This window comes from Diprion similis, chromosome 6 (genome assembly GCF_021155765.1).
Source record: "Diprion similis isolate iyDipSimi1 chromosome 6, iyDipSimi1.1, whole genome shotgun sequence".
Classification (NCBI taxonomy): domain Eukaryota; kingdom Metazoa; phylum Arthropoda; class Insecta; order Hymenoptera; family Diprionidae; genus Diprion; species Diprion similis.
The window spans coordinates 24,413,676-24,701,389 of NC_060110.1; the positions used below are offsets into that span (position 1 = coordinate 24,413,676).

At 40.0% G+C, this 287,714-nt stretch overlaps 20 protein-coding genes and 2 long non-coding RNA genes across 36 annotated transcripts; 10 read left to right on the forward strand and 12 right to left on the reverse strand.

Moving 5' to 3' along the window:
- Positions 1 to 17,103: 17,103 nt before the first annotated feature.
- LOC124406577 lies at positions 17,104 to 17,888 on the forward strand. The gene is made up of 2 exons (XM_046882013.1): positions 17,104 to 17,378; positions 17,465 to 17,888. Exons 1-2 carry the CDS (start codon positions 17,104 to 17,106, stop codon positions 17,886 to 17,888), a joined length of 699 nt encoding a protein of 232 aa, XP_046737969.1.
- Positions 17,889 to 17,968: 80 nt separating this feature from the next.
- On the reverse strand, positions 17,969 to 21,709 carry LOC124406578. Its single transcript, XM_046882014.1, has 3 exons — positions 20,767 to 21,709; positions 18,819 to 20,463; positions 17,969 to 18,707 (listed from the first exon to the last, which is right to left on the reverse strand). The coding sequence occupies exons 1-3, from the start codon at positions 21,707 to 21,709 to the stop codon at positions 17,969 to 17,971; spliced, it is 3,327 nt and encodes a 1,108-aa protein (XP_046737970.1).
- Positions 21,710 to 38,911: 17,202 nt separating this feature from the next.
- Positions 38,912 to 61,619, reverse strand: LOC124406513 (histone acetyltransferase KAT7). Of its 5 annotated transcripts, none has more exons than XM_046881951.1 (13): positions 61,401 to 61,614; positions 60,463 to 60,922; positions 59,985 to 60,230; positions 59,368 to 59,700; positions 59,099 to 59,274; positions 58,741 to 59,009; positions 58,233 to 58,527; positions 57,706 to 57,974; positions 57,418 to 57,604; positions 44,253 to 44,346; positions 40,206 to 40,352; positions 39,747 to 39,853; positions 38,912 to 39,465 (listed from the first exon to the last, which is right to left on the reverse strand). In XM_046881951.1, exons 1-13 carry the CDS (start codon positions 61,416 to 61,418, stop codon positions 39,343 to 39,345), a joined length of 2,724 nt encoding a protein of 907 aa, XP_046737907.1. In that variant the 5' UTR covers positions 61,419 to 61,614; the 3' UTR covers positions 38,912 to 39,342. The 5 variants fall into 5 exon arrangements, 2 of the variants coding, with proteins under 2 accessions (XP_046737907.1, XP_046737908.1); XR_006929241.1 differs by lacking the exons at positions 38,912 to 39,465; positions 39,747 to 39,853 and adding exons at positions 56,052 to 56,168; positions 56,669 to 56,837 and having other exon boundaries at positions 40,332 to 40,352; positions 61,401 to 61,618; XR_006929240.1 differs by lacking the exons at positions 38,912 to 39,465; positions 39,747 to 39,853 and adding an exon at positions 56,052 to 56,168 and having other exon boundaries at positions 40,332 to 40,352; positions 61,401 to 61,618.
- A 1,092-nt stretch (positions 61,620 to 62,711) lies between these two features.
- LOC124406515 (CCAAT/enhancer-binding protein gamma) lies at positions 62,712 to 65,981 on the forward strand. Of its 2 annotated transcripts, none has more exons than XM_046881953.1 (4): positions 62,712 to 62,869; positions 64,073 to 64,186; positions 64,554 to 64,710; positions 64,799 to 65,981. In XM_046881953.1, exons 2-4 carry the CDS (start codon positions 64,073 to 64,075, stop codon positions 64,900 to 64,902), a joined length of 375 nt encoding a protein of 124 aa, XP_046737909.1. In that variant the 5' UTR covers positions 62,712 to 62,869; the 3' UTR covers positions 64,903 to 65,981. The 2 variants fall into 2 exon arrangements, with proteins under 2 accessions (XP_046737909.1, XP_046737910.1); XM_046881954.1 differs by having other exon boundaries at positions 62,716 to 63,001.
- A 1,036-nt stretch (positions 65,982 to 67,017) lies between these two features.
- Positions 67,018 to 70,341, forward strand: LOC124406516. The gene is made up of 2 exons (XR_006929243.1): positions 67,018 to 67,428; positions 70,140 to 70,341. It is a non-coding gene; the product is annotated as an uncharacterized LOC124406516 (long non-coding RNA).
- A 717-nt stretch (positions 70,342 to 71,058) lies between these two features.
- LOC124407341 (guanine nucleotide-binding protein G(s) subunit alpha) lies at positions 71,059 to 93,926 on the forward strand. Its single transcript, XM_046883388.1, has 10 exons — positions 71,059 to 71,306; positions 72,016 to 72,088; positions 75,316 to 75,370; positions 76,828 to 76,947; positions 79,616 to 79,713; positions 90,635 to 90,689; positions 90,961 to 91,034; positions 91,252 to 91,431; positions 92,164 to 92,368; positions 93,153 to 93,926. Exons 1-10 carry the CDS (start codon positions 71,168 to 71,170, stop codon positions 93,297 to 93,299), a joined length of 1,146 nt encoding a protein of 381 aa, XP_046739344.1. The 5' UTR covers positions 71,059 to 71,167; the 3' UTR covers positions 93,300 to 93,926.
- Positions 93,927 to 103,525: 9,599 nt separating this feature from the next.
- On the reverse strand, positions 103,526 to 108,680 carry LOC124407339 (ATP-dependent RNA helicase Ddx1). Of its 2 annotated transcripts, none has more exons than XM_046883383.1 (12): positions 108,561 to 108,680; positions 108,121 to 108,172; positions 107,417 to 107,604; positions 106,861 to 107,060; positions 106,164 to 106,634; positions 105,870 to 106,039; positions 105,625 to 105,787; positions 105,333 to 105,519; positions 104,896 to 105,189; positions 104,550 to 104,767; positions 104,282 to 104,402; positions 103,526 to 103,958 (listed from the first exon to the last, which is right to left on the reverse strand). In XM_046883383.1, exons 1-12 carry the CDS (start codon positions 108,574 to 108,576, stop codon positions 103,837 to 103,839), a joined length of 2,202 nt encoding a protein of 733 aa, XP_046739339.1. In that variant the 5' UTR covers positions 108,577 to 108,680; the 3' UTR covers positions 103,526 to 103,836. The 2 variants fall into 2 exon arrangements, with proteins under 2 accessions (XP_046739339.1, XP_046739340.1); XM_046883384.1 differs by lacking the exon at positions 108,561 to 108,680 and adding an exon at positions 108,436 to 108,456.
- Positions 108,681 to 109,870: 1,190 nt separating this feature from the next.
- Positions 109,871 to 112,289, forward strand: LOC124407342 (magnesium transporter NIPA2). The gene is made up of 4 exons (XM_046883389.1): positions 109,871 to 110,246; positions 110,617 to 110,739; positions 110,900 to 111,042; positions 111,135 to 112,289. Exons 1-4 carry the CDS (start codon positions 110,150 to 110,152, stop codon positions 111,870 to 111,872), a joined length of 1,101 nt encoding a protein of 366 aa, XP_046739345.1. The 5' UTR covers positions 109,871 to 110,149; the 3' UTR covers positions 111,873 to 112,289.
- A 447-nt stretch (positions 112,290 to 112,736) lies between these two features.
- LOC124407344 (protein cornichon) lies at positions 112,737 to 114,404 on the forward strand. The gene is made up of 4 exons (XM_046883392.1): positions 112,737 to 112,852; positions 113,000 to 113,068; positions 113,229 to 113,485; positions 113,742 to 114,404. Exons 1-4 carry the CDS (start codon positions 112,772 to 112,774, stop codon positions 113,764 to 113,766), a joined length of 432 nt encoding a protein of 143 aa, XP_046739348.1. The 5' UTR covers positions 112,737 to 112,771; the 3' UTR covers positions 113,767 to 114,404.
- Positions 114,405 to 115,072: 668 nt separating this feature from the next.
- On the reverse strand, positions 115,073 to 116,339 carry LOC124407345 (glia maturation factor beta). 2 transcript variants are annotated; one of them, XM_046883394.1, is made up of 5 exons: positions 116,282 to 116,339; positions 115,923 to 116,082; positions 115,662 to 115,758; positions 115,541 to 115,590; positions 115,073 to 115,479 (listed from the first exon to the last, which is right to left on the reverse strand). In XM_046883394.1, exons 2-5 carry the CDS (start codon positions 115,923 to 115,925, stop codon positions 115,207 to 115,209), a joined length of 423 nt encoding a protein of 140 aa, XP_046739350.1. In that variant the 5' UTR covers positions 115,926 to 116,082; positions 116,282 to 116,339; the 3' UTR covers positions 115,073 to 115,206. The 2 variants fall into 2 exon arrangements, with proteins under 2 accessions (XP_046739350.1, XP_046739349.1); XM_046883393.1 differs by lacking the exon at positions 116,282 to 116,339 and having other exon boundaries at positions 115,923 to 116,271.
- A 370-nt stretch (positions 116,340 to 116,709) lies between these two features.
- On the forward strand, positions 116,710 to 118,751 carry LOC124407343 (gamma-secretase subunit Aph-1). Its single transcript, XM_046883391.1, has one exon. The coding sequence runs from the start codon at positions 117,012 to 117,014 to the stop codon at positions 117,726 to 117,728; it is 717 nt and encodes a 238-aa protein (XP_046739347.1). The 5' UTR covers positions 116,710 to 117,011; the 3' UTR covers positions 117,729 to 118,751.
- Positions 118,752 to 119,335: 584 nt separating this feature from the next.
- Positions 119,336 to 123,323, forward strand: LOC124407340 (endoplasmic reticulum lectin 1). Of its 3 annotated transcripts, none has more exons than XM_046883385.1 (7): positions 119,336 to 119,646; positions 119,861 to 120,034; positions 120,325 to 120,849; positions 121,319 to 121,411; positions 121,920 to 122,072; positions 122,154 to 122,393; positions 122,462 to 123,323. In XM_046883385.1, the coding sequence occupies exons 1-7, from the start codon at positions 119,488 to 119,490 to the stop codon at positions 122,705 to 122,707; spliced, it is 1,590 nt and encodes a 529-aa protein (XP_046739341.1). In that variant the 5' UTR covers positions 119,336 to 119,487; the 3' UTR covers positions 122,708 to 123,323. The 3 variants fall into 3 exon arrangements, with proteins under 3 accessions (XP_046739341.1, XP_046739342.1, XP_046739343.1); XM_046883386.1 differs by having other exon boundaries at positions 119,337 to 119,646; positions 121,358 to 121,411; XM_046883387.1 differs by lacking the exon at positions 121,319 to 121,411 and having other exon boundaries at positions 119,337 to 119,646.
- A 161-nt stretch (positions 123,324 to 123,484) lies between these two features.
- LOC124406796 (mitochondrial import receptor subunit TOM40 homolog 1-like) lies at positions 123,485 to 124,752 on the reverse strand. The gene has a single exon (XM_046882390.1). It carries the CDS (start codon positions 124,540 to 124,542, stop codon positions 123,535 to 123,537), a length of 1,008 nt encoding a protein of 335 aa, XP_046738346.1. The 5' UTR covers positions 124,543 to 124,752; the 3' UTR covers positions 123,485 to 123,534.
- A 981-nt stretch (positions 124,753 to 125,733) lies between these two features.
- LOC124406810 (intraflagellar transport protein 43 homolog) lies at positions 125,734 to 127,423 on the reverse strand. 3 transcript variants are annotated; one of them, XM_046882422.1, is made up of 6 exons: positions 127,288 to 127,423; positions 126,795 to 126,994; positions 126,581 to 126,610; positions 126,476 to 126,528; positions 126,269 to 126,341; positions 125,734 to 126,060 (listed from the first exon to the last, which is right to left on the reverse strand). In XM_046882422.1, exons 1-6 carry the CDS (start codon positions 127,309 to 127,311, stop codon positions 125,838 to 125,840), a joined length of 603 nt encoding a protein of 200 aa, XP_046738378.1. In that variant the 5' UTR covers positions 127,312 to 127,423; the 3' UTR covers positions 125,734 to 125,837. The 3 variants fall into 3 exon arrangements, with proteins under 3 accessions (XP_046738378.1, XP_046738377.1, XP_046738376.1); XM_046882421.1 differs by lacking the exon at positions 127,288 to 127,423 and adding an exon at positions 127,160 to 127,275 and having other exon boundaries at positions 126,476 to 126,516; XM_046882420.1 differs by lacking the exon at positions 127,288 to 127,423 and adding an exon at positions 127,160 to 127,275.
- Positions 127,424 to 128,026: 603 nt separating this feature from the next.
- On the reverse strand, positions 128,027 to 132,232 carry LOC124406807. The gene is made up of 4 exons (XM_046882417.1): positions 132,076 to 132,232; positions 129,273 to 130,437; positions 128,397 to 128,745; positions 128,027 to 128,260 (listed from the first exon to the last, which is right to left on the reverse strand). Exons 1-4 carry the CDS (start codon positions 132,157 to 132,159, stop codon positions 128,161 to 128,163), a joined length of 1,698 nt encoding a protein of 565 aa, XP_046738373.1. The 5' UTR covers positions 132,160 to 132,232; the 3' UTR covers positions 128,027 to 128,160.
- A 3,464-nt stretch (positions 132,233 to 135,696) lies between these two features.
- LOC124406808 (bone morphogenetic protein 4-like) lies at positions 135,697 to 138,227 on the reverse strand. The gene is made up of 5 exons (XM_046882418.1): positions 137,667 to 138,227; positions 137,422 to 137,578; positions 137,190 to 137,335; positions 137,011 to 137,112; positions 135,697 to 136,900 (listed from the first exon to the last, which is right to left on the reverse strand). Exons 1-5 carry the CDS (start codon positions 137,850 to 137,852, stop codon positions 136,049 to 136,051), a joined length of 1,443 nt encoding a protein of 480 aa, XP_046738374.1. The 5' UTR covers positions 137,853 to 138,227; the 3' UTR covers positions 135,697 to 136,048.
- A 3,346-nt stretch (positions 138,228 to 141,573) lies between these two features.
- LOC124406809 lies at positions 141,574 to 147,396 on the reverse strand. Its single transcript, XM_046882419.1, has 7 exons — positions 146,956 to 147,396; positions 145,880 to 146,017; positions 144,382 to 144,485; positions 142,496 to 142,766; positions 142,251 to 142,393; positions 141,878 to 142,032; positions 141,574 to 141,779 (listed from the first exon to the last, which is right to left on the reverse strand). Exons 1-7 carry the CDS (start codon positions 147,026 to 147,028, stop codon positions 141,722 to 141,724), a joined length of 942 nt encoding a protein of 313 aa, XP_046738375.1. The 5' UTR covers positions 147,029 to 147,396; the 3' UTR covers positions 141,574 to 141,721.
- Positions 147,397 to 149,220: 1,824 nt separating this feature from the next.
- Positions 149,221 to 152,149, forward strand: LOC124407026 (ATPase family protein 2 homolog). Its single transcript, XM_046882811.1, has 5 exons — positions 149,221 to 149,474; positions 149,578 to 149,763; positions 149,846 to 151,284; positions 151,370 to 151,633; positions 151,800 to 152,149. The coding sequence occupies exons 1-5, from the start codon at positions 149,291 to 149,293 to the stop codon at positions 152,124 to 152,126; spliced, it is 2,400 nt and encodes a 799-aa protein (XP_046738767.1). The 5' UTR covers positions 149,221 to 149,290; the 3' UTR covers positions 152,127 to 152,149.
- Positions 152,150 to 177,865: 25,716 nt separating this feature from the next.
- LOC124406988 (myb-like protein X) lies at positions 177,866 to 244,947 on the reverse strand. The gene is made up of 6 exons (XM_046882745.1): positions 243,271 to 244,947; positions 212,510 to 212,828; positions 208,931 to 209,160; positions 179,993 to 180,135; positions 178,901 to 179,032; positions 177,866 to 178,822 (listed from the first exon to the last, which is right to left on the reverse strand). Exons 1-6 carry the CDS (start codon positions 244,645 to 244,647, stop codon positions 178,672 to 178,674), a joined length of 2,352 nt encoding a protein of 783 aa, XP_046738701.1. The 5' UTR covers positions 244,648 to 244,947; the 3' UTR covers positions 177,866 to 178,671.
- On the forward strand, positions 205,940 to 227,515 carry LOC124406989. The gene is made up of 3 exons (XR_006929275.1): positions 205,940 to 205,950; positions 209,527 to 209,531; positions 227,443 to 227,515. It is a non-coding gene; the product is annotated as an uncharacterized LOC124406989 (long non-coding RNA).
- A 9,938-nt stretch (positions 244,948 to 254,885) lies between the features above and the next one.
- LOC124407056 (protein FAM151B) lies at positions 254,886 to 264,288 on the reverse strand. 2 transcript variants are annotated; one of them, XM_046882862.1, is made up of 5 exons: positions 264,097 to 264,288; positions 257,044 to 257,181; positions 256,668 to 256,894; positions 256,432 to 256,580; positions 254,886 to 256,348 (listed from the first exon to the last, which is right to left on the reverse strand). In XM_046882862.1, exons 1-5 carry the CDS (start codon positions 264,155 to 264,157, stop codon positions 255,958 to 255,960), a joined length of 966 nt encoding a protein of 321 aa, XP_046738818.1. In that variant the 5' UTR covers positions 264,158 to 264,288; the 3' UTR covers positions 254,886 to 255,957. The 2 variants fall into 2 exon arrangements, with proteins under 2 accessions (XP_046738818.1, XP_046738819.1); XM_046882863.1 differs by lacking the exon at positions 264,097 to 264,288 and adding an exon at positions 259,872 to 259,973.
- A 4,966-nt stretch (positions 264,289 to 269,254) lies between these two features.
- Positions 269,255 to 282,270, reverse strand: LOC124407429 (protein croquemort-like). Of its 3 annotated transcripts, XM_046883544.1 has the most exons (10): positions 281,972 to 282,269; positions 279,948 to 280,111; positions 276,809 to 276,953; positions 275,311 to 275,514; positions 274,705 to 274,916; positions 273,717 to 273,843; positions 273,426 to 273,641; positions 271,042 to 271,115; positions 269,906 to 270,137; positions 269,255 to 269,722 (listed from the first exon to the last, which is right to left on the reverse strand). In XM_046883544.1, exons 1-10 carry the CDS (start codon positions 282,086 to 282,088, stop codon positions 269,567 to 269,569), a joined length of 1,647 nt encoding a protein of 548 aa, XP_046739500.1. In that variant the 5' UTR covers positions 282,089 to 282,269; the 3' UTR covers positions 269,255 to 269,566. The 3 variants fall into 3 exon arrangements, with proteins under 3 accessions (XP_046739500.1, XP_046739498.1, XP_046739499.1); XM_046883542.1 differs by having other exon boundaries at positions 273,426 to 273,843; positions 281,972 to 282,270; XM_046883543.1 differs by having other exon boundaries at positions 269,924 to 270,137; positions 273,426 to 273,843; positions 281,972 to 282,268.
- Between the last annotated feature and the right edge of the window lie 5,444 nt (positions 282,271 to 287,714).

The following is a 287,714-nucleotide window of genomic DNA, read 5'->3' on the forward strand; positions in this document are numbered from 1 at the left end:
TTAAATTGATGTGTGGTAAATTTTGAAGGATAAATCCGAAATAAGTGTCACTCTCAGAGATAGCCGCAATTTTCAATCAATGCTTTTTCTAAACGGCCAGAATAGAATATACGTACAATACCTACGTCAATTTTGTTTATCAGCATTGAGACAGTTGTGACTACATTTCTAGCGGAATTATCTTCTCACCAACACGTGGCACATTTTTTTAATCACGTTTGACAAATCGCGTTCTGAATTCCAATGAGTAATACACATTATGTATGTTTTCTAATATGAGTTCTGGAAGATATTTATCTCCCCGCATCCGCTTTTCTAGCATTATTTAATCGAAATCAGCAGTAGTTCTAAAACTATAAAATACGCTGATAACATGAAAGAGTGCATTAAGCTCGAATTCATGAGATGATTTTTATCTCTCGCTTCCCGTTTTATTGATGAATGACGTCAAATTGCATTGCATATTAAAAGTCATCTTCCATTGACATGAATATAGATTTATGTACGTGAGAAAATATTGTGTACAAATGTAAGAGTATCTAGAAGTAATCCTATTATGCGAGCTCAGGTTTATTAAACCTATGTAAATAACAAGTTTTACCATTTTATCAAGACTATAACCAAGCATATATGACCAAGATATGACTTTTCATTCTCGTATTCTGAATTTAATTTCATTAAATGCTTCTTTGCATGTTTTTTGTGAGCATCCAATAACCCGCATTCGCGCGCACTCCAACATAAAGCATATATTCCATTTTGCATGTTTCTAATACCGGTTCTTATTCGTTTTTCGTCACGTTGAACCAATGCAAAGGATTTATTTTCCTGTTTTTCATCATTTTTTTCTTGCATTTTGATGTAGCATAGTTCACGAAATTTGGTGGAACTCTATACATGATTTAAAAAATTTTGTTTGGTTTTTACAGTACACAGGGCAAATGACATCTTGAAATTTATCATATTTAACATATCTGTAGTGAAAATACTTTTCATCTCCTGCGACTTGTTATATCTGTCTATGTAGTAACGATTGTGACTCGACAAACAAACATATATACAAGTGTTTATGTACCGACGTTGCCATCTCTGAAATGAAGAAAATTTATAGTTATTATGGTGAACATCACCTTAATATAATTGATAGTAACTCAATGAATATCTTCCAGAAACTGTAGACAATAGGTTTTGCAATTCTGTTTATACGGTACACAAATTCCATCGTGTTTGGGGTAACGTGGCATCTATACTACATATACATATGTGTAATTTATGGTAAATTAAACGAAGGTGCGCGTGAGGTTTTTTTTTTTCTATGTGCGAATGTGATGTAGAAATCGAAAGAATAGTGAGTATATGTGTTTGTGAATGTTTGGATGCGAATATTAGAGATGCGATAATGAAACATGACTCGTGTCACAGACGTATATTACACCTAAGGTTTACTATTAGATAGTTTTAAGAAATCTATTCTAGTAACTAATATTGTTGACAAAATTGTGTAAAATTTTGAGCCCGTTTTTAACATTCATAAAATCATTTGATAATTGACTATGTGATCAATTTTACGAAATTCAACGAAATATCTATCGTTACACCTTCACGCAATGTGATTTTTCGCTTACCTTTTTTCAATTTATTCTTTTCTTGATCATATTTCCATATAATTTTTATTTTTTTTTTCGCAACTTGTAACTCTTTCCCGCGATGAAAAGTGCTTGATACCAAAGATTATCTACCTTCCACAATCCTACCTATCGTCGCACCTACTTTCACAGTAACACACAATTACAAGTTTCGGCCGTTCAGTAATTTCGTGGATTTTATCATAACTTCGAAAGCCCTTCCAATCTCTATTGTCTCCTACTTATGACTTTATTTTCCGCTTTGGGTCTGCCGAGGAAGTGAAAAGACGTCTGATGAGCTTTTATACTTTTGTTTGTAATATCTAGATGGCATCCTTGAAGGAGTTAAGCGTACTCAAAAAATCACACTGTTCATAGTTCTTATTGTTAAAGTAATTAAGCCACAGAAATTTGGAAAGTACAGGTAGGACCATGTTCAGAATTATCTACAAATCGATAAACTACTGTCGCTTGTTGTTGCACATATAATTGCTTCCAAATCTCTGAGCGTTTTTACGCGAAATTTGACCTCTGAACAAAAATATAAGCACTTGGAACTCGTGGGTATGATAACAGCTTGGAAAGAAAAATTTGTTGCAATTATAGGATTATTGTCATTAAACTAATTTACGCTCAAAGCATTTGTCTCGACGAATCACAACTTGGGCAGGCATGCTTCGAGCTGCCGCTAATAGTATTTTGTTATTTTGTTTTGTAACAACAAAAAATAAGAAAGATAAAGATATTATCGACAAAGTTCAAATAAAGTGATATTTTTTAACTAACATCTTGAATTTCATCTAATAATAAAGAAGTAAAAAGAACAAAAAAAATCCAATAATTCTTGCTCATCATTTGTATTATTTTCATCTCGGCATGATCGCATGCGTAAACCTACGTATTATGTATAATATACGTATATAAATGAAATGAAATTCATGCTCTTATAGGCATGAGCAGCGCTTTTGATTTAAGACATTCTTCAAATTTATATTGATTTTTTCATAACCGCGTTACAAGAGGGGGAGAAATTCAGGGAATACGGGTAGGAAATTCTTTTCTCTTCTTTTTCCACTCAATTTTATAATTGAGTAATGGGCCCTGGTAAAATTCTTCATTTAATAAATTGAATTATATTCCAGCTATTACAAACGAGACTTATGTGTATGCTAGTTGTAGTATAACCGTTACGAGCATTTAAACAAACTTGTGTCATTGTAACCAACCTCGTTCAACTGGCACCCAAGTTACGCCTTGAACTCACGCAAGAGCACATGAACACAGGCTGTACTTAATAATAAACAGCATATTTGTATGGCATGTATGTATGTACATACGTTTTCAAACAAAAGACTGGTGTAATTATATCAACGATAACAACGCGTCGCGTTTATTAGTCACAATCAGTCTGAGGTCAAATGTTTCTATACGTATAGAAAGTGCGTTGCCCACACAATCAGAGGTGACCGTAGGACAAATTCGTCCGAAGATAACATCTACTTTCACTCAACTCTGTCCTTCGTATAATTACCTGTAGGGATAAATATTTTGAAGTATATATACCATATCTACTATGTTTATAGGATTAACGTCGTCCTTATTCACCTTAAGTCTCGCTAACTGTTTGTGTCTGGCGTAGAAACTTGATTGGAAATTGAAGAATTGTCAGTTTTTCAGGAGGCACTTGAATGTGCAAACATAAGAGCGTGTAGTTAGTTAATCCATATTACCATCCCTCTCATATTCGGTAACTCTTAATTCGAAAACAGCTCTGAAAGGGCTGAATTTATTCCGTTCACAGCCTACCAATCGCATTGTTCTTTGTGTTTCAAGAGTCTGTCTGCTCTCGACGCGCGTATAATTCTCGTTGTCATTTTGCCAGTACAGGCATGGTAGGCGGCGAATGTTTTGAAACATCTAACAAGTAAATATTTTTCTCTTTTTTCCACTATGTCTGGATATTCAACTGGGAGTGTAGAAAAAGCAAAAAAATATTTCGTTGGTGAAAAGGTCAAAGTATTTCTGCACTCATTCGGTCGGTGTATTTTCGTATCCACGTACACGCTGTGCAGGGATGCACACGCACTGTATGATTATATGTAGTTTAGGGTGGTCGTTCATTTTTATTGTAATTATTGCAGGAACCAAAGTCTAAAAATCTCTCTTTACCTAGTGGTAAAGACAAAAAAAGCTAGCCCAATGCACGGACTGACATCAGGCGTATGGGCGGATTGAGCATCGAACGAACGGTCAAAGCCCAAAGTCCACTCTTTGTCGCTGTGTCCGTTCCTCTCTGACTCACGGTAAACAGCTCCGCTCGCATACTTGTATATGCACTGTATAAGCTACCGTGGAACCTTCTACTGCACACGATTATACATACTCTCCGGCTGCATTAGTCAGACACAATCGGCGTGAATCACCCTTCGACATGGATGGAATGTGTCGACGTTGTATGTTCGCGCGGTTCATGTCCGGCTAGACTTCTTTCGGGTTTCGGTTTACGCCTCTGCACGTGTATGCAATTGCATGCCTCTACCATATACCTCTGCTTCTTATCTTCTTAGAACCGCTATTTGATTTTATGCTTGAAATTTAAGGTATCCGTGAGTACTTTACCGTTAACAGTTCCATCTCGAAGGTACAAAAACTATACCTCACCGATAAATTGAAGACTGATTGTGAGTTCGAGGTGAGTTTTTACAACGCCTTGGTGTAGCGGGCCTGCCTTGGATTGAGACGTGCCTGAAGGGACATGCCAATATGGAAAAAGACGCAAGAGACTCCCACCACATCCGGGTGTCAAGCACAACATCACTGAGTCAAAAATGCACGGACGTGGGCGGATTTAGAAAGTCTACTTCCTCACGGAGGGATAGATTATATCGTATGTACTGCAGCGGTGCAGGTGAAGGAAAACGTTTCTTCTCCATCATGTTCGTAGACTTTTATGAGGCTAAAAAATCTCTGCAGAAACTCGTCGTAAGCGTTTTTTCATTAAATTTTCTTACCTACTCATATACCATTTTTCTCATTTCCAGGAGCAACTTGCTATTCGTTTGATACGAGAACTTATTGTTTGAGCTGTAAACATGTTAGGCTAGGGTAACGTTATCCGATATCAAACCTACTTTGTGCAATAAAAAGAAGTACCAATCTTTAGAAATTTGTATCATACTGGGTATATGTACTTGCAACTTTAAATGCATATATTCTTTGTTTGAGCCAGGGTCTATAAATGCCTAATGATATAAATTTAGTAGAGAAGGCATGTTATTCTGAAAATCGTATCTCAACCCCAATACCTTTTCCGAGAAGAAACTAATGCGTCATTCTCACTTATACATATGTTCAATAACATCGCTACGGAGAAGTTCGAGGAACGCGTTGGGCGACTTAACCGCGGCCTGCAGCCACTTTCGTTTTTTATTAATCCAGCTCATCTGAAAAGGGTAAGCCAGCGCGGTATCACCTTCCTTCCGTTCTACCCTTTCTTTTTTTTTCTGATCGCCATATCGGAATTATTCATACGCATTCAAGTGGCACATTGTAGTATAGCTATACCACCTATACGCGTGTACGGTAACTGAAGCGTAACCGGAGAAGGATGAGGAGGAGGGAGGTGTTATTCGAAATGAACCGCGCCTTGTTGCAATCGATTTTGGTGCGACGTTGACGCATAATGCGTACAATTTATACGCGGCAAATTACCAAAATTGCATATGAATCAGATATTTATATGCACGGTTCAACACCGTCGAGTGATATTGAGTCCTGTATATATGGATGCTGATTACCCAATCGAGTTACTTTCACAACCGTGAATGGGGACTCTAACATGCTTAAAAAAACAAATCGATTTTCCATCCTCGGAATTCGAACGGTTTCCGTTCTGTAGAATCTATGCACGTACGTACTATAAGCGGACGGTTCCTTTAACACCCTCATGCGACATACACAACGATCGTATACGGTTTTACCTTTGCTATAGACGGGTACCTACTTATACATATACCTTTATGCACCACTTGTATGACGGTAAAACCAATGACTCATTGACAACGAACTTCCAAGAAACAACATGATAATCGTTCAACGCCCTCATGTAGATTAGTTTGAACGTTCTCCGCAATGTACTGGTGCTCACGAGTTTGCACATGCATAAGCTAAGTCTATACATATGAATATATACGCCATTACGAACTAGATAAAATCATCGCAGTTGACAAACAATAACAATCGCTGGGTCCAGTTTACAGTTGCAGATGTGGAGATTGTTGGGTTGTGGTTTTTGCTATGTACAATGTAATACTGTAGAAGCGTACGTTGCAACGGTCCAATTTACTCCATATTCAAATTCCATCATTCAGCGGCATATTGTTACGCTTGCGGATCTAACTCTGTGTGATACATTACTTTTTCCCATATGTTCTTAGGTATCTGCTAGGTATATAAATTGGGTGTGCGAGTGAAATATATTAAGAAGAGAGGCATTAAGCCGCCGTAGGAATAGGGTGGCTGACAAAGACGCGGTTTGCCTTTGTCAGCGAGATCTCGAACGTAGAACGATTCCTGCGTTTCTCTTGCATCGAGCTCTGCTGCATAGTGACTCACGCGTATATCTTCTATAGGTGTATAGGAGTGACTCAGAGCCTGAGATCGCCAGCTATGTCCTGAAAGACCGGGGCCAGCTTGGCCTCCAGCTCTCACAACCTTCTCCCTAAAGATCCAGACAAGCGAGCTGAATCTCTTCAGCTCTCACACCCGATTGTCGAAATAACGCGCGTTGAAACAGAAACCTCACTGCAAGCCTTCGGTGTCGCTTCCCGGCTGCTTTCGACAGGATACAAAATTTCCTGTGGCACGCTTTGCACGTTCTACAGGATCGGAAAAATTAAAAACGCATATGGCAAATCAATGACATCGCGCCGGCGGCTCGTTCCTTTACCTTTCTGCTGCAGCGTTAAAGCTGTTGGCCACGTTGTCCTTGCCCGATTTCAAGGTGAACCACTAGGTACCTATTCAAGTATAAAAAAAAAAAAAAAAACTTTTATTTTTACCTTTAAAACTGGCAAGCACAGCTAACCGAACTGACGCTGTGTCCTGCAGCTTCGCATTTTATTCAAAAGCCTGAAATTAACTCCCGTGATCAGAATAAACATGGCTAGTAAAAAATTATAAATCGTATTAATATAGCTAGCGTGTACAGAATGTTAACGTGTAGTACAAAGATCATTTAACGTGACCAGGAATTTTGAAGAAAAACCGATGTAAGTGAATAAACTTCAAGACTCACTATTCGCAATCAAAAACCTATAAAAAAGACATGGTTATTGGTTATTTTTACTGACTAATCACATCCTTATACATATACTTTGTGAAAAAGTGAATAGAAAGAGAAAAAGTATCAAGAAGAACAGAGGTATTGTCAATTCAACAACGAAGTTGAAAAAGAGAGAAAGAGAGAAAGAGCACCTTTTGTAGTGACGTATATAATGAGCAATGAAGACTGTCCCTATGTCCTAATCACCCAAAAATGTCAGTTAACAAGTGAAAATCGATTAGCAGACGCGTAGGTCTCGTCAGGAAAGAAGCTTATATCAGTGCATCAGTATAGCTATACGCACGACGTACCTATACCTAAGTCTCTTCAGGGTTTGCCAGTATGGTCAGGGTGTACGAACATACCTGGGTATGCCCGGATAACCCCGATCTGGTCTCAGTCTCTGCGGAGGTTTGGGACGACGTCCCAAACTGCCTGGGCCCTTGAAACGGAGGCTCGGGGTCCCTACATATACCTGAATTTTAAACCGACCGACGCAGTGTGCAGACGTCTCGAGCCCGCCGGCTAATCGACCGACCGACCGACGAACTTCTGAGACTATCTGCAGCCCGGGAGAGAACAGCATTCACACATTTACGTGCACGCATGTGTACGCAGGCACGAATGTATACGCACGTTTAACAGAGAACAAACACGTGAAATAATGACAAGTATTAATGTTACGGACGAACCGCCTCTTCCCTTGGGAGTTTGGTACCCGTTTATTGTATATACGTACGTGCTGCATCGTTATATGCACGTTTGTGTAGGTAAATACGTCTGCTTCAGTTATAGTTATCCCAGCATAAAAACCACAAGCGTTTGTACCGGGCGAATGCGAGTGCATTAATAGTGCAACGATCGAGTGTTTGAAGAAAATATTGCACGTATGTACAAGTCTTGCGACAAGTTTTTGCACTCGCCAACTACTGGGAGTCATAGATTATCTCTCGAAATTGATATTTCGGCTGCAATCTTATCTCATTTTATTTTCACATCCACCTCTGCAGCTTATCGTTAGCATTTCTGATGCCAAGTCCTTCGGTATAGGAAGATGAATCGACTCTTGCCTAGATGCGATATAGCTATCAGTGGATTGGAAAGAACAGATTTAATCTCCACGACTGCATTTTACCGATAAAAACCTGAGCTCGTTGCAGTATAGATGGATTATGCATGTTGTGTGAAAAATAATATGCGACGAAGAAGCGCTTTTTCTATAATAGAGTAAAAGTCATAGCTGTAATTTGAATCAGACCAAAAATCAAGTTGAGCATTCTGTGTATACTTGAATCATCGAAGAAATGAAATTTGGCATTAATACATTGAAACATAATTGAAGTTCTGTTAATTTTATGAACCCCCGTCAGAAAAAAAAAATTGTCTACAGTTGACTTACATACGTTTTCGGAGTATCTCGAAGCGAGGCTTTCGCACTCACTTATAGTCACTGCGATTAAGTATACAGAGTTGTCGTCAATAGCTCGACAAGTCCGATCCAAGAATCACTAATGCATAGCAGTAGCCGTCTCGGAGTGTTTATTTTCAGTGGTAATTTCCTCGAGTGCATGGTGTCAAAACTTGGAAGGGTCAATATTTGATAAAATAACGAAAGATGAATTGTTAGAAATCCTAATTTTCTACAGTATCACTGACCAGAATGACTGCTAATCAGTGACACGATCGAAAATCAAGATTCCTAACAAGTTTGAAATTTCCGTACATTGTCCTTTCGAACTGTCGACCCTTCCAAGTTTTGACCCCTACCCATTGTCGCCAGGTCCTTGATCTTTCCTCGATTGAGCATTCGTTATAATCGCCGGATTGCGACTCCGGCCTTATCTACCAGACATGTATACCGTCTGGCTCGAGGTATAAGCCTTGCAACGTGGGCTTGGCGTGCAGCAACAAAGTGTCGGCTTGCTCGAATTGATCGGTCGGGCTCGGGTTCGTTCACACCCGTCACTAGGATGCACCCTCCACTCATCGATGGCAGGCAGCGACGGCGCGTTGCCCCGGTAACCAGACAGAAGGACAGCGGCAAGCAACGGCAGCAGCAACGGCGGCGGCGGCGGCGGCAACCGAACGGGTAGAACCGACACTGCCGTCTGCCAATTTGGCGGGTGTGGGGGCGTCGGAGCGACGGTTGGGGAGGGAGGAGGGGCGCGAGTGAGACGTAGTGAACGCGGCGAGGTCAGTTCTCCGCCACGCCCGTGGCCGACGTCGTCGTCGCCGCGGCACACCGCATTGCAATATCGGCGCCACCGCATGCACAGAGTCAAGATCCTGGACGTCAATCGTGACGGAATCAAAATTTTCAAAATTTAACTTGATGTTCTTGATTTTTGTGTAATTTTGTTTACAGATTCTGCGAAAGGAATAAACTTGATTGAACAATTTTTTTTTTATTTTCTATTTTTAACGTCCTTTTGGAAGTTACACGGGATTGAAGTTTGTTGAGAAATGATGAAAATCGGAAAACCGCTCTTTTTAAACCATCGTATTTCTTCTTCAAGAATTCAAGTCAGGTAAATAGGATAAAAATAAATTGTACATTTTGTACGATTGGTTTATGATTTCACAAACCTAGAAAAAGAATTCAACAGTTTTCTACGTAATACGATCCCAGGTACAATCCATCACCCATTGGGTTATACCTTTTGTCCCAGTGTTCTGGTAGTTCCGAACAAACATTATTCCGTTCCTACCTGAACGGAAACATCCCCTCCGTGGCATTTTTGTATTTGTTCTTCAGTGTCGTCGAAATAATTTCAGTAAAATTCTGTAACTTGCTCAAGCCGCATCCGGTCCGTGCAATGCTTTCAGAACGTTTCAACGCCAAGTCGGGCTTTACAGGATCTTTCTCGCAGACTGTGCATGACGCGATGCGCAAAATCTCTTATTACCTACGATCAAGTTAATTTCCGAGAAAAGTAATGTACGTTTGAGATGGCTCCTTTTTCCGATCGCGTTTTGAGATAGCATGTTGTGCCAGCTCTGCGACGTCGAATATTATCCTCGCTTTCCATTTTCTGCAGTACCCTGGCCAAACCTTTAGTAGGACGTGCTGTTTTTTGCCTCGAAATCCCGAGGCCGCGCCAATAGATTCTCCCACTTTGTTAATCGCATTGTTTCTCATTTGAGCCACGACAATGCGATGTCCAGGTAGTCGCCGAAACGGTCCTTTCCTTGATTAGTCACTAGAACCAAAGAATATGTCGTCAGTGCACAGTTGAAGAAATTTAATAATCGTCGCTTTCTTCAGCATTTACTCGTAATATATTATACCTCATGCATTTACACGCATACCTGCACGTATGTGTAGAGATTGGCAAAAAGTTGGGTACATATTTGCGAGCCACGTGGTAATCTGGATTGCAGGTGCACTTGATACTTTATAGGATCCGAAAGGATCAATGGAAGCTTGTTACTCTGTAAATTGCCACAGTGCGGTGGGCATATAAGAGAGCCACGCAATAAAAACCGGCATACACACATGTATGTATGTATGTACGTAGTACATAAATGTACTTGTGGATCATTTATCTGTGGGTATGAGGCACGCATACACATGGCGTCATCGACCATACGTCTTACTCTGACGTCTATAGATCATTGCCCGCTTCCTCCTTCAAGTACGGTCCGCTCCTTTTACACTTCACAGGTCACACTGCCAAAATTAATTTTTCATATACCTGACATCCTGTTAAATAAACGCGTATAATATTCAGACGCAGATTTTACATTTGCTCTATTCGATGGAAGAGTCTGCTGGTTAGGATTGCGAGAAAATCAGAGTATACCTAAATCCTACAAAATTATATACCTACATACATATATTACCTAGATACGTACGTAGGTATCATGTAGGTAAAACATAGTTCTGCGTCAACGAGAATCGTTGAATCAGCGCGACGGTTAACAGGCCGTTGGTGGCGATGTGTATACGCATCCCACGTAGATGTAATTCAACATACCAATAACTATGCGCCTGTTGCGTACCCTCTCAACCACACGGCCAATCTTTTGCCATGGTGTATGCATACATATACATACGTACACAATATGTACAAACATGCCATGCTTGCATGCTTGCACGAGCACCTACGTTACGGTTCGAGCTCACGCAAGATGGCGCTGATGGTCCTGCACGTGTGCAGATCGCACGCGAATGGCCTAACAATCCGCATGTATTGTCAGGGTACCTTTATACCATCCTACGTTTACTGTATTTATACATAATTCCATCGTACGCATGTAAAAAGTCATACGCACACGCAAGACGCAACATCATGCAGCATCATTCCGCTCTTACAGAGCTCTGAAAAGTTGTTCGAATGCATAAACGTATATAGCGCGCGGCAACGCGCAGCAGGGATCGAGGTCTCTTGGAATCTTCAGACCACAGAGAGCAAGCACCGGCAACTGACCCTGGACGGTAAAGGAAATTCGAAGGACCAAGAAGGAAGAAGAAGTGCCGGAGGAAAGAAAAGAAAGACGAGGAGGAAAAGGGGGGGCAGAACGATCTGGTGGCAGGAATCGGGACGCTGCGGATGATACTGTGTTATATGTATAATTATGTACACGTATACATGCTTATGGGTTTTCTATTCTATAGAGTATAGACCTATGTGGTTAAGGTGATGGGCATATTTATATGGATGTAATAATATATGTTTATTCGGTCGCTGGTGCAAACATCAGGTCGCCTTCGAGCGACGCCACTTCAAAGAACGAAAATAATTCTTCGACTATACATGCATTTAATGCGTACATATATATTCCCGGAGGACAAAGTTTCGCGCGTGGAGAACCCAGACGATCTCCGCCGCTCCGAGATCAGCAGTTGCGCCTCTCTCAGTCCGCTCCCCGTAGTCTGGTTATACCGGGAATACCGGGAATACCGGGAATACTTGCGACGCGAGCATACACGATCCTTTCTTGCCGGTTGAACGCGCTCAAATTATAATACCTACACGCGCGACTTGACACATGTCCCTGAGTACGTACATATCTATACCCTGTCATCGATTTCACCTAATGCAACGGCCAAAGTTTCGATTTACCGTGTAGACAGCTACTTCAATGTCATTACGATATATTATAACGCAACATTTGTGTTATAATTAATTGGACACTGTGACATATAATTTGTTAACTTAGGGCAAAGAAATGTAGAAGTATAACGAAAAGTCGGTACAAAAGTGCGAATCGAGTTTACTAGGACAAGAATGGATATTGTAAAAATTGTTGCGACGGTCATACATATTATATCAACTTAAAACTCTCCATAAATTTTTCCCCTCAAGATGCCGTCGTAAAAGAGCGGTAAATACGAGCGTTAACATCTGACTAGGTATATGAACAGTAAAATCTGCGACATCAGAGGAAAAGGTACCGATGTAACTCAGGATCAGCCGACATGGAAAGCCCGAAACAACTCAAGGCGCAGGATACGTATGTCAGACTCAGACATGCGTTGGGTGTGAGCTTTTGCGAGTCGGTTACACTCGAGAAAAAGGTCGCAACGGGTGCGCGTGAAACATTGGCGACAGCTGATTGCCGGCTACAAAGAGTCAGCATCGTGTCCTCCGGGTGCCCTGCACACCTATAGCAATAAATTTGCATACGTTATACTGCAGTGCACGGAACACGGGCATCATAAAATCATAAAAATATTGATAAACTTCCATTTCGACCTATCGCCTTATACGTACATATATACCACAGCTGCGACAGGAAAGAATGAAATGCTTGTGTGTATAACGGGGACAAGGAACAGCAAAAGTCTAGACTTGCAAATGACAAAGTGTTCAAAATCCTTTTGTCGACTCGACGTTGGCGGCTTATAATTTTCGCGCAACAATGATGATGAAAAAAACGGCGGAATCTCGAGTGGCATGCAAACCAGGGTTACATAGGTGTACGTAGTATATATCCAACATCCAACGTTTTCTGTTCGGTCAGTATATGAATTCGCACTACGGACGCCGGCTGCACGGATGCGTGCGTGTGCGTCACTTGAGGACGCGAGGTGGTACCAACACATCCGCCCATTTCCAACACCATCTCATCCATTCGCCTCCGGCCTCCGTCTGTGCCTATATCCGTGAACGTAGCACAGGATGGTACAACGTTCCGGCACACGAACCATACACACAGAGATCTGCAGGACGCCGTTTCCCCTCCCTCCGATCTATCTTCATCCCGGTCTCTTCTCGCTGAAGCAGACATCGCAGAACCTTGCGGCAGCAGCGAAGTAGGTACCAAGTGTAAGGTATAGTCTGCGGACTGCGGAGGCACGTTAAGGCGGACTCTGATGCTCTTAGCCGTCGACGGGACGAAGCCAGGCTCCTTCCCCTCGCAGCCCCCCGCCTATATCCTTCGCGCCCACCGCCGCCGTCTCAATTCGTCCGACGCGACGCGACGCGACGCGACGTTGGCAAGTCGCAACGAGCCATTCTTCTTCTCTCTCTTATTCGTCGTGTCAGAACTCCCTGACGTTGGTGTTGGTGGCAGTCATTGGTTACACGGTTATGCTTATGTGTTCTTCCTTCGCGAATGTAGTTTCCAAGTTGAAAAGCGCAAGACGAAACGATGGCCAGGCGGCTGCCGTCGCCGCTGCCGGCTTGAACGAGCTGAGCCAAGCCGAGCCACCGGCAGGCAAGCTCAGCCCAGAGCTCGGGTGAAGGACCCGCCGCACCGCCCCAGACGCGGCCAGCGCACTCCAAGAACCGGCGTAATACGCTCTTTATACCTAGATGCCTGTGTGTACGTATGTACACCGTCCGTGTATAGGCGTACATGCGCCGATAAGCGGATGGGGGGAATGCCGTTGAGCAATAATTTCACTATCGTTGTCAGTTATTTTCAACTCCTGATCCAACCTCCTCGCATGCAGGAATCGTAGCGGCGACTGCTAAGTACCGGAGAATCGACCCGGAGAAATATCTCCTGCGCGGTATCAAGCTAGTCCCAATTATTCACATTCATCGCAGCCCTGTCAGTCTTAATTTATGAATCTTACAGTTGAGATTTGCGAGGAAATACCGAGGCATTGACATTCGTGTATAAGCTTTTTCCTTTTTTATTTTAGTCGAAGCTTTGCTCCAACTGCCATTGTTTATTTACCGTACGTTACTTACATACATGTATATTTACTTACATACGTGTGTACACCTTGTGTTATGAGGAATAAAATTTCGGGAGCGTAACGGGACTATTGAATAGTTCCTCAATTATGTAGTTGTATAAAATATTCGTCCAGACGAACGCTGTGTGGAAGATTTTACTTCTTTTACTTCTAAAATTCCAGGAATACGCATGATTTGATCATATGTACATGACACATGTATTATATATTCCGGGCAAACAATAGATGACAAAATCATCCTAAAGCTAGTACTTGAATCCGTACAACGCGTCATACTTGAAATACTTCGTATGGTATATACATAATTATGATTACATCTAACGATATGGCGGAGATGTTGAGAATTGCTACAGTCTCTAGCAGTTGGTAAAAAATATGGAATATAATCAAAATTTGAAATGTGTAACGGATGTACAAAATTGATAGGCGATGAAATGAAATTTATACTTCAGTCTTCTTCCCCCTCCCCCCCCCCCCCCCCCCCTTTGTTGTGCCGTTTGCTCTCTTCCAGTTCTCGTTTAGCAGCGCTCGCATCGTTCACAGCTTTTGCTATACCTGCCGCACCACCCGCTATCGCGCCTGTGGCACTAAGTCCAGCGAAAATAGGAATCAAGAATGGTAGAAATCCACCAACTTTTGAAGGTACCGGTAGAACGCGCGGTGTTCGCACTTTACATTTACCACCTGCTTTTTGAACAGCGATTTCAGCCCCCTTGAGCGCAGACTCGATAGCTACTTTTGCATCGTTGCTCGGAATCATAGATCGTTTCGCAGCATTTATAATTTTTCTTAAGGTCACGTTTTTCGGTTTTCGAATTCCCATTCCTAGTTTCGATTTCACTTTCATTGTATTAGCTCAAATTGGCGTCCGGTGCGAAGATCCGTTTCCACGCTTTTTCAGCCAATACCCTATCAGCCGCGTTCCTGACTTCAAGATTTTCACGATTCTGCGAGTAAGCAATGTCATGGTTCTTGCAAGCTGCGTCGAGAGGATTGATTCCCGGATCACCTCGCGCGAGTCTCTTTGTCAACTTTGTACCAGGTCCACAGTATTGATAACCAGGTACGTGCAATTCGACTGGAAGACTGTTGATGATTTTATTCACCAGACCTTTGCCGCGATGTTGCCGTTTGCTGCTTCGTTTACCTCTGTGCACGATCATGTTCAGGCTTTGACTGACGGGAAAGGTTTAAAACCGGGGTATTTATAGGAAATATGGTCAGTCATGTCTAAGATGCGGTTTGAGGCACAACCTACTAAGCTTCCCGTGATAAATTTCGACAAACTTTCAGAGCAAAATGTGAAAAGACAAAAACGGCATGGGGAATTACTTCCGAACAGTGTGCGTGCAATATTCTGCGGACCGTCTAATTGTGGTAAAACTAATGCGTTGCTCACACTTATACCCCATCCCAATGGACTTAGATTTGAAAATATCTATATCTACTCAAAATCCCTTAACCAACCGAAGTACCAATTGTTGAAGCAATTGTTGGACAACGTTGAGAATATGGAGTATTTTCCTTATACCGAGCGTGAGCAAGTGATTACACCGGACGAAGCACGACCCAACTCGATAATCGTTTTTGATGATGTAGCGTGCGAGAAGCAGGACAATATTAGAGCCTACTTCTGCATGGGCAGGCATCACGATGTTGATTGTTTCTATCTCTGTCAGACGTACGTGCGTATTCCCAAACATCTCGTGCGCGACAACGTAAACTTAATCGTGTTATTCAAAAAAGACGATATGAACCTGCGACACGTATACAACGACCATGTGAACACCGATATGTCTTACATACAGTTTAAAGATGTGTGCTCCGCATGCCTGAACGGTGATAAGTACGGGTTTCTTGTGATCGACAAAGACAGCGAACCCAACCAAGGATCGTAGAAACACCTGTTGATGAAACCTAGAATGAGTATTTTGAAATGATGAGAGATGAGACGTGAAAAAGTGAATTGGATAACGTATACGGTGTACGCAACCTCTCAACCGGACTAATGATTGGTGATTCGTTGATGAGTTTTGAGAGTGACCAGATCCGTATTGGGGATACGCTTTACCCAAAAACGAAGGGGTTGCTGGAACTTTTGTTCAAAAAGAAGCCCGACAGGTCCTATGTGAGCGACGAAGATCGGGAAAATTATAGAAACATAATCCTCAAAACGAACGCACATAAAAAGTATTACTCATCTGATGGAGCTATTCGAAGCGATAACAGTTACAAATTGAGAAATGTCATTGCCGAATTGTTGGATTATTCACCATCGCCTCAGCGAAAGGGTAAAGGTCTACTTCCGCAAGCTATGATTACATGACAAGGCGTTCAAACGGAATACGTTTTCTGGGATGATCCAAACGAGTTAGTGGAGCGTCTTCGTCTACTCCTAGCATCCCAGGCGGCGGGAAATCCGAGTCACAACAACGAAATAATGTCCATTATCGAAGAACTACGCGAAGCAGAAATCATTTATTAAGCAGCTCTTATCGCTTTTGCATTCATTTTCGAGATGAGCGTCGATGTGTTCGGACGGCATCTGGATAAAAACACAGCTGCGGGTAATCACGGCCCTCCCGGTGTCGGATTTCAAATCACTGCGGACGGACATTACGTTCTACAGAATAAAAGACTGTGCAATGTCGCAGAACCTGTTGAGCAAAACAATGCTGTAACTTTGAAAATCTTACGACGAAAATTCAACGTGCTGCAAAAACAAATCGACAATCTCGATCAAATAATCAAAGCTTTGGAGATCACGACGGGGAAAGCTTTGGATACCTTCTACGCAGATTTTAAAACAGGCAGAGACCTGTCGATTCGAAACGCTGAAATCATTTCCAAATTGGACACCAGACTAAGAGCATTGGAATATGAACGAGAAAAAGCTAACGCTGGTGACGGAACTGCATAAGCCTGCACGCCGGAATTACCCGCGTCGCCGTGTAGACGTGCGCGGCATCGACGAGACCTGGCAGGCGGATCTTGTTGATATGATGTCATACGCAGGACAAAACAAAGACTACAAGTATATGCTCACAGTCATTGATATCTTTTCAAAGTATGCGTGGGCTGTACCGATAAGGAGCAAGTCCGGGGATGATGTTACAAAGGCCATGGAATCTGTGCTAACTCAAGGACGTGTACCGAAAAAATTACACGTGGATAGAGGAGCGGAATTCTACAACTCAAAATTTGAATCTCTTATGTCACGCTATGGAGTCAAACTCTACTCCACGTACAGTAATTTGAAGGCTTCGATCTGTGAACGGTTTAATCGTACGTTGAAAAGTAAAATGTGGAAACGGTTCAGTATGCAAGGAAGCTACAAGTGGCTCGACATCTTATCTGATTTAGTATCGGCTTACAACAACACGAAACACCGAACCATAAGAATGAAACCATCGGATGTCACCGTTGCGAACGAAAGGCTGGTATTACGTCAGTCGTACGGAGGGCTTCGAGCGAAACCTTCCAAACCGGCAAAGTTCGAATCAGCAAGTTCAAAAACGTCTTTGAGAAAGGTTACACTCCCAATTGGACGACTGAAATATTCACAATAAGCCAAGTAGAAAATACCAATCCTGTGACGTACAAGCTCAAAGACTATCAAGGTCAACCCATCGCTGGTGGTTTCTACGAACAGGAGCTCCTCAAGGTGGAACATCCGGACATCTATCTGGTGGAGAAGGTGCTTCAGAAGCGGGGAAAAAAATTATACGTCAAGTGGCTAGGTTTTGACAATACACACAATAGTTGGATAAATGAATCTGATATGTAATATTGAATAAACGAAATTATTTTCCAAGTATTTGTCTTTATTTTTACATCTTAGAGATACAATTCATACCGATGCTCAGTTTAACTGCCGGTCTCGTAGCCCCACGGCACCGTATCGGTTGTGTTTCGAAATAACTTACGCTTATCGTCGTTCCAGCTCAGTGCTACTTTTTTCTGTTCAATGGTATAGACCTGATGCTTCTGACTCTGTATCAAACTCTGACGTTCGACTAAATTTTCGCGTTCTGAAGCACACTTCAAGTAATCATCGAAGGTTATAGTTTTTAACAGGGATCCTTTGACACCCTTGGCTCGTTTTTGATCCTTATCCTCCCCCATCACTCTGAATGAGTACAACTTCGCTCTCAAGCCAATGAATTCCGCCATTATTTTTCCGTTACACTCATCTTTCATCAAACCTAGAACTTTTTTGTTAACCAACGGCATTCCGTAGACGTTGTCAGGTGGATAATCAGAGGTATCAAATTTATCCAAGTCCTGTTTGATGCATTCGTAAATGTTGGGGACGGTGAAGTGATATATCAAACTATCCGTGTCAGTGTACATTAATTTTGCCTGATGACCAAATTTCGTTTTAACATACTTGTAGTGAAAATCGTAGATAAAGGTCTTTGCAAGATCTAAAATGGAAAAACCTGCATACAATGGTTTGTTGAGTTTGACTGTCGTTTTACGCAATTCAACTATTATCATATCTTGATCAAAGATTGTACAACTGTGGAAATTTGGTTTGGCTATAGTAGCTCTAGCACCGTATCTTCCATCCCATTTCGTGATCAGCCTGACATCTCTATACTTCCTAACATTTTCCATTGTCTTACCGAAAACTGCGTTGTTCATCAGTTTATAGAAGTTTTTTTCGAATTCATTGTTTGATTTTTTGCGTAAGTCTGTATTTAAATCTATGTACTTTTTGAGCCACGGTGTTTGTCTGAACTTTAGAACTCTATGAATTTTAGCTAGTTTTAAACCTAATTCTAAGCATTGTTTCAAGACGCGGTAATGAACAACGTAGTTTTGCTTGGAGAGTAGCGTGGTCATCAATTTCGGCTGCTTACTTTTTGAGATGGGAGGTATGCAGTGTTCCGGACACAGTGGTAAATCTTTATGCATTTCATGCAGTTCCTTGGGATATTCCAAATCTACCTCTAATAAGTAGCCAAACTCCGCTTCGTCTGTGATGGCAAAAACATCGAATTGTCTGAAATCTAATATCCATTCGAAAGAACTGCATGGTAGAGCAAAGCTCATAGCCGCGCCGTACAAGTTGTTAACGTCGAAGTACATGAGATAAGACTCTTCGAGCGCTGGATTGAAAGCATCTCCCATGTATCTATTGTTAGCCTTTGCATATCGGTTAGAGCATTGGGACACACCACCTCGAATACCTTTTTCTATAAACATAAGCATATCTATGTCAGTGAGAAGCTCAAGTTCGATACCGGTACATTTCAACATTGCGTCAAACGAAAGACCGGGTGCCGTGTGATAATGTAAAGGGTCCAGGTTGTACGTTGCATAACAATTTTGTCGAAAGTTTTCAAAAACGTCAGCCAACAGAAAAACATCAGTTTGCAAATATAAGTCTGAATATTCCCCCAACGTTTTAAGGTTAAAAGCTTGCCAAACTTTACACGCGTGTGCGTAATCTTCATCTGAAATACCTTGATTGTTCAATTTTGAATAAAATTTTTCTTTAGGCGGTAACTTTACGTCCTCGAGCTTCTCCCAACTATCCATATACTCATACGGAAAAACACCTTTTCTGGTTAATAACTCGAATTTTTCAGAGCTAGTGCAAAATTTACGTGTAATTGCTTTTTGATTATCATTCAAATACATTGCCAATTTTTCGAGGCTGCTGGGCATAAAACGGTACGAATCTATAAATCTCAACTGTACATTTGTTCCTTTAACGAATTTTGTGAACGAAATATACTTTTCTTTGTTCACGGGTAGAAGCTGAATAGTACCCTGAAAAGTTGTGGCCAATGCTTTAATCAAAAAATGCGAATCGTAACCCGACAGATTGTGGAATATCACTGGGATAGTATGCGATTTTCGATAATTAAGATTACAGCTTTGATGCGCAGGACCACGGTACCTTCCTGTGAAATGACAGTGATCACGGTGTTTCACGGCTTCGCGCGTGAACGGCTTTTCACAAATATGACATACCTTTGATAAATTAAATTCGTTAATTTGATTGAAGTTCAGCGACTCCATACGTACAATATTTTTTAAATACTTTTTTTTTAAGGAGTGTGCCAATTCCTCCAACTTGTTCACAAACCATTCGATGCAAGTCTTCCCGCGGTTAATTTTGAACTCTGAAATGGAATCGTTAAAGGTGCAATGCAGGTAATATGCTATACTGTAAGGAATATGATTTTGACAAATTGTTCTATTTTCTGACACTTGAATGTTAGTAGCTTGCAACAAGCATTCTAGATCCGCGTAAATACAGAACGGAACGGTTTCCTTGTGCTTCAAATTTTTGAATTTTAGAATTTTTTCCTCCTCTGTGGGTAATTCGACTTTGGTTTCGTTTAAATCTGTGCAATAAAGTTTATGCTTTGTCAAATATTTTTCAGATTGGAAGTGCAACAAACATCTATCACATAACCAAGTACGACCATTACGGGTGGAAATTTGAGAACTAGTTAATCGAGATAAATTTCGAATCCAAGCGAAATGAAAAATTTTGTTTTTTTTATAATTATCCATATCAACATCATCGTCATCGTCTGTCATTTCGGTTTCCACTGCCAAGAGATGAATTACGGGTTTATCAGACTTATTCTGACTCAAGTGAATCGGTACTATTTCACTTTTTTTTCCACCATCTTGGTCTATACCAAAAACATTGATGGAAAGTCCGTTGAGTTTTTCAAATTTCGAAATAGCATTTTTGTGTAAAGACATAGGAAAGTTTATACTGTCATACCGTAGCACCTCGCTGAAATGTGGATACGAGCTGATTTTGTTGGGATTTTTGTTTTCAGCTGGGCGCAGAGCTGCGGTGACCGACCAAAGGAAACAATACGAGTCGTTATTTCGGATGTTTACCACAGCCTTCTTATCACTGATGTGTTTCGGCAACAGGGTGTAGGTATTAAGACCACCTCGAAGTGGTGTATACTTGTTGATGTTGACGGCAAGATTGATAATTTCAAGTAACGACCAGCCTGAATCCTTTTCCTGGAAATCTTCCACCTTTGTTAACAAACGGTTTGTTACATTTTCGATGAACCATTCCTTAATATCCGTTGTCAGGAGGATGATTTCGTTTCTCGTATTAAAGAATTTGTTCTCTTCTACTGTGTGATCATCCTTCTTTACTTCGAATTTACAAGCCAGGATAGCGTTGACTTTTAGGCTCCTGGCTTTCTTCAAATCGTTTTTCAGTTTTGTCACAGCAAGTAACTTTGCGTCTTCTAGAAACCTCTCTACGTCTTTATGTTTCAAATTGGTGATGGATCCGGTTCGTATTCTTCCCTTGAAAGCAGACTCCAATTCTTCCCAGTGTACGTGATCGCTTCGTCTTTGTTTCCGCGTACCGTCACCCGTTGTCCGAAGACGTTTGAATTTTTCCGTCAGCGATTTCAAGAGTCCGATGTCTGTGATAATTTTCATTTTCTCACCCATCGTTGAAGCCTTTCGCAGAATTTTGTTTAGAAGCCGGATATTTTGCGTCCCAAATTTAATCCATTTCTGAATCTCCGTTGGCGATGATTTGTTCAACATTTTGTACGCAGATTCCATAATGTTGATTAATTTCGAACATTTCGCGGATTCCATCTTTCTTACTTCTCACGTGCTCTTGACAAGTTTAGACATGAATGATCGTTTGCTGTAATGGTAATCCTTTTTATAGAGCGAGCTATACGTGTGCCTATTGCGTGTGGTGTGGTGCGCTGTATGCTACGCGTGTCACGTGTCACGAACGAAAAATGTTCAGGCGTCGAGCGGGTTTTAATCGAACTGGTCGGACAAGTGCGCGGTGGAGTTCGACGTGGCGAGAGTCAAGCAACAACGCACCGGAAAGACGGTGTGTAATCAGAATTCGCCATCGCGCTGCAACGCGAGAATACATTTTCCCCAAGCTCGTTGGTATTTCCGAAAATTTTTAACACTCTTCTCTTTAACAATTTACTACTAACTAGAAGAGTTGCACTTCTCTGTCATTCTACCCCGATTTTAAAATAATCACGAGGGAAAGAGTTATCAAATAATAATATATTCTTCAGTCAACGAGTAGGTGCATTTGGAAGTAATCGAGCTACATTTGGGTGGAAGAAAAAAAATTTGGAACCTTGAACTTCTTTGCCGAATTAAAAAGCTCTCCCGTTACTTGGCAATTTCGAAAACGTTTTGAAAACATCCTCTCGTCGTTCCATTTTTCAGTAATTTCAAAAGTATATATTGTATGTAGAGTTTTAACGCATTATGGCGAAGGAATATTTTTATAAACTCAAGATGGTAAAGTATGAACCTCCCTACAGGAGGAGAATTAGTCCAGAGGTATGTGTATAAAATCTCAGTGCACCGTGACTCTCGCCGACTCGCGGCTGCTCGTTGGTCTTCGTGGAGGATCGGTCGGCCGTTGCGCGGTGATACGGTTAGTACCACGGTGGCGTAGACAGCGCCGTTTTGCGGCTGGTAGTTTGGCCATTCGGTCAGTTCGTCGCCGGCAGTCCGTGGGTTCGGTAACTCTCCGGTCTGCCAAGTAGGTCCCACCTGTCCCTGAAAGAAACGCCGCATTAAAATCCGGTGGAAAGTGCGGTCGGGATGTTTTTGAAAAATTGGAACGCCGATAACGGTTAAGCTTTAAACCGAAATCCCGTAACGATTGGTAAATATATTAACATCAGTGTTGAATCATCTCCTACTTACCCGAGGTGACGTGGTGAGAATGCGCCATTTTAACTCGCCCTTGAAAGAATTACTTACATTACTACCGATCTAGAAATTTGAGACCAATTTCTACACCCTAAAAGACGAAGCTCAACCTACCGCCCATCTTTCTACATTCGCAACCGTCGCCTGACCGGGAGGAACGCCGAAAAGAAATCTGCTGCGCCCACCACCGTTTCCGGTGGGACCAAAGTCGACGGACTTCACTTCCTCCCTCCCTCGGTGGTCCGTTAATAATAATGGAGTTGAGCATTTAAAGTCACGTAAAATATATACCAAACTCAGTCGCCTGCTCGCCATGCGAAAGCACTAAAATCCCGGAGGCGAATCTCGGAGTGCATTAACGGGAGAATCGGCGATGACGAATCCAGGCGCAAACACGTGCAGGTAAAACTGAAACTACGCTGATCCTTTCTGCGAACCGTGTATCGTTAACCCAAGTCGCGAAAATCCAATCTAATCTGAAAGAAGAGCAAAAAGTGGATGAAAATTGAACATCTCCGGTACTTCTCTCTCGTTTTTACCGAAGCAATTTAGATAGTCGAGGGATGAAATTTGAACCTTCTGCGGTATACATCTCAAGCGTTAACGCTATCCCGAACACACAGTTTTTCGATTCATCCCTTACGATGGAGAAACCTTCGACGTTTTCTCCGATAAATCAAAGCCTAGCCAGATCGTGTAACGTTTCTTCGCACACCGCGGAGAATTTGAAGTTTGCTGACCGAGTCGATTTGAAAAACAATTGCCGGGGTCTCTGGGCAGATGTGGGGTACGAATCTTCGTTTCGCTTTTCTCCCTACTAAACTTTTCAAGGTTATGGTTTCCGCATCCCCTCCGAGATCCCAGGATAGGATGCTGTTAGCCTCGCGGCAGGTGTCACGAGGTCCACGCCGTCGTTGCGTGCTACCATTGTTACGTGTGCTGCTTCGTTATAACTCACATCTAGTATACGTATATACATATGTTAGAGACAGGCAACGATCTAGTCGGGTTACGTGCTAAGTAATTATAATTAGTCCGCTCTCCACTCACTCGACGGAGGTCCGTCCGTCCGTCGGCGATAGTTCACCGTCCGTTTGCCGGTCTACAGCAGCAGCGTCTTGCTCGCCTTCGCCTCTCCTCGTTGTTGTCAGGTGAAAAATCGTCCGCGCGTTCTGCCGGTTGCCGGGTTGCGCCATTTTGTGCTGGCCGACGAAGGGAGCAGGCCAAGAGACGATCGGCAGATGTTTTTCCGCATCGCCGACCGTCTCAGCAGCCTCACCTCGCCGCGACTTTCCCACGTTCGATCTCGACGATTGTTCTCGATTTTCTCGGAAAACCATTTGTCGTAAGTTAGAAATAGCATGAAGTAGTTCAAGTCTGAGCTACTCCGGTGTCTAAATCAATCGATGAATCATATTGAAGTTGGTAACGTTATCGTAACGATTCGTGCCGAGGAAAAACCGTTATTTCGCCATTTTGGAATTGACTGAAATTCAGTGAATCGTTATAAAAAAAAACACACTCATATTTCGAAATCTTAGTTCCTTGAAAATCGTCTTCGAATTCAGAAAATAGTAAACTCTTTCCCAATGTTTCGTTACGATAACGTCATACTACTTCAATCTCGTATCGATGATGTGAGAACAGCCATTAGTCACATCGATGAATAGAGTCTAGCGGCGGCCCGTACGTATGTACGACTTTTACTTTTCTCCAACCTTACAGCACAGCTCAGGGAAACAATTACTCAGTATCCCAATCGAGGGACAGAAACTGTGTCCAATGCGCGCCGCCTCGTTGAATCACGTGACTAATCGCTGATCCGGACGATCTTTGTTCAAGTACGAGTACGAAAATCGAGCTCACAGTAATAGAATACGAGCCTCTTATTCATATAGTTGCAAGCCATAGCGGGGCCAATTGTTAATATTTAGAGTAAATTGACGCGTCTCATATCGATATCTGGAAAAAAATATTATCATAAAAAAAAGTTTCACTATTCCCTGATTATTCTTCATCAGTTATAGTATAGATGAAGGAAGAAGAAATCATGTAAAAATTAGTTTATCATATTCAAATCCAGATGTAACGAGATTCACCGGTTAACCGTATAAAAGTTTGCTTGTTACAGTAAAGTTAACGCTGCACCTACGAGTAGCGATGTAAAAATAGAACTTTAGCAATCCAGCGCCAATCAGGGCCGTAACATTGGTCGAGTACTGCGACGTGGACGGCGTCTGGTGTTGCAAAAATTTTTATAAACTTTCTCATAACCATTTTTTCCCACGACTATTCCCTGATCCAAATTTTATTGGTAAAAGCTGTAAAATAATATTACGTATATAAGTGTATCCCTATTGGTTGCTTTATAATATTTCTTGGTATTCGCACGCGTCATAATTCTGTACACCTACGTGTTACGTCAATACATCCCAATGTTTTCACCTTCGGATTACGTTGTTAACGGTCGAAAGTAGTCGTCGTCGTCGTCATTCTCCTCGCAAGGTGCCAAACCGAGGTATTTTTCAACGTTTTTTCAATCGTGTCCAGTCAGCCGAGTGGGCGGAGAGGTGGGTAAAGCCGGTGGTGAAGCTTTCGACCTAGGCGACTGGTGGCGATTTCGCGAATGGTAGTTACACATACACAAGCACGACGGGGAGTTGCTGGCTACGTGTGGCAGCCACGCGTGCGTATCTCCTCTCTCTCTCTCTTTCTCTCTCTCTATCCCTCATTTTTGCGCTCCCTTTCTCGTCGTTATAGCTGCACGTAGATATATACGCATCCATATTACATATTTTCATCATGAAACTCGTACATTATAAGTTACAACGTATTCGCAGATCATATACCTACGACTGCTAAATAGAATTTATTTATCCCTAATTTTATACCGTAATCCGAAATTATTCCACGAGCTACTTTCATACTCCTCCACCAAACCGTATAATAAAATACCTACGTATAATTCGAAAACCAAAGTACTCTATTATAAGTGATAAGATATGCGACACCGTGTGCAGATCCGGTTAACAGGTTTTCGAAAAGAAATTAGTGACTAATTCACTCCTTCCATTTGATTCGTTACCCGATTATTCGCGAGGCGGTGACAGCGTTTCCCGTGGGAAGAGGCGGCGTCGTCGTGATTCGTACGAAATCAAACGACGATCATCATCACGAGCAGTCTGAAAGCAGGCAGGCAGGCAGGCAGGCAAACCGCGCGCGCACACGGACACGCGTAATTCTAAAACTCACCGCCTTGCCCCGCGCGCGCAGACACACACACACGCGTACTTACGCACACGCACGCGTGCGCACACACACACACACGCACACACATGTAGCGCCGTATTCTCGCGGCGACAATTTCTACGGGTCAGGCAGGGTGTGTCTCACCGAGTCGAGTCGTCGCTCGGCGTGTATAACAATATGTATAATGTACTCGAACACTCGGCACATCAGAGATAAACTACACTCGCCGAACCGAGGTACATACATACATACATACATATATACATGCATACATGCATACATACAGAGTTTCTGCGAAAGCAATCACGCCGCCGATCCACGGGGCTGTACAGCGATCGCAATATATGTATAGTATATCTACCTACTCGCGTTGTAAATTAATGCAAAAAGCACATCGCGCATTGCCCAAACGTTGAAGTGTGAAGCAAACCCATGTCCACTGGACGAGGAAACAACTTAATTGATCAATTCTTTTCCCCCGGCAAAACCGATATACCATAAGTGACGAAACGTCGGGCATCCTTTATTTTCATCCTTGTCTCATTATTACTCGAAATCAAATGCTCGGCTCGATCAATGGCGAGTTTCAATGACCGAACACGCACGTCCTCCCCCCCCCCCCCTTCCATCATTGTCGGACTCGATTCGGACGGATTCGAATTCGAGCTAATCGCGTGCTTCGAGTTTACAAGTTTTTAGGGTTTCTACATACGTATACCTACGCATCGATGTACACGTACGAAGCACGAGCTATCCTACAATTATGTACATACTTCAGAACCTACGCTGACCAAGTTCGGTATCGACGTTCGCTCGTTCGTTCGTTTCGGCGTAGTCTTTCTTTCTCCACGATATTTCAACATCACCTCCTCCTTTTCTTTTCTTTTCTTTCCTTTCCTCTTCATTCCTCGCAATTCCTTACTTCCTGCTTTTTATCTTTAAAAATCCTTCTTCCCTTCAGTCGGGTGTGCCACACGGCATGCTGTCTCTGCCTGTTGCTAGGCGCTCCCCGCTCGTTCTCCTTCTCCCCTCGCCCTTCTTGCCCCGCAGGCAGGCGGCGGCAGCGGCTATACAAGCCGACGAAGGCGGCAGCCCGCTTCCTCCACGACTCGCCAGTTCTCCCCGGTTGTGCCCCTCCGCCCCTCCTTCTCGCCTCCCTCAACCGTACGACGACCACTCTCTATCTCTTGGCTCGTCCATTTCGTCGTTGCTATACGTGTACGTACATACAATATGTACGTGTATTATACAGGGGGGGGGGGGGGGAGAGCTTACTATACCTATAACGAACATTAATGCAGACACCCGGGATTGCTGGGATTTAAGCCAGCGCGTTCACTTATACATGCCTGGCCTACCTTGTGTCTACACCAATTCACTTCATATATACACGGTTTATTAGACTTTTTGCGGTATTCATTATCACGCCTTAATCTATGTAACAGTGTGAGGGTAAATTTGTGAACCCTGCATGTGCATCTTGAACAAATACATTTGTACAATTATACGTTCACATACTGCAGCGGTTATATGTGGAGATTATTTTTCTTTAATACGCAGTTTTAACATACATATTCCATTCATGCGGGGAAAACTATTTTTAAGTTTCCTGATGTCATTTCTGCACCGGCCTGTGGTAGTTTCACCCACTGCTTTAGCGGTCAAATAAATGGTAATTCGTTACTGTTACGAATATACTCGGTTTTTTGACAGATTTCGAACAGATCTCAGACGTAAAACTTGTGAATGAAATTTCGATGGATCGAACTTCGTCGAAAATTATGGTAATGAGATCTTGCATCTCCGGCAACGATTAGAGATGTCAGTATTTGATGAAAAATATCATGACGCTTTCTTTTCCTTCGTTCGAACATTTCTTCATTTCGCACTTTTTACTTCTTTTGGTTTATTTTTCAAGTTCCCGTTACTGCTTCCATTTCCGTTGTGGAATATAACCGCGCAACGATCATGCGAACAATATGTGTGTGCGGATCTTGAGTAATTCTCGAACTAATTACTATTGCAACGAGTAATTATTAGTTTCATTATACCCTCACGTGAGTGACAGAGAGAATTAACAGACGAGTGATCATACGTTTTTTGTACTTCTTACCGCGCAGTGCAATTTAAGGAAACCTGAATCAAAGCAGCGCCGACGCTGCACGTACAGTCTGGTGAAAAAGGTTTTGATACACTAAAGGGAAAAAGATAAGTAGGGAAGATATTTGTACTGAATTTGATTGAATCGAAAATTTCAACTAAAGAATGATATCTAGAATTTTTTTTATGTACAAATCGATTATATCTGTTCATCAAGTTCTGAGCCTAATGGCACGTTTTGTTCAAGCAGATTTATCGCTTCGGATTTTAATCAAAAAACTATTACAAGTCAAAGATATTAACGTTACGTGCTCTGATAATAAGATTCACGAATATCAACGTAAATCTATCTTCTCTAAAAAAATTTGTTCGAAGAACTCGTTTATAAAAAACGGGGAACTAACTTTATTTCATTGATATTTTTCCTGGTCGAGATTAGATAAATAGCTTTGGTGCGTTGAATTGGTTTTTCATAAATGTGCAGATTACTTCAGATTCATTAGCAAGACTGCTTTATTCTTGATTAACCACTTTACGTCGCTGTTTCGTATAATTATTTCTTGGCTGTACGCATTTTTTAAGCATACTGTACGCCAGGATATATATATATATATATATATATATATATATATATATATATATATATATATATATATATATATATATATATCCCTTATAATTACATACCGAACCTTTCTTATAGCCAATTACACCAACTTCCGCTGTACCCACTTCTTTTCAATATACCTCATGCAGTCTCGAACTATCGTCTGACGATCTTTCCAAGATTTTTTTTTCTTCATATAATACATTCTATTTTAATCTACGTAGAATCTTCGTCAAACTACATACAAAAATATATAAATGACACCGATGCTCCCCGAATACTAATTTCTCACCATATTTATTTGAAATTTTATCTCTAATCCGCTTGTCAGACTCTCAAAGTTTTATTCTCTGCGATAACTATCGAAATCACGTCGCTTTTAATCGTCAGTCACGTAGTACGCGGGTAAAACCAATTTCTTGTAGAGGGAATCCTGCGTCTCACCCTCTTCCGCAAGAGAACAAAGCGCAACCATTATGTACACATATCTCCTTGAAGAGTGAGTGAACAAATCTAACGGAAACATCATGGAGTCAGTGACGTCGTCAGAAATTTTGGAAAGATTTTTATCTCCTCTTTGTCTCCTTTTTGTCGTATAATCATAAAAAAAAAAAAAAATTATATACTCGGAAAACCACTCTATCAATATTATCATCAAATGACAAAGACAGGAAAACTGTATCCTATTGATACCGAGCTGGTGCCGGTACGCCGATGGAAACGTGACTAAAAAGTAATTGACTAGATATAAATGAAAAACAAAAACAATCCTCTTTAATTATATACTTGCCGAGTAATTTCCTCATTCGATACACACAAACGATTTATCAACCTTACGGTACTTTTCTACTCATTCAATTTATTTTGAAATTTGCAAGAATTTTGGAAATGTTATGCGAGTACATCACGCGAGCATCTGCGAACCTTAAACTTGGCCGTTAACATTGAGCCTTGAGGCCACAAAATCAGTCTACGGTGTGACCCATACATCCGCCTAGATTATTGTTGAGTTCACTCCAATGAGTCATTCTCATGCTCTACTTTTCTTGTCATTTTAACGGTACGAGTTATAAGCCTCGATTATTGATGACGATTGACTAATGTGTATCACTTTTGTTTGACTAACAATAAGTATAATAATGCCGAAGCGCAGAAACACCTGGTCAATGCTGTTTTAAAAATATTATGAATACAGTATAACAATATATTGCATGGAATAAGTATAATATAACAACTGTACTAGGGTGTTCGTTAATTTCAAACATATACTTATTAACCCTGGAATCGATAGATAATGACGAAAAACAATGTGGGTGAATTATTTTAGGTTTCTGGCTTCATTGGTAAGGGTGCCGAAATTTGAGTAAAGAAGAAATGAGCTATTGTACAGCTTATTTCATTTAGTTAGAAAAAAAGGGAAAAATCGTGAATGACAAAAATGAAATAATTTTTACAGAAAAATGTATTTGTTGGTGTTCTTATCACATTGCAACGTTATACAGATTATACTTGTTTCACATAAAATTGATTTTGACACCCATTCCAACTTCGAGACACAAGAAATTTGTTTTAATTTCCGAGTAAAAAACAAATCAATTAATTAAACAATGGTTCTCTTCTTTTTTACTCAATAGTTGAGATTTTTTTCTACTTCTTAATTTGAAATCGATTTTGGCATTCTTTACAATCAAGATAAAAATTTGAAATAATTCACACACTGTTTTTTCTGCATTATGAATTCCAGGCCTGAGAAATATATGTTGGAAATTAAGGACCACCTTGACGTATATTTATACATATTTCGCGTAAATTAAAAAATTTTACGCATGTCATACCATCATCGGTTCACTATCAACTATCATTGCTGTTATCTATTGTATATTTTGTACATTATATGTATGTAATGGAGGTTTAAAGTGAATAACCGTCTATTACATTCATGTATGTGTATAACAGCGATGTTAGACATTTTCTTTTCTTCCGCTCATAGTCGTCCCCCACCTACAAACCCATATATCGCGCGTAAGAGATTACTTCTTATCGGTCAGCTATTCTCTTAGTGCGTAGGGTAGATAATTTCCGGTGAGGAAATAATGCACCGGTACTTTCTCGTATTTTCCGGTCTTTAAGCCTAGTCTTCAGATGTTTCTTTAGACTCTTTTTGTCAGTGGCACTTTGCAACTATTATGAATTATCAAACGAATCATATTTCTTTGTTATAATATATAATTCCACTTTTCTCTTACTCGGGACTTGATATAATTCTCCAATCAAAATTAGCCCTTAAATTACGCACAGAGTAGGCCATAAAATTTTACTTGCTTTAGTGTCATGGAAATCGCTCAAAATCCTGTGACAAATCTAAAATCTAACCCGTAAACCCGACTGAATTTTGTTGCTATTATCTTTTTACTTCAATTAAACTGGTCAATCGAACTGTTGTCAAAGTGACGTCATTAAATTATAATCAAACTGTGGCACGCCTCTTTCATTATCAGAATTCTTTCGCGGGTCAAGGTTTTAAGAATGACTTGTTTCTAGATTCAAAAATACTAAATAACTGCAGTGCATTCGATCGCGTGTTTTCGCAAATCAGAAAACCTCTACGTGTCTTTGTTTTATTCACCAAAGTAGAAAGAGAAAATAATATCGTCCAAGTACGATGACTCCGAACGAGCTGTTTGTTTCTCAGATGCTGGTGGGATATACTGTGCAACGGTTTAAATATAGAACTATAATCGAGAGGTTCTCTGTCTGTCGACGACGACGATGTGCGGTACAATCGCATGCAACGCAACGCGGTATGCACAGAGCTCTATACACGGTAGAAAGTTTTTCCGCCACATTCCAAGAATTATTATTTGTCCAGATGTCTTATGTTCTCCGCATAAGCGATACCAGAACAAGACAATCATCGTATCCCCTCTTGTGTCTACACAACGTATAGGAGAGTAAGGCATAATATCTATAGGAGACGAGAAAAGAACAAGGAGGAGAACCGCAGGAGCATAGAGGAGGAGTAAAAGAAGGCGGAGAAGGACGAGGTTTGCGAAGGTAGAAAGAGAAAGACAGGGGGGAGGGGGGGCAGGAGAGAGAGAGAGTCCCAGTCGTCGCCCCGGTGCAGGTTGCGACGTGTTCCTGCGGTCGTTGTGTTGGTGGCTGGCTGGCGGCAGCCGGCAACCGGCGGCCGTCGCCCGTAGAGCACCGCCGCAACCTTGCCCTCCTCTCACTCCCCGGCCCCTCCCCTCCCCTTCCGCCTGCTTTTTCCGCCCCTCGTCGTCCGCCACGGGTTCGACCCGACGGTCGTCCTCCGGTGCCCTCATCCCCACTCATGGCTTTGATTCATCGAAATATCCCACTCACTGCCGGCGGCGGCTGGTATATTCAGACCGCCGCCACCGCCGCGCCGCCCCCCCCTCCAGCAACGGAGACGAGGAGATGCGGGGAACGGCGCGGCTCCGACGAACTCGGAGAGTCTCAATGTCATGACGTGTCGACGCAAAGGCGAAGGCATCGCACCCCGATGCAAAACGCGCGTGTGTGCCGGCGGCGGCGGCGGCGGCGACTGGAAAAACGTCCGGATCTGCAGGGTGCCAGAGTCCGCACTCTGCTCTCGGTCGTCGGTCGGTTAACTTCGCTGCCTCGCCTCGCCTCGCCTAGACGTCTTCGATCTTCACTTTGACTTGATAACTTGGTATCGGTACTTCGCTACCCTCGTTCGTTGCGACCGAGGTGTTGTAAATGGTTCTTCGGTGGACGTGGGTGTTCTTCGAGTCCCTTAGTGCGGGTTTAGTGATTAATTGTGGGTACTTTCCTTTGTCGAGGGATCCTGCGGCGGCTACGTGTACTCCAGAGTATTTCTCCGTGCTTCGAATTTTAATATACATACATATATTACCACGCTTTGGTGGGGAGCGGGGGGAGATGAGCGGGACGGCCTTTGTTGTATATATCGCGTCTTGTTTGAGTTATTATTATACCTTCAAGAATTCTTTCGATCTTCTTCGTATTTCCACGTGACGAAAAGACGTCGAAATGTGCCGTACCGGTGTTTGTGTGCGTGCTCGGAGAACGCTTGCGGAGGTTTCTTACAACCATAAAATCGAGGAACCACCTGGGCTTGTGGTATACGTAGGTATAAATACCGGTACACCACCACCTACCTGCCCACGTAGTTGGTACAGCTGCACGCGGTTCGTGCTTTGAAAATTACCTACCCAGAATTATTCGCCCACCGTTCATCTAAAGGGGCCGTGCGGATGTGATTCCTTTGTGTTTGTGTCTCTCAGGCATGTGTGAGTTATATACGTATGTGTGTATTAATATGTATCTAATATCTGCACGTGTACATCGGCGATAACGGATTCGAGGAGAAGGTAGCGACGTGTGGTTTCCCAGTCGTCAGTGACGTAAGTGTCGCATGCTTCAAACGACGCTATCTTGCACGTTGATGATGATGATGATGATGATGTATATTGTTTAACCGATTATTCACTCTTGAATCCGGATCCTTCGCAGTTCTTATCATAGTGATCGTCATCGTCATCGCTCCTCGGGAGGAAGGCACTTCAATATTCTTGCGAAACAGGTAACAATTGCATGATGATAAAGTTAGTAATTTTACGGTAAGGATTCATGTTTCTTAAAAATCTTTACTTCGCACCTCTTGCAATATCTGGAATTTAGTATCTAAATCATGCTAAATAAATATGCTCATATGTATTTCGCAAAGCCGACTCGTTGAAAGTGATTCTAAAATTGCCCAATTTTATCCCCCCCGCCCCGATAATTGATTGTGCTTACGTTACTGACTTCAACCTCATACAATTGCTACAAAAATACATCATTTTAAGAATCAATTATCCAGTGTGGTGGAAGTGTGCACGGCATGTAGAAATTTCTCAGGCAAAGTAGTAGGTACATGTAACATTCATAAAGCCAATTCAAACTTGGGGCTGGCTTTGTTATTAACGAAACAACGCAAGAAACTCCATACTTTGAATCTTATGTACATTATGTATATTGCATATACCTATGTAGGTGTATACCTAAAAATATTCTATACAGTTATTCCGGGACCAACCTGCTTGACTACGCCGACCTGCTACGGACGGCGGTTATTGTTCGATGAAAAATTTAACGAATGGCCATGAGGGGGGAAATCCCGGAGTGCAGCGAGGGTCGGTGGTGAAAGCAGTAAAGGAGAGCGAGAGGGCGAGGGAGGAGCGAAGGAAGATTTGGAAATGCAGACGGCGGAGGAGGAGGTGGTGGTGATGGTGGTGGTGAAGGAGGAGGTGGAGGCGGGAGGCAGGGAACTCTGCAGGAGAGAATCTTGCCAGACAACAAAGAACTTTTTGTCGAGTGTGACGCGATACATTATACATACATACACGCATACATATATAAAGCGTTTCTGTGAAACGTTGCGATGGTTTTCCATATATTCACGGATTTTTCCAGGAACCTCCCCCCCCCCCCATCCGATCCCTTCTTCACCACTGTGCTCCAGCTTCGACAAAAATCCCATTGAGGAATTACTGAGATTAACCGCAAAGATTTACCCAGTGCAGCAATCCCCTTGTATGGATAAGCTGCTGTCATGGCACGCTGTCGGTGTGGAGATGGTAATATTTTTCCGCGTATAACTCTCACGCCTTATATGCGTGTGTTTCTCGGACGAAGCGTTACGTATACCTGGAAGACGGCTGCCGGCTCGCTCGGCTTCTTCTTCTTCTCGTCACTCGTATTATACCGTGGCTATAAACCCTCACTAATTCTCTTCCAGTCTTTGGCAGTGTCCTTCGGCCCACGGTCGACTCAACTTGGACGGATCGACTCGACTCGACTCAATTCAATTCTCTTAGTCTCTTGGCAGCGGCAGCACTTTATTGGCTTCGCTTCGCTCGGTTTCGATTGAAATTTCAAACTCTCCCGAGTTATATGTGGTGGAGTATATGTAGAGAAGGGGCAATATGTTTGCCATGTTAAAACACCGCTATAGTTTACTTTATGTTTGTCAAATCGCCTGATCGTCACTCGTGGTTATTCGATATTGCAGCTTAAGGTCGTTCATGTAACTCGACATCCATTTATTGACCTCCAATTTTCATCATCGACTCTATACCCGGTCACTTCCAATATGTGGGCAAACGTCACACTCGCGCCTGTGAATCAAGTGTGTTCTCTGCGTTAAGGAACTGTGTGGACGGAATCGTATGACCGGAAGTACACGGTTCATCGATTGAAATCTGATAGCTTGAGGAACAACCGCCATCGACGCAAAGATACGTGTCCGGGTTTTCTTTACATGGTTTCCAATCCTGTGATGTAGTGACGCTCGTGAAATTAACGAGCCCGAGAGATTCGAAATTGTTCGCTGATATTTCGATGTAGCTGTTATTCTACTTTGGAGAATTGCGAATACAGTTTGCGACACGCGTTACCCAGGTACTTTTGGCTATGATTTAAGAAAAGTCAGGTACCTGAAGTAGCGCGCGCCGCGGCCTGTTTGATGCGTCAACGTCAATTATCCGCTTCTGAAATGTTCCGGAAAAACAACAAAACGACTCAACGTACACTGGAGGATTTACGTCGGCTATTTCTGCTGCAATTCTTCTCTACAAAGGCTGGAATGCGGAAGGAATTAGAAGACAAGTTCGTGGAGAGAAGAGAATTGAACCTTATACCAGGAGGAGATTGGCTGCATGTTAATTGTACTTCATCAGGTGCTCTGGTATGGTTGAGACCCGGCACCTGTTGGAGCGCAATTCATGTGACTGTGCCTTATCAACGTTATCACGATATTTCCCATTCATCCACCTCAAGGGCAGCGGCGTTTTAACACCGCAACGAGTATCTCAAGGGGTAAAAAGAAAATCTACAAGATCGTTACGAAATTTGTCTTTTTCTTTTCAATGTCGATACACATAATGGTCAACATGTCTCTACTATGAATTTTAATCATATTTATGCACAGCTCTATGATGAAACGCGTGAGATTTTTTTAAGTATGACTAAGCAGACTGATTTCTGAAATTTAATCTATGTTATATATTCGCATAATAGTTTTATTGACGGTTTAAAACTTGTTATTTCTACGTGAAATTTTATGTTTTTTTTCGTTCCAACTTTTTCAACCAAAATTTCGAGGAAAATAAGTACACGATATATTATAGTATAAATCGAGCATGTAACAATATTAGAGCGATATTTCATAAAACTTGAGTTAAAAACGGAGCAGATATTCGAAGCATAAAAATTAATGTTTGAGTAAAGCAATTGTAGAAATTTTATTTTTTATTCTTGCGAAGAGTCAAGAATTTGACAGTAATTCAAGCAATAGCATTAATCATAAACATATTTCAGGTGCATAAATTTACCTGCCAAATATATACGATATAAAATTTTTTAAGAAAAATTCTAAAAATAAAAAATATATTTAAAAAGTAAAAATAATTAATGAACTGAGATAAAATTGAATTTTCTCAATGGCCCAACTATGTCGTATCAATGAAAAATGTGCAATACGTGTAAAAGAAGATGACATGTAAGTATATTTTAGTTTTAGTTTAGCTTCTATTAGTCAGCGCGGTCTTTACTATTTAAATATGCGAAAAAGGATAAACAAAACAGAGGAATAAGTTGTCTTCGAGTTTGCTCTGCATACTGTTGAAGAAATATAAATAAGTTATAATAAATTAAAAAAGTGATATGGGAACAATTTTCGTTCCAATTTTCGTTTTAAAAGCCCCGATGTTCCTGCAGTCCTAAACTAGAAAAAAGTGTGTGTAATTTTTGTAATGTGCTGTACAGCTATTCATTCATACTTCGAAACATAATAAATTGTATTATAAAAATTATTCAGACGTTACTTCATTTATCAACGATAAGCAAGTGTTGGAAATCTATGACAGTTTCGGGGACTCGGAATGGAAATGGCAGAAAACGTCTTTTACTGGTTTGGTAAAATTACCGACAGACTCATAGTACTTGAAATTTTCAGACCAATCGTCAACGAAATGTCTTCTTGCATGAACTCCGTTTCAAAGTCCATATTACTGTAAAAATATAATTGAACTATAAGAAAAGTTGAATTCTTACAATAAAACGAGGTTCTTTGGAAATACGTTCACGGATTTCTTTCCAAAATTAAATTCCGTACAACCGGCAATGGGAAGATCGTGAAAAATGAAAGTCTCAAGGTTCCGTACGTATATATACAATATATACATATATATAATGCTTCCAGACTATATAAATTCAATAAAAGTAAATAGTTTTTATACCTCTCAAGCGAACGATCCTAACGTCACGGCATATTTTAATCATTGTCAATATAAATGCCTGCTGTTCAGATTTATGTGCATAAAATTATGCACCGCGTCATATGTCTTTCGTATAACCCGACACCATTCGACACACATCGGGAATCGATTTTGGGTTCCGGATCGAACGACGAATATATGCACATCGACATCGACCAGGTGACGTCGAAATTCCGTTTCTGCTACACGCTCCAGAGAGAATTCCCCGGAAGTAACGACGGCGGTGAGAGTCTGGGCTCATCGTCAACGAGTCGATAATATTATAATCCATCGTGTGGCTTACACACAAGTAAATACGTATACTGCCCTCCACATGATCTATAATGATGTTGAATTATACAAAACTATTGTTGACAGTAAGCAAAGCGATCTCTCATTAAAATTTTTTTCAAAAATAAAATATATCGCCATGATACAGTAGGTATAAGAAAGAGCAGACTACGTTACTACGTTCCTTTTCAAGACGAGTGAACATACTTCTTATTAACGTATATATCATCAACTTCATACTATCATCTACATACTTTTTTAATACTCAACGTGTAACGAGAATCGAAAGTATGCTCTTCGCCGATGGCCCAATTATGGTCCCCCGTTATATTATTTCTCTCTTTCTCTCTCTCTCTCTCTCTCTCTCTCTCTCTCTCGAAGAGCAGGCAATTTGCCTCTCCTCCCTGACATATTGCGGAGGATGACATCAGCTCGTGTCGCCACTCAAGTGTACCAGAGATAATTGTAAAATCAATAACAGTTGAGTTTCAAGATAAATTTACGAGGTTCAAGTTCGCTGCGTGAGCGCATTTTTTTTATAAAAGATGGTTACTTTCCTACTTTATTATAATCTACGAATATTCAGCATTACGTTATAAATACTCTCTTGAAAATTTACCTATACTTCAAAGTTATTCCAAAGTATCAAAATAATTAATTTTTTCAATGATTTGTCACGTTGGTGACATTTATAACATCAACTTCAATCCAATCGTCAAAATTTATATACCCACTTTTGAATTTTTTAACAAAACAAAAGGGTATAATATTCTGGAAGAATGCAGCCAGCATAATAATCCAAGATTCACATTCAACGATTCTACTTGAATATAATTTATAGCAGAAGATCACGTTGATGCGTGGGACATTGAGGAGCACAGGCAGGAAGGAAGTTGCAGTTTATAGCATAGGACGCAGGTTTCAATCATCCATAAAATGGATTACAGCTAGATATATGCGCCTTGTATATTACGTAAGAAGTGACGAGAGAGCAGTTTCTCTGCAAGGTAATTCGTGCGGGTTGAATGGCGAGTAACGAGCGCGTTACACCATCGCTCTTGTCTTCGTAATCAGATTTTAACAAGGGGTAATCGCAGTCTCATAGTCAGTAGGTCGTAATTTCCGAGTGGAGGTATAAGGTACAACAGGTGCGTGAGCACAAGGCCGCCGGTGAAATGTGGGTGTTAAGTTTAATTACGACTCTGTTATCCGGCGTGTACAATGTATTGTATAATAGCGGGGCTGTTACCTGTTCCAATGTCGTTGCTAACCGTTCCTCACAAACTGAAAGGTATAAATATTTCTCTATGTGTCTATAAGGTCGTAGTATTGTTGTCGATACATAAATAGTTGTATGTATACCAACGAGACAGGATCCATTATAAAGAATATGTCATAGACAATTTGTTTTCTAATTAAGTATCTTCACAGAAACAATAAGTCCACGTCGTTTGTCCTTCTCTGTTTGAATATGTATATAGGACTAGTCATTGTAGGTTTTACCGTAGAAGAGTCCAATCGGTATGTAATTACAGGTCCTGTTGATGTTAGTTTAGGAAGCTAAATTTTATGAAATCACACGATAACTGGAGATTTTGTTTTTTTGTTTTTTTTTTCTACTTTTTTTTGCCTTTGATGAGTCTTTTATTAAAATATAAAACATCTTAAGCAAGATATACTTATAATGGTAATTTTGAACTTGTTCGAGACTTGATATTATACAAATATAGTTTTAGTGAAATTCCCGTCCGTGGAATTTCGATATTTTGAGCATTTATCGGGTCTTCAACGCGCCGCTTCATAAACGCTTCAGGCTCCTCGTCCATCGCGTGCTCTTGAATTCTGCAGCAGGATGAATCACTCGACGGGATTGGTGAGGCCAGCACCGAGGGAATCAAGACAGGGAATCAAGGTGCGAGAGGAAAAATCTAGAGCATAACGACCTGGAGATCGGGGAACGAGACAACGTCAACTGCGAGCGACTAGTTTGAGGCTGAAGGTGTCTTTGGTGCCTGGAAGGGATTCCACTTGAGGCACTCCGGATCGATTTCTTTGTAGGCGGAGCCCCGGCGTTTGACCCGTTCCTTGTAGTCGTCGATTACGTCCTGAAAACGATCCGAAACGTATGCGAAAATTAACAAACTTGCATCTACTTCCATCATGATCTCGCGATTATACATATCAGAGAACTGTATAGGTAAGCGAATAATTAAACGGCGTTCGAGATACCCGATATAACACCGAATAGCAAAAGATGACAGATCGAACGGAGCAAATATTTACTGAAAGCGAAACACACTAACTCGATATAATTATTGTAACTTTGATCTTCCCCCCTGCAGAATCTCGGCGAATCGGTAAACTCGAAATTCGGCGTCTCGCTCACCTGCTTTTTCAATATAATGTGTTTTCCCTTCCAATATTTCATCATTCCGAGAGCCTGCAGCGTGCTTACGATGTCGTACGAATCAATCGCCATCTCCTTGCTGATATCTGGAAAAAAATCCTTATAATAATCATATTCGCGTATCTCTAAAAGATGCTTTTTCTTTATCTGCTAAATAGAATATTATCAACGCACCTTTTCTGGTGCTCTGATATTTTTTTTTTCTCTCGTTTTATACCAGAAAAGGACGGTCACTAATAGATACTACAAATTCTAAACATTCTTGTGTCGATAATGTTTGACGGTTTTTCACCGGACTATCCTCGAAGTACGGTAAAGTGATAATTTTGTAAATTGCTCACTTTCTAAGGTTAATTTCTCGAGTCGATTATACGCCGAGAAAATTGAATGTACCTGGCAATGGCGGGGACCGTTTGCCGTTTACGGAGGTTCGCTTACCTTTTACGGAGAGTTCCTTCCCGCCGAAGTTGCACAGGTACTGTAGAAGAACGTCCTTCCAATAGCTGCGATAGGAGATCAGCCCGAGATCGGACAAAGGTTTTTCGGGGGAACCAATCTTCTTCTCGACCCTCGTGAGCAGGTAACCTACGCATTGAACAAAGATGGATCGATCAGTTTTCTCCTGTAAGGACTCTCATGCTGCATTCGTCGGAACGTCGTTCTTCTACCGCGATGCCACGCCACGATATGCGTTACATCTGGCCTAGAGCGAAATTCCCGATAATCCTCAACGGGAAAACAACGTCTGTTCAACGTCCTCGAGAGACACAGAATATATACTGACAATGAAATCCTATTGTGAAGAGAAGAAGACTGCAGCACACCACCTCCCCTTGCCGTATACGTTCTACACCGCGATCGATAAATTCTCTCTTTCTTTCTCTCTCGCTCTCTGGCTTCCAGTGTACCGGAATCATCTGCAGGATTACAACGATAATCCCAGCATCAATTCATCAAGGTCCCAAAGACAGGGCAACTCACAATGAAATAATCAACATGACATTATACTCATACTGTTGGCAAAAATATGGTGACTCCAACATCCCTTGATCGTTTCTCTCGTATGGTGTAATCAGAAATCAACCCAAATAAAATAGTGTATATAAAATTGATATCAATTAATCATAGTATGTTCATTTCTTGCGAGTGCTCTTGTCGATTCACAACAGTTCCAGTGACGCTGAGAATATACTGTACCTATCTACCTATTCAACTGCTCGCAGAAATCCTCGACACGTTTGCTAAAGCGTATAATTATTCGCAACAGTGTCTGCAGTAATTCGGGTGCAGGTGTAAATACTGCAGTTAGTAATTTCACGGTTCCGCCATAATACCTTTTCCTAAAATTCTATGGCTAAGAACCAGGGTGTAAGAAGGCTCGGCCGTAGTTTTCTGGAAATAGCCGGGTTAATACATTCACTAGCACAAGCATAAGTTTGGGTTTTCGCATTCTTTGAGAAGCTTTGAGCAACCTGCAGCTGCGCCGAGCTTTGTTAAAATTCGAAATAGTGTAGCGGACTGATCTTTATATACATACAGTTTGCAGCCTATCATAGGAATTGTCGTTTAAGTTTCGTCTTTCACAGTTCGTAAGGTACTGAGTCGAAACCATAACGATAAATTGATAATATAGATGTGCATAAAAATAGTCGGGAGAAAGAAATAATACGTTGGTAACACTAAAGAAGAAAAAAACTTGATTTTTTAATACCAAGCACAGCTGGGTTACAATGATCCTTTTGAATGGGATACAGTCACGACTGATTCATAGATAATCACGATAAAATACGCCTGATTTCCTCGCTTCCTCGACGAAGATTATACACCTTTATAGTATGATGCATGTGTTATACAGAAAAATTTGTTACGTCGTTGTGAATGAGTCAATTATGCACATTCAACAGCACACACAGATGGCATCAACAACGTTGCTTACGTTTCGTATAAGCACGTCAAGATCGTCACTCGGCTGTATTACGAAGAAAGACCAAAGTATGACGTAGTCCATTCGCGGTACCTTATAGGTACTTTTGAAATATGAATCGGCGAACAGTCGCTGATCAAGCATGATGAACGTACCAAAAATTGGGTACATAGTTATTGCAAGTATATGCATCATCAACCATGGCAAATGAAATATCACAATTTACCTAACCGACGTGAGTGACAATCCGGTTACATAAAAGAGTTTTACGTAGGTATCGATCAAAGACTATAAAACTGGCACTGCAATAATCTAAGACTTTGTAAGAAAAACCTGTATATCAATCATTATGCTATACATCGAAACATTAACCCCGTTATAATTCTATTACCGATACCGCATTACACAACGATTGTACCAAGTGAAATCTTGAACCGATCAGATTTAGAAAGTAGCAACATGCCATCGATCGTCTATTGAAAAAGTCGTTACGGGGATAACTTAGACCACTCGAGATGATGAGGTGGCAAAAGATCGTTGCCGATCGGAAATGAGTCGAACGCACGTTTAGGTACGCAGAAATCCAATCACACATAGACGAGGCAACGTACAAGCGTTATAAGCATATAGATACGAGTACCTCGTCTACGCAGGACGGGTATAACGCTGCAGATATACGCCAGTGGCAACACTATCGGGTTCGTTGAACCCGTCTCTGAAAGCCAAGTTGGAGCTTGGAGTTCCTGGCAGCAAACCGATTTTCCGATTATCTCCCGAACGCATTCATTACCCGCACCCTGCACCCGGTTACCTCTAGCTCCACCTCTACCTCTGGCTCGGTTTTTCGCATTCTCGCTCTTCATCTCCCTGCTCTCAGTCCGTTCAATTCGCAGACTTTCGGTGGGGGGGCGGGGGCGAGACGCGGTGTACGGATCGAGTACGCGAGGTCACGGGAGGTCACGCTATTGCAGCCCTACGCGAACCCCAAACCCCAAACCCCGTCCTGCAGCGTGTGCGTCCGGGCGGCGCCTGCAGGTCGATGCGGCGAGACGCCGGGCGTCGCTCTTCCCGCTAAACACTCCGCACTCCACTATCCCCGCGGTATCCAGTATCCAGTATCCACCCTGCCCCGGCAATCCTCATCCTCCTCCACCTCCACCTCCACCTCCACTCACCACCCACCCTTCGTCCTACGGACGGTATTCTCATCGCGCACAGCGACACGCTGCTTGCAGAGGAATTATACCTGCGCAGTACCTACACGCGGCACAGTAGCTCACCCCCTCGCCGAGTAGAGCACCGAGAGCACCGAGAGCTCCAAGGATCCAAGAGCCCTCTTGGTGGCGACGACCGTAAACGCGACGAGACCCGCCACCCTCTTCTCGCGTATCGCGTATCGCGTACGCCCTGGGATAGTCTTCACCCTCCACCCGCCACCCTCCGCCCTCTGCAGACCTTCAGTGCCCGGTCGGCTCAGCGCCGAGGACGCGGCATCAATGAAAATGACGTCACGTGGGAGGGAAAAATCCGAGGTTTTGTAATTATCAAAGAATTTCGTTTCGTGGGTAGAAATATATTTTCTATCTTTATATATCGCAACCCGGCGATGAGAGTGACACAACTCAAAAATTGGCCTTTTTGTGTCGAGAGCATATTTCGATTTGCAAAGTTCGAATATACACACGCAAGTCCCGATAGTTTCATTTAATTTCATGCGTTTTCGACGGGATTTCCGGTCGAAATCCAAACGAATTGTAGATACTTGGATTTTGAACGATTTCCAGCAGTTTTCAGTAATTTCAAGCGACTTTTAACCGATTTCTCAGGTAACGATTCGCATAAATTGGCTTGCGACTTCAAGAAATTAATAACAACCCCCCGGGACGTCAGCAAGTTAGAAATGCGTCGAGACAAAAACGTGACAAAACGAAGATTCGATCACTGTCAAATCCTCAATTTGGCTCACTCTATTATACTATACCTATGTTTTACGTAATATGAATCGAATCAGGTTTTCCGGTTGTGGGCTACCAATAAGTACAATAACACAATCATATAATGACGAGAAATTCCAAGGAAAGCCAGAGTGTGTATAAATACTTTATACAAAGCGGGGCCTTTCCCATATTGTCTCATGACGCAAGACGACAGGGTCGAATCAAAAACTTTCCGGCTCAATATTGCTTTGAATTTCCTATTCTATTTTTAATTGAGACATGGATCTGAGCGCAACGCCTGAAACTTGTTTGAAAAAAGAAAAGAAAACGCGTAAAAATCAAAGGGTGCTGCAGTGTAAGTAAGAAAGTGTTACATTCTTGTTGCATGGCAGAAATGAAAGGAGGGCTTTGATGAACCGTAACACAAAACGAGTATAATAACGATAAACTTGAGGAGACGTGAGCTTGAGAGAAATTGTGTTCAGAAAAAGAATAAGAATAAAAAAAAAAGAATGAAACTAAAAATGAGTAGAAAACAAAATAAACGAAAAGAATTGCTAGGAGTCGGTGCGCGATGGCACGTCCGCAGCTCATAGAGAATATAATAAGAGTTATGGAACTCACTAAAGTCGATGAGAAGCCGACCGTATCCCTGGCGTTGGTACGGAGGCAGAGTCAGGATGCAAGACACGTTGTAATTCAAAAACGAGTTCTTCTCCTGCAACAAAAACGTGCGTAAGCATACCGCATACGAAGGCACCAGCAGCGTCACGCCTGTATTATCGCAGCCGTAGAGTATTGTTGAATTTGTCATGATGGTTATCCTAGGTCAGGTTGAGTTAGACTTCAGCGGCTGAAACTCAAGTAGGTATAACTTATTTGACTTATATACATAAACGTACATGTATATCCTGTAGACGGTATGTACGAGATACGGTCGAAGAAACAGGATTTATGTACACATATCTGCTAAATCGTGGCATGCGCGGGTAGCGAATGTCAAGAGGGCGAGACAAAAATAGAGAGAAACGAATTTATTGCAAGATATATATACATAGGTATAATAGCACGGCTATGAGAGCTTTAGAAGACTGAAATGGTGTTGCGCCTTGTATTACACACATATGTACATACATACATATACACCTAAAATTATCGTGGAAATTATTAATTTGTTAAATATTGTTACAGATATGTATGATATGTAACGGGAAATGTATACATGTGCGAACTGTTTAAACAGTTCCAAAGTACATACGTTAGTAATTGATACTCACAATTTTCTAATCACGGTTTAACTTACAAAGTCTTTATTTATTATATGCCTACTATTAGTTACAGTAAACCCATGTATAGAAAGAATTTTTAATATGCTCAGCTCTCGCTGCAGCTTTGTTGATACAATTTGCAGCAATTACCATACACCTTCCACCTTTCCGGCGAAGGTTACGATGCTAAATTATACGCACGCATACAGATTAATGTAGGCCCGAAGGGCACCTTGAGGTGTTGCCGGTTGCCAGGACGGGGTCATAACGCCGGGGCCTGATTTGTGCCGCGGCCCGTCGGTTCGCGGAAAGCCTGTCTCGCAATAGGATGCACTCTTTCTCTCATGGATGCATCGGTGAGCGCGCACGCGCGCCTTCACGGCACGAGCAGTAGAGAGGACCGCGTGACGTCGGCGTGCAATAGCAGCAGCAGCAGCAGGATCGAGGACGAGGGGCCTCACGATCAGCGGAACGAACAGGCTGTTGCCAACTGGCGATCTCACGCACATGCGCACACATCATGGCGCCGAGCTGGCCCAACCAACCAACCAACCAACCAGCCAGCCAGCCGCACCAACACCGACGTAGCTCTGCTTTACCGAGCGGGTGGGCGTTGCGTCGCGTCCCGTCGCCGAAGGACAAAGCGGTGCGTCCCTGCTGGTGCTGGACTAGCCTAGCTTCGGCAGCTTTGGCTTAATTCACCTTTGGTTAGGCTAGGTTGCACCGAGGCGCATTCGGTGTGTAGGACGGGCCAGGTGCAGGGGGAAGGGGGGGGGGGGGGGGGGGGGCTGGGTTGCAGCGCAGGATGGAATCTGGGCCCCGCGACGTCCTTGGGCCAGTAGTCTACGTGTGCCACGGGGCCGCTTCGGTGGCTGCCCTCTAGTCCCCCTGCTCGCCCCCCCCCTTCCGCTCCGCTCAGACGTACGAGCCAAAGTCCTGCCAAGACGTCCTCGTCGTCCCGCGAAGCGAGGGGAAATTAATGGATTTGGCGACGCTAGGAACTCGCCGGAGGAGGAGCCTGTAGGCAACGACCGAAAAATTCTCCTTTACAGGAGGCAAATTGAAGTACGAACAGCACACTTCGATAATCCTGAGTTTAGTAATGAAAAATATGACAAAATAAATTTTCTCCGCATATTATCAACGTCAGTGAAATGATATGGATAAATAATGACAATTTTTAGATCATACGTTAAGGAAGAACTTTTGGAGAGATATGCTTGATTAAATCAAATTTTAAGTTATAATTATCCAACCTTTTTCCCCTCATGAGTTTAATACCCACTCGGACCTCTTTGCAAATAATTGATTTGGCACATAAGAATAGTTATCGAAAAGTATCCTTCAATTCGGTTCCCAATTACCTTGGCCAAGATCGCATGGTTATCGTATAATATACATTGTTATTTTTAGATTGATCGAATCGTACAAAAGAATTTTCAGACCATTGCGCACTGAGAAAAATCTTCTTCAAATCGTCTGTGATTTTAACTCTTTGATTCAAGGAAAGAATTTAATTTCTATTTGACTATCAAGTACAGAATTAAGAAATACACCTGTCACTAACAAGACTTTACCTAGTAATAACCGCAAAGTGTGAGTACATGAATATGAGATGGTCTGTGCAAGTTTATAACTCATTGTTAGGCGCGGGTAACGACGCGTCGAATCAAGTCCGGGAAGAAACGGCGTCAAGATTGGAGCTTGATTGCTCGTAATTAGCAATTATGAACTTTCCATGACTCAACCCTGCGGCAGCGCGAGCGCCTGCTAATCAATTCGTCCGAGTTCGACGTACCCTCCGAGAACCGCGTACATACCTACCTACAATAGTACGTATATTGTGTACACACTTATGTGTAATAAATAGTCTTAATAGAGTTGAGAGATGATGCAGGAATATATGGTGAAAATCTGTCACTGAGTAGATAAAACATTAAGGCAATCTTTCGGACTTAGGCTGCATAGTGTGTGTATGTATGTTGTATTCTAGGTATGGCGACCAGACAAGTAAATACCTACATTCTACAGTACATAGATCTACGCGGTATACACAGCATGTCTACCCCGTCGAGGCGTGCAACGCGGACAAACGTCCTCATTGATTTATTTAGCCCAACCCGAAAGTTCCTCGACTACCAGACAGCCAAGGTTCTCCAGCTTCTGCACTGTACCTGCTGTACGGCAGTCTTGCAACTCCATTGCAGAAATGACTAGTATCTTTAAAAAATTCAAGACTCTTCATCTTCTCTTCCGATTACCGATCTTCGTCATGCATCCACGATTTCATTCTGGATTCGTATTTATAGTGTAAAAATTTTAGAAATTCTGTACATAGATATACTTAGACACGTATGTTATAGGTATACGTCTTGAGAAAACCGCACGTGGAGGTACGATAGGCGAATGCCCTGGGGTTTCGGTCATGCCGTACAGCGGCGATATTAGGTATACAGCTAGCTAGCAGGCGAATGACTTTTGTATTTTACTTGTCCCGTCTCGAAGAGAGGGGCGAGACACGAGGGGCACAAGGCCAGAGTACAGCAAGGCTGTTGAGTGGCTTATAATTATAGCCACATATTGAGTAAATTTTCGCTTCTCGTATGCACACATAGAAATTACAATAATCCGTAAATGATATTATTGTGGTAGAAATTTTTTGGATAGATGAATTTTTATCGTCAGTCATATCCGAATTACACGTTATGACTAACGAAAATAACCCTATGAACAAATAATTCGGTTGATTTGGAAACGTTTTATAGCCGAAGGACCGAAATCGATTCCCGGGTGCGGTATAAGTAACGTATAGAAACATTTTAAATCTTGTTACATGTACCGTTAACAACCCGGAGACGGTAATTGCGGCGGCATTGTCTCACGTCTGGAAGAAGAAGACGTGGGCGGCGAGGTGCAGGTCCTCGGTAGGACCTTCTGCCTTGGCGGCAGCCTCGGGGGTTCAGGCAGCTGTAGGTAGGCATGTACATACAATGCATACCTCTACATGCATACATACATACATACATACATAGTACCAAGAGTTAAGTTGTCGTACGTTTTAACCGGAGAGATGAGGATAAATTGATCGTACGGACGAAGCCAGAGGGATAACAGGAGAGGGAGAGAGAGAGGGAGAGAGAGCGGCGGCAGGAGAAGCGAAAGACGAAGCGTGAACGGAGCTTAAAGGCTGCAACAGCAGAGGCCTCGGCCCGACGGTCACTCCTATATTTAGAAGCGGCGGGGTTTCCTCCTCCACTTTCCTTACGCCGAACAAAGCGTTCCTTATTACATACGGGGTGTCCGCCAAGAATTGGCAAACCGGACCCAAGTTGCAGCTGTCCAAGCCTTACCGCCGGCGCATTTATTATCCTGCGTCGCGACTCGACCGTTTCAAGCGAAACAACTATCGTCTAGAATCCTGATCCGGATCTCACCGTCCATTAGCCTGCAGATACTGGAAGTGATACGAGAAAATTGAAAGATAACAAAACTGACGAGTGTTACGATGCATGTAGGTAGGTATATCGGGAAAAGCAGTTAGATTAGTAGACGGTCTATTATGTCGTTTTTCTAATGACTGGAACAAAATACGGACAACTGTTTTGCAGGTTATATACTTTCAAATGAACAGGAATACCCCACGAAGATCGAAAAATTTTCGAGAGTGGTGGTGGCGGGTTGGCAAAATCAAATCAAAGCCTAGCAGTTGCTTGAATTCAAGTGATGCAGATAATTCCAGAAGAAGAATTAGAAAATTGAGTACATATGTACATAACTGAACTGCTTTTTTCCAGCTTACGTTGGACATTCGTCGGTTCAGCGGATCATTGGGGTAAAACTCTGGCACAGTTATAGGTTAGGTATATAGCGTTCAATATGTTAAGCCGCAGACGGATTGTGAAATCGTTTTTCTGTACGCATGCCTCTGACAAGCGTGCTGTGAATTAGAAAGACTTCGATTAACGCGTGAGGTCGAGTTGCTTGGTCGGATATTCGCCGAGCCGAAATCGGAGGATCGCTATAGTATATATACCCCTAAGCTACCTTATACTCCTATCATGCGGGAGCTAGAGCCTCGCCTAATTCCCGCATTCCCCCATCGGCGAGGCTCAGACGACTCGGGGGTTTGCGTCGCGCCCCCTCCCTCCCACCCCCGGAGGAATGACTTCGGTCGGAGGCATATTTGGCGGGATTTGGTAGTGCGAACAGAACTCTGTCTGGCATCGATCGGTCTGACTCTGCCCTGCCGACGGCGGGGGAGCGGGAGCGACGTCGCGTCGACCGTCTGGACGAGTAGCGGAGGACGAGGAGGATGAGAAGGACGAGGAGGACGAGGAGGACGCGGAGGATGCGGAGGACGCGGAGGAGCGAACGAGCCTACCCCAACCTCCGGCGAAACGGACGGAGGGCGGGTGGGCGACTGCGTATCGTATCGACGACCTCTACGCTCTCTCACTCTCTCTCTGTCTTTCTCAATCTCCCTCTCTGCGTTCTGCCCGCCTCTCGCTACGTCATAATATCTGCGCCCGCAGAAATACCCGCTGAAAATCATCCCCGAGGGTCTCGCTGCCGGTACGGGGCGGAGTGGAGCAGCTCGATCTCGCCACTCGCGTCTTCTTACAGGTCGCATACCTACCCAGGTAAATGCGAGGATAAGGTGTATGAGTACACGTACTTGGGTATTATGGTAATACCTGTGCGCCCAGGCTGATGTTTGAAATATATTTAATAGGTTTTCAATACTCGAGAGCAATTATTGCGGTATAATGTAAACTATTATTGTTAGAAACGAATTGATTTAAAGAAATCGTGAGAGGTGAAGGATAATTCATTTCCGAATAGGTTACCCCTCTAAACATATACATGTTTTACATAAATTATAAGTTTTTAGATCGCTGATAACGAATCCTAAATTGGGTTTAAAAAATTCAAAATGTCGGCTCCAGTATGGCAGACAAAAATTTCAAATTCGATCGAATCCGGAAAAAAAACTCTGTCCAGAGGTTTTTGGGGTCACTGATTCTGCTTCTGAAATCAGATTTTGAAAATTCAGTACAGCAAATCCAATCAGTGAATTTGAAATATTCACCCACCGTATTGGATTCACCATCTTGAATTTTCCAAATCTTATTGCAGATTCGTAATCAGCGACCCCGAAAACCCCTGCATAGAGTTTTTTGAGCGGAGTCAACCAAATTTAAAATTTTGGTCCGCCATATTGGATCAACCATAATAAATCCGCTATCTTGAATTTTTAAATCTAATTTCAAGATCATAAAATACTGTCTTGTTATAAATGTTGACTCAGCACAATAATATGTGACTCAAAAGGTTAACGAGGTTGGTGAGACAAGAATCAATACTTTTTCTTACATCTGTCACGAGGTATATCGTGAGATACGATGACGTTCCTGAAAAAGCAAAGCCAGAAATTATAAATGAGAAATTATCGTTAGATTTAACTTTTGCCTTTCAAGTGAGTTTTCAAATGATAGAATAACAGAAGATAAAAAAAATGGTACAGTAACATTCGTTCTAACTAACACTGCGAATGGTAATTTTTTATTCAGAAGACAACATTAACCATCCGACCAAGACACTTTTTTCCGTCACATCGGTACTGTTAAATATTTAATTTCTCAAGATTGCACTGATATTGATTTTCGCTTAACGAATAGCGATGCTCAATTAAATGATTGTCAGTGAATTCGTGAGAAACAGTCAACAGAATAAAATATCGTGTGGAGAAATCGAGCGAATCTGATAAATATAATATTTTACGATTCTAAAGCGATTTGAGTAAATAATGGATATCACAATTTGCTCTTCCGTATGATTCCAGCGTACTATTTGTGCCTTTTATTCCCAAGAAAACAATCGTAACTTACGAATACTTCAATTTAATAAACAATCGAGTTAATAAAAAGTATTGATTTTCAGCTCAATGGTCGCGTTAACAAAATCTTTGTTGTATTCCAACTTTGAAAACCGAATATAACGTAAGTTTCAAAATTGGGCCAATGCTACTGCAAAACTATACATAAATCTGTTACACGACGTCACATCACAGCATCAAATTGTCAAAAAATCAATAACTCTGCTGCATTATACATATGATCGTTAATGCTCGCACCGCCAGCTCATAGCAGCAAAAACGCGTAGAGTTTTTTTTTCCCCTTCATCCTGCTATTACAGGTCACTTATTTTTCTTCGTTCTTTTTCTCGCCGTTTTTCTCTCTTTCTTCGCTGCCGGTGTATCGCCTAGGCAAAGGGACATGGATCCCCTTGTTTTTTCGCGTCCTCCCGCTGTCGCCCCGGATCAGGGATCAGACCGGGTTACCCGCTTATGATATCGACTATGCATCGCCTGCCTGCCCTCCACGCTGCTCTGTCGCCATGCCAGGCTTATACGAACACACATTCAGAATAGGCGTAAATATGTTCGCTTTAATTGTAAGTCAAATGTAATTTTGTGCAAGTTTAGCAATTAATATTATACCTACAATATATTACGATATTGCATGTGAAAGTATTGTCGTTATAACGAGGTATATGTACTCCGTTCACTCTTCCCCGCATCGGTTCCCAGGCAGATCATCGTCCTTTTTTTACAAGAAGTCCCTTCACCCGCATGCGGGAAACTTCCATCGACACAGGAGATAATTTTCGAATCGAACATTGACCATCTGTTTCTTCACGGTTTTAACCAGGTATAATGGTGGGTACCTATATATATATATGTATAATTTGGTCAAATATAATGATTCATTGTCAGATCTGTACGGAGATTTGTTTGAATTATTTTTAATTGCGCATTATCGGTACAGTGAACTCGCTAGCGAGAAGTTTTTGCCACAATTTTTTCAAAATCAAATAATTTATGTGCTTGGTATTGAAAGAAAACTTCAAACCTGCACATAAAGTATATTCGAAACTAAAAGGAAAAACTTAATGCGGTTTTAATTTCAAAACCAGTCTGTTATCTTTTCCAAATGAAGCTGCCTCGGTGTTTGTCATGTCGATGAATTTTCAATGTGTAAACCCGCAGACGTTCTGAATTAAGTTTCAATTTCTGACAATCGAATGCACTTCACCTCTTCAAGTAAAGAGAGAATAATTATCGAGTAAATAAATTTAACCATATTAATCATACTAATTAATAATATCAGTCAACTTATCGTTCCAACCGCACGTTTCGCGTTCAATTCTTATCACCCGACTGTCAATAAAATTAAGTATTATTAATTCAAACAGGTCACAGCGATCACTTCGTCTAAAATATGTATAATTCCATGCAAAATAAAGTTAAAAGTATCGCAGAACGGTGTGGAGGTCGATCCAGGGTTGGTAAAGTGCGGCGACCCGAAGGCAGGGTGAGAATCGGGGTGGGGAAAAAAATGAATACTGATACGGTAAAATCGCAGCCGCATAGGAGATCGAACGCAACGGCGATCTCGGATCCCCGGCCTCCCTCCGGGTGGCATCCGCGTCGCGTCGCGGCTTGGTTCGCCGTATAGAAAATAATAACGACCACCACCTCGTCGTCGCAGTGCCGTTGGTGGTGCGGAAAGGTTGACGACCTGGAGCGCGGCGACGCCCTCCCCGGCCCTGCACCGTCAGACTGGCTCTCATCCTACCCCAACGCAACCACCTCGCCCAGCCTCGGGTCGTTGCCTGGTTCGATGGTCGTCAGGGAGGGAGGGTGTTCCGCGCCCAACCCCGTCGTCGGCTGCGTCCCGCCGTCTAGCCAGGGTCGGGGTCATTGAACGTCGATAAAGATTTTGACTCGACAATGGTGCATGTGCACTGCACCACCCGCGCCAGGGTTACCCATCCCCGAGGAGAGAAGAAGGTGGTGAACGGCTGCGACCGGTTGTCGCAAGAAATCACGATCGACGATTGATGGCCGTTGGTCGTCACGTTATCGCACGTTAGGGTGGTCCTTGTTAAGGCTGGTGACAAATTTTTTCCCCCCCAGCACCCAAATCAACTTTAAATAATTAAAAAATAATTGCATAATTTTTTTATGGTAGTCTGCTTTGTGATCAAAGTATTTTGTGCAAGTAACAAATGGAAGGCTTTCTTTTTGAGTATGCATTTTATTGTAAAAGTAATAATGTTCCGAGAAATCTGTAACTGCGAGGTTTTAATGGGCATTATTGCTACTGCCAGCCAATCGAGACGAATTGCAATTCTTCTATATAAAAAAAGAAGTCACATTTCGAGGGTGTGTAATTTGTCTAGACTGCTTGGTATAATGATGTGAATTTTTTTACAGATAGTACCACTAATGCCTATTAAAACATCGCGGTTACAGATTATTTTTAACATTATTACTCTTGCAATAAAACATATACTGAAAAAAAAAAAGTTTTTTCCATGTTATTTCCACAAGAAACTTCGATCACAAAGTGAACTATCTTAGAGTCGAAGTAAAAATCTGTAAAAAATTAAACATAATTGTTTTTTAATTATTTGAAGTTGATTTGGGTGGTGGGGCGGTAATAATAAGTCAACAGTCTAAATAAGGATCACCCTATTGTAACATAATTTGGTTACGATATCACGATATCACGCAGCTCATACCAACATTTTACCTACCCATGTAGAACGGCGGAGTCGAGAAATAATTTGTATACATACACATTATTACGTAGACACATTATGATACTTTAATTATTTATGTACCTACACATACACGAATTATTATATTAGTTAAGATGGCTGGCCGGCTTCGGTCGAAACGTTGAAATAAATATTAATCTAATGACCATTTCGCCGGAATTTCTATATATTTGTATTAATTATACTGTATATACCGTGAGAATTTTAATCGTGGGAAATTCGGTGCGTAGAAATACGTATAGGTACGTAAATAACCTAAGCTGGTGGCCGGGTTTCGTCAAGGGTCGCGCGTTGCTCCGCAGATTATATGTATATCTATACCTCACAGGGGTTAGAACTCACAATCAGACGCGAAAGTCTAGACGCTTGTATCCACAGTCTCGGCAATTCCTAAGTAGGTATACGGGATCGAAGGGGTCGAGGCAGCGGTTCAAAGCGAGAGTGAAGAAGTGGAAAAAAAAGGACATAAAGAAAAGGTAAGAAAAAGGGGAATTTTCAAGAGGCCCAGACGCACTCGCTTATCTCTTTAATACTTCCACAAATTTCTATACAGTTATATTAGATTCGCGCGATAGACAATTTTTGAGGTGCAGATAATATGCAGTGTATTAGGTCCGAGAAAAAAAATAGTTTCCATCAGCGTCGATGATAAAAATTGAGTTAAAAATTTAAAGAAAATTAAGTAAGAAACAAAAATTAAGATAATACTGATCGAAGTAAAGTAATTATGGGTATGTGTGGTTAAACTATAATGCGTAAAACATGTACCACAAAATTGCAGTTTAAGGAGACATACAAGCTTCGTTGAAAGTAAAGTCACCAGTAATACGCTGAGAGAGGTAGAACGAGAGAAACAGAGAGAGACTGCGGCCGATAGCAAGCGTTGTTTCTCGCGTTAATTCCGAGAACCAGATACCACACACTGGCGTCATTTGATAACGCAATTGCTGAACGTGTTCAGCAGAACGGCTGGCACGAAGTCTGTTATGATTGAAAAACTCTTAAAGGTATTCAGAAAAAGAAAAATTCAAAAACTACGGCTCATGTAATGAAAAAACTATCCCTTTGAATCGACTGAGAGATCCGTGGCAGAGCCCAAGATGAACTCTAGTCTTCATCAATCTTCAAGATTATATATGAATATCGATTATTATTTCACCACATACACACATTTGTATAATTGTTATACTGCAGTACTTACACGTATTAATACCTAACCACGTGTTGCTAAGCATTTGTAATTTTTTATCATTCAAGGTCGATCACGGTCAAACATGCCGAAAATAAACCGGTAAGAAAAAAAGCGCTGATAAAAAAAAAAATACGAAAAAAAACAAACTTACAAGCAAATGTAACAAAAATACAATAATTCCACGGATTTTTGGCATGCTATATCTTCTATTTTTGCAACGCTTGCCACGTTACTCGACCGCCAAGATTGAACTTGCAGACACTTTTGTTGCTTTCGCTTTTACTTTCGTTTAAAATAAGTATGCGACAACGAAGTAACTTGATTTTGTCGATCTTGAAAATTTTTTTTCGTAATCAACACATATTTGGAAAAGTAATAGCATGACGATAAAATTTCCTTTCGATTCCACCGACGTATAAATTTCACATGATCATCATCCATCGCAAAGCATCGTTGATTTTTTTTTTAAACAGTTTGTTTTTTCTGCAAAACAATTCCAAGACTTTTGCAGAGTATTTCAACTCATTATGCTTTATGTACCTACATCCGCCTCAGACTGTATAATAACGCTGCGTTGCCAACGGATGTACCTGGGTTGAATATCCATCGCTAAGGATATGCGTATATATATATATATATATATATATATATATATATATATATATATATATATATATATATATATATATGTTTATAACGTATGGTATGTATGTACATGTAAACACGTACGTATGTATGCATGAGTACACGTGGCTTTACGGCTCGTCGATTACTCGGAAGTCGTATAACCAGGGTGAAAAAACAGGAACAAAATATGGTGCACTCTGAATTAAGTGGCAAATTGAAAAGGGCAGTTTTTCTTTAACGAAAAATATATTTTCACCGTTTTCTCTTGATTGGGTTTTCAAAAATAGGTCGATAAAAATTTTCAAAAGACAGTAGAAGAGAAAAAGACGTAGGAAGTGTACAAGAAAAATTTTGAAAGTGTATCTCCTGCAACTCGGAGATTCCTGCAGGGGGATGGTCAATAATTTAGAATTCATTGCTCTAAGGGAGAATGAATAATAATAGAATAAAATCAGCGAGAAAAAGACGGACCTTAAATTTAGGATCCTCAGGCGGATCTGACAGACGTATTAAAACCTGCAGGCATGCTCTCATAGGGAGGCTGATTTATTGTTAAAAGCGACGAAATACGGAGGCCGTCGTCGTCGGTAATGCAGACGCAGACGCAGCCGCAGAGGTAGTGACGGGGCGCAACCGCGAACGGTGAAACGTAAGCTCTCTGCGGTCGGCGGCCACTCCCTTTACTCCACTAGGAGGTACCATGGCATAAACACGTCGTCGATGGGATAGAGTCCGCAGGTATTCCAAGGGGCGAAAAGATTACGGCAAGCAGACAGCAAGCATCCCTTCGATTATGATATAATTCATTTAACCAGCTGCGTTTATACACTAGAGGCGAGATTGGAAGCAAAAATATCAATCATTTATTAATTCTTGTCAATTAAACACAGAGAATGCTGGTAACCAGTCACCCAAAGATCTTTTTAGAAGTTCGCAAAAGTTGTGCGATTTCATGAGTTGTTTTTTTTTCTTTTATTTATGTTTTTTAGTAAGTCGTGCAAATTCGAAGAACAATTTATTCTTCTCGAGGGGAAATTTTTTCTAAATACTTTTCCTTGAATCCCTTTTTTGGCTAGGCATTAAACTTATATAGTTTTGCCTCTCTAACTTGTGTGCACGTATAAATTATACCAAAATCTGAGGGTCGTAACTTGAGACCTTATCTCGTTAGTATACTCGTATACACGAAAGTGCGCATCATAGATCGTGGTGGTGTATAAGCTGCAGACGATCTAATAAAAAGGGCTACCGCATCGCAGGTATACATGAATGAACCGCGCTGTCTTATCGTCTGATAGTAAAATACATAAACAGGCATGTATCCTTACACTGCGTGGCGATCGAGTAACCAATTAGTCAACACCCCGCGGGCCTCGTTCTTTCCATTTGCGGTTGTCCCTGCGACCTCACTTTCTTCGTCACTTTTATACTTCGTTCCATTGCGCGGTAATTATGTTATGACTGTCGCAGGTTTTAATCGCCGGCTGCCTACAATTTCTATAAATACACACACACACACACACACACGAAATGTGTACAATATGGATATATGTACACGTTATTCCACGCAAGGCATTTCTATCATGACACGCATGTACACATGCCCTGGTAAATTTTAAATGAAAAAAATTTCAACTGGAATTCTGTTGCCAATAGTTGCAGCTTCCGATTTGTGTACATAAATAATATGAAAAACATGTAGAGATGTAGTTTCTGCAATACGTAACGAAATTCGAGGCATAAAAACGTATGACGTTGGTGGTACGTAAATTCGACGCTGGTGATACATTCACACACGGGGCAGTTTCTTTGTTGAGTACTTCGGAAGTTTCTGAAACGCGATCCTGGTGTGGAGATCACATTGCAAATGCTCGTCGCACGTGTGGCGCTTTGTATGTACGTCGTAAGAAAACAGCGGAATTTGTTTTGCCAGGTATTAGCTCACCCGCGATTCTCAAAGTAACTTGCTAACGTGTTTGGTATCGCGTGGGAAAATGACTTTTTTACCAGACCACTCGTGAATATAGTTTCATAGTTGATAGATATTTTCCAGAAAGTAAGAAAAGAGGGTAGTTACCTTGCTGAAGTAACCTACAGTGTGACATCCTTCCGAATCGCCTATCGTCATGACGTAGAATAGGAACGGCTCGACGTCGTAGTAAAGGGTTTTGTGGTCCAGAAAGAACTTGGCGAGGAGGCAGAGGTTTTGGCAGTACTGTTTATACCGTTTCCCATCAACTTCCCAGACGCCGATTTTGTCCTTCCTTCAGTATTTGCAATATCAGTAATCGCTCATTCTCTTCCCTCTCGTTATGTCTCTCTTTTATTTTAACACAGATATAATAGATGTTTCGAGATTACTAACCGGTATACCTCGTGTCCTGGCGGATGTCTCCACAGGCATTTGTCCCGGTGTCGACGTAGCACCTGGCGGCTTTTCGCGTATCTGAGGCAAAATTCACAGAGATACAGTTTTGGCGCTCTGCTAAACTCCTCCGGATATGGACTTTGGTACCATACTTCCATCTCCCAACGTCCCATTTCTACGCAACGGGTTCCTACGCCATTTCCGCTGCAGCTGCGACCGCTGCTCTCGCCCCCATCGCCACTTCCCAATTCTCGTAATTCTCTCTCCTGGAATGAACGGAAAACTGATCGAGAAACTTTTATGATTCGTCGTTTCATCTCACGTCGTGTCAACGGCGACGACTTATGACAAGTTACCATGGTCCGGACTAATGGTCTTTACAACGTAAGATCAAGGGGCATTCGCCTTGCACAAGATTTTCAAACACTACGAACTCTACGAACTTCGGACCTTCTTTTACATTTTTTCCCCATAGAACTATAAAATACACATGCATGCATATATAATATAAACAATCTACTAACAATTTTTTCGCTTGCGATGGCTTGAGCCTCCATAAATAATTTCAGATCATAATCCGCGGTGAGATTGTTCACTTTGGGTTGACGATCTTTTTCAATCCCATGGTGTTCTCCTCCGCTTGTGCTTTCATTACCACTGCCACTACCTCCCTTCAACTTAGTTCGCATTTCTTTCACTTTGAGCTGATAGTTCCGCTGCTCATTAGTCTGGTGCAAGCCTTTGGGTGATTTTTTAGCCAAATTCGAAAGGGCCTTCTTACGCTCCTCTTCATGTTTTTTGCGCTCCTTGTAAAATTCTCTAACAGAATAAATAGTTGCTTTTGAAACGAGCAGATCTTTTCACCATTGAGTATCGTTTCATACGTAATTTCTTATAACGATTAAATTAGTTCATGCCAAATATGCCCAAATTTAGAAACAGCAATTCTAAGACTACCAATAGTTTTCATGGCTGGATATATTAGTTCATATTTTATATTATTGTTACAATAGAAACTGCAGTGATACTTACACACATGCCTGCGGCGTAGTATTGTGATACAGGGGACACGCTTCGAGGGTGAAATGTGTTTCAAACCGACCTGAAAGGTGGCCGCGTGAGTCACAGGATAAGGCCAAAGGACACTCGCGTTCCTTTGTACTCATGCGTGTACGTGTTAGTACTCTTGTATCCTGCCCTCGTCCTCCACTGTCACCGCTTCGTCCAACAAGTGACTGATGCCTGCCAGTCCCTGGTCCGGCACGTTTTACCGGTGATTTGCTGGTACTCCTCTTGCTCTCAGCTAGTATTCAAACGATTTATAAAAGATAGATCAAAATAGCTGGTACATTGTTAAGAACACCGTATTTCGTAATGTATGATGCATACTTGTATCGGATTCGGTGTCACTCGTTGGTTTCGTATGTAACTGCAAAAGCTTGCTACCTCTACGTGTTTGCAGTTTTCTTTTCCCTTTTGTTGTCGATTTTGTCGGACCATTACCTTCGGTTTCTATCTCTTTGTCTGTGTCTGAGAGCTCACCTTCTTCCTCACTTTTAACCAGGTCTTTAAAACACGTGATTTGATGTTAGAGAAATGAATGTGACTTTAACTGAATGGCGATAATTCAAGGAAAACACTGATAGACTTATATACAACCTTGGCGTTTCGATGATCCTCTCTGTTGCTTGCCAATACTTGATATCGCGAGTACGTTTGCAGTTGGTCTCTTTGCAGGTCCGCTAGAAACAGCATTGACAACAGTAGCGGTTTCTTTCTTTTTGTGCTGTGGCTGCGGGGTTGTAGGACTATCTGACGATTCGGAATCTGAACTGCTTTCAGTTGAGCCAGAAGACCCAGATCCTCCGGAGCAGCTCTTAGAGCTTGCAGAGCTCTCTGATTTCTGACGATGCTGTTGCTGTTCCTGTTGATGCTGATGTTGCTGCTGCTGTTGTTGTTGTTGTTGTTGTTGCTGTTGCTTGATTACCAGTGCTATTAAAACCCACAAATATCAATAATGAGTGCTGACAGGAAACTTCACCAATAAATTTCAACAACAATCCTAACTTGCTAAATACCTATTTATTGTAGAGTAATCAAATCTCAATACCTGCCAATTAATGACAAAACGAGCAGAATCACTTCAATATTTATTCTAAAATTGGAAGGTTATTTCGTAAGATTTCTAGGCTCCTTTATAGGGAAGAGTGCTACAACAGTGATGAGAATGCCATTTTTGCTAGTATGGAATAATAGATACCTAATTGCTCACTCACCAGCTCTGCTTGGCAGAATCCCTCTGGGTTTCACTTCACCCCCCTTCACTACCTTTGATTGCTGTGATTTAGCTGCCTTAATCAATGGCCCTGCTACTTTCATCATAGCAGGTTTAGCAACAGTCGGAGTGTCGCTTTCGCTGCTGTTCTCAGGACTGAATATGCTCTTTTTCTTCAACTTTTTTTGCACAGGCTCTGCTGCAACTTTACTGATCTTCTCTGTAGGTTTAGTACTTGCTGCAGCACCTGAAATTCAGCAACAATAATATGTAATGATTATTCGTTATTGGATTTTAATTAGAATAGGATTATCAATTACATCTCCGAACTGTATACAAAATTATTATGCTTTAGAAAGTTTGGAATTCAGATGAATGTTCGGTTATTCAAATACAGTGAAATTTTTACTGGCTGTCAATTTATTTACTTAATCAATAGACTGATTCTTCGATTTATTCAGAAACTTTTTAGCACTCACCTGATGGTTTGCTAGATTTATTTGGCGAAATTTTAACACTCGATCCAGTTTTACTGGTGGATGGCGGAGTTTTATTGACGACCTTTTGAGCCTTAACTACAGGAGCTACAGTAGCGGTAGCCTTCGGTTTAGCAGGTGGTTTTCTTTTTGTAGATTTCAGTTTATTAGGAGATTCTTCAGACTCTGATGAATAGACTACGGGTCTAATTTTTGGAGGAATTTTCTCCTTGCTTTTGGTCTCCACAGATGGTGCTCCACCCGTTTCATTTTTAGGCTTTCCATGGCGTCCCGATACAAATGGTGCCTTCTTCTTTCCTTTTTCCGAATCCGAAACCTTCCGACTATTCGCGGAACTACTCGAATTCTCAGAATCGGAAGAACTTGACTCACTTCCTGAACTCGACGAGCTACTTGACGATGAGCCTGAGCTGCTGCTTGAAGTAGATTCCGAGCTGGTTGTCTATTTTTGTTTGAAAAAATACGTGATAACAGTAAATGAAGAACAAGTTACTTATAAGCTTGGTTAGCCATATTTTAGGCACCTGCATTTTATACACTAGTTTTGTACTCCGTAGCGTCTACAACTAAGATAACAGAGGCCAAGTGCAGCCTGTAATTTAGTGCACTGATGTGAACCGTGCTCATGAAATACATTGTTTACCTAATATTATGAACTGGAAATGTTATACCTAAGCTATAGATTACATGCGACATTGCCCAGTCAAAAAAATAAAGGAAAACATATATTACTGTATTCGTAGGTTAGGTTAGGTTAGATGTATTTCGTATACAGGATATGTTTCATGTTATCTCAACGGAAGAACGAGGAGAGTGGACCAAATTCCGGTTACGCAAAGGCTCCGTTGGTTATCGAAAGTTTCACAAGTTCACGCTTCAGTCAAACTGTTTGTATGGGTTTTATTTTGCAGGTTACGAACCTTTCGTTTGGGAGTCATTTTGGCAGGGTTAAGGTGTACATCGGGCAAGTTTGATCAGACTTTGTCATCTCTACAGGTCATGCTCACATTTTGAAACGAAGTATTGGCACAAGTGCACTTTGAACGAAAATGAAATCATGTTTTTTGCTTCACCACAAACTTTTAACCAACTTTTCATCCACTTTTCACAATAAGTCCAGTGACAACTCTCTTCTCCGTTCTCCCTCATTTAATGCGATGACTGAAGATTTGCTAGAGACAGCTAATCATACGTATTCTTTTGAATTCATTAGTTGCAGACTGGCCCGCGAGAGTGGCGGAATCGGCCATGCTTGATCACAACTCAGCGCGCTCAATTTGAACATAGACCTCTGCGAATTCCAATATAATCTGTGATACAACCAACGAATTGATGATAAATACAGGTTAGCTATCTTATGTCACTGATATCGTTAGTATGTATGTCAGTCACTGATATATTATATATTTCTGTGTCTTATGTAACTCAAAATTGGATTAAAAGAGTTTCAATCCTGCCAGAGAGAGCCGTCCTTGGAAAATTTTTTAGTTAGATGTGAGGGGCAAAGTGGGCGAAGTGTTGGTCGGCAATATAATATATTAGCAATTGAGGACTTTCGCCGATAGCGTAGGGTTTTCTATCTTCGACAAAGAGTTGGATGGAAAAGATAAGATATTGTCATCGGTATGTCAGTTGCCGGTATTGCGGTATGTGTACTCCTATTCTCTGAATTGTCCATTACCTTTCAACTTTACTGACACGTCAACTCGCATTAGGCTGGTAATCTTTGGTAGAATATAATTACTCATTGTCAATCGTGAAGGTATGGTTCAGAATTCAGTTGGTTGTGCTAGATATTCTATCTTTTTCTACCAAGTGAAATAGAAGAGGACAAGACTTGTCTCTATTTGTCAGTTGATAATGCAATCTACATACTGACCGACTGTTCTGACAGTTGTCGGTGGTAAGTGTTTTACTGTATCGATTGACCATTCGACATTGTCGTAAATTTAGGGTTCAATAGAGGGTGCCACTTTCAAGTAAAACAGCTTAAAACATCACCTCGCTGTTCAATTTTTTTAATCCTTACGCACAAGTGGCAAGATAGGCATGCCAAGATTCTTTTTGTTGAATACATTGTTGAGATATACTTGAGCGAGTACAATTTAAGGAAATCGAGATCATTTACAGTTTAATTTTACTCTGAGAACTATGCGAACTTTTTGAAATTTGAATATGACCGCCAATATGACACTTGAATCAAACGCGGTGGCGGCCAGACAGACGACAGTCGTTCACTTTTAGCATTGCGTCATCTCTGACCTATCCAATTGGATCGCAACAGACGAGTTGATGGTGGCATTCAACAACGAAATTTGTGTGTCAACAGCGAGAAGCAGCCTCAAATCATTGATAAGAAAACTAAGCGAATACCCTACAACTGACGGTGGTGCGTATACCTCATTGTTGGCGAAGATTTGAGAAGTTTTCACTTCTGATATTGGGTTGATTGAAACGGTATGGCGTTATGTCGTGCACTTAACTGATCAGTACTACGCATTTAAAAAACATTGACTCTGAAGTAAGTGTAACAATACCGAACTCCAGCTAATGAGTAGAAAAATTGTCGTTGATTGCTGGAAATAAAAATTCTGTGGTTAAAATTTATCAAATTGTTCAAAGTTATTTTTAAGATTGAATTGCCTCGAATGAAATGGCGGCAAATTTAGGCAACCCACGAGTGCGAACAAGCCGCGTGTATCTTGCGTATCTTGCATCATCGCTTGATCAAGAACGCACACATTACCATAAGTTTACGTAGAAGCGTGCAACACATGGGCAGAATTAGCGAGTACGCATTTGATATTCGGTACTTTTTGCGTATTATTACGCTCGTAGCTAATGCCAAAATTCTCAGATAACATTTGTTGACTAGTGATGTCAACAGACTGTGGATGCTGATTTGTGTGCCAGTAGAAATCAAAACCTGTTGTGAACGTTTTTCAAAATCTTTTAATTTTTTTATACCAATTGTGCTGGCAGAATTTTATAAAACGTTTGAAAAATTACTTTCCTAAACGTGAGTTGGTACAAAATTTTGTCTACATATTTCAGTAATGAATTAATCAATTATTAGTCTAATTGATATCATTGCATAAAAATCTGACATTCTTCAGTTTATAACGTAATCCCGTTTAATTGGACTCAAGTTTTTCACTGCGGGTAAACTATACGAGCTAAAAATTCGTCATTACATATCTACTAAAAAAATTTTTGGTGACAACTGAATGTGTTCCAAATCTGTTTCCAAATTAAGATATGAAAAATGTTCAAAATATAGCTTAATAGTCGCATTATGTCATATGCATAACTGAAAGTATTCGGTGACTGGATAATTCATAGAGAGCAATACACCTTGTCAATGTGTATACCTTCAGGGTATCCAACTAATTACGTTGATTTTGAAACATGGAATTTGCTTTTATTCAAATACTTCAAATTCTAGTTTCTTGGATGCTCGATAATTACATTTTTGCAAATATGTACCAGTGAAGACTACATCTTCTTACAAGATTTCCAAATCCTGAACACATAGTATATCTTTATGCAAATCAAACGCATTTAATGATAAATCCGTCTTCTCCTCTTCCAGATGGCACCAAAAAATAAAGAAAATTCCGGAAACTCGTCGAAAAAGTCAAAAAGAGCAATTTCTGAAGAAGATGACGACGACGACTACAGGCGAAGACGTGACCGTAACAATCAGGTAAAAGAAGATTGACTTATGCCAGAATTTTTATTATTTGCAGGACAATATACTTGTGCCACTTTTCTCAATACGACAGCACTGCTGTAATATACAATTGTGGGGTAGAAAACAAAAATGTAAAATAGAACTAAACTCACAGCATAAGTAGCACTGTCATCAGTGTGGGACTACTTCTTTCCATTGATTCGTAAAATATTTTTTATTTTTATATCATTGTGCTTATGTGCAATGTTTATCAGTAGTCTTCAGACTTTCGTAATGTAACAAATTTCACCTGTTTCGCACGATTCGTATAATTTTCAGACTTCAAGTCGTATTTGCATCAATTTGATTTATCATATTTGCTTTGTTATGAAATCTGTAGGCAGTAAAGCGTTCACGGGTAAAGAGTAAATTACGGACGCAGCAAACTTTGGAGCGAGTTAACCAGCTGAAAACCGAAAACGAATTGTTGGAAGAAAAGATCAAAATGCTAACCAAGGAGCTCGGATTTTTGAAAGACCTGTTTTTGGCCCATGCAGGTATGGAGCGCAAATCGTGATAAGTTTTGTCTTGTACACTATTCATAACAACAATTCATGCAGTATAATATCGCTCATTTTTTCTCAGGCTCCAGTCAACACCCAATCAATATTCAAGACCTAGATTTGAACGCGTTGCTGGCAGAAGATACGAAGTCTTCCGACGATGTAAAACCGACAACGAAGCTGTAGGAATGAAGAACATATCACTTGACTACACCAAACCAAGGGTATTGGCACGGCCGTCCTTTAATTTTGTCTGAAATTACAACCAAACAGACAACGGTTGGTCCTTTCGATTCGGTGAGAAAATAAGAGCCTTTCCTCTTCCTCGCCCTCCTGCCGCTCCTGCCGCTCTTTGAAAATATTTCTGTTTGTTTATTTCTATCTTTAGTCAGCACCAATGCAAAAAACCAGCATTTTTTGAACGTATAACGTAAATTGACACGTTGGAAAGCAAGCGTCCCTCTTCCAACTGTCGGTGTTAGAGATCTGCTTGAGAATTGCTTCTCATTGCACTAACAATTCGAGCGTGATTCCAAACCTCGCATTACAACGATGAGTTTAGGTTGGGCACGTTCTAAACGAAGAGTGTGCCCCTCAAAAATACATTAAACCCAAATCTGCCGTTGATGCAGGAAAGTATTTTTATACGGAGTGCAACATGAATTGCAACTCTGCCTATGTTCCCAATTCTGAAGGAATAAAAAATAACATGTATACTAGCGTATATGTATACATTATTTGATACGAATTTTTCATCTCGCTCAAGGTAAAGTTTTCGTTTTAGAAATTATCTACCTATCGCGCATTCGGTATCTTTCAATGATGTTTTGTTTTTTTTCCATTCGTATGTTCTATCTGCAGACGGTAATAATACCGTAAAATTTTTAATATTCTCATATACATATATGTATGTATTGACGATAATATGATATGATAAATCGCAGTATTAGATGCTGCCCTTTAAAACTATTTACTTATGACGTTTTTTAGTTAGTAAGTGCCTGTAAGTACCACATTCATTGCAGTTGATGGGCAATGACCATTTGCTACTCGAATCGATCTTTTTTCTTACCTACAATCACCAGATAAGATCAGTGAATTAGAGTTGTCCTACAGCTAATTTTATCTATGTTTGATAATTATCAGATCACATTTTTTTTTATCTAAAAATCGAATGTACCGGTTGTCAGCGCGAGTATAGTGTATACATATACATATCTGTATTAATAGAGTACATTTAATTTTATACAGAGAGTCGTAGTTAATTATACTTAGTATACACACTCATATACGTGCATAGCATATATTTATGTAAATAATAGTTATACTTATAATATAACGAGAAAAATTTGATTCTGTATTGTTATTTCGACTTACACAGCTAAAAACATACAATATTCGCAGATTATGTCGCCCTCAACATTCAAACTTATCAAATGAAACAAGCTATCTTTTGGAATCTAATTGTTCAGAAAGAATGCTGTTATCAGTTTAACGTACGGCATACGATAAGGTGGATATAACAGCGATCCAAGAGAATAAGATCGAGTTCGACATGAGTTTGGAATTTGCAACAGGGATTACCTACCAGCCAAAAAATTAATCATTAAATCGCACAAAAATTCTGCACCCAATGAATCGAGATGCAGGTATCTTTGGGATAATATGAAAAAAAAACCGGAGCGCCAAAATTCAAGCGCCAGCGACCGATTCTTTCTCCAATCAGTGTTCTCATTGTCAGTGTTTCAAGTGGTAATATTATTCATTTTAAACTACCAATGAACAATTTGCAAAATTTCGTATTTTGAGGAGTTGACTAAATTATTTCAAATCTGCGACGGAAATCGGCGCTGGCTCAACATCGGAGCTGCGGAGTCTCACGATTGGAGTACCTAAAGGTGGTGCCTGTCCGTCTTAATTCGTACGTACCTTTACGCATGTTTCTATGTATATTGCATTACAAAATTATATATTACGAACTACGCACGATCTTTTCAATGATTCAATCGAGTACACAAGTTATTTCGTGCAGCAAGTGAATACAAGATAGAGAGGTATGGTAGGTATGCGTGTGCCGTATGTATACCTGCGTGCATATCGACCTCGACACCACTCACAATCAGTTAGTTTCGTCATGTTCTTCGTGTACGTATTTCACGCCTACGTGACGGCAAAATGATGTGTAGCATGAGTAGGTTCGCAAGTACATACATTGTCTTCATAGTTAGCGAGCGGTTAGCCTCGCGAGTTAAACGGTGAATCGAACGTAGCTCTAACGTAAAAGAAAGAGGAGTTGACGGAGTGAGTGGTAAAACGGGATACCTGTGGCGGTTCGGAAAATGATGGGGAAAACGTCGGTGTCCCGTTGGAAAGCAGTTTGACGAGGGTGTCCGGAAAATCACGGCACCTGTCGATTTTCCGCGAAAATAACCGGAAACACCCGATCCTCGGTCGGGTTTCTCGTTCAGGCACCAGCCGTCGCCGTCGTATCTAGCAGACGACATGTTGGCTGCACACAGCACCTCGTCTGAGACGTTTCAGCCGGAAATTTCCTCGAAAATCGTATTGTACTGAAGTGCGTGCCGTAGAAAGTGCAGCTCGGATATCATATCGGGAATATCCGCAGTGTTTACGTGGATTAACAAGTGTTTACCGGCGACAAGGAGTCACCGAGGATCTCAGGTGAAAACGGAGTGACAGTCAAGTCGAGAAGTAATCTATTTTCACGTTTTGGAGGGGTAGGGGTCGGGCAGCCACGGGCGCTGCGCTGCCTAAGTCAATTTTCTATGTGAATGTGTGCCTGTGTCCGTGTCCGTGCCTGTGCCTGTATGTTTTTCCCCATTTCTCTCTCATTCTACGTTACGTCCATTATCCTCCTCCTCCCCCTCCTCCTCCTCCTCCTCCTCCTCCTCCGCCACCACCTCGTCCGTATCATCGTGTTTTTCGGTCATTCCATCCGCAGCTGAGACCCCCCGTTGACGTCGGCGTGTCGCGGCGCGGCGGCGGAGCTCCGGGAGCAGTCCGCGATGCATTGCATGATCCCCATCGGCCTTCTTCCTCCATTTACATCGTCGCTCGGTTAAAAATGGTGTGCAATGTTGGGTGGCGCGAGACACGTCGTTCGATATATCAATCGCGCAACTGTCTCTCGATCCGAATGAGAGAATCTAGTTTTTCGAGCTAGGTAGGATCGTTCGCTCTACCCTGCATCGCACACATGGATAGAGAAGGAGAAATAGAGACAGAAACGAGGGGCAGAGGCGGCGAGGCGGGCAGGGACACCTAACTCTCGCACACCCTGCGCTCTGCCGAGATACATACATACATACATACATACATACATACATACATACATACATACATACGTAATAACGTACACCCACAGACATTGGACTGAATTCACTAACACATTTGACAGTGGAGGCGGCACGGGGTAAAAAGAGGCGAGAAAGAGAAAGGGAGCGAGATGGGGCACAAATGATTTATTTCATGGGTCCGTCCGAGCGAGCGAGTCGTAGAGTATATAAACCTGCAAGGTACATACTACAGAAAAACACCGACACCGGTCATACCACACCATCACCGGTTTGGTGCGTGACACAGTTAATCTTTCGGATACACAATAAGCAGCAACAGGGTGCACTCCCGCTTAACGTAGATAAGGAACGAGATGGGGAGAGTCCGACGTCTTTGCAGAATTTACCCCTTTCCTCCTCCTCCTTCTCCTCCACCCCCCTCCTCTCTGTCTTTTCCCTCGAAGTTTCGCGGATCGAATACTTTGTCACGAATCATATATATTTCATCGTGTCGCATACCTCATCTCATCTCGTCACCTCTTATCATGTTTTACATATTATTATTACGTACACAAGCGACGATACTCTTTATACATAATGCAGGATATACGCGACAATACAGTAGGTTATAAATAGTAACTGATAGTAACTAGACTGCCAAATATCATCCATTTTATGAGGGCCGGTTTTCTTTTGTTTCGGGTTAAAATTGTTACAATATACCATTCTAATATTGAAATATTGCCCGCGAAATTGATTCAGTACTACCATTTTTCGCAAGTCTGTAAGTCGGCAGTACGTACATACATCAATCGTTGCGTATAATATTTGTAATTCGGTGTGTTCGTTAGTGGCGATGTCTGTACAAAATTCGCGATTTCAGATAAAAGCTAACGTCACGCGCAGTGTCGCTCGGCACTTCGCTGTACAAATTATTATGTCACGTGGACGCAGGGATAGTAACCTTGTTTGCCGGGCAGCAAGAGGGGGGGAGGGTGGCAATGGGCAATGCATCATCATGTTCAGGAAGATATACGAATCACACAATTGGTCGGAAAGAAGAAACAAGTGAATTTAAAAAAATACGGACATACGTGAAGGTAGTTGCAGGACTCTCCTTTGTTCATCTCCGCTTCAATCATGTCGTTGTTTTTTTTCGCTGTTCTCTCGTTCTTTCCGCCCCACCACCTTTTACCAAATTCTCACGGTAAAAATCGTCGTCGTTAATATATATGTATAGTTATCTTATAGATGAAGAAAAAAGTAGGTGTATATGTATATGTGTATGTATAACGTCGAGATGTGAGATAACAGATATGCGGGAACGGTCGCCCACCACCTTGTGATACACAAATTGTTTCGCGATCGCGTCAACCGAACTACCTCGGGAGTGATTGAAATCCGCTTCCAACAATAAACATGTGCCTAAAACTATACACATATTGAAAGAGAGACAGACGCGAATGAGGTGTGTACGTTAAAGCGGGCGAAAGAGATTAGAGAAAGAAAAAGAGAGGAACAGACGGAAAGGAAACGACGACTACGACGACGGCGAGTGCCGAAATAGAAATCGCCGTTAAATTGTCCGAAGGATATTTACTGTATATATGCATGGATGTATCGCGATTGCTAACCGGACTAAAGAGAAGTATCAAAAACCGATCCCCCTCCTCTACTTTAATCGATGATCAAATAATATCTACAATTGCCGCATCTGATAAAATTTAATCACCTATACGTACATACATACATTATATTACATGTATTATAAATAGATTCATTCACCTCCGACGTTTCATACACGTCATTCGACATCTCACATTTCAATCAAGTGAATGAGTATAGTGAGGACATGCATAGTTGGAAACGAGCGAATGGGGTGCAGTGTGTATATATATAACTTTGATAATACAGTACAAGTTGTCTTATTACATAAATATGTATATATAATGATATATATATATATATATAGCTGTATGGAATCCTTTCTTTCCTCCCGTAGTTTCTCTTATACTCTGAAAACGATCAGTGATCTTTCTCCTCTATTATCCAAGACGACGACGACGAACTAATCATATCACACAACATTATACCTATTATAATATATTATCCTTTATTAATTATCAGTGCATGCAGCACGCGGAATCGACGGGGTGCTGCAGTTATGGTTTTGTGGTGCGACGAGGGAGGCGCAGCGAAGAAGTAGTGCAGGGTGCGAAGAAGAAGGAGGGCGTTGAAGTGATTTACTTTACAATTAGTTACGGCGGTGCGTCGTATCGTAGCTGCCGTTACTCGTTAACAACAGTCCGGCTACCGACTGAACCTAAAACTGAAACAAAAACTAAAGCCAAGACTAAAACTAAAAATAAAACTAAAACTAAAACTGTAACTAAAAATAAAAAATACAAGGCTAAAAGTAGAATTAAAAGAAGGAAAAAAGTATTTACATCGTAATATTTAATATCATTGTGTACAATATAAGCGAAGGAAACAAAGAAAAGAAGAACAAAAAAATAATATCGAGAAAGAAGAGCAAAAGTATAGAGAGTGAACAGCAAGAAAAAAACAAACAAACAAAAAAAAAAGAAAAAAGAACCGAACCTATTTCGTCGTGTATATTCTTTTGTCCGAGTTTTTTTTCTTTCGTTTTCCTCTTCCCTCCCGCCACCGATTCCTCGTCCTATTTCTATACCTTTTCCCGCCATTTCCGTCGAAGAAAAATTTTTACATCAGCTTCGCCGTTCGGCGATTACTCGCAAAGAAGAATACATTATATTATATGAGTATAATAGAGGAAGTGCATCAATTAGCTAATCGGCGCAAGTGATACGCGTATTTTACATAGTTATGCGTATTCGGTAAACTTGTTATACGTGTAATAATAATAATAATAATAATATTAATATTAATAATAATAAAAACGTCAAATAAACACACAAATCTATATATAAATATATATATATATATATATAGTATATACATATATATATATATATTATAAAACGATACATGTTGTACATAAAAATATAAATATTTATAAGAAGAGTAAGTAAAAAGAAAAGAAAGAAGGGAAAAGAGTAGAAAGAAGAGGGAAAGAAACGAAACAAAAACGGGAATATCGCGGGAACGGTAGTTTAAAGTGTGTAAAGTGTGACATGGGGTGCTTTGGCAGCCAGAGCTCCAAGGCCAGTCAGGATGACAGTAAAAATCAAAAGAGGCGTTCGGATGCGATCACCAGGCAACTACAAAAGGACAAACAAGTATACAGGGCCACTCATCGCCTTCTACTTCTCGGTACGTATGTATAGATATATATGTATATGTATGCAATTATTAACGGGGATCCAAGTTAGTAACGTTATCGCAACGAATATTTCCTTATTTTTACAATGGTTTTGAAGAAACTTCTATTACGCGTTAGTAGAATTTCAAACAGTTCGAAAATCGTGAGAAATAACGGTTTTTCATGTCAGCATGAATCGTTACGGTAACGTCATTAACGTCATCATGATTATTATCACTATACCTTTATTCGGTATTGTCAAATAATTGCAAATTAAATGCAAATTCTAACTATTCTCAATAAAATTATCATCCTGCACAGCTGAAAATATATATTATAATGAAAAGAATATTCCAAAATTTTATTATTACGAATGTATTAACTCATGGAATCTGTTGGAAGAAATTATACATCCTGATGGTGATTCAGGACAAGTTTATCGTAAGGCAAAATTTGATGCGTGTAATAAACGTCTCAACCGACGACGTGAATTGAAAAAAGAAAAAGACACATGAAACGTAAAAATTCGAATCTTTTTTTTTACAAACGTGTTAAAATTTTTATCGTCAAATTTTTAATGGAAGACAAAAATTAGTTCCCATTTTAAATAATTCTCGTCACCTACAATTGTTTGTAAAAATTAACGTTTTACAGCTCGTACGTTTATTCTCTCCGTATAGATACTTATATGTATATCCGTTTTCTTCACGCGTGTTTCAGGCGCGGGAGAGTCTGGAAAAAGTACCATCGTTAAACAGATGAGGATACTTCACGTGAATGGCTTCAGCGAGGCGTAAGTATTATATAGTCGATGATGATAATAATAACAACAACAATAATAATAATTTTTGCACCCATCATCTCATCTAGAGTACATTTCTTCTTCTTCTTCTGGTTTTTTTTTTTTTTTTTTTTTTTTATCACACGAAACAAGCGCAACGAAAAATTACTTCATTCTATAGTGGAATTATTGGGGAAAAAATTGAAAAAAAGTAAAAGATAAGAATAGAAAAGAAGAAAAAAAAAATGTCTACAAATGATATTCTTCGTTGTACCGCAAATTGTTGAGAAATATTATTGATTATTTATTCGTCGTCGCGGTTTATTTAATCTTTATATCATGTATATCGTAATCGTTTCGATTGCATGCAAAAATTGATTAAAATTTCATTTTTTCCAAGCGTAAAAAATTTATAGATATATGTATATGTATATTATGTATATAACAGAGAGAAAAGTAACCTGAAATATGCAACGACGGCGGTTTTATTATTCCACAACGGCGTTGATACGTAGATAACAATTGAATTGCAGCTGCTGGTGTTATTATTCCAAGTAATATACAAGCGAAACAATTCCACGATATCAGATTGAATTATGCAATAAATTATGGTATATTTCATATACATATATGTGTATATATATATGTATGTATATGTATATGTATGTGGCTATACGGTACGGAGGTTGTGCCAAACGAACGTTCGTGACTAAAGTTACGAGAATTTTGTGAAAATTTCACATCGAAAATATATATGATGCAAATTTAATATTGGGATGAACTGATGAGAATATGAGAATGACGTCTGTGTTAATAATTGACGCACAAGTCGAGAACGAGTCGAGAACATACGGTTATAATGATATTTAAGTGACATAACGGTTATAGGTATTGCGGACTACGCTAAAGAGCAAGAAACGCAAGGATATATCTATAGTATGGGTAAAGCGTTAAACGGAAAATCATGGGAGGTAGAAACAAGAAAAATAATGTAAGAAAAAAAAAAACGAAAAAAAAAACCAAAACAACGAATAATAGGACGGATGACGTTCAAGTTCGGCTTAAGCATCGGTCGCCGTATGTGTGTAATGGAAAATTATAAGAAGCCAGTTCGTAGGCGTACGAAGTTCTTTCTCCACCCCGCCTTTATACGTTATTATATACCTCACGCCAACCCGCAGCCACTGAGCGTGTAAACATTATGTAAACAAGGAAAAAAGAAAAAGTTAAAAAAAAAAAAAAAACAACACCGAAAAGAAAAAAAAATGAAAGAAGAAGAAGAAAAAAAAAATGGCGGCTCGCGTTGTCGTAAATTATGCAGCAATGAGAGACATATTCGTGATAAGAAACTCGGGCCGCGGAAAAGACGAGACATTTTATTACTAGTTTCGCCTTACGTATGATGTGGAATAAGGTATAATATAATAATGTATACGGTATACGTGATAACGAGATGTTATAACCTGCATTGTACCTACTTAGAACTCTGTAGCCGCCTATAGTTTTCATCAATATTCGGACACGCGATTTATTTCCACGCTTTTTCACACTCTTAGGTATTACTTACTTACCCAAAGGTATATCAATTCCAACGTTCCAAGATTTTCTTTTAGTAAATTTTCCTCGATCTCGAAACATTTCGCCATGCGTTATACGCGATGAGAATATAAAAACAATATATCCATTGTAATTAGATATGTGCATAAGATACCCATATCTATATATATATATATATATATATATATATATATATATAAACACAAACACACATAAATTAGTTTTCTTCGTCGATGGTTTCCGAAAATATTGTCGTTTAGTACTGAGGAAAGAATTGAAAAGAAGTTTGATAATCTTTCGATTATATATTTATATGTACGGGGCATTCCATGCCAATTCGGCCTGGGTTTTACCCTTGACCTCTCAGATTTGGCGCGCGATTTTATCTACGATTGTCCTCATTTTGAAAGGTATTCGGTTTTTTTTTTTTTTTGATCCAATTTGAATTTTCTACAATTTTTAGAAACGATTTTATCAACCGAGCAAAATTCAAAATTCGAAAAAAAAATTACAAGCAAAAGTCATTTTACTATGGATGATTGCTGAAACATTTTTTTTTGTGTCACATCGGATTGAAAAAATTTTTACACATTTTTCGGAACCATTTTACCACTTGAAATTTTTTTTTAATCAGCAAAATGAAGAGGGAAAAAAAATCTTGCAAAAAATCTGAAGAAAATTTTCTAAAATTCTATGTGACATATAAAAATGTTTCAACAACCCTCCAGAGCGAAATGACTTTTGCTTTTAATTTTTTTACTGTTTTTTTTTTCGGGGAAAAGCTTGAAAACATTAAGAAAGGAAAGTCGACTCACTCCGGGTCTCCAAGTTTGAAAATTTCTACATCTGATACAGTATTTTCCAGAATTTGATCAAATTTAAAATTTTAGTCGGTCGAAAAAATCGAAAAAAGAAAAAACAAACCGAGTAACGAGTTCATAGAAAAAATTGCGCGCCAAATCCGAGAAGACAAGGGTAAAACCCAGGTCGAATTTGCGTGGAATGCCTCGTATCTACTTATTATATGTATATTATTATACATTTCGTTATACCGGTGATTCTCGGCTAATGTTGTAGCAAAGTCATATCCTGATAATAATATATCGAAGCATACACAGGTTTAATATACGCGCATTTATCTGCATGTGTGATGTTGAGTATTTTTAAACCATTGTGGTTTTCCATGTCGTCGTCGCGTCGTCGTGCTGTGATAAAATATATATATACATATATATTTATTATAATATATGGTCTGTTATTATGCTATGTCGAATTTAACACTTTCCACGAAACATTTAATCGCGGTTTTAACTGGAGATCGCTTATATATTCATTGTTCAGGCTTATTGTCATAGTCACTCTTGGGGAATGGGAAAACCAATATAAATATAGATTCTGTTATTATTTTATGTAAAATCGTAGGCTTGATTTTTTTTTTAGGTAAACCGGGAAAAAAGAAAAAATCATGCTTCATCGTCAGCGATTAATTGATGATATTCGCCTTTGCGGTCGTGAAAGAAATAAAAATAAATCAATTGTATACTGATTTGAAATAAAAAAATTTTGTCATTGCATTGTAATTTGTGAAGTATCGAAGAAAAAAATTTATTCGCAAGAAATCATCCGACATATGTTTTAAACAATATGACTATAATATACTATAATATTGTTTTATGTTGAAGGGAGAAGCGGCAGAAGATCGAGGACATTAAGAAAAATATAAGGGACGCGATCTTGGTAAGTTGTGTAAAATCGCTGTAATCGGAATATCATTTTCCATTATTATTTGCTTTTTGTGTTATTATTTGTTTACTGGAAATTCAGACTCTCGCAGATTTTGGCTAATCGATTAGTACCAGCATCCATAACAAATTTTACTTGTCACAGAAATTCATTCAAAATCTCAGATGCTATTCTTCACAGATTCCGAATCCCTCTAACGATCAAATTCAAACAATATTGTATGAATAATATTGTTATACTAATGCCTGATGAAAGTGATTTTGCGAGTAGTGAGATTGAAATGGGAATTTCTAGAAGTAAAAAAATAACTTGGATTCGTGACTGTCTCCTACGTGGTGTCGGACAAAATTCATAGAGAAGTTGAAACCTTTTTAATCACATATTTGAATTCTACTTTTCGTATCACGTCTCACGGTTACTTATACTTATATTACATTATACTTGTATTATATCCGGTTGAAGTGATCAGGAACTTCAACGTCACGAAATATCAAAACGATATTCATTATTTTGCAATTTCAGAGTGACTTTGAAGTATATTAAAAAGTTTGAAAAATCTATGGGTATGTTGCTAGGTTCGGTATTGTTTTCAAAATTTCAGACAATTTTCAGACTTTTTTCTCAAGTATTTTCCTCATTTTTAATTCATTTTATTATTTCTTACACTAACCTTATACCTAGATACATACATACATTACATACGTATTCATCCACGGTAAGCTATAGTCTATATTTATAACAACATGTGAAATTCCTTCGTGCTAATTCACCGTTCTGTTTGCGGATTGTATATTACACAGGCAGCTTACGGAACGATAATTTATCTACATCTACATATAAATATTATATGTATATAATGCGATACACAGCGTGGATGTGTTCACGCATCATCTACGTATGTATGCATGCTGGATGGAGATCGTTTTTCTTGTATATAGACTGTAGTTTACATCTTACGGCGTGATCCGCGTTACATACGTGCCGCAGGAATCCGATCAACTTAACGCGAGAGCTTCTCTCTCAGAGTATTTAGTCTCTGTTCCATCCGCAGGTATTACAAGCTCTCTGAATCACTCGATGCTTCAAACTTCCACTGCTTTTAGTCTCAGCGTTCCCAATAAAAAAAAATTCAATGCCTTAACCTTATCACAGTTTATTTCCAGCTCAAAATGATGTTCTTTACATCGTATCTCACACCAACAATCCCCGGTAACAAGTATCGGCCAGAATCATCGAATTTTTATTGTTTTTTTCATTTTTCTTACGCCATATTCGATCCGCCATTTTGGATTTAGAAATTGTTAAATTCTGACCCCGGATTCGTAATAAAAAAAAAAATTCAAAATATTGAGTTGAAAAAATGCGCGAATGAACGGGTTAATCATTGCGTTGACTTGTAGCAAAATTCCAAAATGGAAAATACAATTGTGATGATTTGTTTCTACTTTCAGACGATAACGACCGCGATGAACACTTTGACGCCACCGGTGATCCTCGAAGATCAAGCGAACCAGAGCAGAGTCGAATACGTCCTCGATGTATCGTCTTCCCCGGATTTCGACTACCCGTCGGTGAGTTGGCAGTTTTTCTTTTCGTTCGTTAAATTCAAGTCTATACCTAAATTTTAAATAACCACTACGAACCGATTCGTTGGTTATTATTTTTATTTTTATTAAACTTGAGATATTAATCCGTTCGTTATATGTATATAGTAAAAGTATCGGATCATTTGTCTTACTTTATTCATATTGTAAGCGAGAAAATTGGATCGCCCTGTATAGGATCAAGATTGGAAAGAAGATGAAATTGGCGAATATGAGTTTTACGGAGTTATTTGTTTAAGTTATCAGATATTTTAAATCGAACAATTTTTTTCTATTTGGGACGGAGTCGTCCTTGTGTAGAAAATTTCTTTTCAAAAAATTCAAACTCTGCGAAGCTTTCGGGAATGGAAGATGCGAAGTTGATTTATCTTTCACACGCTGCCATGTCCGAACACCAAACGCCGTGTATTTTCAATTTTCAAGATGAAATTCAGTTAATTAGCTGAATAACTTCAGTCATCCATGAGTTGAAGTTCCGAATTTGAAAAGTTCCGGAAGCGCCTAATTCCAAATTATTTGGTGGCGAAAGTTTAAGTACAGAAATCAAATTTTAATGAAACTACAAAGTTTCGAATGGTCGGAAACTCAACGACTCAAAGTTCTGAAATTCAAGATTCCGAAAATTCAAGTTACGATAGAGCAAAATTCCGAAAGTTAAAATAATATACTCACACAGCATAGTTTATTTAATGAGTAAGTGTAAAAAATCAGACTAAGCGAAAATCAGAATAACCAGGATTCCGAACGTAAAAATATGGAAAATTCAAAGCAAAGAGAGATCAAAATGGTGGAATTCACCAAGCCAGAAATTCACGGAACTGAAAATTTTTGATCATTCGAAATTTTGAACTTTCAGATTTTAAAATTTTCTCATTTTCGCACTTCCGGAACTTGAGCGTCAGATTTCACCCCATTCAAAACTTTGATATTTCCTCAAAGTTTGATTTCCTTACTTCAAATTTCGCCACCACAAAAAATTCAGAATTTTGCCTTTTCGTAAGCTTTCAAATTCAGAATTTCAACCCTACTACCCTGTAAACAGCATTACCGTAGTTTGTTGAAACGATTTTTTCTCCATTTTCTCTTCAAAAGTGTCAAAGTGCTGCCGAATCTAAATGTTCCCACACACGCATTCCTGAGTTTTCGGTGAAACCAACCGCTCCTGAAACTACAGTAAAACCCCAGAGGCGTCCGCCAAAGTCTCTAGCGTCCACCACGTGCTTGGTGTACGCGATTTTCTCTGGGTTTTCATCCTCGTGCGAAAAATCAAGTGCTGGAGCCCCAGCGGCTGGGGTTTGTTTGCCACAATTTCTGGAGCGGGCGGTTTCACCGAAAACTATCAATATACTATACCTACATACGTTATAATTTTATTATACATTATACGTGACTATGAATAAGAGTTTTGACACCCTTGGCACTGCTCCATAATCTTACCCTCATCACGAACTGCACGTGTATGTATGTATATATATTATATGTAAGTTTGTGCGAATTACTCGTTTATAAAATAATATGCGTATATATATATATAAACATCATCAATCGTCTTACTTTTCTCAAACGTTTCGCATTGTTGTCGTTAATATCGGTAGCAATATTTTTCTGGAGAATTTTATCACAAAAATTGTGCGCTGATATTCAACGTCAACAATATAAAAGTGATAAATTATCCGTGTAGTTTAACATATTTTCAAGAAAGACTACTTTATTATAACAACTCGAGTTTATAAAAACTATATCTATTGGCGGATCGTCATACGTATGTATAGTATGTAAAAAGAGGCTCCGGATGTTGGCGAAAAATAGAGTAAAGCTGCGAAGTCGCGGTTGATAAATGAAATGTTATTTATAGAATGTACGGTGCATGGCTGCTGGCGGATTGTGATGATGATGAGATCCGAATGACGGAATACACGCGGCCTCATGCCATGTCACTCCTCGTTCCCGTGCTCCTATTTAACAATTGTATAATTGTTCCTCCTACTCTGGCCTTTGCTTGTTAACCGCTTGTTTATCAACGATCAGCTCAAAGATAATTCCTAAAGTGTGTATAACTCGAATTAACACGCACCAACTTTTTCCCTGCGTCCGTAAAATTCTTTCATCTTATCAAGTGTCGTTCTTTAGTATAAAACGTTACCTTTTTTTGAACCAAAAGGGCTGAGAAACCGGAGAGAATGAGAAACAAATGGGGGGGGGGGGGGGACCAAACGGTTTTTAACCGAATTATAAGAGTAGTGGGAAAATTTTAGCCTCATTGTCGAGTATCAAGTATTTGTTATTTTTTCCTTGTACAAAAAATTTTTTCCAACGTCGAACATATTTTTATAATAGTTTATATAAATACTGAATTTCAATTAGACTCAGTAATTTTACTTTGGTGTAATTACTTGTTGTAATATTGCAAGTTTCAAACTAAAGTTACGCAAGAAAATGTTGAAAAATAATTACAGTCAGTTTATTTGTATGTTCACCTGATGTTACGTTATACACACACATACACACAGACTACTTTGCGCTATTTTGGCTATGTTGTCTACAATATATAACCTGCAGCATTACAATTCCGATACTTTATTTATACCTACCCTACAATCAATCGATAATCGGATGTATATGATTTTGCTTTCAGGAGTTCTACGAGATTGTGGAGACGCTTTGGAAGGACAGAGGAGTCCAGCAGAGCTTTGAGCGCAGCAACGAGTATCAGCTCATCGATTGCGCCAAATAGTGAGTCTGGCATGATCAAAGATTTCTTTGCTATCACATCGCGTACGGTGTGAGGTGCCTCACGTATGTGTGTACCTTGTTATACCCGATGCATACATGTAAAGTCCTTAGGTATAAACGAAATTCTATACCATCGTTTTACAAAGAGGTCAATCAAATCACAGGTCTAGGCATAGAGAAATAACCCGTAATTCCGCAACGTCGAGATATTTATTCTAATTTCGTCCGATGTTTGCTATATAAAAAATCGAAAGCTAATATTTTTTAAGCATGAATCCGGACATTTGATCTAAGGGTTATTCCATGACGCTGAATCGAATGATGATAAGAATTCTGCAATCTACCCCCGAGATCGTTATTTAATCGTTTTTAAAGTTGTTGAGGAGGTAGAAGAAAAAAAAAACAAAAGAAAAAGTATCGTTTGTTCATCTTTGTTTGTCGAAAAATAAAATAGAAAAAGGTGAACGAAAATTCTTTCACGCACTCGTTGATTCTTCACCCATTTAAATGGTTTTTCGTTTGTTTTTTTTTTTCTCCCTTATTTGAGAAGATACGAAGATAAACATGGGATACTTTTTTACGGTTTTATTTTCTTCATTTTTTTTCTTTTTTTTTCCCAACAACTTTTGTTTGACATATTTTTTAATGAAGTTATTAGATTCTGAATCAGACGGGTCTAACCCTTTTTTTCTTACCATGATCTCGGGAGTTGATTGCAAAATTATTTATCACCGTTCGATTCAGCGTAATCGAATTTAACTCTTGAATCAAGTTTCCGGATTAATCTCTAAAAAGTATTAATTTTCATGCTTATTTACTGGTCTGCCAATGAATATTATAAAAGTTACGTTGCGGAGGATGGCGGAAAAAATTGTTCCACCAAAAATATAGACACAATTTAGTACCCGGTGTCGTTCGATACTTACGTTGAGGCTCCTATTTGAGGCCTCGAACGTAACAGTGCAGCGTGAAGTGATTTGAAAGTTTTTTGAAAGCTTGTTCGGAAGAACGAGAGACGCGCCCATTCGAAGTCGTTTTCAGTGATATGCGATAAACGTTGTATGTAACACTTGAGGTTACAACAACCCCGTAGAAGCATCTAATAATGAAAATGCGATCTGTTGGGATTGTCATTTTGCAATGCGCCATCTGGTGAAAAAAAATCAGACTAATACATCCAGGCTGGCAGCTGACCGTTGACAGGATTTTTTTGCGTGTGGATGGTAAGACGGAAACATCATTGATTACGTTTCGTTAATTTTTATGACACGAGTAATTTAAAAGCCCAATTTTTCAAATTTCACGATTTTCCTCCATTAAAATGAAAAACTTAGGTTATGTAGGGATAAAATGGCGGCGACAGTCAGGCTCTGATGTCATGAGGACATATTCCAATAGCAACAACATAATTATCATCGTGGTCTTGAATACCGTGCAACAACCTGCAGACTCGTCGAGAGTCTCCCTTATCTCGTGAGAAAAAGACACGTGATATGTGATGTGTATGTATATACATATATATACATAGTATAGTATATAGCGTTATCATATAACTAGGAGAGAAGTACGAGTAACACCTATAAACGTTACCTATAAGCAATAGTAAAAAAACTCAATCTCGCGGTCACGTCCGCCTATAATCATTCATAGATATTACAACTTGCAACGGTCATTCGTATGATACGCATGACACGCTGCGGTGTAACGCGTGTAGTAGGTTATACATGGTTATACATATACTGAATACGTGAGGTGTATCGTACAACTGAAGAAATGTACGATGTCGGATATGGCTTGGAATATCAATGAGAGGAATTCGCGGTCATGACGGGAACGCAACGCAGCGCAACGCAACGGTTCGATTTCGGTGGCCTAAAATAGATGATGAGGAGGAGGAGGAGGAGGAGGAGGAGGAGAAGGAGGATTTCGGTTTGGCGCAGGGGGCCGGGGGAGGGGGAGGAGGATATACGAGAGGTTCGAACGACGGTGTAGGTACGTTATCGGTGGCCATGCGCGCAGCTGTTATCGTCGCTATCGCCGTTATCATCATCCCGGCTGGTGTCGGTTCTTTTATCGCGATATACATACAACACAGAGGCTGTGCAGCGGCGGCGCGGCGCTCGCTGATTGCTGCCTGCGAGGTGAAAGAAAGAGGAGGCGGCAGGATGAGGAGGAGCGAATGGACGCGTGCGTTCGTGTTTCGCACACACGCTCTCTCTCGCTCTCTCTCTCTCTCACCTGCAATGACATGAAGAATAAATCGTAAACGCGTACGTAGACCTATACGTATACGTATCATCATTATATGTATAGGTACACCTATATGGTATTGGGTGTATGTATGCATGTACACACATTCTGACAGCTGTCTAGCTAGACTTTTGTTATCTATGATATACTTATACGTATATGTATAAACACCTTTATCGATACTGTATGCGTCTGCATATTTTTTATATATGTGCGTAAAATGTGCAAGGGAGTAAAACGAGGATGACCGAAAATGAGATTCAGGATTAAAAGGTGAAAGGAAAAAAATCGAAATGATGTAGGTGAAAAAATTTCAACTTTGTCGTTCATCGTGATGGCTTTTATAGGGTTTTTTCTATTTTTACTTCCTCTTTTTCCTTATGCACGCAGGAAATTTTGTCTATTGTTGGGAAAAGTTAGGGAATTATGTTGGACTGCAGGAAAAAATTCGAGGGTTGGTCAGATATCTGGAATACTTAGAAATCCTGGAAATGTCAAGGAGTTTTGTATTTGGTAGTGGAAAACAGTAAAAATGTCAGTTTTCTATCGTGGGAATTAGAAATGATTTTTTTGAGGTAACTAGATTACTTTTTTCGTTGAGCAAACAAATTTGATTAAACTAACTTTTTTGTACATACATTATATTTTTCTTCGATTCGAATTGAATTTGAAATCGAATATACAGTCAATAAGCTGAACGATTTAGGCTTTAGTAACGGCTTCTTAGAACTGGGAAAATGTAAGGGAAAACTAAGTTTTAGATCCTGGAAAAGTTGGAAATGTGATGGAATTTTTTCCCCAAAAATATGTGACTACCCTGAAAGTACTTTTTTCTATAAAATGTTTTCAAACGTCAGCTATGCTTCGTAAATTCAGCTAATCGTAAGCTAACTTTTAAAATAAGTATCACTTCGATGTGAACGTTCGAATACTGTTGGAACTAAAAGAAAACGTGTCGCAAGTATTCCCAACGATTTACAATTAGTCCTAATGTTAAATTTTTTCGTAATCCCAACAATAGTCTAATTTCTTAGTTTACTGTATAATTTTTAACAAGTTATCTTAACAGTCGAACAAAAGAGTTATACAGTACCTACAATATAATATCAACTTTTGTTTTATTTCAATTACGGTAATGCCATAATTAGAATCTTTTTTCTAACAACAACTTTCTCTCGTCAACGTATTTATATTATAAAATATGTGCATATATATTTAATTTGCATCCGATACTTTGTTATAGGTGTGTACAAATAACGCTGCCGATCTCTCTCGCGCGATTCTCTGCAAGTGTTACGTCTGTTGGTCATATCTCATACCTCATATAACATAATAGGTGTATCACACCTCGTGAGGAACAACGGGTGTGTCTGCTACGGTGCATGTACATACATACATACATATAATATAACGTGATATACGCTGCCGAGAGATGTCCGGCTGGTGAAAACGAGTTGCGTAAACACGCGGTTTCTTCCAGAATTGGTACGGTCAACTCGAGACAAGACATGTGACTTGATTTCACACCTATTTCTGAAGTTTGTTACGTTATTGCAATAATGATGCATCTTTAGAAAAAATTCGTTGCTTTCAAACTTCAGGATTAATGCCTGAAATTTATCAAACCTTTGACTCAGCAAACAGCAATAAACTCAGATTTTGTAAATTCAACTTCTTCGGTTATTCCAAAGGTGCGAAGTAGCGATTTTTTCGCTCAACGTCTCGATACGCTGACGTTACTCCAACTCAGTCAGCCTCGTTCAATTCTCTCATCTCTCGAATCGCCCGGAACGCACACTACATTGTACCGCGTGTTATAACGATACACATGTTTCTATCTATGTTTAGGTATGGGTGGTATACAGAGATATCTAAACGCTACACCGCTGCTTATATACACTGTTTTATATTTAGAACCGACTCGACTGTCTGTCTACAAGATCAATTTCTCGTAGGTACATGCAAATTTTTTTTTTACCCCATAGTTCCGTGTCTCGAAACAATTATTATCCGTCTCTTATATATTATACATTAATACATTGGTGGTGTACATACGAATGTCGCGTATATTATAGGCGTTAAATTTTTCTATTCGCTCGGGTTCACGTCCGTTTATTCTATATCTATGTTCTATCTTTTACTAGGTACACATGGCGAGGTATTTAGATCGTACAAGAGTCCTATTTTCTATGGTAGTGGGGATAACGAAGCCGGCATTGACGATATTATTACAGTAGAACATCGATTATGCGAATTATAATTGGGAACGAGCCTAGTTCGGATAATCGAAATTCAATTTTCATTTTAAGGTGTGATAATATACATGCAACGCAAATTTAAATCGTTAACGTTAACGTAACGAAATATCAGGGGAAAAAATTATTTCACGCAATTTTAGAATGGTTTTTAAGGAGAGATGCCTTTTCAAAATAACAGCATATTTTGGTTATCATGTATATTGCTAAAATACTCATTTCGAAAAAGGTTCGTTCAAGTATAACAGATATAGTTTCGTCGCACAGTACTTGACTATATTTCGACGTTTTACCGTAACTGAAAAATCTAGTTACGGGTACAAAATGGAAGTTAGTTTTGTAGCTATTATTGGAAAAATTTCGTATCCGTTGGTGATCTTTCATTCTATATAGTGGCTGATACTATAATTTCTTACGATTCTTACAAAAGTTGAATTCATGTTGGTGCTGTCAACTGAAACAAAGTGCTACACTGGTACACCAGAAAGTATAGTTATAGGTACATTGACAATTCTGACGACGGTGAAAAGTCAAACACGTACATCACTTGGTGAGAGTTTTTCTTCAGGTCCGTATCTTGCCTTGTACAATTAGCTGGGTGGGTCCCACCTATCGTCTATCCCACACTGCATGGCGCATACAAATTACTAACTTTAAGAATTCTTGCTCACTCGGCAGTGTACTTCGTGACACATCGTTCGATACCAAGGTGTGTTTTACCTTGTACACATTGGAGGGAAACGAATTGAGAAATAATTTTCTGGTGAAAATCCAAGCGACGGTATATTTTCCGTCCGTATATGATTAACTCTAGGATGTTGTATCATCCTGAAAAGAAAAGCTCTTGCACCTTGAGCTAAATATTTCCGTCTCCAATTCGCTTCTATTGTAATATTGATTCACAGCTCTATCATGAAGCAGTCTATGAAGTCATACGAAGCTGCAGTAAAGCGATTGTTAAAAAAATATCCTTCCTTCTTGACGTCGGTTAAACTTTGTCTACTATAACATGGTGTCCAGTTAAAAATCCGTAACTAATTCAAGGACATTTCTAGGACACATGAAAAATTCAAGAATGGTTCCCAGGACTTTTGAAGGACAAGTAAAATTAAAGAACATTTCCAGGACCACTGGACACCGTGTATAAATACTTGAATGTTACTTGACGATGGGTGATTGGAATTCATGGTACATGTACCAGAGCATGTAACGTCGTACAACGTTCAGTAGCTTGAAACTCTTCTTGAAGCGAGTGAATTCATTCGGGGTGGCTTCATTCTACCTGTAACATATTTCGATAGACTATCACAAAATTAGACGATTTCTTTGCGGTGTTTCTTTCGTGCATACGTGTAAACGCTCAGCGATTCGGTAGGTCGTGCAAGACGTCAAGAACTTAGTCAAAGCGAGCGCTTATAAGGTGCGTCCCTCATTCTCTACTGCAGGATCAATTGCACGCGGAGATGAACAGATCAACGAGATATACGGGCAGCGTAGAATTAGTTAGCGAGAATTGAAGTATGTATTCTGCAAGAGCCTAAGTAGTGTAGTGTAGTCGTGGGCTATTTGCGCTACTCAAACGCTGTATAATTGCAGGCACAAGTGAGCCTCTTGAGTCTTATGCTTCAGTCAGAGTTATAGGATAAATGTCGTCTGCTGATATACCGTTTTGTGTATATCTTATACGTATAGTATAATATAATTAATTTATATCTCATCGCGTTTCAATATTTTGCAGCGAATTGTATATTATATTATTTATACTTGCATGGCAACGCAAGTCGTTCCTCGTAATGTCACAATAGAAAAAAGTGATATGAAGTGAAGTTAGTCAATGATAATACAACAGAATATGACAATATTGATATGGAGTTCCACAAGGTTTTATGGGTATATTTATTTTTTTTATCTTCTTGGGTAATTTTTTTTTTGGTACAAACGCGAATATTCAAACATTCTGCGGTCTGCAGACTAGTCTGAAAATTGTGAATTTGAAAGTTATGTGGAAAAATCGTGGCCAAAGTGCGAGAAGGAGACTGAAGTGATTCTAATAGACGACGAACGACTTTGAACTTTAAGATGCAAACTCTAGTGCGCTCTCTGCACTCCTTCGGCTTTAATTTAACCGCGAGCTGCTGCTGTTTGTATACAATTCCCTGAATATCCGATGTTTCTAAACATACGAAAATAGAAAGAACGAGAGTGAAAGAGAAACAGAGCCAGTTGAGTAATGTCGGAGTGTTCTTTCCTTAGCGTTAAAGTTTCTTAAACATATCGCAGCACTTCTAGAGATCCACGGTGCAGTTCAGTAAATCTCATCTTCTCTCTAATTTCGAGATTTTTCTGGGGGAAAATACAAAGAAAAAAAAAAAACACACACACACAAAGCGGTACAAATACAATTACTTTGGTAAAAATCCTCTCTCTACAAATGTATTACATATTTCAGGTAAATCGATGACAAGTTCATTTCTCGGATTCAATTTTCCCTTCCAACAGTTTGTAGCTTTTCTGCGGCTGTTAAAAAGCTCTCATCATCTCCGAACAGCGCCGTCGCGATGCGAACCGACACCGTGTATATAATATAATGTAAATCCAATCTCTCTCTCTCTCTCTCTCTCACTCACTCACTTTTCTTCTTTCATTTATATACTCAAGCATGGTGTGTATACGCGTGTGGGGCATATATATATAAAAATATATACAGTATATTATGTGTAGACCGTACGCACAGGTTGACTTTAAATATAGCGCAGACGCCTAAAAATGGCAGCACGCGGGTGGGCCAAACAAAGATGGCTGACGGCGACGCCGCCGACTTCAAGGTCGCCGCGTTACCTCGAGGGTGTCGGAGGGCATGGCGAAACCGGGTCACGCTTAACCCTCGACCCAGGAGACACCCGGTAGTGTAGAGTTACTGTATATGCAATCCTTCGTCCTGTGCGGCATGACGCGACCCTTCAGCAGGGGGTGCACGAACCGTAGCGCTTGTGCTAGCAATATGTATGAAGCTTGCATGCAATTATTCCCATCGTCAATTATTTCTCAGGTTTTACGAACTTTTCGTTTTTTTTTGTTTGTTTTTTTTTTTTTTTTTATCACTCTCCCGTCATTTCGATCGAACGAATCGTTCTATTGCTGTCTATAAATTGTTATTATTATTATAGGTATTATTGTACAATAATTATACAACGATTTATAAATGAATTTAAAGAAAACAGATGATAATAATTGAGATAAGAATTAAAATCTAAATATATGTAGGCAAGTGTGTACAACTAAGTTCATTTTGTTACGGCTAGTAAGAAAATTACAGTAAAATCAGTATCTCGTCACGATAACCCTAAAATATTGTTGAAATTCACTAAAAAAATGTTGCAGAAGTAACTACTTGGTGTAATTATTATCATTATTATACGTCAATATTGAATTTTCTGCACTAATTGTGACAGAAATTTGTTGCAACAACGTCAAGTTATCGCAGTGTATGAGTCGGAAGAAAATAAATTTCGAATTACTGTGTGTGTGTGTGAGCGCGCGCGCATAGGTATATCCAATAACAATATTATCGCATCAGTGATCTAATCCTAACCTAACTTTGACACTAATTATCATTTTCTAACCTGTATAACCTGTACAGCTATATAATTTTCGAATACGTTAGATAACGAAGTTAGTCAAGGTGGTCAAGGTCTGTACCTAGAACAAAATAATCTGTAGAACTAAAAAGTTTACCGCCTATGTCGTTGTAGCTATTGAAAACAAATGAAGTACAGCGTTACCTACAGAGTAACGACAAACCAACCGGGCGTCGGCGCCGGCGACTGTGATTTGGATTTGCATCGTAGGCAGCATCGTCTCGCAACCGCGACAAAACCGCTGTTGCAGACTTCCAAGCAACGCTCCTCTGTAATTGGACACAGAGCGATGGCAGTGACCCATGACCCGGATTAGAACTAGGCGAGTGCAGGAGACTGGCTCACTCAGGGCAGTCAGGGGGTGTTTTGGGCGGCTCTGCCGCAAGCCTAGATTGCCGGGGGGGGGGGGGGAGGTTAGGTTGCGCCGAGTTTGCTTGCGGACCTTGGGTTAGGTTAGGTTAGGTTAGCTTTGCTTTCACGGGGTGTCGGACCTCTGTATGCATATTGTATATAGTATCTACACGCACACGTAGGTACATGCCCGCGATTGCCATGTATGTACACCTTAACCCATACGAGCCTCCGATCGATTTTCCTCCTCCTCGCGCGTCTTCTGTTGGGGAATTCAGCGAAGGCCCGTGTATCGAATTTAAGGCCCATGGATGCACTGTATAAGTATGTGCGTAAGTGCGATAAGAGCTAAAATCTAGTTGGATTGTTCAGCTTCGAACCCGCTGTCGGTACAGTAAGAATGATCGAAGATAATCGATTATTTTTTCCCGATCAATCGAGTATATTCGATTATTTTTCTAAATCGATTAATCGACTGACTTCATTATTTTTCCTCACAATCGGTTTTTTGGTTTTCATTCACATGGAACGATGCAATACAATATCAATTTATGTGATTACAGCATCATTTATTATCATTTTTTTACTTACTAAGTACTTATTTGATATAATCTGTGAAAGATGAATGAATATTTTCACCTGAAATTGAAAAATATTTTTAATCCAACTTTAAAGCATCAAAAAAAGTTCAGTGCCTTCAGATTCTGAAACGAAGCTTCTTGTCTCTACTACAATACCGCTTTATGAAAAACATCGAAATTGGAGAAAAAAACGCTGACGAATTTTTCACGATAATATATAGACAGAAATTTTCACTCTAAAAGAAAATAAAAATAGACACCTTTGTCTTAATGTTTCGTATAACGGCCCATTGTGTCCACAAACCGATATTCCCATTTTGTATCCTCCGTCAAAACCTGACAAGATTCTTTTCAACTTGTGTAGTAAAACAATCAGTTTTTAAGATAATTTAACGAAATACTTGTTTGAAATACTTACGGCAGCACGTCGAACGTACATACGTTTCTGAATCCCCTCGACGAATCACGACGCTTACTGTCAATAAGGGGTTTCGGCGAATCTTGGTCGGCCCTCTTACGTTAGCCTAGTCGGCGTCTGACTCAACGCGGAATTACACTACTGGCAAGATGCGATGACACTCATATGCACTGGCGAATACCGAATACGTGCTTACAAGTATTTCATACTCGATATTTCCCTGTACTGGATAGTATCGTAGAATCCAATAGGTCTGCAATTGTCTAGTGAAATGAATTCGAATGACTCTTTACTAGAACGTTGACGGGATAACCATGTACCCTAGGAACTGATGAACCTGCCGCAGGGCAATCGGAACCTATCGAGTGTATAATGTATTATCTTTGAAGGCGAAAATGAGCTGATTGCGTTCCGCTGACAATGAGCTACGCGGCACACAGTTGTTGATTTTTCGTTTAAGATGTTTTGATGCACAATATTTTGGTTTTTAAATTTAATTGCTGCAGCTGGACTCGACCAAATTAAAGGAAAATAGCCCTCGTTATTTATTTTCCAACGGTTGTTCTTTCTTCTGAACGACTTGACCGGTTGAGGTTATATTCACACAATTCGGAAAAACGATTTACAGGTTTTACAAGGTTCTCTGTGCCTTGTATATCGCAAAAAAATTGTTCTTCTTTTTCTTTTGTAAATGAATTTTATCGTTTATAAATTAAGAAATACTGAAAAACTCGTGTGAATCCCGTGCAAAACCGTGAATAGCATCGGTATGACGTTATCCTTAATCCGATTTGATAGAAGTAGTAGAGTTTCTTATTGTAGTTTCCAGTCGTTATCAATATTTATTTTCGTACGTTTAGCTGTACCGAAAATGGTTGTGTCAAAATAAATTCGGTATTTTATAGTTATTGATCCTTCTAATACAACAGTTATGAAATTTTTATCTACCTACTGTGACATCGGCGCCGATCGGTAATCTCCGACTGCGTTTAAGAATGGAAAAGAAAAATCCTAAGCTAGATGATATAAACTGAAATTTAAACCAGACTCCGTTTTCAGATACCTAATATAATATAGTAGCTCCTCATCAAAAACTCAATAAGCCAAATAACGAATATGATGGATTTTTTTCGGTCTGACACGACGATCTTATCATAATAATTGAAATGGTAGCTACTTAGGGAAAAAATCGGTTTAAATAATTATTTCAGCTCTCCCTTCAGTTATATCATACATTCCTTTGTGAAAAGTGGATGAAACACACAAATCAATTGATATACTGTCACGTCCATGCAAGAATTACTCATGTAGAAACATCATTGATCTCCGTGGCAATGTTGTTCCGATTTGCTATATAACCCTAGTAAGAATCGTATGTAATGATATCGTATTTTACTATAGTGTATATGTCTTATCTTTATGTTTTAGCTTCCTAGACAAAGTAGCGATAGTGAAACAACCCGACTACACACCTACGGAGCAGGTGAGCGATAATTCCTCGTGTTCGGTTCACAATTTGTTTACATACTAATTTACATCCATTGATGCTAGATCATCTGACGATTGCAATATGTACAATTGTACACACTAACTGTTTCAAGCTTCGATGTTAGTATAACCAGTCGATTTCCACTTGTGTGAAGTGCATTATAATTATTATTTTTAGATCGAGCTTCCGATCGATACAGCGATAAATAACGATAAATCATGCAATTTACGGCGATAACAATACACATGCACGTTGCTTCTTGCAGGATATCTTGAGGTGTCGAGTCCTCACCTCCGGTATATTCGAGACGCGGTTTCAAGTCGACAAAGTCAACTTTCAGTAAGTTTTCATATACTGTATATGTATTAGTTTATTAACCACCGGATCACACGTGAATTTACGGCCGAGCTGCTATTTGATTGCGGTGGCTCGGTTTGATAGTAGGAAGCGTTGAACAAACGCGGTAGCAGCTAGGTGTAATATATTGGTATGCTATACCTATATAATTACGGGTAAATAACGCCCGTCCCGAACCGTGATAATGATCTTTTTACAGCATGTTCGATGTCGGCGGGCAGCGAGACGAAAGGAGAAAATGGATACAGTGCTTTAACGACGTGACAGCCATTATCTTCGTGACGGCCTGTAGTAGTTACAACATGGTGCTTAGGGAAGACCCGACGAAACTCAGACTCAGAGAAAGTCTCGACCTCTTCAAGAGCATTTGGAATAACCGGTGAGTGGATGTTCCCTTCCTCCCTTTCTGCCTCCCCCCTTCCTCCCTTCCTTCCTTCCTTCCGTATCCCTTCCTTACCTCCTTTATTCCGTCCTTGATTTGTTTGTTTATTTGTTTGACCGCATGGTTTATTCCCCTGTTTGTTTTCCTCGCCTGTTGGCTTCCTAGGAATTAATTACACAGCGTATATTTACATTCTTTCACGTTCACCGTTCAGTGACATTACCGAAATATATCCTCGATTCAACTCTACAAATTATGAAGACAAAATGTTATAGAATTTCATGAATTACTCTACTTCTAATTCCTTCTAAGATTTCTTGTCAGGGTACAACAGCTCCAATGAAGCACTTTGAAAAATGTTATTTACATAACCTGTAGGATAATCTGGTTTATACGGCACGTTATTGCTGTCTTTTCCCATCATTAAACTGTTTTGATGGGGAATTTAACCTGGAGTAAAAATCCGCCTTCATTTATGCAACTCGGGGTACATTTTACCGATTAACATTTTTCCAATCATCTAACGCATCAAAAAAATTCGTCGATCCATGCAATCTACCCGAATTGCATAAATGCAGGCGGATCTATCCTTATATGTTAAATTTCACGTCATCAGACATTTCTAAAATTCTCTCGGTAGATTAATGAATGGATGTGTGAATAGAAAATGGGCATAGAGACATAGAAAAGACACAAAGCTAATGTTTGTATGACTTTCTATATTCGCAGATGGCTCCGTACGATATCCGTAATCTTGTTCCTGAACAAGCAGGATCTTCTAGCGGAAAAGATCAAAGCCGGCAAACACAAGCTCGAGGATTACTTTCCGGAATTTGCGAGATACCAGACACCCGTTGAACCAGGCGTCGTCGCGGATCCCTCGGAACCCCCTGACGTCATCAGGGCGAAATATTTCATCAGAGACGAGTTCCTGGTCAGTATTGCTTGTAGTATCGATAATCTACTGGATTTCCTCTTTTGCCATTATTTCTATTCGAGTGAAGGACATAGAAACATTCTTACATTTAGGGGGTTTGATATCAACTTCCAAATGGGTACATTCTGTGATTTAAAAAGGTTTTTAATTAAATATACTTATCTACTTTGCGTGGTGTTCATTAACATCACTGAATCATTGAGCAAAGACTATTTTCGGTTAAGTGATCCTTAACGTCTTATGGAAGAGGGAAACTTTCAAATCTCCACCTCTTCCAAATTTCATTATAAAGTAAGAAATATCAACTGCAGAATAAATATTTTACCCATTATAGTCCAATAATACCGGTAGAAAAATAGTATTTTCTAAATCAATTTTACTAATAATTTATATCTTGAAAGTAAACTTGAGTAATCTTTGCTTCCGTCAAAACAATCTCAATATTGCGACACAGCGGTGTTCGGGGAGAAACGAAAACAGCCTCGTACCCTGTGAAGTTTTTGACATTTTTCGAGCATGTCCTAAACGGTCCTATTGAAATTACTCAATTCAATGTTTTTCCTGTTTACATCAGGTTGACAGAATTGAAGTACCTATCAGCATATTGTTCCGTGTTGAAAATGCTGAGTTTATCTCAATTTGCAGAAACAAAACAAAATATAAGCCAACATGCTATTGAAAAAAAAATGTGAAAATTCAACAAATTTTCGGTCAGCAGTGTAAATGTTTTTTCCCTCCTGGTTTGTCTCCATGATTACAATATTGCCGATGAATATTTCAGCGCATAAGCACGGCCAGTGGGGATGGAAAGCATTATTGTTACCCACATTTCACGTGCGCCGTTGACACCGAGAACATAAAGAGAGTGTTCAACGACTGCCGCGATATCATCCAGCGAATGCATCTGCGGCAGTACGAACTATTGTGACTTGGTTCTGGCAGCCGTAGTTTGCTTCGTCCGCTTCTTTACGGAGCCCAACTGCAACTCCAACGGCATTACAGTACGATATCAAGGGGGAAATACCTGTGCCCGTCGATATGTCAAGTTAAAATTCGAAGTTGTGCCGTGCGTTGAGTACGACAGCCTGCAACAGATGCTCGCAGGCCTGGTGCGAGAACGGAGCATCATCACCTTCCTGGGCCCTTGGAGCTAGACGAGCAAGGGCTGTCTGGGAGAGGCCGGAGGGCGGGGGCGAAACTGAATTTATGTTTCTCTCTTTCTATTTATCTATCTCTTTCTCTCTCTCTTCTCTCTTCTTTCTTCTCTCTCTTTATCTCTTTCGTCAGTCGCTGGAGTCCATCAACCGTAACGTCACGGTATCAAGCTGGTGCAGTACGATAATACATACGTATTTTGTAATTGAATGGAAGACAAAAAAAAAAAAAAAAAAATAAACCTAAGGATTACATAATGCAGGGAAGTTGATTACAGCTAAGTCAAGTTAAGCCTGATAAATATATTGTTATCATATTTTTGTGCCGGAAACAGAGAAAGGAAGATCATGCACGGAGTCGAGTTAACTTTCTTTACCGCAAACGTATTGAGGTATTTAATATAAAAAGAAGGAAAAAAACAAAAAAGAAAAAGAAAACCAGGCACTTAGAATCAGTTTCCCTGATTTTTCAATCGACATTTTCATTTTGTAGTATGTTCACGCGATCCGCGAACGAGAATTCATATTTTAAAATTAGGTATACCGCTTTGCCGTGCCTTGTAGTTCGGTTAAGTAGATTGGAAATCTTCGTATCTAACAATCATTTATTGAATGCAGATAATACAATTGTTTAAATTGTTGTAACTCGATTCTATGACAAGATTTCTTCTCTCTAAGCAGTCGTTATTAATATGCGAACGAAGGACGAGGAACAAGTTTTGCCCCTTGTTGTCAATTTGGTGGTGGAAGATAATTAGCAAATCACCGTGGACAGTGATTATTTTTTATCTATACCCATTACCCAGATCCAGTTCGTAACAACTTAGATAGAGACGTATATGTATGTATGTAGAACTCACAATCACCGAGATCCGAGTATTATCTGATTGTGAAACTTGGTTCACCACTTGAATCTCGAGTTGCGTATGATTGATGTATCGCTGGTACAGTTGCACTGGTCATAGCTGGCTGTGGAGATTTTGCGTAATGTCTTAATTTACCTCGGACATTTGCCTTGGCTGGAACAACCTTTTAGTTCTGAGAGAGTGATTGCGCGATTAGCCAATTGCCGAGGATATAATTTTATTCTACTTCTTCTGTACCGGCGATCATCAATGTTTGTTGTAAACTTCTTGGTATTAAGTCAATTGTACACACATTTTATTGACCGTGAGTGAATTTCTTTCCCTTAATCGGCTAGATACTAATTCAAGGAAAATTACTCGATATCCGAATTACAATGCAGGCCAAAATCGGTACTTGAATTAACCCGAGACAATGGTTATAAATTCAAATTGTCGTTATTATTGAGCTACGAAACGCCAAAGCTTATGCCTCTACATTGGTTTTTCTCCTATGCAATCAGTGTTGGATAGAAGAAGTGAGCGCCGTTTCATGACTTCATCGGAAACGACTACTGTCACACAATTCCAGCGGGGGAAAAAGTTCACAATAAAGGTTTTGTATGCAAAACACGAACCACATTGGTTCAGTTAACATTTTCATGTAAATTTCCTGCAAAGCATGGTTCGAAATGTTCATACTCTGTTATACATAGATATACATACAGACATACATAACAGATATATATATATACACATATATTAGACTGGTCCAAAAAAAATTCGACTATTTTTTTTCAAAGTCACATCTTTAATAGTTGCAGGAAGAGAAAATAAGACGTCCGTTCCAATTTGAGCCCTCAATATTAATATTCAGAGGTTCCTGAACGCAATTTTCTATTTTCCATTTGATTAACATTAGAAACTAATTTTAGTTATTTCGGAATTTCAACGTAATTATTGTAACGAGCCAATATACGTAAATGTATGATAGATATTTTTATAGGGAATTCAATGCTCTACGAAAAAAGTCTATCAGCATTGAGTCGTCTTGAATATTTCGTAATCGGTTAGAGTTAGGAAAATTCTATCTAAGTACTTTTTTATAGAGCGTGAAATCTCCTATAAGAATGTGTATTTAGAATTATTTTTTTTCTCTTAATGTTTTCATCTTTTTTTCATATATGTTATTTAATTGTAAAATGGAGAAAACAAAATAGGCATCTCTAAATGTTAATATTGAGAGCTCATATTCGGAAGGGATATACTATTTAAGATACTCTACCGAAATTTTGATGCGCGTGTGAGAAAATAATTTTTTTTTTTTTTTTGGCACACCCTAATGTATATGAATGTATACATATATACATAACTTGGGGCATTCCAACTCAATTCAACCAACCTATGAATTTCACCTTATGTAAATGTTGTCTTTTTTTTTTTTTTTTTTTTTTTCCTCGCAATGCACAAGAGCGATACTTGATACCGCATTTTTAAATCCAGAGGCGAGTTCAGTCGAGTTCCAAAATGCTCCATCTGTATTAGGTAGATTATATAGCATGCGTGTAGACGAAGTGACTGAAATAAGTTATAAACCCACCCATGTACCCGACGACAGGAATAAAAGCGTGCCATTGGATAGTTTGCTAGTCAAGGCGCGCAAAGGTCAGTCCTCCTGTCGTTGCAGGCAATACTGGTGTTTGACCGCGCGCCGCCACTGTCTTTGTACTCTTGGATTTACTCCCTTTACTCGCTGTACGTTACATACTGAAGAAGAAAACCTAGCTCTATGTAAAAATAAGTTATGGAATTCAAGAGGACAATTTATTATTCTCAATTGCTACGGATACTTTTATTTGGAGATACATACATACTAATATATAGATAGATGCATACATACGTACATGCATACATATATATGTATAGTGTATATACATACAGACATATATATATATATATATATGTATATATATATATATATGTATATATATATATATATATATGTATATATATATATATTATTACCTGTTATATTATTCAATTATAATAATTTACCTTGCAGCTGCAACCTCACCTGATCATCGTATGGATACAAATTATTATTTATAGCAACTACATTAATACATGCTCCTACATAACTACGCACTACACGGTGAATATTATATGCCTCCTAATCATTTCAACTATAACTCTACGAAATGAAATAGTCCCCACATATGAATCTCAAAAATACACAATTTTCACTGCGAGAGAGTATTTCATCGAATTATACAGTATTTTGAAAATCAGTTCAACCATTGCATATTAAGTACATGTACAAATATATACAGGGTGTCCATGAATTAATAACTGTTACATTCATCAGCAACAATATTAGAGGAAAAGCGCTGAATACCGTCATCTTTGCATTCTGTTTATCACTGTCAGAAAGTAAGATCATACTGTAACGACAATTACTTGAATGAAATTTATAAAAAATTTAGAATTGTTTGAACTGTACATACATGCTGCACAATATCGACAAAAGATGAAAAATCTTGACCCTTTGATAATTTATTTTGAATTACTCTTTTTTGTTTATTCAGGTTTAGAGCTTCCATCAAACGTTATTTCGTTATATAACCCATATAGCAACAAAATTGAATTTATATGGGTAACGCTGCAATGACGTTGTGATTAAAAAATTTCGATTTACCCAGCTGGATTTCAGCAGCCTGGTAGACGGTATTCGCCAACTTCACTTCACTATACATATAGACGTGCCTTTACTATATGGTGCAATATCCCATCTCGCGCATCATACATCAACTGCAAGTAACGTTCATAGTATTTTGTCATGTTTATACATACGTACATAATTACATATATACTGTGAGTTTCGCTATCTGACACTCTTTGTATATTATGTATGTAGTAGATTCGAAAAGAGGAACGACGGAAGGACAAGAAATTGATTTCCACTGAGGCTTAGTCCAAAATTTTTCATATATACTTCTTATAATTTGTACAAATTTTTTTCCAGTATCCATATCACCTAAGCTCAGTCCGTTACCTGTATAACTTTAACATGCTCTTTGTGCATTTTGACTACCGTTACGAATGTCGAGCATCGTCGTTTGATGTAGAAGTATTGAATAAAAGATCAGAGAGGTGTATAACTTGTATGAGTGGGTGGGTATACTCGTTCCTGTGCTTATTTTCAACTTCTTTAGTTAAAGGACACCCGGTATACGCGATTATATGTCCCTTTGCTCTTTCCTTTGTATTATACTTACTTAATTAATTACTTAATTACTAGAAATTTTACTGCTGCGCTGAAAAAAAATATTGTATATTTTATTCTGTATAATTCTAATATAATAACAGTGCAATACGTATGGTATATGCATATTGTACATCAAACTCGCGCGTATATTAGTATATATAGTACATTAATATATCTACTTTCGCATATAGGTTTACGTATAACACATTAACAGGATTATACGTGAGATGAATGAATATTTAATAATCATAATAATTAGTTACGATACTGCATCACCGCGCTCGAAAAACTTGCTACGTATTGAGTACAATCGATATGTATGATTGTAATAGAATTGAAGCCGTGTGTTAATTTATTGTAATGATTTTTATTCTTCTAAATTATTTAATTATATACGGTTACGATGTATGTGCAAGTGATGAGTCACAATCGGATACATACCTACGTCTTGTAGAGTCTTGTTGCATTTTAAATAGATGTTTATTTTTCATTATATTCAAGTGTTTTTTTTCTCTCTCTTATTATACTTCAAATCACCGTACATACAATTATACAGTTTTTGCTTCGTTCATTAACTTCCATATATGTACATTATATGACACCATAAATACATATAACTAACGTAATGCGCATAAGTTATATACACAGATACATACATATTGTAGGTAATATTGATTGTCCACTCGGCACAAAAGCGTTACGTTCGTTGCACATTAGATACAATTAGTATTGCCAAGAGTATTTTTTATTTATACAAAATATATATTTTGAGATTTTAACATTGATTTTCACGTTTTGTAAAAAAAAAAAAAGTAGAGCAAAAAAGAAAAATATCACTTTTATCTACAGAGACATACCGAGTATGTGTATAGGTCGTCAGAAAAACCGCGCATTTAGCGATCAATTATGAAGCAAAAGAGGTAAAGAAAATATTTAACTGTATATGAGCACAAGGGAACGAAATTGTTTGAGAAAACTAGGTATAAAATACAATACACTTACGGGACTTTCCATACGAAATCTGAGAAACTTTTACATCTTCGTGATTTTATCATGTTTTCATTAGGAAGACATATAACTACACGTACATCATTGCAAGTCTACAAAAAAAACCGCATAATAATTTATTTCACAAACATTTGCCCCTTTATCACTATCGTCTCATGAAGGTTTGGTGAAATTTTACATGCCTGGATTTAGAAACTGTATCAGAATGAATGGAAGGATCATTGAGACATAGCGAAGAAATCATTAAAGAAAGTATGAATGCATATAGTATGAAATCTTACCTAAATATATTTATATATATATACATGTATATCAAATCATGCAAACCATTTGTAATCAACCTATTTTTAATTATAATCATCATATAAAGTTTCAATTATAATAGCAAAACTGTGAAATTGACTAGAAAAATTAACACTAACCGAGCTGTTAATAGACTCTTAATACTGTTGGTTTTATTATTACTATCACTGGTACTGTGTAACTGAGATTATGAGTTTCTTATTATACAAAGTAATTTCCGTGTAAGAAACAACAAAGAAAATAATTGCCAATATGGGAATAAATGCTTATAAATTGAAAATCGTTCTATCTGTCTTGAAATCAAATAATTGGCAAGGTGAATTTTTTGATACGTTACTATCGCTGTCGTCGTCATCGTCATCATTATTATTATTATTATTATTATTATTATTATCATCATTATCATTATTATTGCCGCCATTGTTGTTGTTGTTGTTGTTGTTCTTGTTGTTGTTGTATATGTATAGTATATATACTTATTACTGCATACATCGCCTTGCGCCCAATATTTTAAAACAGCCCATATATGTCAATCGCACAAGTATTTTTCTGTAATATCTCTACTGACACTAACGATACACGATATACCTATGTATTATTCTACTATGTATATGCAACTGAAAATTCAAGTGGATGCGCATTAAGCTTATGTATGTATGGATGTATGTATGTATGTATGTATGTATGTATGTATGTATTTATGTATGCGTATATCTTTCATATATTGTCACATGTTACAATTAATTATTATTTTAATTTCGAAGTATATAAATGGTTATTAATGAAAAAAATTGAAAGAGAGGAATATTGATTTTTCATCAGAGGAATATACTATATATATATATATACACCAGGATTTTCAGAGCGAAGTAATTATATACATACATATGTAAACATGTGTACATATGTATTTACATATATATGTAAAAATTGTGATAAAGTCAAACCGCCGTGTGTCCAAATATACATGTATAATTTTTTTTTTCTAAATAATATCATTTTAAAGCACATCTGTTGTATAGTAAATATTATTTTATTTTCAGCCTGTGTATAGTATACACACAAACACACACGCATTATTATTATTATAATTATTATTATTGCTGTTATTATTAAATTGCCATTATTGTTAAAGATTCGACGTGTTTGACACTAGGATATCGCAGTATATGGCTGCGAATCCTGTTTGCCAAGCATAATAATTATATACAATAATTGTATACCAGGATTATGAGATAGCTGGTAAAGCATAAATTTTTGATTACTATTACTATTATTGTCATTCTACATGTAATATATTACTGTAATTATGATTGTTATTATAATTATTATTATTGTATATTGCTCTATTCTTAACATGTAAATTTCAAATTTTTATTCTTTCTTTCAATACGTCACACACACACATAAACACAATATATATATATATATATATATATACATACTTGTGTATACGTAGAGCTTGCTATGTGGCGGTAAGATGACGAATCGAAATAATTCATAGAAAAATAAACCAATCTATAAAGAAAAAATGTCGCGACAAATCAATACGTAATGACGAGTATATATTGTGAAAAAAATTATTGTATGGTAATAACACGGTCACAGATTAGACCATTAGTCATCGCATGCATTTGGCCGGTTTGTTTTGTTGGATTACGATATTTATAATATACGATGATGTAATTGGTAAATTTTTTCAAGCGCTGTAAAACTATCCATTACTTATGTTTGCATTTATATCTGTGCATAGTGGTACCACTCGAAAGAAAATCTCAAAAAAATACAATCAATTATTTTAGCCTTTGGCTGCTGTGCTGTAATCTCTACATACATAGCATCTCTTCCCCCAAACTGTTCATCGGCAACTGTAAAATGTGTAATACAGTAAAACACTTGAATTGACTTAGAATATTGAAATTCTTTGTGAATAATTTCTCTCGATGCTGTTGCCTGCAATTAAAATTGTGCATGCTACGATAAAAAGGGAGAAATAAATAAAAAGCAGATCTGTTGTATGTATGTATTGTATATTCATACATTTACATCTACCTAAAATATATTTATCATGGCCAAGCCAATGAACCAGTCAATGACGTATCAAATGTTTAGCGACAATCTCACGCCTGTCTTTGCCTTTTCTATCGTTACTGTTTCATTATCATTTCTGGTGAAAGAAACTGACCGATACCTACAGTTTAGTTTTCTTTAGTCTTCATTCGCAAAATCACCTGACAGACTGAATAAAGGAACGCGTAGAGAGAATCTGCAAAGACACGCTGTGTTCATCGTGATGCTCAGTATCTTGGATCGTATATTGTAATTTAATGATCAATGAGCCAGGAATACCGTGAACGTACCTGCCTGGTATGTCGGTATAATAGTCGTTCTTATACAACTGCAGCGAAAACAAAAAGATGAAGGGAAAAGAAAGGAAAATAAAATGAAATCTGTGATTCAAATCAAAATTTGAGTTTTTAAGTCAAACTATAACGTTTCTTGTACTATATTTGTATATTTCTTATCGGTTTTTTAATTACAATCCGTAACGTATACTGATTATTTGTTGAAATAATAATAATGTTAGTGTCAGCTGTATTATATATATGATCCGTGTATCTTGCAGTGCACCGAAAGCCGTATACAATTTACAAACAAGGATTTGAAATGTTGCCACAACTAACTTGAAGCAAGAAAATTCATGCTGCATGCGTTACACTGGGAGAGTCAGAAAATCGTATCTCTAGACTGTATCTCTCCTCTCGCATGACTATTCTCATTCCAATATATCTTAAGCTCCTTGACACATTATACCTATACGATTAAATCACAATATATAAATAGGTATATACTTGTGGCTTTCGCGTGCGAGGGTTCAACATATAATTTAGTGAGAAAGCTGGCCGACCGCTGCAAATGCTACCGATGATACTGCTGCCGTTGCTGGTCGTCGAAGAAAGTCAAAGATCACTAAAACAAAAATCAACAACAAATTTATGGTATCTGTGCGACATTCATTTCTATTCTTATTTCGAAAGTGTGAATGAAATGACTATCTTTTGCTGTTTAGCTGTTCGTGAATTATCTGTAATGAAAACTAAAGAAATAAATGATAATGTATGCATGTATATACGTATGCATTATTATATGTATAATTGTATATGTATATACATCAAACATATTGACACACAATTAACAAATTTTTGTACAGGCTGTCTGTTTTGTCGTGCATATATGTATATGTATATTTAAAAAAGATTGAAAAAAAAAAAAAAAAAAAAATTAAGTCAGCAAGTTAGTGAACTTGTAGATTATACATAAATAAGATGGTGTACACATATAAGATATGTCGATCCCTTCGATTTGTTGTTGCGTGTCTTTTAGAAAGATGTTTAGATCAAATTAACTAAATTGAAAATTGATTAAAAACTATTTAAAGAAAATGATAAATAATGAATAATATTAGTAAAATAAACCTATCTAGGAACAAATAATGTAGAAATCATGTGGGAGTAAGGGAGAAATAGCTTTGAGCTCTGAATGGAAAGGGAGATTGAAATTTTAATTACTGAAAGTGAATAGTTATATGCAATCGTGGGCGGGTGGTTATAGTCTATTCTGTATTTTTAAACTGTTTTCGCACCTCGAGGCTATTTCAATATATTATAATACATATTGGAATTCGTACTGAAATTGAAATGCCAGACCGGCTATAGGATACATATTAAAATAATATAATATAAAAAAATTGTGCGCGGGGATGATTGCAGGTGGTACGACTTTGATCGTGATCTATAGACTAAATAAAAATGAATAAATAAATAAAATAACAAATTTCATTCATATTCTGTGATGATTGTCTGAATATAAAAGTTTACATGAACTTGAAACACTAACAGGTTACAATTAATTACGATTATTATTAGTTCGTTAAACAGAGTAACAGACTATTGTACTGTACTAACTAAATGCGCAAACTGATAAACTTCTAGCTCTTAAGATTCGAGAGACTAATGAGTATAAATGATCAGACGTGGAACGGCACATGCTACAAAATTATTTAATTAAATTATACAGAATTACATTTGTAGCAAGAAGGAAACATTACGATTCAACAACGTATATATATATATATATATATATATAATATATACACATGTATGTATAATATAACTATATGAGTTTATAAAGTATTTGTTTATCGTTGCTTTCAGGATGATGTACCGAAAAGTTGTGTGTAAATTATCATATATTATATTACATCTTCGAAGAGTCATGTAGAATATTCTATAAGGGTATTAAATAATACAAAAAATTATATTATATTTCAAAAGCAACACAACAAACCATACTGTACCATAAATAGTTTGTGTAACTAAAATAATAATATAATAATAATAACACATGATCATACAATTATAATATAATAAATACTTACCGTATGTCTTATATAAATTACTAATATTTGTACAGTATCCTGTCTTTCCATTTGATGATGAGTCTTAATTAACTCTTCACTATCTAATTTAAGTAATAATTTCGAAAGTACCACTGGGACACATAGAAACGCGATTACATTCACAGATTTTATTACGTCACTTGGGACTTTATTCATTTTATTTGTACACAATGGCGTGTATATCCAACATATTTACGTTTTACAGATTAGATAAATCGGAAAAGTACTCAGGTTTAAGTTATGAAACAAACTGGTTATCTTGGAAAATAATGAATTACAGTTATGTGGTGGATGAAACTAAAATTTTTAAAACTAGTGCAACACTGATACAATTTTTGCAGAGTAAACAGAATAGTATAGGCAGTTTCCTGTACACGCTGGCAAAGGCAACCCATGGGGACTTCGAATTACTTGATAATCAGATTCCAGACGTCCTAAACCGATTTTCCAACACTCATATGCCTCTTCAAATAAATAAGCTGTGCTTTCGATTCCAGTGCTGCCAATTGGGATACGGCTGGAGCCATTTGGGCCACATGGTTTTGGTATCCAGTTCCTGAATTCAATTTCAAGTTACAAAGCCGTTCTCACATTAAATTGAAGATACATTCATTTAGGGAAATATGGCATTTAAAGTCAGCTCGATGAGTTCAAATTATTGAAAAATGTACAAATTTCAGAAGAATTCCGTTCACATGTAAAATAAAGAACATGATTTCAATATTTAATTATTAGATATTATGTATTGGGCATGTAGCGAGAAATTTTACGTTATTACATCAATTGAAATATCAAGATTTCGAAATTTTTGACTAAGGTAGCATATGGCGAATCTAAGGGAGGAAAAAACGCTAAACGTAAATAATTGATTGTTCTTACCGCTATTAACCTTCTTTTCTCCGTAAGTAACTTTACCGTCGAACTCGTTCAAAGGAACCTTGATATCTGGACCTACTTGCTGAATTGTCACATTCAAATGATCTTCAATTTCTCCTAAGTACTGTGAACAATAATTAGAATCACTAGTATCAAGATTTGAAATTAGAATAGCATACGAACTTTTCTTCGTAATGCGATATAATATTGTAGTTGTAAAAAAATTGTAAATACATCTTATCAAGATTTTCTACAGGTTTTTAACACGTACTCTTGGCTCGTTATACCAGATACAGCAGCCACCTTGATCAGTTAGATTTGTGTTGCTGCAATTCCTGCCTCTGGAGGAACACCATTCACCGTGATACCAGACTTTTTCCGGTACGCTGCTTACCAAAGAAATAGCCAAACCCATTCGTTCCGCTCTACCAACTCTGCCGATTCGGTGTACGTAATTTGATTTTTCGTCTGGTAGGGTGATGTTGATCACTGCAAAGAAAACGAAAAATAATTACGGTAAACTTGAGATATAGCATATTGTATCTTTACTTCTTTTTCAGTTTTGACAGAAATTCTATTGTTTCCAAAAGCAAGAAAGAAGGGAATTAGATACGTACTGAAAGGCAGACCGGTAATGTCTAATCCTCTGGCAGCGACGTCTGTACAAATTAAAAACTTCACTTCTTGACGCTTGAATTTTTCCAAGTTCGCTTTTCGCTCTTGTGGTTTACGATCGCCGTGAAGACATACACATGTAAACTCACTACTGCCAATACTCTTCAAATAAGACTCCAAATTATCACAATCAATTTTAGTCCTGCAGAAAATAATAGCACGGTCCATCTTGTGCTCTCTTATGGCCCTGACACAGTATTCTCCTTTTAAAGTTTTAACAGCTTCGGAAAGTGCCTCTGTAAACAATCAAGTCTTCAGTTATTACTCTATATTTCACATAAAGGTTGATCAATCACGTTAATTACTTAAGTCATTTTATTTCAGTGTACTGGATGCTGTAATTCTTTTGTCCCAACAGTGATTCAGAAATGATAACAACCTGCGGTATTATTTCCTGGTTTGACATTATCCCTGTAATGTACTCCATCTGTGCGAATGTGTGTTCTCAACGACTGCCAGGATTTGTCTTTTTGGGGGTCCACCATGACTACAACATGATGCACTGTCTCTGGAACTGCATCTTCACCCTTGAGGTCAACCCAAGTTGGGAAGTGCATCAAACGATCCTAAAATATACGCATATCTTCAATGAAGTTGCATTTTGCACCTAGTATCCAAAATCCTCACAGTTTCATGCGATTATGTTTCTTTCTTATTATTCAGGTTTTTACCGCAAGTTTTTTAACTTCAAAGGCGTGTAAAGTGGCTGAACAGACAATCATCTGCAATCTTCTACCATCACACGTAATTTTTGGAATTTGTCGATGCAGTCTATCAATCAGCTCGGTGTATCCTTGCTTTAATAAGCCATCAGCTTCATCGAGCACGAAGAATCTGCACCGTGAACAATTGCAAGATTATTACCTACTCTGCTCTTGTTTCGGCACATTCATTAAGGTGATATTTGGTTTTCTACCTGCAATGAGTCAAGGACAAGTAGCCACCTTGTATTAGGTCTTCTAATCGGCCAGGTGTTCCCACAACAATATCAATCCCCGAATTCAATGCGGAAATCTGTTCCTTGACATTTACTCCTCCAATCAACAGGAGCTCCCGTACTTTTGGATTGTCCAAATGTTTCTTAAACTGAATTTTTTTAAGGGCAATTAAGGCAATATTCGAAAAGGATGCATTTAAATTTCTTGTCTTAAAAATACATAAATTGTAAAGGAATGAATTTAGTACCAATTCTAAATTGCAACATAAATACCTTTTGTATCTGATTGAAAGTTTGCTCAGCCAATTCACGAGACGGTTCAATGATTATGGTCTGTGGAGCATTGTTGGATGGTTTCAAATTATCGACACCACTTTGGCTACTTCCGGAAACAGTATTGTCTCGAGTGCAAGACTTTGGAGCAGCGGAAACAGCGATGTAGCCTTCGGGTGGCGAGTGTTTGAAGGGTTGAGCTCCAAAGTTGAATGCCATTTCAGCATTTTTTAACACAACCGCAGGGAAGAATATGGAAGATTTTTGTTGCGCATTCAAAGAAAACGCTTGACCCAAATCAACGCCATTTTTAGTAAAACGAATTTCTGCATTGGTCAAATCTAACAGGCAGCCAATCACATCATGCATTCCAAACGGCTCTCCATAATTATCAAACTGCTTGGCATTCGACTTCTTACCGGTTCCACCAAAACCAAATCCAAACTTATCGGTTCCCAGATCCAAGTTTGCCTGGAACGTAAATACATCTAAGTTTGCTATTGCATTGATTGTTCCAAGAGGAGAAGCTGAGATTGCAAAGCAGCGATAACTGAATAAAATATGGAAGTTTGTGTTGATGCTTGAATTAGAAGTATAGTACACACATATTTTGATATCAGTGTTAAATTATAGTGACAGAGTCTCTTCTGACAGTGAGTTAATTTTCTCAATTCTCTTCCTAACATACAAATATTACCTGTGGCATGGACCATCCGACACGACAAAGACCTTCATCAGTCACAGTAGCTTCATAATAAAACTTCCCACTACCCTGGACACCTTTGGTTGCACGACAGCCATGCCATTCTCGTTGTTCACGACTTTGACATCGCAAACCATCCGGAGTAACGGCAAGTGCTCGGCCCCTATCAAATAAACTCATTGTCCAGTGTGGGGCTGGAATATGATGAAATTTTCGAGTGTGCAAATGTGGAATAGACTGCAATGGTAATTTACGCGTTGGGTAGTTGCAGGCTACTAACTGAGCCACGAGCAAAAATTGAATATTCATGAAAGGTATATGACCATCGGTAAGAAAAAAATCTACAAAGTTTTTAATGACTGGCTTAGAAATAGAAACCTGCAGGCAATAAATGTACTACTTGGAAGACACTTGAAAATATGTTAATTACGTGGATAAAATGCAGATTTTGCTAAACATATAAAAAAAAAAAATATTGCTAATACGACAGTTTGTCTCGTTTCGATGTAAATAAACTCCAGACAATTTTGGTAATAAAATAGCAATTTACAGGACTGTGGACTGGCTTTGGAGGTAGTTGCTTTTCCAGATTCGATATCCTTCAGAGTTTCCCATACAGTTTGAAGGATTGGTAAACAGAAGGCACCAGTTTTACCACTACCAGTTTCTGCAGCCATCAAGACATCTCCTCCTCCTAAAATGAGGGGAATCGCTTCAGCTTGAACGTCTGTTGGCAACCTATAATTGATAATGTACGATTTAAAATGGTGTAGATTTATGTTAAGCTTAATTATCAAAAATCAAATTTGTGTATCTGCTACCTTACATGAATTATATATATAAAAGGATATTGTATTAATTTTGCTACCACTTGTAATCTAAAATATAACTTGCAGTCGATGAAATTTATTCTGCCACTCACAATCTGAATAACTTTCAAATCAGGTACAACAGACGATTGGTAATCACTTATAATGTGTAAAATATGTAAGATTCTTCCAAACTTCCACTAAAATAATGTGGTTGCTGATGGGAAATTACTTTTAAAACAAGGATTACCGACTGGTTCATTCATAAAAAGAAGAGAAGTGACTGGTAATTAGCTCTGTAACAAACCCTACGGATTCTGACGATTACCATGTTAAACCTAATTATGTTCCTAATGTTTACATGGCCTTGCACGTGTGAAATGTGCTTGTTCTTTATGATAAGTATGACAGGGTCATGAACGACACAAAAGTTGAGTGTTCTTACATCCAATCCATGTCTTCAACTGCCTTGGCTATCTCAGGCAGTACGCCCATTTCTGAAAGGTATATAGAAAAAAGAAATGAGGGCTTATTACATATTGGCAATTTCTTCTCCCTAGGGACAAAAGTGAAGCAATTGTTCACTGCGGATATGCGAACGTATCTTTACAACACTGACAATGAGATGAAATTGGCTACTTGTGTCCCGCTAAATGCTACGCAAAGCCCCACTTTTCATGAACATGTAATAAAAAAGTCATATTGAATGGTTTATGAAATCAATTATGCAGCGTGTAAGTCCTTTAATAGTAAAATTCATCTCAGATGGAATGAATTTCGGAGTTTCCGAACATAACCTGACCTGCGATTCTAATCTGCGGGTACAGCCGACAATTGTGATACGACAAGGGCATACAAAAAATAGAAACATCACGAAATACGAACCTTCAAAAGCTGTCATGTTTAATTTTTCACCTTTACGTTTTCAATTATACGTTTGTGAACCAGCAGTTAGTAGCTCAGACTGGTCAGTGCCGGTCCTGTCACTTTCTTGTTCTGCTACTGTACCACTGATGTAGGTATATACATATGTATATGTAGTGACGTCACCTATGTCAATAAAAAAAAATTGAAAAAAAAAACACAAAATAATATACTACATACAGAACGGATGACAGACTAAGAATTTACGACGTCTTTAAGTTCTTGACAATGCAATAATTTTGTCAGTCACATCGACAAAAGTAATGTCATAGTTGCTGATTTTTTTCACGCACTATCTTCATGAAAGATTAACGTCTCAGATTCTCAATATTTTTTGAGTACATCTTCGTTGCTTTAGAAAATGCAATTATTGAAAAAATAAGGATATCAAAAATCCCATCCGATTGGTTGTTCGGGCTGGTCTCTTGAACATATGAAAAAATCAATGGCCCCTATACCTATGTAATGAAAATTGGGGGAGGAGATACGATTTCAAGGTGATAAAATTCCGAAAAATGAACTTTGATATCATTATAATTGTCACAATATATCATTTATGTAACAACATCCACGATTTCTGCGTTTTTTAGACCTATTAAATGGCCCTTTTTTTGACCGGATTATCGAATATTCAAGTGCGGGCAACAGTAATTCATTTTTGCCCGCTTGTTGAAATTTTATTGACCGCTTTTTGAAAAGTTAGCAAAACGACTGTATATGTATTACATAGGTATATTTATTCTTATCATCTTTATTTTTTCCTGTTGAAAAAATACAATCGAATTGTAACATTATACTATGCGGTGCCGTGTCAAGAAAGGTCACTTTTGTCCCTGTGCACCAAGGGTTAAATCATGGACTTTTCGACCTCCTATGGTTGCAGATCGTGAGAACATCTTTCATTTACGAAACTATTTTAACTCCTGATTCTCGTGTAGCGACCTCAGTAGATTGCATGAAACAGTCTCGAGACATGATGGTCATTTTACACGTTCCTCATTCATTTCGGAGTTGACTATTTCAGAATTGCGCAAAGTATCTCGACTATGCACTTTTGCCCCTGAAACGCGGGAAATTATCTGGAGCTGATTTGGGGAGCGCGCCGCTCGAAATTTAAAAATGACCTTTGTAAAGACTACCCTAATGTATATGTATCTACATACATATGTATACACATAAATTTGATCTACTTGCATATTTGGATCTGGCCCAAGATGTGTTCTTCCCAGTCATCGGTGATAACGTGATAATAATTAAAGAAAAAGGAAAGGACCCAGCCCCCACGAAATTCGTGATGCACCGATATTAATCGGTGACGCAGCTCGCTCGTAACAGACCCGCGAATATGAGATAGCCATAATCGTTGTTATCTCAACGTACTGCAGTATAGATAACATACCAAAAACTACAAGTTGTAGTGGTTCGGATTTTGACATGTTTTTTTATTCGTGTAGAATATATTCCCATTCATGAAATTGCGCGTTCTGTTTCATAAGTGATTTTACGCGATGAAAATCGAATCGATTCATTAACACTCGAGTGAAGTAAACATGAATCAGACGTTATCCAATGGTATTGATAAACCGTATGACACCGTCGGATTCTACATTGGATTGGGTTTGGCCATAAGCTCCAGTATTTTTATAGGTTAGTAAAGTTGAAATTCTGTGCATGGATAGAATGTGACGTACAGAATGTGCAATAAGGTAGTCTACTTTGTAATTCACTATAGGAATAACAATACTAATAATCATGAAGGCGTAATTTTTATCAGAAATTTTTCCAATCTGTACCTTCTAGTTATAATCAGAGATCATCAAATCAACAGCAACATAAATTAGTTATTGTAAACCTCGCAGCTGGCAATCTCATGAGTCATAACCTTAGATCTCAGGCAAAAGTATTTTTAAAGATGACTTTCAAAGTTCTCTATCGGTAACCATTTCTCTTGAAAGAAGTTTATACATATACCGTTTGATACAAAAAAACTTTCTGTAAACACGTTTATCTACTTCAGGTGGAAGTTTCATTATCAAAAAGAAAGCTCTCATCCGGATACAACAACAGGGTTCGGTACGTGCTGGTTCAGGAGGATTTGCATACCTCAAGGAATGGATATGGTGGGCAGGTTTATTGTCTAGTAAGTATTCACAATATTCTTCTGCACAACAATGTATTTATGGGATGGTATGGGGAAAAGTATTGTTTCTACAACGACAGTTGGTATGAGTTTTCAATTTATAGATAAAAATTATATATTATCTTTTCATAGTATAAATTATGTACATTTATTATTTTAGTGGGAATTGGGGAAGCAGCAAATTTTGCCGCTTATGCTTTTGCTCCAGCATCTCTTGTCACACCTCTCGGGGCTCTTAGCGTCTTGGTTGCAGCTGTATTGGCATCTAAGTTCTTGAATGAAAACTTGAATCTGCTGGGAAAGGTTTGCTAGTTTGAAAAAAACTATATCATGCCTTTGGCATTGAATGGTTTAAGACGTGGCACCCTACTTTATTTATCTTTATAATTTTTCAGATTGGGTGCTTCCTGTGTGTGATTGGTTCTACAATGATAGTACTTCACGCCCCAAAAGAGGAGGAGATCGAAAATCTTGAAGTCCTTCTATCAAAAATTCAAGAGCCTGGTTTCATATGTTACATTGTGATAATAATTACCGCTAGTACCTTTATAGTTTACCAATTCGAATCAACTCACGGTAGACAGAATGTCGTAATCTATGTGCTGATCTGCTCTTCTATTGGTTCTTTAACCGTGATGAGCTGCAAAGGTCTTGGTCTTGCATTGAAAGAAACTATTTCGGGGAACACAAACGAATTGAGAAACTGGCTTACTTGGGCCCTCCTACTCACTGTAATTTTATGCGTGAGTGTGCAAATGAACTACCTGAACAAGGCGCTAGACTTATTCAACACAGGGATAGTGACTCCCGTTTACTATGTATTCTTCACGACTTTCGTGATAATGGCGTCGGCGATACTCTTCCAGGAATGGAGGCACATGTCCGCAACTAATATCTTAGGCTCAATTTGCGGATTCTCCACTGTGCTTGTTGCCATTGTTTTATTAAATGCGTTCAAAGATTTGGATATCAATTATCGCAGTATTCAAGGAATTTTGAGGCCAAGGAGAGAGCTTGTCACCCCTCATGACTTTAGGTGGGAAGCGAGAGAGCAAGCCGTCCTCATTGGTAGCCACTCTGAATCTGATCAGGATAATACTTATGGAACTCCTAGTATTACCAGAACTGTGTGACAATTGGTATTCTAATTTAAAATAATCAAACATCTTGAATGATTGAAAGTAGATGTGTACTGCAATTTTTATAGAGGCTATGCGAGAGGCATAGAATTACTGTACTTACAAGGAGAAATAAGATGCAAGCAGAGACTAATTGTAATACGGGTGACAATATTTTTACATAGAATACAGTAGATGTTGAATAGATGGAATCGTGCAGCACATTATCATGAATGCATTCCAGTTGCTGAGCAGCTCTTTCTGTCTTTTCAATGTAGGCTGGGAACAGGGTTTACCATGTGGCTTAAAGCTCGATGTGTTTTCGTTCAACTAGTTATACGAATTGTGATAATAAATCATAATCACTTAATTCTTCGAATTTAAATAGTTCTAAGTGAAAGACTGTTTCCGGATAAAATAAGTTGATGTATCTTCCAGCTGTGCGATAGAATCATGAGAATATAAACCAGTGAACGATTGGGAATAATCAATGTAAATATATACATCATACGTTTGTAATGAGAAATGTAAATATGTTATACTTATATCTGTAAATCAAAAATTTGAGATTGCATTATTAATCAAATTAACTATGATATATATATATATATATATATATATATATATATATATATATATAAAAATATGTATATCTAGTAAATTGTCTACAACAAGTATATTATTTAGCAAAACACTGCGTCCATTTAAATTTATTAATATCGCGCCAACCAATTTTTGGCGCATATCACTGCATTACAATAAACAACGGGTTCGAGACACCTATTGTTAATTAATAATCCGTCACCACCGGAAATGATAATCGAGAATATAAGTAGAGTAGATAAGGAGGCGCGTGCGCCGTTATGTGAAGCGGTAATGAAAAATCGGACAAAACATCAGCATCACGGTTAAAAATGGCGTTCGGACTAGCTGCGTTTTCTTACATTGTTGCATTAATTATCGACGCATTTTTAATATTCTTTTCGATATTTCACGTAAGCCAACTGAATACTGCATTATTGCTCAATTAATGAAGACAGTGCAAAACTTTGCGGTTACCTAGCCTTTCTAGACATTGGCATAACCTCAAATTTAGCCTGTGTGTGATCCATGATTTAATATTTAACACACCCTTGTTTCAGGTCATTGCCTTCGACGAATTAAAAACAGAGTACAAAAATCCAATCGATCAATGCAACAGTCTAAACCCGGTAAGTTTTAAAGAATTTAATTAATTCAGTCACCATTTCTATACGATATGTAGTCGATATCTTGTTAATTATTCTTGAACAGTATACCACATACTTCCAACATAGAACTAGTCTACATTTATTTTCTGTTCCATTTACCTTATTTCTTACGCATTTTCAGCTTGTCGTACCAGAGTACCTCCTGCACGTTTTTTTTAACGTCCTCTTCTTGATAGCCGGCGAATGGTTCTCCTTAATTTTGAACCTTCCTTTGCTCGTCTATCACTTCCTCAGGTTTCGCAACAGGCCTGTGATGTCTGAACTCGGTCTTTACGATCCTACAACTATAATGAACGCCTCTGACTTAACGAGATGTCAACGAGAAGGCTGGGTCAAACTGGCGTTTTATCTTTTGTCGTTTTTTTACTACCTTTACGGGTAAGGAAAATTCACGAATTAACATTACTGCTCAAGTAGGTTTTCTAAAAACCTGAAGAATAATAAGAATTACTCATATTATGAAGTTCTTCAAATGAATCTAAACATGTTTCTCAGTTATTAGAATTTAAAAGCGGGATTAATATAAAATACAACAACGTTGCAAATATTCATAGAGTTACATATATTTGTTTAACGTACATTATTTAGGTGTATATGAATACTTAAAATATCGAATTCTCTTTTTCTGTTTCAGAATGATCAGCTCCCTCATTCAATGAGCCAATCTCATTGTCAGCAATCATAATCATGGTTCCATTTTAACATCCAACTAACCACTAGAGATTAATATTAAATAAGTCTTACGTGCGTATAAATTCAGGCAAGACATCTGTTTGAATACAAACGATGTAAAATGTGTATAAATATGCAGAACTCTTTGTGTTTATAAATAATTAATTGTGTAACGTGCGTAATTTGGTGAATGTCTGAATCATTTCTTTTGTACCATTGCATTCGTTTCCTTGAAGTTTCATTGATTCGTTTGACTTTTGGGTGGAGAGTGAAAAAGTTGTTAATAATAAGTAGGTATTTATTTGCGTTACTTAATTTTATCTTATCACTACCTGAACCGTGCGTTTAATTTCTTAATTTTCCAATCTGTTGCCACAGTTGTAGTATTAATATACAAAAAATTAGAAAATGTTGATTTTCAGTGAAGCTAGAAGCTAGACGAACAAATTTTTAAGTGAGAAATTTTATAAATTATAAGTGATGATGTATTAATACCCGGTACAATGAAAAATCTAGGGTGTCGGCAGATTTGTGTGTTTTGTATTCTCACAGTATGGTCAGTACACGTTTTAAGAAAGTGATATTCTATTTTTGCAACTGCGAAATCAGCTCTACCTCTTTATGTCGTATTCTATTGTATTGACTAGCACTTTATGCTTGTTACATCGCAATTAGAACGAGTAATGTTTCCAATAGGCTTATCATTCACAATTGCATGTGTATTTTACATACACGTCTACACACCAAAAACACTCTTTAACAAAAAAATACCTCGTATAAAAAAAGCAAAAAACTTTTTAAAAAGACGATTAATATTTAAATTTAATTTAGTAAATGTCAAACCTGCGTAGTTGTTCCTACGTGTTGTTAGGAAAATTTAAAACAAAAACGATGTTTGGCAAGAAAATGATATACAAACCCTAAACCTCTATAAATTACAGAAATAAACTGGATCTCATTTCTAGATTACAATATTGTATATAAAATTTTATATAACATGATTCAATGCTCGCTAGGTCACCTCAATTAACATTAGCATTAAATATTTGATTAATTCCCAAGCCAAAGATGTGATCTTTCTAATCGAACATTGATTTTTGACGAATTTACGTCACAAAAAGTATTGCTTAGGTGAAATTAAATCAAATTATCGTTGTGACAATGGAATGATGTTACAAAGTTATATGTTCTGCAACTAATTAGTCAGTTTTCCCTAACGTGTCTATGAAATTTTTGTGAAAAACCATGAAAGCAAAAAATGTTATCAACAGAAATTTTGTAGTTTGCTGAAATAGCAATTTAAAAAATATGAAATTAAGCATACCATTAAAAAGTATCTACAGTCTTGGGGGATGGGGTAGTTAGACCTGATTTCTGATTAGGAAAAACCTCCAAATCGCTTGTACCTATTATACACAAGCTGATATTTATCTGCTCAATTTTTCTTTAAGCCAGTCTTCTGTGAGTTCGTCCAACTCTCGTACCTCGTAGACTCTAGTGAGGTCAGCTTCCTTTTGAAGTGCTAACTTTGTCCCAGCGTACATAATCTGCAGTTCCATTTGGCTATCTCTTGGAGTGTAATAGATAAAACACATCGGATAAGACAGTCTCCCATCCGCGTGCTCCATTTTGTAACTATATACTATATATCTTGGTTGGTGACCGGGCAGCGAGTCTTGTAGCTCGTCAATTGTAATGTCCTGTAAGACAGTGGGCGAGTCATTAGAATCCTAATAGCATTAATTTTAAATATGATCTCACCTCTAGTAGCTCGTCAATGCAAATCTTCTGCCTCTCTCTGTCCACTTTAACTGAAACAGATTTCAAACTATGATTAATTAGGGTTCCTACTTTTCTTTCACCATTTTATCAATCGACTTACGAATCAATGCAGCATTATTTTCGTTCTTGCGGAATCTAAACTTTTTCAATTCCTCTTTGACATCATCTTCGATGTCGCAGACTTTCACGTTCGAAGACTGAAGAAATAAGAATAACAATAACTCATAGACATATTAAGAATGCCTGTTTGTAAAGACATTTTGGCACATTCATTTGTTACACTGTGCCCCACCAATATTCTTCGATCTCAATTAACTGACAATTTACTATTATTCGAAAATAAAAATTAAATATATCTTACCATGTTTTACCAACGTTTTCTCTGTTTTGCAAACGCTTAGTGCTTTCCAGTGCAATCTGAATTAATGGGTGTGTTAACTGTTAAGTGACAGCTGACAATGAGTAAACCGGGGGAGATGGAACAAAAAGTAATTCCCGGAAGGCAATCGGTTGATCGAACACTGCTTCCCGGTAACTGTACTTAAAATGAATACCACGAAATGTTTCAAATTTATTTACTGTGTATTTACTCAATATCATACAGGCATTGGCAAACACTGTACACGTTCCTCACACCAGCGTTCTAATGCATGTAATTGTCGAATATAAATTAGATGTTGCGGACAAAGCATAAGATCCGTATGTACAATATATACATACGTTCGACGAGTAACACTGTAGCTTTACAATACGCGGTGTTCAATGAACGTAACGCAGTATCATGCATTTACAATTACATGCATTGCGTTCATTGAGGCAATTGAGGCTCAGTATCCCGCAGACGATAAAATCTGCCTTACCATCTGTTGGTTTACTTTTACCACATAAAATATATGCTATAACAGAGGTAATTTTCCTAAATATATCGACATTTCACAGGTCTATAATCCATAAACGACCTCTTTTAAATTGCGTTAAGGAAAATTGATTTGACGATTTTGCTTGCTTACGATTAAAGTCGCAGAACTCATGGTGTACTAAGGCAATTTCGGTCGGTAATGAAGAAATCGAAAGTCAGACTTTCAATTGGTTCTCCGTGAGCTTAATCGTCCGCTGGGAGTCGCTCACACTGCTGACTGCTGCTGACAGCCAGTTAAAGCGACGTCCCAGAACTTGGGATTTGGGTTTTGGGATATAATATAATTGGAATGTGTCATCCGGCTGTCGCGTTGCATTAGCTCAACCTATTCGGTGCGTGTTTTCGATAGAGGCTGTGGACATATTAGACGATAAATGTACACCGTAACAGTGCTCGACTGTCCCGTGGTAAAACTCTACAAATGATAACGGTGCCGCTTGTCTTGAGCAAAACGATTTCACGTAATTTTCTGCCTGCCGGCCACTTGAACTGTTCGAACCACTGGGATAACCACCCATCAACGGCCGAGAAATGACAGTTGCGGAGTTTTTCGGATGCGCCCTCCTAGCGTTTGGACCGCCGCTAGCGATGTTCTCCTTCACCATCGCCGTTGAACCGATAAGAATAATAATCCTCATTGCAAGCGCCTTTTTCTGGCTGATATCCCTCCTCCTCTCCTCTGCTCTCTGGTACGCTGTTGTACCACTCCAGAAGGAGCTTGCCTTCGGGCTCGTCTTCTCGGTGCTGTTTCAAGAGGCGTTTCGATACTTGCTGTATTGGGTACTGAGGAAGGCCGAACGCGGCTTAGAGAAGATAACGACTGCCCACGTCGCCGACAGCAGACATGTCTTCGCCTATGTTTGTGGCCTGGGATTTGGAATGATGAGCGGTGCCTTTGCCCTTGTTAATGCACTCGCTGATGCGATCGGCCCGGGAACGATGGGGCTGCGCCAAGGATCCGAGCACTTCTTTATGATATCTGCAGCCACAACGCTGTGTTTCATCCTCCTCCACACGTTCTGGGGGATCATATTCTTTGCTGCGCTGGATCGGCAAAGTAAAGCCCATATTGCATGGGTCGTAGGATCTCATTTGTTCGCATCCTGCATGACTCTGCTTAATCGATATGAGATCTACGTTGTCAGCCTCATATCGGCTTATTCCGTCCTGGTTACCTCTGTATTTCTAGCGTTCAGAATGGTCGGTGGAAATGCAGACAATATATCTAAATGTTTTTCAATGAACTGAGAGTCAATTCTAGAAGGAATTGAACGATGTTAAACTGTATATGGATTACTCAAAGATTACAGATGCTAATTAAAGTTTGGGGTGTGTAAACAAATGATGAAAGAACACGGCGGCGTTATCCAACTTACAATTAGACGAGCTTAATACTTCAATACTTGGAGCTGTTACACGTTGTATGCCGTCGTGAAGACATGACAGTTGAATAGATGGTAAAACTAAACTTTGAAGAAATTTTTCACGAATTTATTTGCATCACTATTTCCAAGAGCCAATGATGCTCAAATTGTAAGAAATTGCCACGTGACATACTATTGTATTGTCTTGTGGCGTTTTTTCAATGGCATGTTTTGCTCTGTTTCCTTTTTACTTCTATTTCCTTTTCTAACCAACAAATGCTAGATTTCGATAATGTGTGAAGGAAAAACAATGCAAAACTAAGTAGGATTAATGATTGAAATTTTTCAGTATTTTGTGTAATGGATAGAGATTGTCCCCATTGAATAAATTTCCTTGATTATTTCGTACACTTATTCTTAGAAGTTGAATAATTCATTGGGAGATATTTTAAACAGGTCTTAATTAAACTATGAAAACTGGTAGAGTTATTTGTGTCTGATCTTTGAGGCAACGGTATTTTCTGCAGACGAATGAGATGTGTTTATCACATTCGTTGATGCCGAATTGAAATGAAATAATATGTTAAAATAATGATTGTTTATTGAAAATTTGCTCTGATATCTCGAATGATGGCCTGATTTTACGTGAAACCTCAGTTTTAAATACTTAGAAATAGTGTTTTTAAGAAACAATGTATTGATACAAAAATCACGAGGGATGTTGGTGAGTTTTCTCTCAAAAGTGTATATCGTAGAATATTGTTTAAGTAGAACAATTCTGTGAAGAACAACCTTGACCTTTTGCACCATGTTTTGTGCTTCACCTGCTGATTTACAATAATTAGTTAATTAATATAATTCATAAAATTGCATTTTGTATGCTATTCGAATAAATACTTTTTTATATTACATAACGCATTTTTCTACAGGAAATATTTCTAGAATTAGGCCACTAAAGTCAGGTGATTTGCTCTGTGTCTGATTCGAAGATGTGTTTCTTGTATCTATACCTATAAGTGTTTGATAAACATTTTTACTACTCATAATAAATTAGGTTGCAAATTTTGAACCACTTATTTACTATCTACATGCTATTTATGATTTTTTAAATGGATTTCGGGCTTTCACGTTGATAAAAGGAGCCGATTAAGTACACACGGACTTTTTCGTAGGGAATTTCATTAGGTGTGCTGCATAATGTTTTTCTTTTTTTTCCTCAACAAATATACTTGGATATTCCAGTCAGAATTTGTAAAAAATTTGAAAGCTTGTTAACTTGTTCTACTACGGGGTCTGTTTCTAGAATTAATGAACCACCTTATTGTCGAATTAATTTCATTTTACAACATCCATCGGAGTATGCATGGAACGTGGGTTCAAATAATATCGAACCTAATCGAGAAACGATTCGATAACTTTCCTCGAGGCGATTCACAGCCAATCATAAACATCCGCATGTATTTCGAACGATTTCGGACTCTTGTCTCGAATGGTCGAATACCAGCAGACGAGAATATGACGGGCCGCCTTGCTGCGCTGTCAGTTAGTTAATTTTCTCGAGTCATCGATCATCGGTGATTAACGAGCCAGAGATTAGAAGTCATCACATACGAAAATATGCGACAAAAATCTGATTCTAAAAAATGAGGATGACGTCCGCATTTACTGATCTCCGATTACACTTGATCGCATTGATCACATCTAACGTTATTTGTTTTGTTTACGGCCACGATTTGAAGGGGTTCGACGATACGGTTCTATTCAAAATCAATTGGCCTGGGAAAAGTGCTCCGGATTTACTGGTATGAAATGATTACCACCGATTATTTAGACGTACAACTTGCCTCGTCTTGTTTCATTAACAAGCATAACCTAAAATTTACACGACGTTGATTGTTATTTACTTTCGATTCATGCTCGACGAAGAATAACAATACACGTATGCAAACTCAAAGATTCTGCCACACTTCCGGTTAGTCCTTCTTTCCTTATAATTCGACCAGTTTTCTCCTCTAGGAACCCACAACAAATAAGGAACCCTACTTCATAACAACGGCAAACAATGAACAATATCACTGTCTGATTCCTGATACTACGGAGCAAGAATATGACAATGGAGAAACGTATGCTGGGCCTAATCCTATAGAAATATTATTACCGCTGTTCGTTCAAAGTTCATGCTCGTATCGGGTAAGCGTCATGTCATTTGATAGAAATTATAGATCACAACCTTTATGTTTCGGATGGAATAACACTCGTTATAAACTAGGAATATTTGGAGAAGTCAGTGAACATACTCGAGTCACCGGTAGAATCGGGGAATGTGATTCATCATCTGAGATCACAGTATTTTGTTGAATAATGCTTGACTAACGTCACAGCTTTCCAGCGTGGTGCTCCGCACCAGATGCTATCGAAAAATCTATATATGAAAATCATAGATAGCTATATGAAAAATGAAGGATTTTATAAATTTACAGTTAGAATCGTACTGGACTTATGAACTTTGCCATGGTAGATATGTTCGCCAGTACCACGAGGAGAGAGAAGGGAAAAAAGTTAAAGTCCAAGAGTATTACCTTGGAACGTTTGATAAATCACAGAAGGCTAAACTATCTGCGGAATACGATGAACATGCCAAGAATCCAAATAGAAAAGCACAAATACCGGTTAAAAAGGTGGACAATATAAACATGCCGTACGTCGAAATCGAGATGACAGATGGGACGGTGTGTGACTTGACTAATAAACCAAGGATGATAAGAGTTCTCTACGTTTGCTATCAACATGGGAAGCACGAAGTCTTCTCGCTGAAAGAAACTTCCTCATGCGAGTATGAGGCTGTTGTTTTATCCCCGCTACTCTGCACCCACCCTGATTACAAACCACAAGAAACTGGAGAAAACGTGATTGACTGTAAGCCTGTTGATAATTCTCCGAAAAAACCCAGGTCCTTAGTTGCCCTGGAAGCTGAAAGCCTGAAACTCAGACATGAGAAAGTTACGGTAAATTGTTTGTGGGATTGCTTAATATTTATTTTTAGATTAGTTTAGAGGATTCTCCTCAGTTTTCATGTTTAGCATAGAGTAGGTATTTAGTTGAATTCAAAATGGGATATTGAAAACTATATATTTCTGATGACAACAGCTTTTACAGTCAAATTTTTATAATTTAATTGTTCTATTTAATTTTTAAAGTGAAGCAAAGTTGCTTCACGTAGTTTTTGAAAGTTTTTTAAAAAAGTAACTGTCATGCAATGATCTCTTTCACATATTAAGCAATAGATCATTCAAAAAATGGAAGAGGAAAATAAACATGACTGATTTTTGTAAAACAGTTTTACCCACAATTATCTACAGACCAGATATTATGTTTCGTGTGTATAGTTAATGATCAATTGTCTAGTGAATCTGTTAAAAATGATTATTTTCACCATATTTTGTGTTTGGTTAAGTTTCTTTTTGTACATTATAGTCTACTCTCCAAAAATTGAATGAACTCTTTCTTGCGCAGGATGAAAAGCCGCAGAAAGTCTATGCGATCTTCCATGTAGATAAGGAGGGCCAGGTTAGACTATTTTCCATTTTGGGGAAAAACTGTCAAACTTTTGTTTGACTAGTTTAAGCCTTTTCTATTTTATCCACTTTATTTGTTATCCACTTTGTTTTTAATCCATTATTATAACTGTCTCAATTTATTTTTGTGTAAATTTTTTTTGTTCACCTGTTAATTGCTCTCGATTCGTCTTACTAACATAAACTTTTTTCTCTTCTGTTAACTTGAGATAATTTCAATTACTGCAATGTATTCCATTCCAATGTATTTGGTACTGACAAAAATTCCTCTCACCACCTATCTCCACGTCCTTCTTTTGCTATGTAAAAATATCAGAAGCTTCTGAAACACGAAAGACTTGTTACAACATCAGTTTCTATTACATCATTGAATTTCAGCTGCATCTATGATTACTGCAAAGATTATTAGCTCATACATTTTTGTACTCTTTTCTGAATGAGAACTTGATGATATCGTTATGGTGTTAATAATTGCGACTGAGACTACTTATCTATTCTAGGATGGAGAAACACGGTTCAGAGTTGAAGTCCGTCCAGTAGAGGAAACAAATAATGTTGAAGAGACCGTAAGTTCGGCCGTAGATCAGGGTGTTAGTCCAATCGATGTTAGCCCAATTCAAAGTTTTCTAAGCGGTGTAAACTGTTTAAATGGGGTGAGTCACTGCATCAAACGGCTAGCATTGATAAAATGAAGAAAGTAATATTGCATTGATATCACGTGTACTATTACACAGGGTAACGGTTGGTGGAAATACGAGTTTTGCTATGGTCGTTCGGTAAATCAGTATCACATAGAGCGAGATGGCACAAAAACTGTGGTTAATCTTGGTAAATTCGACAAAAAGAAGCATCTGGAGTGGATCGAAGCGCACCCAAATAAAAGGCCAAAACCTATGGCGCAGAGAAAGCAATTGTCTCATTTCTACAGTGATGGCAGTACCTGTGATAAAACTGGGAAGCTCAGACAAACGGAAGTAAGTTCATGATCATTTGATAAATATTTATGAAAAAAATGCACTTCTGTTGACTAACATAATTTCAGGTGAAACTCAAATGCGCTGACAATCTGACAATCAGTCCGTCAAGCGTGTCTCTATACTTACTTGAACCAAAAACTTGTGAATATATTCTTGGAGTTGAGTCACCATTCATTTGTGACATTTTGGAGTTTGCCGACGAGAATGGGCTGATTGGTGATAAAACTTTATTAAATTTTGATGAATTGAAAACACCATTTCACCAAGAGAGAGATGAGATGGATGAGAGGATAGCGAATGAAGACGAATAGCCTTGAATAGAATTCCCCTCTAGAATTTCTTTTGTTATGATCAGCAAACACCCAAAGGATAATGAATGCTGTAATTATATTGCAACGATCATATGGTACAAAACTGTCGAACCAAGATTTATACTGACAGTGCACGGCATCAGACGTTTCATATGTGTTTGTTATAAACATGGACTTACTGCGATAAATTCGCACGGTTGGTGAAGTTGAAATTATCAACATTTGATACGAACTCTGAATGCACAATTTTTGTTTTTTGAATGCAACAATTATTGATAACGGTAATTCTATTCCAAAATGCGGGTGTTTTCTTTAGTGTGGACAATATATTATCCTAGGTAAAATACAAAAGAAAACCAAGTACTGAAATTCAGAGTTTCCACTTATCACTAGAACAAATGTTCAACATTATTCGTATGGTATTCCTTTGTGATTAGCGAAAGATGGGTTTCCTTAAAATTTATCAAAGAGAATTATGGGATGTGTAAAGTGCCATGAATGTTTTGGAATTGAATTATCTTTTAATTGAAATACTTAGTGTATGTATGCTAAACGATGCTGTGTAAAAAGAGTGTTTCTAAACTGTTGATGGGTTATAGGTAATAAAAGAATTAAACATAATATGTGCCTGATGTCTTTCGCTCTTTTCACATGGTCTTTCCGTCGCTAAGTAGATTCAATTTATTCAGGATTGATTGATGTTCAGACAATGTCAATTCTTTCATTCAGAAGAACAGTTTATCAAGGGTGGAATATTTTTATATTTAATATTTACAATAATTTAGGACAAAAAATTGCACAACATTACGGTGTTGAATTCTGATTTGTTACCCGATATTAAGTCCCAGACCTACTCTAAATTGTTGCTTGGTGTGGTTCAACATGCCGCTCATAACCAGCGAGGCTGGAACAGGGAATAGTCTCTTTTCCAATACTGCTGCAACGGTAGTCTCAGAGTTAACGCTTCCTCTACAAACTAGATCAGCTTGAGGGAGATCGACTTGATAAAGTACAGTGCCTATAGCCTCGTGGGTTCTCATATTCAGCTCCATTTCAACACCAAACTGCAGTTGTTGGCTATTCTTTCGATGGTAACATACGTGGAGACCTGCCTCTCCCAAAGTTGCCGACAGAGTGGTATACCCAGTGCTGTATCTGAATGCTGCAGACATAATGGTCTGCTGACCACCAGGGATTCCCAATCCCCTGTGACAAGCGACTTCTGCACCTAGGGCAATCCTGGATGTTATGGATTGCAGGTAGTGCAACACTAGCGTTCCATTCTGTTTGGCAAAATGTGGATTAGCCAAGGTGAGTGAGACTGTAAAATCATCGGACCTGTATTCCAAGGTCGAGCTACAGGCTTTGTATTTGTTGTCAGCTATTTGGGTAGCAACCTTTGCTCTAATTCTGCACCCAATCGTGTGAACAAAGTCAGCAGTCAAGTTCCCGTTGGGCATTATATCTCCGATGGCTACAGGGTATTTTTCTGTTTCCCCAATTCTTTTTGTGCCTATGTAGGAGGCTCCGAATTTGTAACCTGATGGTGTGACTGAGCTCAGGGTGATTGTGTGTGCTACATCAAAGTGGCTGCTCAGTCTTTTCTTTATTAACAATTTAGCTCCTTCAAAATTCCGGGGATACAGGTCTTTCACCTTTTTGTGTATCTCCTGTAGGGTCCCCGGATTCCCTGGACGCGGGTCGGATATACAGGGAATGCATGGCACTTCTGGCTCGTGATTTCTCGAACATGGTACACACGGACTCGGAGTTTCGTCTGTGTCAAGAACGGTTGTTTCCCTGGATTTATTCGATGTTGCATAGACCAAACCCATCGTGAAGCCCCGTGTTACCAGTAACTTTTGCCCGTTGTACGACCCATTAAAATTCTTATTCTGAAAGTTTAACTACGCTCAAGCTGATCAGAAACAGTTATATTCACTATTCGTGTATAAATCTCTCATGGTTATTAATTGTCAAATTCTAAATCTGCCGGGAGAAAACAATATTTGAATGTCATTCCTGGCGTTCCCGCTTGGAGACGCTACGAAGCAGCCACATCAGACGTCAAGTTTCAGTTTGTAAGCGGTTTCAATTTGTGCCGATAGAAGGCTACGTATTTAACGCAGCTCGTACACTTTCATACTTTTACATTAAAAATTTGTCAATAATTTTCAATTCGAGCGGTGTGATTTCAATGTTTTTACAATATTACGTCATTTGTTGAATTCCTTGCAAGATTTCTAAGCTGAAATCTATTCGTAACAAGGCCAAAGCCGCTCCACACGATCCTTGAATTTCTCACATGTGGTAGATGGACCTCATGGTTAGTATATATCAAAGCAACGGTACCTTACCATACGGAAGTGTGTGCTAGTGATGGCACAGCTGAACATTGATCGCTAACGTTAGATAAAGGCAGATCTGCTCAGTGGGTGTTGTCACGTGGTCGCTTCAAGTAGCTTGTGTACGGCTCCCGATTGCGCGCACATTTGCCCTGTGCGCCGGCACGGTCGAGTCCTCACGTGGCTCCTCGAACTACCGCGATTTCCAAATTGGGGGGCAATCGAATAGGTCAGACGAGGTAATTTGTCGCTTCCATATACAGGCACTGCAGCCGCAGTATGCCATGTTTTTTATTCAATTTTTTAATAATTTAAGGAAGAAAATAATTGGACTTAAGGGGGCACATGCGAGTAAGGTGGCTAGAAAAGTAGGCGAACTTTGAGAATTTTTATGTAAAAAACTATTCAATGTCTTCCGTTTTTTTAGGTTTCAAAGTTTATACATTAATAGACAAGATATATTTAGTAATTTTTTCATCAAAATTTATCTATTCGTAAATATATTTCGAATTTCATTATGCAATGTACACACAATATTCTTCCTACTTCAAACTCTTACAAACGCGAATAAAATGAAAATCTATTTTTTAAATATTCTACTCCGGTATGCCCCCTTAAGGAAATACCATATTTCTTTACATATATGTTCATGGAAAGATGTGTTGAAAACGTGTACGTATAAAAATAACTTTATTTTTGGAAATGTCTAATTGTACTATTGACATCATTAGTTGTACTATAAACTAAGTCGTAAATGATAATTATGTAATTCAAACAGTTTTTAGTTAGGATTTAACCTCGCTTTGCTTCTCACTATTTATTTCAGACGCGATTTGTGTAAACAATAAATCCCAGTTCCACACTTCGTCTGGTTCACGTACTAATTTGTCTGGATACAATTTTTCCGTTAATAATGACAAGTTCACGTCGTCGAGCGACGATAGAGCTGTACTTTTGTATAGATCCGTGTCGAGCTCTTTGTACGTTTCCACCCGGTTCACTCCAACTCTGTAATAGAAAAATTTATCAAAATATTTACCTCCGTAAGATATTATTTTTTAAAGTTGTAAAGACAACTATGAATTGCGTAGTTTGTAGCTCCTAAAACTTATGTTAAAGACAAACGAAGAATGGAACTGTTACAATACAGATATAATTAAAATAAATTATGTATACCGACATGCGTATCATAGATGAAATATTCTTAATGACTTACAAATGTGTGTTTGCAATTTCGCTCAAGAAGTTATCCTCCTGAATCTCGTCCAAGTCCGGTATGACCGGTATTTCTGCAAGTAATTTGCGCTATCGTTGTACGTAAAACCGTAGGAAATAATATGATACCAATGTAACAAATTGAACAAATGAGGATCTTTATTTTATGTAAGAGATGAGCAAGAAGGGTAAACAAAAATTAATTTACCATCTTCTGGTTCATCTTTGTCCACCCCGCGAAACCGCTCCCTAAGGAATAATCTATTAGTGACTAGAGATGCCTGATTCGTTAGTTCTACCACAATTTACTCACTGTTCTATAATATTGATGGTGCTCTTCATCCTGTAAATAAAAAACGTTCCGATCAACAGTCTGATCAGAACAATCGATAGTTATCTTACGCACTGATCCGACGACTAATCCTCCCCCGAACTCTAGTCTTACGAATTAAATTCAAATTGCTTTCGGCTGCTTGCAAAACGTCAAAGCTTCCCATTTTAAAAACGATCAGGTTCCGTCAACGTACTTCCCGCCACTTTTAAATTCGTCAGCCCAGCCTGTCTTCCGCGAACGCGGCGGTGCCACGGGTTGATGGCCTCCGGCGATCGTCCTGGCCGACTGATCGGAAGACGGGGATATCGGACTGTCCAGGAATTCCTCGTCCGACTTGAGCTCCTCCTGCAGGTTACTAGAGTGTCCAGCTCTCCGGCCTAGGCGAGGTAGCAGCTGAGGATACCGAGATTTGATTATTTAGAGGGACATTCAACGAAGAGGAACCGACGAATGACGGCTGAATTATTCAACCGCGAACAGTAAAACAATGTAGATTAGAATCCTCCGAACGACAATGAGCCATTGATCCTGAATGTTCTCGTTCTCCACGGCTTATACCTTTTTCGAAGTAACTTCTAGCTCCATTCCCCAGTCCATGGTACTCTAAGTATAATTCACGGTAAACACCTATGGCTCCTAAGCACTAGTCGAAATTTTAGCGAAACGGAAAAGACAGAAAGACTTACCTTCTGTTTGTAAGCGGTATCCATGGCAACTCTCTTTCACTGGTTCTCCGAGCGTCGCTGCGCCGTCGCTGGTGCTTCGGTGTTGCTTTGGTGCTATAGACGCGGAGTGCTCCGGGCTGTCACGTGACTTCCTTCACTCGAACCGGTTTCGCATTCGAATAAGAACCGGGGAGGTAGGTGGGTACACCTCTGATTGTATCTCATTGTTAGAGCCAGGGCCGCTTTCATGAGCGAGGCAAACGGGGCGCAGATCAGGGGCCCCAAGAGATTTTCACGTGGATATAATATCAAAGATGATCAAAGGTTGTTGACACAATGATGTTGGAAGTACTCCGTGAGATTTCAGTTGTACGTTTTGCCATCTTCTTTGTGTTAGTAAAACTTTAAAGACGGAAAAGTTTCCAATGCGATCAGTTAAATGATGTCGGAATTTTCAATTTTATTCAAATTCTCTCGTCATTCCGCAAGCCACATAATTTGTCCAACAGAGGAAAAAGGTTTCTATCTTTTTACTGGAAAGCTCGCCATTTCATAAGAAAATCATCACTGAGTGAGTTTTGTACGTAATATAAACGAGTAAAAGTTCTGTGTAATTATATTAAAAATTCCCACATATGATGTGGTGCAAAATTATCGATTTTAAATATCATCCCTTGTACACATTCACCTGCGTTGACGTGCATCAACTTGTATAAAATTATATATAAATACTCTTGAAAATTATTTATTTGTATATTACAGTTAAAGGTTTTTAACACTGGATATGCCACATACATTAAAACATGTAATAATTTAATACTTCACTAGTATTTTTAATTGTTTCGAGTTAAAGCTACATTATTGTATATGCAGATGTTTGGTTCGTATTGTACTTTAGTAATGTTTCGTTTGATTCATCTGTCGTTGATATTCTTCTTCATCCGGGTTTTCCTTACATTGGTTGTCATTGTTGGGTGGTCGCACTTTGTTGAATCTGAAATATCAAACATAAGCACGTGACTTCAAATATTAAAAAATACTTAATATTTTCAGATAACGAGAAACGGCACTTTGATTCTCAATCGAAGCATATTACCCCTTCAGTTTAGTGAAAAAAAATATCTTCGAACCTCGAGAAATTCCCCTTGCAAAGCCTCCAAGGAAGGATATCGATTCTCTCGTGCAAAACTGCGGACACTTCCGGGCTGACGAGGTTTGGAGTTCCAGCACCGGAACCTCTGGTCAGGAGTTTCCTTTTTCCATCATAACAGCAGTGCTGGGCCGCCGCGCTGCCTCCACCTTGCACTAATAAGGACCGGATGCAATAGGTTGCTCCAGGTTTGTAGACGTCGAGTCTTTCCGCTTCGCCGCTGACATCTCGCCAGCGAAAATACCTCTCTTGTCCCTGGTCCCAAATTTTATCGTCGTAAAAAATACTGCTGGGATAGTGACAGGGACAGGCTGGCAACACGAGGGGTCCTGAAACACGACGGTTCTTGATCAATTCAATTTATGGCAATGTCGGAGTATAGAATGAACAAGCAAATAGTACTTCGTATGCCATTTCCTCTTTCCTGAGTGATTAAATTGTTCCGCACTTCGGGAAATTACAGGGTTTGAAATCGTGCTAATTGTTTGGTCGTTGAGGGAAGTTCGAAAAAATTGATCCTAATTGCATAAATATTATACTTGCTTTAAAGTTCTAGCAGGCTAGTCTGTATAAATTGAATTTTGTATCTTTTGTATTCTTTTATATCAAATTTCTGAACCGTTCTTTACATAAGTAGGGACCACAGAAGCGCGATCATAAATCCTACAGTTTCTCAAAGTTTGAAGCAATGTAATCGTTCACAAAGATTTGATTTCTTTTGAAATAAGTTATAGTAGACTATTATCTACGCGACACGAATTTTTTTTATCTCCTCAAAAACACTTGAAGGGGGTGCAAACGATCCCCAAAGATGGTTGATGAACTTCGCATAAGGAGAGGAGACACATGATATTACCCAAGAAGGCATCCTCCAGCGTGTCCTTACTGTCAAGCCACTTTTGGCAGAGGTCACCCTGAACGGAGTTGTCGAAATCGAGGTCTTGAAGTAGTTCCTGGTCACCATCATCTCTCGTCGCGTTTCTCAAGGTTTGAAACAACCTGGCCAACAGAGTGGCGACTCCTTGATGAAGAGTGATCCTATCGTCGATCGGCATGTAGACGGACGAGAGCACCGTGGTCCTGTCCAACGAGTCCTCATTCCGACTGTTTTCTACGTCGGCGGATTCCTTGGGGGCAGGTGCAGGGTTCACCCACGGTGAAACGCTCGGGTCTTCGAACACGTTTTCGTAATCGTATAAGTGGTAACTGCTTTCGTCGAAGTCCGTACGAACCGTCGAGTTCTTTCCGCTCTGCGGTCTCTGGGCCGTATTGTTAATCCTCGACACGTTCATTGCAATGGACTCTAGCTTTCCCAGGAAAAGCGGCGGCTCTCTAGCCACTGTAGTACCTTTGCCGGTGCAATTGCACCGCGGTTCGTCCGGTTCCCCCGGCTTCGCTTCTTCAGTCTTGGGTTTTACGATATCAGCTATCCTGAGTCGAGTGATCGACGTCCCTCTGCGTCCCTCGCCCAAAATTTCACCAATCTTATCCGGCGTTACTCGCCTCCCAAAGAAAACGCCATGGACGTTATTAACCGGATATGCGAACGAGGATCGGTCGGCCGTCGACGCCGCCGCCTCAATGTCCAGCAGTTCCAGGGTGCGATTTCTCACGAGGTACTCTTTCTCCAGGTTCCTACGCTCGTGGTGATCACGCTGACGGTGATGCCCCTTGACCGGCCTTTGGCCTCTCCTGCGCTGCGGTTTCCTCGCCTGCAGTCTCGTTAGCGACTCTCTTTTTCTCCCCCTTTTTCTCTTCCGGTCTCTCCCCGGTGCCCTAGCTCTGCTCCCGTCCATTCGCTTCCACCCCCCATCTCGGTCACGTTTCTTTTTCCGCTTCCCTTGATTCACTTCAAGTCGCCTTTTCACCTCCTGCAGATCCCACTTGCTATTTCTTCTTGCCTCAATTATTACACCCGACGTATTCCCGGGATCACTTAATTTCCTGGATACCAATTTTGTGCTCAGTGATTGTCCGGAATATTCGACTGAGTCTGTGGTCTTGATATCGAGGTCTTCATTCTGTGAACAGGAATCGGAAATATTCTTTTACTCCTCTAGTATTCAGCCATAAAACAATGATTATCGTAAATATTTAGTGAATATCCCGATTGGAAACGTATCGTATTTCTCTAAGAAGCTGATCTTTCAGACGTTTTAATACCGGTAGCCCTCATTTGGGACGCATTATCGAATCATATTGGAAGAAGTACGAGGCAATCAAGCCGTTTCAACACCGGTAGCTGCAGGCGCGTTGCACCGATGCGACGATGTAGACAAGGCGAGCGAACACCGATAAGATGCTTCCGACTTGAAAGGATACCTACTGCAGTGGTGGGAGATGCCGGGAGATGACAAGGGATGGGGGCCCTACGCCTCGAGTGATGGAATATTATTTCCTACTTCTGAGGAGCCGATTCCCGCCAGATTATTTCTCCTCCATTGGCGTAACCTCACAATATCTTTCATCAATATTTTATCAATCGGTTACTTAAACCTGAATTCTGAAACTTGTTTCGAATATTAGTTATACCAATACAGCTTGACAGTTAGTGACAATTGATACCTAATAGATATTCTGCAGATCTTGTATTTTTCATTTAGAAATCTGTCTAGAGTTATACATAGTTTATGGTTGATGGTTTTTTCTCCAAGAAATTATTGTTGCGAATAAATGGTAATTCAAACATGTTTTTTTCGGGAATTCTTATTCTTACACGACGAATATGAACAGAGCAGTCGCAATTCGACACGCATACTGTGGTCGCTATTGCCAATTTCGATACATTGCAATTGCGGAAACATTTATCCGCACGGGAAGATTGAATTGAAAATGAAACTCCATCCAGCCGATCCGAATAGGCGCGCCCATGAAAGATCTAAATCAAAGTTGGAGTGCCGCCTCCCAATTTGTAGCGCACCTGCCAGGGCAGCTACCGCGCACCTTTTACCTTTCCACCTTCTCCTTTTCCTTTTTCACCGAGTTATGTCGGCCGCAATAATTCTAACCTGCGTTCGACTCCGATTAACAAACCTCAACGTCACACAAACAAAATTATCCCTCGTTCCCGGGCGACTGGGCTTCTGCCATGCGAGTCACTTTTTTCGCCCTTAAGGTACGGTCATCGTTTCTCCATAACGAAGATCACGAGCCTCGCATTTTTGCTGTCGAGTGGTTTTATACATTTTTAGAACGCATTTAAATTTAGAAAAATTTTTCAGAATTGGATTCTCTTTCGGGGGTTTGTCCTACGGTAATAAATGTTTACCGTTTGTTTGGGAACCATAAACGTCGATAATTTCAATATAACGCTGAATTTCTTGGAGGATCGACGCAATTTGAAAAATTATTGCTCACGATGAAAGTCACTGGTCTTTTTCCTATCTTTTATTGGACAAAGGAGGCTACTGACTCCAAGTTCCGATAATAGAAAACTGCGTTGTATCAACCGTTGAAAATAGCAATGCTGTTAACTAACAGTCAACATCTACTCAAACTGCAGAGAGCTCGCGTTTCACACAGCTTGTACATATCTATTATATTCGTCGTCTTGTGGTTGTAAATACTATAAAGAATACTCGAATCTTGGCGACGGATCAAAAATGACGCACAATATTATATCGACTAAATACTCTGCGGAGCTTTCTCCGAATACTTACGTGTATCTGATAGTCTGTACCAATAACAGTCGAAAGAGTCACCAACAAAAGAGAAGAAACACAGATCACGTTGGGTGTCCTCATTTCTGTCCAGAATTACACAATGAACATTCATACGTAAGCTTCGCGAAACAACAAGTTCGTGATGTTATTGTAACAGTTCGCTTCTTCCGAGATTGTGCAGATGGGGTGTATCATCTGCGGAAAGCAGTAGTAACTAGCACGATAATTTGTATTCAACCCTCCTTCCCTACATGCTCTTCTCTTGGCACCCGGATGGATTCCACATCTTGAAATTTTGCACCCAGGGATGATGTAACGCAGCTGTCAAACGGCCAGATGATTCCATAATGTTTTCTTATTCGGAAACGAATTTCACAACTTATTTGACCGTGCGATGATCACGGCAAATATCAACGCATGTGAACCCATGTGGGATGGTGTGACTGGGTGTTACGGTGCGATCCCATTTGCCCCGGTGTTCACCAACGCGTCTGGTTCAACAGGAAGAAAACACGGAAACGACTCGAAGGCTCAAAGGCCGACTATACCACAGTAGTAAATGCGCCGAGGTCCCTTTTACTATGGTGGTTAAGGTACGCCGTGGTGTGCTGTGGTGGCAATGCCGAGTAGGGTGACTTGGCGGATTGTGAGTGGGCCGAGGACCGAGTGGGGTAGGTGAAGGTTGTGCGGGATCATGGTGCATCCTTGTGGTGCAGCGACAAAGAGGCTCACTTCCAAGTCCTCTTCTCCTTAACCATTAGGCCCCCACCCTTGCCACATCCCAGGTTCTTGCGCCTAGGCATCCTACGACGTGACATAATAACCAGGATGCTGTAAGTAACGAGCATTATTGCTACCTTTTATTCTTCTTCTGCTTAATTGTTTACCGACTTTGGTTTGTTTGGGAAATATGGTCCTAGACATGGTGTCCAGTAAAAATCCTTAACAAATTCAAGAACATTTCCAGGACATTGTTCGAGGATATTAATAATGGCGTATTTCCAGGACATAAGAAAAATTCAAGGATACTTTCCAGGACCTTTGAAAGACAAACAAAAGTCAAGAACATTTCGAGGACCAGTGGACACCACGTCAAAGAATTTGCCTATCGAATTCCACGACTCTGTCAAGTATATCAGAACTGTTTATTTCTTAAGAAACAAATCTTACGGATTTCTCTTATTTCTCGCCGATATCGTCCTGATTTTTCCAACGTCCCACTTTTCTGTATTCAGAGGGTTTCGTTACAGCTTGGAAACGCCCAAGTTTTTCATTTGGAACTGGATATTTTTTCGCGAGAGCATAAGGTAACGAGGGTAACGAATATCGGAGCTACTCAAATTTTCAAAAAGCAAAAAAACCCGCTGGTTCCAGTCTCTCAATTAAAAAGGATCGCAATTTGTGTAGCCGATTCGATCGGCCTCTAACTGTCTGTTAAAGGAAGAAGCGAATGCGCCGGACGCAGGTCGTGAGTATTGCCTCTGGTTCGATGAGCGCATGTTCCCGAGGGAGGAGGAGCCCGATGCGTGGAGATGAACGTGCACGGCGTAACCCAACGCAACGTACCGCAGCGAAACGCACCGCGGCACGCAACGGGGAGCGGATCACAACTGAGAGTAGCGGCGACATCAAACGGTCCCCGTCACTGTGGGCCGCCTCTCTAATAGACCCCTGGTTCTGATTTCTCTGCGGGCCCTCCTTCTCTAGTCGAGCTAGCAGGGATCCACCGACGAGTTTGTGGTTAGTAAGGAGCCACAGTTATCCTCTCCTAAGGGGATCGGACTCGAGGGAGGAGTCGCCTTTTCCTCTTCCTTTTCCATTTCTATATTTCTCTTTTCATTTCTCCTCTATTCATTTTCTATCTTCCTCTTACTCTCTTTCAGTATAATAATATCTCTAATTTTCGTCCTCGTAGTCGTTCCAAGTTAATCACCGATTAAAGGTGGGTATAACAAGACAGGAAATCATCCGATTCCTTTCACCCTTATATTGGGTACACTTCAATATTGTCTATAAAATAACAGAGGTTCCAAGTATTCGCAAAACTCTTTATTTTTCACCCCTCTGTACACGTGCTATAATCGCAGTTACCGCAGTGTCCAAATATAATATTTATAGAAAATTATGTTGTTATATATAAGTACATGAAGCGTGTGCACAAAAAGGTGCGAAAAGCCGTTCCAATATTGCAAGGATAACATTTATGTTAGAGAGGCTGTTCTTAAAAAGTATACAAGATTTTTTTTTCTTTTTTTTTTCTTAATAATAATCTAGTACAGTATACCTACAATTATTTTTTTCTACCTTCCATTTTTAGTTTCGTTAACGTTACCAGATCCACCGCCGTTTATTATAGATTACACACACTAACATTCGGTGGAAATGTACCTGACATTTATACATATATCTACAGTTATATTATTTTAAACCTCCCAATAAATTTTTTAGTGCGAACGATTTGAACGGCGGAATGAGGGGAAGTTATATAGTTATAATATTAGTTATTCTCTTTGATTCGTGAGTTTACAGTTAGTGGTGCGACCCGTATAACAAGCTTACTTAATTGCCAAAGCAATTGACGTTTATGACACAGTGCACGCGAGCCTCTAAATCACCTTCGCGTCCCGCGGCGGCGGCGGCGGCGGCGGCGGCCCGCGTCGAGCTGCGGGAATGCAGTGGAACGCGTCTTGGCTATTTTTAGCAGAACGGATTCGAAAATACACCTTCGCGATTTAAATATAGAAGAGATGTGCATTAGCGCGGAATTTGTGCGCCGACACGCGAATCGAATTAATTAATAAATTCCCGGTTATTGTGAGGTGCAGACCCAATTATCGACCCTTTTATTTACCAAAATTATATATTTACGGAACAAATTGTGTACACGTCGATGACTAAAACCAGTCGCTAAAGAGTTAAACACTAGATATTTATTTTCTGCTAATTTTAGGACTAAGGATCAAACGGATACAACCAAAAAGGGTCAATAATCAGGACACGATCAATAACTGGAACACCTATACCTTAATTCACTTCATGAAATAAGACTGAACGAAATAGGGCATAGTTCACAAATAGATGGATGCTGCAGGTTTGTAGAAAAAAAAAAAATGAACATCCAGGATCCGGACGCGTGCAAAACGAGAGGCGCAGGGCTGCAGGCGCCACTGGGATAAAGATATTCGGTCGCGGAATGCCAACCATTCCACGAGATTCCAAACGTGTTAACTTCCCCGTGTTGTTGTCATTGCGATGCGAGAAAAAAAGGAATTGAAAAAAAGAAAGAAAAATAAACTCTTTCGAAGTAAATAAGAAAAAGAATCATTTTTAGAAAACGCCAACGTGATGCGGGGGGGGGGGGGGGGGGGGAGAGCGCGTGTTGTAATATTTCACATCTCACCCTGCAGCTGCACGATGGCCAGTTCAAATTTCACACGTCTTCAGGAAGCTTCGTAAAAATCTATAAATATAACCGAATTCCAAATTCTTGGGCTAATTAATTATACGAAACACGCATAATTCGCTCGGCCATTCCAAGTACGATATATGTATAGGTAAAGTAGCGCTAACGAATTGAAATTGAAAGGAAAATACTGATCTACTGTTTCAATCAGTTTCTTTATTGTCATTTTCTTAGCCTATAGTTGCGTTATTCTACATATAAGAACTATAGTAATTAATGATATTATATAACGATACAGAAAATTATACGATATGTACACAGCTTCGTTTCAACTATAATTAATATAATTTAATATTCATCACTTATGTATATCACGTTAGAGATTTTACATCATAATAGTGTATACGGTATAGGCAAAGTAAAATGTCCCTAGAAATGTTATATACAATACATATAATATAACTACATTTACGGTTTGATCCCCCTTTTCTCTTTCCATTCCGACAACGACTCGAGGATTTAAAATAAATATGCAAGGATCAAAAGCACTCCACTCTTTCCCGGCCGCTAGTGACATCCGCACTGTTCCGCAACCATGTCCTGGTACAGTTTAAGGACGACGTTGTCGACGGAGTCGAAGTAGAGGAAACTGCTGCTGAGGAGTTTTGTCGGCACGCAGCAGGGCTGGTCGACGTCTTTCCCCTGTCTCAGCATGTGAACGATGCTCTGGACGGTCGCGTGGTTCGTCGGATGCTGGCCTTGGCTCAGGGGGAAGTTGCAGTGGCCCCTGCAGTGGTAAGCGGAGTAGCCTTCGGGGGCAATGATGTAGTCGGACCAGCCCATCTCCTCGAAATCGACGTAGAGCTCGTGCCTCGCGCATTCGGTCTTATTGCCGTTCGAATCCGGCGCCGAACGGGCTCGCCGACGTTTCAGGGTCGAGCTAGAAGGCGAGGAAGTCTTCAGCTTGTTCAGCTTCTTCCGCAGCATCGCGCGCTCGTAGATGTCCATCGAGCTCAGGGCTCCCGGGAGTTTCTTCGCCGTCGAGACGAACTTCTGGCTCTTCTTCGTCGAGGAAGAAGATGCTTCGCGTCGCTCGCGACCTCGTTCGTCCTTCGATTCTTCCTCCTCAAGGCTATTAGCCTTGTGGTCTTTGTAGACAGCGTCCACCTCTTCGGACGTTTCTTCTTCGAGGTCATTTGAGTACTTGTAATAGTGCGGAGTTATGTTCTCCCCCGTTGACGTCTCCTTACCGTCGTCGTCGAAGAGCACTAGGATCGGCTGCTTGCTGTGGTGGTAGTCGTTCCTTCGGCAGAAATTAACCGCCGCATCGTCGCCGAAGAGGTTTGACGCTGTCACCAACAGTCCGAGGTTCGGGGCTCCCGACATCCACGAAAGAACCGCCTGCTTCACGTTGAACACCTTAAACATTCAATCAACAGATCGTAAATCTTTGCGACTGCTGCGTCATACCGAATAATTTGAATTTCAGATCACGAGGATTCCTGTCGAAAGTAAAAAAAATTAATCACCTGCCAACCAGACGCGTGTGCTCCGACGTAATGGACGTTCAGGAGCTTGTGCAAGTCCGGAGTGTCCAGCTGGTGTTTATCCAGGACTTGGTAGACTCGGATCTGGGGGAGGAATGAAAACGTCAATCACTATATAGCTTCGATCGAGACAGGGTTTCTGATGCTTCGAGTAAACTCACGAGGTAGTACGGAGAGGAAAGAATCGCCGGATGCATATCTCTGAGCGGGGTTCTCTTCCGGTACAGATGCAGTTCCGCCTCTAAAACGGACTCGTTCATTTCCAGTCCGGAAATGTTGAAAAGATAATAGTGGGACATGGAACTATCTGTGGGATGGAATAATTCGAACTCGTTACTCATCGCACGTATCGTCGGTACAGTGCCGACGAGATGTGTTCACCAGCCTAATTACCTCGTTCAATGAAACTGCGCACAACCTTGGCGTTGTAGGGGTTCTTGCCACGTGTCACACCGCTGGGATCGGCGATCGTGTTGTAGAGTTCCAGCATAAACTGAGGTGGTATTTTGTGTCGGCTAGATCTGTCACTCGGTTCGGGTATGCCGAACATCTGTGTAACAATATAAAGTATATACATAAAAATTCGCGATGAGATGTGCATCGAGTGATCAAAATCATTTCCAAAGCAAATCACTGACCTGCTGCAGCTTCGTTAACGCTGCTTCCCGCTGTGAGTCTTGGATTTCGTCATCCGGAGGGTCTCCGGAGAAGGTAAGACCGAATTCTTGGTCGGAAGACCCGCTTCCTGCATCCGGTATTTCTGTGGGGTGGGCAAACACGTCGGCAAATAAGAGCAGCAAAAGGAAGATCCTTTTTTTCAACATCTCTTCCGCAGGCTAAACTGTAACTTGAATTAGTCTCCGTAGCGTTGATGGTTAGCGTAGCGAGTTGTCTGTATAATATACGTTTACGTTTGCAATCAATTAAGCTTGTCCTTTATCACAGTACAACCAACAAGCGCGTCTTCTTATTCTTCACTTCCTGGATCGACGACACTTTGCTTTATTGCGTTCTTAAGCGCGGCGGTGACTTGGAGTACAACCGAACTCCGCGTTTCGCGTTTCCGTCTGCGGCCGAAACGGAGGAATAAGGCACCCAGCGAGCGACAAAGTCCCACCGAAATGGTCCAAGCTTATGAGCAGAGATGCTAAATGGCATATGGGAGGGCTCTCGCTCCGGAGACACCTTTATCCTCCACTGGCTCGGTCGCCTTGCTTTGCCTTGCCTCACCTCGCCTCACCTCACCTCGCCTATCCTCACCTCAGATCCGTTGCGGTGTTCCCGCCTTCGTCTCTTCTGACCTGCACTAGAAGCGGCGGCATTTGCATCGCACTCGTAACCCAAACTCACGGATGCCTTTGCTTATTTTTGATTTTTTTTTTTTTTGATTTTTTGATATTTGTTTTTTATTTCTCACAAATCCCCACTTCGTGCTTGTAATCGGGGGGGGGGGGGCGAATCCCTCCACTACCGTCATCTGCGAATTAACCGTCTCACATTATCCGAAGTGTATCCTTAATCAACTGATGCAAGCATCGAGATTTCGACGATTATTATTGTGAATGAAATTGGAATATTTTTTTTCAAATGAATTGTTCTTCGTAGCTGTTCTACGTCGTCGAAATAAACACACAACGTTTATACTCTTTTTTTTTGTCAGTGTCAGGGTGATATCAGTTGAAATCAAAAACTGTAAACAACTCGTCGCATCGAATTGATATGACCATATATATACGCTATCGTGCAGTTCTTTGGCGTAATATCGTATCCGATCTAATTCTTCCGATCTCTCCAGAATCCAGAATCCAGATCGACGCGCATTAGGAGTCAGAAGCTCCGGATGACATTGCAGCTATTAAAAATTCCATGTTCCTAAATTCTCGGGGTTAGTAAGCGGCGAGATATGTGGAACGTTGTTATTTACGATCCCCGCCCCCGCGGTCAGCGCCGGATTTAACTTGGAGCCGCCTGTACTCCTGAACTTATTTGCCCCCCCCCCCCCCCCCCCCCGTCACTACCTAGTGATCTGTTTACTAATATGGGACTTTTTCAATCAGGATCGATCAATATTTGATAATTTGTATCACACATGCTCATAAGCAGTCATTTTATTCATCATTTTTCGATATAGCTGCATACATACAATAATAATAATGCCATCAATAATAATAATTCTGTTATGTTATAATCATAGTACAGTATAGTACATTTGCCGAGTGACTAGCAATGTCTTAAAATATTCTCGCTTTTTGCGCTGCGAAGTCGTTTATAATTTCCTCACAGTCCATATCTTTAAGAAGATTTTTTTCAATGCACAAAAGTGCAAGGGCATTAAGTCGCTTTTGAGAAAGGGATGCACGTAAATAAGATTTTACTCTTTTTAAAGTTGAGAAGGAACGTTCGCCTGAAAAATTGGTTGCTGGAGAGAAAAGAAATATTCGCACGGCTATTTCCACATTCGGATATTTCATTATTTAGCTGTGCATTACGGGTCCCTAATATCGGACACCCAATTTTTTCTCTGAATTTGACTATTTATACAAAACTTGTTCTGACGTGTTTTAGTGTTGTTCTACCATAGCTAACCAATCAAAAATACTCAAGTAGAAGAAAATGGTCCGAAGGAAATATAAACACTTCTCTGGCACCCTAGTTTTCGTTAATAAATAAAATCGTATTTTATTCTTAGCTTAATGTTATATACTAATTCCAAAAGTTCCAATATTGTTAAACATACTCCAAATATTATAAGAAAAATAAAAATGATTATTTTTCCACTCAAATGATGATTTTATTAACGAATAACCTTGGGTGTCCGGTACTGGAGGACTTCCCCCTATACTAGTGTTGCGGTTTAAAGGGCTACTCATGAATTCACTCCCATCCAAAATTCTCCAACGCCGCTATAAAAGTTTCACTTCAAAAAATTCATTCTACAAGTTGCATATGATTTTGATTTACGAAAAAAATTGAATTTCCAGCGCTCATTTTTGCCGCTCTTAGAAAATGCCGCTCTAGGCCCGGGCCTCTCGGGCCTATAGGTAAATCAGGCGCTGCTCGCGGTATAAATATTTTTCATCTACTTTCATCACGCTTTCAGGGAATCCGCACGGGAATCCCCGCTAGTTTAATTAACCGTTACTCGTAATCGTGAAATGTTCCGATCCCAGCAAGGTCCAATTTCCAGGTTCAACCGTAGAAAACATTATAGATATGATTACCACGGTTCTCGTCGTTTAGGGTTTCTATTGTCGAACTGCAAATTGGCTGACTAACAATAAGCTACAAAAAAAAAAAAAAAAAAAAACGAGTCGACAATCGCATAATTTCGCGCAGCGAAAAATATACTTTGCCTTCCAGTAGCTGTCTGCTAACCAGCAATGTGAGTTTCAATCCTGTAATATTTTTCGCCCACGTCGTGAGGATGATCTCAATTGGTTAGTTTATCACTTCCTTTCGGGTAACAAAGCGAGTCGAATGATAATATCGTTTACTCAGGGGAATTGGCAGATAACTGTGCGATGAATCGTGTGTGCACCATAACCGTGTATAAATTTCGGTTTATTTCAATTATACCTACATATAGTCAAACAGATTGCCCACCGCGTCATAATTACACCTTATGCCAATTTTTGTAGACATATACCTACGTTAGTTTAGTATTCATTGCGGAACTGACCTTCCAATATTATGCGACTTGCCGCATTTGCTTGCCGTGCTGATTCACTTGGAACTTATATGGATATTTTGAATCGTAAGGAATTTCATCTATGTGTCACACCTTGAACGAACTTGAAATTATGAGTTAGAATTCCAAACCGAGTTCTCTGATGTTGAGCATTATAATATATTCATGCAGGAATTGGTTGTTTTTCTTTTAATTCTTAATCTATCTTGATTTTAGTCTTAATTTATGGAAATTTATGGGGAAAGGATAAAATAGCATGATATAAAAATTTAGAAATTTATTATTCAAAACTGATAGACATAATGCGTGCACTGTCTGCGTAGAATATGAACGATGATGTAATAATTACCAGATAATATCTCACGCTTGTTGATGACAATGATAAAAAAAATGTTTTATATGAACCTTGACATTGTATACATATACATATAATAATACGTGCTGCCCAAAAGTTAGTGAAAATGACAAGTTCAAAAACTTATATACTGGCAGGTGGTTTAGTAATATATTTGTAATTCGCTGTAAAAATTAAGGGAGGGTGAGACAGAACTGGTTGTCTTAAAAGGTGTTCCTTGTCACGGTGAGAAAGACAAAACTATGTACGCCACGTGACTCCGCTGAAAACGATAAAAACCGGAAGGGTGGGGCTGAACCGGCCACCCCAAAAATTTATTGAAATGCAAATAGTGTGTAATAAAGAAAAATTGGTAAAATTTTTGTGATTAACAAATCAGCTATTAATGTTTATTTGAAACGCAAAAATGGCATCATATAAGTACGATGGGGAGCACAGACCCGACCTTTCCTTTTTTTCAACGGAGACACTTTCGACTTCGTTTCGTGTTTTTCGTCTTTGCCCGAAATGCTTGTTGATCATTTTTTATGGGGTGGCCAGTGCAATCCTACCTTTGCTCAATCATAAATTTCTTTTCGTCGCATCTTTCTGTAGACTTGAAGTTGGTCTCCAATTATTTCCGAGGTGATGAAGAAGAAGCAATAACATATTTAGACACAAGCACACTGTGTGATCGCGATTATTTCTCTCATTGCGCCTCTCCGAGATCTAGGTAGAGATTAATAACAAAAGTTTGCGTTGGATTATATAAATTATCTTTGTTTGGTGAAAAAGTAAAAATGTCTGACAATGCAGGAATACTTCACCTATACTCGTGAATTTTAAATCTGGCCGGAGTGCAAGAATGCTGCTTTGAATATAGACCCGCGAGACACCTGGACGGGTCTTTCTTGTCCCGCAGCATACAAGTCTCAGTCTCCTTCCCTGCACAAGCACCAACGCACTGACCGACGTCGATAGCCTGTTACATGATCGCAAAGGATTTATCAAAGTCCGGAAGGAGCACGTCAATGCCAATGTCAAGTCAATAAAAGGAATAAAACATCGATGGGTGAAAGCATTCCAGTAAAAAGAATATTCGCTCCTTTCAAAGTCTGTTTTAGGCATCTAAAGCGATTTGAAGTAGTATCTGCACGTGCACTGTAACAGTAATGCAGACGTAAAAGTCCATATTCTCACCCTAACGAGAGGCCTGACCTCCGCAGAGTTTGTCCCGTTTTTTATTTCAATCTCGCTAAAGTCCAAGACAGTCTCGATGTGAGTCATCCTGTAGCAATCACCGCTGCATCCGCACGCCTCGATCACTTGATGAACTTCGTCACCTGGAAATAAGGAAAAGTTCCAGAGAAGAGATTCGTAAGCTCACACGAATTCGAGAACGAGAATTTGATGATCGTATAGAAAAACTGTTCAACTCGACTTACCATTCGGACCGACAATGCTGATTGTTCTGTTTCTCAAAGGCTTACACCCAAAGCCCCTGCTCGAACAGCGTCCCATGCACATACCCACGTCCATATCAGCTTGATGGGGTGTTCCGGGATAAACGACGTGAGTGTAGGGTTCTCTGGTGCAGGATTGCTTGGGTGTACAATCGCAGGAATCGACGGCTTCGATGATGCGGACGCCCTGGAGGGTGGAAACCCTCTCGAGCCTGGCCGCGTTCGGACGGCAGTGCCAATCGACGGGACATCTCTGGAAGACGGTAATAATTTATTTATCACCTTGGATTGTGCAGCGAGGAATCCCCTGAAGTACGAAAGGCGCGAGTCTCGACGTTCTTGAACCCAAGAAGGAGGTCGGCAGAGTTATGGGCGATATCTGTTGGGGTATATCTTAACGCGATTCTGAATTTAGTGTCAGGCTGGCGCCCCCACGTCGGAGCGCTGACCCCCGGTGATCCGACCTTCCAAGGACGCCAAACAGAACGCCGCATGCAGTCCTGATCCGCATCCACGGCGTGGGCGGCACGACGCTTCGACGCGATTGCATCACGTGACCAAAATAGCCTTTGAAAACATCGGGATATCTCTCCCGCAGGATCTCTCCCTGTCCACTCGGCACCGTCTCGCCCTTATCTCATCCCATTTCACTTCACGAACGGGTTCGATTGGCTCGTTGCTCTTTCGATAAACGGAACGCAACGACCGGTCGTTGATTTTAAGCTCGCCTCATCGCCCGATAACCGTTGCTTACACTATACGAAGTTTGTTACGATCTTCCTCAATCGAATTACACACTTTCAGTATCACTGCCAGAATGCCTATTTTCAGCAACGGGCAGTGATTGGAAAGAAGTGACTTGTGTAGAGGATTGCGAACAATTTTACGACATGATGTGTTCCAAGGTTCGCATTTTTCTCCGTAATTTCATACTTAGAAATCTGCATTGATCGGGTGAACGTGAAGGTTCGTGAAAAAGTGAATCGAGAAGATGACGGTTTACATCCGTGTGCACTTGAGTCTCTGGACTCGTTGCGAAGAATAGTGAAATCGATACAGTGTGAAACGCCATGAGAAGACCGGGCTGTTCATGGTTCGAAGAGTTGTACGTCAGAACGGTGGACAATTTTTTCGGAACAAATGTCGGAGAAATACTTGCAGATACAACGTCCGCAGTATAGGTATAGGTATACCTATATAATAAGAGGACATCTGAAAAGTTTTTTACCAGGACAAAGCGTGGATCGCGTGATGAAATTCCGAAGGCGAATTTCAATCCCCCCCCCCCCCCCCCTGAGGAAGACGATCGTTGTCGACGAGGGTGAAATACTTGGGAGGATCGAGTCCAGCTGAGAAAGGCAGCCTGGCGTGTTTTTGTGCAGTAGGTACGCATCTTTCGCGTCTTTCGCATCCTCCGTTTTCATACATACCTACATACGTACATACATGCATGTGTACATAAGTATATCCTTTTGGCGATGACTCACGAGCTCGTGCAAGTCCGGTTGGGACCCGCATTCTTTCGCCAGTGATCTTGCTTTATGGAAACTGCAGTATAGTGTAACCTTACCTGGATGTAGGTACAAGATACCGCGTCTACTTTTCAAGAATACCTCGTTACTTTTTCAAGCGATATATACTTATTTTCAATATCTATATAAAATATTTGCAAACTGTAAGAATTGAGTTGATAGAGCGAAGGAAAAATAAATACCCAGAAGAAGAAGAAAAAGGGGGTGGTCTTACAGCTTTGCTCCCTTGCACGTTAGTTCGCACCTTTTTCCAGGTAGAGAAGTAAGTACCTCGATCCAGGCACGAAAGGTATACACAAATATGACAAGTAACGGAAGAATTTGTTTGTCGTTTACCTGAATCGCCGGTCGACCGGGGTCCCCTGGGTCGTTCACAACGTGCCGAGGGCAAAGCCTACGGCAGTGACCAACGTCGACCTGAATCATTTGGCCGGACATACCTGTGGACAGACATTTGATCAGAGGATTCCAGGAAGATGGGAGTTTTAACCGGAACGAATCTCAGCCAAACATTAAGAGTCGTCAAAATGATGTATTATGATGACGTTAAATTAGCTAATTCACGAATCTTTTCATTGATATGTATCGTATAACTGTACCGCCAGTCAAATTGGCATATGGAATGCCTCGTACCGATACTCTCTGCGCGCAACTTTTCGCCAGGAGTGAATTCAATCGGAATCTGGTTATTCAACCGCACGTTGCGAGATATGTGAAAGATTTTTATAGACGTGGTATACATATATATACCTATATATGTATATCAGCGGTGCCTGTTGATCGTTCTGCAGAAAACAAATTTGAGTTGTGACGCGCGTTAAATTAGATGCCGCGATCACGCGGACGGAGATCATCGTGTCGGTAATGTAACTCTGCTATTTTTGGTACCGATGAGCGGCTACAGCTCGGCAGCCACTAGGTGCTAGGGTGGGCGGTTCACGAAGTAACTTCGTGGGGCGGTTATAGAATACATGCTCGTGCTTCACGCGACCACGAGGTATCGACGTGACCCGTTCGGCTAATCCGCGATGTCCAGGTTGCATTCTTTATCGGGTCTTGCTATACACGAAAGTCTGGTGAAAATTTCTACTTCTCCGAATTTTTAAGTAAATTGGAAAATTTCGTATTATTACGTTCAAAAGTTGTAAATATCCATAGTTTTTTTTTTTGTGAAGAATTGTTGATTTTTTTTCAAAATTTTAGTACCTTGTACATTTTTTTACTGAAATGATACATATTTTCATGAAAATCTGCAAGTTTTTTTTTAAGAGACTATGAATATTTACAATTTTTTACGAACACAATTTTTGTACGAAATGTCCTAATTTCCTTGAACATTCTCGTAGACAATCGTAAAAATCATTTTCACCAGGGCAAGCAGCCACGCCGCCGAAACTCGATCATGCAGCAAATCGCGCTTGTAGAAAGAATTCTACAATTCTATAATATTGTCACGTTACGATAGGAAATGCAAAAATCGTTACTGAGGGTTGCGATATTGGAATTCGTCAAATCCGTCTTTTGTCTGTCGCTGATTGCTTTTGAATCACTCTATATTAATGCTGCACATCAACCGGAAGGTCTGTCTGTGTTAGACCCCTATTTACGCGCGTGTGTCAATTGCTTAAACGTTCTCAGGCGTGATTGCATGGTGTAAGTTTCGTAAGATGCATGTGTATGTTTGCTCTGCGCAATGCAAGTGAAATTTATAAAACGAATGTATAGAATAATGTACGCTTCTTTGCATTCCTTCACTGTTATATCGAGTATTTATTCTTCCGTTGGTCCCTCTTCTCCTTCCTCGAGGAAAGCTATCAAGCGTTGTTCAACTCACCGTGGCCCACTTCGATCGTTCTTTCATGTTTCACGCAGCAGAGATGCTGCGGCTGCGGCTGCTCTTGATTTGCCAAGTCGCTAGCTTCAGTGGTCCTTATCACTTCTTTTGCGGGGGATTCGTTTTCCACCTCGTTTGCTGAAAGTATAAAGTCAACGTTTGCAAATTAGAATTAAAAACTGTTAAAATTATAGTTCTCTTCTAATCTTTCAAGAGGCAAATATGTTTCTTGTGAGGATTATTGTGCATTCCGTTATTTTGACGCTTGAAAATTGTGGCGAAAACCATAAGAATCCAGACGCCTTATTAGTGGCGAACAGTTGATTGCAGCCCTAGTTAATTCATAGCTCACAATCAGCTCAGTTCTAATTTAACTTCGTCCGTTGTCTGAACAAATAAAATACCTCGAAGCTCGTTTTGCCGTCCGCTGCCAATGAAGACGTCATTCAGTTCGATTGTCTAAATGAACTGCGAGTTAAAACTGGGTAGAACTGCCATTCGATCGAGAGAATTTTAGATGGGTCAGCACTTTACCTTTTCCCCTGATTTATCGCTCAGGCAATCAACGTAGTGTCATTGCACTAGTTCAACTTTAGCGACACGTTGTGTGGAAGGGGAAAGAGTCGAAAGAGATTTACAAGTAGTTTTTGATTCCAAAAAAATGGATTTGGAAAAAATGAGCCGTGAATAATAAATATACCGATGCACACGTTGGTTTTTGATATCACGGCTATGAATAGTATTATCAATTTACTCTACAACAATCATGGCAACTAATGACTTATAAGTCTGGGTTTGTCAATTTTTCGCTCAGAATGTTGACACGTGAAGGATTTTGTGCTCATCAGATTAGCAAAAAATGTATCGATGGATGAGATGCCAAAAGATTTTTAAGTATTTTAGCAGCAAGTGATATTATTTGAAAAATTCAATTGAAAAAGAAAATTCTGATTTGTAGACCAGTAGACAAATTTTTTTAACGAGCCTACAACATGTGGAGCTGGGTTGTCTTAAGGTATGGTAAATGGAAAAAATGTATCCTTAGTAGGTGTTCCCACCTCCAAGGTCTTGCCTACCTAAGCAAACATTTCCAAGATAAACCAGGGTGAAGCCGCCAAGGACGATCCACCATCCCCTCGTGCTCCTCATGGGTCCGACCGCGTGTTTGAGATCTGGAAGGCAAGTAAATATCTTTCTGTGTTCTTCGGTTTTGCCTTAGGGTTCCGGTTTCCTGCACGTTTATCTCATTCCGTGCGTCTCTAGGTCCCAACACCGCCAGCTCCCTTTTCCCCGATTATTCGTTCACTCGATCAGTGAACGCAATATTTGCAGAGATGTCCACCAGTCACACGCCCTATCGATACACAATACGGTTTACGATGGCCGATGGCCCACGCAGGTTGCAATCTCAGGACAGACTGGACAGTGCTGGGTCGCTGGTTGCGATGAGGAGACCGCTGCTGACAGGACTGTCTATTAATCTCGATCACCCGTCGCCCGTTCTCGCGGTGAAGGTTTGTTCCTCCGTTCGTCAGACGACAGATTTGCAGATTTTAATTACCTTCGGGATCGCCGTCCCGTCGTTCCGCTCTCCCTCCCTCCCTCCTTGCCTGCCTGCCTGTCTGCCCGTCCTTCTCTGAAACCTCCAGAAGATCAGCAGAGATCCTTAGGCCCCAGTCGTTTGTGCCGCTGACAGATTGATGGAAGAGACGGACATAGAAAGAGATAGAGGAGGGTAGGACGTGAGGAGTGACAAAGATGCACAAAGAGGCACAAAGAACCTGCCGAACCTGGAGGAGCTGGACCGCGCTTAAGACTCCCGGTTCTGCTTTTATTTTAAATCGCTTCGACGCCGAATGCGATTTCACTGTACCTACATAGCTCGTATGTACACCTTTACCTCTGCACGTTACACACTTGCTATGGAGTCGAGTGATCCAGAACGCTGTATGTCTATTCGACGTCACAAATCACACGGTGTCAATTATCTTCCTGATATCGCAGGTGGCCGATCGAATGATTGGAACCGATCTCTCGGGCATAAACGGCTCTTTGTAATTCCTCTCTTGGCTTGCGATGCCATTATTTCAACAGTGTTCATGGCGGGAGCAGGCTTGAAAGGTTTGTAACCAACACGATTGCGTCATTGCTCGCCCCAATGCATCGTAATGAATGTATTTCAATTGAAAAATGCGACAGTCTACCGCAAATTGGTGATTCAATAAATTTTTAAAGTACATTGCAATCAAACCCTGCCTTTTAGCTGAACGTATATCAATTGGAGGAAGGTTTAAACTAATGGTCCAGCATTGCTCGTATCATTTGACAATTCGATTGTACCACAACATGGCTTTATAATGGCCAACATCAGATCAAAAATAGAACTGATACTAATAAACCTTGTATATTATCACAGGTCTCTACTATTATTGATTGAGTATAGTCGAGTTCATTACGGTAATAATTACTTAGAATTATTCATTTCAATAGAATTTATTATTAGAGTCTTATGAGATGTTTGACAACGCATAGTCTGCAAAATGTTAAAAGTATAAGAATTGATTGACACTTCTCGGAATAAACGATTGTGTAACAACGATATAGCACTCGAAAGGATTCTGCATTATCGCATATACATAAGTAGAATTAGTATTTGTGTAAAGCATCTCAAATCTATTTAAACAAAATCAGCTATAAGCAATGCATCGATGATGGAGAATTTGGTATTTTTTATACGTAGGACTTATCAAATAATTACTGTTCCCTAATTGCTCTATACTCTTGACAATACTTGACAACTGTACGGTCGTAATTTTGGTATCGTATTTGATTGGTTTGTTTTTTGATTTTGTGTGTGTATTGATGACAAAATGTGTGGCCGAGAGATAATATTTTTATTCACATTCTAAAACTTCAAGCTACATTCCAAAAATGACTAAAAATTATTCACGTTACTTCAATTTCAAATAGTTATTGAATTTTCGATGCGCTCATTCTCGTTAAAGATTTTGAGAAATTCTAGTGGTGCACTACACGCGATCGATTTATCCTGGATGAATTATCAGAATCCACATGTGTTGATTATATCGAAACGTTTAAGCAAGCTGTAATTTTTACCATCTCACCCGTTGCATTCGATAATAATTCATACTTGGAATAGGGTATTTCTGCCTGCATGAATGCAACCTGCACTACGTTTTGTAATGCCAAATAGTTGGTCCGTAGGCGTAAATACGAAACCAGGTCTGCCGTTTATTAGCTCTTTCCGATTTACCCGACGATATGATTGGCCGTCAAATTGGGGCTGCTCACACTCTGTAAGAAAATAATGCGCCCACAGTCATGCGTCCATGTGCTCATCATGCGTCGCGAATTTCTTGTAGAAATCCGGCATGACAACGTAACCTCGAAATGTCACCCAAGTCGAAGAAGGGCTCGGCGCTTTGGTACTCGTGCGAGAAATGCGAAGCGGTTTTAGCCCAAAAAGATATCACCGTCCACGAAGAAAATTGCCCACCATGTGCGAAAGATTGGAGTCACAACTATATTCGACATGGTGTTTTGTACAGCAACGTCGAAGTCTACAAATCACAAGGTAAGCGAGTATTTGAGGTTATGCTTGTGTTGACAAGAGTACTGACTCTGAAACGGTTTTCAAAAACTTTCAATTTTATATACCACTTATCTTTACATTCTAGAACCGCCAAAGAATATTTCTACCCGTGAATTAAATGACATGGTTTTCGTGGCTCCGTCGGCTATGCAGTTGTGTAAAATCGCTATTGGTGATCCAGTTGTTCTGAATGTTGGAGAAAATACATCTGTCAAAATTGCTTGGCCAACTAGCGAAAAGAGTCTGACCAGCGTCTGCTTGACAAGGCAAGGTAGGTTTCACAGCGCGCACACTGGTTGAGTAATGTGGCTTTTCCTATACTCTTTTGAAAACCTTTTGCCTTCTTTGTTCAGCCATCGACTTGAATAAGCTTGAAGGGCGTGTCAAAATCGCAAAGCTTACATCAGATGTTGGTCTGGCCACCACAATCAGTATCGAGTATGTTGGCAAACAAAAATTGCCGGAAGTCACGACAGAGTGGGATATATTGATAAAAAATTATCACGAAAGAAAAATATTTACCGTTGGAAACAGAATATGTGTGCCTTATTATGGGAAGAAATTGATCTATAAAATTTTGGACATTAATAGTGAAAAGTTGACTGCTGATAATCGGGTCACAGAACCAGTACCCAGAAAATTAGAGGAGCATTTTGATGATCTGAACTTATCGGAAAGCATTTCAGATAAGGTAATATTTTACAAAGCTCTTTACTCAACAAAATGGACAACTGTGAACAGCAAAGTAGAGGAGAAAGATCCTGAGACCAGCAGGTTTGTCAAATCATCTGATATAGCTGGTTATGACGATTTAATAGCCGAAGTGAAACATGTAACTGATGTAGCCCTTGGAAAATATACAATGATGAAAGGTTTTGACGTAACGAGGGGCATCATACTGTACGGAACGCTGGGCGTTGGGAAATCGTTGATAGCGAAAGCGGTAATGGCTGAATCTGGTGCACACATATTGATAGTGAACAATTCAGAAATTTACAGCAAGTACGTAGGTGAGACAGAGGTCAAGTTGAGAGAGATATTTGCGGAGGCTAGAAGAAATGCTCCGAGTATAATTTTTATAGATGATATTGACAATATGTGTGGGAAAAAAAACAAATCCAGTAGCGATCAAGAGAAGAGGGTACTGTCGACGCTGTTGGCGCTGTTTGATGAGCTTCAAAGTTCAAATGCCAATATTCTAGTCATGGCTACAAGTTCCCAGCCGCATGCTTTGGATCCTGCGCTGCGCAGACATGGCAGAATTGACAAGGAGTTCGAGGTAGCCGTGCCTACACAAAGAATGCGTAAAGAAATTTTACTCAAATTATTATCCAAAATCCCCAATGATCTCAGTGATTCAAATATTGGTGAAATTTCTTTCGTCACGCATGGATTTGTCGCAGCAGATCTCTTTAGCCTCTGTTCTAGGGCGACGATGCATGCGATGAAGCATTGGAGAACATCTGAGACATATTCAAATGAAAAAGATGTTCAAATGAACTTGATCATGGAGAATTTTAATTACGCCTTAACGATGGTCTCACCATCGGCGATGAAAGAAGTCCTCGTTGAAGTGCCAAATGTAAAATGGTCGGATATAGGTGGGCAAAAAGATCTGAAGCTAAAATTACAGCAAGCCGTTGAATGGCCCCTGATGCATCCAGAAGCATTCGTTAGATTGGGGATAACTCCACCCAGAGGCGTTCTCATGTTTGGCCCACCTGGTTGTTCGAAGACAATGATCGCCAAAGCACTTGCCACAGAAAGTCAGCTGAATTTTCTAAATATAAAGGTAGCTACTTTTATTTTCTTAAGGATAAATAGCATTTCAGCTAGTATCCAATATAGTTATTAACTAAGGTATCTGTTTCTTTTAGGGACCAGAATTGTTTTCTAAGTGGGTGGGGGAGTCAGAAAGGGCAGTGAGGGAGGTTTTCAGAAAAGCTAGACAAGTCGCACCGTCTATTATTTTCATCGATGAGATTGATGCCATTGGAGGTGAAAGGGCATCTGGTAGCAGTACTGGTAGTAATGTCCAGGAGCGTGTCTTAGCTCAATTATTAACTGAGCTTGACGGCGTCACTGAGTTGGGTAACGTCACTCTGGTAGCGGCCACTAACAGGCCAGACAGAATTGATAAGGTGAGACTTGAATTGATTGGACAATTGCAATGCAGTATTATTCACTTCCAGTTTAATGGATATGACCTATATATAAAAGGCGCACGTTGAAAAAAAAATCTATAAAACGAAGAGTTCAAATTTAGTTAAAAAATTATGCATAATAATTAAGATTGTTTTTTATTAGGCACTGCTTCGACCTGGACGTCTAGACAGAATAGTGTACGTTCCATTGCCGGATTCGGAAACGAGACAGGAAATATTTGACATTAAACTTCGTAAGATGCCGGTTTCTACTGATGTAGATATAAATGATCTGGTCTATTTGACGGAGGGTTATTCAGGTGCAGAAGTTCAGGCAATCTGTCATGAAGCGGCAATGAAAGCTCTTGAGGAAAATTTGAATGCCACTGTGATTACCAAAGAACATTTCAAAGCAGCCTTATCTATGGTTACCCCGAGAACGCCTGCCTCGTTAATTAAATTGTACGAAGATTATTTGATTAAAAACTGACTCAATATAAATCTTTCGCCAATGTTTAATAACCCTATATCCTCAAGTGTATTTGGTATATAATATTGAGAGAAGTGTGTAGTGCGTAGCCGTACGTTCCTCGTGTACATACCATTGGCGTGCGCCTGCACATACACAACTCAAGTAACGCAGACGCAGTCTAACTGCATATCATTCAGGCGCACATTCACTTTTAATACTACTGGAGGTAGCTTCGCATGTACAGAAAGTGTAGCAAAGGAGTAGGAGTAAGGGGTATATGCTGGTTATAATCTGTCTCTCTTGCTCTACCCGATTGACCGGGACGTTTTCTCGCAGCCAATCAAATGCAGAGTGCGAGAGACGAAATATCCAAATATATATATGTATGTATATGTATATATATATATATATATATATATGTATCTCTTATCCTGGGATGGGTAACTTCCTCGATGGGTAACAAATTCGATACGTTGCTCGAAAACTATGGTTCAGTGAATTCAGTGATTCGGATTCAGCGTAATCGATTCCTCTCGCAAAATTACGTCGATATACTGCATCCAACAATTGTTTCCAGCATTTTTCAAAGTGATAAAAACATACACCAAAAATCCAAATGGGTTTGCCTTGCTTTTTTTTTAATTCACAAATTTTTCGTCTCGGAATCGATTAGTATGACCCCTTCCGGAGTAAATCGACCCCCAGGAACTCAAAAAACACATGAAAAAGAACGTAGGACCAACAGCAGAGAAATGAGGACGGAAATAAGCAGTTTTTTGCCCGTAACTTCTGAGGCGTTGCTCGCAGCGTATTGGGACTGCGCTCAATCGATTCCTCTCGCGAAATTACGTCGGAATAGTGTCTGGAAGAGATAATCGTAGCACTTTTCAATCCCGTCAAAATTTTGGCCAAAAATCCAAAGGGGTTTGCCTTGCTTTTTTTTGAGACACAAGTTTTTCGTCTCAGAATCGATTAGTATGACCCTTTCTAGAGTGATTGGACCACCAGGAACTCAGAAAACGCATGAAAAAGAGCGTAGGACCAACAGCAGAGAAATGACGATAGAAATCACCAGTTTTTCGGCTGTAACTTTTCAGGCGCTGCTCGCAGCGCATTGGGACGACGGTCAATCGATTTCTCTCGCAAAATGACGTCAAAATAGTGCCTTAGGGAATTAATTGCAACACTTTAAAAAATCGTCAAAATTTGGGCCAAAAATCCAAAGGGGTTAGCCTTAGTTTTTTCCTCATTTCCGGAGCCGAAAATTTTTCGTTTCGGAGTCGATTTCTATCACCCCTTCCGGAGTAAATCGACCCCCAGGAACTCAAAAAACACATAAAAAAGAACGTAGGACCAACAGCAGAGAAATAAGGACGAAAATAAGCAGTTTTTTGCCTGTAACTTCTCAGGCGTTGCTCGCAGCGTATTGGGACTGCGCTTAATCGATTCCTCTCGCAAAATTACGTCGGAATAGTGCCTGGAAGAAATAATCGTAGCACTTTTCAATCCCGTCGAAATTTTGGCCAAAAATCCAAAGGGGTTAGCCTTAGTTTTTTCCTCAATTCCGGAGTCGAAAATTTTTCGTTTCGGAATCGATTTGTATGACCCCTTCCGGAGTAAATCGACCCCCAGGAACTCAAAAAACACATGAAAAAGAACGTAGGACCAACAGCAGAGGAATGAGAACAAAAATAAGCAGTTTTTTGCCTGTCACTTCTGAGGCGTTGCTCGCAGCGTATTGAGACTGCGCTCAATCGATTCCTCTCGCAAAATTACGTCGGAATAGTGCCTGGAAGAAATAATCGTAGCACTTTTCAATCCCGTCGAAATTTTGGCCAAAAATCCAAAGGGGTTTGCCTTGCTTTTTTTTGAGACACAAGTTTTTCGTCTCAGAATCGATTAGTATGACCCTTTCTAGAGTGATTGGACCACCAGGAACTCAGAAAACGCATGAAAAAGAGCGTAGGACCAACAGCAGAGAAATGACGATAGAAATCTCCAGTTTTTCGGCTGTAACTTTTCAGGCGCTGCTCGCAGCGCATTGGGACTACGGCAATCGATTTCTCTCGCAAAATGACGTCAAAATAGTGCCTTAGGGAATTAATTGCAACACTTTAAAAAATCGTCAAAATTTGGGCCAAAAATCCAAAGGGGTTAGCCTTAGTTTTTTCCTCATTTCCGGAGCCGTAAATTTTTCGTTTCGGAGTCGATTTCTATGACCCCTTCCGGAGTAAATCGACCCCCAGGAACTCAAAAAACTCATGAAAAAGAACGTAGGACCAACAGCAGAGAAATAAGGACGAAAATAAGCAGTTTTTTGCCTGTAACTTCTCAGGCGTTGCTCGCAGCGTATTGGGACTGCGCTTAATCGATTCCTCTCGCAAAATGGCGTCAGAATAGTGCCTGGAAGAAATAATCGTAGCACTTTTGAATCCCGTCGAAATTTTGGCCAAAAATCCAAAGGGGTTAGCCTTAGTTTTTTCCTCATTTCCGGAGCCGGAAATTTTTCGTTTCGGAATCGATTTGTATGACCCCTTTCGAAGTAAATCGACCCCCAGGAACTCAAAAAACACATGAAAAAGAACGTAGGACCAACAGCAGAGAAATGAGGACGAAAATAAGCAGTTTTTTGCCCGTAACTTCTGAGGCGTGGCTCGCAGCGTATTGGGACTGCGCTCAATCGATTCCTCTCGCAAAATTGCGTCGAAATAGTGCCTGGAAGAAATAATCGTAGCACTTTCCAATCCCGTCGAAATTTTGGCCAAAAATCCAAAGGGGTTAGCCTTAGTTTTTTCCTCATTTCCGGAGTCGAAAATTTTTCGTTTCGGAATCGATTTGTATGACCCCTTCCGGAGTGAATCGACCCCCAGGAACTCAAAAAACACATGAAAAAGAACGTAGGACCAACAGCAGAGAAATGAGGACGAAAATAAGCAGTTTTTTGCCCGTAACTTCTGAGGCGTTGCTCGCAGCGTATTGGGACTGCGCTTAATCGATTCCTCTGGCAAAATTACGTCGGAATAGTGCCTGGAAGATATAATCGTGGCACTTTTCAATCCCGTCGAAATTTTGGCCAAAAATCCAAAGGGGTTAGCCTTAGTTTTTTCCTCATTTCCGGAGTCGAAAAGTTTTCGTTTCGGAATCGATTTGTATGACCCCTTCCGGAGTAAATCGACCCCCAGGAACTCAAAAAACACATGAAAAAGAACGTAGGACCAACAGCAGAGGAATGAGAACGAAAATGAGCAGTTTTTCGCCTGTCACTTCTGAGGCGTTGCTCGCAGCGTATTGAGACTGCGCTCAATCGATTCCTCTCGCAAAATTACGTCGGAATAGTGCCTGGAAGAAATAATCGTAGCACTTTTCAATCCCGTCGAAATTTTGGCCAAAAATCCAAAGGGGTTTGCCTTGCTTTTTGTTGAGACACAAGTTTTTCGTCTCAGAATCGATTAGTATGACCCTTTCTAGAGTGATTGGACCACCAGGAACTCAGAAAACGCATGAAAAAGAGCGTAGGACCAACAGCAGAGAAATGACGATAGAAATCTCCAGTTTTTCGGCTGTAACTTTTCAGGCGCTGCTCGCAGCGCATTGGGACTACGGTCAATCGATTTCTCTCGCAAAATGACGTCAAAATAGTGCCTTAGGAAATTGATTGCAACACTTTGAAAAATCGTCAAAATTTGGGCCAAAAATCCAAAGGGGTTAGCCTTAGTTTTTTCCTCATTTCCGGAGCCGAAAATTTTTCGTTTCGGAGTCGATTTCTATGAACCCTTCCGGAGTAAATCGACCCCCAGGAACTCAAAAAACTCATAGAAAAGAACGTAGGACCAACAGCAGAGTAATGCGGACGAAAATAAGCAGTTTTTTGCCTGTAACTTCTCAGGCGTTGCTCGCAGCGTATTGGGACTGCGCTTAATCGATTCCTCTCGCAAAATTACGTCGAAATAGTGCCTGGGGGAAATAATCGTAGCACTTTTCAATCCCGTCGAAATTTTAGCCAAAAATCCAAAGGGGTTAGCCTTAGTTTTTTCCTCATTTCCGGAGTCGAAAATTTTTCGTTTCGGAATCGATTTGCATGACCTCTTCCGGAGTGAATCGACCCCAAGGAACTCAAAAAACACATGAAAAAGAACGTAGGACCAACAGCAGAGAAATCAGGAGAAAAATAAGCAGTTTTTTGCCTGTAACTTCTGAGGCGTTGCTCGCAGCGTATTGGGACTGCGCTTAATCGATTCCTCTCGCAAAATTACGTCGGAATAGTGCCTGGAAGAAATAATCGTAGCACTTTCCAATCCCGTCGAAATTTTGGCCAAAAATCCAAAGGGGTTAGCCTTAGTTTTTTCCTCATTTCCGGAGTCGAAAATTTTTCGTTTCGGAATCGATTTCTATGACCCCTTCCGGAGTAAATCGACCCCCAGGAACTCAAAAAATACATGAAAAAGAACGTAGGACCAACAGCAGAGAAATGAAGACGAAAATAAGCAGTTTTTTGCCTGTAACTTCTGAGGCGTTGCTCGCAGCGTATTGGGACTGCGCTCAATCGATTCCTCTCGCAAAATTACGTCGGAATAGTGCCTGGAAGAAATAATCGTAGCACTTTCCAATCCCGTCGAAATTTTGGCCAAAAATCCGAAGGGGTTAGCCTTAGTTTTTTCCTCATTTCCGGAGCCGAAAATTTTTCGTTTCGGAATCGATTTCTATGACCCCTTCCGGAGTAAATCGACCCCCAGGAACTCAAAAAACACATGAAAAAGAACGTAGAACCAACAACAGAGAAATGAGGACGAAAATAAGCAGTTTTTTGCCTGTAACTTCTGAGGCGTTGCTCGCAGCGTATTGGGACTGCGCTTAATCGATTCCTCTCGCAAAATTACGTCGGAATAGTGCCTGATAGAAATAATCGTAGCACTTTCCAATCCCGTCGAAATTTTGGCCAAAAATCCAGAGGGGTTAGCCTTAGTTTTTTCCTCATTTCCGGAGCCGAAAATTTTTCGTTTCGGAATCGATTTGTATGACCCCTTCCGGAGTAAATCGACCCCCAGGAACTCAAAAAACACATGAAAAAGAAAGTAGGACCAACAGCAGAGAAATGAGGACGAAAATAAGCAGTTTTTTGCCTGTAACTTCTGAGGCGTTGCTCGCAGCGTATTGGGACTGCGCTCAATCGATTCCTCTCGCAAAACTACGTCGGAATAGTGCCTGGAAGAAATAATCGTAGCACTTTCCAATCCCGTCGAAATTTTGGCCAAAAATCCAAAGGGGTTAGCCTTAGTTTTTTCCTCATTTCCGGAGTCGAAAATTTTTCGTTTCGGAATCGATTTCTATGACCCCTTCCGGAGTAAATCGACCGCCAGGAACTCAAAAAACACATGAAAAAGAACGTAGGACCAATAGCAGAGAAATGAGGACGAAAATAAGCAGTTTTTTGCCTGTAACTTCTGAGGCGTTGCTCGCAGCGTATTGGGACTGCGCTTAATCGATTCCTCTCGCAAAATTACGTCGGAATAGTGCCTGGAAGAAATAATCGTAGCACTTTTCAATCCAGTCGAAATTTTGGCCAAAAATCCAAAGGGGTTAGCCTTAGTTTTTTCCTTATTTCCGGAGTCGAAAATTTTTCGTTTCGGAATCGATTTGCATGACCCCTTCCGGAGTAAATCGACCCCCAGGAACTCAAGAAACACATGAAAAAGAACGTAGGACCAACAGCAGAGAAATCAGGAGGAAAATAAGCAGTTTTTTGCCTGTAACTTCTGAGGCGTTGCTCGCAGCGTATTGGGACTGCGCTTAATCGATTCCTCTTGCAAAATTACGTCGGAATAGTGCCTGGAAGAAATAATCGTAGCACTTTTCAATCCCGTCAAAATTTTGGCCAAAAATCCGAAGGGGTTAGCCTTAGTTTTTTCCTCATTTCCGGAGTCGAAAATTTTTCGTTTCGGAATCGATTTGCATGACCCCTTCCGGAGTAAATCGACCCCCAGGAACTCAAAAAACACATGAAAAAGAACGTAGGACCAACAGCAGAGAAATCAGGAGGAAAATAAGCAGTTTTTTGCCTGTAACTTCTGAGGCGTTGCTCGCAGCGTATTGGGACTGCGCTTAATCGATTCCTCTGGCAAAATTACGTCGGAATAGTGCCTGGAAGATATAATCGTGGCACTTTTCAATCCCGTCGAAATTTTGGCCAAAAATCCAAAGGGGTTAGCCTTAGTTTTTTCCTCATTTCCGGAGTCGAAAAGTTTTCGTTTCGGAATCGATTTGTATGACCCCTTCCGGAGTAAATCGACCCCCAGGAACTCAAAAAACACATGAAAAAGAACGTAGGACCAACAGCAGAGGAATGAGAACGAAAATGAGCAGTTTTTCGCCTGTCACTTCTGAGGCGTTGCTCGCAGCGTATTGAGACTGCGCTCAATCGATTCCTCTCGCAAAATTACGTCGGAATAGTGCCTGGAAGAAATAATCGTAGCACTTTTCAATCCCGTCGAAATTTTGGCCAAAAATCCAAAGGGGTTTGCCTTGCTTTTTGTTGAGACACAAGTTTTTCGTCTCAGAATCGATTAGTATGACCCTTTCTAGAGTGATTGGACCACCAGGAACTCAGAAAACGCATGAAAAAGAGCGTAGGACCAACAGCAGAGAAATGACGATAGAAATCTCCAGTTTTTCGGCTGTAACTTTTCAGGCGCTGCTCGCAGCGCATTGGGACTACGGTCAATCGATTTCTCTCGCAAAATGACGTCAAAATAGTGCCTTAGGGAATTGATTGCAACACTTTGAAAAATCGTCAAAATTTGGGCCAAAAATCCAAAGGGGTTAGCCTTAGTTTTTTCCTCATTTCCGGAGCCGAAAATTTTTCGTTTCGGAGTCGATTTCTATGAACCCTTCCGGAGTAAATCGACCCCCAGGAACTCAAAAAACTCATAGAAAAGAACGTAGGACCAACAGCAGAGTAATGCGGACGAAAATAAGCAGTTTTTTGCCTGTAACTTCTCAGGCGTTGCTCGCAGCGTATTGGGACTGCGCTTAATCGATTCCTCTCGCAAAATTACGTCGAAATAGTGCCTGGGGGAAATAATCGTAGCACTTTTCAATCCCGTCGAAATTTTAGCCAAAAATCCAAAGGGGTTAGCCTTAGTTTTTTCCTCATTTCCGGAGTCGAAAATTTTTCGTTTCGGAATCGATTTGCATGACCCCTTCCGGAGTGAATCGACCCCAAGGAACTCAAAAAACACATGAAAAAGAACGTAGGACCAACAGCAGAGAAATCAGGAGAAAAATAAGCAGTTTTTTGCCTGTAACTTCTGAGGCGTTGCTCGCAGCGTATTGGGACTGCGCTTAATCGATTCCTCTCGCAAAATTACGTCGGAATAGTGCCTGGAAGAAATAATCGTAGCACTTTCCAATCCCGTCGAAATTTTGGCCAAAAATCCAAAGGGGTTAGCCTTAGTTTTTTCCTCATTTCCGGAGTCGAAAATTTTTCGTTTCGGAATCGATTTCTATGACCCCTTCCGGAGTAAATCGACCCCCAGGAACTCAAAAAATACATGAAAAAGAACGTAGGACCAACAGCAGAGAAATGAAGACGAAAATAAGCAGTTTTTTGCCTGTAACTTCTGAGGCGTTGCTCGCAGCGTATTGGGACTGCGCTCAATCGATTCCTCTCGCAAAATTACGTCGGAATAGTGCCTGGAAGAAATAATCGTAGCACTTTCCAATCCCGTCGAAATTTTGGCCAAAAATCCGAAGGGGTTAGCCTTAGTTTTTTCCTCATTTCCGGAGCCGAAAATTTTTCGTTTCGGAATCGATTTCTATGACCCCTTCCGGAGTAAATCGACCCCCAGGAACTCAAAAAACACATGAAAAAGAACGTAGAACCAACAACAGAGAAATGAGGACGAAAATAAGCAGTTTTTTGCCTGTAACTTCTGAGGCGTTGCTCGCAGCGTATTGGGACTGCGCTCAATCGATTCCTCTCGCAAAATTACGTCGGAATAGTGCCTGATAGGAATAATCGTAGCACTTTCCAATCCCGTCGAAATTTTGGCCAAAAATCCAGAGGGGTTAGCCTTAGTTTTTTCCTCATTTCCGGAGCCGAAAATTTTTCGTTTCGGAATCGATTTGTATGACCCCTTCCGGAGTAAATCGACCCCCAGAAACTCAAAAAACACATTAAAAAGAAAGTAGGACCAACAGCAGAGAAATGAGGACGAAAATAAGCAGTTTTTTGCCTGTAACTTCTGAGGCGTTGCTCGCAGCGTATTGGGACTGCGCTCAATCGATTCCTCTCGCAAAATTACGTCGGAGTGGTGCCTGGAAAAAATAATCGTAGCACTTTCCAATCCCGTCGAAATTTTGGCCAAAAATCCAAAGGGGTTAGCCTTAGTTTTTTCCACATTTCCGGAGCCGAAAATTTTTCGTTTCGGAATCGATTTCTACGACCCCTTCCGGAGTAAATCGACCCCCAGGAACTCAAAAAACACATGAAAAAGAACGTAGGACCAACAGCAGAGAAATCAGGAGGAAAATAAGCAGTTTTTTGCCTGTAACTTCTGAGGCGTTGCTCGCAGCGTATTGGGACCGCGCTTAATCGATTCCTCTCGCAAAATTACGTCGGAATAGTGCCTGGAAGAAATAATCGTAGCACTTTTCAATCCAGTCGAAATTTTGGCCAAAAATCCAAAGGGGTTAGCCCTAGTTTTTTCCTTCTTTCCGGAGTCGAAAATTTTTCGTTTCGGAATCGATTTGCATGACCCCTTCCGGAGTAAATCGACCCCCAGGAACTCAAAAAACACATGAAAAAGAACGTAGGACCAACAGCAGAGAAATCAGGAGGAAAATAAGCAGTTTTTTGCCTGTAACTTCTGAGGCGTTGCTCGCAGCGTATTGGGACTGCGCTTAATCGATTCCTCTCGCAAAATTACGTCGGAATAGTGCCTGGAAGAAATAATCGTAGCACTTTCCAATCCCGTCGAAATTTTGGCCAAAAATCCGAAGGGGTTAGCCTTAGTTTTTTCCTCATTTCCGGAGTCGAAAATTTTTCGTTTCGGAATCGATTTGCATGACCCCTTCCGGAGTAAATCGACCCCCAGGAACTCAAAAAACACATGAAAAAGAACGTAGGACCAACAGCAGAGAAATCAGGAGGAAAATAAGCAGTTTTTTGCCTGTAACTTCTGAGGCGTTGCTCGCAGCGTATTGGGACTGCGCTTAATCGATTCCTCTCGCAAAATTACGTCGGAATAGTGCCTGGAAGAAATAATCGTAGCACTTTCCAATCCCGTCGAAATTTTGGCCAAAAATCCAAAGGGGTTAGCCTTAGTTTTTTCCTCATTTCCGGAGTCGAAAATTTTTCGTTTCGGAATCGATTTCTATGACCCCTTCCGGAGTAAATCGACCCCCAGGAACTCAAAAAACACATGAAAAAGAACGTAGGACCAACAGCAGAGAAATGAAGACGAAAATAAGCAGTTTTTTGCCTGTAACTTCTGAGGCGTTGCTCGCAGCGTATTGGGACTGCGCTCAATCGATTCCTCTCGCAAAATTACGTCGGAATAGTGCCTGGAAGAAATAATCGTAGCACTTTCCAATCCCGTCGAAATTTTGGCCAAAAATCCGAAGGGGTTAGCCTTAGTTTTTTCCTCATTTCCGGAGCCGAAAATTTTTCGTTTCGGAATCGATTTCTATGACCCCTTCCGGAGTAAATCGACCCCCAGGAACTCAAAAAACACATGAAAAAGAACGTAGAACCAACAACAGAGAAATGAGGACGAAAATAAGCAGTTTTTTGCCTGTAACTTCTGAGGCGTTGCTCGCAGCGTATTGGGACTGCGCTTAATCGATTCCTCTCGCAAAATTACGTCGGAATAGTGCCTGGAAGAAATAATCGTAGCACTTTCCAATCCCGTCGAAATTTTGGCCAAAAATCCAGAGGGGTTAGCCTTAGTTTTTTCCTCATTTCCGGAGCCGAAAATTTTTCGTTTCGGAATCGATTTGTATGACCCCTTCCGGAGTAAATCGACCCCCAGGAACTCAAAAAACACATGAAAAAGAAAGTAGGACCAACAGCAGAGAAATGAGGACGAAAATAAGCAGTTTTTTGCCTGTAACTTCTGAGGCGTTGCTCGCAGCGTATTGGGACTGCGCTCAATCGATTCCTCTCGCAAAACTACGTCGGAATAGTGCCTGGAAGAAATAATCGTAGCACTTCCCAATCCCGTCGAAATTTTGGCCAAAAATCCAAAGGGGTTAGCCTTAGTTTTTTCCTCATTTCCGGAGTCGAAAATTTTTCGTTTCGGAATCGATTTCTATGACCCCTTCCGGAGTAAATCGACCGCCAGGAACTCAAAAAACACATGAAAAAGAACGTAGGACCAATAGCAGAGAAATGAGGACGAAAATAAGCAGTTTTTTGCCTGTAACTTCTGAGGCGTTGCTCGCAGCGTATTGGGACTGCGCTTAATCGATTCCTCTCGCAAAATTACGTCGGAATAGTGCCTGGAAGAAATAATCGTAGCACTTTTCAATCCAGTCGAAATTTTGGCCAAAAATCCAAAGGGGTTAGCCTTAGTTTTTTCCTTATTTCCGGAGTCGAAAATTTTTCGTTTCGGAATCGATTTGCATGACCCCTTCCGGAGTAAATCGACCCCCAGGAACTCAAGAAACACATGAAAAAGAACGTAGGACCAACAGCAGAGAAATCAGGAGGAAAATAAGCAGTTTTTTGCCTGTAACTTCTGAGGCGTTGCTCGCAGCGTATTGGGACTGCGCTTAATCGATTCCTCTTGCAAAATTACGTCGGAATAGTGCCTGGAAGAAATAATCGTAGCACTTTTCAATCCCGTCAAAATTTTGGCCAAAAATCCAAAGGGGTTAGCCTTAGTTTTTTCCTCATTTCCGGAGTCGAAAATTTTTCGTTTCGGAATCGATTTGCATGACCCCTTCCGGAGTAAATCGACCCCCAGGAACTCAAAAAACACACGAAAAAGAACGTAGGACCAACAGCAGAGAAATCAGGAGGAAAATAAGCAGTTTTTTGCCTGTAACTTCTGAGGCGTTGCTCGCAGCGTATTGGGACTGCGCTTAATCGATTACTCTTGCAAAATTACGTCGGAATAGTGCCTGGAAGAAATAATCGTAGCACTTTTCAATCCCGTCAAAATTTTGGCCAAAAATCCAAAGGGGTTAGCCTTAGTTTTTTCCTCATTTCCGGAGTCGAAAATTTTTCGTTTCGGAATCGATTTGCATGACCCCTTCCGGAGTAAATCGACCCCCAGGAACTCAAAAAACACATGAAAAAGAACGTAGGACCAACAGCAGAGAAATGAGGACGAAAATAAGCAGTTTTTTGCCTGTAACTTCTCAGGCGTTGCTCGCAGCGTATTGGGACTGCGCTCAATCGATTCCACTCGCAAAATTACGTCGGAATAGTGCCTGGAAAAAATAATCGTAGTACTTTTCAATCCCGTCGAAATTTTGGCCAAAAATCCAAAGGGGTTAGCCTTAGTTTTTTCCTCATTTCCGGAGCCGAAAATTTTTCGTTTCGGAATCGATTTCTATGACCCCTTTCGGAGTAAATCGACCCCCAGGAACTCAAAAAACACATGAAAAAGAACGTAGGACCAACAGCAGAGAAATCAGGAGGAAAATAAGCAGTTTTTTGCCTGTAACTTCTGAGGCGTTGCTCGCAGCGTATTGGGACTGCGCTTAATCGATTCCTCTCGCAAAATTACGTCGGAATAGTGCCTGGAAGAAATAATCGTAGCACTTCTCAATCCCGTCGAAATTTTGGCCAAAAATCCAAAGGGGTTAGCCTTAGTTTTTTCCTCATTTCCGGAGTCGAAAATTTTTCGTTTCGGAATCGATTTGCATGACCCCTTCCGGAGTAAATTGACCCCCAGGAACTCAAAAAACACATGAAAAAGAACGTAGGACCAACAGCAGAGAAATGAGGACGAAAATAAGCAGTTTTTTGCCTGTAACTTCTGAGGCGTTGCTCGCAGCGTATTGGGACTGCGCTCAATCGATTCCTCTCGCAAAATTACGTCGGAGTGGTGCCTGGAAGAAATAATCGTAGCACTTTCCAATCCCGTCGAAATTTTGGCCAAAAATCCAAAGGGGTTAGCCTTAGTTTTTTCCTCATTTCCGGAGTCGAAAATTTTTCGTTTCGGAATCGATTTGTATGACCCCTTCCGGAGTAAATCGACCCCCAGGAACTCAAAAAACACATGAAAAAGAACGTAGGACCAACAGCAGAGAAATGAGGACGAAAATAAGCAGTTTTTTGCCTGTAACTTCTGAGGCGTTGCTCGCAGCGTATTGGGACTGCGCTCAAGTGATTTCTCTCGCAAAACTACGTCGGAATAGTGCCTGGAAGAAATAATCGTAGCACTTTTCAATCCCGTCGAAATTTTGGCCAAAAATCCAGAGGGGTTAGCCTTAGTTTTTTCCTCATTTCCGGAGCCGAAAATTTTTCGTTTCGGAATCGATTTCTATGACCCCTTCCGGAGTAAATCGACCCCCAGGAACTCAAAAAACACATGAAAAAGAACGTAGGACCAACAGCAGAGAAATCAGGAGGAAAATAAGCAGTTTTTTGCCTGTAACTTCTGAGGCGTTGCTCGCAGCGTATTGGGACTGCGCTTAATCGATTCCTCTCGCAAAATTACGTCGGAATAGTGCCTGGAAGAAATAATCGTAGCACTTTTCAATCCAGTCGAAATTTTGGCCAAAAATCCAAAGGGGTTAGCCCTAGTTTTTTCCTTCTTTCCGGAGTCGAAAATTTTTCGTTTCGGAATCGATTTGCATGACCCCTTCCGGAGTAAATCGACCCCCAGGAACTCAAAAAACACATGAAAAAGAACGTAGGACCAACAGCAGAGAAATCAGGAGGAAAATAAGCAGTTTTTTGCCTGTAACTTCTGAGGCGTTGCTCGCAGCGTATTGGGACTGCGCTTAATCGATTCCTCTCGCAAAATTACGTCGGAATAGTGCCTGGAAGAAATAATCGTAGCACTTTTCAATCCAGTCGAAGTTTTGGCCAAAAATCCAAAGGGGTTAGCCTTAGTTTTTTCCTCATTTCCGGAGTCGAAAATTTTTCGTTTCGGAATCGATTTGTATGACCCCTTCCGGAGTAAATCGACCCCCAGGAACTCAAAAAACACATGAAAAAGAACGTAGGACCAACAGCAGAGAAATGAGGACGAAAATAAGCAGTTTTTTGCCTGTAACTTCTGAGGCGTTGCTCGCAGCGTATTGGGACTGCGCTCAATCGATTCCTCTCGCAAAATTACGTCGGAATAGTGCCTGGAAGAAATAATCGTAGCACTTTCCAATCCCGTCGAAATTTTGGCCAAAAATCCAAAGGGGTTAGCCTTAGTTTTTTCCTCAAATCCGGAGCCGAAAATTTTTCGTTTCGGAATCGATTTCTATGACCCCTTCCGGAGTAAATCGACCCCCAGGAACTCAAAAAACACATGAAAAAGAACGTAGGACCAACAGCAGAGAAATCAGGAGGAAAATAAGCAGTTTTTTGCCTGTAACTTCTGAGGCGTTGCTCGCAGCGTATTGGGACTGCGCTTAATCGATTCCTCTCGCAAAATTACGTCGGAATAGTGCCTGGAAGAAATAATCGTAGCACTTTTCAATCCAGTCGAAATTTTGGCCAAAAATCCAAAGGGGTTAGCCCTAGTTTTTTCCTTCTTTCCGGAGTCGAAAATTTTTCGTTTCGGAATCGATTTGCATGACCCCTTCCGGAGTAAATCGACCCCCAGGAACTCAAAAAACACATGAAAAAGAACGTAGGACCAACAGCAGAGCAATGAGGACGAAAATAAGCAGTTTTTTGCCTGTACCTTCTGAGGCGTTGCTCGCAGCGTATTGGGACTGCGCTCAATCGATTCCTCTCGCAAAATTACGTCGGAATAGTGCCTGGAAGAAATAATCGTAGCACTTTCCAATCCCGTCGAAATTTTGGCCAAAAATCCAAAGGGGTTAGCCTTAGTTTTTTCCTCAAATCCGGAGCCGAAAATTTTTCGTTTCGGAATCGATTTCTATGACCCCTTCCGGAGTAAATCGACCCCCAGGAACTCAAAAAACACATGAAAAAGAACGTAGGACCAACAGCAGAGAAATCAGGAGGAAAATAAGCAGTTTTTTGCCTGTAACTTCTGAGGCGTTGCTCGCAGCGTATTGGGACTGCGCTTAATCGATTCCTCTCGCAAAATTACGTCGGAATAGTGCCTGGAAGAAATAATCGTAGCACTTTTCAATCCAGTCGAAGTTTTGGCCAAAAATCCAAAGGGGTTAGCCCTAGTTTTTTCCTTCTTTCCGGAGTCGAAAATTTTTCGTTTCGGAATCGATTTGCATGACCCCTTCCGGAGTAAATCGACCCCCAGGAACTCAAAAAACACATGAAAAAGAACGTAGGACCAACAGCAGAGAAATCAGGAGGAAAATAAGCAGTTTTTTGCCTGTAACTTCTGAGGCGTTGCTCGCAGCGTATTGGGACTGCGCTCAATCGATTCCTCTCGCAAAACTACGTCGGAATAGTGCCTGGAAGAAATAATCGTAGCACTTTCCAATCCCGTCGAAATTTTGGCCAAAAATCCAAAGGGGTTAGCCTTAGTTTTTTCCTCATTTCCGGAGCCGAAAATTTTTCGTTTCGGAATCGATTTCTATGACCCCTTCCGGAGTAAATCGACCTCCAGGAACTCAAAAAACACATGAAAAAGAACGTAGGACCAACAGCAGAGAAATCAGGAGGAAAATAAGCAGTTTTTTGCCTGTAACTTCTGAGGCGTTGCTCGCAGCGTATTGGGACTGCGCTTAATCGATTCCTCTCGCAAAATTACGTCGGAATAGTGCCTGGAAGAAATAATCGTAGCACTTTTCAATCCAGTCGAAGTTTTGGCCAAAAATCCAAAGGGGTTAGCCCTAGTTTTTTCCTTCTTTCCGGAGTCGAAAATTTTTCGTTTCGGAATCGATTTGCATGACCCCTTCCGGAGTAAATCGACCCCCAGGAACTCAAAAAACACATGAAAAAGAACGTAGGACCAACAGCAGAGCAATGAGGACGAAAATAAGCAGTTTTTTGCCTGTAACTTCTGAGGCGTTGCTCGCAGGGTATTGGGACTGCGCTTAATCGATTCCTCTCGCAAAATTACGTCGGAATAGTGCCTGGAAGAAATAATCGTAGCACTTTTCAATCCCGTCGAAATTTTGGCCAAAAATCCAAAGGGGTTAGCCTTAGTTTTTTCCTCATTTCCGGAGTCGAAAATTTTTCGTTTCGGAATCGATTTGCATGACCCCTTCCGGAGTAAATCGACCCCCAGGAACTCAAAAAACACATGAAAAAGAACGTAGGACCAACAGCAGAGAAATGAGGACGAAAATAAGCAGTTTTTTGCCTGTAACTTCTGAGGCGTTGCTCGCAGCGTATTGGGACTGCGCTCAATCGATTCCTCTCGCAAAATTACGTCGGAATAGTGCCTGGAAGAAATAATCGTAGCACTTTTCAATCCCGTCGAAATTTTGGCCAAAAATCCAAAGGGGTTAGCCTTAGTTTTTTTGTGATTTTCGGAGCCGACAATTTTCTGTCTCGGTATCGATTATTATGACTCTTTCTAGAGTAATTGGACCACCAGGAACTCAGAAAACACATGAAAAAGAACGTAGGACCAACAGCAGAGAAATGGCGATGAAAATCTTCAGTTTTGCGGCTGTAACTTTCCAGGCGTTACTCTTACTCTATTTTGACAGCACATAGCCGATTCCTTCCTCGAAATTACGTCGATATACTGATTCAAAGAAATAATTCCACTGTGCTCTAAAATCGGCCAAATTTCGAATGAAAAAATCCAAAGCGGTTAGCCTTGCCTTTTTGCGATTTACAGAGCTCGGAAACTTTTTGTTTCCGAATCGATTCAACCGACCCTTTTCAGACTAAATGGACCCCAAAGATTGCAAAAAAGATGTTTCGAGCATGGCAAGGTGAAGGTATGAGAAAATACGAAAAAATTCATGGAGGTAATAATAATTTTATTCTAGGTTACGACAAACAGTAACGATACAATGTTATACATCTCGTATTGTGTCCAGGTACATTGCATCTGTGTGCAGGCTGGAACTGGAAATACCAGTACCATGCGAGCGTTCACAATAAGTGGTTTACCACCTCAGTAATCGATTGTGAACGCTCTTACCGCATTCGTATTTCTGGAGTTTTGCACTGCACTACCAGTGTACCAAGTCAAATGTGCATGACATTGTACGGAATACAATAATCACCTATCTCATACAACAATTTCTTTTATTTGAACCAGTCAGACTCCTTATGCAACGTTCGTTCATTATGTAGCATTTTTGTTTTTCTTGAACTTCAATAAGTTTTGGAAATATTATACTAATTATATTAATTAGTATAATAATTATTATATTGTCATAATTATTATATATTAGTATAATATATCATTATTAGTATTATGTACTAGTATAACATATTATAATTGTACTATTCGGAAACTTTGTCCAGTAGTAGTAAACACTGACACCTGATCACTTGTACTAGAGCTGAGGCATATTGAATAAACTGAAACTGAATCTTTGCAGCTATGAGTTTCTGATTTTTCTCTTCCACCTATTTGAAAACCCGATGCAAATTGATGTCTTTCAGCCGGGAGTTTTGATTCGTTGCTCGCAGTGTGTCAAGAGTATGTGCAATGGATTCCTCTCACAAAATTACGACAAATCGATTTGAGGATTCTCCAAAATCGGCCAAAAATAGACTAAAAAGATCCAAAGGGGTTGTCCTTGCTTTTTGATAATTTTCGCGAGGTCGTTGGGATGGGTAGCTCCCTCCAGTAGTATATGCTCTAAGCTTAGAATGTAAGCAGACGTTAACATACTTTGGCGTCGAACTATCGAAATTGAAGATCGAAACACTATCGAATAAGCACATCCGTCAATACTTTAAAAGGTTAAATATACTTTCATTTTGTAAAAACTTAAAAATTCCAGTAGGACAGGACCGATAAAAATGTCTGTGATTGTAAAAGATCCGTGCAGAGTTTATAACATGTGTTTTTACCGTGCAAAAAATTCGTGGTACGCAGATATCTATGTTAAATATGCATCACAAATTCGCGCAGCTACAAAACCTCTAAATACTTTTTGTATTATAGTTATCAGTGTTTCAAGCTTGTCTTTGTTCTTTATATACCTATATTAATCAAGATATTTCAAAAGGCGAATCACCATTACAATTTGTGTTGTTCAGATATGATGAAATAATTAATATTCATTTCCTTCACGAGTTATAAAAATGCCATAGCTGCCATCCTTGCTGCCCACCCGCGTGCTGCTATCCTCTCCCTCCAGATCCTGATCCTAGTGACTGTATCAAAAGATGTCCACCCATCTGCCCTCAAGCCCCTCCACAACGACTCAAATCAGATTCTTGCCCGTCCGGACGTCCTCAGCATTCGGGACCTCTTCCTCATGAAGCCTGTTACAACTGTTCATCGCCACTGTGTTGCCCCCCAACGATGGGTGGCCGCAGAAGATGATTTTCATAACACATTCAAATCTTATAATGATTATAATATATTCTAATAAACTTATAATCTATATCTGCAGTTACGCATAAACTATGTTAACAAATTTTCTAGGTGATTGATTATACTAATTGTAAGTTTAATGAAGAATTATATAATATTACCAAAATATGATGATAATTAATTAAATTCAACATTGAAGCAAGATGAAAGACCACTTCGTGTAAGCGGTTAAAATTCATCAAGCAAGAAAACTTATAGGACGAAGGATCGCAGTCGTTTATATTTGTTTTCAGGAAGATTATGCTAGGTTAAACAATTGGTAACCGCCAATGACATGAAGAGAAAGCGCAGAGTTCAGATACGCTTGCCCTAGTCTTCTTCCAAAATTCTTGTAATCTTGTTCAACTTCAATTAATTCCGCTCGAATGCCTTGCAATACTCATTCCACGACTTCAGCATCCTGCTGTATTCCTTCGGGATGTTCGGCCCCTTGCCCACCTTTTCCACCGCCATACATTCCCATGTACCCGCCAGTATGTTGCTGCTTTCCATCGCGTTATCCTTCGCCAGGATGTGAACCGAAAATCATCACTACACCGATGTTGGTCGGTAGTCTCTTTTATACAGGAATCAGAAGGGTCTGCCCTTCGGATACGTTGTCTAATCAGGCTCAGTGTGGTTCCACCGCCTCAAGATGATTTTAAGACAGATTCCGGCGATGGGGTCGTAATAAATGAAAACACTTTGAAAATTTTTGGACCTGACAAAGTTTAATTGGACTTGGCTTATTTGGATCACATGGAAATACCAACACTTTTGCGTCACAGGTTACTCGAAATTTTGAAAATCTGTATTCAATTCCACCCGTCATTTGACATTCAAGATATCTGAACGACGCATTTGTAAACACGGTACGATTCTCCATACAGTTTTGGCCTCGAGGGAAATTTCTGTCAAGCTTTTATGCTCATTAATCCTGTCCTACGATACTTGAGAAGCATAATTGAGTCATTGTGTCACCATGGCCGTGCACGTGAAGTGCAACAGACCTTACAACATTGAGGCACTGAAGGCAATAATAGCAAAGTAAATACTTGACGGATTTAAACTTCAACTTAATATAACTAATTCAAACTCTTCACTCTTACGCTGCAGCTGTGGTGGACGGGGTCCCAGCCCACCCAGATGTCCTCCGATGGACCAGACTTTCAACTCGTCTCCCAGTCAACTTGATGGTTTGTTATACTGTTCCATGAAATTCACCGATAACACCTTGTTCAAAAACTTACTTTCGTAATACTAACACTAATAGCCGGCATCACAAGCTCTGGACCATGCTGTCGATCGGCTCCTTCTGCTCCTTCCTTACCATCAAGTCTCAGTGATCCTTGTAGCAGTCCTTGTAAAGCCCGTGCAACGGCACAACGGAGTGGCTCCACGTCATCAGGAACATGTTGCATGACTTGTCCACCAATGGCACCAATTCCACCTTGCCCACCTTGTCCTTTCATCTGTCCACCGTGCACCGGATATCCGTGCGTCACTTGCGCCCCGTTTCCTAAGCCGGTTCCAGCACCATGCGAACCTGCCAGGCCTGTTGTCAGGACCCCTATAAATGCTGGGGGATTGTTCTATACCGGGACCACAGTTTGTTATCCCTGCCTTCCACCGGCATCCCCACCAAAGTATTTACCCTGTGTACCAATCCCCGGAATGTCAGTTTGGTGCTGATTGCAGAATTGAAGTGTAGCGCTGAAGTTTAACGTTTGGTAGAAAAATTGCAAATTGTAAAAGTGTAGTTTGAAATTGAACTGTGAGGGAAAAAAATTTAATAAAAATAATCCAATATATCAATAGCCGTATAGAGATGAACGATAAATTATTTCGTGCCATGCGTCGCGCACGGTACCTACGACAAAAGATTGCGATCGTCAGATATAAAATAGTGTCATGGCGAGAATATAAAATTGTATTACAGTTGTGAAATTTCCTCCCTTGTCATCCCTGCTGTGGTTACCTTCCCTCGTTTCACTACTGCGCAAGAAAAGTAGAAGAAAAACTTCCTCACCATCATGAGGTAGTCAAACATAAGATTTTTTAAAATATTCTCACTTGGTCAATGTCCACATTCTATCAAGGTAACCTTCGTAATGACACGAAAAAAGGACTCAATGGGATGTAAAAAATACCGTAATATTTAACTCCCAATGCTGTAAAACTACTCTGATATGAAAAATTTTAGCCTACCACCGTACAAGCATAGGAGAAACCCATGTCTGCAGACAGAGGATGAACCTCTGATCCCTGGGCTAGCCGACGCGCCGTTGATTGTTTGTAGAAGTATCCAGGAGAAAAGGCGAACCAGTGATCCCAGAGTGGTTAGGGCTCGAGACATACCTGTTGCAGAGTGTGACTACGAATACGTGGTATATGATTAGTTACAAGTATGTTAATTGGCTGGCGACTCGATGCTTTGCCCGTGTTTAAAAATGACGGACAGCCAAATTTCTGTCCATAGATCAGAAATATAAGTTGAGCTTTTCATCATACATATGCACATTTGCAACAATTTCTAATTGTAAATTCCGTCTTACTTGGTAGCCACCAATCCATACTCCTCCGGAACCCGATGCTGTTATAGCTGCCAGGAAACGGCAAACGTTTACAACAGGCATTGATAATTGTCAGTCCAAAAATGTAAAAAGCAAAGCAGTCAATCCTACGTGTTCGGATAAACAATGCTTCTCTGGGACATCGGGGGATGGGGCTAATACGAAGGCTAACGGTGAGGGTACCTTGCTAAATCACACTCGCAATGACACTGTCGGGGAATCTGGCGACCCAACAGCAACGAATGACGATGCGGTGAGCACCTGTAGCCGGGGGTCAAGTACCAGTCTTCGAAGTTCAGTCAGTCGTTTCAGTCAAAGTAGCCGTCGGACCACGGCGACGAAAAAGCTTTTGCGATCACCGAAGCGAAGTGATGCTAATGCTAAGGGTATCACTGGACTTGATAAATGCCTGGATCGATTGCACTTCCAAACCTTTGGGCGAATCGCAAATGGCCTCGACGACGAAGACCTCAGGCCAAGACGGCGATGATGTTGGCTAAGCGTTACTAAAAATTTCTTACGCAATTTCGTATAATATACAGTCATTTGTTGCTGTGATATTTTGTTTGCAACACGGTTCCATAAACGTTGTGTGTCAAACTCAAAATTCCACGTAATTATTAACCTCTCTGTCAGGCTGAATTGTAATAGTGAATAAAAAACGCTTACAATTTCTATGTACTTTGGGAAATTGGTCGAAACTTTGTTGTTCGGTATACCTACCTTAACAGCTAACATGTGGTAAGTGTGTGACTATGCCACTTTATCATCTTCGCATCACAGTAAAGATATTTCTTTTCCGTTTAATAAGTAAGGGGATAGACTAGAGATATAGAAAATTAATGATTCCTACACCAAGAAAATACAAACATGTTCTATTGCATGTGATTTCTGAAATTGCGAACGAAACCAAGGATCTTTAACTACCAAAGATAGAAGTATCATGTTCAGTTTGGACCTTGACTCATAGTTTTTCTCCGATATCACTGTACGTAAATTCAAAATCGCATCTCATTACTATTGTAGTACAATTTCTGACAGCGATTCACCAGGTCGAAAAGTCTGTTGTTTCTCGAGTTGGATGGCTCCTTGTCCACCTCCACAGATCCCACCAAATCCCAGCTACCCTTGCCCGACGCCATGCACCATTATCCTCTGCTCTGAGCCAATACCAAATGTTCGTCGACCGAAAGTAACTTGCAAAGCCTACTTTCCACCGGTGGCACCAATCAAGTCTGTAAGGTAAGTCCTGTCTCCTGAATCCCTATACAAACATGACACAATAAGTAAAATGCGTTTAATGTCATCAGTATCTTTATTTTCTTTATTACCCACATCTCAACGTCAATTTTGTTTGTTCAGATTCGCACCAGCCGCAAGTCCGCCGCACGGTTGCGCCGACTGGACCAATTTGGCTTACCGTCCCATCATCCAAGGTGGTTTTAGATACAACGGAGTCGATAAGCTCGTGCCGTTTGGCCCGCCGCCTGGTCCTCCTTCACTCTGTCGACCCAAACCTGTCATGCCCTCAGACCACCCTGACATGATTGTCTACAGCGCGCCCTAATTTTATTTAACGTATATATATATATATATATCACTGTTTATCAAAATCTCCCTGTAACTATATCTTGTTTGTATTATTGATTTTTTGTCATCAAATTACGAAGTGAGTGTATAATGTGATTCGTTTCATCTAGCGTGATGAATATCTTGACAAAACTCTTACCTACAAGTATTGAAATACGACCGAACAACTTGTCCGACTCAGGTATAGGTCTACCTATAACGTCTGTTCGTCAGACTTTAATGCATGTCGTATGTTATCCGACATGGGTACATTATGTATGTAGGTACCATCGAGCAAACGTCGTCAGCTCAAGTCCTGATCCTCAGTCTTATCGCTCATATCAATCATCAATGACATCGAACATTATTCCGGGCTATTAACTAATTCTTCTTAGCGGATAGAACTGTCGTTGATATACGGTGACTGGGGTCTATTTTGACTTGTCCTCGTCTTCCTCATTGCCTGATCGTACTAAAACGACGAGGGTCAAGTTGTCGAGCCCCTAACGCGGTACTCACTTCTATTGTTATACGAAACTCGTTGGATCATAGATGGCGAATGACAAGTCGTAAGTACAGTTGTTATTTACGCGACGAACAGGTAATTGTTCGCAAGTCAATGTACCGATTTTTTAGGAGGATATTCAGGAATGCAAAACAGACACGTAGTCGTGTAACATTCATAAGATGAAGCGCTAAAAAAGTTTACGAAGGATATACGCAGAAATTACGTCGATACAGGGTATCAAAAACATAATTTTGGCATTGCTTCAAATTGGCCTAAATGTCTCGTCTCTTAATTTTGCTTGGTTGTGATTTTTGAAGCCGAAAATTTTCAGCTGCGAATCGATTTAAACAACCCTTGATACGACGAAAATACGGAGAAACTTTTCCTTTTTCGGCTCTAATTCTTGATATGCATGTTTTGAATAGACTGAAACATTGCTCCAGGTCCATCTTTGCACTTACTCCGAATACTTACTGGAAGTTAGCACAAATTATTTCATCACACTCCACAACTATTCTACTGAGGCTGCTGATATAAGCCACTGCTTTCGACTCAAAGTGTCAACCCGCCCGCTCCCAAATGATTGATATTAGACTGTGCCAACGAAGGTATTGCACAGTTTTCTTACCGTCATGTAATGAAAATTTCTTTTCGAATGTACCCGACAGCCTGAGGAGACGAGAGGCCGTGGAGGAGCTCGTTTCCAGGTAGTAAATAACCGTCTGATTGTGAGTCCTGATCCTTGACCATGAAACGTTCATGATCCGCCGTCTTGCTGTTTGGCATACTTGTCTTTACTGAATAAATTACGATTGTAAATCAACCAGCAGATGTATGACGCATTCCCAGACTTTTCCCAACTCTCTCTATTTTAAACATAAAATGTGCAGCTATCATCACATGCAGTATGTATGTATATTAGGTACTTCAAGTCTATCGTAGATTTCATCACGTGGTACGGTTGTAAACCTCATCCTATTGTCTGATATTTTTCCCAAGCTTACAATGAATAAGGCAGAATTATTATTTTGTACTCAAGTTTGAATGTATTAGCTGCATCGTTGTGCGTCAAGAAGTAAATATATTATTAGTCGTACGTACTTTTTGTTGCATTCTATTCTCTACGGTATATTACACTTTGAACAGTCATAGCGGTTGAATATACAGATGATGATTAAAGAGCAAGAATAAATCAGAAACATGGAAGAAAGTAATTCGAAAAATTGTACAATAATGATACATAATATATATTTTCTTGCTATGAACTTATGAGATTCTTTATACAATTTCATATTACCTTTCTATCTATAAAATATATGTATATATAGTGCTTAAAATTGTTGGTCAAACCTTAAGCTGCTATAATAATACAATGCTTTAGCATGCGATAATTCATGCCTCACATTTTGCGAAACACGTATACGTATGGTATTATAACATAATGATTGTTTACGTCTCTGCGCACGTGTATATACACACACACACTTATATATATGAGTGTGTGTGTATGTATATATGTGTGGTTAACTTGACACATGCATGAATATCAAATTTATTACAGTATAAAAGCGTAGAAAACACATTTTGTACATAAATCTATATTGATTCTTGTACATATCGTATGTATATTGTATATATTACTAAAAAGTTACACGACTTCTGGTCAGCCAATGTATATAGCATGACATAGGTATAGATTCAGTATAAATTACACACGTTTCTTACAGTTCATTGCGTAATTCACTTATCGTACATTCGATTCGGTTCTGACACAATATTCAATTAAGGGTTAAAAACCAGTGCAGGAGATTATTACGGATTTCAGAGAATCAAATTTCAGCTTTATGTCAACGAGCTGATATATTACTCGGTAGAATTTGATTACAATGAATAAACATACATATATATACTGCGATATTATATTTTATAGGGGGGTTACGTGGGGCTCCGATAAAACATAAAAGAAATACATTTACATACATACCTAAGCAATATACTAAACTTATAATGCTCTAGCGATAAAAAAATATTATAGTCGAATTTCTCGCGGAGTAATAATTGGCGAATAACTATAATACGAATAATTTTGGTTCCAGCCTTAACTTCTCGAGATGTGAAAAAAATGGAAAAAAGAAAGAAAAACAAAGAAATATAACATGATAGATCAATTAGCTCACGATCATTTCAGCCGGACCTTTATCGTAATCACGAGATATATTTACGATTAGTATTATAGCCGTTCCAATAATTGTAGAATGCTTCATTTGAAATACATACATATATTATATAATAATATTACACCTAATATGATAGTATTGAAAAATATAACCTACGGATTAAATATTAAATTAATGAAGGTGTCGGGTAATGTTTGATTAAATACAATTACACGTAAAAGGCCTTAATGAGTAACGATATAAAAACGTGAATTTTTTAAGACTAGGCTCAATATCCGAACAACATTATCCGGATTACTCGCTATACTTACTGCAGTATTTCGGCGCATTGTATACCACGATCACAACAGATATTATCCCTGACACTGCATATTCGAATGCAGTGAATATAATATAAAGAGATCGCGTGTGCATCCGTAAATCTACAGATGACTTTTTGTGACACTTTTGACCGGGGTGCCAAACTGTCAAAAATCAATTAGCCGCGTTCTTTCTAACATAATTTTTTCCAAAGTGTGTAGTTCCAGCGCCGATACTGCTCTATTACACGATATTATTCGCTTATTGCGTGATTTAGGGTTTTACATTGACGAGACATGTATTTAGGGGGGGGGGGGGGGTACAGTTTGGTTTAAATCATCTCTATTTTAGGGTTTTTTTTTTTTATGAAAGAAAATGAAAACACTTGGAGCAATTTGAGGTCTTTGTTATTTATAGTTTCAAGAGCATTTTAGAATTTTTTCATTGAAATTAATAACAAAATGGCGGCATGGTGCATATAAGTAGCTAACGATCACGTTTTCAATCCGGTGGCTCAGATTCCTCGGTCAATTTTTGTCCGATCAACTTGAAATTTTGACACAGTTTTTTAAATATGTTTATCGATTCGAGCTTGTGGCTCGATTTTTGAATTTCAATCCCAACATTTTTTTATAACAATTTGTGCAACCATTTTTTGGTCAAAAAATGAAATTTGTCGTTCATAATCGTATATATTCGAAAGAAAATTATTTTCAACATTTGGGTTACGAGCTAGAACTCGAAAACGTGTTTTTCACTCAGAAAATTTTTTCTATGTGTTAAAAGTTGGACAGTGATGTCAGGAGATGCGCTACCGCAAAAGCATTTCGTTATTACATTCAATGAAAAAATTCTCAAATGTTCTTGAAACTATAAATAATAAAGCCCTCAAATTCTTTAAGTGTTTTCGTTTTCTTTAAAAAAAAAAACTCATAAAAATAGGTATGACTTAAGACCGTCCAAGCTGTATCCCCCACCCCCCCTTAATTACCATAAATTTCATACGTTGCTGGATGAGAATATTCATGCACTTTTCCACTTTGAGTAATCAAATACAAGTTATCAAGCTGCTGGGAACAAACATTTCATGATTTCACATGCTTCTTGTAAAATTTTTCACAGAAATTGTGCAAGAATATGCCACAGTTGTGTAAACATTCTTCATCAAACTCAGACATTTTTTTTTATGTTGTCGATTTCTTCGAAATTTATGATAACTTGTTATCAGTTATGAGAAATCTGTTCGAACATTGTCGACAAAGGTCCCCCATGGGACTTGGGCAGCATATTGTCAATATTATTTTAGAAACGATACGTCAATCGTTGGTGATTCTTTCCAAATAATTTATATTTGAACAAAAAATTACTACGATTTCTTCTCATTCTCAGAATTCCTTGTATAGATTCATGCGGATTTTCTCGTCTTGGGTACAGAGTCATTTTCATACTGTATAGTATTAAACGTGATTTGGTCGATGATTCACTGGTATGTAAATATTATATAAGTATCAAATATCCGTCCTACATAATACAAAAATATCGTAAATTAAGGCTTACGGCACAAACGTTCCACAAGGCACTGACAATTAATGGCACCATAATTCGTTCGCGTGATCATAAATCACGTTACTCTTCTTCTCTATTCGTTTTTTATTTTTTACTTTATTTTTTTATTTTTTTTTTTCGCCTCTATTGGCACAGTTGTTTTCACGGTAATAAACTGGCGGCTATAACGCGCTAAGATAACACATTCACGCATGAAGTTCGAATTTGTTTCTCTTTTTTACTTCCTTTTCACTTCCATTTCTTCTTCCCTTTCAGAAGCCTTGCAGGCTATCGGTATCAATGACTTTGGTAACCATTATCGGCGTGTCTCTTGCTGTAGTAATTTGGCCGGAAGAATATCTCCGTTTTATGGGGACATCGGCCCTGCTTTCTCATGTACTCCCCGAAATCGCAAGGTGGCAATGTGCAAATGTCGTTTTGAATGCACCTGCAAAATAACGAATCATATAATGCGTTAAAGTGAAACAATTTTTACGCGGTTTTCTCATAATCACAACCAACTAACCATCGATCTTGAACCGAGAAATAATCCTTTCCTCGTCTGAGTCGTACGCAGACCAACAGATTATCCGGACAAGTGCAGTCGCATTCACCCTCGGGCGTTATCTTGGGTGCAAAATGCGTCGGGCACTTGCATCTGTGAATGAGAAAGTTAAAATGTTTTTAAATAAACTAAGTTAATATGAAAAAAAAAACGAAAAAAATGTGGCGTGGTATTCAAGTTCTCAAATATTCATCGACTAGTGCAGGAATGAATTAAGTAAGAATAAAAAACCTAAGATCTGAAAGATCCAGGCTCAATTTTCTCCATAAGCGAGCGGCAGAGATGAAAGAAAATGTTGCACCGCGTCTGCGTCATGGCCTAATATCACGTGGGTGGTGTTTGTTAGTTTTTAACGTCATGTTTATTAGGTTAGGATTAGTTTCGTGGCGTTTTTAGAGGACAGAAGCTGGTGGATGCGGAGGGACGAACGGAGTCCGCTTGGGCTCGAGCGATGAACAAAAACTAGCGAGTAAAAACTTGGGAAATTAAATTGTTACGAGAGTCTACTGCACATAATGTAAGGCATAGACGGTGGTTATAGTCGCGTCAATTACGACAAATCACTCATCGCCATGAAGTACGGGGGAAAAACATGGCTAGATGAAAAAAGAGTAAAATATTGCTAAGAAAGATTGTACTATCATCATAGAAATGCGTAAAAATTATGGTATTAAGTTATTTATAGAAGAAAGAAGCAAAATGTTAGCTTGCAATTGTCAAAAGAATTATGCAGTATTGTTTGGTGAAAAAAGGATTGTTTATTTTTCTATGGTTATTATTGAAATATCTTTTTTTTCTACATATACACTGGATATATATATGCATATAAATTGGTATATTTTTCATAAATATATTATATTCACATCGCTAATATGTGGTATATATTCGAAATACAATTTTTGTTATTCACTATTTTTGCACCAGAGTTTAAAGTAAAATGAGAATTTGATTTTTTCACGCCATGGATTGGGATTATGTGAACTCAAAATAATACCAATTTACGAATCCCATATACATATTATCTTATCTGCAAGCAAGGAAAGGAAAACTCACGATTTTTTTGGCTTTTGTATATTCGACGGCGGTTCTTGTCCCGTGTCTCTTAATCTCGGATCGCTTCTCGGGCGGCATTCGCACTCGGTGTGATTTTCGAACTTGAGTTTTTCCACCTGCGTACGTCCATCTATCACCGAAGCCTGCAACAAATTAGATAAAAATAATAAAACTATTAATCCTATACTGTCTATGTTTTTTTTCAGGAAATTACAGTACTTCGCACTCTACAAGAGTTTTTTGTAAATAAATATCGATACAGTATAACACTGAGAAAACGATAGGTACAGTATGTACAATGTACATACGAGTGCAATATATCAGAGGAAAATTATAATAACGAATACTAGATGTTTTTTTTTTTAAATTGCATATTATCAAGTTCCGTAAATTAACCGTAACTGTAATTAATTCCTGGCTAACCATACAAGGTAGTGCGGGTCAAGTTTGAGCAACTTCTGACTCCCGCACGTGTGAATAATAGTTATATTTGTTGCTTCATCAATAGGGCGATAAGCATCAAGCAACTCTGGCCTCGCGTGCCAATCCGAAGTCGTAATAAGCCCGGTATAAAATCGCGGAATAGCGGACGCAAGTGTCTGTAACAGAGCTGATAACGTGTGTTACACGATAGGTGTTCAATGTAAGGGGTATAATTCCTAGATACTCAACGCGCACGTGAGTCGGAGCTTTTTAACAATAGCCTGCAGCGGCGTCTAGCGGAACGAAATGCGGGAATTGCAGCTCGGAGGGACGGCCGTCAATCAAGGCTTCTGTCAGTGTCCATTTTATTTATGGAACCCCCTGGCAAGGTGCGGTCCATCGTCCTCCGAGCCTGCAGGACTCCAACATTACGTGTCAGTCGCTCTGCAATGTATGCCTGGTGTCTAATTTCTCCCCTAATAATTACATATCTGCATATTATGTAGGCACGTGTAATGTATGAAATTTGAAGAATTTACTGCTGTTCTCTGGACAGTAGAACATTCCGAACAAACGAGGAAATTGTTGTTGCAAGAGTTGCCGAGACGAAGAAGAAGAAGAAGAAGAAGAAGAAGAAGAATAAGAGGAAAAGGAAGGCAAGGTGTTGCATCGCCAGTTCGAAAGCTTGAACAGTTCGTTGGTGTTGATTATTATTAATTGAGACGTCGAACGTCAATGAACTTCTCCTGGTCTGAATCAATGCGAGACAAAGGGGCGTAAAATTCCGCCCACTTGCGTCGAGGAGAGACTTTGAGTTTCATGATTATGGTCAAGCTTCTTGCGTCCATGTTTGTTAGGACCATATTGACGTGAGCCGAGGAATGTTTTTTTTACAGTTTTACTCCTGGAAAGGACAGTTTCGTCCCACGACCAGCATGGACTCGAAAGTAGGTTCTTCCCAGCCGGCCACGTGACCACCGGATTGCAAAAGCCCGGAATTTTGGTCGGACGTAGCAGGTGCCGAGGGGTGCGTAGGCGACTCGGCAATTCCGAGTGGAAAAACAAGACGATATTACCGTATTTCTGTGCCGTCATAAAAATGCCATATTTTATAATCATGTACCAATACCATGGAACGAACCGCGTATATCCCTGCGGAACAGCTTTCTGATCATCAATTTATTTTTAATCTCGAATCCGCTTTAATCGTCGATCCGTTACAATCGCCTTTCGAACTTGTCGGTACAGCAGTGTGCAGGTTGACGTATTAACATGACCCCTTGACCTCTGCCCACGACGAAGTGAAAGGAGCTCGAAACGGATCGTAATATTTTTCAATCCAGTTACAGGTCGTGCTCAAAATGGTTCGCTTCTTCTGGGTGTTTCGCGTGACGCGGACCTTTATACATGTTCGTCGAGAATCAACACATAATGCCATTTAACCCACGTCATGTCGAAACCCTGCATTTACACCCATCAAGCTTAATTAAACCTCGAAGAGACACGCGGGTTAACATTTTGTGACTCGTGTCACGTGCTGCAGGGGATCTTTAAGGCTGTGCTGGTTCTCGGACAGGTTTTCACTGACTTGCATAATTCTGACAATTTACAACAGTGTTCTTGGCACGCGCGAGCTGCAGCACCGATCAGTTCAGTTCGTGAACCACCTCGTGGGCTCGATTCCTTCGCTCGAGAATTCCTCGATTCAATTTACCCGCCCAGTAAACGACGTCGCTCGTATGTAACCAAGTCTCATTAGCATTCCCTCGTCTTTGCCTTTCCTCTTCCTTGATGCTAGAAAGATATTCACCGACTCCTACATCCCACAGCTTTCTGAATGAAATCTTCGATCCGACTTGCCCAGAATGTTTACATCGTTTATTTCTGCTTTTTATTAGTAAGAATTCATCATACGATTCTCCGTATTTTTCTGAGAACTGGATGGCGACAGACCGGAAAAAGCCAGGGAAAAGTCTGGAGCATAAGTTTCGTGGGAAAAGGTAAAAAAATTCTGAATTTTTTATGTGATAAGTCGAGGAATTTGATACAAGCAAAATTCTCGACATCCTGGAGAACCCTCAGACGTTTGGAGTGATTTGAAACTTGAACATACCGAAAACAAAGCGAGAATTCTTTTTGGCGCCACCTTCTTACCGATGTTCCAGTACGCAGTCTCGCAATTAATTTCCATCCAAGACTTGACTCTCCCAAAAGAAATTCTGATGCCAGTCCAAAGCTCGGACAGAGCATGCAGCCTCGGCCCTCTTTCATCTCTCGGTAATTAAAAACCAAGTCGCCCCGTCATCAGTCTGAGGATTCAGCGGCGGTCAGCGGACTTAAGCCGCCGTCGCCTGCCACTCGAAACACTCCCACGCGATGATGGATATACGTATAAAGTAAGTCTACGGTACCAGGACCAAGTCTAGGCAGCTCGAAGGCTGCGTAACAATGCATAGTTGTTGCATGAATTTCTTAGCGTTGAATTTCACATACGTATGACGATACGGAAGAGAATTTTCTTACAATTAGTCTACCTAACTATACAGAAAGATTCAGTATACATATAGAGCTCGTGCAACTCGTCAGTCGCGTCAACAGTTTCAGATTAGGTATACCTTGCGACGATAACGATGAGCTCGAGGTAACCGGAGACACGATATCTAATTGAGCGTGCGTGGATTGTTGTGTCTGGTCTCAGCCTCTTGATCTATAATTGCTTCAGAAGGGGGCGCCAATAATGGCGATGAAGTCCTACAGTATAAATTCTCCCGATACACGAACGCTGTGATAATATTTGACCAACAAGTGTGCAAGGTAATGCGCAATAGCCTGTCTTTGCGATTGATCGTTTCGCGGAAGGATCAGCGCATGGCGTAAGAATTCGGATTCCTAGAAAATGTGAAAACGCCGGATGAAACTGCAATTGGCAAGGCGGACGGCACTTGGCAAAGCAAAGTTAACGAGTGCCAACGGTTAAGTTTGGACACCTGCCCACTGGTTGTTCGGTCAGTGTCCGTCATTTTCGTTTCGGTCTTTACGAGGGTATTTAAATGATTTAGAGATTTGTTTGCGCTTGTATTTTTCCCCCCGATAATTTGACGCCTGGTTTGAGTAACGACCTCGCTTGCCTGCAGGTGTAGGAGAGGACCTAAAAGAGTCGAAATTGGCCGGAAGGTCGATGCAGCGCGTTAATTTAATGATCGTTTCGTGTATATCGCCTAAGGCGAAGCCGCGAACGTTCAAATACGCATGTGCAGGTATAATCTTACCGCTCCTACGCGTGGCATAAATCTCGATAATACGAATCAAATAAGCGATCATAAAACCTTGTACAAACGAAGGCGTCTAATCATCGGATTACCCGCAGCCGCGTTGTGTTTTGGGTAAGTTAACCCCAAAGTTAGAGTCTGCACAGCGCGATTCGACTCGAGCATGACCAATTAATCATTCAACGTTTTCCGTTACATTTTCGAGGGGTTGCAACAGAAAAACGGCATTGATTATTGCGGTTTTACTATCGTGCGGAGAAGACGCCGGTTTACGATTCGGAGAGTCATACTTTTAGACCGCAAGACAGCTTAGAGCGCTACGAGTTAGACGATACGAACGTATAACATGTGTGCCTCTCGACGAGGCATGGAATAGAAAGGCGCAGTGTAGGATGAATTATTCGCAAGATCGTATCGCCAGGAATCATTTGTATATTTCAACGCAGACCGCTGTATCACGAGCCTCCATACACTCCAGGAATCTATAGACGAACAAAACGTATCAATATATGTACCGTGTTGTGGAACTCTCGCAATAGAGCTGCCTGAGCTCACGTCTGCAGGCTTAAATACACTTGGACACGTACGTTTGGGTTGTAAATAATTACCTCGGTCGCGTAATTTCTTTCGCAACCTCGAGCGGGTAGACATAGTGTCAAGATTTGGTATTTCGCATGATGCTTTTATAATAGATTATATATAGACAGAGCGCAGTTTCATCGCTGCAAAGTGCAACACCGAGTGATATTAGTTTCACAATAGTTAGACGCTGGCCGCGTCGATCTAGTCAATTAGCGAACAGGTTAGACGATACAACAACTCCCGGGTTTAAATTATTTCACACGATACTTTTGTAATAGATTATGTATAAAAGTAGCGCAGTTTCATCAGTGAAAAGTGCGTTGTACATTCGTTTAGATAACACCGAGTGATATTAGTTTCACAATAGTTAGACACTGGTAACGTGGATCTAGACAATTAGCAAACAAGTTAGACGACACAGAAATTGTCGGGCTTAAATTGATGCTGGTGCCAAACCGGAATCAATACATTTTTTGCTTCATTATATATACAGAGAAGAAGTCGCGTGCCGAACGAGTGATAAAAAGTAAAAAAAAAGAAACTAAACAGGTTTTTAGTGCTATTGAATTACCAGAAAACTGACTGTCGACAATTATAATCCCACTGAATATTTTATACTTGTACTAAATTTTCTTGTAATTTCAACCAGCATTAATTTAAACCCTGGAATTGCTGTATCGTCTAACTTGTTCGCTATTTGTCCAGATGGACGCGATCAGTGTCTAACTATTGTAAAACTAATATCGCTCGGTGTTATCCGACTGAAAATTTTTCAGCAACTCTAATAAAATGAGATTTCCAGATGTGCAAAGCGATTTCTGGGTCGGAGAGGAGACGTGAGACTACAATTGCGATCATATGCGTCGCAAATGAAGGGGTATCGAATAACCTGCAGCTATACGCGGGGAAATTCGATGATTGGCCGCCTGTCCACGGATCTATATCATTTGCATGATTATGGAAGCTGGAAGGGGAGGCTTCCAGTCATTAGAACCGGTGCGGCGGCTCCTCATTCTGTCTTCGTACTTCCATTGGGTACGACTCAATGCATCTACGGTATAACAGGTATTATAACATAGCGACGTCGGAGTGACAGGGAGCGGAGCTACCGTGAACTAATTGTATGCAAACAGGAAGTGGAAATTTTAATGGCCTCTAATTGTCGAATTCATTGCGTATTCTTCGGGCGATTTCCTTTCCTTCTCGTGCCAAACGGAGCGGGACCTACTCGAGGCGTGCCTGCACGGTCAGACGACTTTAAAGACGTGTCGCTGTTACACTGTAATTACAATTTCCCGGGTGCCATTGTACGGCCAGATAATAGAGGTGATCGGAATGATTGATCACCTCAGATATTTCGGGGAGAAAAAAGCTCCACAAAGAAGCCTCTGTTTCTCGTTTAAAAGTTATATTTAAAGAGACATTTCAGAGTTTAGTTCAGTTTCAGAGGGTGAACACTGCAGCCATGTTTGGTTGCGGAAGACAAAAAGTTCTATATAAGTCACAGGTAGTCATTGCTAGCCTGATTTGAAGTTATATTATTCCCCCGGCACTGCAAAAGCGGTTCTCGAAGAATTAATCTAAAAGTCGATGATGCCGAAGCGAAACCTGTTCCAAAGATGAGACAATGTAAAAAACGAAAAGGAGTCGGACACGACGAGCACGACGCATGGGCTAAATTTCGTCGATTCCACGATTATTAATTATCACATTAATTCGCAAAACTCGTTGGACAAATTCGAGCACTTGATTAATTTTTATCGCATACTGTATTTTACATATTCTCACCGTCTATAATATATGGTCCCCGATTGAAATATTCTATTCTATATAATATCGATTGAACGTTTAGATTCATGAATGGTGAATGCATGTTACACAGGTATGAGAGTCCTCAAACTGCGATAAAAATTCCTCTTCTTTAATTTTGAGAAACGATTCTCCAGAGGCGCAATTTTAAAGGAGCGGCATCGGGCGCGTTGAATAGGTAATAAATATTGGTTAATGCGATCAGATACCGGCGTGCAGGTATAGGTATGTAAGGTATATAAATGCGAACGTAATACCGGTATCAGATCCACCACTAGCATTATTCTTAACTTACGGCGGTTTTCAGCCTCGAGACGCAATCCATTGTGCACTGCCGTCTCCTTCACGAGCATTTTCGATCCATTCGTTATTATACCTACAGATACAGCTGCAGGACGACGAAGCGGCAGAAGGAGAATAAAAAGTAAAAAATTGATCACCAATTGCAGGTCGTACCGATCCTTATTACATACGAAAGTAGCAATTCGTATCGTTAAAACACTACATTACCCGCCCTTTTGTGTGGCTGGAAAGTATAGAGAAAATAAAGAAATAACAAGTATGATCGAAGACCGCAGCTGGTTTTCTTGCGGACGATGGAACTGGGCATTAACCGAAACCGATAATTTGTAATTAATTGGCGAGTAAATTGCGATGGGACACGTCGTGTAAAGTAAAAGAAGCACAAAACCCGAAAAAAGAGAGAAGAGGGAATCAATTTCGTCGCCGACATGCTAATTGCAGGTCTGATCGTTGTCTGTAATTAATCTTGAAGACAGTGGAATTACGGGGTAATTTGAGATGCGGCGCAGGATCTTCAATTTGCAATTGATCATTTATCCTCGAAGTTAAAATTTCGAATTGGAATTCATGTGCAAGGCTCTTAAAGTTATGAAGTACTCCTACCTTGATCGACTGAGCAAACTCGCCCCTTTTCTTCCTATACTCAATAAACAAACGAACCGAAAGGGTTCGAATATCCCGAAAATCACCAGAAAAAATGTGTGTTGTGTGTTATTTGATACAGGAAGAAAAGGGTTGAGTTTGCTCGGTCGGTAAAGGTAGGAGTACTACATGAGCTTAAGGTTCTCGATCGTAGTATATTATACGGAAAAATAAATGCTTAGCTCCCACAGACGGAAAACATCGATTGAACCGTTTCCAACCATTCTTAGTTTCCCATACGCAATGACAATTAAGCATTAACTCACAATCATTCTTAAAACCACTGCAATTAAAGTCAATTCACCGTCTACAGGCTTATACAAATTAACGAATTTGCATAACATTAACGATAAGCAGAGACACTGATGCATCAGCACTCTACGTAAATTTAATACGACAATAGTTATATGAATAAGTATTATATGAAGTGATTAGATACACACAGATGAGTAATGAAATATGGGAATATAGCCATTCGACTGTCCTGCAAAGTGCAATAATTATAGGTAATATAAATAAGTATGCAGTTGATGGCCGTGTGTTGGGATGGGTCGATGAGTCGTGGCATGGTGGCCATAACGCTGGTGACTACCCAAGGCAAAATAGTCCAGGAGGACGAGGCATTCCTACAGCAGGATGCATTCATCCTGCCGCAGGTCTCTATATAAATGTGCATATAATCAGCTAGCAGCCTCCTTAGCCCTAAGCTGCGGTAGGTCAGTGGCCATGCAGTAGTCTAACTGACAATGAACTCTTAAGACAAAATGTGCACCGCGGTCGTATCATTAAGTCCGTTTTACCGCCTTGTCCCATCAATCTTTCTTCTCAAGCGCGGATTACCCCTCAACTTGGATTATACAATATATGCCTGAGTGGACGTGTTGGTAGTTGTGTTACAAAAGTCGCAGTGCAATCGACGTATCCCATCAATCTAAGTTTGCTTATTCGAGCTGTACATCATCGTGAAAAAAGAATTAATTTCAAGCAATTACCGTAGATTGTTATATGGCCAGTTATTTTAATCAATGAAATTCTTCGGTCGATTGTTTGGAATTTGGAAAAATTATCGTGAGAAGACCTGATAAAGTGAACGATGTAATTGAACGTGAGTACTTGCAGTGGCTGCAACTTAAGTGCGACCAATTCGTATCTACTATTAGCTTGTAGGTACTAAATGGTTTATTGGTTTAGAGTTTACCACTTGGATCTACCGATCGGAATATAAGAAGCTTTTCAAACTGAAGATTCGAACTGATAGAAAATATGTATTTTTTAAGCTTGTACAAGTAATCAGGTTTTACATGTATACATAATTGATTCATTGTTTCGTCATTTTCCGACCGATGTCCAGGTTATTCTCACCGTTTCTCAAAATCTGAAATATGTTGTAAACGCATCAACACATCTTGTTGTTAACCACGTTAATACGTTTTATTTTCTACATAATATTCAACCTACGGTTCGTTTCAAGTCTTTTAATTATAGCGCCGACGGATCTCGAGGATAAAAAATGTTAATTAGCGTCGGCGATAATATTTTTCCTTCTTATACAGCATGGGCGTCTGACCACTGTCGTTAAAAAGCTACCTAGCTGAAAATTTTATATATAGAATCACAGCCGCGCCCGGAGTTTGGAGTTAGTATTTATTCCTTTCGGTGATTTAGCACTCACGCCTAATTCGCTTGTCACCATTATATCTATAAACTTATCGCCTATTACAGCCTGAGAATTTATAAGCATCGTTTCTAAATTTTATAGCTCTGCCTGCCCTTATATCGAATGGTTTAATTTTTTTCAAAGCAAATCAGTTGATATGAGCTAGCAAATTCTTAAAGATCCGTGAAATCGTTAGAATTTCGTATCGAACATTGTAAATAAAAATAATAACAATATTTTGAATCCTGTATACTGAGCATTGACAATCACATGAAATTCACCGAAGTGGTCAGATTAATAGGTATTTTGGTTCAGAGAGCGCTACTTCCAAAAGAACCGCCCACGTTTCAATGAATAGTAATTGTCACGAGAGCTGAAAGTCTTGCACAGTTAGTTGTAGTTCTTTGTGAATGAATCCGACAAGCTGCTGCCTACTCAGTTTTGTACGCCGAGTGTGGCCGCGGAGTAATCTCCGAGTCCTCGGGAATGGACAGTTGTTGAATTGCCGTTCATTGTGAAGATTGCAGCGCGTATAGAGTTACAGTCGTAGGTGACTTGCGTTAACTCCCAACATCTTATACAAGTAGTGAACCGTAAAGGAAAACACCTCGATCCGTCGTCCTGAATTACACTTATCAAATTTCCTACTTACTCGTAGCGATACCGTCGCGGTTTTTACCGTCAAAGTTACTTTGCTGCTGCTGCTGCTGCTGCTGCTACTGCTGAATGATTAAATCTATGAAACCTAAGAAATGTAGCGAATTCCCAGCTCGGAGAGATAGACAGCTGTTAAGAATGGAGAATTGCGGCAGTAAACAGTCGGAGAATTCCCGGACGTGAGTGTTTGGAGAAAGGCTGATTAGCCCGCGGAGTCTCGCGTGGTGCCATGCAACCGGATTTATTTGTATATTGGCTCGAAGTTGGATTTCTCTCGGCACATCCTCTTCACATTTCGTTTTTTCTCTATTTTTTTCTTCAATCTTTTTTTATAGCAGAATAGATCATTAGAAACGGATTGTAGAGAAGATGCTCGCTTGCTCAGAAGACAGCTGGAAAGGTGATTTACTGCTTCCGATTATCTTGCGGCGTGCACAAATACCCCGAGTTCCGAACTGCACTAAAAGTAATGAGAATAATACCAGCAAACGAGGAAATATATTGAGAATAAATAATTGATTCTCGATCCTCGCTTTGTCTTTCAAAGTGTATAAATCAAAGTAGTATCTATAGAAAGTGTAACGACGTGGGAAGTCTCAGGTAATTGAAGGATATTGCCTGAGTGAAAAATCGATACTTTCAATTAATATTATTACGTTGTAAAATCGCACATTCAGTGTAATTCATGACATACTAATGCATTCGAAAGCTACAAAAAAGCTTATATAATTAATATTTTATTTTAAATGGCTTAAAAATGACGTAAAAATTTGGTACGTGTGATGTTCTTATCTAGAAAATTATTTCCTAAAAGTTCGTTAAAACAGATTTTGATTTTCTTACAGTGGCCAACCTGGTGAAAATTTCTACTAACACGAATTTTTACAGGAATTGGAACAACTCGTATTATTTCGGACAAAATTGTAAATATAAATAGTTTTTCGTGAAGAATTGTCAATATTCGTTAAAAATTGTGATATCGCTTGTGGATTATTTACTAAAAAAAATACAAAAATTTTCATGAAAATCTACAAGTTTTTACGAGAAACTATATGCATATTTATAATTTTCAACGAAAACAATTTTTTGTACAAAATTGTGCAAAATGTCCCAATTTCCCTGAAGAATCTTAGAAAATCGTAGAAATGATTTTCACCAGGGTAACCGGTCACTGCAACTCTGCCCAGCGCCATTTTGAAATCGCGTCCTCTCCTCATATTTCGGAACACCGAAACGAGGTGCAGGTAAAAAAAATTGCCCCAGGACGCGGCTCACGCGGCGCATCGTATCTTGATGAGCGGAGAGGTCGAAGCGCCTCGTTCTCGCCTCAGGGAGAATTCTGATGTGATTTTTGAGGCGTTATGGAAATGGTCCCGGATGCGCGCGCGCGTTTAGCTTAAAATGCATGAGTTCGCGAGGCGATGCGATCGGGTCCAGAGACGTCTGGCGACGGCGTGGGCGTTCGCCATTATGTACCTGACACCAGGGTAGCAGATATGTACTTCCTCAGTCGCTCGCGTGACTTGCGCTGAATCCTCCTTTCCACTTTCCTCGCTTCGTCCGCCCCTTCAGCATCTAAGTCAAGAGGAAGACGAAGACGCCTAGCCGTGGCGGAGGTGCCGGAGGTGAAGGAAAAACGAGAAACGTGGGCGAGCGAGTGAACTCGATGCCTCGGTACGGGGTTTGAATCAATTTACTATTTAGCGACCGGCGAGTGAACTCCGGACACACGCTGCACCCTCGACGACGTGTATTATACACATTATAACGCATAATATTATCATGATATCAGTACCAAGGCCAAGAAATATGCGTCAAACTATGTAAAACACCAGCCTCTTGCTATTCGAATCCAAATTTGTGGAATAAAATGAAAATTTTATTCAGATAAAACTCGAATGAAGACTTGTAATATCTGATCTAACCTCTATCTGTCCTAACCTAACCAAAGCTATAAACCTCTATCTATCTGAGTTTAGGCAGTATACGCACAATAGTGTGTTCCTGTTCTAAGAATTTTTTTGGTTTTCAATGAAAATTTACGCCATCGTTTGTTTATAAAATGGAAAGTATTTATTAGCGAACTAGAACCTAACCTAACCTAACCAAACCTAACCTCTATCTATCCTAAACTAACCAAACCAAACTTCTATCTGAGTTTAGTCAGGATTTGCATAAGAGTGTGATCTAGTTGCGATTTGTCTTACAAATATCTCCAAAGCTATTGATATGTAAGGAAATATCGGCCAGAATCTGGCCAGAAGTTGTAGCTATAGATAGAAAAAAAAAAACAGAATCAAAATCGGTTCAGTAGTTCTGGAGTTATGAGTGAACATATGTACGTCGGAAAGACTTTGAGTTTTCGGTATAAATATCGAGAAGAGATAAGTATAGCGAATATCCAACCGCCGCCGCTTCGAATTGGTTTAAAAGCTGTGTCGAATTTGTAACTCCGCGCGCCCGCTGGGGTGATTGAAAAAGAAACTTAAAGCGATTTCGGGGTTTCAAGTTTCACCGGCAATTTCAGGAGATCGAATTTTTTTTGTTAATAACACTTTTCTTCTTTCCTCTGGAATAATAAATTCAGTAATAAGGCGGCTTGGCTAGCTATTTATAGGCTTCACCGCACAGGCTTACACTAACCTACCACAAGGTTCGAAAGAAAAATATACTCGCAAGCTAATGCCTGACTTGTAAGATTATAGAAATCCGAGTCTTCTGTTTTATACAATCGTGATAAAACATGTGGCAAGTATCGAGTTCCCGGTCTACCTACATTATACATTATACTAAGTGACTAATATGTTAGAGAAAATAAATGATAAAGAACTTGAATAAAAAGTTATTAATCTCGTAACAGAGTATGCAGGTTTAATTGCTCCTAACCTAAACTAAGCCAACGGCTTGTAAACCCCTGACAGTTATAAATTCCGTGGCAATCGCTTCCCGTTTCACCGTACGAACAGAAGGAAGCTCTACGATCCCGAGTACCTACATTGCACTCGCGGTTTATTGGCTTTGGTTCGCCAAGTTTCACGCAACTCCGCACTTCTGTGCATTCATTATATGCACTTTGCGTTTATCTGTGTGTGCAGTCAGTGCCTCCGGAGATGCGAGGGATGCTGCATTCTTTCCAATCCTGCAGTCAACTATAATTCCTCTCGGTCCTAGACTTCCTTCTCCAATTCCAAGCTCGAATGAGCAGCTGCTTATTGCGCATAAGTAGACGCAGATATTCTCGAAATCGGTATTTCCAGATTCTGATCGACCTCGTTATGCATGTGTATTTGTAAGGATGAAGAGAAAGGATCGGGATTGAGCCACGAGTAAATTAATCGCGAGTTGGTCATTATTTTCTTGTTTTTCTCTATTTTTTATTACCTTCAAGGGAGGTAATAATCTTTCACGTTTTATAACTAATTACGTGCATACCTGCAGTATGCTTGTGCTATATCTACCTACATTAAATGGCGACGACGCAGTAAAATTTCACCTACTTTGAGCAACGCTGCCACGCGGGACTGGTTTAGATTTATTTTATTTACTTTATAAATACGTGCTAATGAGGGGTACGTAAGACCGGGCATTTATCCGTCCTTGCACCGATCCATTTTGCGGTGAAAAAACTCCACTTCACGGTGAATAACATTATTAACTGTCAAAAATATTTTCATTCCGTAAGGAATCAATTTTTGCCGTGAATCAGGATTTACCGGAGATCAACTAAATACGCAAGAATTTTAATCGAAAAAGGACTTTCAATCGATACACAATCTTTCAAATAATTAGCACCAGTCATGGGTCGCTACGACATGTTTAAAACACTTTAAACAAATTCTATCAACACGTTTAACAAAAAATGGTTCTTTCTGAAGAAAGTGCGAAGTAGGAAAGTCGAACATGATATTAAATATAGGTACCTAATTTTGCCTTACTGTCTCGCTTCGTCTATAAGTTATGGTGTGTGAGAGAACGGGCAAGCTCAACGAACTATGACCGATAAATCAGTGGACCATTTGTTCACACTTGGTACACTGCAGAAATGAATTCATTCTTGAACACGTATGCTGTATACGAAGATTATATCATTACCTTTGCTCCATGTGTGCCATCCATGTGGCCCGAGGGCTGGTCATGCTGTGCAGATCCATTAAGGCCATGACAATTAATGTTTAAATAACAATGCCGACCCTTGATCTCAGCTGGAAGCATTAATTGCTGGTAACGGGGCATGCGGCATAAGGTGTCGGAAAGCGACACGCTATCTGTGGAAACGAGTTTCAGCAGCGTGTATTTATCGACGGATTGATTAGACAAACGGACACACTGTGCAATCAATCCGTTTTCTAGGTAACTGTGATGCAGCTAGTTGGCTAGATAAATATAGCATCCGTTTTTTATAACTCTGATTCGTACGCGACAGTTGCTTTTATAATTTATATCGTGCCGATCTTGCAATCCGATCGTCTGTCGAAGAACAATGTTTTTTTTTCTTCCATTTAATAGCTTTTTAATGGAAAATTTCATCCTCGGCATGTTTATACCGAACGTCTGCGATAGTGGTAGAAAAAAAAGACGGAAAAAAAGTATAAGACAGGCATTTCAACACCTCGCAACACATTTTCTCGCGTGGTAGGTCTTGTTCACTAGTATCTACACAACGTACACAGTTATATCCCGTATCCTTTTATTTACAGTAAAGCCGACGTTTGCATAAACTTGAATACGATCTCTGCACACATTTTAACGCTACGTAAGCGGTTTGCGCGCATGTATAAAGTTGTAAAGCGCAGCGTCCGGTGTTTGTTAGTCGTTGTTATGTGGGGGATACTTTCTCGAAAGAAGAATTTGGTTCTAACCGGATTTTGGCCGGATTCTCGTCCTGAGTCAAGTTGTTCAATCGCCGGCTATTTAGGCTTTACTTTGCAAAGGTCGAAAGGTTCGCTAGAACCTGCATGCATTGCATTACATGTGTTCGAGTGTTTGTATAACGTTAAATTACCACGTGGTGGGCAGTTGCTCAGGAAATTTAGATATTTCTTAACGGACTTCTTTTTCTTTCTCTCAGCGTATTATTTTAATCACACCTGCTGCGTCACAACAACTCCCTTCCATTTGTTTCTTGTTATTTTTGTCCCTTCCACATCACATTTTTTATGGAAATCGTACGTACCGTAATCAAGACGAGCAAAGAAGGAATGAGCTGATAGTGAGAGTGGAATAAATTCGTTTACGGATAGCAATTCACACGCTATTCTCTGAATTCCACGGTGCATTGAAGCTCTGCAAAATATATACCTGACAATTTAACGAGGGTTATAATGTAGCCACATAGCGATCTATTCATTGGTTGATCTTATTAACGGTTGAATGTGTCCTTGAGAAAGAGCATGACAAAGTATTTCCTCCTCTTTCTCACACCCTTTCGATCTAAGGTCTGCTCTTCAAGGCCTTTAGTAATAGAAGAATCGAAGCAGCCGCGTTATAATAAGGTACCGAGTGAAGAAAAGGGACTCATAATCGAGAGGCTCGTATCTAAACGTCTTATCTTATCTAACCGAGGACAATATTCAAATCATGAAAGAAAAATGTATCGCTGCAACGCATAATGCATAATTTTAGGGAATGACTGCGTGAAAGGTGACAATGCTGTCTGATGATAAACTGAGAAATGGGTATGCATGTCGGTCCAACCATGTGGAACACCTTAGGGAACGGAACTCGCACCCACATAATCTAACAATGCAGAGATGTCGGGCCTTGATTTTTCGGTCCAGACCGAAATTATGCCTCAGGGGTTATTATGTCGTCTGGAAATGGCGCCTGCGCAAGAAGTTTAAACCGCATGGACGAGAGTCACGAGGGAGTGCCGCGAATAGCCGATTCACCCGGACACGTCGATGATCGGTGAATGATGGTGAACAAAGCGCATTTCATTTTATAGCCCGGCTTCGTGGGTACCGCTATCGAAGCCCATAAAACTGGCGTTGCATGTCTGCAATCAATGTCACTTTGAGGTTCATTACACGCTCGATTCCTCTGGGGTGAGTCACACCTTTAAAGGGTTATACCTGGTCAGGAGGCCGAAAAAAGCGATTTCTCTAGGATTTTTCATAAAGAGATATTTCAGTTTATTAATATAAAAGTTAATAGTTTATTGATATAAAAATATAGCCGATCTCCGGGAGCGCCTCTGAAAAAGGCGTCTTGCAGTGAACAAGAAATATCTTGACTGGATCATCCGAAATAAAAAACCATAAAAGATTTAGTTAATATAAATTAACGTAAAGAAAATACCTATCGGCGAGAAAAAAACCTTCGATCAGGGGTTGAAAAATATATTCATAAAGCTTGTGACAAAATATGAGACGGATCGGTTGATTCGTCTCCGCGAAGACTTGCCCACCAACTTTGAAGACATAGTTTTGAGAAAAACCCAAAGTTCAAAGTTTTACAAGCACTTTCAAACGGTCCGGGGCGTCTTTGCAAATGTCCGCATAACTTCAAGAATATTTGTCGGATGGATATGAAATTTTATGTACATACATATACTTAAACGTAGGTACATTACGAATGAAATAAAAAAAATAATAAAATTGATTTTTCAAAAATCCCGACTAGGTACAACCCCTTTAAAAAAAAAAACTTTTGTCGCTTGAGAATTGGATGACCAGGCGGTTCTCGGTCAGTTTCTATCGAAAATATTTCGTTCCTCTCGTATAGGGTGAATGAGCCTTTAAGGCTCGCAGGCTACCGTCTCGATGTATCCGACGCAGTGTGAGGCCCAATTTCACGTGGAGTTTCCTCCCTCCAACGATTTGAATCATCATTCTCTATACACCTTCTTTGTTACACTCTTTAAGTCTTATTTCACCGTGACAGAGACGTTTCAATAGAAGACTTCTCCGACTCTCGTATCATGGAGTGAGACATTTCCCATATGGAAGTCCCTATCAAGCATGGTATCTCCGCATAAGGAAGGAGGGGAATGTGGAAAGTCACGGTAGTAATAAGAACGGTGGCGTCAGCAGGTTATTTCTGTACGGGGAATGAAACATGCTCATGCGATGGTTGAGAGCCAGGAATTTTGATATTGTCGTCGGTGGTTCGAGAAGTAACATTTATTCTCATCAGAATAATTCAGATCTATTGCAAAACTAGCTGACATATTTCCGGAGGCTAGACTATGATGTTTCTCTGAAACACTTGTGTACAAATGACATAGTGATAGACGAAAGTATGAATGAAATCAAGAGAGAACGATCGGAACAAGAATGGATCAGCAGCGAGAAGAGATGAATGTCCAGGAAGGAATTCTTCGCCCCTCAGAACTCGCACGATCATTTTTGGATGACGTAGATATCTGATAAACGCGATCAAGGTTCAAGATAACCTTCAGTCATGTCTATTACAATGTCTACGCAGGCTTTGAACGTGACACCTTGAAGGTTCTCTGCACCAGGTGAACATTTTTCCACGAATCTTAACCCTCGTATGAGCGTCGAACATCGGATGTAACGATTTCAAGTAAACGGATCATGTCATGTCTTTTTTTCTCACAATCATGCAGAGAGGTATCTAATTGGCAAATGGAGACTGACTAGACGTGGGACGAAGTTAGTTAACCGCGAGAATCTAGTGGGCGATCGGGTAAACCGCCATTCGATACAGCAATATTATGCCGGACGTGCAGGCGAAGGTAATCCGTGTCGACCTGATACCGCGGGTGTCATAATCGCGCTACTAATTGCTTATGAATAATGAATCAACGGTGCTAACCTAACCTTGCCGTTTCACCGCATTCAATAGCGTCCAGCTGATGGGTATCAGTGTCAGGACGTTTTTCCGGCATATAGAAACCAGCGCCGCGAATGACGAAGGCTAACGAAGATGGTTAGAAGTTTGAATGGTGCACTGGTCAGGGGTTAGCCAAGGTCAGGTCGTTGATTGATCCCCGCAACAAGCCCGATTTGTACCGACTTTGTAGCGTCAATTAAACGATGCAACGTGATGACTGCCTTGGTGCCAATGAGCAGCGATTTGTTATGATTAGCAACGCAGCTTGAATGGCGATTCGCGTCACGATCCTCGTCGTCTCAACACGCGTCTCTCATCGCTTCGCAATCCAACTTTTCTCTCTTGCCCAATCGTGCATGCCATGTTTCCTAGCGTTAAGCTGCAACACCTATTCAACGTTTCTTGCAGGTATGTTGTAATCTTCTAAGCACATTTGATGTAGCCTGCATCGGCATTTTCTAATTTTCTGGACCTGGAGTCCAGTCAATACTCAACTGATCCAAGAAGCTCATAACTACACTCGGAAATCGTGTCCAGAAAAATTCCAGGATTGAATGCAAGAGATTACATTCGAGGATTCGTCGAACGGGGAGATCGAAAGTCGAACGATAAAAGAGGAGCCAAAAGGGATCGGATACCTTCTACCAACCTACGTGAGAACCGCATCTTTCGGCCAAAGGTTATCCTGATGTGATCCCAATTTTTCACCGTGGAGGTTGCACACACCGCGGGTTGATAGATCGTAAATTCAAGAAAACTGCGGGTGGCTTACGTTATATACACGTATAGCTAATGAATTATCCCGCGCATCCGGTCTGGCGGAGGAGATGAGAGGGCTGGACGGCGTGGAGAGGCAAAGGGCGAAGGATCTTGTCGGGGTCAAGATTTTTCTGCATCGTGCGTCAGGAGAGCGCTGATTAATCCGCGCGACAGCCTTACAATCTACGGTCCGCATAAATCCACACAGCCGTCTGAGGGTCTTGAGGTCTTCCCGACGAGAGGACCACCTTGTAGCTCAATCCAAAAGTCTATATTACAGAATATACAAACAATTTTTTACCCGCGTTAGGAGTTGAGGCCCAAAACTTCAGCGGAACGCGTCACGCAGAGACTCTCTTTTTCTCAAAATCGTGATATCGTATAACCTAGTTTTTTCCCTCAAGGGTGAAAAAACAGATGCGAGTTATTCAAAACTGAGACATATGAAGGGTGGAAATTTATCAATATATTCCAAATGTAAAATTAGATTTTAAGGAGAGAAGAGGTTTACCCGAAACAGGATTCATTATTTTATTACAAATCGATCGATTGTCTTGGTTCGCTCGAAAAAAATGACTAGGGTTTAAAATTGGACGCCCAAAGGCCATCAGGCAGGATCTAGACCTCGAGTGAGGGATCGTTGGCTCCTTCCCAATGAATCACGTGACGTCGGCACGTGACCACAGATAAATGTCTCGTTAATGAAGATGAAAATTGTGGTTAATCGGCCAGTCTAGACGCGCGTGCGCACATTGATTATGCAAATGAATGGTATGTGGTCATATTTCACTCGATCTTAAGAATTCCAGACTACGTTGAGAAAACTCGAGTTCAATTTCAGGATGCAATGAGACACGTTGACTACGCGTTTGAATTTTGAAAAAAAGCACAACAGCCATCCTCTTCGTTCAAGGTCATGTAATTTTTTATTACAGTTCACAATTCATTTGATATTACAGGTGCATACATTCACTAATGTCGAGATGTAGGACGATTATCCGGTTGAATTATGATTAGGAATTACATCGAGCGAACCAGAGATCAATTAACCCTAATGATTCTAACTGCATTTGCGTCGATTAGATGTAGATTTTTTGTCATGCAGTCCACAGATTACAGGAAATTGTGAACCCGGTTTCCACCTCATGGTCTGTCCTGTCCACTATTCACTTTCTCTCTCTTTAATGCCGCGTGCAAAAAACGTCGGCCAGTTCAGCAGAGGATATTTATAAAAATTGCCGACATTTTTTTGCCAAGCTAGGTTCAAGCAGTTTCATAGGTTTGTCCACGTGTGTGACTTATCCAAGCGTGACAGGTCAATTTTGGTGGGTTTGCCTGCACGCGCGACGCCATAAATTAGACCCATGTCTAACGTAAAATGGTTACAGTCTTATGTCGGCAAATGACGAGGTATAACACAACACTTTCCGCCCACCATGGATGGGCCTCATTAATCTTTGGGACCGGGCGAACCCGTGAGGTCCTTGACTACCTAGTATAGGAAAAATGTGGGTCGGTAGTCCATCAGACCATCAAGCCATCCGCCCCGGGGACCGAAAAAAAAGTAAACAAGAAAAATCGTTAACACAGAAATTAGTCTCTCGATTCAAATCTTTGCTGCGTTCCTTCGCCGTGTCTCAACTTCACTTTCTTCACTTCGACACCGTCAACAGGATGCAGGACAAATTCCGAACAGTCGAAAGCCGCATTAGCTATCAGATAGTTTGTTGTAACATTCGAATCTTTGAAAGGTTTCAATTTCGAATGCATTGAATGCTTGAATTTTGGAATCTAACAAATTTACTTTGGAAGCTTTTGAAAATTAGAATCCCTTTTAAGTTTGACCAAACGTTGTTTTAACTTTCTGAAAATTGGGAGCCATTGTGAATTCAAAAATTTGAAATTGACGAAATTCCACATTCCGGTTGACCTATATTTTAACCATTTGAAAATTCGATCCACAGATGCATAATTTTTGCATTTTCTTGTTTTCGCCAGCATTTTTTTTAAAACGATTCAGACAAATTTTGTTCACGTATCGTGTTTCCTATCCGCTCCCAAGTAGCGACATAGCTCATCGGTGCATGTGCATAGCTGTAATAATTCTTGGCACCGAGAGATGCGTCGAATAATAGAAAGGCGCAGCTGCGGAACCGGGATCGTTTTGTACGGTGAAACGAAGCGTGACCACGTTTGTACTCCGACACTCTCTATTATATTACGCGTTCACGTCGATGTGCCAAAAGTGCAATAGCAGCACCAAGATGTCTCTCACGCTAAACTTAGTCTATGGCGTCTATGGAAATTTGAGTTGGGTCTTGAATGTGTTTCGACGCAACGCGCAGCATTTCAACGACACTGACGAAAGCGAAACAGCAATAATCCATGCCGGAGGAAGCAAATCACGGTCAACAGGAGCAAAGTAGGTGATAATATTTTAATTCGTTAACGTCAAGTTGGACGTTGGAGAAACGGCAGTCAATCATCGTTTCAAATAAATCTCGTCCGCAGTCCCTGAAGCGTATTTAATAGTAAAAGACGTTCACGTAGTTGTAACGCGTCCTGTATAGGATGCTATTAGGAACGATAATCAGGTTTATCTACTCTAATAGTATACATATACGACCTTTCTACAATTCACATCACGAGTAAAGCATCTCGTCTAATTGCGTGTCGGTAGTCACGTATCTCGTATAACGCTGCACAACAGCAGCTGTGCGTGCCTAATCAAATTCACGAAGCTGGATGTCTGCAGAGGTCATCAATATATTTTCCCATCATCATTTTAAGATAATGCTCCATCGACATTCTTGCCAATGACCTGCGCCTATAACTCTTCCAGAAAAAATGTCAACCCGATAATGAAGAATACCCCGAAAACGAGGCACTTACCCCGTTCTAGTTCATGGATAACGAACGGTATAGTGCTTGACATAATAAATAAAAGAAAGATAAAAACGCTCGTCGGCGAGACGAATGCTCCATTTCCCCAGTCTTACTCTCTCCTTGAAATTTATTTCGGATCAGGCAATCATTAGGCAGCGAGTGGCTCTAATGGTTCAAGAGGTGTTCAGGGATCCGAACATGACTCATTGCTCATCCGCAGAATCATTAAGACTCGCGTTACTTAAGGTTAGGATATTTTAACTTGTACCTACAACGTATGCAAGCCGAAGTATGAATGACCCCGATGCAATTTGCACGTAGCTTATTAATAGCGGTGGAAAATAATCGCAGACGTAGTCCACGTCTACCGACCTCTGCAGCTCCCTTCGTTTCGTGATTCACTCCAACTGCAGCAGCAGTTTGATTCCTCGGACCATTTCTTATCCACATTCCGCGGAGTGATGGCTAATCGCCCCAAAGGATCAGTGTTTGAGCATCATGGTCGAGCTTTTAATCTGTGCTGTAGGAGGTTTTGCTCCTTTTTTGACGTGTGTAAATACGCGCACAGGGCATGTATGTCAGGATTGAACTTTAGGAGCACACTGGTTGATTGCGATATTCGGGCTTACAAACGATCTCGTCAAACTTTGACTCGATCATGATTATCAACACATGATATCGCATGAATTGGCGCGTTATTATCGACGTCACAAGAGCTGAAAGAATTGTGCCCATGTGTACAGCATACAGTACGCAGAGAGCGTATGCACAGTTAGGCTCTTGTGCCTTGATAGTACCTTACAGTACCTACTGCTACGCATACTGATATACCGTTACTTGGGACCATAGAGGTGCAAACGATCCGGGCCCTTTGTGTAACACAGTTCTTACAGCTGTTCTCGATCCTCGGGTTAACCTGAGACATCGACGATATACTCGAGTTTAAAAACTCAACTTGATAAGAGCAATAAAAGGTTGAAATATGAAAGGTAAGAATTGATCCTGTAAGTCCTGCAAGTCAGTGGCAGGTGCTATTTCTGTCACAATGTGTATGTGATGGCAGGTTCACTAAAATTTTCGGATATTTGAATATGTTACTAAGTAAAAAAAAATGTACAAGTGAAACGTTGATGTGACACCTTAAGTGTTAAATTTACAATAATTTGTGGCATATCTACTGCCAACAGAAATGTATAACAAGTAACTGAAACATAAAGGGGACCTGCTGAGTCCTTATGTTTAGTTAAATTTTTCAAACAGTGTGCGAGACTTTCCTTTCTCACATTTTGAATGAGAGGCGCATGTGCATATTGATACATTCGTACGAGCATTTGTGAGAGTACGCCAGTTTTTCCTGGATAAGGCTGACTTGATTTTTAAGCGTTGCAAGTGTCTCCGCGTTGAATATCAAATTACGCTTACTGTCTGCCGATGAGAAGAATGTCGACGACGTATCGTGGAGATAACGCAAGGTGTGAAACAAGATTATGATGATATACGCTCTACAATCTCTCCAGAGAAATATCCGTTAGAAGAGTTTCACCCATTTGAAATCCTCTCGTTTCTCTATTCATTTGACTTTATGATTGGTTATAATGACTGCATGTTATACGATCATCGTTACAATGATGAGGTCAGAGCGCTGTAATAAAGTTAGGTAAAGTGCTTGAATACAGGACGTTAACGGATGCGTTTTTTTTTTTTTTGCTTTTTTGACGCTGCAGCATCAAACGTCTTCGTGAGTGATTCGAGGAATCGTTAACCGCCGCACAGTTCCTCGTGATTATTTTAACTCGTATTCCGGCTAAAAAGGTCCTGCTCGGTGCAAACAATCCATAAAATCAGAAGATTCGTTTCTCATCGTTGAGTGATTTTTTTTTTTTTTACTTTGTAATCGTAACGACGATGATTTCTAAAAATTCCTGTACCTAACGCAATTCAGTCCCAAGTCAGTTGCTGCAAGTGTGATATTTACTTTTGGCCTGCGTCCCCGTGAATCGGCAATTTCTTCACGCCAGACAAACTGGCTAGAGAAGAGACAACCACTGTGATCTCATAGCTCAATCAACCGATCCAATGATCCAATTTTAACCGGCCTGACTCATCGCTCTGCACATTTTCAGAATCAACGATGCTGGCTTCTTGCCCGATACGTGCAGCACCCTCACCAATTGTGGGTCAGAGGTTTAAAACGGTCTTGTGTGTGAAACCCTGAAGTATATGCAGATATTTCCGGATCGGGTTATCGCGACGAGCATATTCGTCGATAGATCAAAGCCCGTAAAACTGTCAACCGAATCTGATGACGACGATGAGTAAAAAATTGAAAAAGAGATAAAGGGGTATAAGGATTTCCTCACGTACGTTATCTCGTTGTTGAAAACCTGCAAGCCAGAAGGTATTCAACCTGTCAACCTCTGAAGGACCGAGGAAGGAACATGTCCGTAAAAAAATAAAAAATAAAAAGAATAAGCGGCTTCAATTGGTGCGTCTTTTGGCGATTGAGTGTCGGCTCGACGTGCCACCGAAACGATTACCGTTTTCCAATTACCCAGTCTGTCAGCGCTTCTGTCTTTGCCGTAGATCACGAGTTCTGTCTACCTATAATATACGCCATATGCCAGACGCTCACGCACTCGAGTGCGTAAGCACGTGCAGCGTGGGTAACGACGTACGTGAGTGCGATCGCATTATTACGTTATTACAAACCGTTCAAAATGCACACTACGAAAAAAGAAATGAAATAGAAAGAACGTTACTTACAGAACCCAAAGTAATCTGGACAAGTTAGTTTAAGAACGCGCTTCACTCGTCCTGGACAATTATTTTAGGCAATGGTTTTGTTATTGAGGAACGAATGATGAATTGTTGAATTCCATTCAGGAGTACTTAGCAGCAAGAAACGTGTTTAAATTGCTTTCCGACATGTAACGTCGTTCGGAAAAGAAAAAATCGTTCAAATCGAGAAATTGAATTTTTTCAGTTCTTTTGGGGATGGCCAGATGGTCTATAATTGTTGGACAAGTGCGTTCATCTTAGCGAGTAGTAACGGATAGACGGTCAGAGACAGATGAGCGAACGCAGTCAAGTATATATTTTCACTTCCGTAATACGAAAATACGTTTTTAGTGATTTACGCCCTTCAACGCGACCTGCGACTCCGTCTAACGAGGACATTATTCGACTTGAACCGGGTTAACTGACGTCTAGGATCGTTTTCACGGCGGTTTTGACTTACCTCCAGTTAGAACGAAGCCGTACTCTATACGTTAGTCCATGCATACCACCAGTGCGGGTTCTAAATTTCTCACAGACTCTTGAACCAAGCTCGAATAAAAAAATGCGATAAATCAAGAGCCATGGTGATCTATTTTAAGTTAGGTTAGGTAGACCAAAATTAAAATAGTATAATAAACGTGACAAGCTTTGTCTCAATCGTAAGTCTTTTGTCCCCTTACTTCATGACCCGTTTGTTGGGATATAATTCCAAAATTCTTATCACCACGAGTACAAAGATACTATACTTATATAAAGATAACTGAGATAAGAGTCACGTAGTTTGAAAAACACTCGAGAGGAGGTAGTTGTACATAAGAAGAGAGGATTCTACTTATTTCCTCAAGCCCTTAGATACAGAAAGGATTACGTGGGCGTGCGGTTTGAGCACAATGTGCATGGCTTTGGAGCTATAGGAGTAGGTATAACGAGACTTGGTAGCTACTTCTCACCGTAATTCCAAAGGCTAGGGAAGAGAGCAATGCAGGAAAGTACCTGCACTTCAATTTAGAGACTCTTCGCCGAGAACAACTTGGATTAGCCAGTATCCTACAGATGCACCGTCAGATACCGACTTCCTTAATTCATTCCTCCTTCTTCTTCTTCTTCTTCTTCTTCTTCTTCTTCTCACAAAGCTGGCTTGTCTTATTCCGAATGAACGGTTCTTTACAGCCGTAATTTATGATCAAATACGTCATCATGGTCAAGTCTTGTTACATTCTAATATTAATTTTCCCTGGCTTATAAGAAACGGAATCGATCGATGTCTTCGGCGGAAATGTGTAAAGCATATAATAACTTAGGTATACCGTATATATTTGAAAATTTATTTAAACCAGTAACATTTTCACTTTGTTAACCGTAATTTATATTCCCTATAACGACACGTTATTACTTTTGCATCAATCCGACAGTTGAGAATAAGGATAAAAACATTACACCGGGATCCTGGGATCCTAAGAGCTGAACGATATTTTATACCACGGTACTTGCGGAGTATATTTACAACCGGCACGTAAGCACTTCGATGGTTTTTTTTCCCCAATGTCTGGATCATGGAAGTGCGAAATGCTCAGGGTTAAAAAAAAGTTACAGGATTTAACGCACTTCGGGTCGAAGGCCGCGCGTCCAACTGGCAAAAAAAGTGCTCTAAAGAAGAAGCTGAGATGAAAAAAGGAAAAAAAATAATCGCTTCAAGATGGAACGGCGAACGGTCAAACATTCAAACTGCGACCATCCGATGTAAGAGAAATATGAGCGTTCGACTGGCTCTTTAGGAACATAAACTGGCACGATATATTCCACTGATATCGCGGTAAAATTTTTCAAACAAGTCCCGCGCTTTGAGTGCTTCAACTCTTGGCGAGTTTTGCGAAAGAAAGGAAGAAAGGTAGGAAAGAAGATAAAAAAAAATAAAACAAATTTGAATTATTACGGTGAATTAAAAGAAGTGGTTGCGAAATTAGGCGCATCGCTTTTTTCGCGATCCTTATGAATTCGCAGCTGTGACGTAAGGCTTATAATACTTATAATACTTATAAAAAGAACGATGCATGATTTAATAATATCTAGCGCCAAAGTGCTTCCGCGTGTTGCCCAGATTCGTAGGGATTAAAACTGTCAAAATTTCTTTATGCGCTTGAGGACTCCCAGACCACAGCCGTTGGATTATGTTTGTGAAAGTGTTAGGGCTCGATGGATTATTGGAAAAATATTGAACCACTGCCTATCGCGCTGTGTTATTTTTAACTGCAAGTGTTATTTACGTTCGACGGTGTGTTGCTTTTACCCTTCACAGTGCGAAACGGGCTCCAAGTTGTTAAATACAAGATAATATCTGCAGTCTACAGCTATGTATAAAATTCCCAGAGTTATGAGGTGAAATTTTTTAAAAAATAGTATAAATTTTTATGGTCCTTAATCTCACTTGACCCAGATATCCCAGCGTATTCGTATAATGCTCATTTAGTTTTATTAAACTACTTCTTCTTCTTCTTCTTCTTCTTCTTTTATCTTTCGCGGTGTTTTTCACCGCCCTCACGTTTCGTCCTACAATAATAAATTATACTATACGGACTTTGACAAACGCCAGAAATATGTCTAGTCGGTTTTAATGTTCGTATAATATAAGTCATACGCCTAATGAATATATATATACATATATATATACGTATACCGTCTTGTATGAATGTGTCATGTTATAAACGAGCCGTTATAATCACCGACGGTTGTAAAGGGGAAAAAAGCATCATGTATGTGTCATGTATGGGTATGTCTTACGAATCGATCTTCTACGTCTAGCTCGGATTGTACACCGAGAATTCCGAACGTTGAGGCTTCCAGCTCGGTATAAGTAATTTTTTACCCCCCCTGAAACAATGCGTGACGAGGACTTAAGTTTATCTCTTTAAGTATTTTTATCACGCATAAATGATTCGATTAATTACATATTTTCGGTTTATGTATTATATACGAGTTATTTTTCATTGAAATTTTTATTTCCGTTCTATTTGATAGCGGATTTTTTTTTTTTTTTTTTTGTTTTACGGAGTGTGCGGAAATAATTTTTCGAAAATCTGACACGTCTTTTTCATTTATAATTAATAGTTCACACTTGCGGCCCAACCTTTCAATTATTTACTTTCTTTTCTTTTCTTTTGCAGGAAAGCTTTCAAAAAAATTGTGAATCCGACTCCGAGAGCTGTCAAATCGGTTAGATTAGGCGTTAAAGAATGTAATATAAATTGAGACGTTCTCGTGAGCGGGAAACCCGTATAAATGCCGCGATAAACGTGTATTATGACTTTCGCCCCTGCGGGCAAAAAGCAGATTAATAACGGCGATATTTCATTGTAGGTTTGCTGCATGAATATCATACCATATACCTTGCAGAATTATTTGTATGTTGCTATTGCACGGTATCAAATGCGCCAAGCCCTCTGGAGTGGATCGATCACGATGATCTTCTCACGAGAAGATTTATCGATCCCTCTTAGGTACCTAAGCGATTGATTTGCGGGTTCACGTCACACTGAAAATAACTGTGCCATTCAGCTTCGCAGATAGAGACGATGAGTTCCTTCTTTTTTTTTTTTTTTAACACGTTTGACGTAGTTCGATTTATAATTTTCAACAGCATCCACATTCAGAATTATACCGTAATTAAACCCTTTCGCGAATCACGATAAGCCACATTCTCACTTTCAACTCCGCGTTACGCGCATCAAGAAGTCACGAAGCGAGGTTTACCAGCGATTATGTTCAGAAGTTCAACGGTTTCCTGGATTCGCGGGTTCACAGGTTACGCCCATAAGTGGCACCTGCGTGCCGTTTGCTACACGGGGAGTAAAATCGGTTTCTTATGATTCGACGATTTTGCTGCGATTTTTTATCCCTTCAAGGTGCTAAATGAAAGGTTTAAAATTTTAATCGACTATTCCCAATCTCTGTTACTTTTTCTCTTAACACAGCTCAGCGCAAAATCTTGAAGCTTCGATTTAGCACGTGATAAATTCATGAGATATTCGACCTGCTCACATTACTGGCAAGCTGAACTGCAGCTCCGCTACTTAAGAGCAATGGAAATAGCTCGTCTATGAGTTAGTTATGTAACGCGATCTTGGGTTACGGGTCAAACCATTCTCTGGAAACGGATCGCTTCCACGTACACTCATGTGCAACCGAATAATTTTACCAGATTATATTCTGGCTCCACATCGTCGGACAATATTTATACGGCCTGAGTATATGAGAGATATCACGTCGACGTTGTCTTCAAGAAAAAAGTGTTGAAAAATTTAATCAACTGAAATTAATATAAATGTACCGTAGATAGCGTATAATTTATCGGGAGTACGTGATGTTTTATAAAAAGATTTTCGCGTTTACATCCCAACATTGATTCGTAGAAGAATATATTTCAATTCACGGATTTGACAAAGAGAGAAGGAATTTTGTTTTTCTTCAAATTTTGATAAAAATAGTGGAAATAATTTGTGAAAATGTTGCTAATGTTTTTGTATAAGAAATTTCCTATTACAGAAACGTGACTGTTATACGCAAAAGCAGAAGCAGCCGAAATCGGTAAGCAGTTTAAAAAAAACAAATTCGTAGCACGTTACGGAAAATTGACGAATGATTAGAATTAAGGAAAGATAAAATTCGTTAGGTCAGATCGTGTGCTCGGAGTTATAATATAGGAAGTTCCCATAGGCACGATGGGTGTTGCATGAGGGTAAACGAACGGTTTACATCGTATCTAAGGTGAACGTAAACGTTGCACGAAGGCTGGATGGAGTTTTTATTTCTCGTATATACTGTTTTCAAGTTTTGTTCATGAGAAGCGACAGGCATGCGAGAAGATTATTTTACACAATATCTTTAAACTGCAGTCTCGAGACGAGCGTAATCTAGATTTATCTTTTTCTTCCAAGCAGCATCGTGAGCATGATACCGCAGCCTCGGCGGCTTCAGAACGCGGTACGTAAATACAAAGGTTGCTTTATCTCCCGCGGGGCGAAATAGACGCCGTACATACCCCTCAAATTGTTTTAAAATCATTTCAAGATTGTTCCAAAAGAGAGGGAAGATGCCGATCTCTACCCCCCGGCTTCCTTGGTGGTCCACCGTTTTTCTATATCAAATTACCCCGAGGAATTATAAGTCTGGATTTCAACCAACAGCCCGAGGCTTTTCCCACTGAAAAGCTGAAATTACTCCTCAACGCTGTTTCGTCTTAGCATTTCCGTGAGAAATTGGATCAGAACACGACCTCTGGGATTCAATTAATTCTTAGGCACACAATTTTTTTACTTTGCTTACATCGATGAGAATATGGATAGTATGGGTGCCTAGTCTATGGAATGGCAAAAGACTCACGTAGAATGACAGCTCGATGGTGTCGATGTGTTTCGGTACGCATGTCGTGTCAGAGGCGCAGCATCCCGTGTCGTCGGCGCATCTGTGAAGCATGGTGCAGTGAGGCTTGTAGGTCTTGGAAGGGCTCGGATAGACGTCGCGCACGGAAACGACCCTTGGACGAGGCAGTCGACAGGTGCCCTCTTTGTTCATCATTCGGACATGGTCGATGGCCTTCGAGATGTCGGGATCTGAAAGGAAATTATTGAAATCGGTAAGCCTGATGTGTATAGTAAGCGTTTTCCTGGGGTGGAAGAGAAATGGATTGATTGTGAGTAAAAATTGAGTGCAATGATCAAGACTGGATGGAAATTGCTTCATCGAGACTCCAACATTATCTCTGGGTGACACAACTAATGGAGAATCTCGTAATGGGATTATAGCCGCACGTCCCATCAGGCGTTGTGCGTCGTTTGTCTCGGCTCGAATGTCTGTCGTCCGTCCGACGTGACGGACGTCGTTAGACGTCCTGTGCACCGCGAGGGACATTGCAGTGGGAAATAAAAAGATCGAGAGATTTGTCGGTGTTGCGTGTGGACTTTCTTCATGGCCTGCAGTCAGTGTCGCCTGGGCATAATGCATTTATGCAGCTACCTCCTCGGCACAAAAACTACGGTATGGAGTTACTTGACCATCACGTCGGATCGTTTGATCGCAGGCAAAGAGCCGAAATATTATGTGAGGTGCGATGATAACGACGCTTGTAAATCACCGTCGACGGTAACAAAGTAACTTGAGTGTTGTTAGAAGATCAGGGGGAAAGGTACCGGTTAAAGTAAATAAAATTATTTTTCATTTCCACTAGATTCTCAAAGTTACGTGTGACTTTAGTCGTCGAGAAGAATCGTAAGCTTAAAGCTCAGATTAGCTCACAGTAGTTTTAGTTTAAGACTCCAATCGTTTCAACGATGAGAACGTTTCCCGTTTCACAACGTAATAGCCTGTGTATCAACTACTCGATTCACTGCAGCAGTCTTAAACGGTAGTTCGATGGAATATATTTTCCAGATGGTAGGTAAAATTTATCCAAGTATACCATCAACTTTTTTTTTTCACTTCTGAACCGATCAACCATTCACTTTAGGCGATGGTATAAAAATCTTGCCCTTTAGGAATTAAATCATTAGAGTGATCAGATTCTTAAGTAGTCAATAAAACGAAATTCAATACTGCTATCTCTAACTTGGAGTATATTTAAAGCCCGCGAGTCTAGGTTCTTAAAGGTGTGAAAAGATCGTAAAGAGGCGATAAAAGAAGTCCCAAGCTGCACAGGCACAACATGCGGAATCCCGACTAGAAACGCGAGTCGTCTAATAATCCAGCATTGGTAAAATATAATTTAGTCCTTATGTTTTCGCCTCATTGTTGTTGTTTTTCATCACGTTCATTGCTTTCCAAAAAGAGACTGATCAGCGTACGTCTATAGGTAATATAATTAAGGCGTGGGCCGGTCAAACAAGCGCGAGAAAGTTGGAATGGGATGCTGCGGTGATACGGGTATGCGGTACCTGTGTACAGCTATTTCAGGAACATTTCTTACACTCTTACGGCGTGATCTTTCAGGTGCCACGTCACGACGCAGGCATACGCACTCCGGTGTCGTGGGCGTCGTGTTACTTCATACTTCTCGCGAGAAGATATCGCCTCACCGTTTTCCCGAACACACCAGGATCGCGATGTGCGTGTAGGTACATCGAAACATCTCCGGCCCCACAAAATTATCTTCTTACCTGGGGTGCTGCACCTGCTTCACCTGCTTCACGGTCTGCGAATGACCGGACGGTGACCTGGGACGAGATCGCGAGCGAAAGGAAACGTTCGTTCGGGATTACAAGGACAACCGAAGCTTTCGATACCGCGTTCTTCCTGGCGCCATTTTCTCTATTGGAGACTAGACGCGTCTGTCAAAGTGAAAGCATTCGAATCATTCCTCATTTCTATTCCCATCTGTCGACACATGGTTGTGTAGTTTGGACCACAAAACGCTAGCTTCGGCCTTCAAATTCTCACCTCAAGCAAATCTCTATTAACTAGGTTTTATATCGGTGTGTACAAGTGACACCGAAAGTGCGACACGTAACGAATTACTCGATAATAAACGCTTATACACTTTCACAACGATTTTCTGAACCTGTTGGCATCATTTGATGCCTACCAAACGAGCTTCCCTAAATTAAATCTCGAATGCTGGTTCAAATTCTCGGATTACTATTGAAGAGGTGAATTGAGCTCGAGTATTTCGACAATTGATTCTGCACTTCTGAAACGAATATCTGCCGAGTATGTCACTGTGATATACGATTAGGTAAAAGCGAGATGCTGGTGAGCATACAAAAGGTAAGTATCAAGAATAAAATCCCGTCGACGTAACGATCGTTACGTAAAATCGTGAGGTTGGCGTCGAAGGCAGAGTGTCGCCTGGGGAACGGAATTACATAATATGTTGCTCATCCTAGGATTGTGATTTAGGATGAAAATAGTTTCGCTCGTGTTAGCCTCGTTCGCAAGAGTTCAAACATTATAATCGGCTGCATACGAATGTAGATGAATATTGTCCAGATAGATCGTAGGGTACAATAGACACCAACATCGTTTGTTTCGGCTATAAAATCACGTCCCTGTAATCATTGGGGCATTAATCATCCCGGGTAATCGGTCAAAAACTTCAAAAAACTTATCTCCGAACCCCGGAGCGACGGATACGAGAACGCACTAAAAATCTTTCAACACCTTGATCTTCTCATTGCCATGGTGGATGCGTAGTTTACATTAGTCACTTTTCTTTTGCAGGCCGCTCGCTGCACGTTTGTCTGAACTAGTGTAAACTCCCGGAGTAAAGCGATCCTCTTATGCACGTATTTTTATTCAACTACAGTCCATCCTCCCATAAAACGCGATCATTCGCCGAATGGCTGGGAGCGAGAGTTCCTCTTAAGATCTAAAAGTACCTCCAGCGTTTCGAGAAGTAGCCAGAGAAGTACGCGAGCGCTTCCACTCGACATATCCGTGTGGATTATATTGTATACAAGAGAGTTGAAGTTGAAGTTTGCAGCCGAACGTTTCTGACCAGTGATATCGCGAATTGTGTAAACAGCTGTAACAGCTCGTGGCAAATAAATGATAAACGATATCGGAGAGAATCAAAAAAGAGAATTATAAATAAGCGAGGAAACATTGATGAAAGAAGTAAGCCGTAATATAATAGCCTCGTTGTCCGGCATTTTGAGAGCGTCGCATCATTGTCTCGAACTAACATGTTCCGTGAAAAAAAGATACCGTAAGAAGCCGACCTTTAACACCAAAGCGGTGTGTGACATCAGCTTCTTCTTTCCAACTGTCTTGCCTAGCTCGTAACCTACATTATTTATCTTTGTATATCTTTATTTTGCTCTCAACAATTAGAGAAAGAAGAGACGAAGACTAGGACAATTGCAGGAAACGTTGATCTCCAACCGAATAACGCGAACCTTTTAATCTGTGGCTACTTAACGGCTACTGAACCAGCTACTGCTGCTCACAATTATCAGATCCTATACTCACTGCTGTGTCTGTTCGGTGTTCGTCGACTCTCGCTGACAGCTTTCCTCGAGCCCAGGGTGTCCCACTTGTAGGCACTGTAGTTGCTCATTGGCGGGTACTCGGTCGAGGTGGTCTGGACGTTCGTCAATCCACTTGACCGAGCCCTAGCGTCCGATAATCTTGACTGTCGATGATCAAAGGGACGTGTATGAACGGGTGGTGGAGTTGGTTTTATGGTTGTCGTCGTCGTCGTCGTTGGAGGCAGAGTTGAGGTGGTGGTCGTCGAAGATGGTAGCGTTGGCCTTTCGGTTTCATCCTCGTTCTCCTCATCAGCGTAATCCTGGAACGTCAAGTAGAAGAGAGCGGGGGGTCACATTATTCAGCATTTGATGAAAAAAAGTCAACGACCAAAAAAAAAAAATAGAAATAAAAAACTAAACGACAAATTATACACATACAAATGGATGAAAACGTCAGTGACAACGACTATTATAAGCTGACCATTAATCACCCTGCATCGCCGTTAGGCATAATTGGGACGCATTGTGGCCAACAGGATACCGCGATGCGGAGTTTCATTCATATTCCTTCTATCCTTCATTCCCTCTCCACGATTACATCTTGGCCTTCAGGTACACACGAAGGTACCTATGCATACACAAACCTACAGGCAAACAGCTTTACCGCTTGGTACAACGATTCACTGGATATACAACGCTAATTAGTTTCTTTAACTGGCCTGTCGAGGCATGTCCAAATAAATTGGAAACAACGCAAAAAGTACTTAATGCTTGTTACCCTGTATCGTAAACGCAAAAATTGAAGTCATGGTGTTGCTGAACTCGTTCGAGGTCACTGAATCATTGATTGTGTCCGAATTCGAATGAAAAATGACACCAAACTGATCGGGGAATTCCTGAATCTGCTTAAACCGTGATCGCGTTTTCCTCCAAAGGAGATTCGACGCCTACTTATTTTCCCGCGTGTTATGCAAGTGTCCGTTCCTCGCAGAAATGTGGAATTTACTGGTTCAAAAACATCGGCAGTAGGGAAAGTCTCGCCGTGGGTATGTCTACACTTCATATCGGAGGTCGACAACAGGTCGTTCACGAAATTCAACACGAACGTAGCTTGTAAAGTTCGACCGAGACGTGACCAAACAGTTAAAAACCTTCGTTATACACAGAATTTCCACTGCACGATGATGGCTCGCTTATGGTACAGACCATTAGAAATGGTTGGTTGTTACTTTATGCGTACGGTGAGAGCTGTAATACATACGTGTTCAGAGTCTCAGTAATTAACCGATGTACATGATGAATCGTGCGGCGATTACCGAACGAGTCATATTCTTGGGCTAACGAAAATAGGTTGTATACCCAGGAATTGGCAGCCCAGATTTTCGAGTAGTTAAAACTAACAAATGGTCATTTGTCAAACTTGCACGCTCCGCGTTGATCATGAAAATGTTGCCATAAATCGATTCGTTAACACTTGTGAATGCATTGCACGTAGATTCTTCATAACCGTTCCCTTGATTGAACAGTTATACTAAAGGTTCGGTGATTGGAACTTGACGAACATTGATGAAGACTATATATAAATCAGCAATTGCCGATCTTTCATGTTTCACTTTGTCTGCTAGCTCCAGGTTCGATCCTGCTAAAGCTTGAAAAGAAGGATCAAGGCGATTCAAAAGATCTTCGTACAACAATTTATTAATACAACGCAGGATAGGCTACATGCAGTAAAGCGATGCATTGAACGGTAGACACATGCCAGCAAAGCCGTTGCAATGCAACCTCCTTATAGGTAATACCTATAAAGATATAAAGGTTGAGACGTCGGGAGACTCGCGGCGAGCTTTAACGCGCCAAATTTAGCCGACGGATCTAATCCCGCAGTTAATTACTTCCCTGACAAAAATGGATCCTCATCATAATCGCGCGCCACGCACTCTGACTGCCCATAAAAAACAAGACAAACGATACTGAAAGTTACGGATAATTACCGTTTTCAATAATGCGTGGAGCGTGTAAACGAGATGTCAAGATTTAAGAAGAAAGAACGTGACGACGTCACTTGACACGTGTATTTGCCCGTCAAAACATTTTCGCACGGAATTGCGGACGAATGATATGCGTGTTTAATTTTTGTACTAATTGTAAGATCGAGCCGCGACGCGTCTGCTGCATATAGCAGATCGGTAGGCAACTATTTAATCTTTATTTGCACGATTCGAGCTGCCAAAGCCATGCGTCTGAGCCTTTGATATGCCGCTAATAGAAACAATCCGGGCTCTATCTAACTGAGAAGTAATGAAGAAAAGATACGATCAATTATTAAGGGTAGATCACAGAAGACACTTAGTCAGATAGACGATTGGTTTGACCTTGGCGATTGCATTTCAATTCGAAGCTTTCCAATTCGTACTACACAATTTTTTTTTTTTTTGTTTTACCACGTACATTTTGGTAGGTTCGATAATAAATAACGATCAGATGGTGTATTTTATACGAATTTCTTCTGACGAATATATTACGCGTCCTACGCAGAGGATGTTTCATATTCATATTGCATTACTTCACATCGCGTCGTACGCAGCTTTACAAGTAAGTTTCGGTCTACCGCACTCTTGGATTTAGCCCCGAAGCGGAGGAGGGCGTATATTAGCGAGAGCTTTCCGGAGCTGTCCTGTTATTAAATTTTTAACCGATATACGTTGCTCAACCAAAGTGGACCACCCAAAGCCGGCAGCAGGGAGTTGGCCAACCGCGACGTAAATCTTCGACAACCGCACGCACTTCCTTCCCGAGCGATTAATGTAAATTTCATTGTCAGTTTTGGGCGATTTGTGGAACGAAAGCTGGCCAAGTACAATATCGTGAACTCGACCAAACCATACTCCAGTCTGTAAGTTACGGGGAAACGTTGTTTCTGTGAAAATTTTTTTCCTATGATAATACAGATGTTGTTTATTACAGCAGTTTCATCACGATCTAGCCGTATGTTGCAGGAATTGCCTTCTGAAAAACGAACGTCCGGCATTTGAATGCGTGATGTCGAGTCATTTGAGGTCGTGTAAATTCATGTAGAGTCGCTCGAAGGCGTGATCATGCGAAGTCACTTTTATACTCTTTAGAGTCGTGTAAAGTGGCTTCAAGTCATTCGAATTCATGTGAAGTCTGACTCGAACGGGGGGAGCTTAAATCAATCATGCGAACCGAGGACGGAAATACGAGAGAGTGTAAGAATCGTTCCTGATCCCCCGTCAATAACTCCATTTCTTCTGATACTTACGAAACGTATGTTAGTTCTGCAGCGACAAGAAGCTCGAGCTTTCGCCGAGAAAGACTTTAAGTGAAATATCGTCAGGCTCGAGGGAGATCTATGGTTTACGATCAATAACTCGGGCCATGTGCAGTTCTTGTCTTCTTTCATTGTTGGCTAATCGCCCCTGCACACAATCACTCGTGTTTCGTGTTTTTTACACCGGAGTCTCGGGGTGAGCAGCTGCCTTTGCTGTACCTGCACGTCGATGTGTATACGTGGTGAATATTTTTGCTCCAGTTTGTGAGGTCGTTAAATTAACACACCTTCACGCCGATCAGATATACACAACTGGCGGTAGGAACAGACGTGTATATCTTCTAGCTAACAATAAGACCTTGTCCACGTCCAGCGGTTCGGCCGATCGCGGATCCAGGATAGCCCTCGCCGAGGCTTTATTATACTGCACCCACCCACGACGTGTATACCGGGAACTGGATATATGTATAGGTATTCCTACGTCGCAGAAGCCATGGGTTATACGCTGTTGGAAATAATTAGTTTCCCGTAAAAATTACAAGGTGATATTACCATTTTTGTACTGAACTTGAAGAGAACGCCTGAGTAACGAACGAGTAAGCAAGTTGTAAATTGTGTATTTTTCCCTCCTGAGTAATGGAATCGTTTTGAACTTCGAAAATGATATAGTTTCCAATTACTCTAGTCTGGTTATTAAGAAAAGTACAGAAAATTTATTCTCATTCCATTTGTGTTTCTTACGTATAGCGGAATTATGTATTTTTTGTTCTCTTGCATCTAGTTCTTGAATTCAACGACCATACAAACTCGATCATAAAACCGATTATTTTACAAAAATTTGACATGATTTTATGGCTCAGGAGAAGAAGAAGAACGCGTAGATATGATCTACTGAATTTATGAGTAAAACTTGAAAGTCCGTTATCCTCTTGACAAACTTCTTTACGTTTAATGGAGTCTTACAAGTTTCAATTATACATATATTATTCAATATAATACATATATGTATACAATTGCATCAGTACGGGTAGCAAGCAGTGTTCTTTTTCTTCATTTTCTGATTCGATTGAAACAGTACAGTTATCTGCAGTGAAAGTGAACGATTCCGACTCCACCATACAGCAGCAGCCATGAGGCGAAATTCCATCGACGCTGCGTAAAAGAAAGAAGAATAAAAAGGATTCACCGTAACGAGTATGGTGAAGATGATAATAATAGTTCTCTCAGAAATTTGAGACACCGGTGCTTTTTTTTTCATCAATCGCAAAGTTCCTGCGGTGAGGAATGAGAGAGAAGAATTGAAAACGTGTCCAGGCGGAGATTAAAAAACATGTTTTCGGCCGTTGGAATAGGGACGGTCATTGTGACGGTCGTTATATTGTACTGCAAGATGCGACGTCGAATCGTCTGAGAATCGCGACACGTCTGGCGACGTTGGAGCCGAGAATGGTGACGTCATCGAGGTAATTGGCTACAGAGTTATGCAAAAAGATGGGTTTGTCTGCTGCACCGAAGGCAAATGTCCCTTGGGGCAAAATGCGCGTTGGCAGAAAAACAATGGCTCCGCATGATGCACGCTGCAATATCTACAAGCCTTAAGAACGAGTGAAGAAAGTTATTCGTTGTATCGAGCCGAATTAAATCCGGTGAATAATCGTCTCGGTGACCATTATTTTCGTTATGATTATTCTATTGTTTTCTGGAAAATACATTAATCAGTATATTCGAACGACCACGATGACGAAGAACGTTTTTTCATCCTACCTGTTATAAATCGTGTTCGAGATTCGAGTTCCACTGCAAGTTGTAGATAACATACAACGCGTATGCGTGTAAAGAGTTAAATCCACAAACAGGGGTTGAATATTTTCGTTTATTTGACTTGAAGCATTACCGAAAACAGTTTACAGCAGTCGATATTGGATTGCAGGATGCAGGGGTCCCGAGTATTCATGGGTGTGTAAGGATAAAGAATGCCGGGGTAAACAGACAGTGATAAATGATTGAAACGAAACGAGAAAAGTTTTTTTTTACACTTCATACTTAGCTTTTTCTTCAAGTTCGGAAGCAGACGCTTCGGAACGTCAGGTTAGGTTATACAAACCGACATTCGGGCGCACGCACTCGATGAATGAGTTTTTAAAATCTATTAATAGTGAATTACGGGTGAACGGAATGGCATTCAAGGCTCGTCTAACCTTTTTCAAATCGGCTCTACTGCAGTCCGTGTCCGCATCGCATCTAACTATATCTACCTATTTCTCTATGTGTCTATCTAACTATTCATCTAACTATCTTTGTCTGCCTATATGCTTCGTGAACTTCGAACTATATCTACTTACCTACTGATCTATCTATCTATCTATCTGTCTATCTATCTATCTATCTATCTATCTATCCATATATCTATGCATCTATGTATCTATCTATTTATCTATCTATCTATCAATCTATCCATATATCTATCTATCCGCCTATCTATGTATCTACCTATATATTCGTCTACCCACCTAGATCTTTGTTTCCATCTAACTATCTTTATCTGCCTATATGCTTCGTGAACGTTGAACTGTATCTACTTACCCATCTACCTATCTATGTATCTACCTATATTTGCATCTATCCATCCAGATCTCTGTTTCCGTCTAACTATTGATCTGTCTATCTTTATCTGCCTACATGCTTCGTGAACGTCACAGATGATAGGTATGCATAACGCAGTGCGTCGCGTCCGTTCAACCGATATAGCGCACGAACAACGCGCATTGCGCGACTCATAACCAATTGAATGGCTCGAGGTACGTTTCTTGGAACCGACTTCCGCGCTGCCAGGCTGTCTGCTGGTAGTTCTGCGCGTCTCAGTGTGCGCGGCGATTGCGTTTATTGCTTTTATTCTTTATTTCCCAGCTCCTTGTCTTTCTCTTTTTTTTCGCCTTTTTCTGCGATCCAACTTTTTCCAAGAATTACTTTGCACAATGAACGCGAACACGTCTTATTTCTACACGTACCAGCAGAGAATGCGTTGGGATTCAGACCTCGAGCCCCAACTCTTGAAAAAAGGGAATTCAACTGCTGCAACTTCTCCAGGTAGGATAATTATATAATTTTCGTCGACGCTTTTCTGGAGTACGTCCAATTCAATTACCATCACAATATCATGGTGCAACAATAATTAGCAACATCACGTACTTTAAATAGAAAAGATTCGACGGTGACCAATGCAACGTATTCATCGCCTTTTTGCTGTCACAACTCTCTTGATTCATACGCTTATACTTTCAGAGGTTTCGAAATGTTTATTGCGTCACACGGCTTCTGTCAAATCAACCATTGGAATTTGTTATGGATACTAATGGATATCCCGCGAGGAAAGACACCCGTTTGTGTTATCAACAAACTGATTCTATTTATTTATTCAATTTCACCGATAAGATTGCTTTCGGCATGTTTATATAAGGGAAGATGCATTTTTTTCAGCCCATCGTCACTTTAGAAGATCACGTTCAGAATATATATGTATATGTATTTTTATTTGTTTCATTAAAATTATTTGCAATATTTACATCTTCCAGAAGTTTTTGACGAAAACTCTAAAGTGCTTATAATTTCATTGCACAAATTCCGTTTCGTGCATCACTATGGCACTTATTTTAGTGGAAGCGTTTATTTCGGACTTTCAACATTCCCCCCTCATCGGAGCGCGTGAACACATGCATGAATGCTGAATCCTCAAGCAAGCAAATTTTATTTCTGCATTTGTCTCAAATATGACGATATAGATTGAATTAATTTGTAAATCGAGTGTAAAAGATATTTGAGACACATATCGTATTTCAAGGGGACATGATTATCTTCTACTAAAATTCGGTTCAAAATTCTATCCTCTTAGTTAATTAAGTAGAAAGATTATGGAGAACCCTAAGTTCGATAAAACACAGCGATACAAATAATCTGCCACAGGTATGCAAAGCAAACCCTTTCCGCGAATTCAAGAGGTTATTAATTATGTCACTCTAGTGAGGAATTCACCCATCATTTGCCTACCATCACGATCAAGGAGCAGCTGAGACGTTATACATACAGTTCCTCGAGCAGTGAATCACGAAAAAACTGAACCGTAAAACCATCCCGAACTACAACCGTTAGTCACTAGAAATGTCCACGTAGCCCTGCTAGGAGAGCTGGACCACCCGGGTGAGCGATACATGAAGAGAATTTCAGATCAGCTGCATCGCCGATGAGCAACAAGACAGTATAGGTTGTTAGCCCTGAGCGGCCCTGGATTGGTCAAGAGTCGCGGCATTCGACCCGGGCAATTTTTGTCGCGAGGTTTCTTCTGCAGCCATTAGCTCCCCTCGATCGGCGGACATCGTCATCAGCGCCAGCTGCAGCCCTTTGTCGTGTTCTTTTGGTGGACAGTGCGATGCTTCTCGAGGCCGGGGCCATTTCCCCGCACCAACTTTCTTTCATCTCTCTGCATGCTGGGCTCATTTTGGACTCCAGCCAGTCCGCGATAGCTGTCCTGCCTGGCCGTTATTTTAACCACGTGTTAAAAATACATGCATCCAGACTCGCAGTCCCTAACCCAGCCCCCGACCGTTTCACGATCGAACTTCGATCACCCTCGCATGGCCAGCCGGTCCTGGAGCATAAAAGAGGTCAGACAGTGTCCTTTGCTCGTCGGCTGAAGAACAGATGAGCCGATGAGCCAAAGTGAATGTGAAGTTACTTCGTCGTACTTCGTCGAACAAGCATTTATAAGAGACTTTGAAGAGGCACTGGCGCTTCGCTCGAGAGTTTTCATCAATCAGACAGCAGCAGAAGCTGTCGGAGAAGGGCCGCAGCTGGAGGACCCTATTTCTATCCGAAGAGCTGTGTGTCACTATACCGTATTCGTATTTGTTGTTATAATGCAATGAATTTCTAGCCGTTTGTTTACCGGTTGGAGACTTTTTTCTAAGGAGTGCCATCCACCTCACCACCTACGGCTCTCTTCGCCCGTCGCGTCGCCGCGAATAGACGGTGACATCATCCGGCTGACGGTGCAGCACATTGCACCTTGGGTGAGAATTGATACTCGACGCACAATCGACGATCACCGTATCCATGTAACCCTAACGCACTTCACACTTGACAAAAAGAAAAATCACAGCGAGTATTTTGGGATTAAAGAAATCGACGATAACGGAATTGATGAAATTGTGTATATACTTGAGTTAAACTCGAGCTTAATGAACTCGAGATTAAGTTTGTACAAACAGCATGGAGAGACTTGAGGTTCTTGGGGCTCGTTGAGAAAAATGAATTCTCGACTTTCGATCAGATATTATTATACGGCCGGTGAGAGTAAGCAACAGATATTTAACACACTGCTGAAGGTGTTCCACTGGCAAGGCAAGCGCGAAGAAAACTCTTACTGTTGGTCCACCGCTGTTAGTTTCAGTTGTCTGTTGAGAAAAGATAAGAATCAATGATCATTGAGAGCCTAGGTGTCGCTCTCGTCCGACCGGAGAAAGACAGTGAGAGGGAAACTGCTACCGACTTTTGCCTTCGCCATGCGCGTGGATCAAGATAATATATTGCAAGCATTGAATTGACTCGGGGTGCAGACTTTATTTCATATCGGAAGACTGGATCGTGACTTAAGGCTAGTGGTCACGGCGCACCTGGCACTCGTTGGATCGCTGAATCGATCTATGCTCCGATAAGGCTTCGGGCGAAACAATTTTTTTAGTCTCTTCTGAACGTCCGATTCTCCCGGCTCTTGGCGAGGTCCGTTCCAACTTTCATCGCGTTTCATTCTATGCAGTTTCAACGGTTCTGTTACGGGTATAGGTACCTGTACCTATATGAACGTGAACTATGGTAACTTTCATTCGATAGTAACCCCCTCTCCCTCGAAGGCATTGGTAAACGTGAGACTTCGTAAACATGTACTTAATATTGAGGTAAGATTATTTGTTATCACCGGAAATTGAAAATGGCTGTGGGTACGTGTGAAAGCGCTTGTTTTCTTCAAGCAGGTCGTCAGCCGACTTGAATATTACTTGTGAGCTGTTCTCCGCGAATGATATTTACAGATGCGTGGAACTGACAAGGAAGGTATATGGTGGATTGCTCAGGTTTGATTTCCTTTTTAATATGGTGTAGTAGACTAAAAGCTAAGCGATACCTCTTTTTTTCATCTACCAACATTTTAAGGGGTTTAAACCACCCTCGAAGGTAAGGCATGTCAAGGGGTGATATGGCAGTTTCACCGACAAGAACATAATATTTTTTAACCAATCCAGCTGGAAAAGTTTTCTCATAACGAGAAATGACAAATGTAATTTTCACGATTAAACAATAAAAACTGGGTTTCACCCCCCTAGAGTGTTGATTGGTAGATCGAATCGGAGAGATTGACCTGGGATACCTTAATTGCGAGAGACGTAAAAGTAATGCGAAATATTTTCACAAGTTTTCTATTACAATTTGGTATGATATGGAAAAACAAATGTTTGGTCCAATGAAACGAAATGAAAGAATTATGATTTTGACAAAAACGATTAATAAATTGCTGCATTTGCGGTTTTGCCTCGAGGACGTTGCAACAAATTACGCAGCGATCGGGGAATCCGTTCCCGATGAATGGATGAGATTTTCATTGAAAGTTGTGAGGATCAGTTCGGACCAAATACGGAGTTTCATTCATCGATTCCAACCGCCGATCCATTCAGCTCGTAAAGGCAATAAATAGCGGCCTCTCACGTCCCTCTGGAGGCAAAGGATACACGCTTTGCGACGTTAACGGAAACCAATTAATTCGAAGCGCGTCCTCAAATCGAGGCACGTATCATGTAACCAATTACTATATCACACAGGTATACGGCGGGCCTACCTGCTTATGGAGCTCAATCGGCTCTCAAGTACACAAGGACTTCATACCAAAGCATCGCATATCAGATTTATCACCGGTTTCCATGAAATCGGTGTAAAAAAATTCATCGTTCAATCGTAGATCAGAGAGACAGAGAACTTCTGTTTTTGATACCGAAAAATGATTCCTTACTTCTCGTCTCGCTGTTTCATTATTATCATTATACCGGTCGACTGTGACTAGTTATCGCACCACACACCCAACGAAGTTTAACACAGTTTTAGAAACTAAAAATTAATTGGATATGCGTCGTGGTGCGAGCTGCTCTCGTGCTCTCCTTAGTGCTCGTAAAACTTAATGTCAGTTTGCGCGGGTGCCCCAACGTTATCTCAGTAAGAGCACACCTGTTACACAAATAGACGATGTAGGTATATATATAGGTATACGTGCACCCTGCAGCAACGTGTCGGAATCTGAAAGCCGGGAGTCGGTTGAACATCTCTCGAAATACAAGTTTGTCAAAGTGAAAAACGCTAATATTTTCTCTAATTAGTGTTCGAGTTCAGCTGAAGGAGGTTCTGAACTCGCGAAACAGATGCAAATGCAAAACGTAAATAAGTGCATCCCATACGTATTTCGTGGTTTTTGTATGTTTGCATAACCCATGATCTCGCGGCTCCTCCGTGTTGCGGTTCCGCGGTGCGGTAGGCTTGATTTTTATTTTTCACTTATTTGTTTATTTTAAGGGCTATGCAACCACACGTGCCACATCGCAGTGTATGGTACACTAAAATAAACTCATACTCAATCGGACAATGAACGGGGTGCAACAATGGCGCTACCGCATTCTATTATACGTCGTCTGCGGGAGGCGCACGTGGTGTGTAATATAACGCTGCTGCACAAACCGCTGGACCTCAGGCTTGCTCGTAAAATCATATTCTCACACCACGGTGCAACATTGTTGAAAACATTGTTATACCAACGAAAAATTATCACCTCTCACACATCTCTCTGTATAATATAGACAATCACGAGTAACAGTCGAAAGCCAAATTGGTTGGCCATCTGGACAAGTCGCATCTTTGAGAAAGAGTTAGACAAACGTATTATATTCCTTAAAACACGTCAACGTCTGCCGGATTTTTTTGATACTGCTATTGTTTTTAATACTCGTAAGTTGCATAGTGAGTATTGTGCGAAAATGATGATGATAAAAATTTAAATACGAAAAAAAGTGAGGTTAGAAATCCGGCAATCGAGGATCGCGCGAAAGGACGACGGGATAAGCCAGCACGGCTGATGTTATAAATATGCGAGTCGGTCACAGCCTGTGGCATCTGGCTGCACGTCTGCAATTGCATCACGAGTCTAACTATACCGTGCGGCAAGGATGTCAACTGTACAGCTAAACAACTACAGTCGTGCAGCGCCCGAGTGTGGATGCACATCTTTACGACCTGCAGCTAATTTGTGTGCGAGAAACATGCGGACGGATGATATTCCATGAAAACTCTAGAGAGCGTGAACAATTGGATTATTCTAACGTCATACCGAAGTCGTTACAACAGGAGCGAAGGAAGAGTGAAAATACACGGGCCTTGACGTCGAGGCTGGGTGAAATTGGGCTTGCACGAAGGGGAGTTACGGAAATACAACAACGCCCAAAGTGAGACGTTGGATAAATACATTTCGAGGGCAATGAACGATCTCCGTATACCGATCCGATCGCTCCTGTTTCCGTATTAGAAAACAATTCACTGTAAATTGCTGGTTGCGGAACAGAAGGAAACCCTCGATTGCGCATGCGCGGAATCTCTCGCGTCCCATTGGCCGTAATTCGCCTACAGCGAACCAATAATCGGCGTCGACGAGCTTGGCCAAACAATTGAAACGCGTTGCGAAAAGAAGCGGGTAAACTAAGAATGCAGATAACGATAGAAATCGGAACTCGGAAATGTTATACCAACGGTTGACAGAGGAAAGTGTTACAAGCTGTTGGGCGATAAAGAGGGCAGAATTCGTTAGTGCCCGGTGTAATTATTACATATTCAACTCTATTTGCATATCATAAGTAGGTGACGGTACTCGGTATAATGCGCGTTGTACTAGCTGCACCACAACGCCTCGGTTCAAGCGACGCGTGTGTTTTGTCCCGGGGGAGTAGGGGCCACGTTTTGCATCGTTCAAGTGCATTGAACCGTGACATTACCAGCTGACACTAGACACGTTGGTATCATGGGCTCTAATCGTCCCCGGCACGCAATGTGTACAGATGAGATGTTGGATGCGTGCGTAACTGCACAATAACGACGCCTGAGTTGCACTTATGGTAACAGAACTTTGTCCGCGATTATCTTATTCCAAGCCAATGGTGATTGAATGAACTGCGTTTCTGCAGTGTGCAGTTATTCTCGGTTTCATCTGCAATCTCTTATGTATAGGTATTTCGAAACGGGCCAAAGTCCATTGACGAAATGAATTTACTATCATTCGATGAGGATTGTATATAAACGAGGACAAACGTACCGCAGGCGGCTGTCTCATGATTATCGGGGTCTTGAAATCCGGCACACCTGAAGCTAACAATAAGCCCGCAATAATCACGCTGCGAAATATTCCATCTATGTGTATATAAAAAGGTGGATTTTCTTTCATCCCGATTAATTTCAGATCATCGATTGCCGGCAACAACGGAAATCCCTAACGTTAATTAGCAGAGTACAGACATACGATCTTAACGACCGCAGTTTACATCTCGACAAGGAATGGCGATTTCGCTTAAATTTACGATCATTCAACGTGCAGTTTGGCGGGCGATTTTTGCCAGCTTCAAAGGCGCATCTCCTCGATTTGCGTTCCATCCTCTGGAGAAGGAATTCTTTGATTCGGTGATGAGTCGCATTTTCGCTGCGAAGCTCGTACTCGCTGTCACTATCGACAAACAATAGAGAGAGAGAGAAAGAGAGAGAGAGAGTAAGTGCTTCGGGTAATTAAGCTGGAGAATAATTACGCCAGCAACAGATCTCTCTCGATGCGATGCTTCGAGTTCATGGGCTGCGGCTGAAGTTTGCGCGCTGTTCTCTGCAAGCGACGCATCTTTCTCTGCATACTTTGCATCGCGGCAGAAATAGCTTTAGCCGAGAGCTACGCGTTGAGATGTGTATATATGTATAGGTATATAGATAGATACGATATACGTAGACATACACGACGACATACGCGCGTCTCTAGGTATATAAACGTCGAGACGCCGGCCGTAGCCGGCTGGTCAAACTCTACGATCCACTGTTCCTCGCTGCCGGATCCTCAACAATTTGACGGGATAAAACCGAGGCCAGCCCCAAAGGCAGGAAGTTATGCAGAGCGCACTGTACCTCCTAGTTTCTCTATTGGTGAGGGTGAAAATATAGAAAGATCAAAGAATTGAAGGGCCACAATGTCGAATTTTTAAAGGAACGAAAACTTGATTTATAGAATTGACACATAGAATGTCTAGAATCTTCAGGATTCCTCTCGTTAATATAAGATCGTATAGAGATTCTCGATTTTGCCATTCTATGTTTTGATCTGCTTGTATTTTGTCATCATTCTGTATTTCTACTTTCTATATATGTACAATTTGCTATACTTCGGTTTTCCAAATTTTTAAATTTTATTCATCAGATTTTCGCATAGATCTACGAAACCTCGATATTCCAATCCTTCTTTTCCAGTTTCTTACTTTCTTACTCTACCACCCGTCTTCCCGATTACCTACATGAAGGCTGTTGATTTGGCGAGCCAAACAATGTCTGTCTGCCCGCAGACACGAAGCAATGGAATTTGAACCGTCTTTTCTCGTTCTATTAGAAGCTAATCAGCTGAGGTCCCTTCCGAGCTCACGATCAGCGCAGACTATTAGGGGAGGGAATCGGCGTCCTTAGAAGCGAAAGAGCGATGCATCGAATTACGCGGTATCGTGTCCCATCGCATCGGATGGGATCGGTACGAGATACGTAATTAATAGCCCGGCGTCGGACATTCCCATGGATGGACCACATGCGGAGGGCACAAATTGACCTATATATTCAGGGCTTCCTACATCATTAAGCCGGCTAGCCATGCAGACGACTATTATTAAACCGACTGTGAACCGCAGCGTCTGCACAACGCGAGATCATATCTCGTGAAGCAAGTGCATTGTCACCACCGATTTCGATCGTTGTCCGCTATCGCAAAGAGGAAAAACGCGGCTTGGTGATCATCGACGGATCTTCTGCACAAGCGATTCTAATTTCGAAACCCTTATTTTGTGAAAAGTCAGTTCTGCTCAGGTATGGTGCCTATACAAGGCACAAAAATTCTCGTGATAAATTTAAATTCCACCATCAGATCTCTTTATCTTATTTACCGCGGCTGCGAGAGTTTGCTTAACCTGATATATTCAGCCGGGTTTTCGTTCTACACGTATACTCAAAAGACACATGTGTTCTTATTGTCTGTAGTCCCTACAGGCTGCAGTGCAGAAGCCGAAGGAGATTATGTTCCGTTTAAATTCCTCTCTTCCAGAACCAAATACTTTCTTTATTCGCGTGCATTTTGTCAGTCAAATTCTGACTTCAAACTCTTGCATCAAACTTCATGATTTATTTTCTCGCGTGGGACACAGTAGGATGGTTCATTTTTTTACTTTTTTTTACGGTGCTACTCGAAAAATTTGTGTCAAATATTGCAAAAAAAATTGTTGTGATTTTTTTAAATTCATTTTTACCTCTACACCTTACGGACTTATTTAGAACACAAGTATATTTTTTTCGTATCGTAGTCCAATTAATCATTGTTCATAAAACCTCAGTACTGAAAACGGAATAGAGACATTAAGGTGACGCGATACGCCTTTTCCACCTTAATGGAAAAAGTTAAAAAATGGATCACCCTAGTACACGGAATAGAAATGCATGGTAAAATATTTTTTATCCCAATTTTTGTTGAATTCTTCTTCTTATTTCCAGGCCTGTGCGCGTGCAGACTGTTTAGCCATTACGCATAAGTATACGACGAATTGTTTGATGTACGTCGACCATTCCCTGAGTTTTTCTTGTGATTCAAGTTCATGAATCATGCACGATAGGTGCAGGTATAACTGCAGCACCGACGGTATGCATCGTTTCGTTTATTTGTACTCTCTCCTACTGCAGGTTGCATTCCGATCTTGCGCTCATCTTTTTTCGGTAATTACACCAACAAAAGTACAGCCACGGCATCACGTCTCCGGTTTTATACACACGTTATACCTATTACACATACACCGATAATATCCTGAACTCTGTCTCATGTCTTGCAGGCGAGACTTTGAAACAATAAACGGATTCGGCGCCCGCATTTTTTAATCTTCATTCGGCCATCCATTGCCTCTTGCCCTTTCATACGCAACATTTTTTTCCCTTTCAATCCAAGTGCAGACAGAATTTGCTAATTATAGAATGAAATTTGCCAGTGTTTTTAAAAATTGGGACAAGGTTGAAAGTCACGATGTATACAAAGACGTTCGCCTCTTTACATGCGGTAAAAAGAAATCTACTTTCAACATCTTCTGTATATTCTATGCGGCAATTGAACCGTAAATCAATGGACACATTATTTAGTAAAAGAGAGTCATCAAAATTTCAATGGTTTATTAAGAACATTTTTTCACCCACCAATTTCTTTCGCCTCTTCTTAATTTTAATTTGAAGAATTTTTCATAAAACGATAAATCATCTTACATCAGCTTTCGTACGTTTAACAATCAAATCCTCGAAAATCTTTCGTCAGCGAAAACGATATTCAACCGATTAATTGTGTAAAATTTTCCGAGTCATTTCTTTCATTTCATTTATTTATTATTCGTTTACTTGTTTTTTACTTTTGTTCATTTTTTCCTTGACTGGGTCATTGAGCTCGATCCGAGGAAATTGGAGGCATGCGTAGAGCTCTGCAGAGATTAATTTTAATACGCACGATCAACGATTAACGGTGACGGTGGTGCTGATGGAAATTTATGGACTCGGTATAACACGCATTCTTAAACATGGTACGTGGGCGTTTCTGAACTCCACTGCTGCAGGCTCTGCAGCCTGTCGCGAGCCTTCAACTCTTTAGCAGCCGCACTTGACGGGCGTATAAATGTACGTAAATGTAGCCGGAATCCCTAGTTAACGCCGTCAAATCCCGCGAGGTCACAACAACCAGTCGTGGGGCAAATAACTCGGATGATGATGATGATGACGATGATGATTCACTCTCTTCTTAAACCTTCGAGCATTGTCCGGACATCCATCGTCCAGAGTAAATTGATACCACAGCAGGATTAAACTATTAATTGAAAACTAATTACACGCTTCTGAACCGTTTATCAATTCTGAAATATATACGACCGGTACAGTAATTTATTGATCATCGAATAATCTGCAGAGGAGAACGAGCCGAAGGAGGAGGATGAAACGAGCCGATGCAGTCTTATCAAAACGTTGATTAATCGTCCGGAAAAGCGCCTCTCCGTTTCGAATGACCGATTCACTTCATCAGCGGTGAAAGTGAAGTTTCTCGTGAAAATAACCCTCATCTCAGGTGCAAATAAAACGTTATTTTTCTACCGAAAGCAATGCCTGGCAGCTTTGAAGAGGGACTGGAAACCGCTGGGAAAGCGACGTTCTTGGTCCTCAGAGCAAGCTTGGGTGGCCGACAGATCCTCGAAGGACTCCGCCTCTTCCTTCTCGTGATAATGAAGCTTTTATGCGTAAACCGCAAGTCGTTTACTCCCCGAGACTCCCAGAGGCGATTATTTTCAAGCTGCGAGAGCGTTTTACTGCCCAAGTAAAGCGTATTGCTTAATTTGCCTGACTCGATTTCCCAACTTCCGCAAAGCGATCTGCGACTCTGCTGGATTCATGAAAGGATCTCAAAGCTCGAAAAGTGCTCGATCATGTAGGCGTTCGAAATAATGTCGGATTCGGGTTGCTAATTAATGTTAAATTTAACGCCGCGTCCCGCGGCTGTAGTCTAGGTTATTCCCCAGTGCATCGGTATGCTAATAACTTTTGTCAAATACGCTATTCCGTGTGAACTGGGACAACGGGACTATATCGTACTAAAGTTACACGCGGTGGTCCCGCCGCTTATTTATATTAGATGAAGGGACCATTCGTTCAATTGTGTGCCGCATATAACGTACATGTATTCCGATGTGAGTCTCATCGGTCATTTTCCTGCAATTTGACAAGTCGAAAATGAGCAGTCAATTCGGTTCAATGTAGTTTTGAGTGAATGTATTAAAAAAAACGTCGGAGGATACACTCTACGCAACAAAAAACAAAAAATTCTACTTTGAAAGCTTGTAAAACGGAAAAGTATGAAAAACAGTTTTCTTTTTTATAAATACGTATGTCTTTTTTCGTCGAAAAGTAACTAAACAAAAAAAATATCGAGGTAACAGCCGGTCGCTTATGGTTAGAATGCCCCTACATACGTTAAACTGGACTGCATGGGAACCGCGATGACTAAGCGTACGGTTAAAAAGATTGACGTAAATTTAACAATTCGCTCCGTAGTCGAGCTGAGGAGTAAATTTTTATGAATCTCGACGTGTTTCTACGTGTGTAATACGCTGTAAACTTGTAACGCCTCGAGACTGTCTCGGTGTAGTAAGAAAAAAAGAATGATTTAATCTCTCGGCAGGTCACGCGGAAGGTATAATCAATAAAAAGACTAACGAAATAAGAAGAAAAGGGGAAGGGGAGGAGGAGGAGAGGAGAAGAGAAGCGTGAAATCTTGGATCATCTCGCGGAGCCCTGACAGTAGCCCGAACCTGGTAGATCGAACGCATCTCAGATCTTATCGCCGGATATTTTAATACGGAACTACCGCAAGATAGGTGAGGTATACGTAGGTACCTACGTGCAAAGGTGAAAGCCAAAGGTAGGTGGCTACAATTTCTTTCAATCAAAACACAAAGAGAACATAATGTAAACTACTTGTGGTGCAGTGATCTGTCGGATGAATAAAGGCTTCGAGCCTCTGGTCCCGCACATCCTGTACGAATCTTTTAAGAATTAAAATGTATATGGAGCATTCGGCGTCAAATTAGCAGCCCATGTTCCTCATCCCCTTAGATTTTCTCCATTTTTTTGTATAATGTTCGCGCATAGCGACTGAAAAGGTCTCGGAAATTTTTTCAAGAGATTTTTTTTAGCCACCGGTGAAGTTTGAAAAAGAAATCAAAATACCAATTACGATAACGCCATTTTTATGATTTAAAACGGGATTTTCAAGCTCCACACGATAATGGGATTTCAATATTCACCATTTTTTTTTTTCTTTTCTCGAAAATTCTTAGTTTGTCCATATCGGAATTAAAGTTCTTTTTGTTTTCTTTCTCGATTCCCCGATCTAAATGCATTCACGGAATCATGAAAATAATGTGATTCTGCGATCTATTTAGGTCGAGGTGTATAAAAAAAAAAAAAGCAAAAATAATGCCGACCTGAAAAAACTAAAAATTTGCCAACAAAAATAGTAAATATTGAGATCTCATTAAAAAAATCACATTTTGAATTATAGGATCAGTGAGAATTTGTTTTTTTTTAAGATTTAAAAAAATAGCGTTTTCGTAATTGGTTTAGCAATTTTGTATAAATTTCACCAGTGGTTGAAGAAAGTCTGAAAAAATTCCCGAGACTGTTTTTGAGTTGATAAGAAAATTGTACTAAAATACGATCAGAATCGAAAGGGGTGAAGTACATGGGCTGCTGATTTGTATATCTTCTGTCTACACGCCCCGCAGAAAATGGCAAGCGATTATAAATAATGGAAAATATTAATCTGCTGAAGAGAAAATTTTTAATTTCAAATATTTCCTATTTGAATTTTTCCAGCCAATTAATGTAACGCGTACCACGTACCGTGATAAAATATTATGCCTAGTAATAAAATAATATCGTTTCGTATATACGAGCTATTACACGCGTGGTTAATTACATACCGCGCTTGCAGAGCCGCAGAATCTTACCAAGCAAAATTATAATTGCAGTTAGCACAGCAGCCGGCCGCCAGAGTGGGCTTGAAAAAATGATAGCGTTTTATTCGTAATTGGCTTGTGTATTATACGTGGGCTGTTAATTTCTTTTCATTTCTAACCGCTCGCGCTCGATCGGAATTATTCTCTATCTGTAGGTGCTTATAAAGACGCGTTGTACACCTCAAAAACGCGGGGATGCAAAACTCTTATACCGCTCCCACGATCGGAGTGAAACTTGGGCAGTTGATGCCTTATTTTGGCAAAAAGTGGAGCGACTTTTTACTTTTTCAAAATTTGGAAAAAAAATTTACAGATTGGTTACCACCCACAGGCATCGGCCAAATTTTCACAGTTGCACTGAACGGATCGAACTATCCGGTATGATGCCACTCGGCAATGATGAAACACACATTTTGAGCCCAGTTCCATGAGATTTGATAGTGAAATGACAAAATGGCAGCTAATCTGGTTTTCGATTACGAAGAACACCGAAATCTCATTTTGGCGACATTTGTTACCGACATTACGCGCATGCCGGTAATGTATACGTGTAATGCCGGTAAAAAATTATCCCATAATGGTAAAGTGACATACTCAGTTTTTTCCATCACCAAATTAAAAATCCCCAGATGATTCCAGGTTTTTCTTGACCCTCTTTAAATTCCCTGACATTTCCAGGTTCTCCAGATGTTCCAGGTGTGTGCAGGCCACCCTGCTACTACTCGTCGTAGATGAATTAAGGCGTATAAATACTTTCACATGTCATAACGTGAATAAGGTTGTTGAGTCAACCAATATTATTTGCAAAAACAGTTTTGTTCGAGTGTTTAAACCTGTTAATTTTATTCATTCTGTAACGCCAAGTTCGTTACAATATATTGTACGCTGAGCGGCGAGAGTAGAGATCAAAATTGCGCAATATTAATGAACTTCCGAGGCCTGTTGAATTCGTCGATCAAAGAACGAGCTCCTCGATTCTTAGACGTTTGTAATAGGAAATAAAATTAGGTTGTGTAAGATGAGAGACGACGCATTTGAATAAGAAATGACGCTACTCCGCTCTCTTCCACTTGTTAGAATAATTCAGCATCATGTTAAAAAAAGAGAAACAAAGAGACGGAGCCACGCCCTGACGAATCCTAGCCGCCCTGTCGACTCGAATCGCTTCTGAAACTTGATCTGCGTTACGACCTAATCGAATTAGAGAAACTGATCGATGCATGATCCACACTGATTCTAAAAAGATTTTCTAATATATATATATTCTTCAATTATCACAAGTTTCTTCCTCTATTGTATTCATGAACTTAATTTTCTTTTTTTTCTTTTCGTTTCATGTAAATTTTCAGGAAATCGCGGATCAGTGCGAAACAGCAACTGAAATCGTGTCAAAGAGATATAAATTATAATAATTCTGAAGGTGCGTGTCATTGTGAATCAACCGACAATTTCGTGTATGGTCAAATAGAAAGCGTTTATTAGTAACGATGAACTAACGCAGTAAACAAACACGTGATTTCATTTCTCGAATGTTGAAGTCGACGAAAGTAGCCTGCAGCTCGTAAACATTCGAGTATAACGAGTTATCAGTTTATATTCATGGAAATTGCATTCAACGTATATTACGGTTTGACCTCTCTATCACTTTCAATAATCATCAAATAAACAAATAAAAAGACTGAGCTAATCGAGGAGCTACTCAAGGAGGTAAGCAAGTCGCAAATAATTCTGGTACCTTATCTTTCTAAATTCTGAGAAAAATCATCGTACCGAGCTAATGAGTAAATAAATTTGATAAAAAATTAATTATCGATTATCTCGTAATAAAACAATAAAAAACGTATTGATTCGCGGACTAAATATACTTTTCAATTGAACTTATGCAGTCGCAGGATTAAGATGGACGTTTTATTCCAACATGTCCGCCTCGTCAATTACATTAATCACCGTCGAAGAGCCGGGCGTTCGATCCACATTTTAAGCAACGTAATCATTGAAATTACTCCGGGTGAAAAAAATGCGGCAGAAAGAAAGCTACCGAATACGGGCTGAAATTCCATCTCCAGATAACCGCATCTACAAATACATGCATCTACAAAGACCAGCCTCGAGGAAATAATTGAGACGTGCAGCAACAGGCCGTCCCTTCTTTGCTCCGTGTAAAGCAATTGACCTCATCCCGGTCGCCACGAGAGGCTTGACTTGCCGCCAGACCTCGAGATATGGACCAGCTTTACACCAATTACAAATTCGCGCTGTTTTCGATCACAGCTCCGCCCAGCTTGCCAGACGATAATTATTTAACGACTGTATTTCTATTCTATCCCTTCTTCGGGAATTATATTTTTATTCCCTAGGGACGTAACGAGGACGAGAAATTTGCCCAAGCTGCTAAGCGACGAGAAAACTTACGATTTAGCTGCCCAGAAGAATTACTTTTTTAAAATAATCCAATGAGATGTATTTCGTCACGTGAAATAAAGTTTTATCGAGTCAATAAGTGGTGTAAAAAAAAAAAAAGAAAAAAAAATTAAGCAAATTTTCAGGATTTCTCATCACCAACTTTTGGTATATTGTTAATAAAGTTCCGAAGGCTGATTATAGACACGAAAAGTGTACGATTGTAATCTTTCTTGAAAGTTTACGTTCCATTTGTTCCTAAATTTTGCGCAAGTTCTCAATCGGACTTGACTTTTCGACGTTCTCTTCAGAATTTTTCACCCCATGATCGATCTTTTTTTCAGGATAAAGGATGTTTTTCCCTCAGCTGCGCGTGGCGTGAGATTCAATGATTCATTCGAAATTCAAAAACGTGTCAACTCGAGTGAAATCCAGATTTAAAAAGTGATCCGTGATTTATCGCAGAGCCATTCTTTCCTCCGCAACAGGAGACTGCGTGGCCTTTTTCAGAAATTTATTCTCTCGGGGTAACCGAGCGCATACCGACGACGAGTAAAATCGTTTCGTACGTGTTATCGCAGTTTAAGCTGCAAATTTGTACGGAACTCACGTTAGGCTCATGGCTGCCATTAAATGCAACCCGTGTGCGACAGGATGCTGACCGTTTTCGTGCACTTTTCAACTCCAGGATTAACTTTGGCTCGGCTTTCAGCTGGCATCGAATGAGAAATGAAAGATTCTCCCAGGACCTTCCGGATCCGTTATACAGCAAAATTGCTTTCACATTTTGAGCAATAAAATCGTCAACATTCTATCTAATTAAAGCAATATCATTATTAATACACCATACATAAAGTAAATTGAGCACATAATCCGGAATGCAATAAAGCGTACGTAAAGTTTTTTGCCGAAGGATGCGGCGTGTGTATAACGCGTTGTTGTACAAGTAAATGAACGTTTTTTCTGTTTCTTATTTACATTCAACTTGGTGAAAATCATTGCTTGATTCGTTTGCAATGAGCGCGTTAATTCAGGGACGTTCACTTCTCGGTATACTCGACCTCGCGCTTCTCGTCCTGCAGCTTGATCCACCACGTATTACGTACCTAATGCACATACATACCCATAGGTACTTACTTACTTACTTACCTACATATACGCGTAACGTCTCATTAACTTTCATGGGAAAGTGATTTGATGAAGCAAAAACACACAGTACTCGTGCGAGCACGGCTGTATTTGTGCCTTTTTTACTATCATTTAAGCCTTTCAGATGGAGTATGATGTGTGCGACATACCCTCGAGCCGAAAAATTGTTCAAACAAATACATACGTGGTTGAAAAGAGGTTTGAAAAGTCTCATTGAACTAATAATCTATTTGTATTAACCTGAAAAAATTACTGAGGTGCAGTACAGATAAATAAACTTTTAAGCACTGAATTTTAATCTGTCTAAACTCTGTTATCAGATGAATCGCATTTTTTTTTCTTGATTTGCTTGGACGACGCTGATGTATATCAGCTTATTTGTTTGTTTTTTTTTTTGTAAATGTACAAAGAAAATCGCAAACAAGTTTTTATCGTTACTCAAAAGGAATCGAATCATTTCTACAACTGTCTTTTCCTATATGTGAAAATCAATGTTGCAACATCTCTTACCAAATCACAATTAAAGACTGTTTTCATCGAATTCAGTTAGACTTCCGAAAGCATTATTTAGTCTCAATTGTTTCGAATTTGATAGACTGAATTTTGACTTGCAGGTACTATTGACACACGGATCAACATGTCGAAGACGACGATCGGTCTCTTCACTCGATTCGAAATGACCGATTCCGCGTGTCATGCATGCATGCATGTATGTATGCACAATATTATACATACGCTTAGCATATGGCGCGCATTGTAATTGAGATTTATCGCCGCGGTGAATTATTATACATCCCGAGTGCGAGAAGAGAGAGCCGTCAATAAAAGCATAATATTATCTCTTATTATTATTAACAGAGCTGAAAATTAAACGTGCATATCATCGTTCTAGTAAACCTTGCCGAGTCCCATGCAGTGCTTTTATACTCGAGTGCACTGCGGAGAAAGAGGTGGCAGCTGGTCTCCGAGGTATAAAAAAATTCAAAACCAATATCGCTGCAATTCGTTACACGTTACGTCGGGTTCATGACCGGAAGCGGCGTTGAATGAGTTTGTAATTAAATATAATATAACAATTATAATACAGGTCATCGCAGAATAAGACTGCAAGATATTCTCGACAAAGCAAACAAATTCCTTTTCTCTTTCATCTCATTTTCTCAACATTTATTATCCGTAACGATTTGCTCCTGCGCGTAAGCGTGTAAAACCTGATTGATAAATAATCGATGAAAAAATAAAGTTCAATTCCCGTTCTTCCAGGCAACGATTAGCTGTTCATGTACGGCGTAATGTAAACGATAAACCACGATGAAAGGCGAGATAATTACTTCGAAATTGATTTGATTAATTGATTGACGCGCGAACCAATTTCTCGTTTATTCACTCGACGAATTTCTTCAGTGGCGATGCAGTTGACCGAGAAAGAATGTCGACCATCTGGACCGCGGTGTGAAGCTGCAGGATATTCAACGAATCGTTAGCACAACCCCGTGGCATTACCATACAACAATTCCGCGAATCAATGACAACGATGCGACAGAGAGACAAAGTTCAATTGGACATTGTGGGAGTGGAAAATGATTCATTCTAGAATATATATTTCACTCGCGACGAGTCGAGAAGCTGCCGACCTTTGGAGAAAATTGTATCGCAAGTTGTTCTATATATTACGCATTCGCTCCTATATTGCATCGCGATATAATAAACGCAGTTCAATCGTTCCAATGAGAGACATAGAGACTAATTAGAATTATACGAATAGCCGTGAGCATGCATCTCGATAAACTTTCTACGTATAGACTTTCACCACTAATTCCTCAGCCTCTGTAAAATCTTTTTAAACTATTAACGCTGAACATTACGAGATGCAAAAACGAAAAGTACGTAGGAGTTCCTTCGAGCGTGATGCTTTTTCAAAATCACGTGGAATACTTCACACGCTCATTCCACCCTTAGAATTTCAACATTTGTTGTTAATAAAACAAAAAACCAGATTCCATCCTATGCTTTCCGATCCGCAGAAATGCTTGAAAATTAAATCCGTAGTAACATATTTTTGCCCCCCCCCCCCCCCCTCCCACCCCACTCACGCGTGAAACTCTGCATTTTATACCTCGAAGTGAAAGAGACTCGAAGTTGTACTTCGCCGGGAGGAGGGTTAGATATAATTAGAACTGGCAGCGAGTGTTCGCCAATTGCTGCGTAAATTCCTCGCGTCAAATAAATCCTAATGTGGGCCGGTTTTTATGATCCCTTAAGCGTGAATCACCATTTCGCATCAGGCATCAAGTCACTCACTCCGCAGCATCCCCTCGAGCGAAAAGGCTCGTATACTCGTGTATAAATGAAAGAAGTCTGGAGACGACAAGAAGCCGCGATATCTGCAATTCTGCAAGGTCTGTTTCTACGGCGGCGCCGATTGATGTCTGTGTCACACGAATCAGTCCCGGGTCGGCGCTATCACCTCCTCTTACACTTACATAAGCTTCGGGTCGTTCTTTTATTACGTCAATTACACACGACGCGAGATCGGCCGCTTTTTTAACGTTCGACTTTTACATCGGCGTAAAAAAATGCACGAACTTGTAAGCAACTTCGGCTGCCACAAACGCAAGTAATATAGTGACGTAACAATCATATACAACGTATCAGCTCCCGAGGTTCAACATCTTGCGACAGATCATCTCTGGCCTTTCAGGCTCTGTCTTACGCGCCCGAAGTTTACAAACTTGTTATCGATTATGCGATAAGCTCGGCTTGATTACAGAAATCAAAGGGTAATTCCCAGAAATTATGCATATTCGACTTTAAACCAATTTTATATTTCCCTCGTCGATATCACCTTATCTCTTCAACTTATATACTTATATTTAAACAAGTCAAAAAAAATCAGACCTTGGATAATATTATTTCATTTTGACGATAAGGATTTCTTACATTGGGTATACAGCGTAAGAAGAAGCAGATTATTCTTCTCCGACGAATGTCACCGTTTCGACTGATCCCCCCCCCCCCCCCCCCCCGCGTTATTGGCGTTCATGCATTATTTGTCCCTTGACCCGATGATCATTATAATTATCGACATCGAAACTAGGTTTGATTCTGATTGTGCTAGACGGAGGGAAGCAGCAGCGACGTGGGATCTCTGAGCAAGGATTCCACAGCGATAAATCGATCCTTCCTCGCTCGAAGGGACGTTGCCCTTCTAGGACAGTACCTAAGTCTGCCTATTGGAATGCTGAGGGACATCGATCCCTCGGGTTTAGTTCTCTTTTTGCTCAGGCGCATAATAACACGAGTAGATCGCATTTCGAGCCGACCGTGCTGTCGACCCTGCGACATCCCCGAGGCATGCGATGCGTGACAACAAGTCATGGTTGCTTATATGCCCGTGCCGGTAGAAACATCTGGATCCACCCCCGGGAGCAATTGAACAGCTAAAATAACAACGGTAGGATAAATTCTAAGATAATTTCTTCCCATTAATGATCATTCAACAAGGCAATTGCACTTCTGAATCGTTTACACCTTGTAGTAGGTATAGATGAAAAAGAATCACGCTCGTGATTGTACCAACGAAATTGCCAGCTACTAGACTGGTTAAACCTGCGGAGAAAATCGGACCTTCGCCAGCGAGATGAGGCGAAAAAAAGAAAGCACCATCAGGCACGGTGTACGTAGAAATGACGTAACCCAGTTGAGACTCGTCTTTCGAACCGTTAGAAGAGCCCGGAATCTTAGGTATCAAATGTGACTACGCAGCTTCTTCACCTCTGCCACTTTCGCTGTAAGCCGTGAGTATGAATCATTACGACTGTTGTTTGGTCTTATATAGGTAAAGATGATAAGTGAGTGGAATGAAATTTGGGATGATAGATCGCTTTTCCAAGCTTGCTTCGAACGCCGGATCATCCTCAGCGACTCGAGATGCTGCAGGAAATAATGACAATGAGTTGTTTGTTGTGCTTCACGATAATGATCATCGTCGTCGAATAGGAAAGACAAAGAGCTACGCGTATGATCTACCTATCTCGAAGCAATGGGTATTATCGCATCGCCCGAGGGCAGTGAGGTTATATTGGCTAAGAATATAATTGTCCGTCAATTAATCCCAATTGATTAGAGCCAACGAACTCTTTATCAATATACTCGATCCCGAGAAACCGATTCAATACCAGCCCTCGGCCCAGCTCTTCTCGGCTTTTGAACAAGTGGCAGGCAGCACCATTCCTATAACCATCCGAACCGAGTGCCAAAGGAATTACTGACGATGAGAGGCTGCGTACCCGGTGCACGGGGCACATATGCACAGAACATCGCGACTATAAGTGTATTCTGTACTTATCTACATCAGTTCGGAGATTAGAAAGAAAAATGTATAAATAACCCTCAAATCAAAGCAACATCGACGTCACATTAAAACCGTAAAAGATTATACAGATTAATCGTCGGTTCTTGCAGCGGTGCCGAAAGTATTAAAGCAATGCCGGTTCTGGGCGCAGATTTCTGTACCAACACAGTTACCGACACTTAGCCAAGACACAAACCTTTTGTCATCGATAAAGTTGATCTGCTGTGTGTGGATAACCTCTACCCGAAGAAAAGGTTCGTGTCTGAGCTATAAAGCAGCTAAAAATGTCGGTAAATGTCGGTATGGGAATCTGTACTAAGAACCGGTCTTATATATCTACTGTCGAATCAATCAGTCGGCCCAAAGTACAACCGCACTTGAAAACATTGATCAGAATTGAGATGATTCGTGAAAATTTTTTCATTACTCTAAGAATGGTTATCAGTTAATCGACAAATGTTGAAATGTATCAGCATCCGAACGAATATAAGATCCGCGATCATTCGCTTCTTGTCAACGTTTATAGTCTCTCATTGACACCGTAACACAATGCGGTATGATTTCTATGTTATGTGAGGTTGACGAGTCACACTCTTAGTGTGTCGCGAAGACGCGGTGGATCAGCGATTCGTTCTCAAACTCTCGAATCCTCGATGGGGTCGCCCAGCATCATCTCTGTGGCGCGAGATGGATCTCGTAACTCAACACTGTGTTGCTTAACTCTGCGACCACCGCGTCTGGCCGCTACGCCTGCAGCCTCGAAGCCGTTATTATTCCCGATAACACGTGTACGCACGCGAGTAAAAAACATGTCAGTGGACGCTTCGGTTTCTCTTTGAATTCGAGAGAGATGATTGAAGCGGAGCTCTATTTCCCGCCAAATATCACAAAGTTGAGCAAGAATTCTGCGAAAAAAGATCAAAGTATCCCACGAGTCGGTTCAGCGATTTTTAGAAACGAACTGGATGACGAAATACGAGTGACTATTTGCAAAGAAGTCGGTTGGTATGCAGTAGTCACATGATTACATGATTTGACAATATTCCTGATGTGGACGTTAAAGTTACATCTTCTGTAATAGTTTTTTGTCACATTTTTCACGTTTTTATGTGAGGATGAAGTTCGCAATGTTAACGTAACGATACATCAGGTGGAAAATGATTTTCGAGGCGTTTGCTTTATAAAATATAAGTACATTTTGTTCGTCATGCTTTACTAAATATCAGATATTCTTAACCCTTTGTGACACAGATTCTCATACATGAGACACCTTTTCTGAATCGGTTATTCAAGATTGACGTTCAATTTTTGAAATATCACTGTCTTTTTTCTTTTCTTTTTGCATAATTGGACTTTTAAGATGTCGGTGTTGATGTTTTATAAAGGATTATGATGATTCCGCGAATATAGTGAGCGCTATAAATAAACAAAGTGTTGAAAATGGTCGCCATGAAATATTGAAAAAAGTATCAACGTCGTCGCGGTGAATTGAATTACCGACACAATTGACTCGTCGCTAAAACGTTCACCCCCGTTACTTCGAAAATCACAGCATCATCCGACTTGTCCCTGTTCTCTGTCGCCCATCTTCTCAATTACGAAACGATCTTTGCGCTCGACTGCAGTATGGATATATTACAGAGAGTCATAAGGAGAAGGGGAGCGTGCATTCTCGCCTTATCTTTGTGAGATGGTACGTAATTAAATTAGACGAGCGTTACAACGTTCTTTGCATCAAGAGGCTTGAGCTGTATAACCACGCGACCATAAGCCACACTGTACCTGTGACGTATGTACAGCTCGACAGTGGATTGCTTGGCTTTTAAACTTTGTCTGAAATGAAAGAAGAAGAACAAGAAGAAGAAAAAGAAGAAGAACGAGAAGAACATTCAACTCCGGTATAAGGTTGGAATCCCAATTATGCGGCTATGCGTATCACTAATGTATGAGACTGGGATACGCACAGCATGCCAAGATCATATTTCGCGAGAAGAGAAGAGTTCGCGTCGATACTCGTTAGTTTTACCGTTTTCACAGTTCGAATTGAATATCAAATATTCCTTTCTTCTTCCTACAAACAGAATGAATTCTCTCCAGCGAGCACAATCGACTGGTCGTCGACAGGCCTCCCGAGCTGCTGTTTGCATCCGATTATATTCGCGCTTATTATATATTCCTATAGATCCAGCTACTTAAAACCGATGCGTAGTTATCCTTGAACTCTCAAGAAGCCAGTCCCAGACACAAACTTTCGCATTCGTACGGCGATTCAATTGTCTGGAGCAATTAGCACCTGAGTTTTTTATGGGCATGCCTGTACGAGTCGATGCAGTGTCGATTAAAGAGAATAAGAAAAAACCTCACAACTCTCTTTATACTTATGACACTTCTACCGGATTTCCGCCACTTTTTGCCATTACTCGAATACACGTGTGTCTAGTAACAGAATAGCTCGAGTTTATTTTCTAAGCTAATGCGATGCGCTTTGATCTCGACCTGCCGACTGAAAATATTCGAATGGTGTTCAATGGACGGTTTGTAAAATCTTTCATTCCTCTGAAATACTTCGCCGCTATTGTTTCCCGGGTAATCGTCGATCGCCCGAGAACGAAGACGGCAAAAAGGAAAAAGAAAAAAGTTTCCCACAATCCCAATGTCTGGTACTTCAAAGAACGTGAGCATCGACACCAGTGTTCCAAAAAGGCAGGAGGTAAGTCAAGGTTTTCAGTAATGACGCAAAGGAATTAACTTGGCTGTCAAGTTTTCACCATACGCTAAGTTAATTTTAAACTTTTTTTTTTTTTTAATTTAACAATCATTTCGATAACTCAATGACATCTCATGTTACCGTTGTTCGGCAACTTTGAATCAATTGAAAGCATAACTTGCAAACCAACTTGAAATTTTCGTCGACTACACGTTCGAAGTTTTATTCAAATTGGCAAAATAACCTGTCTTCTTAGAATCGCCAAGAGTCAAGTAACCTTTATGGTTTAGGTTAAAAACTCGTCACTTTGGCGCCAAGGTTGAATCGACGAAACTGTACAGATGTGCTCATAGAATCGTTATTATAATACCGATAGACTGGCATCGACTAATTTGCATCTTGATACGCATTCCAACAAAGTTCTCGGTATCATTACCATTATTATTCTTACCACCGTCATTACCAATTTGCCATATTATCATGATAAGATATGTAAGGTGTAAATAAAAAAAAGTAGGTACATTCATTTTTGTACCCTAGAATACTATACAATACAGAGTCGAGTGAACGAACTTGGGACACGTGGCTTTCGAACTGGATGCAAAACTTGTGGTCCTGCACCTTTAATGTAAAGGGTATAACAAATTTGAGATAACAAAAATGAAGTATCTATTGAACTTTGGTTATTCGTCTTCAGTAACTGTAGGGATCATCAATTGCCTCCAGTATCAAATCGTCCAAGTTGATGAAACGTTATTACGCAAATTGATTAGCAGGTAAACAGCGAAAGGGAGTGTCTGGATAGAAGATTAGACCCAAAAGCTCAGACATCCTAGACTAACAATGGATATCAAGCCAGTTACACGGGTCCGCCTTCTTCATGCCGCAAGGTACGTACACGATCAGTGTCGAAAGTTAAACGAGTAAAGTTTGAAGGTGGGATAAGCAGAGTATGATAAAAACTCACCTGATCCTTCTCAGAGGTCCATTTCTTGTCGGCATCACCGTCAGCGTCGTCGACGTCCTCGGGTTTATCGTCGCTCCCGTCATTCTCGTACTCCTCATAGTCCTGTTCGATGTTTTTAGTCCTCGAGTCGATACCGGGATGTTCGGTAGATTGATCCGTGATACCGGAAGTCTTATTCCTCCCCTTGGCCATCTTTCCAAATGATGAATTTTTCATCGGAGCCGATAACTCGTTGGTGTACTTCGGCAGGGTCGACGTCGTCGTCGTCGTGGCTGTGCTAATATACCCGCCCGGATTACCAACCGGCGTTCTTTTATGCGCTGTCCTGTGCGGCTGTTTCGGACTCGGTTTCACGGCCTCGCGATTATAAGGCCGAGAATAGGGATGAGGATGGGACCGTCCCCTCGGCACGTACCTCTCCGTCTCGACGTTCCTGTAATCCCGCCGAGTCACGGACCTCGGTGTAGTCGGAGGAGGCTTGGCCTTGAGGGACCTGATAACCTCGTCGATGGCCTTGATGGTCGAGGAGTCCTCCACGCCGGCCTCGACCGACTCGTCGACGGTCTCGTCGTAATCCTCGTCTTCATTCTCGCCCCAGATATCCTCCTCGTCCTCTTCCTCGTCTTCGTCCTCGTCGCGCTTTTCGACCTCGTTAACATCGTCCTCCTCATGGGTCAAAAGCAGTTTCGATCCCTTCTTCCCTCGCGGCTCGTGTTTCCTCCCCCTGTGCCTGGGCGGTGGCCGAGGGTCGGTGTCCTGGAGATCGTAGTCCTCGTAATCGTCCTCGTACTCATCGTCGTACTCGTAATACTCCTCGTCCTCATCCTCGACGCGGTGCCGTCTCGCCTCGTGTCGATTCTTCCTGGGCTTCGGTGCTCGCCTCGGAGGATAAAACTCCTCGTCGTCGGACTCGTACCCCTCGTCCTCGTCCTCGTAGACCCACCCCCGCCCCCGTCCCCGCCGCCTATCACGGACCTCGTAGTCCTCGGCGTCCTCGTCCTGACGCCACTTACCACCGTAGGGTTCAACGGGGTTCCGGAAGCCCCACGTTCGCCCGGAAGTCGCGTGGGACCCGGGACGCCGCGAATCGCCCCGGAAGTACCGATCTCGCTTCGAATCTCGTCTCTCCTCCACCCGATTCCGCCACCGCCTTTGAAGCTCGAACCTCTCCCGAGGCACGTAACGCTCCTCGTCGTGGTTCTCCTCCCAAGCTCGCCGCCGCGATCCTCTGACCACCAGCTCTTGGTCCCAGACTTTATGGTGCCGGTCGTGTCTGTGGTGCCTCAGCCCCGTCGCCTCGAGGTGATACCTGCCCTCCAGACAAGTCGCAAGAACCGCGATCCCCGTCAGGAGGGGGAGGATTATTCTCGGCATCATTGTCCCGACGAGTCTGCTCTTCGCACCGATGTCCTCTAGTGTCGTCGCAAGCTTAATCGGACTCCGTCCGGCAGGTGTCGAGCATCCTTGGTCAGTCCAATGTACGTTTCTTTCTCACAGCTTGCGGGGAATCACTGCAGACACTGGCTTACCCTCATCCTCGTTTGAAAAACAGCGGCAACCGCGACGACGCGAACTAAAAAACTATCCACCCGCCGCACTTGATAACTGCATTTATTTTACGCCTTATCTCAACACCCTGCACCAACTCTCAACACCCTCACTGAGACACTCGCCCGATCGGAACCTTCACTCTCCCACCTTTGCCCCCTTTTCCACCCCTAATATTCTTCGTCTCCAATTTTTCTCGTTCCGTTTGAAAAATGTAAGCACGTGGGTAGAACCACCCTGGTCCGATAAAATGACGTCAGAAAGACCGGGCAAAGTCGTTTGGATTCTAATCAACGTCTATCGATCGGGCCTTTGATCAGACGAATCAAAAGCTGTGAATATTTTCGGCGAAAGCGGTAATTTTTCGCCGGCTCTGCTACCTACTTCCTTGCTAATCGTAAGTATGAACTTATGTGTATACGTGTATTAGGAGCCGGTACTCCGTGAGTTCAGCTGAACCGCAACCTGTAAAATCACGAGACCGTGTCGCGCTCCGAATCTCGCGGGCGACTGATCGCAGACTGAACAGCCTCGCGATCATCCAAGACTCGGAGGAAGCAGCGCCGCTCGACGCGATACGGACGAACTAAGGAATAAGGAATATCGCGCTTATGCTCCGCACAACTCGGAAAGCACCACAAATTATACGCGCCGTTTGGATATATCTCTTCACAGTCTGCGGCGTGTCGACGAATACCAAAATCCTCAGGAATTTCAAGCCTCGATACAGCCTCGAGCAAAGTTTCGTGCAAAAGTTCGAAAAGTCTTGAGGATGTACTGAAATCTCAGTTTTCGAAAAATTTTTCATTTTCTAAAATGTGCAGGGAAAATTTTTTCATTTTATGGTATGTTTTCGTAAAAACGTACATTGCTATTTTATTAAGAAGCATTGAACGAATAGTTTCATAAATGGACAAAATAATTAGAATTTTTTTTATTAAAATTCATCTGTATCCAGAAAAATCGACGTATTCGTTTTACATGACATAAAAAAAAAAAAAAAAAAAAAAAAAAAAAACGATTGCCTACATTTTTTTTTTAAACAATTTATTGATTACTTTTGGGCATTCTTAATAATTCAAATTTAATTTTCTTACCGTCTTTATTGTGGTTAATTTTTTTCCGATCCTTCTCTTGTTATAAAGAATTCAATATTGTCGACGAGACTCACTTTTGGTTGAGATTCTTCAGCCATTACAAACTCAACTTTGAGAATTATTTCAGAGATTTTTCTTTTGAGATATTTACCAAAATGTAAAATTATATAAATTCCTTTCGCAATAATTGATAACTTCTATAAAAATTCAAAAACTTACAAACATTTGTTTTTTCCTTCTCACCCCTCTGCCCCCGCCCTTTTTTGTGAAACTACCTTACAATTTTCTGGGAACTTTTGAGGTGTTTGAATTTTGATGAGAACTCCGGAAACGGGAGGAAGAACGAACTGTTTCACTCTTTCCCGGTCCTTTGTCGAACTTAATCTTGTACAACTATAAAACCTCGTGATGAAATTTCCCCGTCCTTATCTCGTTCTCTTCCAGCGAACTGGGAGCTTTTTCAACCCGGCTAACTTGTAATATCCTGGTAAACTTATCCTGGCTGGACAAACAAATGCTACCGTAATAGAACGATAAAGTAGCTAGCTGCAGGTCTAGCTTCCCACGGCTAACAAACGGACGGATGTTCATTGCAGGGACTGTTCCATTGAGTTTTCGGTGGAAAGCGTTAAGTAAATTGTTCAGCAAGTGTCACGGAGAGAATAAAGGAGCAGATTTTACTCAAAACTGCAAGAAAAGAGGGACACATTAGGGTTTTTGGTCAAATATATTTCGTGAAATGTAGAATTTACTGTAGAATGGGTGAAAACCACTGTGCGAAGAGTGCAATCTGCAAAATTGCGGAACTAGAGGAGAATTAGCGGAAGAATATGACTACATTGGTTTTGGCAATTTTATTATTGCAGCAAGAGCGCGCGAATCGCCATTGAAAAATCTCAAGCCATTCACCTTGGCTTCAGCGCCATTCAGCTTCTGCCAAGGTCACCTGACAGACGAATCGCGAATTCACGGCTACACCGCGGCCGTGCAGAACTCTCTTTCGGGTCCATTCATTCTCTCGTTCATTCAGTCACTCGCATAGTCATGACTCATGACATCATAGTCGGTGTCAAAGTACCGCAAACAAGATAGAAAGCTAAAAGCTATAACGCGAGGAGATCGCGTGTCTCGATGCGAAGATCAAAAGTTCAATCTGGATGAAGCTGTATCTTGCCTAAAAGTAAAACTTAATAATATGTTCAACTAGGGTGGTCCTTATTTAGGCTGTTGACGAATTTTTTCTGCCCCGCCCCCAAAATCAACTTCAAATAATTCAAATCTTTTGTTACAGTGAACCGATCCTTATGCGTTACAATTAGTAAAGGCATGCCGTCGTCAATAGAATTTTATTATAATTTAAGCCTCTATGCAATACTGATAACTATATGTAAGACAAAAGCACTGTATAAACTTGTTCGTAATGCAGAGTGTCTCAGGTAATACGGCTTGGAAGTGATGCGTAAATGCGCTCGGACAGCTGGCCGAAAAGTTTGCCGCTTTGTCATCTGCTCCCCGGTAAAAAGACGGCTCGAAATCGAGTCTTGAATAACGTTTGAAAGAATTTTTAAACACTGCAGCCAGAGCTACTCGGGTTACTTACAGCAGCGCGTGCACCGAATATCTTGAATGCTTGCACTCTATATGAACGGCTGCTGCTGCAGCTCCGATATTTCCGCACGAATCTATTGAATAATGCTCTTTTCAACCTCACTTTATAGAGAATTGGGTTACTCACGTTTTTATTGCAGCATATAGGGAATCGAGAATCTGACAGACCTGTGATTACCAAATTCCAGAAGCTGAGAAGGCAGCTGCTGACGTTCAGTCAACACGGCAAGTCCATTTTTCAAATCGGTGTAACTGCAGAAAACTAATCCACGAAACGGGGACTGATGCATTAATAATAATGCCAAACCACTTGATTTTCGAATTGTGTCTCTGATGCTGATTTTTTGAAAAATTATGTAGGTATTCATAGAATAAAGAATGCGGAATTAACAAGTTTTGACAGACACGTGGTTTATCTGAAGGAAAAACTCGGGGTTGGCCCAACCGAGTTTTCTCAAATTCTGACCAGTTCTAAATTTAACGAAGCGAACTCCATGGACGAAATTTCATCTGAACCGGTCCACCCATGGTTTCCACTTCTCTTCGGACAAAGAAATAAACGTTTTTCCACAAAACTCTCTAAGTTACGAAGAATAAAGTTATAAGTTATCTATTTAAAAATGATCAAAACCCATTAATTTGTCCTCAATATACCTCGAAACGATCACAAACAAACACAGCATAATTCTAAAAGTGATCGGAGGTGATTTACTGAACTTAAAAACATTAAAACGAAGTAAAAACTCAACTTTTCATTTGCGGTGTGATCTCTGAATGTATAAGAGACACGGAATATCGATGGAATACCGTGAACTACATTAATCTCTGGAGCATAGAAATGAACTTGTGCAACAGCAGCACGATACTCTCTTATCTACGACGACGTAGTTCAGGACGTTGATTACTGGTGTAGATCGCAGCGTAACACGTGATCCCGTCACCTATAATATATAATATGTTACATACACGGTGCGCAAGTTTGAGCGGTGAGAAGCAAAGAGAATAGATCAAGTCCCATAGATCCTCTTTAGCTGAGTAAATGCTTGAAGAGGATCTGAAGGCAGACACGCGTGTCTACGCAGCCGGGCATTCTAGATGCGGCATTTACGGTGCAGATAATACCTATAAAGGAGAGGTGACCGAGTGATAATTGCGCCCGATTTGTCATCGTCGGAACAAAGGGCGGCGATCGTTAACAATGTGAGCTTAAAACAGCGATTAAATCGGCCACGCTTATCAGATCAGCCCGATCCGGTCCGAAGTTGAAAAGCGTGTAATCGCACGGCGTTTTACCCGCCAAGCCGGTGAGCTATGAGCTTGAGGCTCCAATGGATGAACTGTTATCCAAGATAAATAATGATGTTGGAATAAATTAGGCTTGTTAATGCTGTTTGCTGAACCTACAGAACCGCGGAGCGCCAAAGAGTCCTGTTAATTGTCTAACGCTTCGAGGCGGAATTCCTCATTTTATATAACTGTATCTTTCATCGTTACACGTATTACTATTACACTTGCCTTTTACTCGTTAGGATAACACGTCTTACTCTTTTCTTCCTTTGTCATTGACACGTTTTTCTGACTTAGAAAAAGGAATCAACTTCCGCCGCATCATCTATATGTATATAGTAGGGTGGCTCTTATTTGAATCGTGTCCTAATTTCTCGCGCTCACCCCCAAAAAGTAATCATATTGTATAAAAAAAACATCAGGGTAGATCCAAATAAATTTCCAACAACTTACCCCCCTCCCCCCCCCCCCCCCCCCCCCCCGAAGCAGTCGAATTTTATTTGCAAGCATGCATGAAATTGAAATTTTTTTTTTAAGAAAAATGTTAATTACTTTTTCACCGATGACGTGATAAATATTAGATTTACGAAAATTCTACAAGACATCTTTTTTCTAGAGCATTAAATTTCCTACAGAATAGCTAAAGGAATATTTTTCAATAATGTATAGTTTTTAAGTAATTACCAGTTATCTTTAAAAAAAATTCAAATCCATGCATTTTTCAATATCAAATTCAGCTGCTTTAGGGGAGAGACGGAGAGGGGGAATAATCAGAAATTTTTTTTTGGATTTATCCCGATTTTTTTTTTATACAACATGATTACTTTTTGGGAGTGAGCGCAAAGAAATTCCGACATGGCTCAAATATGAACCACCCTAATACATATATAGTCACGCATGGTTATTTTCTAACACCTATAAGTAGGCGATTTCGATAAATCGTTTGCCATTACCGCGCTTTTGACTAATGATAATAATTTACCTATCCAGACTGGGCGTCGCTGTTCATTTTGCAATTAGTTATGACCGGCATTAGCGTGATAATATAATGCACTTTAGTAAATGACGGCTGTATATAGTAGCTAATTATTAACCTACTCAGCCGTTGGCTAAAATATCTCACAAGAAGATAAATCTGTATACACACGTTTACAAACGTAAGGCGTTACTGATTTCCCACACGATCGATTTGTTTACTCGATTCTGTTACAGCTCCAATGCTGTTTTCACGACAATATCCGGGTTTGCAACTGATTAATGATTTTCATTTTTTTATTTTTTTGTATAAAGGTTCTACAAATGATAACAATCTTCATTTTTCTGGACTTCATTAGGATGATCGATCATATTCACTTTTGCTTGAACCGTTGCCGTGCTGGAAGTGTCACGCAGATCTATAAATCCTCTGAAACTCCTCCGTCGGCAGATGAAGCGAAAAATATGATTAGGTATAAATAAGATGAGAGAAAAAAGAAAACAAAAATTTAAAAGTTTACCAACATTCAATTCTCAACGGTCAGACTTGAGGCTATGGGCTAAGGAGATCCGCCGGCCGTTGTTACCCGGAGGCGTAAAAATGCTTGCTTACTCGGTTCTGATGTGTGTATACGCAGTGACTTTTAACTGATCTCCGCAATTTGGGTCAGTGCGCGACGACTCGTAGAGAAACGCCCTTCGTGTTCCTTCGATGTACGAGGTTCAACCTATTGCCAAAGCTCCCGGGGTTATCAATAAAGATTATGCTTGTAGGCCGCGTCGCCGTTTCAATATAGTTACTAAGTACCAGACTAGATGATGGCCACGTTACGAGCGTTACGAGCGACCTGCAGCTCGATATGTTCCGTACATCATGTACATATTTCTACCGACAATATACATACAACTCGAATTGTTAATCTAACGGTTCACGACGATGCTGGATCGTCGTGTAAGCATCGGAAGAAATTTTACACAGGCATCGATCGGTGCAGATTGGTATGATTGGAAAGGAAGAAAGCGATTCAACGAATAAATTACGGATCTAAATGAGAATAAGCAATGTTCCGGAGCATCTCTGTGTGTACTTTATAACGATAGTATTATTGGAATCATCATCGCCGGTACAGGAATACTGCAGCTGAGCCACGTGTCGGATCAATCTTCAACTCTCTCACACGTGGCCTCGAATAAACGCCAAAGTGAAAAATGGTATCGTACAAAATCGCTGCCAGGTGTTGAACGGCTTTTAGAAAGCCATTTTCTGCGTACACGATAGATCACTTTATACCTACTTATACATCTCGTCTTCGAAATTATCCGAAATGTAAATTCGAACCAGCAGTACCGCTACTTGCGGAATGTAAGTGTGAAAGATGCTCGACTACAAGTATTCCTTCATTTTGTGAACGAAATGCGAAATCTGACGAAACCGCAGTCCTTCCGAAACCGGAAGATATCTCATTTGACAATGTGTCCAGTAAAAAATTGGTAACAAATTCAAAGAAATTTCCAGAACATTTTCAGGTTATTCGAGGACATTAAAAATGCAATATTTCCAGGATACAAGAAGAATTCAAGGATAGTCCCCAGGACTTTTGAAGGACAAGTAAAATTCAAGAACAGTTCCAGGACCACTAAACACCACGTGACATTGCTGATATTCTGGGGTAGCGAAAAGCGATCTCCTTACTGTACTCAGATGCAATCGTCTGAGATCCACGAAGCAATAGAAAGTTTCTATCAACAAATGCATGTTCAATAATGGAAGACGTACACGATCGGATAATCGATAGATCTTCGTAGCGCGAAATCCGTGTATACAAGCTGGATATAATGCGAAGAATGAAAAGGCAAATATCCATTGCAGGAGATGCGAGTGAAGCCCGGTGATAACATAACGTTATACGGACATGTTTCGATCCCAAATCGATGTTCCCATCCTGAAGAGGAAGAGTAATCGTGAGAAGCTGAAATGCCAGGCGTTATAGGCAGATGTTGCGCGTGTTTTAGCCGCAGGGTGTCTCGACCATCCGGGCAGCGGACAAAGTGAAGTAACCTTTGACATTGGACCGAAGAATGACACCTCCCACGTCTGGTTCTATTCGCGTCGAAATGAAACACCTCTCTTCTTTAATCTCCGTCGTTTCTCGCCGAGCTGGATAAATTTTTAGGTCGCGCTTTCGTCCGACGCAATGCACCAAGCATGAGAAATTAATTACTTTCCGTTGAATTGTGCAACGACGGACGGTCGTCGACTTATCTTGTTCGTCGTTGTTGACTAAACGAGCACTAAACTAAAACTCTGAGATGCGGCATTGATGCAGGAATTAACGGACGCCAATTCAATATTCTGACCGATATCAGGCCGGTTTGCACTTTCTGAGTTGGCACCGACCTATCGACCAAATACCTCTTTTTTGGGCATTGAACGATTCTGCGAATCGTTTGAAAAGTGAAACTTATACGCAACTGATCATCGTGGGCGTCGGATCGAAACTTGAAGCCGATTGCTTAATTTTCACTGGGAGATCCAAGCTCGCTTTCTTTTCTCCAGCTTCGATCTTCACCAGGTTTATTTGGCAGGTTTTTTTGTAGATCGTGGTACTTATCCTGTCTCTGATATTTATCTGTATCTGTCATAATGTATAAGACATCTGGCAATTGAATCGTAATAGAAAAAGTGAGAAGATAAGGGGGAAGTGAGATATAGATTTATTGATAATGATTCAATTATGGCTGTGACTCCACGGCTTTACCCTCCGGGCAAATGGACCTGATACGTAAATATTAGATAATGGTGCCCCTGAGGCGATATTAAAAAATACGAACATATTAAAGACGGATCAAAAATTATACAAAGTAAAATATTACCATAAGAATGGTATCCACGCCAAGCGAGTAGGGAAAAGGTTGTGTGAAATGTAGAAAGTAGGATAAATCAAGCCTATATGTAATACCTACCTTCAAACCTTGAGGCTCGCATACGTGAACGTATAGACTCTGTCGTGAGTGACGTCATGAATGTAACTATTATCCGAGTCTAGCTATTTAAGGACCTTAAATACCTTTTCGAAGAGAAGAGTTATCCTAAAATGATAAGAGACATTTTTTGTGGAGCGTTTAATTCCCTACAAAAATACTTTCTGGTCTTATCAGTAAACCAATACATTGACGAGTTGTAAAATTCCAATGTTTAAAAAACAAAATTTTCGCATGTTATTCAAATGGAAAATAGAAAACCGCGAGGATGCACTTCTAAATATTAATATCAAGAGCTGAATCTTGGACAGCATTTATTTTCCATCAGTTGGAACAATATTTTCGCCTTGAATTTTGAAGAAAAAAAATACAGTCCATCGTACCTTCACGCAGGCACGTACCTGCTACAATTCCGTCACGATAAAAATGCCTCTTAGATCAAAATAGTGGAGCACTTATCGTTAGCCTTGAATACCCGGACCACACACTGACCACAAAAGCAGCGGTTATTCCGTTCTCATAAGTGTTTTCTCAATCCTTGCGGTTGTATAATGACGAAGAAAGTATAACTACGAGTCGGTTTGGAGACTGTCAGGGATCTAATCGTCGTTGAAATGTAAACAAAACGTATAACGTTTGCCCGAGGGAGCCGCGCCGCGACTGAAGAGTCTTCAGCGTTGCTATAAAAAGGTGCAGGAAGAAGTAAAGAAGAAGAAGGAGAAGGAGAAGAAGTTACCCCTATCATCTCGTACAAAACCAACAGAGGAATTAACGGGGCGAATGTAATCCAGCATACACAGAGCGTGTGGACGGAGTCTGTAAAGCGCAAACAGGGGACGGATGGTGTCGGGCGGACACTCAGCCTCCTCAACATCATCCCGTGGGACAGGTTACGGTTTGTCCCGTCTATCCCGTTTGTCCTTTACAGCCTGTACGCCTCGTGTGTACGCTCTTGAACCTTTCGTTGTAGATACGAGGATGTTAGTGTTGTTTCGAGTAACGTTGCCCGCACGTTTATTTTCCCACATTGTCTAACTCCAGATATGAAGGGTGCCACCATGTCAAGCTTCCGTGGGTTATCATCACCTTGAACAATTCTAGGCTGCACTGGTCGATCACTTCACCCTTACCATCAGACTTCATTCGGTCAAATACCACGAGTACCACGGAACCAAAAAATACTAAGCCTGATCGCATTTAATCCTTTCATTCGGGCAATTCAGGTTTTTTTTTCCTGGCACGCAAGTGCAATTATACGTTTCCGGTGTATTTTTCTACGCGGAATGCAAATCCGATGTAAAAAATAGGTGCAAGCCCCAATACTATCGATATGCACCATGCATGGTAGGAGAAAAACGATCGATCGGAATCACGGTATGGCCGACTTCCTCTCTTCTATTCTCTGTGACCGCATGCTACACGTTCCAGGCCCTCGTTCAAATTCTAACAACGGTTTACCCTCAAAGGTAACCGCTGCCGGTCGAGGAATGGCCCATAAATAGCGATCGCCTTCGATGATACACATGGATAACAAAGGGCTCGTCCCTCTGAGGTGGGCGGAGGGCGCAAAGATCGTCGTAAGAGCCGTATGACACGTGTATTCCTGGACACGTGCTACCCGGGACAAACCTGATCGGCCATCGTCGAGGAGGATTACGCCGAGCCACCCAGTCGGCCGAAATACCTGTTTCAGGTCATTCGTCAGGGCCTCGAAATTAGAGAATGCTGGCTAATGGATCGGTGAGTTATTGAATCGCCGAATTAATCGTCTGGGTGTTGAGCAATCGCAACAGTAGTTTCATGCAGACTGGATCGGGCTGCTAGTTGCTTAAATAAATTCTTATCTTTCGGCGATGCCGGAGCTGTTCGGTAATTAATACTGTCAGACTGTCCACTCGATCAACTTGCGCACTTTTAACGCATAGCTACGGATAGCGCTAATGAAAATTGGCCGTTACGTAGTCACAAAAAGTGATGGTGTTGCATGTGCACAGCGTTGCTTCCATATGTAAGGTGTGGTCGCAGAACTTGAATTCTCTCCACAACCTTCGAGCACTTCTATCTTTTAGTTTTAGTTGTGACACTGCACCGTAAGTATTAAGAGTAGTGCAGATTTCTATACTTCATATCCGTCAAAAGATGAAGACAATTACGGTGAAAAAGTGTTGCCGTCTATATTTGCAGACACTTATTACAATTAGAGGAAAGAATCTTTGGTGATTATTCTAGTTACATAATTACAGGGTATAAAATAATTCATAGCACTACACGCGTACGCTATCAACCTTATACATATTACACTTATTAACTTATAAGTAATATAGTAAATATAAATCACATGTGCGACAAGAACGTCAACAAAGCACTTTTGTGTATAGATTAAACATATAATATCTACTAAAATTAGATCATGTAATTTAGGTATAACATATATTTCTTGTCTTGGTTTTATATTTGCGTCTCGTAATAGAATGTGTGTATGTGCATTGTACAATCACAATTACGATATTACGATGCACACGAAATTTGTGATGCTGAATAAAGTTGAACGTATCGATGCGCAAGATTTTTTGATTAAATCGAAATATCATACAAATTTGTCGAGTAATAAAAAGACGAAAATTTTAAGAATAGCCACTATATACCTTCAATCTGACTAAAAACACAAAGTTTTTTTTTTATCGTTATTTTTTCTATTCAAATTATATAAATGCAATGTTTCTTTACATGTCGCCGAGCAGTAATGAAATAGATGTATCAATACGTGTCAGGTACTACCGAATATTCGCCATAAAAAAATCGAGATATTGCGAATTCTGATCCTCTTTATACCACTTCATTGCTTCGACACTTATATTACACATTTGTGGAATTTCCAGTGAGACTTGATTAAGTGTTTAAAGTAATTGGTCGACGAATTAATTCATCATTCTTTTGCAGTAGACTTAAGAAATGTAATAGAAGAATGAGCAGTCCGTTTGATTTAATCATTAGTGTAAAATATTTTCAAACCAGACTCAAAGAGTTATCCTCAAATGCATCAGTTCTCACTGCATTAAATACATCGCAGTTGATCAGCAAGTAAATACTGTGCAAATCTGCAGACTCGAATCGATTATCTGCAACCTGAGAATGTGTGACGTGAATTAGAACTTGATCTCGATTATATGTCGCATTCCATGTCGAGCGTTCAGAAGAACTTGGCAAACAAAAATGCAGCTAAGAGCGTGCCGAAAGCGACGGCGCCAATTTTAATTCCGGAACTTGGAGAAGATTTGAGATCCAGGCGACCCCAAAGCTCATCCGGTACATCGACGTAGACTCTGGATACGCCTATCTTTTTAATCACATCGGAAAGCGTTTCGTTATCGACGCTGTCGCCGGCGCTTGACCAAACAGTCAACGTCGTCCCGTTGGCAGATTCATTTAGTAATTTTTCTATCGCGCTCAAGCTATTCGCTACAAGACCGGCCCGCATAGGGTAAGTTATTGGCAGACTGACGTTGCTGATAGTCTTTATCATCTCCTCAACGTTCGCTTCAGAGTAACTGCCGTCGGTAATGTTGTAGTCGGTCCCATACCTGAAGCAAGCAAAATCAAATCCTGTTGCAAACGACGATTCTACATGGACAAAGTTTCAGTAAAAATAAATCTTTTGGTGTACCTCGTCTTCCATCCGAGAGATAACGTGGCATTTGGAAGGTGTGTGACCGCCAGTTGTAAAAATTTCGTAGCATCCACGGGCTCCCCGATCAAACTCGAGTTCACCGGTCCGTCGAGAATATCCGCGTTTAGCCAGACCGGAAACGTCATCTGGAAGAAGAAGGGCACGATATCATAATATTATAAGCTGCACAGTGTTTGAACATGCTAACTTCTGCACGTTTTTTAAAAACTTACATTCTCCCTGCGTGACTGAAGGATTGTGCAACTGGCATTGAAAGCTTCGAGTGATTTGAAATCGAGCTTGATTCCATGAGCTTTGTTTTGGATAACCTGATTCAGGAAATCTTCAAAGGATAAATCACTCGTATTACTTGGTGGATGCGCCATCACGGGAAGTTGAAACGTCGAGTTTCCCTCCAAGTATCCCAAAACAATGTCTGCCTCGATCATCATTATATCGCCTTTAAAACAAGGTACACGCATTAATTAAATACCCATAGTCTCACCATGGTTAAATCGCGGCAACAAAATACTCGGAAGATTTTCTACAAATTTTCGTTTCAAAAACTTTAAGCATATAGGTAACAGTGATCATAAGATTTGACGTTACTTGAATTGAGAGCCTCTTTTAGAGCTGCCTGACTGTTGACGGCATGTTCCCATGTTACTTCTGTAAGGTTGTCCTGGAGGACTTCGAAGAATTCGGTAACCGATGGTAAAATACGGCTGCTCGCCGATGACCCCTCTCCTGAAACACGAAATACATTTTTTCAGTACAACCTGTACAGTAGCTTCATTCAAGTTGCTGCAAGTACCAGAGAACAATGTAAACGTGAATAGATTCTGAAGACTCTTGACCCAGTATGCAGATCAACCGCAACCTTACCTTGGTCTGGGTGCAAGGTACATTCATAAGGACGATACGGTTCAAAATTTGCATCTATGACATTGTTCCCCGGTGCAATAATACGTATTAAACATGAAAAGCTGTATGTAACCGTTCATATGAGGCATTCCACGTCAAATCAACTGGTATCGACCTGTACCCCTGGGATTTTGATGTCCAATAGATTTTTCGCTTTTTTCGGTCAAATATACCTCTAATTTTTCTAAATTTATCCACAACTTTGTAAAAGTGTGCCCAACCCAAAGTATCCTTGACATAACGATGATAATTTTTTAAATCGATAAGGCTTTTTTATAAAATCATAGATTCAAAAACACATCTTTTCGTAATGACTCGAAAATGGGATGTGATTGTTGAATTTTTTTTTATTAATCTTTGCTCTTCAAAAAATAAAATAAAACAATTCTCTTGGAACGCATTTTTAACGATGGTTTCTTGTAGTAAAAAATAAAATAAAAAATTGACGATAGAGGTATATATTTTTCTTTTTTGACCTTGTTGTTAGTCAACCTCTCACTTACAGTATAAACTAGACGGCGCATATCGCTGACGATAAGAACATATCTCAGGATTTCCTTATACTCGGTCACGTTTTTCGCAGGCAATTTTTTTCCTTCCCCGTTCAATCGCACTCTTTTTTCCTGCACGAGTTTGTTTCCAAATGGATATAACTGAAACTGATGCGGGTGATAATTTTGTGTGAAAATACACTGCGACATTGCGTTATTGAGAATTAAGCATACAGGCATAACAGAATCATGCAGCAAGGGGCGATGATGTTGTCATCCACAGTTTTACTCACGACCTTCGGGGGCGGATCGTGTATCCTGAAAATATTTGCGAAATTGCGCGCAGGTTGGGCTATGTTTAGACAAACCCGCAACAAGCCTTTGGCTGGCTGAGCTGCGATTATACATATATAGGGCATTCCACACCACTTCGTCTTGGGTGTGACCCTTGACCTCTCGAATTGGGCTCGAAATTTTTTATATGATCGTTCTCACTTTGGGTGCCGTCTGTTTTTTTTTTTAATATTATTTTGACACGATTTCAATTTTCTACAACTTTTTCAAACGATTTTATTGATCTACACAATAAAAGAATCTGAAATTTTTTTAAATAATCGTCAGTCAGATGCCGTTTGCCGAATCCATTTTACCATTAGCAAGTTTTTTTGTTAGCAAAATAAAGAAGGGAAGAAAATCTCTTGTGAAAATCTGTTGTGAAATTTGAAAAATCTGGTGTAACATATGAAAATGGTTCAGCAACCATAGTAAAATGACTCCCGTTTCTAATTTATTTAATGTTGTTTTTTTTTCGGAAAAAGCTTGAAATCAGTAAGTAGGAAAAATCCTCCATTCCGTCTCAATGCTTAAGATTTTGATATCTGACACACGATTTTTCAGAATTTTTTCCAATTCTTTAATCCCGTCGATCAATAAAATCGTTTTAAAAAACCTTATTAAATTCAAATTAAGTCGATTAAATGTGAAAAAAGGAGTGCCTTTCAAAGTGAGAACACTTATAGTCAGACCCAGGTCGAACCGGTATGGAATGCCCCATATGTGTGCTACACAACTAACAATAAGCACCGTTGATTTCGCTAACTCGAAGACAATCATCCTTTGTCAGTCGAGGCCCGAACAACCGCTGCTCATGGCCTGATTGTTCCGCTAGCATCATTTCGGTCAAAAGTGTTAATTCCTTTAATCAGTCCGGCACAGCAAGTTGTATAACGAGTTTATTGTACGTGGACGCTCGAATGTTGACGGCTTTTGGATTCTTCAAATTCTATATGTACCAACCTACAATTGACTTCTCACCTAGACGTCTCTTTACTTTTGACATTCTGTATAAACAAAGTCTATTTTTCGAGCATTCGTACCGTGATATTTATACACGGGTTTCATACCTAGGTACATGTATTTTGCGCGTGGCGTGTTTTCGATTAACAACATTGCAGCTGTCTGTCGACGTGCTGTTTTACCGACCTTGGTGACGGTCGTTAATTGTACAATTTACTCGGTTGTACTCTTTTACATGATGAATACATACTTACAAGGGTTTACACAACTAATGAGAAGTGATTAAAATTGGAACAAAAAAATTTGCTTGCTCTGTCGGTAAAGTGATGAAGAATTGTTGAATGGCAAGCGAAAATTCTACTCATAGTTCTATCTTCTAGAGTAATCCGTCAACCTGAAATTACTGTAATTCACTCGAGTATAATAGCTTTGTCTTAGAAAGTATACCTAAAATAACCTTGCAGAACTAATAAAGACTGATAACAAAAGTGATGGCTACATTTTGCAGCGAGCTTGTTTTTCTACCCACTTTATTTTCAAAGAATACAAAAGGCGACTACATCCAAGCCCGGAAGGTCGCGCATGCGCCTTGAATAAGAACGCGTTGGACGATGGCGTTATCGTTGATCGACACGTTTAGCACGCCGCACGTGACAATCGGACGCGATACCGACGGAGCAACGGCCGAATTGAAGGTGTTCTAATTTCAACTTCCCGAAGACTTACGTGACGAAAAAGACATCGTTCTGGTTTCCTGTTCTCCCTTCTTTCGCTTATCACACCTAGCGATGCTCGTAACAAAGCTTCTGGTACGCTTGGATCCCAGCTACCGCCAATGCGAAACTGTCGATTACGTTACATCATCGCGTCTGCTTTCTCTTCTGTTTTACCTCCATGAGGCACCCGAACTAACGCGAATATGCCCGATTGCGCTTATCCTGGTTTATATCTGATAAAAAAACAACAGAGTTTCGAAAAGTCCAAGATTTCATAGCTACTATGTATTTTTACAAGCAATACCTCATGATAAATGTGAAGAGATAGAGATATTCGCGAAAGACGCACTTGTCATTATGAATTACCTCGTAGCAGATACATCTGAATTGCAAAGATTTCACACGCGTCTTCAGACGACTATAACGATCTTAAAAGCAAATACGAATTTAAAAAAATACCAATTGAAATGTATTTTAATATTTAGTAAAAATATGCAGTTTGAGGTTGCAGCTGGACAGCGTGGCATAAGCGTGATCTAGGATCCTGGCCGTAAGCCGTAGTGCAAAAGTCCAGTACGTTAAGTATCGTGCCGGCGTAGCAATTATCGTTAGTCAGTGACCACAGGAGATTGGAAGATAATTTAAAACGTGCAAATCGCCTGCTGACCATTGTAGTATCGTCAGCTTTATGCGATCGAAGATCAGCCGTTAAATATTTAGAAGCCTGTATGACTGTCGCTGTATTATATCCATAATCCAAAGCCTGAAAAAACAAGCCAAAGTGATAATTGATCACTGCAATTTTTCGTTATCGCATTTTGAAGCACTTAAAAATTGCAATCGGTTACCTCCTATTATCACGGACAGGTAAAACGTCGGCGCTGATTTACGTTTTATTGTTAGTCTGGCGCGAATGATATTTGATATCTGCCGCTTTGGGTTTCTGTTATACCAATTAACGAGACGGCGGGAGTTTGTGATTTAATTTGACCGGAAATGGAAGCGGAAACCGCATTCTTACGGAGATTGTGTATAAAAACCACAAGATTTTTAAGCGGAAAACTTCTCAAGTTAAATATTTAATCTCAGTTGCCAGAAAGAGGCGTAGAAGGATGATAAAAACATTAAATGTATGCCTCTATTTCACATCTCGGTATACATATATTATAATAACTACGTGTCAACTCGACGCCGGACTTTATTGTTTCATCGTCGGTTCACTCCACGAGTTACATTACGGCTCGTTTAAAATTATAACGTTATAATTCGCGAGAACAGCAGAAGGTCGATTTAATTACCGTATAAATGATCACGTGCAAATCGACAGACGATAATATAATATAATAATACTTCGAACAACGTGATACGCACGTGTTGAAGCCTAGGGACTCCTCGAGATACTTTCAAAGCAATCGAAAAATTTGCTTTGCGTTTTAAATGAATGATAATTTATTGTCGGATAGCTGTTATAGCTGACAATGATCCTGAAATTGCGCATAATCTCCAATTTGCTTTGAAAAATAATATACACACGGAGGGCGAACCAAAAGTTCCTACACAATGAAGCTTCAACAAGTGGGAAACAAAGATCTCCTAATTTTATCGTACTTTTGAAATTGATTTCACATATTCATTTGCAAACGGTTAATTATATCATTACAGCGGTTCAAATAACATGAGTTCACCGAGTCGCAGGTAATCATCATGAATTTAGAACTCCGTTTTCATCTGACCATAAGTGTTGAAAAAAAGGTAAACTTGATATTTTATAGCGCTGTAAAGTATCATTAACCGTGTAATATGATTGTTGTAATAAAGATTCCGAGAAAGTATCTCACTGCCTTTATTCTTCGTCATACCCAAGTTCAAATTTGTCATTTGAATACCGAATGAACGTCGCACCGATTGCGACTCCAAATTACACGCACCGCGTAGAAAGAGGCGTTATCACAGTGTAAATAATTCGCAAAGCGGTAAACGGACTATCACACTGTGTTGACAAAGGGACTTGGTGAGTGCATATAAAATGAATGCACACACTCATTCTTCTTCCGTGGCATATTAAATCGGAAAATACAATCCGAGCAGCGTTACTTTCCTGTATCTTATTCCTCACCAAGCTCCGCATATCCCAGCCTAAAGCCAACTCAACACGTATGAAGATAGTGACGGATAAGGATTGCGTGGATCGATCAAGTATGCGAAATAAATAAAAAATCCACTGCTGTTGTTGAACGCTCATCAAACTAAATGTAGAAAAAATAGAGTTCAATGTTTATAATTTAAATAAAATTGTTGATAAACGTTGATAATCTGCAGCGCTAAAAGTGGTTATAAATGTTATCAATCTAGTTACTACTTGAATACATTGAGTGCGTGGTATTTGACTTTTTAATCACTCATGACTCAAAAAAGGATCAACTAGGATTATAGTTTCGGTAGATTTTTTATTTATTTCGAACACTTAATAGATCCACACAATCCTTATCCGTCACCATTTTCATACGTGTAAGTTGGCTTCGGACTGGGTGTGCCTGGCCGAAGCATGAGTCGTGCCTGATTATGAGTTACAATTCGAGTGATAACGGACAAATGCATGATTATCTTGCGTATACACCTCCGGGATGTGATTGTGACACAAGCGCTGCTGAAGGCAGGGATTAAACCTCTTTATCTTGATTCTTTATTCGAAAAATAATTTCTTACGGATGAAAATATTTTCTGAAATATGTTCAACCCTTTGAAGGACACATTTTTCTACCAAACAAATTCAAAAAATCATAGTTATAGGTTTTCGGGCTCGCTGATTACGATTCTGAAGTTCGAATTATGAAATTCCGAATGGCAGGAATTTTCGAAACAAAAAAATTTTCTTAAAAAAAAATGGGCCATCCCAAGTGAAATCGAGGAGTCATTTGCCTCAGGTCATCAGATCCTTGCATCACTTTTTTTCGCATTGATTCCACTTTAAAAGAAGCCTAATTTTTTTTAAGAATTTCCTCGCTACTCCTTCCGGTAGCGCGACGATCGTTTTCGTGTAATTGAGTGATAACTAATAAAACACAATTTTTTAAATTTCTCAATTTTTTCCACAGATTCTTAGTCAAAAATAAGTAATATCTATCATAATTAGAAAGTAGACTGCGGCTGCCGCATGTTTTTTTACTTTTAAAGATAAAAAAAAAATCTTAATAGTCCTTGCAAAAGCGGCAAAATAAAATAAAAATAAAACATGTCTTGGAAAATTTTGATATTTTGCACATTTTTCAAAATAAATGAGTAAGATCTTTTTTCCAATAAAAAAGATCAAAAGATAAAAAGATTTTTTTTGAATATTAATATTTCTGAAAAATTCCACGCACTTCACTAGATTTTGCCGTCTTATTTTAAACTCTGTTTTGCTTTTAGTTCTATATTGAAAACTTGTGGAGGTCATTCGAGAAAAAAAAATAAGTTTCTGTTCATCAGCCACTCATATGGCATTTTGTTTGAAAATAATAAGAAGAAAAAAAAATTTACCTTGTCATTCAAGACTTATACTAAAATGTTATGAAAAATAGAATTAAAAAATATTGATTAATTTTTGTTAAATAAATTGTAGAAACTGACCCTTAATTTCCTGTACACAAAGTAGTATTACCCCTTAACTTAACGGTATCAATACTTCTCTTCAGTTTTTAAAACGATTAACGTAATGTAAATATTCACACAATGAGGAGAAAAACGTGTGTTTGGTTCATCTTGCTTTAACGCGACTTTAAACGTGAGGCAGTACCGAAAACATTGCAGCGTCGTTTTTTTTTTATAGCAGAAAATGTAGTTCAAGTTCATGACAAGAATAAATAACCACTGGCGCAAGTCTTCAAACTATACTTATCGTTTTCGGAACCTCCGAAACTTTTCCAAATTCGTATAAAACGAAATTTAATCTTCAAAAGTAATAACGCGTTGTACTCAAATTCCCAATAATTTGTCAATCTTATCAAATATCACGTGAAATGAGATTGAAAAACTTCGTGAGATTAGTGGCAATCAAATTTTGCTCAGCTTATAATAAATATAGTTACACTCGATTATTCTAAACGAACCTCAACACTGCATTCGAAATTCGAAATTCAACGACGTGCAGTTATCGACGCAACCGATTCAACCGTTTCAAAAACTAATATCAATCGCAATCTTCTCTCCCTGGGTTGTTAGTAAATTAAACGAAGAGAAAGAAAAGAACTACTCACCAAGCGCTGAGAAGAAAAGAAGAACAGTGGACAAGGTGAAAGTGAACGTTGCGCGCATCATGTCGATCGGGAAGCAGGCACGACTAGCTCGAGGGACGAAAAGCAACTGACGAACCGAAGTGATCGAGTGACGAGAACAAACGGAACGGTCGAGAGAGCTGCAAGGACGACCGTTAGCGTTTCGAAAAGAGCTCTTGACCACCGCGCTCGCCGAGGCTTATCTCTTGAGTCATATCGTGAGAGCTACGCGATTGGTCGGAAATCGCTTCGCGCGGTTGATTGTTTAAATTGAAACTCGGCGCCGATGAATTACGGCTATTTCTTGCATGCTCTTTGCAACAAGTACTGATGTAACGAGTGTAAATATTCCAGAATTCGCAAATGCGAATACACATTTTTGAATCTGGCGCCATTTTTCTACGGCTAAAATATGACAATCGATTTACCGACAGGTACACCATGCAAGTCGCGCCGTTTGTATCTTATTTCGGAAATTGCTGAGCTGATCCGAGCTAAGCCGATTGTTTGTTTGATTTTATTTAACGAAAAATTAATAACAGAAATAAATTCATTTAGAGGTCACAGTGTGAGACAAACTTTAATAAAAAAAGTTCATTATCAAGCTAATGTTTTTTTGTCTTGTTTAATATTATTTTCACAATTCTTATAAGCAAAATATAAAGTATTCGTGATAGTCACACTCGGAAAATATTCGCACGATTTCTCAGAATGCGAATGCGAATATTCGTTGCATCACTCCAAATTCCAAACGTAGGTATCGGCAGGAATTTCCCAATGCGTTGCGCGCGCTCCTGTTCCACCCCAACCTTTGCACCCCCATTGACTCATGCCTGATAGCGCCGAATGAGTGTTCCTCGACACCTCAACGTTCCTGACTCAGAGGCAAATTACTGCATCTTAAAGAAGAAGTAAGGTAAGTAAGTGTTTCAGTTAGTATCCTTGCGCCAATCGTTGACTAATTTTTATGGTTGTATCTGTTTAATCTCCAGTTCGAAAATGACCAAAAAATAAATTTCCTGTAAATTTATAATTTCGGAAAATGAGAAGGTCAATAATTGGGTCTAAGCGTGTCAATAACTGGTACACTTACCTTCTAAATATCTCTGTGTAACGGAGATTTTCGAGCATTCCTGCAATGTTTGTACATTGAAAGCGATTCGTTTTCGCGATTAACCGCTCCTTTGTGCCTTACACAGTCCGAAACATGCGAGTCTTCGCAGGACAGAATCGTTTCCGTACCTTCGGAGAAAAATGGTCGACGAAATTTTCGACCGTTCTTAGAAGTGAATACAACCTTCCGCATGCAGGTAGTATTTTTTTTTCTGACTAAGTGCAGGAGAGTGTGCAATACGGGATACAGGATATTTTGAAAACTCACATTTGCGCGTGTTCTTTTAGTTAACGTTTTACGTTTCAAGTTCTGCCACACTACGACTAAAACAGAGTAACTCGTATGTAAAAATTATTGTACAAAATGAATTTATAACAAAAGATTTATTTTTGATTCAATTATGTGCCGCGATGGTTGTTGGTGAATTTTACAAATCTGGTTGTATATCCTAATAATATATAGGTATGTATAGGTACATGAACGAGGCGGAAAAAAATCAGGGAAAAGAGACAGCTTGAAGGAAAACTAACGGTTGCTGGATACGAAGAAAACCGCACGTGTACCAAAACCACAGATATCTGAGCCGGAATGTAACCGCTTTGTAAAACGGCGCTGCAGCTGGCAAAAAAAAAAAAAAAATTACTGACCTCCGACAAGCGGGTCGGTTATTTACGTCGTATTCTTTGGCGGAGCTTCAAGGTCAAATATTGAGCATATAAAACGCAGTGAATCTTATTTGTAAGAATAAGCCGATGTGTAGTGAATGTGTTTGAAATTTAGCTAAATCATCTGAAAATATTTTTTCACCACTTGAGATTCACATGTCGGTTTGATATGTATCAAGCACTAGGTCACGTGACTGATTCAAGAGGACCTATTTACGAGAATCCATCCGATTTTTCTCGTAAAAACCCGATTTGACTCGGAATTTTTTGTGATGTACTCGTTTTGGTGTTAATAAGCGCCCTATAGTTAGCTAGAGCCGGCAAAATACTCCACAAATTGATCATCGAATAATTTGGAAAACATAACCTCAAAGCCCGTCTCGCAGTTAAATGAACTGACGAAAAATCTGTACGACATTTATTAAGCCCTAGATAACCAGAGCGCACTTTCCGACAATAGCAGGATCGTTTTAAAAAATAATCTCAATCAATTCGATGTTTTTAATCAAAATTATCCCGATTCGTTGATTCGTTTATAACAGATCGCCGCAAAAAGGGATCGAGACGCGGCGCGTCGCTGCTATAGACACCGAATTTCGTGGCCAACGCCCACCACTTTCATAAACGCGTGCGTGACGCTCGTCGTCAACGTGATAGACTACTGATGTCCAATTAATTTGTTTTCGAGACCGTTATAGTCGGTCTGCAGACCCAAGAACGCAATCCTTGGACCTGCGAAAAAACGAATTCGCGTGTCTGTATAATATCTATAGGCAAAGGCACAAATAAAACGAAAATAAGGATATATAGCCTCACCTTACGCAAGGTGGCTCCTTATTTCTGCCGCCATATATTGATACGGTCTTGGTATAGGTTGTCCGTTACAGATCCATCAAATTCAGTAGTTCGTCAGCCTCTATCCATACATTATTGTATAGGATCACTTTTCTTATCAAGATATATTAATCGATCTTGTTGATAAAATAATCGAGTACCCACTATCCAGTGTACATCATAGTATTTACAATTCAAGATATATCTCCAAAACAATATAGGTATTTCAAGATAAGATTTCAAGATTAATTAGGCCATCGTATTATGTTAAGGTGAAGATCTGTCTGAATAGTGTTGTTTGGAAAGTGTTACGTCTTTCTCAATTTTTATCGAGATCAGACTAGTTTTACAGATTCCATGAACAACGCCGAAATTTCTGTACAACACAGAACGCGTCAATTCGAATATTCTAGTCTAAATTTAAATACACTTAAGAAAATAAATTTAGGTAAGAATTCAATATTTTTATTAAAATTCGTGGTGAAAAATTCTACTGATTCTTTAATATTTCTTCATATTATATCACTGTAATATATTATTTTTTATATATATATTATTCGACCTTCAGTTGGCAAATAACACTAAATGTAAAAAATGATAAATGAAAAAAAATGAGATGGAAAATATTGTTTTACAATTCAGGAAAATCATAACACGAATTTAACGTAAAAAAAATACTCGACATCTGACTGTTTCTTCAGGAATCGTAAAATGGCTCGTATCATGCAGCTTATAGTAAATTTACGCTAATCACAAGCAATCAATAACCCCAATTATATACAGCTGTGAGTATAATGTAAATGCACAATATAAATGCAATCTATCTAACGGAGGGCAGTATTTGAGCGATGGGGTGATCATTTATCCAATTACTGGGTAATAACATATTGTTTTACGCATCGTACGAAGGCGTCACTTATCACTTTAAAGATCCACGGATGTAGCGTTCCCAAACGATTCTTAGCATTGCGACAAATTTCATTCCTAACCGAAGCTACCAAGGGTTGTCTTTAACCTTTTATAAGATTTCAAAGTGTCCAATTAAACTATGCGTATCTATTCCCTTATATACAAGAACGTGTAAATAATCGCACGAAAAGTTTGTTCGACGTCTAATTAATTCGAGTCTGAGAGTTAATTCATCAAATCTGTCTAGTTTGGTCTATATTTCAATCCATTTGTTCTGCCAACCTTGAATCTGACACTCGACTCGATCAGCCGACCCAGTAGATTATCTTAGATATGTCGTACAAATCTACAGCTTCATCCATTTCTGCTACACATACACGATACATTCGATACCCTGTAAGCAGGAACAATTGTAACAATATTAATGACATCAATAAGAATCCTATTGACAACAGAAAAATAATAATAATGATAATAATGATAATGAAAAAGACATAAAAATAACGAATTATACCCGTTACATCAAATCTCCGTAAATTATCCCGCCAATCATCGCTGGAACGGTAAAAATAAAAAAAGTCACGATTCTTCGCTTATAACTTCTGTAAATGTTTAAGGCAAAAAAATGAATATAAAAAGCATGCGTACCCATGCTGTGAAAAATGAATAAACGAAATATATAATGGTCGAGCGCATGAATTCTACGGACGCTTTGTTACTTGTTAGCGTGGTGAGATGAAATTAACACAAATTAAATGTAACTCAACCTGGCCATGAAAATAAGATGCGTATGTGTAATTCACATATACGCATTTGAATAATATGCGTGTTGTGTAAACAGTTAGCAAATTGTTTACGCGGACTAATTTTGACCACACTGCCCTGCTGTTGCAGCGCGAATAATTACCGGACGCTTTAACGAAATATTATTCCGTATCGCATACTGCCTAATTGTACGCCTTCTACTGGATGATACCGTGACAAAAGTATTGAAGCAATGAATTCAGGGTGAAACCAATTGGTGTTAAAAAAAAATTGACAATAAAAATAATAAGAAAAAAACGCATTCAGACTGTTGGACAAGATTTGACGCCTATTCGTCGCAGTTATATTATTACGATTATGTCAACTCTCACAAATGGAAAAAAATTCCCAGATACATGGTAACGTGCTGCAATATTGCTCGTAACACTCGTTTCAGACATTGAAGTGAAGAATACACTGAATTATGTTTCAACAATTTGAATTGGTTGAAGGAAAGTTCGAAGTATGAATTTGATAGGGTTCAAATCAAAGACAAGCTTTGTTGTATAAACAGGAGATATTTGAACAACGATATTCTTTCCAAAGCCATTTCAATATCCACGTTTTCATAAAAAAAAAAAAAATAATTTGGTAGCATGAAAATTCGTCGTTACTGAATCTTCCAATTCAATTATAAATTTATCTACAGGTATTGAGAAGAAATTGTTGAGTTGAACATTTGTCAACGCCAACTGATTAACTTCATATAAATTTGTACAACCGACACTAAATTACTATACATATATAAAAGATCAGTAAATAATTGGTCAGTAAAAAGCCGTTGACGAGAAAAAATTTTCTAAAATTATCAAAAAAATTGATATCGAAATACGCTAAGTTAAAGGAGCTTGATCAACTTGGTGGAAATATAATTTAACACTGTAGTTACGATTCTATCGTAATAACTTATATAAAATTACATCCAGCTATACCTCCAACCACATGATCAATCCAAAATTAATTACGTATATTCACAATTAGGCAAAGCCCGCCCGCCATTAAAAGTCTTGGGCATATGCCGTTTACCCAGTACATTATCACAACGGTGACGTAAAAAGAGATAAATAGTCACTTGGGGGAAAACACACAGTCCGGGCGATATTAATCACAGTCTTCAACTTCCCCGTTACAAATCCTGCAAGTTATCTCCGACGAGTTTCGGATAGAGCTGCCGATTCAGCCGCGTTTGGGCGTCGCGGTCGTCATTGGCTACCGTCGTGTCTAGATAGATAAGCTCTGTCTTCTGCTCTGCGGGAACTGCGAATCCAGTCGACATCGGTTTCTGAAAATTTGCAATAACATTACGAACGGAAATTGGGATGCGTACGAAGGGTTAATCATTCATCGATTTGATGTACACCTGATCTAAAGATTTTGAAAGATTTTGAAAGAAAACCATGTTAAAATCACTAAGTACAGCTATACTTTTCTTCAGTTTGTTTATTCACTGTTGTATAGTCACCCTATTTGACATCATCATTACCATGTCTGCTTTGTCCCGCTTGTGTAAGCAGTGCAGAACGCCAGCGCCAAGGACGATCAGTGATCCAAGGAAAAGTATCGCGATGCTGGTGTAATGCCCAATGTCCAAGAGATGGATAAGTAGCCAGAGAGAAGGAGCCAACTCTTCCGTAATACCGGCGCGCTCGTTGAACCAGAACATCGGGAAGTATGTTTTTGGCACATCCTTGAAGAGGCTGCATCCACACGACAGGCAAAAATATTATAAAGAAATTTAAGTTTTATGGTACAATCAGTCTTTGGGTTTGGGTTGGTCATTGCAATTGTACTTTTCGTCCAAGGTGTACGTGTAATGTGTATCACTGTGATGGCAAACGGTCTCTGCTAGCATATATAACCAATTCCCGTGAATGATGGTAATTTTGGGGTGAGAGTCAAAACTTGGAAGGGTCAATATTTCGAAGGCCCGAACAATTGTTCTTTCATCAATTTGTTTCCGCAAGTTTGAAATTCCGATATACATCGGACATTCGAAATATTGACCCTTTCAAGTTTTGACACCCACCCTAATTTTGTAATTGCTTCGTAATAGCACGCAGCTCCAGTGTCGTTTACGCTTTTGACTCGGTTCAGCCATATAATTCATTAGTATTTCTTATATATCTATGACACGAATCTACACGCGCTGCAAGGAGTGCCAGACTTAGGCGAGTCGCGGCCAGGCAACCGACAAATTAAGGAGTACGTAATACCCACGAATGAAAAACGCGAATCTCTGGGTCAGATCGATATGCCATGTGTATATCTCATCCTCTGTGTTAGCTTGTGTAATTGATCAACCGAAAGTTAACATTTTCACCTTAGACGCAGGAGCATGTCCATGAAATTTTTTTTAATTAAAATTACTAGTTATGCAAAATTACTTTCGCAAACTGGCAATGCATAAAATTGTATGTAGCCTTAAGAATGCTGTTCTATTACAGAGTTTTGGGTTTTATAAGAGACCCAGAGCCTCATCAGCTTAAAAAATTAGCGCATCGTGTGTCCGAAACATCAGTTTCAACTTCGATCGTTTTAGTATCAGTATCCGTAACTCGAGTGACAGGAAATTTGTGAGTAATTTTCAACGTCGGCATCTACCTTAGGGACTGTAATGGCTGGAGAAGAATGTTGACTTGTAGACGGGCTGCGACGTCGATGGGTATTCCAGTTGTCTGGAACAGAATTTGAACAAATGTTAAACAATATGTAAGCACATATATGGTATAGTCTGTAACCGTGTTTTCCTGAAAACTGCCTTACGATTTGTGGCAAATATTCATTTCATTTGACGAGTAACAGTGGTCAGGATAACTGAATATAATATTTCCGTCGGGTTATATGATATTAGATCTAATAAAATTTACAATCTAATGTTTCTGTTGTACGTACGACGCAGAAACTCTTGAAACCGATTCTTCGCGACGTTGGACAAGCGTATCTGAAATGAGTTCGCATATCCCGTGGTTTTCCTCGTGGAATTCTTCTCAACTTTTTGCACTTTTTATAACCGTAGATGAACATGTAGCAATAAAATTAACACCACGTCGCCCTTCGCTCTCTCCCGACAGGTGTCAGCATTATTTTTCTTACTCTTTCGCCCAATTAGGTCTATTTCTAAAATAATACTCGGGTCAACGGGTTTCTGTAATTACTCTTGCTGAAATCCGAATTCAACAATGTCTTGTTCTTCGCGTTACGCCTCGTATTTCCTTAGCCTCAAACGATGATTAAATTCCCTCCGGAATTCGTCCCGCACTGCCTTTCTCCTTCGTTTCCGATCTCTACGTTCTCCGTTCTCACGCCAGGTCTCCTATTTCCATTATTTTGTCTTATCTTATCTTATCTTATTTTGTCTTATCTTGACAGTGAAATATTTTTCTTACTTTTTTCTACTTTAATCTTCCTACCTAACGGCATGCGTACCTGTTTCGTCCTGTTTTGTACACCAGCCTTCGTATACGTACAACCTGCGTGATCTTTCCTGTGTCGGTGATCGTGGCTTGTGCTCTTTTTTTATACATAGTTCCCACTTCCGTGTATGCGTTAAACTATTCTGCGTGAAATTTTATACCTAAAGTACTATATTATTCCGCATAATCGGCAATTTATCAGTCACGCCTCACGGTATGTGTTTTTAATATTTTTTTATACGAATTTTTTTTTTTTAATATTCGAAATCGTTGTATAGTCTGTTAAGCCGGATTTTTGATACCTTGATTTGAAATTTTTATAAAAATAATTAAAGTGTAAAATTTATAATGTGAAACGCATACTGGTTTTTAAATTGCCACAAAAATTGACTAAATTATACGAAATTCAGAAGCCCGGTTCGACAGACTACATTTACAACCTTGTTTTACGAGGATCTTTTTAAGTTACGCAAGATCGATCAAAATTTACTGGAAATATCATTTTGTAGTTCAAAATATCCATAAATGTGCGCAGACATTACAGCTAGTACAAAAACTCGACTACACATTATTTTTTTGCATTCATATTCACGAAATATGACACATGTTTTAAATTTCGAACAGTCACTGATTATATGAGCTGCTAATTTTAGCTTTTACAGAGCGTATCATCAGTCGTACACAGTTGCCATGAATTTCCTACCACTATCGCTTTTATTATCGTCACAACTTTAACAATGCACTTAAGACTGTAGCAGCCAACATGCATCCCTAATATACGTCTTCAGACTGTTGGAAGGATTCCATTGATTCGAACGTTTCTATGTCCCCGTTTCTATGGGTCTCCGAATATTCAAACACTGTCAATTCAACAGACATACGTCATTGTGCGGTTGAACACTGATGAATAAAACAGATCCTACGGAGTTCTCAATGCGAACAACGCGGAAAGATACGCATATTTCATTAAAATATATTGGTCGACAAATATGTTTATAATGCATATACTTTGGAATAATTATATCCTGTTGCGGCAATATACGAGTGTATACTAGGATTTGGATTATGGACGAAAAAATTCTTAAAACAATCATCCACAAAACGTTTCTGAAATCTTTAAAAAAGTTAATTGAATTTATAGTACATAGTGTTACACGTGCGGAAAGTGGGTAATTTCCGATGAGTGTGAGATTTCCAGAATGAGCCAAGACGAGTGCTATAACCATACTTGAGTCAGATATTATCCATCCGCACATGTTCCACATGTTATTTTTTTGCAATACCTGTGGCGGAAAGTTTGATTTGACTGAGAGAGTGTAAAATTGGGGTTAGACCATTTGCACTCAATGACGGAGTGCGTGAAATTGAGTTATTCGAAAGAGCGCATGCACCGAAGAGAGTTCGTAAAATCTAACATTCGGGTTGTGCGCATGCGTCAACATCGTTTTACCCCAATGTCTGGAAATGGAATACTTTACGCACGCTCCGTAGGTTTTGAATATCGAGCTTTCCAAGCAGGTGACGGTGAAAAAATATATATTATAAACAAAAACGGAAATAAGTGCGACTCACCGGTTCAAGTACGATGTAAAATCCGTGCTTCTCGTCGTCGGGGTTCATTCCGTTTATTTGTTCGCGGAAGACGGGATCAGCCTTATGGAAATGCGGCAAGCTTACGAAGGCCGGCGCCCCGTAGCGACATGCGGTAACATTGATGATGCCTGACGGAGTGCATTCGCCATTACAAAAGCACTGGCCTACGTTCACGATGTCCGGATCCTGGAACTTCTTCAACGACTCGAAGGCTTTTCCTGAGTCTTCCATTGCAACGAAGTCCTCGCTTGTCCTCGTCGCGGTCTCGACCAAGTTCACCTGCTTCCTGGGGTAACGCCTCTTCGTACTATTGCTCAGGGTCTTGTCGCCGATAACGTATCGCTTACCGACGATACCCTGATGCGTCATAATTCCTTTATATTCGTAAGTTAGAGGCCTGGAATTTGAACAAAAAATGTGATTATTATGATACTTCACAGCAAATAATAACGCGAATTTGTATTCGAGGACGTATAATAATAAAATAGCTCGAAGACATAAATTGTGGAGTTGATTGATCCAGCTACAACAACTACAATGTTCTACGGAATGTTACATCACTCACCAATCAAGGAAAAATTAAACAGTTATTGTGGAAGATTTCATTATACACGGATTTTGGTATGAATTTTTACGAGCTGTGGTAAAATTCTCGAGCATTATCTTATCATACCCTTGAGATTCATTCAATGCACGCGGTTCGATACTGGAAGCCTCTGTTCGATATGATCCTTTTATCTCCCACAGTCACGTTATGATCAAGCTGTGCATTATTGCAGTGACGGACGTATCTCATTGTCAGAAGTGATTACTCTGTATAATATACAGTAAAGAAAGGATCGAGGGTCAGTTACAGTATGAAGAGTGCAGTGCATCTCATCAAGATGTTCATCTTCGCAAATCGTTTGGGATGACTTGTGCACTTGCAGACGGCTGTGGGATTGTCACTTTGCGATGCGTCACCTGGTGGGGAAAAATCAAACTAATGCGACCAGGCTAACCGCTGACCGTTGACCGTCTTTTTCCGCGTGTAAATGTTATAAGAACAGGGATATTATTGATTCTGTTTAATTAATTTATATGACATGAGTAACTTGAAGCCCAGCAATTACGATTTGCCTCCATTAAAATTAAAAACTTAGGTTATGTGGTGATAAAATGGCGCCGACAGCCAGGCTCTGACGTCATGAGGATATTTTCCGATATCAAGGGTTACAGCGATGACATATTACGCCACACATCGATCTTTATAAGTTACCTGCAAATGTCAGCTGAGAAGAGGGTGATTTCGTCGTAGTTCTTGTCAGGTGGCCAAAATTCTCCAGCACTTCCCTCTACCGCGTTGCAAGGTGCGTCATAGAACGACGTAGTATTTCTGTAATTCCAATTCCGAAGAATACCGATATTCATGATGTTGTCTTGACCGGTCGCCATATTGAAGTGGCCGTCGAACACCGTAGATTCATTTCTCTGCGAATAACGAAATTCCTCAATAAAATATTTCTGTGCTGAGTGATTGACGGCCGAATGGTCCGTCGTCTGTTAGAATGTAATGTGCATGCGTTAAAATCCGAGAGCAGTTGCTTGTCAGGGTGAACAACCGCCATAGACTCATATGGCAATTAATTGTAATATGATTATTTATGCAAATTCATTCGTGAGAATTCTAAAATGGATGGTCATAAATCAGTAGAATGTTAAAGTGAGAAAAAATATAAATACGATAAACTTAACGTTAAGACATTGATTAATCGGTGATAAGTCTTCTGGAATGCTGATTCCATTAGCGGGTTTACTACCAATTTTTTTGTCATTTTTTTTCTAGCGCATCTGAATGTCAATTGTGTTGTAAATTAATAGCTACCATATAAAACCATCCGAATTTATCGAACGGCGGAAGGTCGACAATTTTGGTTATCTGTCCCATGTTAATTAGAGTGTCTTCGTAGCCGGAGAAGAGAAGCTCATCGACGGTCTTGGTCACGTGGATCTGTCCGATTTTTGACAGCATCAGATCGAACATCGTATGCCAATAAAAGGCCCAGTTGCGAATTTTGTGCGCCGCTGACTGTAAAACAGAATGACAATTTTTTTTCTAAGAGATTTTTTTATGTTAGGAACGTATTAAGGCCTTGGATGCATACAGAATTTAAAAAAAAAAAATCAATTTTTTTCAACAGATTGTTGTTCTCTATATTTTTAGGCTTATTTCTGTGAAAGTCGATTGCAATAATTCCCGATAGATCCAAAGTTATGGTAGAAAATGTGACTGTCCGGCGAAAGAAGCCAGAACAGCTCGACGACTGTAAAAAAGTAAACAAAAACAATCAACTACCGACAAGGAATGTGTACAATACGAAGACGGAATAGGACTTAAACGTAAGTTTACAAAACAAATAAAAAAATTCACAAAGTTCTTGCTTTAGCTGCGCGCGACTTCGAGCAAAATGCACTCAAAACTTTAAACGCGTTTTTCTCGAAACTACTTTTTCCGACACGGTCGGCATGATAACTCGTACAGTATTTAATATTTTTTGATACAATTTTTTTTTTTAATATTCGAAATCGTTGTACAGTCTGTCAAGCCGGATTTTTGATATTCTGATTTGAAATTTTCATAAAAATAATTAAAGTGTAAAATTTATGACGTAAAACGCCTATTAATTTTTAAAGTGCCACAAATGACTAAATTATTCCAATTCAGAAGCCCGGTTCGACACACTACATTTACAACCTTATTTTGCAAGAATTTTTTTAAGTTACGCAAGATCGATCAACATTTACTGGAGATATCATGTCGACCGTGGAGCAACTTTTTTTGCTTACTGCGTTTTTATATAGTAATTTATGTAAAAACAGATTGAAATAAAATTCTTTACAAAGTTTGAATACCAAGAAACAATATGTACTATTTATTTTTATTAATTTCTATTGTTATCCTTACTAAAAAAAAATTTTTCTTATAGCGCATTTTTGGCATTGCTAGACGTACATATGTAGGGCCTCAAAGTGATAGCAACAGAAAAAAGGATGAGGTATAAATAAAGAAGATTATACGATCGTTGACCTTTTTAATAAAAATACCTAACCGGTATTATTATATGCAGTGTATTATATAATCGCGGACTTGGTCTAGACACTTCACACTGATATACTAGGCCAAAATCCCAACACATTTTTATCGATTTGTATTGGAGCCTTAAACCTCCAAATGCCAGCCTTTTCAGGCTTGATTAAAGATTGATAATATTGTAGAATACGATGGCCAGACTTTTGTCAAGTCTACTCATATTCAGTTGTATAATATCTCAAAGTAATCTCAGTTACTCAGTTACTGTAGCTACTGTACTGCCGTTACTCACTATAGCGACAACATTTAGCTGTGTAACGTTGTCCTTCAGAGATCCATTGCTCCTTTCCGCGTCAAAGTACCAAGTCCTTTTTTGATCGAAACTGACCGTGTTGTTCTGAGGGTGAAAAACGACGTTGACTTTCTCTCGTCTTTCTCTAGATAATCGTAAATGAAAAAGTTGTTATTATCACGATTATGAATGGGTTATGGATACCGCTTGTTCAAACCAACATCTATCGTCTCTTAAGAAAGACATTTACTCGTGTTCTCTTATCAGTCGCTGGTTTCAACCTCATGCATTAGTGAATCAACGACCTTTAATGAATCAGAGTTCACTGCAACAAAGTTTGGTTCATGGTTTGGTCCAAGATTTCGACGACGACATTTAACCAATCAATGCGTGTCGTCTGCAACGAAAGTTGTGTATAAGCTAGACGAACAATGACGATAATTCAATGACAGGATAGATCGTAATCGGTGCATTTCATGATGCAATGCAACGCTGTTGATAGAGCCTGATTTTTCCCCATCTAAACGTGATGATAATTTTTTACTGTACTCGATCAATGACTCATCAATCACCTAACAGTAAATCGTGAAAGGACTCGAAAGATGCAGATTTCTGCTTACTACGGAATCAAAATTTCGATTGGAAACTTATGCAGCAAGTGTGGATGAAAAAAAGTGTCTAAATTGGTTCCAAATCTTTGAAGGCTCATACCGAATTCATCACAATGGATGAGTTATTTGCTATCATCGATTCTCAATCTTTACCTGATCATTTAAAACTTAACTTCACTCGAATCTGAACTTCAACATCCCATTTCAATTACATGGATATTTAATATTAAATAGATTGAACAAAAGTGTTGATTTTCGTATAAAAAAATGACGTATTTTAACGCGTTTATTGTTGATTGTATAAATCATTTATCTGATTTCCTCCTTCCTGATATATATATATATATATATTTATGGTTTAGAAGGCAGGCAACATTTTATCCAACGGCAGATCACAATCGTATTCAGAGCTGGTGCAGGCGTGTACGAAGTTCGAGACGGCCTACATCTCTTGATTGGAATTGATTTGAAAATTGCGAGGTAAGCCTACGATGTAAGCTAATTCCAACATTTGTGCCAGCCAGTGCGTGTTTACTGCAGAGAACGCAGCGTGATAAGAGTTTCGAAACCGCTACAAAATCCAAGTACATTCGTGCAATGCATGAGATGCACAAGAGGGCAATGAATGAGGCGTATCCTCGTTCTGTTTGAAAAAACTATGCCGCACTCGTTTTTACCACGACTTCGGGCTAAGCATCGTTATTTTTAGTAATTTAGAATGAATTTTCATTTCAAGTTTGACTCGATTTCTGTATTCACTTTATATACTTATTGTTAGATAAGAATGGAATTAGGATTTGACTAATTTAGAATCCATGGTTTCATGCTGCATAAATGACTTTGTCATTCGCATCTGGTGAGCTATTAATTATTCAAATGAAAATAAGATTTCCATTTGCGAACGAAAAAAACGGACCAATATTGCAATTTCAATTATAGAACAAACCGGTTCTTTCGCTGACCAAGAGCCAGCCTTTCAAAATATCTTTTTCAAACTTGCTTAAACCGGAAATAATGATAACAATAACATAACGAACCTATTTGAACTTTAAGAAGGCTTTGGACTATACACCATATTTTACTTGCAGCTATAAGGTGCAGTTTTTCATAAACTGAGCTTGGATTCATGATCAGCGACCAGAAAAACTTCTTGTTACAAATTTTTATCAACCTCGGTTCATCCATTCTCAAGATATCATCATTTTTATTTTATTATATAATACAAGACAAACAAACAATTCAATAGGCACGCGTAAGGTACTCAGTACCTAAATTTCTTTGTTAACCGACATCGAGATGAGAAAGAATCGAATTTTGTCACGCGAGGTATGATCAACGTATAAAACATAATTATCGAATTTCAAACCGCGGTAATGGGTTCTCCAAGCATTGCAACGGCGTCAAATTACGTTCGAAGGTAAAGGATCTCTGATGGATTACACGAAGGCTGCACCTCATGCGTTTAGTTCCGAAATTGAAACCTACCATATTTGTATACTGCATCAAGCGCGATAACCGATACAATCATTGACTAACTTCCGTCGCTCATACAGTTTTATTATGATTTTCTCGTTCAAAACCGCAGGTGAAAACATAAAAACAAATAGCCACGAGGGTCGTCAGTTGCGAAACAGACACGCGAGAGTTTCTCAACTAGCCGCAAATATTTTTTTCACGTCGTTCAAGTTTCAGTGTCAACCACGCGCAGAGAGTAAGTTGCTTGTAATACCGATAGTCATATTATATACATCGTCGTATATTCACTAAACACATAAAATATTATATCAATTGATGAAGACTTCGCTTACCCTGAACGTTAATATAAAAGCATAATATTAGTTTCTACATGCAATAGCCCAATAAACAATAACGTATTATTAATTCAAGTAGGATCTCCGCTAAATTACATTCATTATGTGCATAAACATACATAGATATTTGATAAATGTTATTTCAGGTGGACATTTTTCCCGAATTAACGTGTTATTCGTGTTTATTACGGAATAGTATTAAAAAAAAAAAGAAAAAAAAACAACAATGAAAACAAACCCCAGCTAAATGTATCGAGAATTAAATCCAAGTAAGCGATCAATATTACCTAACACCATAAATTTTACGACTGTATCATATTCGCCATTGACATAGACTCAGCTTATTTGATTTCGACATTGGCCGGGACGTTTATGCTGTATTTCTTTTTATATAAAGATAGTCATTATAAGATGTAATAATACGCGACAAATTTATGGATTTAAATTTGTGTCTTCTTTTCAGGATGCGAGAATATTATTAACGATATTCTATGCATGTACAGCCGATGGAACTAGAAATATTATACCAAGAATGGCCAGTAGTAAAAAATATAATCCCGCTAATAACGCAAATCTGACGTAATATCGGAATAACAGATTTTTTAATTTTAAACGAGTTTCTAAAGTTCGTAATAAACTCTGTTTCAATTCCTAATTAATGCGTTTGGAGATTTCGGGTTCCGTACCCAAGACCAACCAAATCGAAGCGATACTCACAGAAAAGTGTAAGGCCCGAGCTGAACGAAGCTTGGCTTCTTCCCCGGAGTCCTGATCTCCTCGGGATTGGTCCAATTGAAGAAATAAATTTCCAAATGCAAGGGTACCGACGTTGGATTCTTCCAGATATCGAAGCTCGTCGAGGTCGGTGACATTGACAGTTCCTGAAGGGGATGAAAAACGAGACTTTTCACAATGATATTCATACGATTTTCAACAAGTGCCGGTGAACAGTTCTTATCAATCGAATGACAACGAACCGGGCATTTAAACGAGTATATATTCAAATTTCGTTTATCTTCTGGCAGCTTTTTTGCTTTGAAATAAATTTTAATTGCGTTGGAGAGCGTTTAATTAACCAATCACGTGAAATGTAGTACATAAATTTTCATCGATAGATTCGAAGGAAAAATCTGCCAAAAACAGGAATCGACCAAGCGTGACGACGTAATTTATTTCATTATGAGTTACATCACCGCAAAGCCGTCGAGCAGAATGGATGAGGTAGACGAAATTCGTTGAACAGGGGTTACATAAGAAATGCGACCAGTTTTTCGTGCAAACATTATAATCTTGTCCCATGTATACACATATATATATATATGTGTATACATGGGACAATATATTCATATATATATATATATATATATATATATATATATATATATATATATATATATATATATATATATATATATATATATAAATATATATGCATGATATACCGGCACCGTTATAGATGATAACAAACGATTAGAATGGAAGCTAATATCGACAGGCGTAAGCCATGCGGACAGTGTGAATACAGGTATTTCCGATAGACAAATTTTATTTCAAGCATCATAGATTTTTTTTTTCGATAAACGGTTCTTGATCTTATCTCTCTTCAAAACTTACAATGTCCACTTTCATTTATATTATGTAAAGAATGACCGTGCCTAAGTTTTATTGCTCATCGATTACATGATTCGAACATAAAATCATGATGTTCGGATGTACAAATACAATAATACGATGATTGCCGTGAATCGAATCGGATGCCATTACCGACACGTATTTATCAATGGTGCAAGTTTTACGAACCAATGCGAAATATTTCATTGTATAAAATAGCTGTTATTTTGAATTTTTTCCAATACAGCCGGTAAGTGAAATTTTAAATTGAACAATAGCATTCGTGAGACTCTTACAAATTAGCCGTGTCTATTGTATTGAAAATCTGTTTCGATCGAGTGAAAGCAAGTATGCTTCTCTTGATATACACGCAATATTTCAAAACATAGGATAACTTTCAAATATCCTCAAGTTTTTGAAAATCTTACACTGACCGTGTAAAATCGACTGTAAAATTCTCTACATTCGGTACACTTGACAGCCACAGAACACGCAGCAAGTTTGAATTTGGAAATCATATTGATCGTCTGATGGAAAACTCGAACGAGCTCAGAGAATTTTTATAACCTTTTATGACTAAGCTCAGGATCAATTTTTACATGCGCAAAATTTTCAACGAAATGAAATCTATTGCAGCGTTGAAACGTTTCTCTTATCATAGTCGAAAACCTTGGCATGAAATTTTGTTAACGAGGATTTGTTTTGAAAGGTCAAGACATTAACAAAATGTCAAAGGAAAGGAAAACTTTCTAGAGCACAAAAAGCGACGCTGACTTGGATTGTGATTACGAATAGACTCAATTATTATTACCGTAACATTGTTCATCATATCTATTGTTGCATAAATGATTCAACAGTAAAAAAATCATCATCGCTACTGCACCATACCTTTATCCTATTGTTTGTAAGTTGTTCCAAATATTTTTCACCATTTAAATACTGTTTTTGTAGATGCTCCAGTCTTTATCATACACGTAATTCCTGACTACAAGTCTTCTAAAAGACAAGATCGTTAATTGCAAGAAGAACCGATCATGCCTGAAACACTTTGTACATCAATATTGTCCCTTGACCCCTCGTGAAAACAACCATGTCTGTTATTAAGGTAAAAATTCGTAGGGGGTGCATACCTTGCTCAACAATCGATGGAATATGAAGGGCCAGAATAAACAGAGCAGAGTGCCGAAGACGACGAGAACCGCTCCGAATATCGCGAGAGCGAAGGATCTGTTCCTGGAGGGCGTCATGACTCTAATTCCAGTGTTTCCGGCTTCCTTCGTATCCTTCGACTCGATAGCATCTGCGAGTGTCCGGTGAGACAGCCCGGATCTCGTGCGTCTCGGTGTCGCGTCGCAGTGTCGAATCCAGTTTCAACGGTTGAATCGCAGACCGTGTTAGCTTCGCTCCCACTGGCTCCCACCACCAGATGAGCCGAAGCTTTGATCACTCCCCCTGAGATGCGATTATCAGTTGGTTAATATTTGGTGGGCAAGCACAGCGCCGGATCATGCGCACTGCTCTCAGCATCTTGGCTTTGTATAGTAAGAATGACGAAAAGTAATCAATCATTTTTCAAAATCAATTAATCGAGTAAAATCGATTATTCTTCCTCCTTTAATAGGTTTTTGCTTTTCACCCCAATGAGCGACGCAATACCATATCAATTTATGTGATTAAAGTATCAATTATTATCATTATCTTAATCGACGAGTATACCTATTTGATATAATCAGTGAAAGTTAAATGAATATTTTCACCTGATACTGAAAAATGTTTTAAATGAAACTGTAAATTATCAACAAACTTTTCCGCCATTAGAACTACGTAATTTTGGTTTCGAATGGACCATTTAAAAAAAAAAAAACGATATAATCGATTAATCGATGCATAAATTATTTTTAGCTAACATGCCTCTTATAAGTGGCCATCGCTATTTTATAGGAATGCATGCATATATACGGTTCTATTGCTGCAACTGATTGTATAATTCGTTAATAAACGAGATAATTATTGTTTTCAAATGGATGCCGGCCTACGGAATGGAAAACCCGATCATCGTGTGCCTGCCTTCGTCATGTTTTTGAATGAAGAATTTCATATTCCTTTCATTGAACGAGTTTTCACGGCGATGAAGCTGGACGTCCTCAAGATTCAACGATTCTTAAGATCAGAAAAACATGGATTACATACCTTTTCCGTCTCCTGAGACCCAAACCTTGGAGGTAAATGATTTGAGATTTTGAACGATCGCACTTCTATGGTCGCTCAGAATAGTTGGAAACATGATGAAGAAGTACAACTCAGGACTTTTCTCAACTACCGCGCAAACACAACTGCGAACTCTTTAATTTTCTAAAGTTTAAAGCGATTTCACTACTCACTACAAGAAACAAGCCGGAAAAATAGTTTTTATAAAACGCGAGCATGTTTAATGCGTTTTTCCATGCGTGTTTTCCGTACTCAAAGTACCCGTTTTTGTGACGGTCGAGTCAGTCTGCGAATGCGCATGCGCCGAGTACTGAAAAGACCACTCTTAAGTCCTACGAGTTAAAAATGGTATTTCCTGTACTCCACGCATGCGCCGTCGCGAAAAATCTGGCATTTCACGACCCTAACCTCAATTTCGTTCCTCGTGAACAAACACGTAGCATCCTTTTTTTATATAAAGAATTTTTTCAACAGATTGTTGTTCTCTATAGTTTTGGGCTTATTTCCGTGAAAGTTGATTGCAAAAATTTTTTTACTTTTTTGCTTACTTACTTTTTATGGGGTTTCTTCAAAGAACGCGTAATGGTGGTAGCACCTACCACGCCTGACGACATGAAAGAAAAAATACGCCGAGTATCTGCCAAAATTATACGATCTTTCCATCAGCGAATAAACAAGTGCCTACCAGTCGAGAATCATCACTTCGAGCACCTTCTGCAGGATGACCCAAACCAAATTTAGTGAATTCTTTGAAAGTGATATTCTGATGTGATTCGATTTTTCAACTATTTTTATACTTTGCGTGACTATAATGACGGCCTTCTTGAACAATATCACTATCGTCTAAACCATTTTTGGATATCAACAATAGTTTGAGTGCTATTGCTCTGTAACTCTTCAAATTCTGCACCCTGTACAGCCGAGCTGTATGGGAATTCAATGCCTCAACGCCTCGATGCTCGGTGTCTCTTAACAAGTTCACAAAATTTCCTGATCGTCTATTTTCAGTCAATGCATTCAGAACCCGACATAAGTAGAGTACATATACCCAGATGTTCATCAGCTATGCGCAAGTACAAAATTGATTAAACGATGCACGAATTCATCGAAGCTACTTTCTTGATTGGGATCAAACCAAGGAGTATAGAGGCCATTAAAATATTACGTAACTCTATCTTAGACCATTTTCCATCATTTAGACCCCGTACTTCGTACAATTAAAAATTTGTCAATAACATTTAGCCCCATAGGGTTCTTCATCGACGCGACAAAAAGATCTTCCTGCGTTTCGTTAACGCGCAATAAAATACAAAATTTTTCAATTGTCATAGATCATGCAACAAACGTCGGAATCGTGCTACACCCAATGACATTCATGGAAACTAAAAAGGGAAAAAAAACGATAATCTACACGTAAGGTACGGTAGAAAACAGAATATATGTCTTATCAAGGCAAACAAGTCGAAAGTAGTAACTGATACAGTGGAATGACGCGGGTGAAAATAGAGAAAAGGAAACCCAGTGAGGAAAAAATAGGCGCGAAAGAAGTTGGGGATGATCGTTTCGTCACGATCATGAAACACCATTAATAGCTCAAAAATGCAACAACGCGCTACACCAGGAATAAAATGACGTTATATAATTATTGGTAATTCCTTTGGATTTAGATTACAGTACACGATACGGTGCGAGAGTTGAAAACAAACAGGTTATCGTTGTTTGTTCAGATTATGTCGCATTGACATCTGCATTCAGACACAGTTCGCTAATTATCGGCATGCAGATTCACGCGCGGGACTCTTTGGTATGACACTAATTCGATTTTGACAAAACGAATGGTTTTTATTGTTTCATATTTTCAGTTTAATGGGATTATTGTCACGTATCAACAAATTTCACTCCATCTATATTTGTTCACAAATATTTTTCCGATTCATGCAAGTGCGAGGACGTTACATACGTCGTACGTCTTGGATATGACTATAATGATCCAGATGAAAGGCACATCTTTTACTTTTCAACACCGTCATTAAGAGATACCGACTATGAAATGTAAGACAGGAAATCCACTACGATCTCATCTCAATAAACGTACCGCCAAGCTAAGGCAATAAATACCAGACGATAAGACGTAAATCACGTACGCTGAAAAAAATTGTCTGACATTGTCACATGAACGAAGCCATTAAAATACCGCGTACGGGATATTCCAGAAAAATATTATCGGCTCACTTTTGTTCGGTTTCGGTTTAAAACGCAATTAAACATCTGCAAGATTTTTTCAAAATTATGTAAGATAATTAAGTAATAACAATTCATCTGCATAGAAAGTCATTGTATATATCTATCTCGGGAAAGTCATAAAAAAAAAGGGAGGCTACAATTGTAATTTATTTTCAAGTTCCAACTGTCTTTCAAAAAGTAAAGATATCAAATTCCGTATTTTATCAAAATTTAGTGTCAAAAGTTAGTGAAATCAAGATAAACTAAAGAAATTGGGAAATAACAAGTATCGAATAATATACACTCGAATAATCCAAATGTGAATTGTCCTGTAGAATTACCTTGTCACGAATCGTCGATTAACGAAGCCTACTTGCTGTACGACGTATATTTTCCAGATAATTGTCGTCTTAATTTATGACCGTTCAGAAATTCGATTTACACACAATAAATTTCAAGCCGAAATTGCACTACGGTTACTTTATTCAAACGCATTCACTCAGATTTCAGTCAGCTACAAACACACTCCGTTGACCATCACAGAGTCAAAGAGGACCCCATAAATTATCGCGTCAAAGTTTATCAGCGCGTCTTACCCTGCATGAACTTGTGAGATGTGACCCTCAGCGGAGCAATGGCAGTTGGAATGGCTAGGAAATTAGCAATGAGAAGCCGGTGAATTACTTTGAACAACAGAGAATCGTGAATTTTGAACAGCGTGGGAGGAACAAAGAGAAGAAAGGCAAATTAGAATCAAGCTCCGCAAGAGTGGGAAACCTCTGCGAGACGCGCGACTGTTGACCACTTAATAATGTCTGCGGAGACTATAAGATCACGTACATGATGCAGGATGGCTTCACAAATGAAAGAAGTTTCGGTTCACGGAGTGGTACGTTCTACTGATGTATTTTTAGTGACAATTCTAATTCTAAATTAACCGTCCTGAAGTGATGACTGGCCTTAGGCCCCATTCACACCAAACACCTAACCTAAGTTTGTTGCTTTTCGAGTTACTGGCAGCTTCATATATTGGGAATCAATGCATCGTGAATTTAGTAAGGTTATTGTAATGATTAACATTTCGGAAAACCCGTTATTTCGTAATTTTAAGAATCTCTGAAATGCAGTAGGTAAATTATAACAAGGCAAAGCGGTAATTCATATTTTCACAACTCAGCCACTTGAAATTCACTAAAAAATTCCAAAAGTAGTAATACAATGGGAGTCCTGCGTACAGATCCCGATACCGACATTTACCGACATTTTTAGGCGCTCACAATTCAGATACAAACCCTTCTTCTCCGGTGTTCGATACAACACTACCGTACAGTGCAAAGCGGAAGATATTTTTCCGACGATCGATAAAGTCTACCAGAGTGGGGTTACCCTCACCTGAAAAAGAGGGTTTGTGTCTAAGCTGTGAAGCAACTAAAAATGTCGGTAAAATGTCGGTATTGGGATCCGTACGCAGACAGAGAGTAAATTCACTTTATGCAAAAACACCTGGTGTTACTATAATTGTTATGTACTTCGGAATGGAAATGAGAATTGCACGCGTAATGATCGGTTGAAATCAATCGGTGATCCATGACGAACTCGCTACTACGGATCATTTGTATGAAAAAAAATGTATGATATCGAATTTCCTTTGCAAACTCCAACGAGAAATCTTTGCCGGGATAATAATTACACCTATAAGATAAAAAAGAACTTGAGAAAATTACAATGACATTTTAACTTTGAACTTGCATTTGCCACACGTGATCTTTCTTCGTCAATGTCTATATACTTTTAAAATTTTTAAAAATTTTCTGTTTCTTTTACTATCTCCCCATCTAAATAGATCACGAAATCATGAAAATAATCGTGTGTTCCTCGTACATCAAATTAATAAAAATTCGTCCGCTTTTTAATTGACCTGGAGAGATATTGTAGCTCGAATTTGTTATCGACATTTTAATTTCGGCTCATTCGTTTATTGAAAATATTTTGATGCACTGTTTCAAAAACCTGCCGATTTGCGTAAACTTCTGGTCATCTCTCGTCCAATCACGCTTACAACACAGTTGTGACTAACGATGCTGATAACAGTCGACAGTTTCTTAAGGTCGTTTTGCCGCTCTTTGCATCAATTTAATTGGCGGCATAAGGCAATAAAATTTCTTTGTCATATACCGAATGAAAATTTCATCAGCTGAAATTAAACATTTATCCTCTCTGAGAAAACATTGAATATAAATCATTGCACGCAGCTATAAGATGGGTGAAGTAATATCTGTGAATTTAGTAACTTCTTGTCTGCTCTGCGTAAATATTGCAAATAAATGCAAATAATGCAACGCTACGTGTATTAAAATATTTTTTTGACTCTGGAAGTCAAATATAGGTATTGAAAATGTTACCTAATTCCTGCAAACATTGGAATCTTACTCTTCTCAAGAT

What these genes read in the sequence shown, in the direction of transcription:
- LOC124406513 (XM_046881951.1), bottom strand. An exon ending in ACTACGCCGCAGGCATGTGT is followed by an intron (nt 58,528 to 58,740) that starts GTAAGTATCACT and finishes TTATTCTGTTAG; the next exon opens with AGAATTTTACAAGGAGCGCA. An exon ending in CCATCGCAAGCGAAAAAATT is followed by an intron (nt 57,975 to 58,232) that starts GTTAGTAGATTG and finishes CGTTCATTCCAG; the next exon opens with GAGAGAGAATTACGAGAATT.
- LOC124407343 (XM_046883391.1), top strand. Translation starts at nt 117,012, where the DNA reads ATGACAGTTGCGGAGTTTTTCGGATGCGCCCTCCTAGCGTTTGGACCG.
- LOC124406810 (XM_046882420.1), bottom strand. Translation starts at nt 127,198, where the DNA reads ATGGACTGGGGAATGGAGCTAGAAGTTACTTCGAAAAAG. An exon ending in ACCATCAATATTATAGAACA is followed by an intron (nt 126,529 to 126,580) that starts GTGAGTAAATTG and finishes AGTCACTAATAG; the next exon opens with ATTATTCCTTAGGGAGCGGT. An exon ending in GAAATTGCAAACACACATTT is followed by an intron (nt 126,061 to 126,268) that starts GTAAGTCATTAA and finishes TTTCTATTACAG; the next exon opens with AGTTGGAGTGAACCGGGTGG.
- LOC124406796 (XM_046882390.1), bottom strand. Translation starts at nt 124,542, where the DNA reads ATGGGTTTGGTCTATGCAACATCGAATAAATCCAGGGAAACAACCGTT.
- LOC124406515 (XM_046881953.1), top strand. Translation starts at nt 64,073, where the DNA reads ATGGCACCAAAAAATAAAGAAAATTCCGGAAACTCGTCGAAAAAGTCA. An exon ending in GACGTGACCGTAACAATCAG is followed by an intron (nt 64,187 to 64,553) that starts GTAAAAGAAGAT and finishes TGAAATCTGTAG; the next exon opens with GCAGTAAAGCGTTCACGGGT. An exon ending in CCTGTTTTTGGCCCATGCAG is followed by an intron (nt 64,711 to 64,798) that starts GTATGGAGCGCA and finishes ATTTTTTCTCAG; the next exon opens with GCTCCAGTCAACACCCAATC.
- LOC124407342 (XM_046883389.1), top strand. Translation starts at nt 110,150, where the DNA reads ATGAATCAGACGTTATCCAATGGTATTGATAAACCGTATGACACCGTC. An exon ending in GTGGGCAGGTTTATTGTCTA is followed by an intron (nt 110,740 to 110,899) that starts GTAAGTATTCAC and finishes TTATTATTTTAG; the next exon opens with TGGGAATTGGGGAAGCAGCA. An exon ending in ACTTGAATCTGCTGGGAAAG is followed by an intron (nt 111,043 to 111,134) that starts GTTTGCTAGTTT and finishes ATAATTTTTCAG; the next exon opens with ATTGGGTGCTTCCTGTGTGT.
- LOC124406578 (XM_046882014.1), bottom strand. Translation starts at nt 21,709, where the DNA reads ATGGAATCCGCGAAATGTTCGAAATTAATCAACATTATGGAATCTGCG. An exon ending in ACTTTCCATCAATGTTTTTG is followed by an intron (nt 20,464 to 20,766) that starts GTATAGACCAAG and finishes TTTATTGCACAG; the next exon opens with ATTTAAACGAAACCAAAGTC. An exon ending in CAAACACCGTGGCTCAAAAA is followed by an intron (nt 18,708 to 18,818) that starts GTACATAGATTT and finishes GGAAAATGTTAG; the next exon opens with GAAGTATAGAGATGTCAGGC.
- LOC124407341 (XM_046883388.1), top strand. Translation starts at nt 71,168, where the DNA reads ATGGGGTGCTTTGGCAGCCAGAGCTCCAAGGCCAGTCAGGATGACAGT. An exon ending in GTGAATGGCTTCAGCGAGGC is followed by an intron (nt 72,089 to 75,315) that starts GTAAGTATTATA and finishes TTTATGTTGAAG; the next exon opens with GGAGAAGCGGCAGAAGATCG. An exon ending in ACTACACACCTACGGAGCAG is followed by an intron (nt 90,690 to 90,960) that starts GTGAGCGATAAT and finishes TGCTTCTTGCAG; the next exon opens with GATATCTTGAGGTGTCGAGT.
- LOC124407026 (XM_046882811.1), top strand. Translation starts at nt 149,291, where the DNA reads ATGTCACCCAAGTCGAAGAAGGGCTCGGCGCTTTGGTACTCGTGCGAG. An exon ending in CGTCTGCTTGACAAGGCAAG is followed by an intron (nt 149,764 to 149,845) that starts GTAGGTTTCACA and finishes TTCTTTGTTCAG; the next exon opens with CCATCGACTTGAATAAGCTT. An exon ending in GGCCAGACAGAATTGATAAG is followed by an intron (nt 151,634 to 151,799) that starts GTGAGACTTGAA and finishes GTTTTTTATTAG; the next exon opens with GCACTGCTTCGACCTGGACG.
- LOC124406808 (XM_046882418.1), bottom strand. Translation starts at nt 137,852, where the DNA reads ATGTTGAAAAAAAGGATCTTCCTTTTGCTGCTCTTATTTGCCGACGTG. An exon ending in CGTTAACGAAGCTGCAGCAG is followed by an intron (nt 137,579 to 137,666) that starts GTCAGTGATTTG and finishes ATTGTTACACAG; the next exon opens with ATGTTCGGCATACCCGAACC. An exon ending in CACACGCGTCTGGTTGGCAG is followed by an intron (nt 136,901 to 137,010) that starts GTGATTAATTTT and finishes TGAATGTTTAAG; the next exon opens with GTGTTCAACGTGAAGCAGGC.
- LOC124406807 (XM_046882417.1), bottom strand. Translation starts at nt 132,159, where the DNA reads ATGAGGACACCCAACGTGATCTGTGTTTCTTCTCTTTTGTTGGTGACT. An exon ending in GTACAGACTATCAGATACAC is followed by an intron (nt 130,438 to 132,075) that starts GTAAGTATTCGG and finishes TCCTGTTCACAG; the next exon opens with AATGAAGACCTCGATATCAA. An exon ending in GCTGGAGGATGCCTTCTTGG is followed by an intron (nt 128,746 to 129,272) that starts GTAATATCATGT and finishes GTCGTGTTTCAG; the next exon opens with GACCCCTCGTGTTGCCAGCC.
- LOC124406577 (XM_046882013.1), top strand. Translation starts at nt 17,104, where the DNA reads ATGTCATACGCAGGACAAAACAAAGACTACAAGTATATGCTCACAGTC. An exon ending in AAGGCTTCGATCTGTGAACG is followed by an intron (nt 17,379 to 17,464) that starts GTTTAATCGTAC and finishes TATCTGATTTAG; the next exon opens with TATCGGCTTACAACAACACG.
- LOC124407340 (XM_046883385.1), top strand. Translation starts at nt 119,488, where the DNA reads ATGAGGATGACGTCCGCATTTACTGATCTCCGATTACACTTGATCGCA. An exon ending in TCAGACATGAGAAAGTTACG is followed by an intron (nt 120,850 to 121,318) that starts GTAAATTGTTTG and finishes TGTACATTATAG; the next exon opens with TCTACTCTCCAAAAATTGAA. An exon ending in ATGTAGATAAGGAGGGCCAG is followed by an intron (nt 121,412 to 121,919) that starts GTTAGACTATTT and finishes TATCTATTCTAG; the next exon opens with GATGGAGAAACACGGTTCAG.
- LOC124407339 (XM_046883383.1), bottom strand. An exon ending in CTTTCAATCAGATACAAAAG is followed by an intron (nt 106,040 to 106,163) that starts GTATTTATGTTG and finishes AAAAAAATTCAG; the next exon opens with TTTAAGAAACATTTGGACAA. An exon ending in TTGTCCTTGACTCATTGCAG is followed by an intron (nt 105,788 to 105,869) that starts GTAGAAAACCAA and finishes TTCACGGTGCAG; the next exon opens with ATTCTTCGTGCTCGATGAAG.
- LOC124407345 (XM_046883394.1), bottom strand. An exon ending in AAATAATGCTGCATTGATTC is followed by an intron (nt 115,591 to 115,661) that starts GTAAGTCGATTG and finishes AATCTGTTTCAG; the next exon opens with TTAAAGTGGACAGAGAGAGG. An exon ending in GCATTGACGAGCTACTAGAG is followed by an intron (nt 115,480 to 115,540) that starts GTGAGATCATAT and finishes ACTGTCTTACAG; the next exon opens with GACATTACAATTGACGAGCT.
- LOC124406988 (XM_046882745.1), bottom strand. Translation starts at nt 244,647, where the DNA reads ATGATGCCGAGAATAATCCTCCCCCTCCTGACGGGGATCGCGGTTCTT. An exon ending in GGACCTCTGAGAAGGATCAG is followed by an intron (nt 212,829 to 243,270) that starts GTGAGTTTTTAT and finishes TTGACGTTCCAG; the next exon opens with GATTACGCTGATGAGGAGAA. An exon ending in CCATCGAGCTGTCATTCTAC is followed by an intron (nt 180,136 to 208,930) that starts GTGAGTCTTTTG and finishes AATTTGTTGCAG; the next exon opens with GCTTCGGTGATAGATGGACG.
- LOC124407344 (XM_046883392.1), top strand. Translation starts at nt 112,772, where the DNA reads ATGGCGTTCGGACTAGCTGCGTTTTCTTACATTGTTGCATTAATTATC. An exon ending in TATTCTTTTCGATATTTCAC is followed by an intron (nt 112,853 to 112,999) that starts GTAAGCCAACTG and finishes CCCTTGTTTCAG; the next exon opens with GTCATTGCCTTCGACGAATT. An exon ending in TTTTTTTACTACCTTTACGG is followed by an intron (nt 113,486 to 113,741) that starts GTAAGGAAAATT and finishes TTTCTGTTTCAG; the next exon opens with AATGATCAGCTCCCTCATTC.
- LOC124407056 (XM_046882862.1), bottom strand. Translation starts at nt 264,157, where the DNA reads ATGATGCGCGCAACGTTCACTTTCACCTTGTCCACTGTTCTTCTTTTC. An exon ending in AAAAGAGGCTCTCAATTCAA is followed by an intron (nt 256,895 to 257,043) that starts GTAACGTCAAAT and finishes CTTGTTTTAAAG; the next exon opens with GCGATATAATGATGATCGAG. An exon ending in TTCAGTCACGCAGGGAGAAT is followed by an intron (nt 256,581 to 256,667) that starts GTAAGTTTTTAA and finishes TTCTTCTTCCAG; the next exon opens with ATGACGTTTCCGGTCTGGCT.
- LOC124407429 (XM_046883542.1), bottom strand. Translation starts at nt 282,088, where the DNA reads ATGACGCCCTCCAGGAACAGATCCTTCGCTCTCGCGATATTCGGAGCG. An exon ending in TCCATCGATTGTTGAGCAAG is followed by an intron (nt 280,112 to 281,971) that starts GTATGCACCCCC and finishes CATCCCCTTCAG; the next exon opens with GAACTGTCAATGTCACCGAC. An exon ending in AGCTAAATGTTGTCGCTATA is followed by an intron (nt 275,515 to 276,808) that starts GTGAGTAACGGC and finishes TCTGTTTTACAG; the next exon opens with TCAGCGGCGCACAAAATTCG.
- LOC124406809 (XM_046882419.1), bottom strand. Translation starts at nt 147,028, where the DNA reads ATGAGGAGCACGAGGGGATGGTGGATCGTCCTTGGCGGCTTCACCCTG. An exon ending in AACGATCGAAGTGGGCCACG is followed by an intron (nt 144,486 to 145,879) that starts GTGAGTTGAACA and finishes GTCTGTCCACAG; the next exon opens with GTATGTCCGGCCAAATGATT. An exon ending in CCGGTCGACCGGCGATTCAG is followed by an intron (nt 142,767 to 144,381) that starts GTAAACGACAAA and finishes ACCGTCTTCCAG; the next exon opens with AGATGTCCCGTCGATTGGCA.